At 42.2% G+C, this 288,358-nt stretch overlaps 2 protein-coding genes and 2 pseudogenes across 4 annotated transcripts; 3 read left to right on the top strand and 1 right to left on the bottom strand.

Annotated features, from left to right (window-relative positions):
* Window positions 1-75,064: 75,064 nt before the first annotated feature.
* LOC148035492 (uncharacterized) lies at window positions 75,065-236,352 on the bottom strand. Of its 3 annotated transcripts, none has more exons than XM_087677452.1 (18): window positions 236,080-236,352; window positions 206,880-207,050; window positions 206,587-206,737; window positions 177,068-177,149; window positions 176,857-176,941; window positions 176,640-176,763; window positions 133,619-133,756; window positions 133,384-133,503; window positions 133,211-133,266; window positions 110,587-111,279; window positions 110,265-110,423; window positions 77,527-77,615; window positions 77,236-77,320; window positions 77,028-77,151; window positions 76,576-76,697; window positions 76,307-76,436; window positions 76,062-76,117; window positions 75,065-75,986 (listed from the first exon to the last, which is right to left on the bottom strand). In XM_087677452.1, exons 1-18 carry the CDS (start codon window positions 236,176-236,178, stop codon window positions 75,249-75,251), a joined length of 3,222 nt encoding a protein of 1,073 aa, XP_087533578.1. In that variant the 5' UTR covers window positions 236,179-236,352; the 3' UTR covers window positions 75,065-75,248. The 3 variants fall into 3 exon arrangements, with proteins under 3 accessions (XP_087533578.1, XP_087533577.1, XP_087533579.1); XM_087677451.1 differs by having other exon boundaries at window positions 75,066-75,986; window positions 177,068-177,168; window positions 206,567-206,737; XM_087677453.1 differs by lacking the exon at window positions 133,619-133,756 and having other exon boundaries at window positions 75,066-75,986; window positions 177,068-177,168; window positions 206,567-206,737.
* LOC148035495 (uncharacterized) lies at window positions 86,605-87,245 on the top strand (annotated as a pseudogene).
* LOC148035494 (uncharacterized) lies at window positions 87,345-89,137 on the top strand. Its single transcript, XM_087678789.1, has 3 exons — window positions 87,345-87,895; window positions 88,512-88,524; window positions 88,796-89,137. The coding sequence occupies exons 1-3, from the start codon at window positions 87,345-87,347 to the stop codon at window positions 89,135-89,137; spliced, it is 906 nt and encodes a 301-aa protein (XP_087534915.1).
* LOC148035493 (uncharacterized) lies at window positions 232,580-233,659 on the top strand (annotated as a pseudogene).
* Window positions 236,353-288,358: the final 52,006 nt, after the last annotated feature.

Here is a 288,358-nt window from a genome sequence, read left to right as displayed (position 1 = left end):
GTCCCAGAATCGGACCCGCCCATAATCGAACCACCAGAATTGGATACTCGAATCAGCCCTTCCAATTTTAGAAATCGGACCACCCTGTCTGATAGGACCACCCAAAATCGGACCAGCCCAAAATCGGACCACCCTTGTCCGATTCATTGAACACTTGCCTGTCCTATTTTTGAGAATCGGACACTTGGACTCTGAGACTACCACTCAACTCTGACACACCTGGTCCGATCCTAGAATCGGACCACTGGTAAATCGGATGTCTGATTCCCAGAGTTGAACAAAAAAAAAAAGGGAGAAAACATCAAAACTTGACCCCCACGAACGACTGGAAGCGCAACCCGCTCCAGGACGACGTGGCGAATGCCTTGTAGGCAGTCTCAGGCGTAGGAGTCAAAACCAAGGGACACATTGGAGCATTCCCCAGCGACCTATCCCCTAGTGAACAATGAGAAGCAGTGAAGACCCTAGAACCCATTAGAACGGCCAGAACTTGAGTAACAAAGCCTATCAGGCCCGAAACGAGCGGGAGTGAGTAAGAAGCCGGGAAATTACTTGCAGCACTCACGTTGAATTTCTGCACTTGAAGTACACTTAGGAAAGCTGAAAGCCTGATTGAGCACAAGTGCATGAGGAACAACACACTCATGAGTGACCATAAGTTGAGAATTGTATTCAGTAATTAAAGAAACTCACTCAGATAAATAGCTCAAAAAACCCACCAGTAGGAGAGGACCCAAGACGTAGACAAACGCGCAAAGCGTAGGGTAGAACCAAGCAAGGAGCACCAACAACAAGGATCTGTCATGACTAGTCAACCTGATCAACAGTGCAGCGAGGCGCAAGAATTTGACCATGATGAAAGAAAGCTCAGACCATCGGTCTACCAAGGAGCTCGATGTGAGTGTGTTCCCAGAAGCTATATAGCAGATGGTGAGCAGTTACGATGTACATGCTCGGTATGAGCACCATGGCAAGACGGTAGATGCAATCATTGCAGACCTAGAGGAGGAGAGAAGGCTAGCCCGTAAGGCATCGCAAGGCATAGTTGATTATAATAGGGATCAACAAGCTAGGAGCCAAAGGCAAAGCATGGAGCTGCATGAGGTGCAACGAGTGCTGAACTTGGCTGACCGGAACCGAACAGACCATGAGAGAGCACTAGAGGGAGACTTGACGCTGAGCGAGCTCCTCATGAAACGGCTGCTTGATAACACCGCAGTAGAGCAGAGTGCCATTGCACTAACGACGTCTCTGCTTGCAGAATTAGGGGCAAACCAGGGCTCAAAGAGCCAGGCCAAAATACCAATTGTTCCCAAGCAACTCGACAAGTACCAACCGCATGACGATCCGTACAGATTCGTTGAGCAATTTGAGCAAGTCTGCGAAGCCAACGGCCTCAACGACCAGACTCAACATTTGCAAGCATTCGGACTTTGCTTAAGCGATAAGGGTAGGACGTGGTATACAAGCCTCGATGCCGTGGAATGAGCCAACTTCAATAATCTCAAGGTTCTCTTCGTCAAGAGGTTCGCCGAGCCCGGATACTCCGATAACCTGCTAGTATGCTTGATGAATGTCAAACAGAAGGAGAAGGAGGACATCCGTGACTACGTGACCCATGTGAGAAGTCTCTTTAAGAGAATCCCCTTAGGCGAGCGACCGACTGACAGAGCAGTTTCAACTGTATTCATTAGCAGAATTAGAGATGAGAAGTTATATAATGCATTGGCAGGCAATTCAAGCTTGCAGCGGGACGTGGTAGTGAGAGTTTTTGAGGAAGCTATCAGAGTTAATGACCAGCTGAAAGAGCGAAGCTCTAGGAGCTCAACTTTGAAGAGACTAACCCGTGAAGCTTAGAACGAACATCAACCTCTAGTGAGTGGTCAAACCCATCATCCCAAGATAAGGGGAAGACCACTGAGACGGTTGGCTGAGGTCAAGATGGAATTAGCCAAAATACAAGACATGTTGAGACGACCAACGCGCCTGCACATCCAGTGCGTGTACTGTGGCAGAAACCACTTGCCAGCAGAGTGTCAAGACCCTAGGTTAAGACCTTGTGCTAACTGCGGTAGGTTCGGCCACGATGCCGCACACTGTAGATTACCACGAAGACTTCCATACTTGCAACCCTACGGCCAACCTTATCAAGCTAACAGGCCGCAGCCATTCTTTGGAAGGGGAGCCCCGTTAGCTCTACCTGTGCCTAACGAACCAGCTGCCCCTAGAATGGACATAAATCCTACCGGCATTCCTAGACCCCCTGGTCCTTATGTGACCCACCCATCGAGCAACGCTCCCGTACACTACGTGGAGGAGCCTAGTGACGAAGAGACCTACATATACCCTTACGTCTCGCATGACAACGAGGGCAACGCGGTCCTCATGGATTATCGACCCGTGCCGGTGATGGCGTTAGGACAAGGATGAGGTAGAGGCCTAGGAGGGCAGCCACAGGATTCGGTCACTTGATGGACTTGCGGACATCTCGGTCATGTCTCATCACGCTGCCCCGAAAGAGAGTAGCAAAACAGGGACAAAGCTGACCAAAGGTGCGCAGAGTGCTGAATCACTCATCTTTTCATAGACTACCCAAAGTGGAAGTCGTCCTCTGGTTCAGCTAATTTTCCGTCCCGTCCCATTGGGGCTGTTTGGTGTTGAAAACCCCGATGGGGAGGCCACACCTATTCCCTTGCGAGTTATGACCCGAGCCCAAACGAAGCAGGCTGGCATCTCTCTGCCAGGACCTAGCAATCTTGACGCGACCTCAGTAGGAAAGAAAAGCCGTAGGCGGAGAAAGAAGAGATTGGAAGCTAAGGTCGCATTAAAGACCGACGGTGCTACGACCCTACCTAATGGGAAGAAAGTCTCAGACGCAGAGGCAGAGACTTCAGCCCCTAAAACAGCCCAAAAGGGAAGCACTAAGATAGGGGAATATCCGCATCCAAAGCAGCAATTAGAGGCCATAGAAAAGGTGAAGGAATGGGTGAGGGAGGCTCAGCAACATCTCAAGGATGCTGAACCCATCATAGAGGATGAGATCGATGATCTCTCCAGTATGAGCGCGCCAATGTCGCCACCTCAACCTAAGTCAGCCGAAGCCACTACGCCACTAGCAGTGCCGCTGAGACCATGTCTAGACGCAACAAAACTGCAGAACAGCCGCTGCCAGTGGCCAGGACAGTGTAGGCTAAGAGAAGGACGAGTGTTTGACAACCTCTTGGCCACGTTACTGACCACGCCCGTAACACTTAGCTTGGGGGACCTGCTCAAGCAGCACGCTGCCCTATGGCAAGACCTTAAGCAGTGGGTCGAGGGATTGCAAGAGCAGGCCACGGCAGACCCTCAAGACCAGGATGCGGAAACACAATTGCCAAGTCTGACACTACACTCCGTGCCTAAATCCTTGCGCGTCAATGCCTTTTGGGAGGGCTCTGAGATGCACGCAGTCCTGCCGGTCCTAGCCCTGGGTGACACAACAAGGAAGGGAATTGTAGACACGGGAGCCGGGGTTAGTGTGCTTAGCCACGCAGTGCTGCAGACTTGGGGAAACTCGCCTGTCGAAGCAGATCGGTTTAATGTCACGCTAGCAAACAGTATGAGAGTGAAGCCATTCGGGGTCTTGAAGAATTGGCCAGTAAAGATCGCAGGTGTCCAGTTCTTTGTCAACTTTATAGTCATGAAGGGAGTGGATTATGATATCCTATTGGGCCGACCCTAGATGCGCAATGCTAGAGTCATCGAAGATTGGGGTAACAACTTGATCTTCCTTGGCAATAGAACTGATGCCATAAGAATAGAGATGGACAATTGGAAGACCTCACAAGTCGACCTAGACGCCATCTCTGCTATGCTCAAAGGGAACACTCAGGTCAGGGAACCCTATGGGTCCTTGACTAAGTATATCCCATGCCCAAAGGATGAGCGGGATTGGATGCACATTCTCGCTACACTTGACCTGCCATTCTCAGACCATGAGGTGTATGAGCAGGCCATCAAAACAATTGGCAAGACAAACGAAGCACTCTCTACACCCATCTACATGATGGCAGCAAGCCTCCATGGAAAGCCTAAGCTTGTTACCTTCCAGGTAACATCCAACAAAAGGGAACTCCAGGGGGTACTGGAATACCTAGCAGACTAGCTAGCAGGTAACCTGGCTGCCAACTTCAAACTGCTTCAAGATCTCTTAGAGGATCCTACGTGGCAATGGACCAGAGTGCACGAGCTGAACCTCATGTATAACTGGGCCTTGATTCCAGACCAATGACACGAGGCATTCCAAGCCCCAGGAGACGATGGGCAGTTGAATGACAAAGATTCATGCGATGAGTACAAAGACTGCCAATCCTTTAGTGATGAGAGCGAGGGTGAAGTGGATACCATAGAATACGACACTAATGGACGAGAAATTGAGCAGATACGAGCAGATGCCAAGCCACAGAAAAGGCATGCCCTTAGACTGGAGCAAGGAGTCATGCACATGGAATGTGATCGTGCGTGGTTGGAATGTATGGGGGCCATAGACCTGGGGCAAGCAGGCCTAGCCCAATCAGGAACGACACCAATACTTAGAATCGAATCGCCATCCAAATTGCTGCCACCAAGGGAGACCACTTCTTGTAGCGAAGATGGAGGGTTTGACTCTGAATTGGACGTTACTTCGGATAGCGACCGAGAGATCCCTAGGCCGCCCATGAACAGACGCACCAAGGGGGACTTACCGTCTACCTGAGACGCAGACGGTCACAACAGGATAGGGCAAAGCACCCCAAAGATACACGATCAGAAGGGCATCAAAAGCCGTAGGACCTCCCTAAGCGATTCACTAAATTCAAAAAAGGGGATAGGGTAGTGGTTCTGCTAGGTGCCAAGTGCCAAGGGCAGACAAGCGAACCAATCGGAGGAGCAGCCAAGGTCAAGGAGGTAAACCTAGCCCTAGAAGGGGAGATACCCCGACTAGTGTTCATTGCCGATGACTTGACTGGTAAGGAAGAGTTGTCTCTTGTCGCTCTCTTGCGGGAGTTCATGGACGTATTTGATTGGTCCTTAGAAGAGCTACAGGGGGTAGATTTGAGTGTTGTGACTCACAACATACCCATGACGTCAGACGCAACGCCGGTCAAGTAGCGATCGTACCCCATGAATCCAAAACACGCCCATGCTGTCAAGGAGGAAATTGACAAGCTAATGAGAGCTGGATTCATTTACAAAATTGAGCACACAGATTGGGTATCACCCATAGTCATTGTCATGAAGAAGAACTGCAATATTCGAGTGTGCGTCAATTACAAAAAGGTGAACGCTGCTACAAAGAGAGACAACTATCCTTTGCCATACATCAAGCACATGCTTGAGAGGGTGGAAAGCAAGGAAGCCTACAGTTTTCTGGATGACTTCTTAGGGTACAACCAGGTGCAAGTGTATCCTGCAGACAGGCACAAGACCGCCTTTGCCACTGAGTGGGGCGTCTTTGCGTACGTAGTCATGCCCTTCAGGTTGACTAATGCCCCCACCACTTTTCAACGCCTCATGTGTGCCATCTTCAAGGACATGCTTCGCAAGGAGTTAGAGGTCTTTGTCGATGACCTATGTGTCCATTCGACCTGGATCGAACACCTAGACAAACTCCGCGCAGTCTTTGAACGGTGCCGCTTATATCGTCTCTCCCTGAACCCCTTGAAATGTCAGTTTTGGGTGAAGCACGGTGCATCTTTGGACATGTGGTGTCGAAGAACGGCATTGCCACGGACTTCTCGAAGGTTAGGGTTATCGTTGACCTTCCACCCCCAACTAATTACAAGGGAGTTCAATGTTTCTTAGGTCACACAGGATACTATCGGTGGTTTGTACTGAACTACGCACTGATTGCTAGGCCATTGTACAAGCTGCTGATTGTCTTCGAGTGGATCGAGGCATGCCAACGGGTGTACGAAGAATTGAAAAAGGCTCTGACAATGGCACCGATTCTACGAGCCCCAGACTAGACCATTACCTTCCATGTACACATTGATGCTTCTAAGTTTTCCGTGGGGGCAGTGTTGTGCCAACCTGGTGAGCATAACTTAGATTACCCAGTGAGTTTTGCTAGCGGGTAACTCACTGAGACGGAGATGAATTATTCGACGGAAAGGGAGGGATTAGCCATGGTGTTCGCCGTGAAGAAGTTTCGGCATTACCTGTTGGCCACCCCCTTCACCTTCTTCGTGGACCATCAAGCCCTGCTCTATTTAGTGAACAAACCTTGTGCTATAGGACGTATAGCTCAATGGCTCCTCCTGCTCCTAGAATTCAATTTCTCCGTGGTGGTACGGAAGGGGAAACAACATTACATGGTTGATCATATGTCCCGTATACCCACAGGAGAAGCCGCTGGACAAGGCATCATGGACGAGTTACCTGACAGCCACTTATTCCACCTGTCCAACGGAGGAGACCTATTTAGGGCCGATTTGATACCATACTGGGCAGATGACGTAGTCCAAGTGCTCGAGCACGGACTACTTGAGCGACCAATAGAACGGGCACGGCTTAGGTGCTTGATCTTGAAAATCCATCCCTACCAGCTAATTGCAGGCCAACTCTATAAACTGGGGCAAGAAGGATTGCTGCGTAGGTGCGTGTGTGAGCATGAGATGCATGATGTGCTCTTAGAGGCACACATCGGCATTGCAGGAGGATACTTTAGCGGAGACACGACAGCACGGAAGGTGCTGCAGTCCCAGCTATGGTGGCCCACACTTTTCCGTGACGCTAAGCAATTCATCAAGCATTGTGACGAGTGCCAACGGACAAAAGTCCTGATTCGTAAGGATTAAATGGAGTTAACCCCTATTATTGCTCGCCAACCCTTCGAAAAATGGGGGATTGACTTCATAGGACCCATCAGCCCCGCGACGCAATACTCACAAGCCAAGTACATCATGGTGGCCACGGATTACCTCACAAAATGGGCAGAGGCGAGAGCCACACGAAAAAATGATTCTAGGATGACTGCCAAGTTCTTATGGGAGCAAGTGATCTCGTGTTTCGGTTGCCCCATCGAACTGGTTAGCGACCAAGGAACACACTTCATCAACAAAGTGATAGCCCATCTCCTATCCGCCTTTCTTATCATCCATCGCAAATCCTCACCATACTACCCTCAGGCTAATGGCCAGGCAAAATCGACCAACAAAATTCTCATCAACGTCTTGACTAAAGTAGTCTCAGCCTCACGAAGCGACTGGGATAACAAGTTGATGGCAGCCTTGTGGGCCTACCACACAGCTTATAAAACGGCCGTCGGTCAAACCCCTTTTAGGCTGACCTATGGGACTGAAGCCATTTTCCCATTAGAATTCTTCGTCCCTAGCCTGAGAATAGCGCTCCAAGAACGATGGGAAGGGAAGGAAGCATGGATGCAACGCTTGGTCGAGCTGGAACGTCTATCAGAGACTTGTCTTCTAGCCACCCACACACTTATCTGTGAGAAAGCCCGACGCAAGAGCTGGTTTGACAAACATGTCAAGCAATGGGAGTTTGAGCAGAGTGACTTAGTGCTCCTCTACTCAGTAAAAGGACATAAGCAAAAGATGAAATTCAGAGGTCTCGGACCCTTCAAGGCTCGGGCAATCAGCCGAAATGGTAATGTCGAGCTTGAGACACTGGACGGCGAAGGAATAGGCTTCTTCAATGGCAGCCGTATCAAGAAGTACTATCCTCCCACTCATCCTTTGCATGAGCCACCAATGTTAGAACCGCTTGTCAAAATACGAGTAGCCACAATTATTGAAATCTACAATAATGAGGAGGAGGCTGTAGAACCCGCCTACCTCCGTGTCACGGTCACTACCAAGCAAACGTGCTCCTTCAACACCTTGATTGATGAGGGGGCAGATTTCAATGTCTTAACACACAAGCATTGGATCCAACTTGGCAAACCACTACTTCATCCCACAACGACCAAATTAAGCCCATACGGGGCTCCATCCTACGTGCTTCTCGGCAAATGTAAAGTCGCCATTTCTATCGAGTCTAAAACTGTCCCCATGCTGTTTTACATATTGCCAAGTACCACGGACGCAGGCATGGAGTCATTGCTTAGGCGAACCTTTAAAAAGCAGACTCACTGCAATGTTGATTATGAGTCGCAGCGCATCCACTTAGCAATCGGCAACGTGTGCATTGTCACAGCTTTCAGCAAGGGCCTCGTAACACCATCACCGTTCACAGGGCCACCGATAGAAACAGCCGTAGGCAAGACTAAGGAGGGGGGTAATGCATGTCTGCCGCTCCCAGATTCCCATAAACCGCACGCCGCAGCAACCAAAGCAAATCCCCAATAGCCTCGCTTGCAACGGGTGCTTAAAAATCCTCGAGAACCGCCTAGGACTAGATGCGCATGTCTGCATAAGACCTGCAACTCTAAATCTAGGAAATCAAGATGCCATCACTGGAAGCGCCGTGTGATTAAGCAAATATGGGTCCCTTAAATCCTCCTGCATGCGCAAAGCTACTATGAGGGGAATGCCTCACTGTGGATCCCTAAGGCCCCTACTGCCAAGGGCACTAGTTCTACGCCGGACCTCAAGTCTGATCAACCCATGTCCCCCAGCACCTCAAAACCATAGGCTGTAGTGCTCTCCAGAGTCCCAGCCATCCGACTCCTCTATGCATCAGCCCAAGAGAGTCGCACAAACCTATCGACCCAAACAACTGCCACCACCAAAGGTGGCATCATCCGACCAGGTCAACCTGCCTCTCTGCAGCCTAGCTGACTGTAGCAGCCCAAATGCTGTGACCGAATCTAACCCACCCATCTTGCCAACAGCCAGGTGCCAACTCAAAGGGACTCCCAGCTGCAACTCTGTACAGTCAGAACCTCTAGTTCTAGCAAACCTCAACCACCTGTCATCCTTACACCCTCCTATGAACGAAAGTCATTTCTAACGCTGGCCGTTGACCTTGCAGAGGACACCGGAGATGATGTGGTGGACTGCATCAAATAGCTCGATGCCACCTTTGTAGCTCTAGCTCTCAGCTATGACCGCTTGGACTTGGGTCTATTAACAGAATCATTTGCAACAGAAGTATGCAATATGCCTTGCTCTTGGGAGACTTTTGAATTCGCGTTTGCGCAGGCTTCTCGCTTTGCCACTGAGTTGCTCGTTAGCGAGGTCTCCAAAGAGCAAGCCATTAAGCAATGCCTCATCACATCATATGACCCACGGACAACGTCTGCTATCACCGACCAAGAGATCGCAAGGTTATCCCACCTTGCTGATATGGGATCACCCTTCTTGAGGCAGTGGTACGCTCTTAGGTTGCAATGGGAAGTCGACAGATGTTGCATAATGACCAACGCAGAACAACACCGAGCCATCAAAACGTCCGAGTATGATCCCATCTACGTCGCGCTTACCTCGTATAGAGTGTTAACCACTATTCGAGATCGACCCATGGACGAGCATATCACAGGACATCCCTATCTTGACCGCCTCTTAACAGAGGAAGAGCTCCACATCACAAGTCGGGTCGACTCCGGTGATTTCCTCACAGATGTCCTCATGTACATCACACATGTAGGAAATCGGCCCTTTGATTTGGACCGCACTGCTCAACTGGAATATAACCCCAACTTCTACGCTTGGCTCCTACACAAATAAAGATGAACGCCTTGGCCTCGCAACCTCCAATCTTGGGACGGATTCTTCTATTCCAAAGGGGAAAGGGGTAGTAAGGTGGATAAACGAAATAAAATCTAAAAAGTAAACCAAGTGTGAAACACTTAAAATTGAAATGCAAAAGTAAAAGGTGGTGATAGAAGTCTGAAAGGCAAAGTTAAGGCTATGTTCAATAAAATCTGCTATGCTTTTGTTTTTCCAGCAAATTAGTTGCCAAAAAATACTAAAAATGGAAATGGATAAATGTGTAGGTAGCGACCATGGCAAGCCAGGACAAAGCATGCAAGCTTCCCTTCTCACAAGAGGAACAAGTAAAGTACGGCCTCACGGTGGAAACAAGAGCTTTCAACTAGTTAAGGTTCCGCTACGTCTTCAACCTTGAAGATGTAGCCATCGAAGAACAACGGTACGTCAAATCATAGAGCAGTGCCACCTACAGAAGTACCTGGATGCAGTGGGCCAGAGGATAGATTACACCCTGTGCGTTGATTTCTTGCGTACCTTCAACAGAAACAGGGGCACCGTCACGGTGCGTGACAAGGAAGCTACCAGAAAAGTGTAGATTGACCCCGAGTTGGTGGAAAGGGCACTAGGGCTGCCAAATAAGGTGGAAAGGAAGCCAAAAAGAGACATCTACGCCATGTTGGGGATGGATAAAGTGAAGGTTCACACCAATGACGGAATTAGCCTGGCGGACATCCCCAACCAAGAAATTCCGCTACAGGCAAAGATGGTGCACGCCCTGTTCTCAAGCCAGAGGTACAACATCATTATGACCCGAATCAATGTACCTCTGCTCGACAGCATTGCGGTGCAATCGCTAGATGAGGTGAACCTTAATGGGTTCATGAGAAAGACAATTGAATCCTCGGCAAAGGCCCTGGCGACATGAGGAAGAGCCGTGGTAGGAGAGTCCCCGTCGTCCCGATCGACCCGCAAGGCATCATCCTCCAAGGCCTCCACCATAGGGTTTGGAGGTGTCCTTACGGCAATCATCCAAGAAGCGATAGGGCAGGGACAAGTAGGAGAAGACAAAGAGGGAGGTGACGAGGAAAGTGGCGAGTCACCATCACAGTCCCTGCCTCATGTAGAAGAGTAGCAAAGGTCGTCTGATGAAATGGAGACGGACGCCGACGAAGAGGGAGAATCTCAGGCTACACCACAAAGGCATGCAAAACAACGAACCAAGGCCCTGCATGGAAAAAGAGAGGAGGAGCGAAGGAAGAAAGAGACGGAAGATCTGGAAAGGGCTCGAAGGGAGTCGGTGAAGGATGAGGAGAAAAGAAAAAAGAAGGCCGAGGAGGAGCTGAGAAGGAAGGAAGAGGAAGAATTGGAGCTGGCAACCTGTCACTCCATCGAGGAGCAGCACGGAAGAGACGAGGAAGGAGCAGAGGGTCGGCACCAACTTGAGGCACCCGGTCCCAGTACTGGTGTGCCAGATATAGCGCCCCTGCCCCTTGCAGAAGGAAAAGGAAAGGACCTGATCAGGCCAATTTTCCCCCTCCTCATACCGTCCATGCCAGCCACTCCTATCATGATGACACCCCTTGCCACCGCCACCCAAGGGCCCACCCCAAAAGTCGACGACAGCAATGTGGTCACTTGGCTACAATTTTTGGTGGAAAGGGAGCTGGCAAGGGAAGTGGGCGTGGCCACCCCAGCTTCAAGAGCCAAAAGGGTAGCCACGACTAAATTGGAGCCAGGGCCTGAACTGAGAAGGCAAAAAATAGAAGATGTCGCCACCACTACGACCATGCCCCACCCCCCACCTCCAACAAGCCAATACGACGAGTATGTTAAGGAACTACTCTGGCAGTTGCAAAGGGCCAGGGAAGAAAGGAAGATAGCTGTGGAGGAGATGGCAGCAGAACGAGAATAGAAGAGGTCATTAGAGCTCGCTTGGAACGCTTGAAACAATAAGCAGTCCGTGGGTCTTGGCGGTTGAGCGAAGGCTCCCACACACGGCCTTTTTGCAAACCATAGAGCTTTAACACCACTTTGTTGGATCCCTTGCCTAAGGTTAGGGTTCCTTTAAACCAATTGGTCCTTGCTCTTGCTCAAATAGGCATAGTCTTCTGAGTAACAGAGGGTAAGATGTTCCATAAGAGTTGGGCTTTACCACGAAGTATGTCATCCAGTTATCTCTTCCTGCAATTGTGATCTTGATGTAAGAAATGATACCTAAAGCCATGGTCTCGTGAGTAACAGAGGGTAAGATGTTTCATAAGAGTTGGGCTTTACCACCAAATATGTAATCCAGTAATCTCTTCCTACAATTGTGGACTTGATGTAAGGAAGGATTCCTAAAGGCTTGATTCTACTTTGATCAGTTAGTTTGATGAGCCACTGAGTAGGTGGCATACATTGTAGGCTTACATCTTTCATCATCACATCCGTCATGATGTTTATTGAAGAGTCTTCATCTATCAATACACTTGCAATGACACACCCTTCTATCTAGATGCAAGTCTCTAGAGTGTCAAGATCTAGGAAGATGTTGTCCACGTTCAACTTTTTCATAGGCTCTAGGGCCTTATTGTTTTTGGTGATAGTTGTAGGGTTGGAAATCCTTAGACCATGTCTTCACATGAGAATGCTTTTGAATCTCTTTCTACAACTAGGCAAGATGATCAACAATTGCCAGAATGTGAAATTAGGGTGGAAGGTATCCAAGTTCTTCACCATGTGATACTCTTTTATGGGATCCATTGGTTTCCCCAACAGATCAGGGAATCAAGTGCGATACCCACTTTCATTTTTTCTCTTTCTTCAAGCAAGGGCTATGTCACCACTTTGTCTATCACTGGAGGTACATGCACCTCTTCTATCTCCTCGATCTCTAGTTTTGCATCCTAGACTGTCTATTTATCCTTCTGTGGCATTTGGATTGTTTTGCATTGTACTATCCTATTCTATATTGCTCTTTGGCTCTATTAGAAACTTGAATATTACAATTTTGGTAGGGGGATTATTTTCTTTTGGGATTAATGGTTCTCTTTTCTTGGCACGCATAACTGTAGCTACCTCTAATTCCACCAAGTTGGAGGTTCGCTCTTGCAATTTCTATTGGCTATTAGTGGCATTAGCTTTTACAGGAGATGGACTAGGATAATGCTTTAGCAGTGTGGTCTTCTCCTTTGCATCGGCTACATAGGGGCTTGTAATCCATGGATCTTCTAGGGTTTAGGAAATTTGGGGAGATGTGACCCTTCTCTCAGCATTTGTAACATTCAACTTCTAATCTTTGTCCACCACTAGACTGTCTTCCTTTGTAACTTTGGGCACATGGAACCTCCTTGGACTAAAATTAGAACCAAACTCTTTGGGCTGATGTGTTGGGTTGCCATCTTAGATTCTAGCATAATGAACCTTGCTTCCTCATCTTTCTTCCTTTTATAATGCATCTTCTTCACATAGCAAATTTCTTCTATATGGTTTCTATCTGTGGCCGCCATTATGGATTTGGTGCATTGTATTGTGGCATTGTTTGCATTTGAGGGTAGGGGTATGAAAGTCCCTAGGACTACATTTAGTGGGTATACCATTCCTAGTATTGGAGGAGGTGGGACTCCTCTTTTGGAGGTCATAGACAACCTTGCTTCAACTTCATTACACAATCTTGCACCTTCCACTCTAGCTTGCAGGTTGCCTGGTCTTCTTAGCTCCACAAACTTACAGAAATCTAGTTGTAGGCCTTTGAGAAAAACTTCCTTCTGGATGCCTTCATCCAAGTTATGGTTAGTCCATCTCTTCAATATGGATTCCATTCTAGAGACATATGCTTGTACTCGTTCTCCAAAGGAATGATTTAAATTCATGAACTCCTCCCATATCCACTCTTCAAAACCTTCTCACCTAAATTTGGTAAGAAAGGCCACTTTCAGTTCGTCCCATATGCCAAAAGTTCCTACTACTTGTCTCTCATACGAGTGAAATGCCATGCCTTTGAAAGTGGTGGGAAATATTACCAATCAATGCTCATGGATTTTGGCATTGTTGGCTATACACATTTCCATGAACTTCGATACATGAAGATTGGGGTCTTCATTGTATTCTCCCTTAAAGATTGGCAATGGGACTACACTCACTAACTTGTCACCAACATTTCTAGGACAGATCTGGCTTGGAAGGGGACCTTGGTTTGCCATTGATTCTTCTATAAAGAGTGCCGTAGGGGCATCAAAGGAGGCTTCTACTGCTAGCTTGTTCTAAGCTTTGTTTTTTTTTTCTCCCTTGTCATGTACCTCTAGATTTATTCTAGTGTTTGCCTCTTTATCATATCACTCATCAAGGAGTTGGCTCTACCCAGTTTGTCTGTGCTCAATAGAAGGGAATCAAAGGGACTTGAGTCTTTGGAGGGCTCTCTTGCCAATAATTCTTCTCCTTCTTCCTTTTCAATGTCTCTGAATTTTTCTTTCATGCCATTGGAGAGGGGAAGATATTCAGTTTTGAAGGTATCAAAATTCATTCTTCTGAGGATCGCCGTAGGGCTATTGTCTTGATAGTACCAACTTTAGAGGGTCTCAATGGTGTATGTTGTAAAAAACACTCTATTTACCAAATTCCAATGGATTGACAATTGAATAAACAAAAGGTTATATGTGTACCAAGCATCCCACAGTTGCACATCCACGAACAAGTCTCAACTCTTTTCCTTCTTATTCTTATGAATCTCCACTAACCACAACTCCTAAAGCTTCTTCACAATCTCCCACTTGATGATGTTTGGAAATTCTTCAACAAAGGCAAAATCTTTCATTGATACTCATTTTTTCTATTTTACTCTTCAATTTTGAAGGAAACAATTGGCTATAGTGATACAACTTTTTGTAGCTTTAGAAGATAGTGGGATCAATCTGCATAGAGAGCCCACATCAAAATATTGATATGTTTCCACTATTGAGGAATTAAATTCCTATAGAAATTAGCTTTGTTAATAAAAATCTCCAATTCTTCAAGGGATTCTATACTCTTCCACTACTTTTCTTCCTCTTCAACAATACCATTGCTTCTTTTTTAAGCCTCTATTGTAGGTGCTTGTTGATGATAGTTTTCATCGGCTGTTTATTACGCACCAAAACATGGAGCCCCAAGAGAAACACCAAGAAAATGAGGAAAATACTACAAGAAAATCTATCTTATCACACAACAAGCTTGTCCTTTATGCTCTAGAAATCACAAGAAGGAAAAAGAACACTAGGAACAAAGAAACTTTGTATGCAACATTATAAAATGAATCTCTCATGAACTTATCATAAGAAATATTTAACATATTATTCATATTCTTCATAGACACCATCAAAGAATCAAAGAAACACAAAGAAATGCTCAACTTTGGATGGAAATCATCATATAGTATTCATATATCATAGTCTTTATAGTCTTTCTCTCAACCTCTCACATGTAGATACAATGTTTCTTCATTAGAATTGGCTATCTCTCATACATTATCTCTCTCACACATGCTCTCTTTCAATAGTATATAAGAATAAAAAATAATAACACTCAATAATCATCTCTTGGTTATGGATACACCTCCCAAGAGATATGTCTAATATGAAAAGACACTAGAGACATTACATTTACCTCTCAAGGCTCACTGTTGTCACTATTACTTCAGTCTTCACTTCAAGCCTTCAACAACTAATCTTTTCTGATTTTTCAAGCTCATTTGAGCTAATATTATCCCATTTCCAAGATTAGAAAACTTCCCCAAACTAAACATCCATCAAATAGAACACTCACAAAAGCATACAAAAGACAACAAAATATATGTAGAAGATTAACAGAAGGTCAACAAGCCATTAATAAAAAACATAAAAACTATTAGCTCAAACTATAACCAATCCAAACCATCAAAAACCATCCAACTCACTTTCAATAAATTTTCAAACCACTCATTCATAATCATACCAAAACAAAAGCAAAACAAACCCATCACAACCAAACAGACACACCATAGAACCAATCAACACATCATAAATGAATCAAAAGCCATCCTGAGATTCTCAAACCTACTCAATCCATTCCAACGCACTCCAAAATATTTTAAAACCATAAAAAATCCAAACAATTATACCTTATATCACTCAAAAATTTCCCAAAATCCAACAAAAAAAAGCTAAAATTTGAGTCATTTCAATCCTCAACAAGTATAGAGTTAGTGATGACAAGTATAGCTCCATAGAGAAATTTGAACAAGTGTGTGAGGTACATGATCTCACTACCCAAGAAGGCCCAGGCCTTTAGTCTCTACTTTGAGCAACAAGGATAGGACATGGTTCACGAGACAAATTTGAAAAACCATAGAAAATCCATGTGCCATGGAAATCCCTAGCCACAGGCTACCTAGATAACACCCAAAACATCTTAACACCAACTACCCAAGAGGAAGAATGTGGACCACCAAGACTTAGGACTTTATTCCACATAATTTAGATACATCCAAGTTCTCATGATGCCCTAAAGGTTTCATCCCCTAACACCCTTCCTTGACGTGGACCACCAAGACTTAAGATTTTATTCCACATAATCTAGATGCATTATCCAAGCTCCCATGATGCCCTAAAGGTTTCATTCCCCAACACCCTTCCTTGACATGCACCATGCGCACACCTTTAGGGTCCCATGGGCACCCTTACCCTGACACTCCCCCTCAGAAAACACCACATCCACCACTGCAAAAATCTCATTTACTCTTCTTTCCATTTAGCACTCCCCTTGGTGAAAAATTTTCCTATCTTCCCTCCATTGGATGCCAATCCCAAGGGGTTAACCACCATATGTACCAATGTCTCTCTTCCCAAGGCACCCCCACACCACCTTCCCCACCAATGCATACAAGCTAAATGTAATTGATGAGGTGCTTAAGAGTAGCAAAAAAACCTTGAAATTAGAGAGAGTACATACATAGATGGTATATTAGAAAGGAGATACTCACAAGCTATAGTTTTTGGCCAGCTACAGTCAAAGTCCATGGCATTTCTAAATTTTCCTTAATTGCAACCTATTTTTTGATATGTAGAAGAAAAAATCGTCCTCCTCTTTTTTTGCGTAGGTAAGTTAACACTAGTTTTTGTGAAGGACTTTACTTTTTAAAAAAGTTTTGAAATAATACTTTACGTATTTAATATATTGGTTCAAAAACTCACAGTACTTTGAATGTCTTGAAGTTGTGTATTGTTTTCTTCATGCCAAGAATACATAGATGGGATAGATCTCTGACAGAGTTCCTTTAAATTAAAGTGTCTTACCAAGATGGCCTACTTGAGCTCTAACCTATCACTCAAAATCATGGATATCAATAGCCTCAAGTTTAGTTATAATACAAATTCATGGGGACTAATGGTATCAAGTTGGACATTGCAGAGCAAGACTTGGGTACCCTAAATCCCCTTAGCTATGGTGCTCAAATGTTTGAATATAAGCTTTTGTACATTGCTTTCCCGTCCCCCTTTCTTTCATGGAAATTAATGCAAGTAGAATATTAAGTTGTCATGGAATGTTTAGAAATAGTTGAAAGAAGCCTAGCCATGTTATCTATTCAACATGCATGTGTATGTGTATAAGTATAAGATTTTTATCTCTATATAGATATCCATATGTCTTGCATTATTAGAAAGAGAACAAATTGTATATCTTAGGGTTGCTAGTGAATAAGTAAAACTATTGATAAAATTTTGTGTGTGTGTGTGTGTGTGTGTGCATGCATGCGCATGTGTGTGTGTGTGTGAGCAAGATAGGTAAAGACAAATGTAGCACATGCTTCACAAAAAATTAAACAAATTTGAAACATAGCATTACTTCACATCAGTAAACAAAATTTCACATGATGCTTCTCAAGAGTTAAATTGCAATGCCAAAAAAGGTAGTTTACAACTAGGAATGAATCTTCAAAAGAAGAACCCAACTTTATCCAAGCAAGGAAAATATGTGAAGACTAGAGGGTGTAGACTTGTTACCTACAAACCAAGAAAGAAACTTGTTCAAATGCAAGCTTACATTGCGAGTGTTAGGGGTTGCATTAGTTGCTATTCATATCACTAGTAACACACAGTTACCTTGTTGGATTCCATTTCTTGGTGTTAGACTTAGGGAGTTGAGTCACAGATGTGCAAAAATTGGCTTGGTTGGGAGAAGCTTTTCTTGTATGGATAGGTAAAAAAGGTTCCTCTTCTTTTTTTAAGTATTGGGAGATACTCTCACTACAACATATAGACCCAATATTGGTGTTCAAAGCAACTAAATTATTGATGATTTTTTTTCCCATCATCACTAGAAAATCGTTGCTATTTTGCATTGCTAGTACTGTCACTATCTATATCGCAACACAAATATTGACACGGATACTAAGGAAAATAACAATGACTACAATAAATTTCCAATGCTAATACAACAGTTGTAGTTAAATTTATTCTGTAAATAGCAACGGTTACAAAAAAAAGAGTGGCAAGGCCTGCAACCTTGCTACCCTTCTAGCCACATGAGCTGAATATTGTTCCATAATTCATTTACCAACGTAACATACAACTAATGTCCAAAATTTGTACATCACAATTTTCCAAAAAAAAGGGATAAATTGATTGAATGTATGAACAAATACAATGATAACATCACATTCCATAGTATCACATTCAATGATAGGGAAAAGAGAGACAACAATAGGGAAAACTATCTATAAAAGTTGCTCAATGAAAGCCACATATAATGAAGGAAAAATGTGCATAAGGAGTGCTAGATACAATCAATCAAAAAAGGTATATATGAGCACAAGGGAAAAAAAGAGAGAGATGCTCCATGAATCCAATCTCATGGATCACATCAAATAGCTCTTCTTGATGTATGAAAAAGACTCTACAACATAACCAAATATCAATCCAAAGTAGACAATGCATAACAAGAACTAAAAATTGGAAACACTAAAGAGGCATGACTTATCACACTACCATACGCATATAACTTATCGATAAGTGTAGTCAAACTATGTCTTTCTATATATTGTATCTCGAAGTTGATTGAATTGCAATTTGTAATGGAGCGCTTCAGTAAAAAAAAAAAAAGAAAAAAAAGTAGCATTGTTAGAATTAGGTTATTACTACAAGCAACACATGAAATAAGAAAGTGAGCATAACTAATAGAGAACTTACAAAGTCCTTTAGGTATGCCTATCTAAGGAGCTTTTTATTGCTTTTATCAAGTTACTTAAGGATGTGAAGTTTAGTTGGGCATAGTTCCTTTTGACAAAGATGGATAAACATTTTCAATGAGTTCAGAAAGGATAGCTTAGTAATGTGTCTTATGGAGTCTTTCTCCAAAAGGTGATTACTTTTAAGCCTTCCTAGGTGGCATTCATGTTATTGATTCTGATGATACTCCTATGCAACCTCCACCTATAGTTCCTTCCCTTCTTCCAATGCAAGAAAATTTTGATGATGAAGATGAACCTCCTACCAAGGTGATATGTAGAAAAAGCTCTCATATAGACTCCTTCCTATTCTATTCCTATTCTTGATCCTTCTCCTAAATACGCTTCTGTACCTACTGTTTCTACTAGTTCTCTTCCTACATTCCTTTCTTGTCCCAATCTATGTGCAACACAAAGGGATGGGAAACTTGATCAAACTCTGCCATTTTTCAAAATAATATTGTATGGGCCTATGCTTTCACATATGGTCTCCAATGTCCAAGCAATACTAGAAACGATGACGACTTCTTCTCTCCAAGCTGTGTATACAGGACTTTGTACCTCTTTGCAAGAAAGAATGGATTCCTTAAAAGACCAGTCGGGTAAAAAGCTTTGGAGAATTTAGCATAAAAAAGAGCCGCTCTCACTGATATTCAAAAAGAGATGACCAAAGCTATGAATTTGTTGGAAGGTTAGAAAGCAAGCATTGTTTTGATAAAGTAATTGAACTTTCTATTCCTCCCCTTGGTCATGTAGTCTCTTTTGTTCAATCTTCCACAAAGAAGTTGGAAAGGCTAAAGCAGTAAGCCAAATCAATTGATACTCTTTCTGCTAAGGTGGACCGTATTGAGCAACGTAGCATCAAGACTTCCTTCACTTTGTTGATCTTGTACTATAGCCTCCCCCTACCTTTTGGATGAAATATCAACAGCAGAAGTTTGCCCTGTATATGTCTCTTAGCACTATTGATTTGGATCTAGTTTGCCATGAGACACAATTATTATCATTAACGTACATCACAGAAGACTTATAGAATGCTGATGAGGAGGATATCAATCTTTATGTGGGGGATGTTATTCTATAAGTAGCCATGTATGTTCATTCAATGGAGCTTAGCCTTTCAGGACAGATTGCAGAGATATGTCCAAAATATTTCATGGTGTAAAGGTTATGCTTAGCATCCACATTTAGAGGAGGATGTGTGCTAGTTCACTTTTAATAGTAGAGTTCATTCTTAAATATGATATTTCTTACATTATAGAACATCCTTTATTCACAAATGTTTTTTTTCAAGCATTTATCTACTATCAATCTTCTATTTATCCAATAGATCCTATTGATCTCCTTTCTTATCAAGAGATTGCTCAATGCCTTTCTGTTTATATCTTCCTTCTTAACACCAATTCTATTCCACAACTATGCTTACTTTTCACCCTGAATTATCTCCTTATATCCCTATATTTACCCCTTTCCATTTATCAATGAACCTACTATTATGTCTATTCCTCCTGATCCTCCTATTGCTCAGCTTGTTCCATCCACTTTTTCTATTGAATTTGTTCATATTTTTTATATTCTTTCCCTCCTTTTTCGATATCCTTATCTCTTATATTTCAATTTCTTCTATGATTTATCCTATCCCCCTCTCCATCGTTCAACTGTGATTCCCTTATCTTAGCCTTTTGATTATACAAATCTTTCTTCACCATCAGTCATGGATACTAGTGGATTTGACAATGATATACTTTGTCATTGATAGTGGACTTTACATGATTCTTTGACGGGACCTTTATGGTCTTGTTATTTTAGGATCATGGGAGACTTCATTTGCATGTTCACATTCTTATCTTCAGTTTGCTTAACATATGCTCAATCAAAAGATGTTTATGTGAGGCTAATCGCTCACTTTTGTTGGTATTTAGCTTTTATGCATCGATAGTTGCACCTAAATAAAAGAAAGTTTATCCCTCCTCTTCTTATCAATCGTAATGAGGATGTATTAGGAGCTCAGATTGATGTATTGTACTATTTTGCTCAAGATTTTCCTACTAGGTTTGTTGTCATGATGGAAAGGATGTGCTATCACTAGTTCCTTCAAAATGTTTCTATCTATTTTGTGGATGAGAGTAGATCATTAGAGAGACTAAAGCTTAGTATCTAGTTTAAAAAGAAATATCTTCACCCTCACAAGCTAGTGGATTAGGTTTCTGATATATCTTGATTTTTAATGATAAGCCTTCTTCTTTCTCTCCAAAATTTTTGGTGGATTATGCCATTCAGACTACATTGACTAGTGAATGTGAGTTCAAGATTTTGTGGATGCTTTCTTTGTGTGAATTGTATATGTATATGTGAGTTATCCTTATCATAATGAGATGAAGTTGGATTTGAAGATGATCACAGGTGGATGATGATTGACGATAAAGCTATGGACTTGATGTAGATGAGAAAAAAAATGCTATTATATCCTTTAATAGTTTGTTGGATTCTCTTTTGCTAAGTTAAAGGATTGGTTAATACTGGTTTATGGCTTTTCTTTCATATATTTGTTCAGATTCAGGTTACTTTGTGACCTGGTTAGAGTTAGAGCTGATGGATTGAAGCTGATGATTGGAGTGATTGGCTATCTTAGATATTTTATTATTTTATTTTTAAGGTCATGAGGATGCTCCCTTAGCTAAGTGTGGGGATATGTTAAGGGCTGAAATGACTGAATTTTAAGCTATTTTTTGTTGGATTTCGGGAGATATTTGAGTGATTTTGAGGTATGATTAATTGGTTTATTGATAGTTTGAAGTATTTTGGAGTGCGTTGGAATGGGTTGAGTAGGTTTGAGGAGCTCATGATGGTTTTTGATTGAGTTATGATGTGCTATTTGGTTCTATGGTGTGATTATGTGGTTCTGATGAGTCTATTTTGCTTTTGTTTTGATACGTTTTTTTTTTGTTTGAGAGATTATGATTATGAATGAGTGGTTTGAGAAATTGTTGGAAGTAAGTTGGATGGTTTTTGATGGTTTGGAATGGTTTTGGTTTGAGTTATATAATTTTTAGGCTTTCTGTTGACCTTCTATTGATCTTTTGTATATCTTCTGTTGTCTTCTATGAGTGTCTACCATATTTAGTTTGGGAAAATTTTCTAATCTTGAAAATAACATTAGCTCAAAAGAGGTCAAAGAAGCAAAAGAAGTAGCTATTGAAGACTTGAAGTGAAGATTGGAGTGATAGTGACAGTAGTGAGCCTTGAGAGGTCATTGTAGGGTCTCTTCATATCAGACATACCTCTTGGGAGGTATATCCATGACTAAGAGAGTTTTATTGAGTGCCATTCTTTGTTATTCTCATGTGTTGAGATGGAAAGCTCAACACATGTGGGAATTGATGGTGGACCGCCTGGTTAGATGGGTTTGCATGTCTACACTTAGCACGTCGGTGGTCAGTATGATCCTCACATGGCCATTGGCTTATCACTTATTATATTTAGTTTGTTGCACCTACCTATAGCTGGCATAGTTATAGTGCCAGTTGATTAGTATAGTCAGTTATGCAATGTCTAACTTAGTAGGCCACTTTCCTTTATGTTGTGTCTTATCTATACATTGTGTACATTATTTAGTGTGTGAAAGAAGAAGAAGAAGCCATCAATAAAACTTTTTGGCCTCCATCTCTCTTCTTGTGTTTTTGAGTGAGCTTCCTCTTGTGTATATAATGTGTGTTTGGCTCAACAACTAAAGCAAGTTTCCCCACCACACGATTCTTGACATGGTATCAGAGTGGCGCCACTGAGAGAGGTTGGTTTTGAAGACTAAAGTGAAGGAGAAGAAGCAAGGATTAGAGCAAGTAAGAAACGGGTAAGAAGCTCTCCCACTTTTCCACTCTCTCTCTTGGATAGTGCCTATGGAGGCATCGGAAGCAAGGCAGAGTGAAAATCTTAGATTGTAGTGAGATTTGGTGTGCAAGTAGAGCATTGTATATTTTGTAGACAAGACCTTTAGGGCATATCTTCAGCTTTTTTGGGCATCTAAGGCCATTTTGGGCCATGTTTGAAAGCCGCAAGATTGCATACAACAATTTTAGGATATACTATGATTTTGACTGTATTGATTGAAAGTGGGTGCACAAGTTGCAAATTTTGAATTTGTAATTTTTGAGATGTTTGCCAAGAAGTAAACATAAGTTTTATGTGCACACAGGTTTTAGATTACATGTATTATTGAGCAATTAGTGAAAAAGGTTGGTTGGTGTATTACTGTGCACTTGTTGTGAAATGTTACAGAAGACTTCCTTGCTGTTTTGTATCATTTTTGTGATAATGGCAAAGAACAGTAGAAATCAAATAATTGAGAAGCTAAACAAGAACAACTACCCTTCATGGAAGTTCGTGTGATGAACTTCCTCATTGAAAAGGGCCTTTATGAGTTTGTTTTAGGTGAAGAAAAGGAGACAAAGCTGAGTATCCCTACAAATCCACATGAATTAAAGGTGTGGAAAGAATAGAATGAAAAAGACAAAAAGGTGATATATTGGCTATTTGCACAGTCTCATTGATAATGCTATGCTGGGATATATCAATAATGCAGAAACTTCACATGTAGCTTGGATAATTTTTGAGAGCATATTTTCAGTAAATACAAAGGCACAAAAGATTCAACTCAAGCAAGAGTCGAATATATTGAGGAAAGACAAAATGTCTATCAATAAGAATGTTTTAAAGGTGAGGAGCATTGTAGATGCTTTAACAACGATTGACACAATGCTCGATAATGATGATTTGGTTTCATCTACTTTGGGTGGCCTTAATAATGAGAAGGCTTGGAAATCATTTGTCAGTTCTATATACATGCGAAAGCAATTTCTAGATTTTGATAAGTTGGTCTCTCTCATGATTATTGAAGAGATCAATATATTGGGTGACTCATCTAAAGAAATGGTGAATAGGTCCAAGGATTTTACTCAAGTTCAAGAAGGGGACGTGGCAGATCCTCTTTGAGAGGGCATGGTATATAGGAGGTGATGGTGATAACCAACAAAATAGATTAAATCAGCAATTTAGTGAAATGCACATTTCAGGAGGCCAGTGAAAACCTTAGAGGCAAAGGGAGCTCTAGAGAAAGAGGTGGATGGTAGAATAGAGATTCTAGAAATTCTGCTATTATTTGCCATTATTATGGAAAAATAGGTCATATTGCAACCCATTGCTATGCTAAGAAGGATGATATCCGTAGTTATAAATTGTAACAAGGAAACTATGCATCATCTTCATGACAAAATGAAGACAAAAATGAGTGTTTGTTTATTATGCAGCATACGATGAATGCTATTATAAGAAAAGGGACACATGATGATGTATGATATGTTGATTTAGACACATCTAATCATATGACCAGTCATGTTGAATGGTTTGGAGAGATATAGGACTTGCAAAATCCAGGTTATGTGCAGATGGGTGATGACTCATGCCACCCAATTTCACACATTGGAAAGTTTCCCTTGTCCTTACATGATGGCAAGACAAAGAGTCTATCGGATGTATTACATGTGCCATCAATCACAAAGAAATTAATGTTTGTTGGCCAAATGGTAGAACAAGGGCTGTAGGTTAGATTTAATGCAAAATGTTGTTTTATAGAAGACTTTAATGATAAGTGCACGTTGGTCACAAAAGAAAGTAGACCGCATGTTCACTTTAGATGCTGAAATTCTTGCAATGAATGTTTCTATGTATACTAAAGGAAAAGGAGTGGTTGCAGACATTGAAATATGGCATAAAGGTATTGGACATGCAAATGTGTAAAGGTTGAAATTAATGCAATTCAAGGGATTGCTTGCTTTTAGAGTTGCATAATTGTATAAAGTGTGGTGAAGCATACCAGTTTGGTAAGTAGGCAAGACAATCCTTTTCACATGATATAGATGTGAGTAGAAATATACTTGATGTTGTGCATATAGATGTTTGGGAGACCTACACTGAATGTATCTCTTGGTGGCAGCAAATACTTTGTCACATTTATTGATGATTGTTCAAGGAAGCTATGTGTATACTTTATGAAGGAAAATAGTGATGTATTTAAGTACTTCAAATCTTTCAAGGTTGCTGTTGAAACAAAAACAAGCTTGACAGTTAAGTGCTTGAGATTAGATGGAGGGGGAAAGTACCTCTCTAATGAGTTTAGTGGCTTCTTGAGATCTCATGGGATAAGAGACAATTCACTTGTTGCAGGTATACCCCATAGCAAAATGGGATTGCCGAAAGAAAAAATAGGCATATTGTAGAAGTTGCATGGGCATTGATGGATGAAAAGAATACGCCAAAACATTTTTGGTCTAAAGCTATTCATATTGCTGTCTATATTATGAATAGAACTCCCATAGCTGCAGTTTATGGGATGACATTGAAGAATGTTTTACAGGCAAGAAGCCCGATGTGTCACACTTAAAAGTGTTTGGATGTATTGCATATGCTCATGTACTTAATGAGCTGCGAAAGAAGCTTGATTTGAAGGCTAAAAAATATATTTTTATTGGATACTCTTTAGAGCACAAAAGGGTATTGTTGTTACAACCCAGTTCATAGGTGAGTTTAGAGTGAGCAGGGATGTTATGAGATGAGCAGTTGGTATGCATCTACTGGTGATGTATTAGATGATGATAATGATCATGATAGCTATGTGCGCAGAAAGAAAAGTAAGAATCATGGAGCCTTAGTGAACTAGAAACATAATCTGGTACCACATCTACATTTATCCCTTGGACTAGGAGACTAAGGAGTAGCCCCATGAGCTTGGTATTCCTTTAGTAATCAGGACACCAAGTGTACAGAGAAGAGCACATAGTAATGTAAAGGTTCCACAGAGTGATCCAATGGTACACATGTCTAGTAGGGGGTCAGATATTCTATTAAAAGATTTGGTTTTGAAGGTTATGTAGCCCATCATTATGCTTATATGGTGAAAGCAGTTGAGGATGTTGAGCCCACTTCTTTTGAGGATGCTATTGGTCATGCTCATTAGGATGAAACAATGGACGAGGAGATGGTTGCATTAGAAGCTAATAAGACTTGGGATTTAGTATCCTTACCTAAGGGCAAGAAAGCTATTGGCTGTAAGTGGTTTACAAAGTCAAGCATAATATAGATGGTTTGGTTAGCAGGTATAAGGCTAGGCTGGTTGCAAAAGGCTACACTCAAACATATGTCATAGATTATGAAGAGACATTCAATCCAATTGCTAGGATGGCAACTGTTAGATGCATGTTTGCCTTGGTAGTAGAGCCAAAGATTGGAGTTTGCAGCAAATGGATGTTAAGAATAGCTTCTTGCATATGGTGAATTGCAAGAAGAGGTGTATATGGAGTAGCCAATAGGTTATGAGAATTTAGAGCATCCCACATATGTGTGCAGGTTAAAGAAGTCGCTCTATGGGTTGAAGCAAGCACCTAGAGTATGGTCTGACAAGATGGAAGAGGTATATATGGAGTAGCCAATAGGTTATGAGGATTTAGAGCATTCCACATATGTGTGTAGGTTGAAGAAGGCACTCTATGGGTTGAAACAAGCACCTAGAGCATGGTTTGACAAGATCGAAGAGTATCTTGTCAATATTGGCTTTTATATTTCTAATGCTGATCACTCACTTTATGTGAGAAAGGGAGATGTAGGTTTGAACATCATAGTCATCTATGTGAGAAAGGGAGATGTAGGTTTGAACATCATAGTCATCTATGTGGATGACTTGATTATTACATGTGACAGTGACAATGTGATTGTTGAAGTTAAGGACTTCCTGAAGAAGAGGTTTGAGATGAAGGATTTGGGTGAGCTGAGATACTTTCTTGATATTGAGGTGATCAGATGTAATGATGATATATGGCTTATGGCTTGGATACATTATCCAAATATGGTATGACAGCATGTAAGCCTCTTTAAATATCATTGGAGAAAAATATGAAGTTGAGTGTTGACATTGGGGATGAGATAGAAGATACTACTATGTTCAGGAGGATAGAAGGGAGTCTAATTTACATGACTATCACAAGGCCAGACTTGAGCTATGCTGTTGACCTTGTCAGTCAATTTATGAAAATGCCTAGAAAGCCTCATTTGGATGCAGTTAAGATGCATATTGATGTATGTGAAGTCCACTTTACACTATGGAAATTTTTATGAGAGGCAGGTAAGGATGTACACATGTTTGGATACATAGATGCAGATTGGGTGGTAGCATGCTAGACAGAAGATCTACTAGTAGATTCATGTTTTCCCTTAGTAGTGTAGTAGTTACATGGAGTAGGAAAAAGCAACCTACTATTGCTTTATCGAGTCCAGAGGCTGAGTATAGAGGTGTTGCTATGGCAACATGTGACGTGGTATGGTTGCAAAAGTTATTGAGTGATTTGGATATGCAGAAAGATGGTCCAATTTTCATTCACTGTGACAACATGAGTAGCATATAGCTAGCTAGGAACCTTGTGTTCCATGCTAGGACAAAACACATTGAGGTGCACTACCACTTTGTGTGAGAGAGAAGGTACTTACATGAGAGATTGACGTGGTATATGTTAGCACACATGATCAGATAGTTGATATTTTCACAAAGGCATTGGGTGCAGAGAAGCTTTGAGAGTTGCGAAGCTTACTTGGAGTTGCGGAGATTGAGTTGAGCTTGAGGGGAGTGTTGAGATGGCAAACCCAATACGTGCGGACATTGATGATGGAATGCTTGGCTAGATGGATATGAACATCTACACTTAGCACATTGGTGGTCATTATATTTCTCACATGCCCACTAAATTATCACTTATTATATATAGCTTGTTGCACCTACTTACAACTAGCATAGTTATAGTACCAAATGATTAGTATAGTTAGTTATGCACTATCTAGCTTAGTAGGATGTGAGGTGCCTCATCCAATAGATTCGAAGGAGTCCTCTTAGTAGTCGATCGAAATTCATATCCGTGCACATCACCATCTAGTCTCCCCATGGGAAACCTAGGACTTAGTTGAACATGGGAATCTCAGTTCTACTTCACAGGGGAAGCGTGGACAAGTCACCCCTAACAGCAAACTAACACCCACCTAAGAAAGACCACTTTGTAATCAATCAAAGGCCAGAGTGAGGTTAACACTGCACTTAGTTCAAAGAGAGTGAGAGACGGGGGAGAGTGTAACTCGATCCCCTATCCATCAGGTAAAATCTCAACTCGCGGGGAAGAGTGTAACTTGATCCCCCTACCCATAAGGTAAAATCTCAGCTCCAACCCCCTAAGACGGTGTTAAACCTGGTAACTAATCCTACCAATATTGGGAAGGTCACAATTTAATTGGCTCTATCTAGTGTTGGAAAGTTACTTGACTTATCCGGTCCACCTAACCATAGGCGTTTGATCGTCATCAGGATCGAAGCGTCACAGTTTCCTTGATTGGGTTTGCTTTAGTTTTCTAATTTGCAAAGTATACTACCACGTTGTTTTGACATAAAAAACAACTTCCTTTTATTACTTAGTTAAACTAGGTTTGTTAAACTCAACCTTTCACACATAACAAACAATTCAGAAATCAAATACTTTATTTCATAATAACAAGTAGAACCATCTCTCCGCAGAGTGGTACAAAACCATCTTTCCGCAGAAAGACATTGTCCAGGATAGGACCTTTCAATCTCTCTGGATTGGGCTGTATGTGATTGCACTTTGTCCACGATCAACAAGGAATTTACTAGCTTAGTGCCCCTCAAAGCTTCCTTGAGCCTCAGGAGCTGTCCTACATAGAAGGGGCACTTATCACTCGGCCCTTTGCCCTCTTAGGTGCTCGAGTGATTAAAAACCAAAAATACCTCTCTCCCTCAGGAGCATAGGACCCCCATCTGCAGGTGAGTTTTTCCACACTCCGCAAAGTGTTAGGGAGTAGGGCATCCTCTGATAGAGTAGCCATTTCGGGCATGTCTCTCGTAGACTACTATATGGTCACGAGATATAATTTGGATGACTTGTTCATACACCCAATGATGTATGGTCATTGTCTTCCCATTAACTATCATAGTATCATTAAGCCTTTTCCCTTCAAATAAGAAACATTGAACTAGTTTTAGTTCTTCAAGCCATTTCAACAGCTTGAGATGGACTTTCACATCTTTGTATAGAGTTGAGTATCAGTAAAAGTAAGGGTCATCCCATCCCTAGGTTGGGCTCCAGTTGTGACCCCTTTGTAAGCTTAAACAACTCTATAGACGAGTCTTCTCTAAGATAGCCATTACGCTCTCTCTTAATTCCAACATGTTTGACTGGCAAGAAGTGGAATACATGATCTCAAAAATCAATCGCATAAAGTGTACTTCATCATTAGCCTATCAAAGCAACTCAACTCATGCTCTTCAAAAATAATAAACGAGAATTTATATTTATGAAAAGTATTTATAAATATATATTGATCATACTATAATCTACCAACACACCATCTCATGGATCCTTTCCTTATGAAAATTATCGAGGTCTATACTCTCATATCTTGGTGGATTCTCATGTACATGGCAAACAACATAATATGGTGGCTCTTGGGGGTAACCAAAACATCCCATGATAAAATAATGCCTTCTTGCACTATAACAACTCTCTCGTGTGGTACTATTTGTAGCACTTTTTGATATACCCATAAGGTTTTAGGTATAGGCTCATTCCCAATATCTAGTAACCATTCAACAATGGCATTGAACAAAATGTATATCTTAACTATCCTGATTTGTTCAGCCCATCGAATCCTCCATAGCTCATAATGAAGAAGGATGTTATGCCCATAATATATCCCCATATGTGACCTATTCCTTGGCCAGAAATCTCTCATGTACCATGAGTTAGGGTAAGGTTGCAATACAATTGGAGGAATATAGATCATTTCGATTATCTCAAATATTGCCTTGCAGTATGAGAAATCATTCGATCCTAAGACTACTTGATATATGATGGAAAAAATATCCCGCAAATGTGTAGCTTCCTCATTGCTAAGTTCTTCTGGGCACAATGTGTATGCTAGTGTTAGTGCAAGATAGCCAACAATAGTTTTCTTCAAATAAGTGTGGTTATTTTATTAATTCCTTTTATATGTTGATTACTTAAGCTTACACTAAAAGCTCTTTTGAAATCTAGGCTATGATACCACGTGTGAGGTGCCTCCTCCAATAGACCCAGAGGAGTCCTCTTTATAGCCGATTGAAATTCATATCCATGCACATTACCATCTAGTCTCCCCATGGGAAATCTAGGACTTAGTTGAACATGGGAATCTCAATTCTACTTCATAAGGGAAGAGTGGACAAGTCACCCCTAACAACAATCTAACACCCTCCTAAGAAAGACCACTTTGTAATCAATCAAAGGCAGGAGTGAGGTTAACACCGCACTTGGTTCAAAGAGAGTGAGAGACGGGGAGAGTGTAACTCGATCCCCCTACCCACAAGGTAAAATCTTAGCTCGGACCCCCAAAAATGGTGTTAATCCTGTGGTGTTAAACCTGGTAACTAATCCTACTGATATTGGGAGGGTCACGATTTAATCAGCTCTATCTAGTGTTGAAAAGTTACCAGACTTATGGGGTCCACCCAGCCATAGGCGTTTGATCGTTAGGATCAAAGCCTCCCACTTTTCTCGATTGGGTTTGCTTTAGTTTTCTAATTAGCAAAGCATACTACCACACTATTTAGACATATAAGAAATATCTTTCTTTTATTACTCAGTTAAACTAGGTTCGTTAAACTTAATCTTTAACACATAACAAACAATTCAAAAATCAAATACTTTATTTCATTATAACAAGTAGAACCATCACTCTACATAGTGGTACAAAACCGTCTTTCCGCAAAAAGACATTGTCCAGCCTAGGATAGGACCTTTCAATCCCTTCGGATTGTGGGCTATATGTGATCACACTCCGTCTGTGGTCAACAAGAAATTTACTAGCTCAGAGCCCCTCTAAGCTTCCCTGAGTCTTAGGAGCCGTCCTACATAGTAGGGGCACTTATCACTTGGCCCTTTTCCCTCTCTCAGGTGCTTGAGTGATCAAAAACCAAAAACACCTACCTCCCTTGGGAACATAGGATCCCCACCCGCTGCTCGTAGGAGAGTTTTTCCATACTCCGCAGAGTGTTAGGGAGCATTGGGTTGGGGACCCCAACGTCTCGAACCACCACAATCTACAACTTGTTCGATTGTTACAAGCACATAATCATAAGAGCTTGGGTAAGTTACTCATGAGTATATGTGTACATCATGTGGGTTCAAAATAAGACATTCTTAAGGTACTATTTTTACAAAATTTTTACATACAAAACGGTGTAATATAAAGGGGTTATTTATAGATTGAATAGAAAAGGATTATGATTTATTCAGGAAAAATTCACAGATAAGGATATTTATAAATAGACCTTGAAAGCACATGATATAGAGGATATACATATAGTAACTTCCTGAGCATAAGAGACATAATTCATCATTCACAAATCCAAAAACACACATAACCGTAAAATATTTTTAACACACTTGTCAATGTAATGTATAGAATCTATCCCCCTCATCAATTCTTGTGTTCTTTCCTAAAAAGTAATTGATAATACTAATGTGTTTTTGTAAATTTAAGTACGTTCTAACTAATCATAATCTATGTAACAAACTTATCCTCTAACATTACTAACTTATCCCTCATTTTATCGTAAGATGCAAAAAAGTAATAACATAAAATAGAAAAATTAGGAAGTTGTAGAGTTAATAGCTTAAAATTAATCATTTTCTTATGTACTAAACCTGATTATCTCTGTTTGGTCATCCATCGTGGTTATGGGTTATAACTGCACCTCGGTTTATTGTGGAATAACCAATCCTTCAAGTTGAATGGATTCGGGGGTAACTTTCGCTTGCGCTTTGGCTTCGTGTTGAGTTTGCTCAGTAGAATGACTACTTCCTCGCGTTGGGGAGCTCTCCGAGCATGACCTCCCTCAGCATCTTGATGTCTCTTGGGAGCCATGGAAGAAGCTTGATGGATTTGAGCAACGCTTCCGCGTAGGTGTGGAGAGAGAGAGACTCGGCTATTTGCAGCAGAGCTTCGTTGTGTCAACAACAGAGAGACTTTTGCATGGATTGTTATTTTGACGTGACACTCTGTCCCTGCTTATATAGTAATTGGGGGAGGGAGGTAAAGGGAGAATGCTTGATTTTAGCTTTTTTTATGATATCATTGATGATATCAGAGAGGGGATCCATTTTTGGAACGTAGCGTGGATATAAAGACATAATGAGCACCGCACGTCGCGTCATCGGGTGGGCGTCTCTCCAAGGCTCACGACCAAGGCGGCAACCAAGGCATACACCTTGGCATACTTGAAAATGGGCTACGAAGGTTTTGTTGGAGCCATTGGCTGCGTGTGAGAAGCTCCCACTAGCTTGTAAGAAAAGCTTCTCGGGAGGTCACCCATCTTGGCAGTGTCATCACCCAAGTGCACTTAACTACCAAGTGACTATCCACTAGGCTAGTTCTTTTTGTTGTGCTATACCACAAACATAGTTTTAATAAGCTTGTCTTGGGAGGGTTTCTCAAGCCTTCCTTCCATGAACTGGCATATAATACCTCATTTATAATAACAATTATCTTCATACTTAAAGCTAGTTTCAAAAATGTGCAATCTTTAACATTTTGTTTTCAACATAAATCAAATTTTGGAATGCATAAACACATTGTTTATTAAAATAAACTAAGTAATGGAGACATTACGTAGGCCACTTTCCTTTATGTTGTATCTTATCTATACTTTGTGCACATTGTATAGTGTGTGGAAGAAGAATAAGAAACTACCAAGAAAATATTTTGGCCTCCATATCTCTTCTTGTGTTCTTGGGTGAGCTTCCTCTTGTGTGTATAGTGTGTGTTTGGTGCAACAGCTCAAGCAAGTCCCCCCACCACGCAATCCTTCTTGTTGACATCATATGCTTTTGAGAGAGAGGATATGTGAGAGAGATAGTGTATAAGAGATAACCAATTTCGATGAAAAAACATTGTATCTATATGTGAGAGATTGAGAGAAAGACTATAAGGACTATGGAATATGAATACTGTATGATAAATTTCATTGAAAGTTAAGCATTCCTTTGTGTTTCTTTGGTTCTTTGATGGTTTCTACGAAGAATATGTTTTGAAGATTTGTTGGGATAAATCTATGGGAGATTCATTATATGATGCTACATAGAAAGTTCCCTTGTTCCTGGTGTTCTTTTTCCTTCCTGTGATTTCTAGAGCATAATGAACAAGCTTATTGCTATGATGAGATATATTTTATTGTATTTTTTTCCCCATTTTCTTGGTGTTCCTCTTGGGTCTCCAGTACTTATCTATGTGCTTAGAGACCAATGGGATTTTTGTTTGGTCCCTCAATCCTGGCATGACTTTGAGTCTTGCCAAAACAATGAATTATCTAATAGCATTTGTTGTACTAAGTCAATCATCATTGAATGAGTATAGGATCCAATGACATTTGCATTGTTTAAGAGTTGTCTTATATCATCAATCTCTCCTTGGATACTCTCTTTCTCATGCTAGGTGGCTAGGGTCCAGATCTAATAGCTTCTCGAGCATGTCCTTGCTTTCTCCAACCACAATGCTGCATTGATCTTCTAACCATATTGATGATACCTCACTAACTTCCTTGAAGTTCTCTAGTGCTACCTTTAGTTTTTTGAGCATGTCTCTCAACAATGACTCACTTTCCATCCTGTTAAATCTTACAAGGTTGCTAACTATGCTTTCAACAAGGTGTTTCCAAGCTAAGGTTAATTCGATTTTGTATCAGTTGGTAGTTGTCTCATAGAAGTTTTTGTATGTTTCCCTCACAATTTGTTGTTTTATTCTTGCATGGGGTGTTCCTTTTCTTGTTGATGATAACTTTAGATTCTTTTATCTCAATGGCATAGATTGTGTTTATGATCACTTAACAACCTGAATCATAGTAGTGACTTGTGCTCAATCAAGCTTTCATTCTTTTTTCCAAGAAATGTGACTTGTGCATTATAGGTTATTTAGTGATAATCATGCTATTCTATCTCTCTTTCCAAATAAATGTGATCTTATAGACAAGGAGCCTCAATTCCACTATTCACTTCCCAATTCAATGATCACAAGCAAGATGCTCTTACAAATTTCAAAATGATGTAATTTTGTACCTCAACAATCCTTCATCCATGCACATAGACAATTGGTCACGTCAAATGTTGATTTTGCAAGATGGTCAAGATATTTTCCTTGAGAACTAGCTCTTGAATGAAAGAGTCCTAGTTATGGCACAATAAATGAGTTAATCGATTGATGGGTTGTCAAGTTATCATGTGACAAGACTAGTTAACGATGCATGTTTGAGTGAACAGACAATGGATGTTATGTGTCACAGTCTTTGAGTTTGGGTTGGTAAGGTGTGGATTGGTGTTGATGAGTTGTTGCTACCAGGGTTTGAAAAGCTTATATTCTGATAGCTAGATGATTCTTATGTATTTCTTGGTTGAAGCATTAGTATTTGATGGCTCAATGAATGAAGCTATCAGTGGTTAAAACCCCAAGTCTTAAGTGTCAAGTTGGTAGTTGAGGTTCTCCCTTATTAGTGGGTTGGTTGGTAAATTGACCACTTGATAGGTAGACTAATCAATAGTATGTGAAAGAGTTGGCTATTGTTTGTGTTGCTATGTTGTGAGGGTCCACCCCATGAGTAGCCCCCCCTTAAAAAACCTTATCTTGTTTGTAGGTTAAGCTTAGGAGTTGGCAATTTGGTTAGCCTTGTGTTGACGCATTGACCTATTTGAGCATCACACAAAGTTACCACTTTTTTCAACAAGTTGAAGGGTTTTCCCACAAAGTTGATAGATTTTCCTCTACTTGATTTCTTGATGAGTTTGGTTTGAGAACTTTGATTTGGTAGGTTTGGTTTGACAAATTAGGGAGGGAAATTTTGAATTGATAGTTTCTAGTTTATTGATTTGGCTTATTAGTAGAACCACTTTAACAACTGCACATTGAAAAGTTCGTATTGATGAGTTGGATAGACAAGTTGAGATTGATAGATTTAGATTGGTAGATTTTTTCTTTGATGGGTTCAAGGTTGATAAGTTGGGATTGGTAATTCAAGCTTGAGGAGTCCTATCAACAAGCTTTTAGAGATTGGCACAAACAACGTCGACAAGTTCACATTGATAAGCTCACATCAATAGGTTCTCATTGACAAGTTTATATCAAGAGGTTCATGTTGAGAGGTTCACATTAATAGGTTTTCATCGACAAGTTTATATCAACAAGTTCCCATTGAGAGGTTCACATTGACAAGTTTATGTTGACAAGAACAAGTTGGGGGTGATGATTTTTTATTAGAGTGTTCTTTTTTCGATAAGATTTTGTTGACAGTTTACTTTGACAAGTTTTACTCGACAAGTTGAGGTTGGCAACTTGTAGGTTTCTATTATAAAAAAAGTTACTCCAATATTTTAATGGCAAGGTTGTTATAGAAAGGATAATGTGCAAGAAACCATTCTAAATAGTAACCACTTCTCATCGTAACCCCCTTTTCAATGCTCCATTCTCTTTCCCACTCTCTATCTTCAATGCATTAGTCCCCCCAATCAATCATAGTAATGATGACATAATGATGATAGGCCATCAAAAGTAAATGTTGAGTGTTAAGCCATAATAAAGGTAACTCTTGCTTGGTGATTCTTCCTCCCTTATTTGGCTACTATTCCTCCTTTTGTTGGTGGTTCCTCCCTCCTTGATGATAGCTTCTTCCTTCTATGTGGTGGTTCTTTTCCTTTTTCAAAACCCTTGGCATTTATTACAACTCCTCTAGTGATGGTGGTAATAGCCTAATGGTGGCAGTGTAGTGGTGGTTATATGGAGGTTGAGGTGGCTTGGGCACATGACAATTGCATAGAGAAGATAGGAAGACAAGGTGTTATGAAGGAGAGTGATGGTGATGAGGTATGGGTGGAGACAGAGAGGGGCTTGGATGGGAGGAATAGGGGCGGAAATAGGGGGTTTGATGGTGGAAGTAGGGGTAAAGATAGGGGTGGAGAGAAGTTGGAGATGGTGAAGGTAGGGGGGGAAAATAAGGGTGGGAGGGAAGGCATTTCTAGCATGGTATAGCATGATGATGGAGGATTGATGGAGAGGCTAGAAGTAGAGGTGGAGGTGGTGTGGTGGCTACTAGTTCAGAAGTGGGAGATAGTGGTTTCACGTTGGTTGGTGGCAAGGCTATGTGGTGGCATGGGCAAGCTATTAGAAGGCTAAAGGCATGATTCCGGGCTAGTGGCTAGGCTATGTTGCAACATGGGTAGGCTATTGGAAGATGTAGGCATCATGGCAGGCTATTGAATGTTACAGGTGTGATGGTGGTTTGGTGGGGAGACCATGATGTGGCATGGGTAAGGCTATCAAAGGATGCAAGAAACAAGGAGGGGGTAGTGAGGGAGTAGGCTACTCGATGGTATAATCAATATTATCGAAGGTGATGGAAATAGGGTTGTTAGAAGTAGCCTGGCACAAACTAGACGACAATGGTGGATGGGAGGATATGGTTGTGACTGCCATAAGGAGGGTGGGGTAGTAAACACGATACAATGAGGGGGAGGCTATAAGGTTATGATGGGAGGATGTTGAGAGTGCATGGTGATGACGATTGCAAGACTACAAGGCTGCACTCCACGAAGTGACAAGGGGTCTTGAAACCCTAAGGGTCCCACTAAAACAAAACAACATTTAATTTCTTCTCTTTTCTAAAATAAATAAATTATTATTGCCTCAACCACAAGAGAATAGTTCATGCAGTGTCTCCCAACCAAAATGAGAGCTAGATTTTTAGGCCCATTTTTTGAGTGCAAAAGTGGCATGGGAGGCATAAAAGAGTAAATTTTCATGGAAAATTAGTCGAGCATGTATTGATGAGCTGGAGTTTTCGTAAAATTTCATGGAAAATCAATCGAGCATGTATTGATGAGCTGGATTTTTCCTAAATTGATTTCGATGCTTGCCAAGAATCTAACGCAAGTCTCTGTTCATCAATCGGAGGTTGTTTGACCCCCCATTTAATCCTTGAAAGGCTTCACATTATGAACTAGCTACTAGATCTAGGAGCTAGAAAGTGCATGACAGAGACCATGTTGATGGATTTCAATGCCACAAAGCCAACCATCCATCCTGTTCACAATTTTGAGCTAGTTTGGCCCTCTATCCAGGCCCCAGAACCACTTTCGGGCAGTGTGAACGTGCAAAAATTGAACCAATTGACTTCCAAGGTTAATGATTAAGCTAGGGACTTAACAAAAAATGTTTTTTCTCATGTGAAGGGGGAGGGAGGGTGCAAATTTTTTTTGCAGCCTCTCAAATAATTGATTTGCTGAATATGCAATTGTTGGAGAGGAGGAGAGGCATCCGAGGCATGATATCCACAATTTCCATGCTTCCTATCGCCTGAACTCTCATGAGAAAAGGTGCAATGAGCATAAAATTCTAATTTTAGTCTCTTTCTTCTCTCTCTCTCTCTCTCTCTCTCTCCTCTTAGTGCTTGTTTCCATGGCTAATTCTATGTGAGAGAGAGGTGGGTTGAGATGAAAGATTTTGAATGTGGGACGATGTTGAAGCATTATAGTTCAATGGTTAGAGAGGTGTCAGTGGCCCCATGGATAAGTGTCAACGGCTTTTCGAGAGCATGAGATATGAATGGATTTTTATACGGTTGTATGCATAAGTGGGATCTTTTGTAGTTTTATGATACATTTTGGTTTCATATGGTGGAAATGGTCGCTAATACTTGAAAATGATTTGTTCTATTAGAAAATCAACAAGTATTAATTATTTAGTAATTTAATTCTAAACACACAAAACCCAAAAAATTCGACTTTATACAATCATGAGTTTTATGAGTTTTATTGTGTCATATCATGTTCCAATGGCATGAAATGATGGATAATGACAAATCTTAGTATTCGTAATCCTTTTACATCAGAAAAATGAAGAAATATCAAAAGTATATCTAAAATAAATCAAGAAAAATAAAGAAGAATGGGTTTTATATGGGAAAAAGAGATTATATATGCCATAAAAGTACAAAAAATTATGAATGTATTTGTGAGTGTATGGTGGGGCTAGGGCATGAGTTTAGCCTCAGTCTATCTCGATTTGTATGTTAAAGTGTGCATTTATTGCTTTTTATACACAAAAAATACTCTTTACACATACCAACAAATACAAACCCATAAACGGTAGGGAGAAAGGATTGTGGGGAGTTAAGAATCCATTGAAATCTAATTTTATGCATAACTTGACATGTAGGATTTATTCATTTTAAGTCTTTAAAGAAGGGTAGTAGTACGAATTACATTGGTGCTATCGTAGAAATGATGCATTGCGTTTGGGTGAAATCATGAAGAGAATGATTTGCGCACAATTGACATAGTTTGATCTATAAGTCTACATGTTTGTACACTCATAGGCATTCACCTTTGCATTGCATTATATATACACGGTATTGGAAAAACAAATCCTGGATGTGTAGCACTTGTTTTTGGGCGATCAACCTACATTGAGTGTAAGGAGCCCTATATTGTAGGATAGTATGTTTGTTTTCTTTGGGGCCTGATTTGGTAAGGATTAAATTATCTCCTAGAATGACTATAAAGAGGACTATTTTGCATGTGCTTTATGTTGAAATAATGCATATTAGGGCCAATCCATGGGGTGTAGAAGAGCCATAGTGGAGCCATAGCAATTAGCTGAGGGGTGCCCTGTGTATGTGATACGAGGTGCTAGTCATCAATTTGTTTGGGAACTCCAATTGCTTGGAGTTAGGAAGGGCATCATTTTGGACTATGATTTAGAAATAGTATCTACAAATGCATTCTTTGATTTAATTAGTTTATAGTGTTCATACACTCTTGGTTGTGAGGCCGTGGGGTGTTTAGGTTGAGCATAGAGGCCATGGGCTAGAGCCTTAGAGCTAGTCTTGAGCCCTTTTTTGGTCTCGAAAGATGGTGCATTTATTGGGGGTAGCTAATAAGTGGCAATTTTCGAATCTTGGTTGGTTAGGGACTAATCGGTTTGTTTATGCCAACAAGGAGCACTGAGATTGACCCATTATTTCTCGATAAACACAGTCAAGCCAAGATCCAAAAACAAGAAAGAGCCGAAGGGGCTAGATGGTGGGTTGAAATAATTAGGAGGTATTCCCCTCAACCTAGTAGTCCCATACCCCTATGAGGGTGAGTTCTTAGTGACCCTAGTAGCACAAACAATCCATTAGGAGGAGAAGGAACCTGTAGCACTCCCCTTCTCCCAGTAAGTCAACCCACTTCAAGTAGATTTGTAGTCATATCGTCACAAACCGCTATAACAAATTCGATCGTCGTTTTCCTGCAAGAATGGTGGATTTTCCAACTTTAGGGTACCCTTTACCCATCTTTAATGAGTTAGCAGAGGAAGATGCAGAGCTCCACATTAGTGAGTTCCAAAAGCTAATGTTCAATTTACTGAATTCAAGATGAGATACATATGATGATGTTCTTTTTAATATGACTTTGAAAGGAAGAGCTATAGTATGGTATCACAGCCTAGAATTCAAAACCATAACTACAATCGATCTATTTTTCGCGGCCTTCTAAAGAGAGTTAGCTCATGAGAGAGGAGGTCAGTATTGGTTATGTGTTCTCAATATAACACGTCAAGAATCTTATGAGAATGTTCAAGTGTATACCAAGAAATTGAAAGAAGTGTTTTGAAAATTACAAACCTATATTCCCATTCCAACTGTCGCTACTCAGTTGCAATACTTTTTATATGGGTTGGACTTTAATATTGAAGTGTAGTTGAGTATTGTTGCTCTTGTTGACATTGGTACTATTGTTACACAAGCACATGAGGTAGAGTCGCGAGATTACAAGCAGCATACACATCTAGGGAAAAATTGAATTCAAGTAGGGCTTGGAAATAATTTGGCATTGACTAGTGGAAGTCAAGGGGCACCCATAGCCAATTCAAATGGGAGAGGAAACATATTGCAGAGTGTGCCCATGTTGCTAGCTTCTTCTAATGTGGCCATGCCGATGGCTCCACTAAATAATAGAAGCCAAATGACAAACCCTAATATTTTTTCAATTAATGAGCAAGAAATCGATCCCTAATCAGTTTGTTAGACCAACTAAACAACAAGTAGATGATCATGGCTATGAGTCTAGTACATCCAATGTTTTTGATGGTCAAGGACATGATGAATCATTATACAATCATGATGATCATGGCTATGAGTCTAGTACATCCAATGTTTTTGATGGTCAAGGACTTGATGAATCATTATACAATATGAAAGCAAAATAGTATAGAAAATATCCGTAGATGTTAATTTCCTAAGGAAGCAACAAAACTTGATAGGAAGTCGACGCCTTGAAGAGGGTGGTCCATCAAGATTTAATTGTAAGTGGTGTGGCAGTTAGCACTTTTTGAGAAATTGCCCTAATGTCAAATGTGACATATGTGGAAAGTCTGGTCATCTAGCTAGTACTTGTTGGAGTAAGGTTAGCTCTCTTCAGCAATCAGGGAGTAAGTAGCCAAGTCCAATAAACCATCAAGCACAAGGGGATAACCTTCAACAAGATGAGGGACCAAAACAAATATTGCAAAGGAGGAAAGCTACCATAGAGGAGTTGCCTAGTGGTAGTGGTGTCAGCCTTATCGAAGCTGTGCATGCCAACGCCACCGAGAATTCCAATTTGCAAGCCATTAAAAGAGGACAAAAGGTTAAAGAAGGTGACATGGATAATGTAAAACCTGTTGAGATAAACCATCAGCCTTATCGAAGCAGTGTGTGTCAACGCCACTGAGAATTCCAATTTGCGAGCCATTACAAGAGGAAAAAAGGTTAAAGAAGGTGACATGGATAATGTAAAACCTATTGAGATAAACCATAAATAGGATGATAAAGGGACATAAGTCCTTAACCTTGATGTGGAAGACGACCCTCTAAAAGCTGTTGGGACAAAAAAGTTGATCCCAATAAGCAAGGAAGAAGGTAAAAGCTAAGAAAGAGGCACCAAAGCCTGTTTAGTGTGACTAAGAGAAAGAATGGTTTGGAAAGAGAAGAGAACCATTGCTAATTATCATGATTTTGGTTTAAGGAGTTCTCTTTGTGAGGTAAAGCTTGATGTGAATCTCCTACAGTTGATCAAGTTATCTCCAAGAGTGCATAAATAGTTCAAGAAGATTCTTCACATTGGGTATATTGTTGAGCCCTTGGGAATAGCCCGGGTGGGAAGTGATTGGTTTGAACATGCTGAAAAGCATTGCCCAAGGATAGCAACATATGTTGATGGCATATTAGTGGAACATGTCATTATGGACACGGGATCCTCCATCAACATTATGAGCTCAAAATTGATGGAAAGACTGGGATTGGAAATCCAAAAGGATGCCTCCACAATTCTCCGAATGGCTAAGGACAATTTAAGGCAACCTGAAGGTTGCATTACCAAAGTCCACGTGTTTGTTGTTCCTAATGTGGAGTGCATTGTGGACTTTAGGGTTATTAGGTTTGTAGGGTGGCCAAGCTATCAAGTATTGTTAGGAAGGCCATGGATCTTGTAATCTGACTTTTAAGTTGATATACCTGCTAGTCGTTTGATTTGTGGCAGAGGTGCCAGACGTGTGATAATGGATGCATATCCAGAATCTTCTCCAGGTGAGAGAGTATCCTTATCTTCGTCAGAATTAGATGCAATAGAAGATCTATCTGGCAGTGAGACTTCATCAAGTGATGAATTAAAAGAGGGTTCCACTACAAAGGATGTCTATTAGGTGACTTTCAATGAGTTGATAGAAGCTCAAGATAGAATAAGAGATGTGGATGTGATTAAGATAGACCTTGGTACATTGGATGATCCACAACCAATAAAACGAGGGTCTATGCTTAGTTTGGAAGGAAGGAAGGACAATGTGTCCTTAATCCAAGAATTCCGTGACATTTTTTCGTGGAGTTACGATGAGTTGAGGGGGATTCCTCCTAGTTTGGCTATGCATACCATTCCTTTAAAGGAAGGTGGATGCCCTATGTGACAAAAAGTAAGGTGTATGCCTTTTGAGCTAAGGAACGGGACCATTTGAGGAGTTGAAAAAATTGTGTAAGGCTGGACTAATATTTCTTACACAACACACGGAGTGGTATTTGCTGATAGTTATCAAGAAAAATAAGAATAATCCAATCTAGCTTTGTGTAGATTTTAAGAAGCTCAATAAACAAGCGGTCAAAGATTACTATCCGCTACCATTCATTGACCAGCATCTAGATTAGTTAGCGGGTCGAGATATCTATTCATTTATGGACTACTTTGCTGGATATAACCAAATGGCTATTGCAAAGGAAGATAAGTTAAAAATGACATTTATTACTATATTTGGTACCTTTTCATATCATATTATGGCATTTGGGTTATGTAATATGCCATATTCTTGGCAATGTACAACTGATAAGACTTTTGGTAATATTTCTCGAGAGGAGTTAAAAATCTTTATTGATGATTTCAGGGTAGCCACCACAAGGGAGAGACAACTGATTATTTTAAGAAAAATGTTTTGAGCATTGCAAGCACTTCTTCATTGCTCTTAGTCCAAGAAAGTGTGTTTTTGGAGTGTCTTATGGATTGCTATTGGGCCATGCGGTTAGGTTGGCTGGTATTATGATCGGATCCTAAAAGGATAAAGGTTGTTGTTGCTATGAGTCTGGCAGGTACTCCTAAAGAAATGCGTGACTTTCTACCACATCATCAGTGGGTTACTATCAAAGATTTATCAATGCACTGGTGGAGAGGACATTGCCATTGACAAATCTATTGTTCTTTAACTGTTTGTTTGTTTCGACACCCATGTTAAGTATCCTTTGAGGATGTAAAGTAGGAATTAGCAAAAGCGCCAGTCTTAAAAGCACCCAAAAGGGGTGAGGTCTTCTATATATTTTCAGCAGCCACAATGCATAACATCAACTACTGTTTAGCCTAGATGTGGGAGGAAAAGTGGTATAATCCCATTGCATTTGCTAGCCATAAATTGGGGATATCCAAGATTAATTATACCTACTTAGAGAAGTTGTGCCTTGTGATGGTATTTGTAACAAATAAATTCATGCATTATATCCTCTATGAAAAGGTGGTATTTTATATAAAGGAAAAGGGATTGAGGCTATTGATGAATAAGTTGCAGCTGGTTGACCGTTTAGCAAAATGACTGATTACCTTATAGGAGTTTGACTATGAAATAAGGAGCAAGCTGCCAAAGTTGTAGGGAATTGTTGAATGTCTTGTGGATTTCGAGGAGCCGAAGGAAGTCTTGGCTAAAGGTAGTGACCTTGAGGGTCTATTCAAAATTGATACGGCCTCCATCCCATTCTGGTATACTACCATGACACACTATCTATCTATAGAAGAGGCTGGAGCTTCCTTATTAAAGCCTGAAAAGAGGAAAATTAGGCAGCAAGCCTTGAAAATTTTCCTTGATTGCAGGAATACTATACCCAATGTGCCAATGATGTTTATCGTCGATGTGTCCTACTTGATGAGGTCCCATTTATCTTGGAGGTGTGCCGTGACTCTTCTTGTGGAGGGTACTTTGTTGGACGGTTGAATGCATAGAAAGCTTTGAGAGCCAAATATTGGTGGCCATTCATTGTTATAGAAAGCTTTGAGAGCCAAATATTGGTGGCCATTCATTGTTTAGGATGCTTTTGCATATGTCAAGAGATGTGATACATGTTAGAGACATGACACTAGGGAGAACATGCAGATCCCATTAACTCCTATCATGGCTATACTACCATTTGAGAAGTGAAGCATCAATTTCATTGGATGATCCCATTAACTCCTATCATGGCTATACTACCATTTGAGAAGTGAAGCATCAATTTCATTGGACCTATACATCCTTCGTTGACTATGCAGAAGAGTTATATCATTGTAGTGACTACTTTACAAAGTGGTCTTAATCTCGAGCTACCACGAAAGTCAGTGCCAAGGAGATAGCTAGTTTTATCATGGAATAAATTGTTTGCCATTTTGGTCCATTGAAAGAGTTAGTCTTTGATTGTGGGACATACTTTCTAAACAAGGTTATAGAAGCCTTAACGAAAGCTCTAAAAACTAAACACAATAAAACTACCCCATATAATCCCCAAGTGAATGGACAAGTAGAGAGTACCAATAAACATCTTGTGGGAATTTTATCTAAGATAGTATCTAAGGGTAAGCGTGATTGAAATAAGAAACTTCATGTGACTATCTAGGTTTATAACACGACATTCAAGAGAGCAACATGCCACACCCTATTCAAGTTGGTATATGGGGAGAAGTGTGTCTTACCCTTGGAAATCAAGTTATCCATTGTGAGGTTTTCTCTAAATCATTCATTGGGTGAGACAGAAGCATTGCAAGAAAGGTTCACTTCCCTTACACATCTTAATAAAATACGGTTGCACGCTTTATTACATCAAGAGGTAGGAAAGAAAAGGATGAAAGCACTCCATGACCTTCGAGCTAAAAGATATAAATTCGTGAAGGATCAGTTGGTGCTATATTATGATGCTTATCACGAGTTAGAACCTAAATGGATGGCCCATATAAAATTGTTCATATAGGAAAGAATGACTTTACAGCCCTTTTAGCGGATTTGCAAGAGGTAGAGTTTAAAAATAAAATGAATTTTAATAAGTTGAATCCTTACTATGTGTAAGGGCTGATGTTAGCAAACTTGGTGCCCTTGTAGGTCCTTCAAGATCTAGCTTAAACATGTAGTGGGTACCAATGCATTCGGATGCGTAGAATCATTCCTTATCTCTAGAATATCCCTATTTAGAGTAGTGTTACCACCAAGGTTGAGTGATTTGGTGGAGCAAAGGTTATCATATTACTGAGTGACAAGATGGATCTTTTACTTGGGATATTAAGGTCTACTGCCACCATTGTCATAGGGTTCTTGTTAGTGTCTCTATTGAGTTTGGTGAGGAAGGAGGGATTGGATATGTTATACATCCTCTCTCTCGACTCGACTTTGACTATCATAAGTACGAGTAGAGTGATTAGTATGGCGTGGCCTATCAATGAAGAATGGATCTATACTTTGTATTTTGATGAAGTTTCTCGAGGGCTCACTAAGTATGTGAGTGTCGAGGTGGTCATTAAAGATCCTTGGCATAGAATTGTTATGCAAATGGGAGTATATTTAGGGAACTCTTTTACTAATAATATGGTGGAATACAAGGCCTTACTTATGGGCTTGAAAATAGCTTGACGTGGTGGTATCCATCATTTATTAGTGAAACATAACTCACAACTAGTGATCAACCAATTGAATGGAACATATAGTGTGAGGAATCCCATTCTACAAATATACCATTGTGCAACCTTGGATATGTTGCATATTCTTGAGATAGTGACTTGCCAACTGATTCCTCGATATAGTGGAATCACCTTAGGGAGTCTACCTTATAGAACATGTAAGATACCACATGAGTTCAAAAAATTATAGGGAGTCTACCTTATAGAACATGTAAGATACCACATGAGTTCAAAAGAAATGATATTATATTTATTAAAATTTATAAGATTATATTTACAAAAGGGGTTTTTAAATTGCAATTTGAAAAAAATTTGTAAGTTTAGTAAAGTAAAAGGGGTCATTTTAAGACCTTATAGGATGTAAAAAAAGGGCATCTCTTAATATCCTTTGAGCGCACGTTATAAAAATGATTTGTTATAGGTGGACCCCTTGGGGGAATTGCTTTGTGGATTTCCTATAGCCAATTATGCTTTTATTGAATATGTTTTTTTCAATGGTGGTCTTAAGGGGCACTTAGAATTGCCTTTTCGGGTAGCAATTGATCACCTTCCTATTTTGTCATGGATGCATAGGATTGTTCAATATCATATTCGTCGGACACTTATTGCCATATATGTAGGGGGTTGGCCAATAATTTGATGCACTTAGGGTAGGGCATGATCAACCCATATCCTTGGTCTAATTTCATGCTTCAGTAGAGTCATGGGGACCAAAGGTTTGTTTTCAGTAAGCTACTGAATGGTGCAGTTTTTAGTTTATGTCATTAGGCCAAGTGGGCCATTTATGTTGAATTTAATGCTTGATTTTCATTAGGAAAAGAGGGTTCTTTGTTCTTGTGGATAAATATTTTATCACATTAGGCCAAGAGGGCCATGTATTTGTTTGGTATGGGTGTGGTTAATATTTCTTGTTTTAGTGTTGCATCAGATAGATTTGATGGAGTACATGTAGCGAGCCTCTAACTACACCAAATCTTCTTGTGGCCAAGTCCAGGTGATGTCCTTCCTTTATGAGTTCCTTCCCTTTATGCTGAATGGTTATGTGTATGTAGGAATTTTTGTTTTGTTGGGGATTGGCATTCAAGGCATGAAGTCCCAAAGTTTAGGTTATGTGTGTTTGGGGAGGTTTGAGTAGTTATTTGCCTCCCGTAAAGACAATGTCCAGGGAATCTAAGAACTGTTTTAGAAGGTAGTCCTGGTGACCCTATTTTGCTAGCCTACTAGGTAGTTGTTTCTAGAAGTTTCTATTAGTTGTGAGGCAAATAGAGAAGCTTGCCAAATACAAAAAGAGAAGAAACAATGAATATATCATGAAGACTATAGTATATGGAGGTGTGTAAAAAGGGGTTCTAACCCCTGAACAAAAGAAAAAGAAAAAGAAAAAAGAAAGAAAAATTTAAAGAGCAGATGCTCATTTTCTTGCGAAGTCCTGGTAGATTCTTGGAAATGTGTCAGGACCCGGGGGTTGATACCTTGTTTTCCTAGGGGTGACATCTAGGCGAAAAAGAAATAAGGATGGTTGGAGCGAAGATAAAAGTGAGGGAAACAAAATGATTTAGTGTCGCCTTCTTGTGAGAGCTCGGTAGGTTCGTGGGTATTGAGAGACGTGACTTGAGACCGATGTCCTGTTCTCCTTGGGTCACAATATGCTTAGCTCCCTTCTATTACATGCTCGAGTATGAAACATTGAAGGAAAACTATAATAAAATCAAAATATATGAAGACCAGGCTATAGGATGCCTTGCCTAGTAGGAGTTCTTGATCCAGTTGTCCTAGGGTGGCTAGTAGGCAGGTTAGACGATAACTTAGGATAACTCATTTGATAGTTCTTTTTGGTTGGTATGTGTTGGATTAGTTGGTTAGTGGCTGCTCTGGTTCTCTACCAGATTATACTTAACCTATGCCTTGTGGATCTTCATGTCTTGATATTGTCAGAGGGTAGGGTGAGAGCTATTCTTGTGTTTTGTTGAGTATTTTATTTTTGTGGTAGCTTAATGCTTTTTGTGATTGTTGTTTGTGCAGGTCTGTTCATGGATTTGACGGGTTGAGTCACCCTATCCTGTGCTCGCTAATGAGGGCTGAATTTTTAGGCCCATTTTTTGAGCGCAAAAGTGGCTTGGGAGGCGTAAAAGAGAACATTTTCATGGAAAATGAGTCCAGCATTGATCGATGAGCTAGGATTTTCCTAGATGGATTTTGATGCTAGGAATTTAATGCAATTCTCCGTTTGTCTCAGAGGTCGTTTGACTCCCATTTAATCCTTACAAGGTTTCGTGTTATGAAGTAACTACCAAATTCATGAGTCCAAAAGTGCTTGATAGGGTCACGTTGATAAAATTTGATGCCACGAAGCTAGCTGTCTAGTTTGTTCATGATTTTGAGCTCCTTTGGTGCTCGGACTAGGTCGGAACCACTTTCGGGTAGTGTAAACATGCAAAAATTGAACCGGTTAACTTCTAAGGTTAATGATTAGCTAGGGGGTTAACAAAAAACGTTTTCTCTCACGTGAAGGGGGGGAGTGCAATTTTTTTTTGTGTCCCCTCAAATCATCGATTTGCTGAATTTGCACTGTTGGAGAGGAGGAGAGGCATTAGAGACATGAGATCCATAATTTCCACGCTTCCTATCGCCTGAACTCTCATGAGAAATGGTGTAATGAGTAGAAATTTTGATTTTAGTATTTGTCTCTCCTCTCTCTCTCCTCTTAGTGCTTGTCTCCATGGTTGATTCTATGTGAGAGAGGGGTGGGTTGAGATGAAAGATTTTGAACATGGGACGATATTGAAGCATTATGAAATGTAGATTGATGGTCAACAGCCATGGATGAGCATCAACGGCTTCTCGAGCATGAGATACATTTGGATTTTTATGCGATTCTATGTATAAGTGGGATTTTTCATAGTTTTATGATGTATTTTGGTTTCATATGGTTGGAAATGGTTGCTACTTCTTGCAGATTTCTTGTTCTATCAAGAAATATCGGAAAACTAGCAAGTATTAATTGTTTAATAATTTTGTGCTAAACACACAAAATTAAAAAAAAACGATTTTATGATAAATAATGAGTTTTATGGGTTTTGTTGTGTCATATCATGTTCTATGGCATGAAATGGTGAATAATGACATATCGCAGTATTCCTAATCATTTTACATTAGAAAAATAAGGAAATATTAGAAGCATATATAAAATAAATCAATAAAAATAGATTTAATATGGGAAAATTTTGATTTTATGCACCAAAAAAGTATAACAAATTATGAATGTGTTCGTGAGTGTATGGTGGGGCTAGGGCATGAGGGTTAGCCTTAACCTATCCCCATTTTTATGTTAAAGTGCATATTTAGTGTTTTTTATATATGAAAAACACATGAAAAATACTATTTACACTTATCGATGAATGCAAAACCATAAACAGTAGGGGAAAAGGGTTGTGGAAAGTTAAGAATCCATTGAAATTTGATTTTATGTATATCTTGACATATAGGATTCGTTTGTTTTAAGTCTTTAAACAAGGGTAGTAGCATGAATTACTTCGGTATTGCCTTAGCAATAATGCATTGCATTAGATTGAAATCATGAAAAAAATTGTTTGTGCACAATCCATGTTGTTTGATTTATAAGTTATATATTTGTGCACTTACATGTATTCATCTTTACATTGCATTACATATACATGGTATCAAAAAAACAAATCCCAATGCATAGCACTTGTTTTTGAGCTATCGACCTACGTTAAGTGTAAGGAGTCCTATGCTATAGGATAGTATGTTCATTTTCTTTAGGGCACGGTTTGGCAAGGATTGAATTATCTCCTAGAACGAATATAAAGAGAGGATTATGTTTTGCATGTTCTTTATATTGAAACAATGCATATTGGGGCCAATACCTGGGGTGTAGGAGAGCGGTAGTGGGGCCACAACAATCGACTAGGAGGTGCTCCGTGTGTATGTGATACAAGGTGCTAGTCACCGATCTGTTTGGAAAATCCAATTGCTTGGAGTCGAGGAGGGAAACACATTGGACTATGATTTAGAAACAATATCACATTCTTTGGTTTAATCAATTTTCATAGTGTTCATATGCTCCTGGCCGCAAGGCCATGGGGTACTTTTGTTGAGCATAGAGGCTCGGCTGCTAGAGCCTTAGAGCGGCCTATGTCAGGCACATTTTTTTGTCCCAACAAAAAAGAAGATAGTTCATATGTGAATCTCTTTCCTTTTCTCTCTACATCGCCTTTACCCAACAACCTCCCACTTAAAGGCGAATAGGTCCCTAGTGAGGAGAGAACAAGAAAAAATAACTGACAATGTACAAATGTACATAAGAACAATAGGATGAGAAAAGATGTCATCTCATCTAATGCCCATCAACTTCCTAAGAAAGGAAAAATGCTCTGTTAAGAGACTCTTAGTGAGCAGATATGCAGGAATTTGATCAATTTAGATCTTAATAAGCTCAATGGACTTGTCCTCACGACCTCTTGATTCAAGTTGTAACACATCTCAATGTGCTTTGTCTTCGCATCATGGAAGATCACATTCTTGGCCAACTGAATAGCACTCGTAGAATCCAAATGTAGGGTAGGGACCACACCAGTAATGCCAATGTCTACCCCACCAGACGGCCTAACCAGAGAGCCTCCTTGCAAGCCTCAATGGTGACTGCAACATAATTTGCCTCTATTGTAGAGAGGGCCATGCATTTATGCACCTTGGACATCTAAGAAACAACACCTCTAGTAAAATTGAAGACATAGCTAGAGATAGACTTCCTACTATTTGCATATCCTGCATAATCAGAGTCAGTGTATCCCATGACTCTTGTATCTTGGCTACCATAACAGATGTATATAGCTATTGTGCCCTTCAAGTATCTCATGACACCCTTGACAACATCCCAATGCCGTCGATACTAGGGGTAGCCATAGAGTGTGCTACAACTTCCACTGCAAATGCTATGTCAAGGGGAGTGGCGATCATGGCACATATCAAACTACCCACCATTGCAGATGCATATTGGATCTTGGCCATCTCGGCCCTCTATTCATTAGACTGTAGAAAATCGGCTTTGACTAACTTTCACATGAGAAGGTAAATGATAACCAATAGGATTAACATCCTACAGATAAAAACACTCTAGGACCTTCTAGATGCACTTCTTTTGTGACAAGTAAAGGTACCTCTTAGAGGAATCATGCATAATACGCATCCCAAGAATATGTGAGGCCTATTCCATTTCCTTCATCTTAAAGCTCTTCTTGAGTTGACCTTTCAAGGTATCCAACTCATCATGAGCACTCCCATCAATCAACATACCATCCACATAGAGGATCAAAATCATAAGGCTGCCATCATAAGCCTTTTTCTGTATAAACATAGATCCATATCACTATATGAATATCCATGGGAATGAATGAAAGCATCAAACTTGTGATACCATTCCCTAGGTAGCTACTTAAGACCATAAAGGCTCTTCCTTAATTTGCACACTAGGTGGTCCTTGCCAAGCTCCGCAAGCCCTCAGGTTGCTCCATTTAAATCTCATCATGCATGTTCCCATGAAGAAAAGTTGACTTGATATCCATCTGATAAATATCAAAGTCAAGCTGAGCAACCAAAGCTAGAACCAAATGTAGGGTAGTCATCTCAACAATAGGAGAAAAGACTTCATCAAAGTCCACACCATGCTTCTGCTTGAAACCCTTAGCAACCAATCTAGCGGTGTATGCTAGCTTAGGGCATCCAGGGGTACTTTTCAACTTATGCTCCCACTTGCATGACAAAACATGCTTTCCACTAGGCACAAAGGAACTAAATCCCACGTATGATTTTTTTGGAGTGAGTCATAGTCTGACTGCATGGCCCTCTCCCAAGAGTGACTATCACCTTTGTGCATGGCCTCATCATAAGTAAGAGACTCACTAGTATCTGTCACCACAATATAATCCATAGAGGACTCAAACCGCACAACTAGCATCTATATTTAGTAGACCAACTCAAAATAGGCAGTGGTATTGGGACATCCTTGGAGCATCAAGGATCTGGACCATTGGGGCATCAATTTCTACGACTGGATGTCTAGTTGGCTATATAATAGCAAGAGGATCCTTTTGAAATATCACCCTGTATATCTCAATGACATGTTGAGGATGCTTATGCATTTTTTCCTAATGGAAAACAATATCATGGCTATGGATAACCTTCCAAGCCTACAAATCCCATAGGCAATAGCCCATCTCACCACCTGCATCTCCATAACCAAGAAAGATGAATTTCCTAGACTTAGGATCCAACTTATTATGCTTGTTCTTGGGAGCATGGAACAAAGTCTCACAACCAAAGATACACATATGAGCATATGAGGGAGGTTTTCCAAACCATACCTTCTCTGCAACTTGATAGTCAAGAGCAGTACGTGGGGACCAATTTATTAAGTGTACAGAAGTAGTAACTACCTCAATCCAAAAATACTATGGTAAGCTTGGCATATTGTGAACTCGCTCTTCAATTGTCCTATTCATGCACTCAGCCATACCATTTTGGGGTGGAGTGTATGGGGTGATCAACTAATGCTTAATACCTCTCTCGTCACAAAATTTCTCAAAGGCTTTAGAGACATACTCATCCCTATTATCTGACCTTAGACATTTTAGCTTACCCAAACTAGTTCTCAACTAAAGTAAGCCAATGTTGAAATATCACCAAGACTTCCAATTTTTTCTTAATAGGATATGCCCGGACCTTATGCATATAGTCATCAATAAAGGTAATGAAATACTTTGCACCACCGAACGACTTGTAGGGCATGAGACTATAGACATCCGAATGAATGAGAGTCAATGGCTCACCCATGTGTGTCCTACTAGACTTTTTATGCATATTCTGTGCTTTCTTGTCATATAAATAATGATCACAAGACTCAAAGATCTTATAGTCAAGGGGCGAAAGATACCGCAAATAGGTAAGCATTTTCATTCCTTTCAAGGACATATGGTCAAGGTGACGATGCCAAAGAGATACATGTGGAACTACATCCACTACCAAAACATGGTCAATTGACCTAGATATAAGCAAGGGGTAGAGAGTATTGTACTTAGAACCACATGCAATGACAAGATTCCCACGGGTTATCTTCCATGAGGAATCACCAAAAGAAACTACATAACCCACATCATCCAAAGTGCTAGCAGAGATAAGGCTCTTCGTGAGAGTCGGTACATGATATACATCATGAAGAGTAAATATGAAACCTAAATTAAATTGTAGATGGACATCACCAATACCATCTATCTCTAGTTCCAAGTCATTACCCAAGTGGACATATCTAGTTAAACTACAATAGGAGTGGAACCACTCTCTATGAGGGGTCACATGAAAGAAAGACCCTAAAACTATCAGCCAACATTATATATACCTTGACAAAGCATCATTCATGTTTTAGTATCAAGAGAAGAAGCTACAAGCATAAAATCATCATTAGAATAAGTCTACATGACATTAATGTCTTTAATCTTAACACCTCACTTGCTACGGACAATGTTGCGACTATCATTTTTGTCTTTTACTTTACCTTACCATTTTCATTGCGCTTGTCTGTATGCATTTTATGGCACTATGGCAAAATATGTCATGCTTTCTCACAATAATGACAAGTTAACGAGGATAGTATGGTTGAGCATAGGGTTGTTAGTATGGCAACTATCTTAGTAATCGACATTGCATAGCGTCATACTTGAATCTTGCGCAGTTGGTATAAGGCCCGGATCTAACATTGGGATTCTTAGATGGCAGGTGGTTCCCTCCACAATGCACACACTGCACCTGAGGTTGCACTAGCCTTCATATTGATTTGTGTAGTCTAATTAGCTCTTACAGCTATCACTTGGGTCTGGTCAACATACTTTCCTTTATCTTGCTTGTTAGGGGTTGATAGTTTGCTAAGTGGTACGGTTCTCTTGGAATTTCTAAACATGTTGTTCCCTTGTTGCAAAGCCCTAGAGCTTCTCTCTCTAAGAAATTCATCCACTCATATAGCCTTCTCAAAGACTCTTGCTAGCACATCCCTTTGCAGGTTCGTGTTTCTTGCTAAGGCCTTATAGAGTTCTCTTAGGTTGCTCAATTGCGATATAGGTATCCTTTTCTAGAGACTCCTCATGTGAGTGACATAGTCTTATATGTCTCTTTGTCTTTTTAACTGACATTCATCAGCTTAACAATGAGGTTGTCAAATTATCCTGCCTCCGAGAATCTCTTGATGAAGAGATCCTTTAGATAATTGAAATTATTATATTTGGCATTTTCTAAATTGGTAAACCAAGTCCATTCCTTGTCTCCTAACCAAAGACCAAGTGCTTGTGCCCATTAAGCGGGGTCCATGAGGTTGTTAGCCTTGCACACATGCTCAAACTACTCAATGAAGCTATAGGGGTCATTGCCTGCATGATATTTGTTGAGTTGCTGGGCCACTATGGGTATCCTTGTTTGTCTTTTGGTATTTGGGGTGACCCCAATAGAAATGATGCTGCCAAGACTGCCCCACTTTGCTTGGCAGGCACTGGTGTTGTCTAGCAATCTCTTTGTGAATAGTTTGATAATTGTAAGATCAGCTTCCAAGGATCTCTCTCTTTCAACATTTCCTCCCGTTCTATTTCTACTTGAGATTGCTAGGATCCTGTGAATCTCGTTGAGCTCTCTCTCTCTTGGTGTAACCTCTAAGCCCATTGCTCTTGGCTATAGTTCGCTATGTGTTATAGTGCTATCCTTCCTAGCCTCCTCTCCTCCTCAAGATTGGCTATGATATTTGCTGCAGATCTTCCATGACGTGTTATCCTTGTCTGTTGGTCACACTGTGTGATAAGTTGTTAGACATCATCCAAGTACCCTGCTATGTTAAGGTTAAGGTCAAGGTTGAGGTCATTCTCATTGGAGCTTATACCTGCCATATGGCTGTCTCCTGACCCACTAGTATTTCTATGAGGTCGACTAGGCTGAATAAAAGATGTCTCTCTAAACTTGGGTAGTCCTTCCTTCCCTCAATTCTTTGATGGCTCTATCTTCCCTAGCTCTTTGTTTCTTGTATCTTGGGTCACTTGTTTGGTTTTAGGGGTTGCACTCCTAGTAGTAGGTTCCTTTCTTAGTTTAGTCTCCTTTAGTGTATTCCTTGTTAATCCGATTAGTCTACAATTGTACACACACATACACTTGAGTGATGTGGCTCGATGTGAACTGTGTGAAATTAGGCTTTCTAGTTTTCTCATGCACTTAAGTGTTTATGATGCAAGGTACAATCTTCAATGAACTCAATCACATCCAATCAACTTCATGAAGTTGCAGATCTTTCACACGAATTGTGATTACTCCTAACAGTTGATTTTGGGTCCCTCGTGGGTCTTGATAGGTGGTTTGATGGGTGATCAACCTAGGTGATCAAACTAGGTCTCTACTAGAGGTAATCAGTGTTGGTGGTATGTAATTTCAGTCACTCCTAAACTATTAGGTTAAAGTTATGGTGAGAATCAACTCTATGGTCTTGTTTGCAGGTTTGGGTTCCAACTTGGAGTGCTGCCAGCTATGTGTTAGCCTTAGCAAGTCTTGTAGTAGTAAAAAATGGTCAAACACTATGTTTTGGACAACCCATCCAAGTCCCAATCTTGGTCATTCGAGTCCCATATTCAATTGTCTGAGTGAGCTTTATGCTCGTATGAGTGTAAGACTCAAATACAGACGAGGGGTACTTGTCTGAGTGTTTGAATTGTTGTCTGAGGCATGAGGGTCAGCTATCCAAGGCTCGAAAAATGGCAGAGTTTGGGTGGACTTGGGTTGCTTGGACGTCCAAATCTGGGTGGATTCTCATCTAAGTCGGATGTCCAAGCAGACTAAGATACTCGACTATTCAAGTCTTGTGGGTCATTGTCCAAGCAACACAAAAAAAAGCATGGAATTGCAAGGATTTGATCAAACCAATCTAGTGCACTACTTATTGATGCTCCCATGGTTATGACTCCATGCAATAAACATCAGAGAGGACTCAAAGCATACCTGGAATACACGAATGCATTGATACCACTAATTGTTTATTGTTGTTGCCTCTTGAATTGTAGCTCTTTGTCTCTCTCTCAATCTCTGAGTGTGCAAATGAGCTCTTTTGTTTCTCCTTTTCTTCCCTTACTCTCTATTTTCCTTCCCAAGCATTAGAAATCTTTTTCCTTTCTTTCTTTGTTTCCCTATTTCTTGGTTATTATAGAGAATTATCATTTCCTTCTTTTCTCCTCCTTTCCTTATTTCCCAAACCTTAATGCATCCTACTAATGAAAAACAACATACCAATGATCTAATTAATGCTTCTAAATTGTCCAACACCTAAAGTATTAAACAAACGAGATTGGATACCCTCTAACTCCCTCGCTTCCTACCTAAACTAAGCAGCATTTCCAAGATGAACTACTCTATTGCTCAATTTGGAGTGTGCAAGCACTCAAGCTCGAATCCATTGGTCCTGGCAATGGAACCAAAATGTCGGCGCTCTCACGAGTACATTTCCAAGACCCATGGACTGCTTATTGCTTTAAGTGTTTCAAGCCAAGAGCTATGGCTACCTCTCACATAGACATGTACACTCTCTCCAATAAAAATGTAGTGAAATTACCTTTGAATCCAATCAAGTTGCCTCTTCCCATGAATCCGTAGATTGCTTCATGATTCACGATGCGCTTTCAAGCAAGCTCCATCTTCAAGCTTCAAGCTCCAGAGCTAGATGCGAGAAAGGAGAAGAGAAGAAGGAGAAGATGAAGAGAGGAGAAGAAGAGCTTCTCCAGGGTCCCTCACTCTCACACTCCCTCTCTTTCTCTCTTATACATAAGAATGAACCAAGAGCAAGAAGCAAGAAGAGAGCAAGTTTGGCCAAGCACCAAGAATCAGCTTCTTCATTCACATTTTGACTTTTATACATGTCCTATCTCCTCCTTGGGGGTGGCCATTCCCTTTTTGGTCCCATTCCTCCACTCTTTTTCCTCCTCCTTCCTATTAGCATCGGCCTTAGCCCCGTGCCTCTCATTCTTTACAACTTGCATAGGAGAGAGCCTGATGCTCTTTTACAAAACAAATTACAATGCGCATGGCGCTCTTCTGCTAAAATATTAAGGTGCGCTTATTCATGTGTGCTTCCTCTTACATTTAGAATTTTCCTATGCTTCGTGTCTTCAGATTTTCCTGAGTGCACCTTTGTCCTCCGCCTTCCTTTTGCATTGAGACTATCTTCCACTTTCAAATTTCCATACTTTTTTTGTCTTGGTCTTCCAAGGGTTAATAGCTTTGTTGAAGATAAATCTGTGGGAGAATTGTTCAATGATGCTTCATGAATTCATTTTACTTGGTTTTGTTTTCCTTGTATGGTGAAATAAAGAGAATAAAAAGATGCTCATTAGTGTTACAACATATATTTTCTTATAGTTCTTTCCACATTTCCTTAGTGTCCTTTCAAGAGCTCCATATTTTTGGTGCATAGCTAGGGAGAACTACCATCAATAGGCACTCTAAGGAGTTGAAAGTGAAGAAAATGGCACTATTTGTAAGGAAAGGAAGCAATGGAAAAAATAGGAGCCCTAAAACAAAAAAATTCTGAAGAAGTTCATAGAAAAAGCAACTTTTTATAAGTATTCATCTAGCAACTTGTACCATTCTAGCAAATTATTTTGAAGGAAACTAAAGAATAGAAGGAAGGAGAATACTTAGAAAGGATGGATTTAGCCTTCATTGAAGATCTATTAGAAAATGTCAAGTGGGAGATTATGAAGAAAATTTAGGAGTCCTAGTTAGCACAAGGTTACAAGCATAAGAAGAAAAAAAGATGGAATCTCCTCATGGATGCTAAATAACATGATACTTGGGATGCGTACTGTACTAACAACCTCTTGTTTATTCAATTAGCAACTCATTAGAAGTTGGTGGACTGTGTTTTCTTCACAATATATACTATTGAGACTAACTAGAAGTTGGTGAATTGCATTTTCTTCAAAATATATACTATTGAGACTCTCAAATGCTATTACTATCACATGATGACACAATAGCTATTTTAAGACAAATGAATTTTGAAAATTTTGGAATCAATATCCTTCCTCTCTGTAGTGGCATGAAGGTTGAATATATAGGGCACGATAAAGAAGAAGAAATATTAATAAGAGAATCTTCTAGAGACTAAGAAAAGTAAAACAACTCTTTGTTCGCTTTTATAAGCACTGGGGGTACCAATTCTTTGATGAATGAGTTAATAAAGAGACATGTAGTAGAATGTCTCTAGAGGTATGTGAGAAGACAAAAAGCCAAGGCTAGAGCAAAAAGCAAATTAGTCAGAGAAGAATCCTTTGATGCCCTTGTGACACTCTTTACAAAACTCCCAATGGCTCAACAAAACCAAGGCCCTTGACCTAGCCACATATTTCCTAGAAATGTGGGTAATCATCCTACCAATGTAGTTCCATTGTCAATTTTGAAGGGAGAGTATAACTAAGATCCATGTAGTAGAGTTTATGATAGCATATGTGGCAAACAATGCCAAGACCTTAAAGTATTGGCTAGTGATATTCCCTGCCACTTTCAAAGGCATGAAATTTCAATGGTATGAGAGAAAGGTAGTAGGAAATCTTGACACATGGAATGAATTGAAGCACAGTTTCCTTACCAAATTCATGCATGAAGGCTTTGAAGAGCTGATGAGAAAGGAATTCATGAACTTAAGTTGGTTGATTGGAGAATGAGTTGCATCATATGTTTCTAGCATGGAGTCAATATTGAAGAGATAGTCGAATCATAACCTGAATGATGGAATTTAGAAGGGATTATTCCTTAGAGTATTACAACTAGAGGTTGGAAGTTCATGGGACTAAGAAGACCAGCCAATCTTCAAGTTGCATTGGAAGGTGCTAGGCTATATGATGAAGTAGAGGCTGGATTTGCCATGAATCAAGGAAGAGAAGCCTTGCCTTCTTCAATGCTAGGACCAATGTATCAACCCAATTCAATCCCAATCCTAGGGGTTGTATCCTAAATGATTACAATGCCCAGTATGGTGCTCCACCTCAATAGTGGCCACGAACTATGCCTCTAGTGATGACTCAACCATATGAAAAGTGGTTGTAGTCTATTCCATCGATGACTAATCAATAAAAACCACCTTGGAATCCCACCAATTAGAGTCAATAGCTAGTTCAACAAGGAAACTTGGATCATAAATAGAATATAGCCCCTTTTGTGTTAACCTAGACTATTTATGTGGTGATCATATAGGCACCCCAAAACTTCAAGTGCAACAAAAAGTGAAGCCTAAAGGATTACTTGTCCAACTCAGTAGCAAATATCAAGAAGGAATTGATGCATGTGATAATGGAGCAATCGAAGACTCTACAAGTGAATACCACTAATACTTTCAATGCTACAAGAGCAGCCAGAGATGCAATTAAGTGAAAAAAATGGTGTGGAAAATGCCACCAAATGGGACATGTAGCCATTGAGTATACCTAAAAACCAATAATCCTTAGAGCTTTTTGTTTTTACTATTCGAGAAGAAAACCATACAAAAGATATTTGATCTCTAAAAGAGATGCACAACAACAAATTCAGAAAGAAAGACGAGGAAGCGAGAACCTTTTGGAGTAAAAAATGATGACTCAAGATATTGGGCCAAAGTTAAGAGAGTTCAAGTCAACTTTAGTCTCATGAAGTTTCCATCTCAAAGTCACACAAGATAACAATTTGATCATGGTGAGAGGTTAGAAGTGAAATTCTATAGAAGTGGATAAACTACATAATCCCTTGCAGTCAATGGGCTACAAGTTGTTAATTAGCAGATGTAAAGGAGAGGGTCACATTGTAAAATATTTCCCAAGTCCAGGTCCTATAAATGCCAACACCATTGATAGTTAGTCAAAAGTGCAAGAATCTACATCCAATTGGTAGAACTAGAAGTAGTTGCTATAATGTGTGCTAGAAGAAATAGTTTTAAAAGCGGATGTCCCACAAGTGAAGAATGTAAACTTAAAAATCCCAACATATCCTTCGAATAGTACATTACATAATAATACAATGCAAACCACTCTAGTGCAATAGAAGAATCTAGAAACAAACAGTCCAAAAAGTGAACCAAGAGGTCCAAGAAATAGAAGAGGATACCTCCAACCTTAGGAGGAGTAGAATGCCAACTCTCAAAGAAAGGAGAAAGATGAAAATGGGTGTCTCCCCATTCCCAAGCCCCTTCAAAAAGCCTATGGAACTCATTAAGTGGTATGAACTATTCAAGGACTTGGTTACATTTCACCCTCCCAACTTAACATTCCAACATTTGTTGGTGCCATTCCCTATTAGCCATAAATATTCAAAAACACTTTGATAAGAAGATGTGGATTGAGGATTGCTAACTCCACAACTACACCAAAGACCAATAAAGTTCGAGAGCCTATGAAGGAAGTGGATGTGGCCAATGCTTTTTTATATCTTAGCACCCCACAAACTAGGATATGGATTGAAGGGTGTTTTATTGCTAATGCATTGATAGTTGGAGGATCTTTAGTGAATATAATGACAAACATGAGAATAAAAGACTTGGGATTGCAAGGCATGTAACCTATAGAATGGCTCATCCAATTGGTGAATTAAAACATAATAAAGTGCCATAGGCATCCTCCCCTATGTTAAAATAGCAATTGTTGGAAGAGATTACTAGTTGACCTATTTGGTGGTGAGAACCTAAGTCCTACAGAACTTTTTCCTAGGGCTATTGGGAAGTCTATGGTTGTTTGAAGCAAGAAACTAATTAGTTAAAATGAATCCTAATCTTGGGTAGGGAACCAAATAAAGTTATCTTTGAAGTTGTATGGCTCTTAAAAAGGACATGGATCCACCTTTCTAGAAGTCTCTTTTGATTCTTCCAAAGAAACCCCTAAAGAAACTTTGGTTGAAGGAGAAGAAATGAAACAATTTTTCCCAAAGATAACATAGGCACAATCTTTTGCATGGTGATTCTAGAGCTGAAGATAGAGTAAGAGTTTGAAACATAAAGCCTATTCTTCTCTTATAGAGCCACTTTAGAAGTAGAAATAGAGTACAAAGAGGACGATTTTCAAAATGAGGAGAAAGAATACATATAGCTAGAAGATGATGTTACTAATGATGAAGTTATAGAGGCCTTATTGTTTGGAGATTCTATAATGATGGATGAATTGAAAGTGGTCCCTTTTAGATTGATAAATGGTCCTCAGAGCATGAAAAGATGTACAAGTAGCAAACATAATAATTTAAGATCACTTTTGTTAGGGGTTACTATTGCCTTGATCAATCCATTTTAAGAAAAGATGATGATGATGTCTCATGCTAAGAGTGAAAAACTCTCAAAAGTGAAGAAATCATGGTATTCCTTACTATGTGATGTTTCTAGATGACTCATTAGAGGACAAATCATCTAGTCAATAAAAGTGAGATTCAAAGGCACATTAGAAGAGGAGACAATTCTCTTAAAGGAGTTTAATCTATATCCAAAATCCGTGTGAGGATCTGCTAAAGGAGAATTTAGATGTGTTGGCATGGCCATATATGGATTTGAAGGAGATTAATCCTACTATATGTGAGTATCATATTGATTTGGAGCCTAATGCCAAGCTAATCTGATGGTGCCAATGGAGAATGAATCCAAACTACTCTCCCCCAATAAAGACTAAGTTATTGAAGCTCTTGGATGTTAATTTTATTTACCTAGTGGTCAAAAGTGAGTGGGTTTCACCCATTGTACTCATGCCTAAGAAGAATGGAAAGCTACACATGTGTGTGCACTTTCAGAAGTGTAAGTTTGAGACAAAGAAATATGATTTCTATTCTATTCAAAGATCAACAATTAGATATAGTCATGAGCCATAAGTTATACTCCTTAGTGGAAGGATAAAATGGATAGAATTTGTAGATTCTAGAAGAAGATTCATGTAAAACAACTTTCATAACCGAATGGGGAACCTATGCATACAAGGTGTTGTTGTTTTACCTCATCAACCTTTCAGTATGTGATGATCACTACTTTCTAGAATCATCTCCATGATTTCATTGAGGTTTATCTAGATGAATTTTGTATCTTTAACCTTTTTTGCAAGCACTAGGGACACTTGTAGCAATGCGTTGATCAATGCATGAGTATGGAATTTTCCTCAATCTCGATAAATGCATTTTTGGAGTCTCTTCAAGAGTGCTTCTTGGCCACATCATTTCAGAGAAGGGAATAGCGATAGATCTCGCTAGAATTGAGAAAATTGCAGCCTTGACTGCACCTACCAACCTAAAGTAGCTGAGAGGATTCTCAGGTCATGTGGGCTACTACAAAAGGTCCATTGCTCATTTTGTAACAAGATAGCTCTCTTACATAAGCTCTTGTAGAAGGGTACCGAGTTTATTTAAACCCTTGAATGTACATAAGCCTTCAACACTCTTGAATAATGCTTGATTGAAGTACCTATCATAGAGTCTCCTGAGTGGATGAAGGAGTTCCATGTGCATAATGATGCATCTATAGAAGGACTAGGCACAATTCTATACAAAAAAGGGTCTTCAAAGCTAAATCAACATAGAAGCAAAATTAGAGTACTTAGAATGGTGTTTGCATTGGAGAATTTTTGGTATTACCTTCTATAGACATTTCATAAGATAAACAATGGTGAGGAAGGCTTTTCTTGTAGGGTATTGATGGCCTACACTGCATAGAGATACTTATGATTACTATAAGTGCTATCACATGTGCCAATGGATGGAGAAGCCTACTGTAAACCAGTTCCATGACACTACAACCCATCCTCCATTTAAAGCAATTTGAGAAACGGGACATATATTTTGTAGAGCCCATTCACCCTCTGACTAGAAGGGAGTATAATATATATATCATGGTATGCATAGATTATGTGACTAAGTGGTGTGAAGCCAAATCTCTCAAGCAAGATGATGGAAATAATGCAACCCTATTCTTGTATCAAAATGTCTTTATCCTCTTTGATAGACCATTGGAGTTGGTCAATGTGATTGAGATATCCACTTTCTCAATAAAATTATGCAAAAACTTGTTAAAGTGTACAATATGTGACATTAGAAGTTAAACCCATACTACCTTAGAGCAGCCAACAACCAAGTGGAAGTCACTAATTGGACCCTTTCTTCAATCTTGATAAATGACAATTGCAACCCATAGACATGATTGAGATGATTGACTTAGGTCATATGGACACATAAAACCTCCTACAAGGCCACAATGGGACAAACACCCTTCTAGATAGTGTAGGTACAAAAGCAATATTTCTTGTGAAATTGGAGCTACCATCTTTGTGAGTGGCTATTACAAAATGCCTAGGAGATGAAGAGTCTCCTGAGTGTTGCCTACTACATTCACAATGCTTGTATGAGATTTGGAAAATGGAGTTATGATAAGGGCTCCTTCGAATGGGCCAAACTACTACTCTCTCCTCTAGATATCATAGTTTTGTGGATGGTATGAGGCCCATGTGCAGGAGGTCATTCACGACTAGGTGACAAAGCATGCATCCTAGTGATGATTGGGAAGTGTAGGTTGGAGCTGTTGTTGTATCAATGGCCCAAACGTAGATGAATACCAATTGGTAAGTTGGTCCAAAGTTCCTTTACATTAGTATTCTCATCTGCATCACACAATCATGGTGGCTCTCCTTTGGATGTAGTTGAGCAGCTACTAGCCCTGGCTACTCCATATATGGCATTAGAATCCCATTTGATAGCTTGGCTCATGAAGATTCACTCTATAGTTGAACGGATGAACATCACCCCTCTACTATACCCATGTGAGACCAAACAAACGGATCATGTCACTTGTCTCAGTATGAACTTGGCGTTGGATACATACTGATTGAGGTTTAGATTGCTAGAAGATGTGAACTTGATGATACACATCACATTTACAAATAATGAAAGAGCATCAGCATGCCCTCACTTCAGCCTCACACTTGCCCCTTTTGGATCTAGGAGCATGTGAGGGCATGCAACATCAGTAGAGCTAAGAAGAACTGTCCACTCAAGCCATTGGCAGGTTCTGAGTGAACCAAGATGACGTAGAGATGTACATGGTCTCGTGCTCTATCAAGCATGGCCATGATATCCACCACACGAAGTAGCAACATGTTTGTCGTATCTTCTTTCTCTGCAAATGTAACACTATGCCACACCATTCCTTTTCTTCACCTTTGTGTCCATGACCATTGTGTTGTCACATCCTAATGGAAGTAGAGACTCCTCCCAAAGTTTGGAGAAATCCAACATCTTGTCTAAAAAGTATTGGACAAAGTACAAATATCAAAATAAATCAAAGGGGCTTGGAGTATGAACCATTGTGAGATGGACTCCACATGGAAATGAACGCATAAACATTCAAAGGGCGCAACCACTATTTTCAAACAAGTAACCGAGAGATAGGTGACATGGCTGCAATCAAGGGATGGAACACCGATATATGCCAAAACCATAGCTGGATGGTGCTAATGAACGCACATCGTGCGCCAGTCAATGCAGCACAGCACCTACGACCACTCACCAACCACAAGAGCAGGTCTCTGCCATATGCAAAAACTAGGCACACTCGTGAGAAGACATTAGCATATATGAGCATACCTCTACTATCAATAAACCTTACATATCTTTCATTCAACCTAGACGTCTCATACCATGTTAAACTCGCCAAACATGCAGGGAAATAATGAAAGACACAAGATCGAAGAAAGAGACAATGTATAATTTAATGTAACTGGGAACAGGAATCCACTATGATGAGTACAATAGTTGAGCGCTAGCTCACACACTCCACAAGTTCCCTCTCTCCACACCAAGAATATGAAAGTACATGTGCACCAATGGACTATGGCCACACTCCTTTTACATACAAAAAAAAAAGGATTTATTCTATTGCAAAATAGGCTAGCTGATTACTAAATAAAGAACTAGCAGAGTGCCATAAATTAGGATGTGGGCACTCGTGAACCTATGATATGACCACTTCTAATAGTTTGCTAGACTAGTTCGATCGATACTTCGAATAGCCATTTCACAATGGCCCATGGAGACCCACTCCTTTGTTCACCCCTTCTATTGCATCCACAAGCCACTATGGGGGAGTGAAGCTTGCCTTCTAAACCAACTCCCAAGCACCATGCATGCTCCCTAGTTTCCCCTCCTCCTCATCTTCAACCATGCTGAATAGGATCATGCTATGCCAAACCTGGAGATTCCCCATGATTATACATCTATATCCTACAACATGAATCGCCTTTACTTCATTGGAGTGCCATGGGGTTCCAAGTAGTTGATTATTCAATAAGAGATGTATCCAATCCTACAACATCTATATCCTACAACATGAATCGCCTTTACTTCATTGGAGTGCCATGGAGTTGATTATTCAATAACCTTGGCCTAAGAAGATCTCATGTGTGTAGGATACTTGTTGAGAGAATATTAACAATGCACATTCTTACTGGATATTGGCTCTTGGGAGCCCTTTTCTCATCATACTCTCAAATGCGATTGTTAGGAGTGCTATCAAAATTTCAACATGTGAATGATGACTTGATATCATGGGACAATGCTCCCTTTGTTTTCCTATCCTTATCAATCTCTTAAGATCTCTCCCCTTCTATTGGAAGAAATAGAAATGAATTGACACTATTTCTTCCTCTTAAAACTCTGATTAGAATGCAGGCTGAAAATGTATAGATTAGGGACATGTGGATATTATTTTGGTGGTATGGGTTGCTCTCTCTAGTTTTAAAAATTTAGATTTTTGGGGTTGAATGTATCACTAAACTACTAAAGCTTCATCTTTGTATACCTTTCTTCTAAATTTATAATATATCTATTGTTTCACAAAACTGTGTATCAAATACATTATTTTCAATAACGCTTCAAAAAGGTAGTCCCCCTTAAATACAAATTATGCAATGATAGATAGAATAATAAGCAAAGGAATGGCCAAAAGAATATAATATCTAAAAATATGTAACTATTCAACATCTCATACATATTTTTTTTTGTAGCTTAATAAGATAGACTATCTTATGTAGTGAGATATACTACATTCAATATATCTTCGAAAAATAGTCTCTTTTGGATTCAAACTATGTAATGATAGATATAATAAATAGCAAAGGTCTCGCCAAAAACTTTCCAAGCCTTGTATGCACGAGATAGGTCAAAGTACTTACAATAATCTTTTTATTAGTGACACTCCAAACTAGTTGTAACACTCTTTGTATCAAGTCACATTAAGTAAGAGTGTTTAATTTACACAAACATCACATGCTTTGATAAAAAAAATGTTTAAAAAATATTTTTTTGCTAAAAATTAAGCTAAAAATATTAAAAAATAAGAAAAAATAGAGCATAGTTGATACAATGTGATTAGGGGGATTTGACAATTAAAACATTAAAATAGAATATGACATGATTAGGAGAGTTTGAGATGCTTAAAATCCCCTAATTGTGTTGTTTTAAGCTTATATTTTAGTTTACAAATATTTATAAAAATAATAAATGAAAAAAATAACCAAAATTTTATCATTTTTTTTAAATTCTACTTTTTTAAAGAGATTATAAAAAATAAATATCCTAATTACCCATGAATACACCATAAGATTTGTAGTTGAGGAGAAAAGTATACATGATGAGAAGGTTAAAGAAGACCTTTAAATAGAGGAAGAGATCTACAAGAAGAAAATGAAGGCACTTGTTCTGATGAACTACAAGAGGATAGGCAATGTGTATGGTTAGATCGACCCTTCTTACCTATCTCTTATATTTTGACTTCTTCTTTATGGTTTTCATACGCAAAACTAAAGTTTTGCAAAACTTTTCAACTCATACTGTAGCCTAACAAACTATTAGATCCTTTTTTTTTAAAATTGAAATGTAAGTATAGCTTATGCATACAATTTGTTGTGTATTTTATTTTCTTATTGTTTGTTAACTATTATTTTGTCTTCAAAATGACATTAAATGATAATTTATATTGATACTTTTCCTTAAAAAGTTCACCTAACTTTATGAATTCTTGGATTGGAATATATGGCCATGCCAAAATATATTGTGTACTTCCCTTTGCTGCTCTTTTTATATTGTCAATAAGTTTTCCTTTATTGCTTTTGCCAATAACTTGCTAGTAATCTAATAATCCATCCCAAGAGTAGATGATTATTCTATATCTTTATACACATATATTGACATCTTGCAACTCATGATGTAATAAAATGATTTAGGTATATACATCAAATATATTTTAATCTTATTATTTTTTATTTATATAATCAAATCAAAGTATATAAAGTTTTTGCTAAATGTTTTTTCAGAACAAGTGCTACTAAGCAAGACCAAATTGGCAATGTTTTATATATTCCTACTTCAAAAAATAGAACGATGGGAGATATACATCTTATACAAAGAAAATAACATTCAAATCGTTTTTCAATGGTCTACATCATTGAGCTTGAACATGTATTCAAAACTTGTGTTGTCAAAAACTTATAAAGTCTTTGCATTAGAGCATGTATTGCATCATTTTGTATATTTATCCCAACAATTCACCCCTATTGTAAATTATCATTGGTACTTCTATACATACATACTAACCTTTTTGTAACTCATATGATGGAATGGAATGCCTTTGGAAATGTAATTTGAATACTTTGGTGGTCTAAAATCATATTGAAAAGTGTAAAAATTTCTAGCCAAATGTTTCTCCATAATGCCAATGAGCAAGAATGAAATTTTAAAACTTTTTATTATTGGTTTAAAATCATAGTAGTAAGTTGTATACAAATTCTACAAGGCAAAGTGCATTTAGCTCTTTTTTCAATGGTTTATACTATTGAACTTAAACTTATGTCCATAACTTGTATTGTCTTGCCACAAACTTCAAAGTATCTCTAATATCTTCTAATATCCTAGAAAGTACCACTCAAGCTCTCCATAGGCTGCCACTCAAAACTCATCATTGGAAATATATACGCACATAATAATTATTTTATTACTTGCACTAATAGGATTAAAAATACATTTATTAATTTTATCAAAACCTAATGTGTGTTTGCAAAGCAATATGTTTAGCCGGAGGCAACCATGTATCCCTGGCCATATAAACATATTGAAGCTAAGAAAACATACTTGAGGTGTAGCTTTGAAAGCCTTAATATGTCACTTCCAATGATAGTTTACATTCGCTTACTTCATTCTTTTCACCGTGTGGGAGCCTTTGTAGGATAGCAACATGATAATGTAATCATTTATAGTAAAGATTTTGGGCTCCCAAGTTTTACCTATACTTTTATTAAAGACTATGTAAGAGTTCATGGAATAAGAACCCCTTGTGGATGCTATGGGAAAAAATGAAAGCACGGATATTGTGTGGAGAAAAAAACTCAAAGAGAAGGTCAAGAATGAAAATCGAGAGAGCTCAGGTGAATGGGCACAAAAAAGAAGTCGTGTAGTTAGATCTCTTAGTTTTCAAAACATTTAGTATTTTGAGTCCTATCTTTGTCATATCTTTTGATAATTTTTGCCATGTAGTCAGATCTCCCGGTTTTCAAAACATTTAGTATTTTGAGTCCTATCTTTGTCATGTCTTTTGATAACTTTTGTTATGTAGTCAGGTCTCTTGATTTTTGAAAACATCTAGTATTAACTTCAAGCTCAAGTTTTGGTTAGTGGACTTCCACTTCCACCTCCACCTACTTGTCCTTCTCCTCCTTCCCTCAATCTCTCTATCCTCTCAGCCCCCTCTCCCCATGATAGCCTACACCTCAGTAGTTTGGACAATCTTCTCATGTGCAAAACCCCCATAATCCATCCCTTTGTTGATGTCCACCCCCTTCAAAATCCCCCCCCCCCCCCCCCCCCCCAACTCACACACACACACTCTCTCTCTCTCTCTCTCTCTCTCTCAAAAGAACCAAAGAAAAAAAAAGGAAACCTAAGACTGCCCCTTGAGGAGGTAAGTTCCACACCCTTATATCATCTCCTTGACAATAGAAGAGCAATCGTTTCCATATTTGGGAGGTGTTGCAATGCTCATGGTAGGTTGAGCCTTCACTCAACATGCCCAACTCCTCCCTTAGGAGTTTCACTGTTATGGACCATGGTCATGCATGAAAAATGTGGGCCACGAGGAGTTTCCATCTCCATTGGAAGTGGGAATCTTCAAAAACTGCAAGTCTTAAAATGACAAGGCATACTTATTAGCTCTTCTGGATGGGCCAAACTACTATTCCTTGCTCCATACAATACATCATAGTGGATGGTTGGAGGCATATGTAGAGGTCATTTGCAACAAGGTGACATAGCATGTCTCCCTATGGTTGGGAACTACAAGTTTGGAGTTGCTTTCGAACTAGTGGCCCAAATGCATATGAACATCAGCTTTGGTGGTTTGGTGCAGAGGTCCCTCACATTAGTGTTCTAATTTGCATCACATAGTAGTTGCAACTCCCCTTGCATGTGAATGATTAGCCACTGGCTAAGGTTGCTTTTTTGATACTGTATGGTTTTGGAGATCTATTTGACAACTTGGCTCATGAAGGTCCAATCCACGACTCAAGGGGAAACATCACCCCTCTACTATGTCCACAAGCTAGTATGGGGAGTGGAGCTTACCTTTTAAACTAGTGGCCAAGTGCAAGTGCATGGCCTGTAGTTTCCCTCTCTTATTTTTTATTACATTGAATCAGAGCCCGTTCGGCAAATCCTAGAGTTTCTCCATGAGCATACATTTGGCAATCTAGAGCATTACAAAAGAGAATACTACCTTAGACCAACACCTCAATTGGAACTCAAATATAATGCAAAACACAAATCACCCCAAGGCAAGAGTGACATAGAATAAAGCTAGTGCACATATATCAAAACACATACATACAACACCAAAACCTCTTGTAGCTTAAGAAACAAGGAGTAACATCACAAATTTATGGCCAACACTTAGTGCTACATGGTCTATATAGGGGTGTGTCCACATACAACTATTCTTTGATTAACTTAATCACTAAGAGGATAACTCCTAGGCATAAAAACACTCTTAACATCAAACATAATGGCATCTTAATATTCATATTCTTTGTCAAGGAATACCAAACTTTCCACCCATGGTTCATAAACCAAGAGTAAGAGCATCACTAACTCTTACAATTTTGCAACACATAGGCAAGTAGATCTTCTTGGAGCACCTTCAAGGAGACTCTCCCTTCACAAATTTCCATGAGCATGCTTATATTTTACCAAAATTTGATGCAACCATCTCAACTTCAAGGACTTACACTAAAAAGTTATCCTTCACATCTCTATGAGCATGCTTAGACTTTGTAAGACTTCAATGCAACCACCTCATCTTTAATATTTTTCACATGGGATGTATGGGCATCAAGGTATGTATGGTCACCAGGGGATGTATGGGCAACAAGGGTATCATGGGTAGCATGGCCCTCATGATCTACGTGTGACAAGATCATTCTAATGAAGTACAATGGACAATCTCCCTCACTATCTGACTTGGAAGAATGGATGTCCAAGTTGGAGTCCTACTTCAATTTCTACCCTCGCACTGATGATCGGAAAATACTTTTTGCTTCTCTCCACTTGGAAGGATTTGCCTACACATGGTGGCTCTATATAAATCAAGAGAATCATCAATTCATTGAATGGGAAGATTTTAAAATGCATATGGTCCAAGTCTTTATGTCTCTTGTGGAAAAAGAGCGGTTGGCAAGATGATGGTACACCCTTGACCAACGTAACCTCACTCTACGTGAGTACACAAATCAGTTCATGAACTTGATCATGTATGTGGAGGGCATCAACGATGATGCTAAATTGCACAAGTATATCTATGGGTTGGAACCAAGCCTATCGACAAATGTCATGGCCGAAAAACCTACCACACTATTTGATGCAACCTATTTATAAGTAGGTTGCCCCCCTAATTCACTCATCCATTGCGATCATCATTCAACCAACTCTCCTTATTCTCTCATCCCTTGCTATCATTTGGCACCCACAATGACGAGTAGAGTTGCATGTTGGGGTTTCCCATTGTATCCTTGTATCTTTTAGCCATTATCCAGTTTGTTCCTTCTCTTGTGTATTTTTCAATCTCCTCTTTGTCCTCGCTTTCCTTTTTGCTGTGCACTCTCATACCATATCATTTACCGAGTTGGGAAGCTAGAGTCTTTAGAGAGGAGCATTTGTCTACTCCCTAGCTAGATGGGTTCCATCCTTTAAGTGTTGCAACGTTTTAGTCATCCCTTGCAATGGAGACTCAACCCCTAACTTCTAGCCATGTGAAATAGGACTAGAAATGCGAGCACACCATAACAAACAACACTGCCTTTTTCAACAAGATGGTGGCCATTCACACATCCTTCTCCTTCACAAACAGTACATTAGTAGCCTTTGACACTTCTAGGCCTTCAATGGCACTCTCCTACCTTCACAATCCACTCCACAATCAAGGGGGCCTTCTCCATGAGATGTCCATAGCTATGTTCATCACAACTCGATTTGTAGTCTTTATATGATTCTCCAAATTGGAAAAAAAGCATTGTCATGAAGAGTGGTCCCTTGTGTACCTCTCTTATGCTACCCTAGCAAAATCTTACATCACCAATCAGAGTGGCATCATTACACCATCAACATAAATGCTACATATAAGATTTTCATAAAAAGTATTAGCTTTTTCTTATATTCTCTAATATAATATTAAAGGTTAAAACAACAAGGGCTTAGCCTTATGTCACATGCGTACCACTCCATGATGTCTGCATATTGTCCACATAAGCCCAAGTTAGTGTTAAATGCCTCATACCTTGTTCCAATGCTCATTGAGTCCCATCCCATAGGCACATGCATTAGTGTTGATCTCATCCACCATGATCAATACTCATAGGCCCATACCTCTGATGACCTCAACATCTTATATATTACCAAATCATACCCTTATGCTATCTTGTTTAGCATCATGATGGTACACATCCTTCTTGCATTGACCATAGTACCATCTCAACTCAAAAACTTAAGATAATTCCTTGTGGTCCTGGAGGAAACTTGTTAACCATGGGAGAAAACCATGAAGCACTCCTAGAAAGTACAAGAAAAGTTGTCACTAGAACCATATAACTCATGTTTGCTAAAAAGCATAAAACCATCTCTATTGTCTCTCATCTCATCTTATGATTAATCCTACAAGTCAACTTGTATTCTTAGTCCCATTTAGGTTTCAAGAAAAAGCCTCATAATGTGAAAAGCCTTCACTTTGGTGAAGCATGTGATCCCAAGAAGCTGATTGTTCAATAGGAACCACATTTAGTACTTGTTGGACACATTAGTGTTGGGGAGGTGCTTCCATAAGGCTCTTACACCTCTTGGTAGTATTTCATTGGAACCCATTAGTAGAGTGTGCACCTCGAGGGTCAAATCTACTCTAGTGTGCTAGATCATGATTATTACTAGATGGTCCTTATGGGTGGGGCTAGATATTTAGGGTTCTCACATTGTGATTTTGAATATCTATGCACCATTAAAATCTTGAATACAGGTGGCTCCTAGATAGATTTGATGGGTGGATTAGGAAGACAGACTATTGGAGGCAACCTCAAGAACTTGGAGACCCTAAAGGATCAATATGACAGAGGCACTAATTTGAAGACTATAGCACGTGATGAGTAGAAGGTATGAGAGGCCTCTCTTTTTGTAATAGGTGCTACAAATGACTGGAGGGATCCAGCCTTGCGTATGCATGTTGGATCACTAAAGTTCTCTTAGGGCTACAAAGACAATTGGGAGGCATTGTTCTGGAGCACTTGGTCACATTTGATAATGGTGAGTAGGGTTGCTCACACAAGTAGCGAATTGAATTGTTGGCAAGAACCACACTATCAAATCATACCCTAGTGCTTCCATATCTCGATACACGTCTTACCCCTTGATACCACACTCTTAACATATCCCATATTTTATTTATGAGTGAGATGTGTAGACAAACTAGGCAAGAGGGACTAAGCACAAGATGGGAGGGATTGTAAGAGGAGATAACACAAACCCTTGGAGGGTTCACAATAAGACTTGTTAGCAGTGGCTCTCCATGTGAGGCAGTAGTGACAGGAGAAGGCTCTGACATGAGATTCGGTAGCCATTTACAGGTTGCTACAAGACTTCCCCAAAAAGCACACCCTCCATGCCTAAGAGTTGCAGGCACAAGCAAGTCTAGCGAGCCTAGAGGATACGAGAACATGGCTTTCTTTCTACACCACAAACACCATTAGGGTGTGGTACTATGTCGCGAGTTTTTCCAACTGTGTTTGCCCAACACCTGGGGAGACTAAATCTACAAACTACGTGATCGGCATGGGAGAGTTAGATCATGTCCCGAGGAGGTGATGGGGCTCACCATGAACCTTTATCAACAACTTTCATAGTTGCAAATAGTCTCGATGCATGTATTGCGCGATAGGGAGGTTGATGGAAAGCTCACTCATCACATCTTTCATTGAGTACGAGATATTTTGTGCCTTCACATTAAAGGATGCATGTGCCTAGGAGAAGATGCTCTCTATCTCCATGGCCTTTTTCTTAACCTATTGGGAGGTGAAGTGTTCCATGTTGCAACCCTTTCAGAATCTTTAGCTCTGGTAGGATGCTAAGCTGCTTGTCTACTAAGCTTGTTTGTCTTCTCCACAAAGCAAGGGATTGACTATAGCTAATGCAATGGTGGACGATCACCTTATTGTTAGTGGCCCATACGGCAATTGGCAAAGATGATCAACAATAGAATTCGCCCTCACCTTTCAAACATCATTCATGACATTCATACGAGTTTTATTCAAGATTGGAGCATCTTAAACAATATTTTCACCTTCTTTGAGCTTACTAGCTGGCCCTACACAGTGGCAAAAGCATTGTAGTGCTTCTTCTAGACTTTGAGAAGGCCTATATGGGGTGGACCAAGACTTCTTTAGGACACCATGACCTGACTAGCCTTTCCTTCGCAATGGACAAGTGGGGTTTCAGCATTTTTTAGGTTAACCAACTGTATAGTTACTACAGATGGGAGGAAAGCTGAAGCATCTGCAAAGAGCGATCAGTTAGACAAGGTTTTCTTCCTTTTTGCTCTTGCAGAGGTGATGTCTTACTTCCTCCAGGTGTGATAAGGGGCCTCAAGCTGCCACTCCACACAGACACAGATCTATTAGATTGGTTTTCTTCCTTTTTGCTCTTGCAGAGGTGATGTCTTACTTCCTCTAGGTGTGATAAGGGGCCTCAAGCTGCCACTCCACACAGACACAGATCTATTAGATTTAGAGTACACAAATGACACTGCCCTTCAGGATGATGAGCTAATGCTAGAAAATGACACTAACACTAGGGGTGTTCTGCATGGGAATAGATGCAAAAATCAATTTGAAAACTAGCACTAGGAGTGTTCTGCATGGGAATAGATGCAAAAATCAATTTCTGAAAGGTGAGTGGTTTCATTACAAATCCGAACTGCAACACTGATAGGTGTCACGAGGAGGCTGGAGGTGAGTGGAGACCAAGGGGCAGGAGATTGATACTACAATCCCCTCAAGATTGGCTAGCCCCTTCTCTGGCCCAGGTTCAGTAGGACGGGATCTGCCAATGCTGCACACAGCAATGTCTAGAGACTCTGAAGCACTGTCTATGGTCATGCTAGGGGATGCAGTTAATGTGGACAGATGCATGACAGCTTCTTTGTCAAGTAGAGCCCAGCCCAGAGTGAATCTCCAGGGGGGGCTTTCTGCTGGCAGTTAGTCAGTCAAGGCTGTCACTAATATATGAGGTGGAGATGCACGATACAACAATCATCGAGGCTGGATCATGTGCAATGGTGGTGCTGGAGGCATTGCCCAGCTGTCATGTACTAGAGCCTATTACATCGCGATTAGAGGTCTTGGAGATTATTAGCAGTCTCATAGGGCTGCTGCCAAAGGATAGCGAGAGCCTCAGTGTACAACACCTTGATTGATCTCTGTTCATACATTAATCACTCCCTTTGTAGCCTTTGGGAGCAGCAACAGGGGAACTCTTGACAGCAACAGGAGCTTGAGCAGCAATTCCTTAACACTTGTGGTGGCCATGGCATGTTCTTCCCCTTATAAGATGGCAAGCCTTGGTGGTGTTATACTCCATGACTTTTTTCTCCCGTCCCCCACTGGACCGCCCTAAGAGGCCTTGCATGCATGATTTGATCTGATTTGTAGACAGCTTCAGCTAGACTGTTGAGCATTTGTACTTCATTGTATTTCCTCTAAGTGATATATTTTGCCACAACTTTTTTTGCAAAAAAAAAAGAAAGAAAAAGGAAAAAAGATTGATATACCTTTGTCTCTCTCTGTGTTTATCAATCTGAGAGGGGTTAGAAAAGTGACTTTCAAATTAATTTTGGGATTTTAATCATGTAGGGACTGAGCTGAGTTGAAATCTTGGCATGTGCAGCTTAAGATCCAAACCAGTATGATGTTTGTCCAAGGATGTAACATCTCTCATGGGGCATCTCCCAAAGTAGGGGTGTTACGAGGCCTTGACAACTCAAATGTACATGTGGAGCAGCAATGGGTTGGACTTCAATAATAATCAAGAAGACCAGTCAAGAGCATGCACACTTGTGCATCGGTTACTTCTGACTGGAAGCCCAATGCAGAGCATGCACTACACGTTTAGCTGCATGTATCTGAAGACGTTTCAATGCTGGACATGTCCGAGCTAATGCAAACAAGACATTCAACTGCAATTATTGTAATCTTAGTTAATGGTGGGAGTCTTTTTTTGCAACCCTAACAGATCCTAAGCTTCTATTTCTCTCAACAGAGAAGATTAAACAACCTTGTGGATCAAGACTGCAGGCAGCATCAGCACAAAGACCAGAGAAGTAAATTCAATTCTTGGTCTCAACAGTCTTCTAAAATAGGACCCTTCACAAATGCAAATTGGTCAAATTTCAGTGTTTACAAAATATTCTAATACATGACGGACATAATCCTTGAGAAATTTTTTTTTAGTATATCTGTAGTGCCTTGCCAAGTTCAGATGAATGTTGTTGTTTTTGCTGTTGTGGCCAGCAAGCGGCCTCTCTAAAAGAAGCTTGTCCTCTTCTATTGTTGTTGGAAACAAGTTCAATATCTCCAAGCATCTTAGAGCCAAACTAAGCTTAACAACAAGAATAGCATGGCGATTTTTGTCTACTGCTGCCAAGGCTCGAGATACATATTCTGAGCAGAGTGAATTATGCATTGCTGACATGAGAGTCACCCATTTGAAACTGTCTATGCAAGCAAATAAATCACCAAGGTTGGACTTTAAAGATTTCCTGTCACAAGCACCCAAGCTGCAATCCTTCAGAGCATGCTGCCGCAGGACCTCATAAAATTCTGCTGCTTCAGCTATTGCCTCGAGGGCAACAAGCAGGCTTGGATCTGCCATACCGTCTACATATAGTGAGGGGCTGGGTTGAAACTGCATGTATTCATATCCGTACTCTGCCCAGGTGTTTATAAGATTCCACCATTCTGGCCTTTGTTCTGTTATACCAGCAGCATAATCTTCAATAGCCCTTTTAGCTATCATCCAGTATTTCTCGTGCTCAATCTGTCTGCATGTCTCCATGATTCTTGGAGAGAGAGAATCATTGCAACCCAATCCCCATAGTCTAACAAACCAACTGACTCCATCCTGCAAAAAAGTTTCATCATTGAATGTACTGCTTGGATACAAGTTAGTCTAAAGAGCTCAAGGTAGCAGTCACACCTTGAAGGATACAAACAGCTGTACTGTGTCAAATGGATTATTCTCCAGAACAAAGCCTGTGAAAGATTATAAGAAACAAAGTTGATGAGCTATCTATGCTTGCACAATCTGCGGGCATTCAATAAAATATATGTCATTGCAAATCTTAAAACACAACAAAGCCATAGAACGATACAAGAGGTTTCATGGTACTTGGAGCCTGCACAAGAAAAGATGAAAGACCCCCTAACAACTGTGAAACGTACCGTAGTAAAGAAATAGGTTATCATTTGAGCGAGGGCCAAAAGATGCAAATAACTGCTGTCCCTTAAGCACGTGCTTTTTGGCCACTATCTCCAGCTTTCCATCTCTGACAGGCACTGACATCCAGTCAGCCTGCCAACAGCTTCAACTGGATCTTAGTAATACTACACCAATACCACCACTTACAAATGTACTAAAAAACTCCATTTTTACTCAAGCCACCATGCTGTAAGTAAAGAGCTGTTACATGGAAGGTTTAAAACTTTATCACCTGGTAATGAAAATGATGATTTATCATGTCCATAAAGGGCATTAGGACATATGAAGCATACTGCTCGTCATCTTCCACGGGCAAGGTGAAAGCTCGGCTGTGCACCATAATTGCAGCCCATCCTGAACATTTATAAGGTTTCACATCTTGTTACAATATCAAATCTTGGTCCAATGATGTATTGCATATGCGCAGAATGTAAGCTCTCAACTCTAAAAACACAACTTCATTGGCTTATAATTGATCTACAACATTGTATGATAATAAAGTATGAATATTTAAAATGAACTGTAAGGAATCTCACTACATTGCCCAATGCAAGTGTCCTATGTCCATTGTTTTGCTAGACAACCTTCATCATGATGACACAACAAAACCACGTACTGAACTATTTAGCCAGGGATGAAGTACATGCAATATTTGCGGTTTATTAAAACATTTGAACTTCTTACTATATTGCTCAAAATTTGCTCCAGCAAGCTCTTGATTTGTAAACTGAGAGAAACTTGTCCTAATTGCTTGTCGGATTTGGATCAGCTCTCTTGTCACTGGCCACCATTGCACTTCCTTTAGCTCCTGTGAGGTGAGAAATTAAGAAAAAGTCCATTCTGAAGTCTGATACTATAATTTTTAAAATATCATTAATATCTGAGTACATACATTAGGATACAAAGCAATTGGTGTTGGCATGGTCTCTGGAAGGACTGATATGTATGACGCCCAGTTGGAATTAGCACCCCGTGCTCTAGATTCAATAAAACAGGTTAACATAGAAAACACATTATATGTAATTTAAAGGGTAACATGCTTGCCATATGGACAACCAAAAGCATGCCTATAAAAATACACTTTTGCTTTACAAGAAAAAGAAACTACACTTCCTTTAGATTAATATTTTGTGAATCTTATCATTATGCCAACATGTTTGCTGCATTGAAGAAAGAAAATTACTTTTCACGGAGAAGACGTGCTGCGGCAAAGTGCCAGCTGTCTGCTCCAGCATAGATGGAGGAAGTGTTATCAAAAAGTCCCATTTCTAACTGCAAGGCAAATAGAGAAGCGATTAACAAGACCGAAAGAAAGGGTAAAATTCCAAACAGTCATGTAGAATGCTTGTCCATACAATTGAAAAGGGCTTTGGGATCCATCGAGATCTAAAACTGAGAAAATGCAATCATCTCAGGTGTTTCTGATTTCTGAAGTACATAAGTTTGCAATCAAGCACCCTGCTGCTCAGCTACATCTTCCAGCCACCCAGTCATGCTGCTGAATTGACACCAGCCTCCCAGCCTCCCAGCCTTACCACCTTCGGCTACCCCATCACCTCCAGCTGCTCCACTTCAGCCCACCACAGCAAACCCTCCCGCCATCATCCTGCCCTCTAATCGAGACTCAACTGCCACTCACCCCCTCTTCCTGCTGCCACCCACTTCCTGCCTTCTGCTCAACACCAGACTCTCCCGCCATCTTCCTGCCCACTGCCACCACACCAATATCTCCTGCCACCTCAGTCTTCAGCCTGCTACCTTATCCCACCTGCTACTTTTTCTCCATCTGCACCTGTACTGCCTCTTCAACACTGTTCCAATAGCTTCTACACCTCCCACATTGGCAGTCCTTCAAGAAGTGGTATCTGTCATTTCCTCCTCTCCTTCCTTCCCCTCAGGCGACACCGCAAGACCAGCAAGGCTCGGAGACTCAAGAAGTACAAGAACTTCCACAGCAGCAAAACAAAGGAGAAAACTCAATTGATGAGGCAATACCTTGTCCCTCTTCTTTGACAAGGGACTCCAGTGCAGCCCCCATAGTTTCCACGGTTGATGCTTTCCCCCTGCCAACAATGCAATCCTTGAAAGAAATGATACAAAGCAACTCTCATAGGCACCCCTGTGAGGGTTAGAAAAAGTAACCTTGCCAGGGATGCTTTAGGTCAGCTTTAGCACTTTGACGCAGTCCAAGGCAGTGCCTGCCACCAGCACTTTGTATGTTCGGACTACAATTTCTTAGTTTGATAGATGGGTCAAAGGCATGGATTATTCCTTTCTTGGTGATGGTATAGTTATTGTGGTTCACTTCCATTGACTCGAGGAGTGATTTATACCCACACTGCCTGGATTGGTCAATCTTTTGGGCATCATTGAGAGAGAGAGGACCACTGCTGTGGAATCAGCCCGCCACAGATTTATTTCTTGCCCCGCCGCAAAAAAAGTCTGGTCCTTTTTGTCGGCTATTTGGCAAGGAGCGGTTGGATTCACCCTGCGCCCATTTGATTGGGTTTTCGGACAGCCCAAATACCCCACTCCTGCACAGCCACATATGAAACTCATGTATCATTTTCTCCGATATTGGGGCTGTTGGCATAACTGGACCATTAGGAATGCTTTTCTCTTTGACTCCGCCTGTAATGTTCAGCGACATATTGCAAGGCTTAAGGGCCTTTTGTATTGGCAGTTGGATCTTCTCCGACATTCTGATTTGCTCTCTAGGGAGGACTTCCGTACCTGGCTTATGGCAATTTCATCTGCCCCCTTGCCATAACTTTGTAACTCGTAGCAATTAGCCCCTTTTCACATGATGGCCTGGAATTGGCGTCATGTTTCTTGTAATCAAGTTATCTTGTACTTTTTTTCGTAATTAATACAATTACCTTTTACGAAAAAAAAAAAAAAAGAGAGGACCTTCGCAAATCCACTGGCAGAGAGGCCTTGCCAATTAGGGTCACGGTTCCTACATTGTCACTTGGTTCTCCCCTTAATGCATGGGCAGGGATAGATGCCTCAAATGGTAACACACTAGCGTAGCAGGACACTGCTTCGCCTGCAACATCATAGGCCACCCTGCAACAAACTACTCTGGGACACATTAGAAGAGAAGTTTATTCGGCCTCAACAACCTCCTCCCAAGGTGAGGGGTGAGGACCCTTACCTCGTAGGAGTGAGTGAGAATGGCAAAGGAGATGCGCCACTACAGAGGGAAACAAAAGAGACAAGAAGAGAGACAAGGGCAGGAGTAGAAGCTAGAGAGACGCTAGAGAGTTGTCAAAGACCTCATGCATGCTGCATATAGAAATATGACAGTAGTTGTTCGGCACAAAAAGCTACCCCTACAACCCCATCTCTAAAGCATTAATGAATGAGGCACTTCAGCCCATTCATCCTGCCCCCAATCAGCAATGTTGTGTTGAGCTAAAAAATGCATTACGAGCTGTCATGCTGTCAAATGATTCAGGGCCTTAAATGTCTAAAATTTTCTAAGGATGTCTGTAAAGTTTGTCACCTTGGGAAGTATCATTACACACCATTTCCTCAGCAGACTACCCATAGAGTTGAGTAGCCCCTTAGATTGATTCAAGTTCATCTTTGTGGATCACCATCCATGCATTATACTTTTCTCGATCCTAGATGACTTTCAAGGTATATGTGGGCACAAGGTTGTCCGCGTCTGACGGACGGGTCAACCCGTCCGCCATGTCCACGGTCCGGTCCATTCCCTGTGATCCATCCGACTGCGCCCATGACCATTACGTTGCACGTGGGTCCCGACTCCCGTATGCCTGGGCCTTGCGGCCAATAAAGGTATAAACAGTCACTTTTTTAACCGTTTTCAGGTTTGTTTTTCTTTTCTTTCTTACCTTTCTTTTCTTCTTTCTTTCTTACCTTTGTTTTCTTCTTTTCTTTCTTACCTTTCTTTTTCATCATTTCTTTCTTGAATCTTCTCTATTCTCTTTTTCTTTCTCTCTATTATTTTCTTTCTTTTCTTTCTCTCTATCTTTTCTTTCTTTCTCACAAAGACTCAAGAGAAAAGATTAAAGATTAAAGTTTTAAACTAACAAGTTTAAAAACTCTCTCCTTTCTTCTCCCTCTCTCATGATTCAAATTTCATCCATCTCTCTCTCTCTCTCTCTCTCTCTCTCTCTCTCATATACACACAATGGATTATGGCACAATGCAACTATCCTCTCCCATGGATGATGGGCCACCATTTAAATTTCAGAAATTTGAAATCTCTCTCTTTTTTTTTTTTCGTAAAAGGTAATTGTATTAATTACGAAAAGTTTCCATGATTACAAGATACACAATGGCTCTACCCCATCATGTGTACAAACTGACTGTTTACAAGAACCAAAGGGCCAAATAGTTACAAAATCATGGCAAAGACATGGAGGAAATTGCCATGTGCCAAGGGCGTAAGTCCTCCCGAGAGAGGATGTCAGAGTGCCGGAGAAGATTTGTCTGCCAGTACAAGAAACCTTTAAGCCTAGCAATATGCCGCTGAACATTATGAGCAGAATCAAAAAGGAAAGCATTCCGAATGGTCCAGTTGTGCCAACAGCCCCAATATCGAAGAAAGTGAAACAAGATCTTCATATGTAGCTGTGTCGGTGTGGGATATTTGGGCTGCGCGAAAACCCAATCAAAGGGGCGAAGCGAGAAACCAATCACCGCTCGCCAGACGGCTGACAAGAATGACCAGATTTTCTGAGCAAGGGGGCAAGAAATAAAACGATGACGGGCGGATTCCACAGTGGTGGTGCAAAAGAAACAATTGCCATTGGAGATTCGGCGCTTTGAAAGAGCTGAAGCAAGCGGAAGACCACCAATCATCACCCTCTAAAGAAAGACCTTATATTTGAATGGTGTCTTATTTAACCAGCCCTCCATCACAGTTACCCTCCACCATGACGAGGATTTATGCAATCCCCATAGAATATTAGCTTTAGTAACCAGCCATTGATGATCTTTAATCAAAAGATGATACACCTGGTTAGCTGAAGCCTTTTCTAAATGCAGCCGACCTGCAAAGTCCCAATCCTGCCAGCGACGATCCGTAGCAAGGGCAGGAAAGGGTTGTCTGCTCTGAAGCACCCTCAAAAGCTGTTCCCATAAAAACCTGTATCCACGAGGGATCCTGAAAATCCTCCTGGCTATATGAAACAACATGAACACATTGTGACTGGAAAGAGTAACATCCGTGACCGAAGTTAAGCCCAAATGAGCCATACGGTTGAATTGTGGTCGAAGCTCATGTTTACCGTCCCACGAAATTAACCGCGAGACTACCAACAGTTCCAATTGAAACGAATTAGTGGCTGAACGATCCTCTGCTGGATGCCATTGAGACTTCCGGAGGACCAATTTCCAAGAACACACCAAATGGGCAAGTAGAGATGAGGAAGAACTGGAGAACCGAGAATCTGCATTAAGAACATGCCACCACGAACTGCGGATGTGGGTATTACCATGCAGAAGCCCGTGATCCTCAAGAAAGTAACGAGCTATGACGACCCAAGGATGACAATCCGAGCACATGGCGCGAAAAAGAGACCAACGGAGTGCCAGCATATGAGTGTGGGCATCCAAAACAGCCCCTCCACCCATGCGTTTTGGGGTGCATGCATGCGACCAAGAAATCCAGGAAATACCCGTATGCAAGGAATCCTTCTTCCATAACATGAAACGAATAGACTTCGTAAGATCATTCAGTGTCGTAGTAGTCCAGGGTAACAATGGCAAGAAATATGTAAGCATTGGCAACATTATTGTCTGGGCTACTTTGAGGCGAACATGGAAGGGCCAGGCTTGAGACTTCCAATACAGAAACTTAGCCGCCAGTTTCTGTGAAATCCACTGTAATAGCTGCTTTGGGAAAACATCAACCCCCAAAGGGTACCCAAGTTGCCTGGCAATGGAGCCACGGGGGATAACCATGCCCTGCCAGTCCAGTGACTGCAAATCCGACTCCGTGCAGCTGAGAATGGCTGATTTCAAGGCGTTAATGCGCAAACCAGAAGCCTGACCAAAAAGAGCCCAAACATCTAATGCTTTATGAAGATTATCTTTGTCCGCACGCAGAATCATAAAACTGTCATCAGCCAAGGATTGACTAATGAAGTGCTGTCCAGAGGGAAGCAAATCCAGCCAACTGAGTAGAAGCTGCCATATGAGATAGCATCGAAAGAACCGGATGAGTCGCAAGGGCACCCCTGTCTGACAGAGCGGGCAAGGACAATTGGCTTGGTAACTCCTCCATTCAACATGACCTGCGAAGATGCTACAACACTAATAGTATAGATCAGACGAGACATCCGCGCACCAAAGCCCATAGCAGACATAAGTTCTGCAATGAAAGACCAGTCCAGATAATCAAAAGCCTTTTCCAAGTCCAATTGAACCAGTACGACCTCCTGATTTGAATGCCTTGCATAATCAATTGCCAGTTGCGCATTTAAGACATTGTGCAAAATGTTTCTGCCCTTGATAAAACCATATTGGAGAGGATGCACAATGGCATGAAGATGCTTATGGAGGCGATTCGCCATAACTTTTGAAAAGATTTTATATATAGAACCTATCAAAGAAATTGGGCGCCACTGTTTCAACATGGATGGCGAAGGAACTTTTGGAAGCAGTTTAATAAGACCATCTTTCCAAGAGGAAGGCATAATCCCTGTTTTCCATACCCGCTGAAACAAAGCCGTCAAAGGTTTCGCGAGCTGGGTGGCAAAAAACTCAAAGAACTCATTGGTAAGACCATCCCAGCCAGGACTTTTATCCTTAGGCAAGTGTAGCAGAACATCCATGACCTCCGACTCACAAATATCTGCCTCCAGAGTAGATTGCATGTCTTGAGGAACCTGATTGCGGACCAGATCATAAAAAACTGAACAGGCATGAGTAATTTGGCCTGAAGGCGGAAAAGTAGAACCAAGAAGGTCGAGGAAATAATTTCTACACATATTCACAATCATCTGCGGATCAAGAACCATTTGAACTTCTTCATCCTGGAGCCTTGTCATATTCTCTCGAGCAGGAGAGGCATGGAGAGCTCGAAAAGAACTTATGGGTCTGACAAGCACTGTCTTGCAGAGTGTCCGTCAGCTGTTGACAATCATAAGCACACTAGAATACTGCCTGGCATGTGTCCCTGCATAGAACAAACGAAAACCATGGCAATCCACAACTTTACCCGCTTCACTATGACTCTTGTGTTCAGTAGCACATAAGATATCCCACTGATTCTCATGCAATATTGTCCACATGGAATGTTGCTTGTGGCGAGAATAAATTCCTCGCACATTCCACGTAGCTATCTTCATGTGGATGCAAAAGAGGATCAAGTACGAGGCACAGCTTACCTCGATGAGACCTTTTCGGCGAGAATGTCTAGTATACCCTCATCCAAGAAATCAGCTAACACGGCAAAAGAGTAAGAGTTCTGACGACTAGATTTGGAAGTGGATGGCATATCCGCTGACTTCGAGATGGAGCGGGGATAACGACGATCCCATGGGGTAATGACATTACCTCGAGTATCAAAAGCCAGCTTAGCAGGTGGACCCTTAGGACCATCTGAAGACACTCTCCTAGCTGTCTGTTGACGGGGAGCAGAGGAAACCATAGCAGGAGCAGAGTGCTCTGAAGACATCATTTCCCTCCTGTGCATATACGTACGCATGGAATCTGGTGAGGCAACAAGCACAGTATCCATCATGCCAACAGCATGCTTGTTGCCTTTTTTCGCACGTAGATCTACCCAGTCATTGCCACCAGAATCCAAACCCGAGACCTGTTGTTTACCTTTATTCAAAACTTTAGGTGGCTGGGTGGCATCTTGTGATGGCGCATCACACATCATATGTTCCATGGGCTGCGCAACATGCTCGGCATCTGAAGTGTGGTGCTTCTCTGGGCATTCAGCCATAAAATGCCCCAATTGTCCACATGAAAAGCAATGTCCTGCAAAGTTGCCCCATTTCAAACCAAAATGTAAAGGATGCATACCAGAGCAGTTAATGCGTAACCAAGCAGGCCTTTTTCGAGCAGTGTCCCATAACATACACAAGCGGTTGCGATTCATGGCCCTTAGGCTTGGGGGGACCAAAACAGTGCCCACAGCAGCCATGGCGTCTTTTAGCAGTGGCCAATAAACAGCCGACAGTTTTCCACTTCAACCCACACAGGGCATTCACGTTGCAGCAGACGCTGAAAATCTGCCATGGGGCGCCATGGCACCATATGGACCAGACAACGATCAACGAACAATGGCAGTTTAGACAGAAGAGCAGCACGGTGTGTCTCTGATTTCAACAGCACCTCAAAAAAACCCCAGGGGCCAACAAAAATCTCTTCAACACATTCCTCTTGTAGCAGACTGTGCAGCCACTGGCGAATACGGGAAAGCAGCGAGATCCTACCAATGAAAAAAAGTATCACAGCACGTTCATAGAACATTGAAAAGGAACGCAAGACATGTTTCAGATCCACAGTGGCTTCCAGAACATCTTCCGTTGCAGAGTCCGAAAAGACTTCTTGATTATGTTGAACATAATCGCCCAGCAAAGTGTTAGCAAACTCCAACAGGTGCTCCCAATCAACCTCCTGGGAGTCCACAGAATCAGAAGCAACCTGAGCATAGGAACGATCCTGATGATCCATTATCCCTGCCGAAGTATGCTTGGTGCGTTTGCCCGTTGGCTGGAGGTCAGGAGCAAGGGGCATCTCCTCTGTGCACGGAACCATGTCCTCTCGTTCCTCGTTGTCTGAATCCGGACCAAGAGCTGCCACCGTTTGGTCTATGAAAGCCAGATCCAGGCCAGCCATATTGTATCAGCACGTATGTCGGACAGAAGCCGAGTGAAAAAATCGCGGGGGGCAGAGACACGCAGGCCGCAACTGGGCGCCGGTACAGAAGCGGATGGACTGTTCAGAAGCAAGCAGAGCCACCTGCCCGGCTTAGGGCAGGTCGTCACACCCTCCTGTCAGGCGCAGAGCAGGGATGTCAGATTAGGTCAGGCCAACCCTGATTACCAGGTGCTGGGACAGAACACGCTCGTATAGGCAAAAGACAAACGTCAGGCTGGGACAGGAGACGAATCGATGGGACAGGCAGGACGAAATGAGACCCCGCTCTGGTTAGCTAGGGAAACCAGTTCGCTGGACAAGTGGTTGTTCACAGGTGGGCGAGGGCAGGGCCCGAGCAGGGCAGAACAGACCTTGTGCTGGTGACGGAAGGTGTTAGGCAGCACGCGAGGTAGGATCACACGACCGGTCACAGTTTGTCGGTCTGTCTGTCTGTCTCTCTCTCTCTCTCTCTCTCTCTCTCTCTCTCTCTCTCTCTCTCTCTCAGAGCAAGGCGACCCAGGACGGCAGATTGCACACCAGTAGGCTCAACAGGTCGGCTAGGCGAGATGTCGAGGCCAAGACTTGCTGGTGACGTCGGAGCAGAACAAACTCTGCACTGGTCTGGGGAGAGATCTCCCACAGCGCACAGGGCAGGAAACGCATGGCCAGGTCACGGGGGAGCCAGATCCGCCATCGCTACGTATGAACTCTCTCTCAAATCATCTCTCTCTCTCTCTCTCTCTCCCGCAAAGCACTCTCCCTTTCTATAAAATCTCCCCTCCCCCACCATCTCATTCATCCTTTCAAGTTCTCCACCCCTCCTACTCCTTTCAAGCTCTCCATCCTTCCCTACTCTCTCAAGCTCTCTCCTCGAGTCCTCCCTTAACCTCTCAACCCTTCCAACCTCCTCCATCAAGCTATAGCCTCTCTCTACTCCCTCAAGCTCTCTACTCTTTCAAGCTCTCTACTCTTTCCACTCCTTTCTTCAATCATCTCACCCTCCACCAGTGACCCTCTAGGCTCTCTATACACCATCAATGGCACCCCCTCTCCATGAGGCCTTTCGCTTGCATTGTGCCTACTTCGAATGAGTGAAGGAGAAATCCAACACTTGCAAGCGGCCTTGCAAGTATTGCCCAAAGCTCCAAATCTCATCCGTCACTTGCCTTCTCATCCACCTTTGCAAATTAGGAGGGGAGGCCACACCATGCCTCGGTATTTCCGACGATGTCTATGAAGATTGTTGTCGGAAATACTTGCCATTGAAGCGACGCAAAGGCCTTTCAAGGGCAAGTGAGGAGGTGATCTCTCCCGATCATGAGGTCTCGGATGCGGAAGACGATCCCTCTCCAAGTGAGGAGGTGATCTCTCCCAATCATGAGGCCTTTCAAGGGCAAGTGAGGAGGTGATGTCTCCTGATCATGAGGTCTCGGATGTGGAAGACAATCCCTCTCCAATTGCCTCGGCTTCCTCCGTTGGAGGGGCTTCTTCTATCCCATCTAGAAAAAGTCATTTGAGTGGTGCACCTATGCCCAAGAGACAAGCCACTCTTGCCCAAGCAACAGGGCAAGTTTTTGGACCTCTCTCCTTTCTCAAGAAGAATATAAAGGCAAGCGGAAATAGAGATTGCATGCATCATAATTGAGTGCAATCTCTCTTTCCATATTCTCAAAGTGGATCGATGGAAGCTGATGGTGAAAGCCATTGCCGCTATTGGTCCATGCAAGGGATGGTACGGTGTCATGTACAATGACATGCATACCAAGAAACTCGATGAGGAGAGAGAGGATTGATAAGTCCTTTGAGCCCGTGTGTGCTGGTTGGGCGAAGTATGGATGCTCTATCCTATCCGATGGATGGAGTGACCGCAAAAAAAGAGGGATCATCAATATCCTTGTCTCTTGCCCACTTGGCACATACTTCCTACGGGCGGTGGATGCGGGCACAAGGGGAAGGAGAACCGCGGGCTCGTTCATGTATCGGCACATACGGCAAGCCATCATTGAGGTGATGCTTCTAAATCCATTATTTTGTAATCTCTTCTTTTAACCTCCCAAATTTATTCTAATTTCATCATGTATAATCTTGTAGGTTGGGCCACAAAATGTGGTGCAAGTTGTCATGGACAACACCTCAAATTGTACATCTATGGGGCGGAAACTTGAGGCCGCGTTTCCTTCCATAGTATGGATACCATACACTACACATTGTCTAGATCTTCTTATGGAAGATATAGGCAAGTTGGAGTGGGTGGCTAAGATTGTCAACGATGCTTGCACAATCGTTGGCTTTGTCAACTCCAAGGTCCAAGTTCTTGCAATTTATCGCTCATACTTGGAGTTGGAGTTGAAGACGCCCTCGAAGACTCGGTTTGCGGCCATGTGGCTTCTCCTCGAGCGTCTCTATGACGTTCGCAACAAGCTACAAAAAACGGTTGTGTCAGATGAGTTTAAGGAATGGCTTGAAGGGGAGTTCACATTAAGCCAAGTGGAAGTAAAGGCCATTCAAAGGCTTTGCTTAAAGGAGGAATTTTGGATGGATGTGAGAGGCATTATCATTGCTGTCACTCCCATCTACAAGGTGCTTTGCATGACGGACATGGTGGGAGGTACTACTGGTCTCCTCTATCATCTTATGGCGGATGCGATGGAGAAGATACAATCATCAACCATCTTGGATGGGGAGGCCTCTCCTTCATGGTATTTTTTTATTTTTTTATTTTTCAAATGATTCATGCTTCTTTTTAGTTTTAGAATCTATATTTCATATTGTCTCGACTCTCATACTCTTTCTTTTCAAATTTCACCTCTAAATCTCCCTCTAAATCTCTATCATCTTATACCTACTGTAGTGATATCTTGGATATCACCCCTAAAAGAGATGACATTCTCTTTTTTACAAAGAAAATATGGGAGTGGATGAAGCTACCCATACATGGGTTTGCGGCACTCTTGCATCCCGCCTTCAAAAAACTCTCTCTCTTCATGGATGCCAATGTCCTTGCCAATCATGATGCCTTTCTTCCAAAGGCTTTGGCGGAAGAGCACCATGGTATCTTCCTCCAGGAGCTCATTAATTATAACGATCAAAGGGACACCACTTTCGCATCTACCATTTGTTGGAAGCGGGAATCGTTTGGTGAAGCTCATTTTTTTGTGGGAGTTATTTGGCTACCAATTGCCTCATCTCCAAAGAGTGGCCTTACGCATTCTTGCACCTGTTTGAAAATCTCTTCTATTTTTTCATTTAATTCTAGCTACAATTTACAACTTGCAAGTTTAAGTTTTAAACTTACTTTTTCTTCACATGGTTTAGGATTGTTCGTCAGGTGCATGTGAGAGGAGAGGAATTGGTTTGGCCTATTTCCTCGTACACACCAAAATTCGTGACAAGCTTAGCACACGACAATTAGAGTGAGTAATTTATTGTCACTCCAATTTATGCATGCTACGCAATATATATGAGATGTCTATAGCAAGATAAGTATCGTATATCTAATTTTTATACTTTTTAGTTCATAACTTTATTCATAGATTATGAAATATATTTAAAAAAGTTTCATTTGTTTAATCTAAGTTTTTCATTCTTTAAATGTATAGATAAATGTAGATTCACTTAAGAGCTCCGCTAGTACACTTAAAAGTGTGACTTGTGAGAGAGACTTGGAGGAGCAGCAAATCTTTAGGGAGCTTTACTTGAAGCTTGAGAAGATAGACTGTGAAACTTCCACTTTGGCATCTACATCGGCTGCCCGTGATGCTTCTAGTTCGGCCCAGAAGGACATACCTATCACTGCCTCTTACCTAGAGCTTAGAGAGCCCGAGTATGATGATGAGAGCAATGTCATTAGTGAGGGTGATTTTGTTAAGGAGGGTGATGACTCCTCAAGCGGTGACGACGATGCTTCCACCTTCGATGTTGAAAGTGATATGAGCACCTAGAGTAATCATGTATCTTGATTCGGATTGAGCCATGGATGATGGCTTTTATCTCAATCCATTTGTTGTACACTTTTTGTATGAGATTGCATATCTGGCTCATAATAAAGTTCTTGGTTTTATTATTCATGCTACATAGTACACTCTCGAGTCTTGTTTCAACTCTCTTTTGCACTTTTGACTTGAATCTCTATGTTAATGTTTTAACTTTTAAGTCCAAACATTAAGCATAGACTTAAAATCATATGTATTTTTTCTTTCATCGGACGTAGGTCCAAGATTTATTAGTCTGATTAGTACTGTACTAGCATCGGACTGTACTAATTGGATGCCATCGGACGTGACAACCATGTGTGGGCATATATCTTAAAGCATAAATCTAATGACTTCACATACATCTCTCCATGAGTGTGTCTTGTACAAAATCAAACCACTCAGCATATCAAAAGCATGCGCAGTGATAGCAATGTTGAGTCTACCTTCCACAAGTTTTTGAGTTCTTTATTCAAGCTCGACATCTCATTAGCTCACCTCTACCAACTCTTTCTCTCGGAATAAAGTCGTAGAGCATAGGAATGGGACAATGATAAACATGGCATGCTCTATGGATGCTTGTAGTAGAGCTCCTAGAGCACCTTTGGATTGAAGTTGTTAACATCCATATACATCCTCAACCGGTATTTGACTACAGCGGTCCCTTCGAAAACCCCCTTCAAGGCATTCTTTGGTACTGCGCCTCTTATATTCCACTTCAAAGTCTTTGGCTGTCATGGCTACATGCACATGCCTAACGATAAGGTAAGAAAGCTAGATCATTAAGCTGATCTCTTGATTTTTATAGGATACTCCTTTGAGATAAAAGCCTATTGCTTGTTTGATCCTCCAAGGAACAAGGTGCTTACGTGGAGAGATGTAGTTCTTGACGAGAGAGATATAGTGTAGTCCGTTGCACTGACCTTCAAGCTAGCCTACTTCATCACAGATAGTGTTGTTTGAGCTAGGTCATCTACCTGCTCTTGACCCACCTACAAAGGCTTCTACTCCCAGACCTCCATTCCGAAGGGCTTGAGAAGATCTACCTGGCTTGCACATATAGTGCCATTTGTGCCTATCTTTTTGGTGACTTACATAGCATATTCTAAGCTAGAGAGTTGGTGGCAGGAGGCTCCAAAGCATCCAGCGTCGCATGAGGCCATGGAAAAGGAACTTGAGAACATTGACCGGTACGAATCCTTGACCTTGGTTGTTGGGTTTGACTCACACCTACACTCATAGAGGAGTGTCGGTGATCCAGAGCAGGACGTTGGGCACTTTCTACTCTCCTTATGAGAGGTTTTTTCCCCCAGTTACATTATCTTCTATTTTATGTGCTTATGTTACATAGTTTGGTCACTTATTGTGTTTTATACCTTTCGGGTATGAATGCACATTAACAACACTAAGGTTTAAGGGTTGTACTTTCTACTTTCATTATACTCTTGGTAATTGCATTGAGAGTCGTGTTGTGTCTTCTCTCTCTTATTCTCCAATGCCAATTGTGTACTCTTAGCCGAGCTTTGATGCTCACCTCCTCACATTTGGTATCAGAGTTATGGGTCAACTCCAGCTTCACTTGTCACCACCATGCCGGCATCATCCCGCCAGTCAACTTCTGACCGCTGAGATCTGTAGCACCATCAACCATTGCTGCTCCCGCCACGAATGCTTCCACCAGTCCAACACCAGGCGCCTTCCAGCATCTTCGCCACACCTTGTCACCAACATCTAACTACACAACTCCCCCACCTGCTAGTCCGCCAGTGCAGGAGTCGTCTGCATCTACTTTGCTTGTAGGCCTCGCCACCTACAACGCCTGCTCTACCAGCTCCATCTTTGCTCTAGCAGGTCCACCTCCAGTGGCCCACTGCACCAGCACTTGCCAACTCTGCCCTGGTTCAGTGGCGCAGCCCAACAACCACCAACAATACCTAAGCACCGCCATTGCTTCTAATTGCCTCTTTGTCAACTTTTCTAGGCCTTTCGGCTCTCACAGCAAGCATTAGAGGTAATAGAGACACATATTCTTTTTTTTTTCAAAAAATATGAATTGCAGCAAAGGGCTTTTGCTCGGGCAGCCCATTTTTGTTCTGGATATGTCTTGGACACACTGCAGAAATTTCTTGGGAAGCGGGTAAAAAAATTTGGGGCTTTTGGATTTTGAGCACATATTGGCACATGTACTACAGGTTCAGTTTGAAATAGACTCAAAATTCTGCATTTTGGACAGCAAGATTTTGGGGCTTTTGCATTGGTTGTGTTGCTGAGCACTGTTTGTGCATTGGACAATGTGTACATTGGACAAATTTGACAAATTGTGGGACAGATTTGTCTATTACAGCGTGGTGCATGCTGTAATTTCTGGAAAGGTGCAGATTTCCAGGTTGTTCCAGCTTTATTTCTTGCTTTTGTGTTCTTTAAAACAGTGACATTTACCATGGCCAATCAAGGACAGAACGATGTATTCACATATGTATCGGAGGAGGATAGATTGAACGGCAATAATTATTTTCTATGGTCTTTTATGATGAAGAACGTGCTAATTGCGAAAAATCTTTGGGATTATGTTAGTGGTGAGGAAGTTTGTCTTGGAGTTGTGGCTCCTGCAACACCCCCCACAAGAGGACGTGGTCTGATTGCCTTGGCAGTTCAGCGGTTTATAATTCTGCATATACAGTTCAATGCTTCTTCACGAGAAGCATGGCTTGCACTTGAGCAAATGTTTGTTGGAAAAAATGAGACACGCATCTCTTTCCACTAAGAATATTTTGTGAGAGTGCGCTGCGGAAGAGGGAATACGAACACGGAGGGAGAGAGAGAGAAAGCAGAAAATAAGGAAGAGAAATCTGCACTAACTGAAATGAATGCTGAATACAAACGGGAAGGCAAAAGGAGACTGATCAGTCCCTGCACGCAGCCCACAGCGTCAGTGAGGGCACCAGATTAGGCTGATGATGATGGCAGCACCACCACGGGGGAGGAGTGTCGGAATCTGCAAGAAGACAAGTGATCAAGTGGGGAGGGGGGCTGCCTATAAATAGGCAAAGGACAAACCCTAACCCTAACCCTAAAATGGGCGCAAACCCTAAAAATGCCCTAAAATGGGCGCTCTACAACAGTGACCCAAAAGTGGCCGGACAGCCAGTGGCTGCCCACTAAAAGAGGCCAAAAAGAAATACACATCCTAAGACAGCCAGTCGAGAGTGACTAGCCTCCCCCATCATAACACATGACAGACATGTCAGAGCTCCTAATGTCCTCATCTGACTCAGACTGAGGCTCACAGGCAGGAGATGACAAGGCATGACAAACATGACTGCTAACACCCCCTCTCAGATCCTGGATGTGGCTGAAGGCCGAAGAGGAAATAGATCCTGGGGTGGCAAGAGGAATGCCAATGTCGATGAAGTCCGTCGATGTAGACTGCCACTGAAGGAGCTCCTCACGATCCTGGGAATCCCCCTCTAAAACACTAGGGGCCAGGGAATCCACAGCAATATCACCGAGATCGTCCCCCTCTGAAAGGGATGGGGGGTACGAGGGAACCACCGGAGGAGAAGGTGGGGGATGGGAAGGAACCTGCGGAATAGAAGGTGCACAAGCGGGAACGGGTGTAGCAATAGACTGTTGCGGAGAACCCTGCATCAAAGAAGGGGAATGGAGCCTGTAAAGCCCGCTCTCCTGCCAACCTGTAGATAAGACAGCTCTTGTAGAAGAATCCTCAATAACAACGGCATGCTCCATGAAGATCACTCGTGTGCCAAGCCTCGTAAGGCCATAAACTGAGAGGAGGGGAAGGCCCAAATCCGGAACATGTAGGGCCTGTGAAAAGGAGCTTGAAGGTCGGTCGGTAAACAAAGGCAATGTGCCAACACCACTAATAGGCACCGATAAAATGTCACCAACAGTGACTGAACCCGCTGATGGACGGAGATCCTGTAACAAATCACCTCGGGGAATCATATGACTCGAAGCACCACTGTCCACTAACCAAGGCTGCGCAGAAGACACTGCAGCCACGGAAAATGAATGCTACTCCAAAGCATGGATATGAAGGAACACTGAGGCTCCGATGTAGATCCACCCTTCGCTCCCGGACGAAGGTGAGGGTACTTCTGCCAGCATTTCTCCTCGGGATGTGTCCCTTTCCCACAGTGTGGGCACTTCGGGCTCTCTGAATCTGTGTTAGAGCCTGAAGAACTATCCTTCTTCTTAGTCTTTCACTTCTTATTATTCTTCTATCCTCCCGAACCTGCAACAAAGGCTCTAGTGGAGTCGGATCCACTAGCACTGATCTCTCTGAGTCGCTCGTCATGCTCCAAGATAAGCGGGGATAGCTCCTCCCATAGAAGCTTCTCACGGGTCCTCGATGTAAGAAGGCTGGTGTAGAAGACATCAAACCGAGGCGATGGCAGCTGAGTCAAAAGAATCATAGCCATGTCTTCAGAAGATATTGTCCGACCGAGGGATGCAAGCTCATCCCTCATATCCTGTAATCTGTTGATGTGGTCCTTCATGGAAGGACTATCATCAATAGCGAGCATCTGCAACTTCTTTTCGAGAGATATCCGGTGGGCAAACGTCTTCTGATGGTAGAGAGACGAGAGCTTTCTCCACACGTCTGCTGCAGTCTTCAACCTGTGAACATGAACAAGGACAGAATCCTGCAAACTCAGAAAGAGGAAAGATCTGGCTCTAGAATTGAGCCGATCCCATAAGGCTCCACAATCCATAGATGTCCCATCTGCGGGATCCACCTGAGGCCGGGGAATAGAAACAGAAACAAGCTCCCAAAGATCGAAGAAGTCCAAGATACACTCCACCTTGCAGGACCATAGAGAAAAGTTGGAGCCATCCAACCGGTCCTCTTTGGGCAGCTGAGGAAGTACGAGTACCTGTACAGGGGGTACCAAAGGCTGCATCTTCGGCCCACTGGAAGGGGCTCGCCGAGATACATGAATAGAAGGGGGACGGGAAAGAGGAATAGACTCTGGACGACGGTCCTCGTGATAGAAATCACGCCTCCGTTCAGATGGGTGTCGAGACAAAAGCTCGTCATCTGAGTCATCAAAGCCCGTAAACTGATGAGAAGACATCTTCGATATCTGCAAACACCAAAATACAACAAGGGAAGGTTGCCAATGCCGAAACACAAATACCAGAAGCTCCTGAGCTGGTCGCCTTGCACAGAACGCAAGGATGATGTCAAACGCAAATGCTAACGATGCAATCACCACAGAAAAACAGCCTCCTACCTCAAAACGCAGGTAAGGAAGATGTCGCCTAGCTGTTGAGGAGGCCGCCTGGCTGAAAACGCAAGCAGGAAGAGGTTGTTGATGACGTGGCAGCCACTGGAGAAGGCGCCAGCAGCAAACACAAATATTTGGGACCTCCTGGAAGGGCCGCCTTGGCTGTTGGGGATGATGCCAGCAGCAAACGCAAAGATGTGACACCAAAACAAGCCGCCTTGATCAAGAAGATGGTGCAGAAGGTGACGTCTCAGCCGTTGGAGACGTCTTGACCAGCAAATGCAAAGTTGTGGATGTTCTCCCACGTAAATCTCAGCTCTGATACCATGTGAGAGTGCGCTGCGGAAGAGGGAATACGAACACGGAGGGAGAGAGAGAGAAAGCAGAAAATAAGGAAGAGAAATCTGCACTGACTGAAATGAATGCTGAATACAAACGGGAAGGCAGAAGGAGACTGATCAGTCCCTACATGCAGCCCACAGCGTCAGTGAGGGCACCAGATCAGGCTGATGATGATGGCAGCACCACCACGGGGGAGAAGGAGTGTCAGAATCTGCAAGAAGACAAGTGATCAAGTGGGGAGGGGGGCTGCCTATAAATAGGCAAAGGACAAACCCTAACCCTAACCCTAAAATGGGCGCAAACCCTAAAAATGCCCTAAAATGGGCGCCCCACAACAGTGACCCAAAAGTGGCCGGACAGCCAGTGGCTGCCCACTAAAAGAGGCCAAAAAGAAATACACATCCTAAGACAGCCAGTCGAGAGTGACTAGCCTCCCCCATCATAACACATGACAGACATGTCAGAGCTCCTAATGTCCTCATCTGACTCAGAATGAGGCTCACAAGCAGGAGATGACAAGGCATGACAAACATGACTGCTAACATATTTGTGAGGGATGCATTTTGGCAAAAATGCATCGATTCTCGTTTCCTCATGATGTTGCTTTTAAGGCAACAACTAGACTACAGATTGTGCATTCAAATATATGTGGATCTATGTAGACAAAGTCATTGGGTGGATGTTATTATTTCGTCACCTTAATTGATGACTTTACTCGTTTTTGTTGGGTCTACTCATTGGTGAAAAGGTCAGATGTGTATGATGCATTTTTGGCTTTTGATGCACTTGCTGAAAATCAATCTAGCTGCAAGATTAAGTCTCTCCGTTCCAACCGAGGGGGGGAATGCCTATCTTCCTTGTTAAATAATTTGTTGAAGCAAAAAGGCATTGTCCATCAATATACTACTGCATATACTCCACATCATGGAGATGGCTAGATGCATGCTGAAAGGAAAAATCGATCACTCATGAAGATGGCTAGATGCATGTTGAAAGCTAAGAGTTTGCAACAAGATTTTTGACTGGAAGTAGTAATGTGTGCTTGTCATGTTTTAAACAGGTGCCCTACCAAGGCATTAAAAAATGTCACGCCTTTTGAGGCTTGGAACTGCCAGAAACCTTCAATTGACTACTTTTGTACTTTTAGGTGTCTTGCATATGCTCATATTCCCAAAATATTAAGAAAGAAGTTGAACAACAAGGCTGTCAAATGCATCTTTGTAGAGTACAGCAGTGAGAGCAAAGGATATAGACTATATGATCCTCTTTTTAAGATAGTCTTTGTTAGTAGGATGTGATTTTTGATCAAAAATCAAAATTATTCCTTGCCGGTTTTGATACATATCAGGCTGCAATTGATGTGTTTGAAAGGCTGCTGCCTATTTCTTTTGGTGATACAACTGGGGTTTCAGTTAATGAACAAAATGTTCAGCCAGCTGCTCTATTGAGCAATGCACAAATTAAGCCTATGGCTGATCTGAATATTCAACAAGATGCTGAATTTGAGGTTTAGTAAGAACTTATACATAATCAGGAAGCTAGGCAAATACCTAGATGGTACTTGCAAACTATGAAAGTCATTTGGATGCCCCTATTGCTTGTCGTTCTAGAAGACAACCCGTCTGTATAATCATGCTAATACAATGGAGTTTGTTATGGCAGCACACACTTGATGATGAGGAGCCTGAATGTTTTCAGGATTCACAACATACTGTGCATTGGATAGCAACAATGCAAGCTTTGATTCCATCATAAAGAATCAAACATGGGATTTAGTGTCTTTGCCTGTTGGGAGGAAAGCCATTGATACAAAGTGGATCTATAAGCTAAAAAGGAATGCACATTGATCCATTGACAAATATAAAGCCAGGCTTGTGGCAAAAGGCTACGCGCAAAAGAAGGGCATTGATTATGAGAAGACATTTTCTCTTACATCTCGTATGACCACCATTCGGTGTATGGTTGGTTTGGCTGCCCATCATGGTTGAATTGTGCACCAGCTTGATATTAAAACTGCATTTTTACATGGGAAACTTCAAGAAGAAGTGTATGTATAGCAGCCCATTGGTTTTGCAGTTGAGGGATCCAAACACTTGGTATGCAATCTGAAAAAGGCTTTGTATGGTTTACTGACATTTAAAGTGCCAATGCAGTGGCATGAACCTAATGTTTCATGCACGCACAAAGCACATAGAGATTCACTATCAATTTATTGGAGAGAGGCTATATGCAAGAGATATCAGCCTTGTCTATTGTCCTACCACCAACAATGTGGTAGATATCTTTACCAAAGCTCTTCCTCGCGATAAATTTGAAGTATTTCACAATGCTTTAAATTTGATCTCCTTTGATGGATGATCCTTGGATACTGATCACTTTTCACTCCAGGGGGTTTTGTTGAGTTTGACTCACGCCTATATATAGAAGAATGTTGGTGATCCACAGTAGCACACTAGTGTGAGACGGAAGGATTGAGGTACAGCTGGGATTCAGTAGATAGTGTGAGAGTGAGAGACAGAGTTGAAGCACGACACCCAAGAGAATAGACTGAATGAGTGTAACCAAAAAGTACAAAGTACAACCCTTAAACCTTAGGGTTGTAGGGGGTGTTCACACCCGACACACACTAAGTGCCCAAATGTGTGTAACATAAGCACATAAGTACATACGACAATAAGACCATAAGTCTGGGGGAAAAAACCTCTCCTACCGAGAGTAAAAAGAGCCCCAGTGTCCTACTGATCATCGACACTCTCATATGAGCGTAGGCGCAAGTGAGGCGTGCGTGAGTCAAATACCCAACAAACCCCCCTAGAGTGAAGAGTGATCAAGAGTACAAGGATCATCCGCCACCAAAGGATATCAAATTTAAAGCATCGCGAAATGCTTCAAATTTGTCACGAGGAAGAGCTTTGGTGAAGATGTCTGCCACATTACTGGTGGTAGGACAATAGACAAGGCTGATATCACCTGCATGTAGCCTCTCTCTGAAAAAGTGATAATGGATCTCAATGTGTTTCGTGCGAGCATGAAACACTGGGTTCCGTGCCACTGCAATGGCACTCTGACTGTCAGTGAACAAAGGAGTAGGCTCCGTAACAGATACATCCAAATCAGCTAGCAAGCGTCTAAGCTATACGCATTCAACTATGGTAGTGAAAGCTGCCTTGTATTCAGCTTCACATGACGATGTGGCAACAGTGGATTGTTTCTTGCTAAGCCAAGAAATGCAAGAAGAGCCAAGAAAGAAACAGTTGCCACTAGTGGAGTGACGTGCATCATAATCACCAGCCCAATCAGAATCACTGTAAGCATGTAACTGCAGTGGTCCCCCCTTGGCATAAAGCAACCCAAGAGAACGAGTACCCTACAAGTAGCGAAAAACACGCTTGACAGCTTGCCAATGTGATATACGTGGCTGATGCATATACCTGCTCAAAGCTGAAACTGTAAACTGTATGTCCGGCCTACTATTGCAGAGATAGATAAGACATCCAACTGCAGGAGCATATGTATGTATATCAAACAAATCACTGTCATCATGTAATGACAGTTTCAGTCCAGGTTCCATGGGAGTACAAACTAGCTTGCAATCCTGTAAGCCAAACTTCTCAAGAAGCTGCCCAATATCCCTTGGCTGTGATAGCCCAATACCTCGAGCATTATGTATGAACTCGATGCCCAAGTAGTAATGCAAAACTCCCAAGTCAGACATGTCAAAAGTTTGCTGCAAATTTTGTTTGAATGCTGAAATCTGATCAGCATGTGTTCCAGTGAGCAAAAGGTCATCAACATAAAGACATATAATCAGCATAGATCCCCCTTCTTTACATACGTAAAGAGTAGACTCAAATGAGCTGTTTAGAAACCCCTGACCAAGTAAGAAAGCATCTATTTTTGCATACCAAGCTCTAAGAGCTTGTTTCAAACCATATAGTGCCTTTTTGAGCTTGCATACCAAATGTTCTGAGCCTTCAACTGCAAAACCAATGGGCTGCTGTACATAAACTTCCTCTTGAAGTTCCCCATGTAAAAATGCAGTCTTGATATCGAGTTGATGCACTGTCCAACCATAATGTGCAGCCAAAGCAATCATAGACCTGATGGTCGTCATACGGGAAGTAGGAGCAAATGTCTCCTCATAATCAATGCCATTTTTCTGTGGGTAGCCTTTAGCTACAAGCCGTGCCTTGTATTTATCAATGGATCCATCTGCTTTTCTTTTCAATTTGTAGACCCATTTCGTTCCAATGGCTTTCTTCCCAAATGGCAAGGACACCAAATCCCAAGTTTGATTCTTAGTAATAGAATCTAATTCAGCTTGCATAGCTGCCATCCAATGCACACTGTGTTGTGCATCCTCATAACATTCAAGCTCTTCATTATCAAAAGTACTTGCTGCCATAATAAACTCCATGGTATGTGCTGAATCATGCAAACGAGTTTGCCTTCTAGTACGACCAGCCGTGGGTGCATCCAAAGGACTATCTTGCATAGTCTGCAAATACCATCTAGGTAACTGTCTAGCATCCTGACTGTGTACAAGCTCTTGCTGAATTTCAGTTTCAGCATGATGCTGAATATTTCGATCAGCCAATGGCTGAATTTCTGCACTTTCAATAGGAGCAGCTAGCTGAACATTAGGTTCATTTTCAATAGGAGCTCCAGCTGAATCACCAAAAGTGATGGGCAGCAGCCCTTCAAAAACATCACGGGCAGCCTGATATGTGTCCAAACCAGCCAAGGATAATTCTGATTTTTCATCAAAAACAACATCCCTGCTGACAAAAACCTTATTTGTAACGGGATCATAGAGTCTGTAGCCTTTGCTCTCATTGCTATATCCCATAAAAATGCACTTAACAGCCTTGTTGTCCAATTTTTTTCTAAGTACCTGTGAAATATGGGCTTAGGCAAGACACCCAAAGGTGGGAAAGTGACCGACAGAACGTTTATGGCTGTTCCAAGCCTCAAAAGGTGTGATGGTCTTCAAGGCTTTGGTAGGGCATCTGTTCAAAATATGGCAAGCACACATGACTGCTTCCATCCAAAAACTATGAGGCAAGCTCTTTGCCTTCAGCATACATCTGGCCATCTCCATGAGTGACTGATTCTTCCTCTCTGCTACCCCATTCTGCTGTGGAGTATAGGCTGTAGTATACTGATGGACTATGCCCTTCTGCTGCAAAAAGGAATTCAGCATAGAGGACATGTATTCCCCCCCTCAGTCCGAACAGAGAGTCTTAATCTTGCATCCAGATTGATTTTCAACAAGTGCACTAAAAGCCAAAAATGCATCATACACTTCTGACTTCTTTTTCAAACAGTAGACCCAACAAAAACGTGTAAAGTCATCAATGAATGTCACAAAATAATAACAACCGCCCAATGACATGGTCTGCATAGGCCCACAAATATCTGAATGCACCAACTGCAATCTGGTTGTTGCTCTGAAAGCAACATCACGAGGAAATGAGAACCGATGCATTTTCCCCAAAATGCATCCCTTGCATAAGTGCTCAGGAGGTCTCTCCAAGAGAGGTAAGCTATCGAGCATCTGAGTACGCTGCAAAAGCATCAAGCTGCCAAAGTTTACATGCCCGAAACAAGCATGCCATAACTCCGCCTGTATCATAGCAGGAGTAAGAGTGGATGTCAAGTATGCCGACTAATCTACTGAAAGAGCATCCAACTCATATAAACCATGACACAAAGATCCTGTCAAGACCAAAGTCATGCGTTCTTTATCTCTAACCATGCAACGGTCATCATCAAATGTGACCTGCAAACCACAACATGCCAAAGAATAAATAGAAAGCAAATTCTTCTTGATTCCAGGCACGAACAAAGCATCCTGCAGGCGGAGAATAGAGCCATCAATGGCTGTGAGTTGAATCTCCCCAATACCACGAACAAGGTATGATGCATTATTGACACACTGTACTGATTTCCCAACGGGAGGTGCACTGACTAAAGCAAACAAATCTCTGCGAGATGTAATATGTCTAGAAGCACCATTGTCAAAGAACCAAGTGTCAGCATCCTCTGTAGAGCTAAGTGCTCTATCGGCCCAAGAGATGTCATAACTGCAAGTGTAAAAACAATAGTCCCTGTCCACAACAAAGGACGCGCACTCACTAGCAGTGGAAGGAGTAGTAGAAACAGACATTCCTGACTCCTTCTCTTTGGCAATGCGCTTCCTGCACCCAGTGATATAGTGGCTAGGCTTCTTACAATAATGACATTTTCCTTTTTTAGCTTGCGTCCCCCCTTTTGTCTGATTCTGTGATGTGCCCGAAGTGCCAGAACTCTGTGGAGCATTTTTCACCTTGCTGTTTTTGCCTTTCTGTCTTGCCACAAAAGCCTGCTCAGAGACTATAGCATCCACACCACTATTTTTCCTTGTTTGCTCCTCCTCTAGAAGCAAACTAACCAGCTGAATAAAAGTGAGTGGGTACTTAGCAATCCTCATGGTGAGGTTCAATGCAGTATGAAAAGACAAGTACGAAGGAGGTTAGGAATTCAAGGTGGTGGATATCAACTGTACATCCGAAAAATATTCATCTACATTCATGAGCTGCTCCCTCAAGTCCTGAATCTTATTTAAGTGATCATACATAGAATCACCCTCATGCATCTTCAGAGTTTCCAACTCTTTCTTCAAGAAAGAGATTCGAGTCTCATTCTTTCCTGCAAACATATGCTCCAAAGTCAACCATGCATCTCGTGAAGAAGATGCCAAACGGATATGAGGTATGATGGACGGCTGAACTGCCAGAGCAATCAGCAACAAGGCCTGTGCATCACGTGTATCCCAAGCTTTTTGAGCTGCAATTCTTGGAGGAAGTGGCTGAGGTGGATCGGGCTGAGGTCCCCGTTGTCCACGTGCGCCATGGGGAGGAGGAGTAACGAGAGCTACGACTCCCGGTCGAGTTTCCTCTCCACTGACATAATCCCATAAATTCTTGGCCACTAATGCATTCTTCATCACGAATGACCAAAGCGAATAGTTGTTTCCGTCCAATCTGTCTTCCTTGGATACATACGTAAAGACATCGCCTCCCTGATTTGCCATGATGACAAATTTCCAAAGATAAAATGAGCAATGTCAAAGCAGTATGGACTGGAAATCTGCAAATTTCCAGAAATTGCAGCAAACACGCTTCTGCAATTAATGTGCAAGGGCGTACTCTGCCAAAAAACTGTCTTTTAATGCACGCTTCCCAAGGTGCAAACAGTGCACTGCAACACTGTTATATCAAAATCCCCAAAATTTTTGCCAAAATTTCTGTCAAAACAGTTTTTATGTGACTGTACCAGCAGTTCATATGCAACTGTCCCCAAAATACACAAAAGCCCCAAAATTTCTGATGATCCAGTCCAGAAATTTGCATCAAATTTATCCCACACCTGTGTTGTGTCTGCGGTCCCTGCTGCGTATGAACCTCCTCTGCCAAAAATTGATTCTGGACTAAAATTTAAAAAAAAAAATTTAAGAAAAACACACCTGACGTGGTCAGGGCGGACGAGCAGAGTGGCAGGTCTGACGTGGACTGGGCAGGCGGGCGGCCGTTTGGGCAGATGTGATGGCGTTGGGCGAACAGGACTACAGGCGGCGTGCGCTGGTCTGCTGACGGTGGTCTGACGGAAGTCGCGTGGGCGAACAGTCGAGACGTTTTTTTTTTTCCTCGGCTGATGTGCAACAGGCGTCAGTGCTGACGAACAGGATGACAGTCGACTTCGGCGGCGCCTGAGCTGACGAGGACAGCGCTGACGAGCAGCGCACGGGTGGAGCTGCACTGGCGGGTGGCTCTGACTTGGCGGGTGGAGCAGCACGCTGTAATCTCGAGCTGCGCGCTATAACGCTAGCAGACTAACGGGGGCAGGGGCACGCTCAGCAGGCGAGCGGCTCTCTGACGCTGGCGACTGTTGGCGAACAGCACTGGCATACTGAAGACTGACGACTTGGGGCAGACGCAGAGCAGAGGTGGCTTGGGTGCGGTCAGGACTGCACAGTGCAGGCAGGAGCTAAGCTCAGAGCTGTGCTCTGATACCAAATGTGAGATGGAAGGATCGAGGTACAGCTGGGATTCAGTAGACAATGTGAGAGTGAGAGACAAGGTTGAAGCACGACACCCAAGAGAATAGACTGAATGAGTGTAACCAGAAAGTACAAAGTACAACCCTTAAACCTTAGGGTTGTAGGGGGTGTTCACACCCGACACACACTAAGTGCCTAAATGTGTGTAACATAAGCACATAAGTACATACGACAATAAGACCATAAGTTTGGGGGAAAAAACCACTCCTACCGAGAGTAAAAAGTGCCCCAGTGTCCTACTGATCACTGACACTCCCATATGAGCGTAGGCGCAAGTGAGGCGTGCGTGAGTCAAATACCCAACAACTAGGATACTTTTTAGTCTCCTTATGAGAGGTTTCTTCCCCCAATTACATTATCTTCTATTCTATGTACTTATGTTACACAATTCGGTCACTCGTTATGTTTTACACCTTACGGGTGTGAATGCACATTAACAATCCTCAGGTTTAAAGGTTATACTTTGTACTTTCATTACTCTTGGTAATTGCATTGGAAGTCGTGTTGTGTCTTCACTCTCTCACTCTCCATTATCAACTGTGTACTCTTAGTTGAGCTCCGATTCTCACCTCCTCACATTAGTGAATTGTCGAGGCTATAAGAAGTCATTGGGACTAAGTGGATTTTTGGGACCAAAATGAAAGTTAATGGAACTTTGGATACATACAAGGCTTTCGACAGAAGCATGGCATAGATTGTGAGGAGACCTTCATACCCACAGCATGGTTGACATCATTTCGCCTGTTAATCGCACTAGACGCTCACCACAATTCGCTGATCTATCATATGGACGTCAAAAGTACCTTTCTGAATAGTTATGTGGAAGAAAAAGTCTATGTGGAGCAGTCTCCTAAATTTTCTCTTGTGGATTGTAAAGATAAAATAATTCATTTTCGGAAATCTCTTTATGGGCTAAAGCAAGCACTGCAATCACGGTTTCATAGAATGGATTGTAAAGATAAGGTCTTTCATTTGCAGAAATCTCTTTATGGGCCGAAGAAGGAACTCATGGTTTTTGTTCTATCTCTTATGACCTGAAGCTATATGTAAGATCTACTTCAAAGGGGGATAGCTATAACTTACAGCATGTAGATGATTTACTTATTACAAGCTAAAATTTTGCTATAGTCGCAAATATTAAAGCCCCACTTAATTCTACACTTGAGATGACTGACCTCAATCAGATATCCTATTTTTGGGGATGGAGGTAGTTAGATCTGGGGACTCCATTTTTATCTCTCAACAAAAGTATGCACTTCAACTTGTTGAACAATTTTACACTGATTAGACATGTTCTATGGCCATGCCTCTAGATTCCACTGCCATACTAGCTAAGGATTCCCATGGTCAATAGTCCTTCGATGAGTAGACACCTATATGTGTTGTAGACAAACTACTCTAGTTGATTTACACTAGGCTAGATTTAGCTTACTTAGTGTCTTTGCTTAGTCAATATTTATATGCACCTAAAATGTCACATTGGACTCCTTGCTTGCATGTGTTGAGACATGTTCAATGCACCTATTCTTATGGACTCACTTATAGTCATGGTTTGGATTTGCGGGGTTATATTGATTCTGACTAGATAGAAGATCCGACATTGTGTATTTCCATGGTGGGTATATCTTCTCTTTAGATACAACTCGAACATCAAGGCCAAGTTGTAAGTAGAAGACGATCGTTACTTCCACCGCTAAGGCAGAGTATTTAACATTCTTCAATGGCACTATACAAACTATTTACTTGAGGAGGTTACTAGTGGCACTTCATTTCCCATGTGCAACACCGAATCTCATCTTTTGCAACAACCAGAGTGCTATTGCCACACATCCTGATAAACCCAATCAACAGACCAATTCTCTAGTACTAGCTACCACGGACCGATGTTGATGCTCCCTTCCCTTCTACTTTAGATTGATGGGAAGAGGGGATTTCCTTCGGCTTTTCCTTCCACTTTGAGAGGGGATAGCCTTATTCTCTTGATGGTAGGATTTTGATTACAGATTGCTTCATTAGCATTATTATTTTTTGTACATTGTATCATCATGTGCATCTATCAAGATGACCATCATTATAAAAGGGTGCTTGTACATGCAAATAATTCCCTTGCAAGGGCAGTATCCAAGTAGCACCTTCATATAACATTTTGCATTGCCCTTTGCATTACCACATGCATTGGCATTGCGTTCTTGTAAACATGCATCTATGCGCATTTATCCCTCTTCAATCAAAGAGTGGTCAGTTCTGGATCCACCATATTCGCAACAACTCTCATGGCAATCTCCCAAGTAATCTCCCTTCTTTCATTACCACATATCTCCCATAGCTTGCTTCATCATCGATCTCTATGGGTAGTCAAGATAGCTTGTCTATTTTGTGATGTGTTGGATCAAATCACTTCTAGGGATAAATTATTCAATCGGACTAAAACTATTGTCTTCTCTAGGGTGATCACTTGGGATCCCTTGGTAAGATAACCATCACCTCTCTAGTCTTGGTACCTCCTTCGGCAACCAACATGCAACCTTTGCCTCATGCCCTAGTTGCTTTGGGGTGAGATGCCTCGATGTAAAAAAAAATTTGGGCTTGAGCTATCTTGACAAACCCTTGGCGGCTCCAGTTTTGTACTTGAGAGGGGATGTTGGCCTAAAAAATGCATTATAACTTAATTAGCTCTTAATCATAGTTGCCAAGGATTTTTGAAATGGGAGGTATGAAACGGATTAGTTAGCTGGCAACCTAATTCAATCTGCATTATTGCATGTCCATCATTTGTTGTTGTTGTTCAAAACTTGTCTGCTATCACCTACCTGCCAGGTGGACAGCTGATCTGTGTTTTGCTATTCGAGCAGCCACCCGTGCTGTCATGTGTCACATCAGCCCGCTTTTTGCAGTTTGTGGCCACTTGTAGACTACCGTATCATCAAATCGGGCTGCATTTTGCGATTCCTTCTCTAGTATGCCTGATCCACGGGCCACACTTGAGTTGTCTTTGGAGTTGCCAGACATTTACGAAGGCTGTCTACTGCATTTCTAGATCCGTCAAAGTACGACACACTCTCTAGCTCGCACTCTCTACCCCCAGTCCTAGAGACACAAGAGTTGGAGGGTCGCCATTTCACCTTAGCATGGTGTGTTTGCTGCACTGAGCATTGTATATTCATTTATTCATTATCTTCTTCAATGTTGATTGTCTCTGAGTTCTTTACCAGTCTGTGCTTTGTCCTATTGGCATTGTTATCTGTAGACAAGTATTTCTTTACATGTCAATGCTAGACTCACCAATACCTTTGCACAAGCCACCACAACTAGTGGTAGAAGAAATGAATGTACTCAAAGCCCCGTCTCTTAGACCTTCAATAATTGAGGCACTTTGGTCACTTGTTGGAGTGCTAGATGCACTAGCATTCCAATCACTTGTGGCTACCCTCGTAACCGAATCCCCCCATAATAATAGCTTGCTAGTCTCATAGGTCCTTGGTACTCAACAAGGGTGGTGGGACTCCCTGCATAAGGGAGAGAAGTTGATCTCATAGATGCTGGTCACCAAGCAAAGGGCGAGAGGGAGAGAGGAGAAGCTCAAGAATATGCTTTCAGAAGCATAATTTCCAGAGGCAATGTTTAGGGGCCCCTAAACTGGAATGGAGATTTCGGACCATTTCTATTTCTTGGAAACATGTTTTGAGCAATTGAGTTTTTTGGGGCAGCAAATGAACCCACTTGAGTCGTGATTTGGCTTTTGCCTTTGCTTCATCTGCTGCATGCTTGCTTGCTGTGCTCATTTGTAAGCTTCATCCTTGAACTTCTCAGCATGTTCATCTGCTGATAAGTTCAGGGATGAAGCTTACCTAAGAAGTGATCTCAGCATGAACTTTGTAAGGTAAGCTTCAGCCCTAAAATTTTCAGCATGTTCATTTCCTACTTTCAGATCTGAATTTATGCAAAAATTTCAAGTGTAGCGTAGTTGCCAACCATGTGCACAGCTATTGTGCACTATTTAAGCTTTATGTCTTGTTTATTTGATGTCTGGGCAAGCTGCAACCCAACCAATTACCAACGCCCCTGACCTAAGGCCCCATGTTACTCTTCTAGACTCCTATGAGGGGGTTTGGAGGATCCAAGAAGTGGAAGTGCATTTATTGTGGCTTGGTGAAAACATGGAGGATAACTAGGGTCAAAGACCACTAAAAGACCAGTTGGCTCATGTGTAAAGGAGGGAGAATTCCTTGTCTGAGTTTGCCAATAAGAGATGTCAAGCTGTCTCTTCATCCATGGAGAAAACACTGGCTAGGTCTTTCTGGTCTTTCTACTCATGTGAAAAAAGAATAAGTCAACAAGAGGGCAGCATAGGTACAACAAGACCATCAAAGAGAAGTAGAGTTGCATCAACTGCAAGTGTCTCCATTTCAGCTTTAGTGTCTCACTCATGTGCAATGAGGACTCCTTTGCCTCAGCCCAATGTTTTGGGTGCTTCCAAAGGTTCATAACACAAGGCCAACATATCTTCATTGGAGCTGCTTTGGAAGGCTCCCCACTAGGATAGCTGAAGGTTCACCATGGCCAAGAGCATCTGGAAGAGTTGAAGATTCCCCATAGTTAGGAATAGTAGAAAGACTTGAATGTTGATGATCAAGAGAAGCTGGAGTTTCACTGTCATTTGATGATCTGGCCTTAGTTGAAGGCTAAGAAGTGCCTTGCTCTTTAGGATTCTCATGAAGCATAGGGGAATCCTTTGGGACAACAGGACCAATATTTTTCTCAATACGTATATCAACAATCTTTGGGGGTGGCCATTGCATATATGAATTAGAGCCACTGAAGGAGGCATGGAAGAAATATAGATGCACTATCTTTTGTGATGGATGGTCTCATGCAAATGCCTCTTTGCTAGGCCTTATGGTGACACATGCATTTTTATGGCCAGAACTTGCGAGATGTCATCTTGCAAATTGGACTTGAATATGTTATGTAAGTAGTGATCGATAATGGAAGCAATTGTGTCTCCATAGGAACCATGTTAGAGGAAGAGTTTCCAGCCATTGTCTGGACATTGTGTTTTACATATTGGTCTTTTGATTGAAGGCAAAGGTAAAATTTAATGAGTCAATGCTATAATAAGCAGGATCAATTTTGTGAGAAAGGGGCACAAAGTCTTTAACATCTTTTGCTCATTTAGTCAACTTGAGATTTTGAAACCTTCAACCGGACGTGAGCTGTAATTGTTGTCAACATCCTTGCATGGGACCATCAACAGTAACATTTTCTTGTTTTTTGCAATATTCTTGGAGGATATAGCTGGTGGACTAGTAGGATACGCAAGAACGAGTGAATCAAGACCACAAGGACCCTCAAAGTGACGCCCAAGTCCAAAAAGACCGACATTAACACTGCCATGACTGCAAGGATTGTTATTTATATTGTTGACATTGTGATAGTGTCCATATTGTGGATCAACAGAAGGATTGTCACCAAGCTCCTTGGTTCTCATACAAGGTTCTCGTGGAGCCTCTCATATGAGGTTCTCGTACAAGAGATTGCAAAGTCACCGAAGAGGTGAGCAGATTGTTATTACTCCTTAGTTCATGCTCGTCATCAAGGGACTTCATTGGCGGTGACACTCCTACCATCCTCAAGTCCATTCCATCTTCTTTGGCTTCTGCTTGTGTCAAGATATGCGAAGCAGTATTAGCTGTCAAGTGTGCTATATATGGTCATCTTCTCCTTGTGAGCCTCACTCTAAACCAAACGAGGACATTTTGGGCTCTGACACTTTGTTTATTTGGCATTTTATCAGCCCTACATACTTAAGGTGGAGATCTAATACTTGTATTTCATTTCTAGCAGGTGAATATACTAACAGTAGATAGGCTTACCAAGGTCATATTTTGGGCATGAACAACTAATATGCCAGTTGTGGCATCAATTGGCTATTTATAGCATGTCCCCTCACTCCATTTTCATCATCCAATCATTGTGCTAGCCCTTGTTATTATTTTGTCTCATCTTCCTACCTGGCACTTACACTAACGCTTCGAGATGCTTGTTAGAGGTGACTGTTGCAACCTTGTATCACTCAGTCTTTTGTCACTTTGTTCCTTTTGCATTTCTCTCAGTCTATTCACTCAGTATTCACATCCCTTTCTGCAACACATTCTCATAGTATAAGTATTATACAAGGGCTCCCTTCTAGACGTAGACAAGAAATATAGCAAAGAAAGATTTTTTTGACACCACATCCCTTAGACATCCTAGACAATATGTAAACCGACTTAAGCGAGTGGATGGATTTAGGGTTGGTATTACAAATGACTTGGTATTAGAAACCACCACTCTCTCAATGCCAATTATTTCCAAGTACATTGCTCTTAAATCAGCCCAAATTTTTCTCCAATACGGTGTCCTTAGTTGCTCTCACCAACCTTGACCATATGCCTCACAAATTTGACCATTGACCAAACTTTAGTTGACGTAGGTTTGTGGTTGTTTTTGGCAGTTTTTGCTTCATTCATGGAAATTTTGCCGTATAGGAAAAGTTCTTATGCATTGCAAATATATGACCTAAGCCTTTCTTCACAAGTGCACAAGCAGCACAAAATTGAACGAACTTTGAGATGACTAGTTGATGCATGTTTCATGGCTGTTTGTGGCACGTTATGCTTCATCCATGCCAGTCTTGCCTCATTTTCTATGGGATAGGCTCTAGAAACAATGCATACATGATTTTCCAGGACAAATGATATGTAAAACGTCAAATCCCAAAACATTCGCCATCAAACGTTTACTTTCCTTTCATGTATGGAGAGAACTATGTTCCAGAGTATGCTGAACCTCAATGTAGATGCCTTCCTCCATAATCTTTCTTCAGATGTAGCTCTCTCTATTTGAATTGTTGGTGTGCTACCTTATTGTGCTCAGCTTCATCAACTTAGTGCATTAGTGGTTTTCTGCTCCCTTCTTGCCCTTACATTTAACATTATTCGGGACTTTGTTTAGTAGTAAACCTAAGCCCCAAGTCACCATGATCTCTCCCAAACTCTCATGAGCTCTCAACTAAAGATCACCAGAAATCTCACATGTCAACAAGGTCCATGTGTTGTTCCCATCTTGAGCAAAAGATGGCCACTCTGCATCCATGTATTTTGTAGTTCAAAGGAGAATATGGGTGTATTCAGAAAAGAAAGAAGCTGAAACAAAAGTCAAGAGCAATAATTTCTGGATCCTACATCATGTACATGAAACACACCAGAAGAATTGAGAATTAGAACAGTTGCTGCAAATATCTTGCTCGAACATGTACTTGTGTTTTTCCCTTTTCATAATGCTAACTAAAGACAAAAAATTAACAGAAAGGCAGAATAACATCATAGGTCGATCATAATTGGCGTGCAAAGTAACAGGTTACCGGTAAGATGCAGATCGACTCTCCCTGCTCAATATCCTGTAAAGCTTGCACTCCTCTCACAGTACTGTTTGAAATCGTACCCATTGACTCATCAATGAAGTGTACTATACCCACTTTGTCAGAAAACTGTGCCCCATGCATCTTACACCAATTCATGAACTGCATAGTGAAAAAAGCAAGAAATTCTTGACTCATGAGCCATAGTTAAGGTGTAGCATTATGATAGCCAAATTTTGACTGCATATTCACAGTCAATGACATACTGTAGACCCTGCATGCGAGATGAAACAAAAACTGAACCTTGATGCAGACAGAGCAATACCTGGCCTGTTGAATCACTACGAGAATCAATAACTCCATGATTCTCATTCGAAACTGGCTGTATGTCTTCTTTCAAGGTGCTGTTATCATAAAACAAGAATGTGGATTTTGTAAGCAGAACCTTTCTTCTCAACCGCAGTTGCACCGCTAGATAGTCATTGAAACTTAGTTCCTCTGTCTGCCATTGGCATGTCTCGCACAAATGGCTTCCACTGTCATCACTAAACCCCTCCCAGGAACTTGCAGCCAGTAACACCTCATCTTCTTCCAAACTTGTGGAATAAGCATCTAAGAGCATGAGCAGTCGCTTGTGCAATAAAATGTCTGTGGTGAGGCCCATGTTGCTATTATAGTTCTCGGAAAGGTCAAACGCCCCATTTCCAAGTGTACACGTCTTGTTCAAATACTGCAAGTACATGTCAAATTCATTTGTAGAACCTGGCATTTGTGCATTCTTTCTAGCCTTCTCATAGAATTTTAATAATATATTAAGAATGTATTCCATTTGTGGATCTATATATCCATCAGGTCCTACAGCAAAATCAGGCATCCTGGTTCCCTTCTTGTATGGCATTTGGTTCGATTTCATAAAAAATTGACTGGAGATGTTTGATGCAGATTGCACACAGGCCATTGCTAAATCCTTCATGTATTCTTTTTCACCATGGATGGCAAAGAACCAATCTAGCATTTCCTGCAAATAGTAATAAACAAGTTCTAGTTCCCTTTCTGCAAGTTGCAACTCAGAAACGTAAATGTCAAAGATTGCACAACCACCTTCAATGAACAAGTCAGGAAAAAGAAACCATTAATTGATGATACTCCAACACTTTCCTGTTTAGAATGTTTTTCACATTTAGTAATAAGAAACAATTTAGTGCCATGTTATAGGAACAAGTCTATGTGTTTGAAGCAGTATCAATTAACCATAAGTACATTCCTCTAAAAATCATATATATGACAGTTGCATTAAACATTCTGGATTTTTGCAAACTGCCTAACAGATATAGTAACAGGGAACCGCCGTCCCAGGGCCCCAGAATGCAGGAATGCTGTCCCGAATGGATGTGCCGAAATGGGACGGGGGACACCCCCGGTCCCATCCCCAACAGCCATCGCCCCGTCCCAGCCATCCCCTACACTTTCCCCTTGTCACATCCCTTGTTAGGGGATGTTTTTTTTCCTTAAAAGTGAGTGTCTTTTGGGGGGTGGGTTTTTGGTGGCCTTTTTTGTGGGACTTCTTCCAAGGACTTCCCCTTTCATAACACATACACATAAAATCAGCATATTTTGTATAAGTCAAATCAAATCAGCCCACATTACACATGCAATTTTTCAGCAATGGAAAATACATGTATGCATGCATGCACATGCATATGTTCTTTGGTAGTACACATTCACCCACACACATAGTAACATGGGACTGGTTTTGGGGATAGGGATGGGAATGGGGACGAGGACAGGAATAATGAATTGTCATCCCCCATTACAATGAGAGGCAGCTCTAACATGGGAATGGGATTGGGACGATATGGGGATGGGACGGGATTGGGATAGGAAGCTACAAAATGGCCATCCCATGTTACTATGCCCACAGATCCACCCACCACATCACATGCATACATTTTCAAATGCTATTTATGTATGCCGTCCCCTCCCCCATCCCCTGCTTTTAGCCGTCCCCCGCCATCCCCAACCTTGTCCCCATCCCCCATTCCATGTTACTATGCCTACAAAGCACTATTCACGAGATCTGTTCACCCATGGAGACTCGCCTTCCGCTTTGGCCTCTAGGGAAAAAGAAGGCAACTGACAACATCCATGATGATGCCCGCCACCATGGTTTGTTCAAGCTGCCTACCACCTTCTCTACCAAGTTCCTTTCAGCCCATATGACCTTGTTGACGAGGAGTATTTGCTGGACAAGGTCACTTACAAAAGCAAGGATGGATTGCTCCTTGATGTTGACCATGATATAGAGGCCCTAAAGCAATATGATGTGAAGTATTGGAACTCTAGTTGATTCTTGTGTTGGTGAAACCACTTGGCCTTTTTGGATCAAGCACGGTTGTCACGTCCAATGGTGCCGATTAGTATCGTCCGATACTAGGACGGTACTAATCGGACTAATGAATCTTGAACCTACATTTGATGAAATTTTTCTTACGCATAAATTAAAGTCTATCTTAACGTTGGATTCATCTCTGGTGTATTTCCGGGGGGGAAGAGAGAGAGAGAGAGAGAGAGGTGAATGCGAGAGTTTAACGGTAGCGATGGCGGAGCGAATCGATGCCCTACGCCTTGCCTGACGTCGTCCCGCTGACTCGTGCTGGGTCCGTTCTGCCCCGGCGTCTCACAACGCCCCACTTCTGCCATCCCGTCAATACCCCGTCACCCCCTACTGCTTGCGGGTCGTGACCCGCCATCCCCTGGAGCCCCGTTTCTTGCACGAGACAACCGCCTTCGCCTGGACGTTTCGCCTCCTGCGCCTACTGCCGGACCATCCCGTTCGCGACGTTAGACACTCGCTTGTTGCGCCTTGCTGCGGACTCCCACGGCTTTCACCCGCCCTGTTGATCTGGGGCTCACCTGCTGGAGTCCGTCCCCTTCTGCACCGGCGCCCAGTTGCGGCCCTGTGGCTGTAGCCCTGCAGTGCCCTAGTTTTGCATGCCTGCCGCAGCCGCGTGTAAGCCTCACCTATGGTTGACCCGTTGCCCGGCACCCCGGTTCATCTGCGCGTGTCGGTCCGGTTCTCCGTTGCAGTCCGATTGCTGAATCCGGGTGGTGCACTGATTTTGCAGTCCCGCCTCTGATCAAAGAGAAGCATGGCTGGCCTAGATATGGCTTTTATTGAACAAACGATAGCCGCTCTTGGTCCGGATTCTAATGCAGAGGAACCAGAGGATATGGGGCCGTGTACAGAGGAGATGCCGCCTGCTCCTGACTTTCCGCCTGCGGGTAAACGCTCCAAGCCTACGCCCGAAGAGATAATCGGTCATCAAGATCATTCGTATGCTCAGGTGGCCTCTGATTCTGTGGATTCCCAAGAAATTGACTAGGAGCATTTGCTAGAATTTGCCAATACGTTGCTTGGCGACTATGTCCAGCATAATCATGAAGCTTTTTCTGACGCGGGAACTGAAGAGGTTCTGGAGGCAACGGTGGATCTGAAAACGGTCTTGCGCTCTTTTTCAGTGTTTTATGAACGTGCAGTTATACTCTTCTTCACTGGCAAGATCCCAGTGCTTTCCCATATTCGCCAGTGGTTGTACCATTTACTGCAAGGGGAGTGTGTGGAGGAGATTTTTGTTGGACCTCGAGGCTTCTATGAGGTTCTGCTGAACTCGGACAAGCATCGGACTGAGCTCCTGTCCAAACTACCATTATTCTTTGATCGCCGCTTGGTTCATGTCATGCCATGGCGCCCTATGGCCGACTTTCAGCGCCTACTTCAACGTCAATGCCCGGTGTGGGTTGAGGTGGAAAATTGCCCAACTGTCTATTGGCCATTGTTAAAGGATGCCATGGCCGTTGTGGGAACGGTCCTGGTCCCCCCCAGCCTAAGGGCAATGAATAGAAACCGTTTGTGTATGTTATGGGACACTACCAGGAAGAGGCCTGCGTGGCTGCGCCTTAATTGCTCTGGCATGCATCCTTTACATTTTCGCTTGAAATGCTGTGTCTTTGCGGGACACTGCTTTTCATGTGGTAAATTGGGACACTTTATGGCCGAATGCCCAGAGAGGCAACCGTCTTCCGATAATGTGCATGTTGTGCTGCCCAGGGATGACATGGTGTTTGATGCTCCCTCACAGGAGGACACCCAGCCATCCAGTGTTTTGGATAAAGGTAAACAACAGGTTTTGGGTTTGGATTCTCGTAACAATGAATGGATAGAGACACGTCCAAAAAAGGTAAGAAGTTGGATGCTACTTTACCGGATTCTGGGCCTGTTGTGTCATAGGATTCAATGCACACGTATATGCGTAGGAAAGAAATGTCCTCTTCACAGCATGTTGCGCGTACTATGGCTCCTTCTGCTCCCCGTAATCAGTCTACGAGGAAAGTATATACAAACGGGCCCAAGGGCCCGCCTGCTAAGTTGGCATTTGATTCTAAAGGCAATGTGATTACACCCTGGGATCGTCGTTATCCCCACGCCACCCCTAAGACAGTGGATATCCCATCTACTTCTAAAGCTGGCCGGCCGAATTCTTTTGCAGTCTTAGCTGATTTCTGGATGATGGTGTCCTTGACATTTTAGCAGACAAGGTGAAATCGAGGCAAGCAGTGCCTCCTTCTTGATTTTTCTTTTTTCAGATATACGAAGATAGCCACGTAGAATGTGCGAGGCATTTGTTCTCGCCATAAGCAACATGCCATGTGGACTGTCTTGCATGAAAATCAGTGGGATGCCTTGTGTGCGGTGGAGCACAAGAGTCACGATGATGCAGGAAAAGTGGTGGATTGCCATGGTTTTCGCTTATTTTATGCAGGGACACATGCTGTGCATTATTCTGGAGTGCTTATGATTGTCCATGAGAAATATCAGCCTATTCCTATTAAAAATGATGTGCAGGGCCGCTTTGTGGTAATTGAAATTTTATTTGAAGGAGAGATCTTATGGTTGCTGGGCCTCTATGCTCCGAATGACCCTTTATCTCGCCAGGATCTTTGGAAGACTTTGCAGAGCTCCATGTCACTTGGCAGAAGGGGTTTCGTGATGGGAGATTTCAATATGTGTGTTGACTCTTCCCAGTCCACTTCCGGGCATTCGGTGATGGATGCTCCGGAAAGCCGGGCGTGGAATGCCTTTGCTCTTGCGGCTCTTAAGCAAGATCTATGGTCTTGGTTACATCCGTCCTCCCCAGGGTTTACTTTTCATTCAGCGCAGTATGCATCTACATGGTCGCGGTTAGACCGAATGTACATCATGCAAGATGATGACTTTCTTCCTGAGATGCTGGAAATGAAAGTATTGCAGCAATATGCCTTGTCCGACCATTTCCCTCTCCAACTTGAGATACTAGCACAACCTATTGCACCTTTTATGCAGTTGTTGGATAGACTCCCTTTACGTTTCAACTCTTCTTATTTGAAGCATTCAATCTTTCAACGCTATATGCAGCAATTTATTGAGAGATTTTTATTGGACTTTGCCTCTGAGGGCACAGGTTCTTTTGAACGTCTAGTCTCTAATGTGCAACGGGTCGCTCGCCAGTATGGGATACATCATGTCTCTCTTTGTCGGTGGCGTCGCCATGCAGCGGAAGGCTTACTGGCTTTGGTTCGTTCGCTTCTAGTGGATACCCCAGATGATGATTTTCTATTATCACTGGCGCAGCGTTTGGCCGATCTTATTAAAGAATTTCAGTTGAAATCCTATCAGCAGGCCAAATTACACAATTTGACTAACAATTTGCAAGATAATGCTTGCCAGACTCATAAGTTCTTTCGCGCCTTGCATGCTTCTCCTGCTCGAGAAAATATGACCAGACTTCAGGATTCAGAAGGTCGCATGGTTACTAATCCGCACACCATTGTCGATATGTGCAGGAATTATTTTCAGGATCTTCTTGGTTCTTCTTCGTCGCCTTCTGACCAAGTTACATATGCACGTTCAGTTTTCTATGATCTGGTCCGCTATCAGGTTCCACTTGATATGCGAGCTACCTTGGAGGCAGATATTTGTGAGGAGGAGGTTATGGATGTTTTGTTACATCTGCCCAAGGATAAAAGCCCTGGTTGGGATGGCCTCACCAATGAATTCTTTGAGTGCTCGGCTACGCAACTGGTGAAGCCATTGGTGGCTATGTTTCAACAGGTCTGGAAAACAGGGTTCATGCCTTCCTCATGGAAAGAAGGCATTATTAAATTGCTTCCAAAGGTTCCTTCGCCGTCAATGTTGCAACAGTGGAGACCAATTTCATTGATGGGCTCGATGTATAAAATATTTTCCAAAGTCTTGGCAAATAGGCTCCACAAGCACCTTCCAGCTATTGTGCATCCTCTTCAATATGGTTTCATTAAGGGATGCAACATTCTGGATAATATCTTAAATGTGCAAATGGCCATTGACTATGCAGGGCACTCTAGCCAGGAAGTGGTATTGATTCAATTGGATTTGGAAAAGGCCTTTGACTATTTAGATTCGTCTTTCATTGCTGAACTTATGTCCGCTATGCGTTTTGGGGCGCGGATATCCCGATTGATCTACACAATTAGTGCTGAGGCTTCTTCGCGTGTTATGCTCAATGGTGGGGTTACAGAGCCATTTGTCCTTGCACGTGCAGTGAGACAGGGTTGCCCTTTGAGTCCTCTCTTCTTTGCCCTGGCGACTCACCTAGTTCTCTCAATGTTATCTTCAATGGCAACTTCTGATCAGCTGGCCGGTTTGTCTCTCCTATGGGGCAGCACTTCATTAGCCAATCTTTGGCTGATGATAGCTTTATGATTTTGCGTGCAGACAAGGACAACATTCGCAAAGCATTAGATGTTTGGACACTCTTTGGTCATGCTTCAGATCTTCGCATCAATGCCTTCAAATCAGCCATTCTCAGCTGCACGGAGTCGGATTTACAGTCCTTGGGTTGGCAGGGTCAGGTTGTTCCCCGTGGCTCCATTGTCAGGCATCTCGGGTACCCGTTGGGGGTTGATGTTCGGCCAAAGTAGCTACTAGAGTGGATTTCACAGAAACTCGCCACTAAGTTTATGTATTGGAAGCCACAAGCGTGGCCCTTTCATGTCCGCCTCACAGTGGCGCAAACAATTATGCTGCCAATGCTCACATATTTCTTGCCATTGCTGCCCTAGACTCCTACTACTTTGAAGGCTCTCACGCGCCCTATTCGTTTCATGTTATGGAAGAAGGATTCCTTGCATGCAGGTATTTCGTGGATTTCGTGGTCACATACATGTACCCCCAAACGCTTGGGTGGTGGGGCTATTTTGGATGCTGAAACTCATATGCTGGCCCTTCATTGGTCACTTTTTCGCGCTATGTGCGTGGATCATCACCCGTGGACCATCACCCGTGGACCATTATAGCCCGTCATTTTCTGGAGGACAGTGGGCTTCGACATGGCAATACACAAATTCGGGGCTCCTAGTGGCATGTCCTTAATGCAGACTCTCGGTTTTCCAGCCCCGCCTCCTCTCTATTATTACATTTGGTCGGCTCCTGGAAAGCGGTGCTCCAAAAGGCGAGCTGGCATCCAGCAGAAGACCACTTGCATGCTAACTCATTTCAACTGGAATTGTTGGCAGTATCAAGATTACTTTCGTGGGAAGACAAACATGAGCTTCGACCAAAATTTAACCGCATGGCCCGTCTGGGGGTGACTTCCGTTGCGGACACCACCCTTGCCAGTCGTAATGTCTTTGCATCGTTTCGTACGGCCAGGAGACTTTTCAGAATCCCGCGTGGCTACCATGACTTATGGAAGCAACTTTTGCTGGTACTTCAGGCCAGGCAACCTTTTCCTGCCCTTGCGGTGGATCGTCCTTGGCAGGACTGGGACCTTGCAGGCCGGTTGAGTCTGGAAAAGGCCTCTGCTAATCAGGTGTATCATCTTCTGATGAAAGATCATCAATGACTGGCTGTTAAAGCTAATTCTGTATGGGGTTTGCGGAAATCCCAGTCATGGTGGCAGGCAACGGTGATGGAGGGCTGGTTGAATAAGACACCGTTTAAATGCAAGGTCTTTCTTTGGCGGGTGATGATTGGTGGTCTTCCTCTTGCCTCGGCCCTCTCCAAGCGTCGAATCTCGAATGGAAATTGTTTCTTCTGTACCACTACTGTGGAATCGGCCCGGCATCGATTTATTTCTTGCCCGCTGGCCAAGAGGATCTGGTCGCTCTTGTCACAGGTTTGGCGTACAGTGGTGGGGTCCTCGCTCACCCCGTTCGATTGGGTTTTTGTGCGACCAAAATACCCCACACCGCCACAGTTACATATGAAGATCTTGTTTCACTTCTTCAAATTCTGGGAATACTGGCACAATTGGACCACTCGGAATGCCTTTCTTTTTGATTCCGCCTCTAATGAACCGAAATACATTGCCCGGCTTAAAGGTCTCTTGCATTGGCAGATAGATCTCATTCGACACTCGGACTTGCTCCCTCGGGAGGACTTGCTTACCTGGCATATGGCAATTTCCTCTGCATCTTTGCCATCGCTTGTGTAACTTTTGTGTGGCTTAGTACTGGGATCTTACACATCGGCTTAGAGCCCTGGTGTATCTTGTAATCATGAAAACTTGTACTCTTTTTTCGTAATTAATACAATTACCTTTTACGAAAAGAGAGAGAGAGAGAGCAGTGCCCTGCCTAAGGTTCCCTTCTTAGCCCTGCATAGCAGTGCAGTGCAGTGAATCTGCAGATACGTGACCCTGCACTGACAACCCTACACGCAGAGAGGAGATTTGTTCTGCCCTATCGTGATCTCTGGAAGGGGACAGTAAACAGTTGAAAAGTCTGCTCACTTCGAGACTGATGAGATCATCAGCAGACTGACAACCTGCTTCAGGGACAGCCTGCTTGACTGACGAACTGACAAATTGCAGACTCACAACCTGCACAAAGGGTTTGAAGGCACATCGTGAGGTTTGTTACACAAGTGCAGTCCAGCACAGCCTGACTGCATAATAGGTGCAGTCTACACACAGGGCCTGAAGACAGAGACAGGTTCTGTACAGATTTTGAGACAGCCAGTCAGGATTGAGAACATATCTTGTAACCAGCACAAAGAGTGAGAGAGAGAAATGAAATGAGAGAGAGAGGGAGAGAGAGAGAGAGAGAGAGGAGAGATATGGCACATCCTGGTCATGACCTGCCGCCTGCCCTGTTTCGCCATCCGTCCGCTGCTATCATCGGCGTGCAGACGGCGTAGCTCTCGCTCACCAGTCGTCTGCTTTGGGGGCGGGGTCCCTGTCGTCGCCCTTCAGCCCCGTGGGCCTTCGCTTCGTCCGTTCCGGTCCTGAGCGCCGCCCATCTTCTGTCCCATCCGTTCCAGTCCTGAGCGCCGCCCTGCTTCACCCCGTCTTCTGTCCCGCCTTCTGTCCCACCGCCTGTCCCGTCCTGTCTTCTGCCCAATCGCGCTGCCACGTCTCCAGTCGCCCCACTTCCTTTGACTGTGCTGCTGTTCGCGGCTCTGCCTGCCTGTGCTTGTCCTTTTCTGCCGAGGCGTCCAGCTGCTGTAAAACCCTACACCCGTCAGTTGTCAGAGACAGCGTCTCGGCCAGAGTGTCCACTGATCTGTACAAAGAAAAAGAGAGAGAGAGAGACTACACCTCTTCACTCGGCCTCTGACCAGCATACGCAGTGATACGATATGGCTGGTCTGGACCTGCCTTTCATAAACCAAACGGTGGCAGCTCTTGGTCCGGATTCTGATACCGAGGAACCAGAGGATATGGTTCCGTGCACAAAAGAGATGCGCCCTGGTCCTGACTTCCAGCCTGCGGGCAAACGCACCAAGCATACTTCGGAAGAGACAATGGATCATCAGGATCGTTCCTATGCTCAGGTTGCTTCTGATTCTGTGGACTCTCAGGAGGTTGACTGGGAGCATTTGCTGGAGTTTGCCCACACTCTGCTTGCGATTATGTTCAACATAATCAGGAAGTCTTTTCTAACTCTGCAAACTGAAGAGGTTCTGGAAGCCACTATGGACCCGAAAAATGTCTTGCGCTCCTTTTCAGTGTTTTATGAACGCGCGGTGATACTCTTCTTCACTGGTAGGATCCCACAGCTTTCCCGTATTCGCCAGTGGCTGCACAGTTTGCTACAAGGGGAATGTGTTGAAGAGATTTTTGTTGGGCCCCGAGGCTTTTTTGAGGTGCTATTGAAATCTGAGACGTACCGTGCTGCTCTCTTGTCTAAACTACCTTTGTTCTTAGATCGCCGTTTGGTCCATGTTGTGCCATGGCACCCAATGGCAGATTTTCAGCGCCTGCTGCAACGTCAATGCCCTGTGTGGGTTGAAGTGGAAAACTGTCCGACTGTCTATTGGCCACTGTTAAAGGACACCGTGGCCACTGTGGGCACTGTTCTGGTCCCCCCAAGACTAAGGGCCGTGCATCGTAACCGTTTGTGTATGTTATGGGACACTGCTAGGAAAAGGCCTGCTTGGCTACGTCTTAATTGCTCTGGCATGCATCCTTTACACTTTCGTTTGAAATGGGGCAACTTTGCAGGACATTGCTTTTCATGTGGAAAATTGGGGCATTTTATGGCCGAATGCCCAGAGAAGCACCACAGTTCAGAAGCTGAGCATGTTGTGCTGCCCAGTGTGATGCTCCGTCGCAGGATGCCACCCAGCCACCTAAAGTTTTGGATAAAGGTAAACAACAGGCTTCGGGTTTGGATTCCCGTGGCAATGATTGGGTCGATGTATGCGCAAAAAAAGGCAACAGGCTTGTTGCTGGCATGGTGGATACTGTGCTTACTGCCTCACAAGATTCCATGCATACTTATATGTGCAGGAAAGAAATGTTGTCTTCAGAGCACTCTGCTCTTGCTATGGTTTCCTCTGCTCCCCGTCAACAGCCCACTAGGAGAGCGTATTCGGATGGTCCAAAGGGTCCATCTGCTAAGCTGGTTTTTGATACTAGAGGTAACATCATTACCCCATGGGATCGTCGTTATCCCCATTTCATCCCCAAGATAGCGGATATGCTGTCTACCTCCAAATCTGGTCGTCAGAACTCTTTTGCCGTGTTAGCTGATTTTTTGGATGAGGGAGTCATGGACATTCTCGCAAAAAAGGTCAAATCGAGGCAAGTTGTGCCTCGTACCTGATTTTCTTTTGAATACACATGAAAATAGCCACGTGGAATGTGCGAGGAATTTGTTCTCGCCACAAGCAACATGCCATGTGGACGGTATTGCATGAGAATCAGTGGGATGTCTTGTGTGCTGTTGAACACAAGAGTCACGGTGAAGCAGGAAAAGTTGTGGATTGCCATGGCTTTCGTTTGTTATATGTAGGGACACATGCCATGCATTATTCTGGTGTGCTCATGATTGTACATGAAAAATATCAGCCTGTTCTTATTAAAAATGATGTACATGGCCGCTTTGTGGTGATTGAAATTTTATTCGAAGGAGAGATCTTATGGTTACTTGGTCTCTATGCTCTGAATGATCCTTTATCTCGCCGGGCGCTTTGGCATACTTTGCAGACTTCCTTGTCACTTGGCAGACGGGGTTTTTTGATGGGGGATTTCAATATGTGTGTTGATTCTTCGCAGTCCACATCAGAGCATTCGGTAATGGGCGCGCCGGAAAGTCGTATGTGGCATGAGTTGGTTCTTGCCGTTCTTAAGCAAGATCTATGGTCTTGGCTACACCCTTCTTCTACAGGGTTTACGTTCCATTCTGCCCAATACTTAACAACATGGTCGCGGTTGGACTGCATATACATCATGCACAATGATGATTTCCTTCTTGAGATGCTCGAAATGAAAGTGTTGCAGCCATATGCCTTGTCGGACCATTTCCCTCCATAGCTTGAGCTGCTTGCACAACCCATCGCACCTTTTAAGCAATTTCTGGAGAGACTCCCTTTGCATTTCAACTCGTCTTATTTGAAGCATGCAATCTTCCAGGGGTATATGCAGCAATTGATTGATAGATTCTTATTGGACTTCTCCTCTCAGGGCACTGCTTCGTTTGAACGATTGCTCTCTAATGTGCAGCGGGTTGCTCAGCAGTATGGGATCCATCATGCCTCTCTTTGTTGGTGGTGTCAACAAAGCAGTGGAGGACCTGTTGGCTTTGATTCGTTCACTGCTGGTGGACACTCCAGATGATGAATTTCTGCTGTCACTGGCAATGCGTGTGGCTGATCTTATTAAAGAGTTTCAATTGAAATCTTATCAGCAGGCCAAATTGCAACATCTGACGAAGACTTTGCAAGATACTGCTTGTCAGACTCATAAGTTCTTTCGAGCTCTCCATGCCTCTCCTGCTCGAGAGAATATGACTAGACTCCAGGATGCAGAAGGTCAAATGGTCCTTGATCCGTAGACTATTGTGAATATGTGTGGGAATTATTTCCTTGACCTTCTTGGTTCCACTTCTCCATCTTCAGGCCAAATTACTCATGTCTGTTCAGTTTTTTATGATCTGGTCCGCAATCAAGTTCCGCAGGACATGAAAGCTACTATGGAGACAGATATTTGTGAGGCAGAGGTTATGGATGTTTTGTTACACTTGCCCAAGGATAAAAGTCCTAGTTGGGATGGTCTCACCAATGAGTTCTTTGAGGTTTTTGCTACCCAACTGGCAAAACCATTGACGGCTCTGTTACAGCAGGTGTGGGAAACGGGGATCATGCCTTCCTCATGGAAAGAAGGACTTATTAAACTGCTTCCAAAAGTTCCTTCGTCGTCTATGTTGAAACATTGGCGCCCAATTTCTTTGATGGGTTCTATGTATAAAATCTTTTCCAAAGTAATGGCGAATCGGCTCCATAAGCATCTTGCTGCCATTGTGCATCCTCTCCAATATGGTTTCATTAAGGGCCGAAACATTCTGCACAATGTATTAAATGTGCAACTGACGATTGATTATGCAAGACATTCTAATCAGGAGGTTGTACTGATTCAATTGGACCTGCAAAAGGCTTTTGATTAGCTCGACTGGTCTTTCATTGCAGAACTTATGTCTACTATGGGCTTTGGTGCTCGGATGTCTCGTCTGATTTACACCATCAGTGCTGCAGCATCTTCGCGAGTCATGCTGAATGGAGGCGTTACTAAGCCATTTGTCCTTGCCCGCTCTGTCAAACAGGGGTGCCCTTTGAGCCCTCTCTTCTTTGCCCTTGTGACTCATCCAGTTCTTTCAATGTTATCTCATATGGCAGCTTCTACTCAATTGGCTAGATTGTCGCTTCGTTCTGGGTAGCACTTCGTTAGTCAATCCTTGGCTGATGACAGCTTTATGATTCTACGTGCGGACAAGGATAACCTTCACAAAGCATTAGATGTTTGGGCTCTCTTTGGTCAGGCTTTCGGTCTTCGCATCAATGCTTTGAAATCAGCCATTCTTAGCTGCACGGAGTCGGATTTGCAGTCATTGGACTGGCAGGGTATGGTTATTCCCCGTGGCTCCATTGTCAGGCACCTTGGGTATCCTTTGGGTGTTGATGTTCCCCCAAAGCAGCTACTACAGTGGATTTCATAGAAATTGTCGGCTAAGTTTCTGTAATGGAAGTCTTAGGCCTGGCCCTTCCATGTTCGCCTCAAAATAGCCCAGACAATTATGTTGCCAATGCTCATATATTTCTTGCAATTGCTGCCCTGGACTACTACTACACTGAATGCTCTTACTCAGTCTATTCGTTTCATGTTATGGAAGAAGGATTCCTTGCATGCAGGCATTTCCTGGATTTCTTGGTCGCATGTGTGCACCCCCAAACGCATGGGTGGAGGGGCTATTTTAGATGCCCAAACTCATATGCTGGCACTCTGTTGGTCCCTTTTCCGCGCCATGTGCTCGGATCATCATCCGTGGGTCGTTATAGCCCGTTATTTTCTTGAGGATCACGGCCTTCTGCATGGTAATACCCAAATCCGGAGTTCTTTGTGGCATGTTCTTAATGCCGATTACTCCGTTCTCCAGTCCTTCTTCATCTCTACTTGCCCATTTGGTATGTTCCTGGAGACTGGTCCTCCGGAAGGCCCAATGGCATCCAACGGAGGATCGCTTAGCTACTAATTCTTTTCAATTGGAATTGTTGGCAGTCTCGCGGTTACTTTTGTGGGAAAGTAAACATGAGTTTCGACCACAATTCAACCGTATGGCACGTTTGGGCTTAACTTCAATCACGGATGCCACCCTTGCCAGTCGCAATGTGTTGATATCCTTTCGATACAGCCAAGAGGCTTTTCAGGATCCCTCGCGGATATAGGCATTTATGGGAACAGCTTTTGATGATGCTCCAAAGCAGACACCCCTTTCTTGCCCTTGCTTCGGAGCTGTTGGCATAACTGGACCATTTGGAATGCTTTTCTTTTTTATTCCGCCTATAATGTTCAACGGCATATTGCTAGGCTTAAGGGTCTCTTGTACTGGCATATAGATCTTCTCCGGCACTCTAACATGCTCTCTCGGGAGGACTTACGTCCCTGGCATATGGCAATTTCCTCTGCGTCTTTGCCATAACTTTGTAACTCTTAGGTCATCTGGTTCTTATAAAGAGATAGTGTGCTATTTACACACAATGGGTTAGAGCCATTGTGTATCTTGTAATCATGAAAACTTGTACCTTTTTCGTAAGTAATACAATTACCTTTTACGAAAAAAAAAAGAGAGAAATGAAATGAAATGAAATGATATATTAACGTCTACAAAAGGCCAAAATTACCTATGGGACCATGAGTTACAATCATGTGTATGATGGTATAACTATCTAGGCAAAATATGTATGTAGCACAAAGCAAAATAAGAAAGGAAACTAACTATAGCTATGTGTAAAACATAGAGCTCTATCTAGTAACAATGATCTCCAAATGGTACAATCTCATGTGGGTATGGAGGACCTAGCTCTAGCCCGAGCAATAATCCATTGTATCCGCCCATGAATTAGTACTCCTTGTCTATGTGTGGATTGTGGCGGTGAGAGAGGCTCATGCGTGGACCGTGGCTGTAACTATATTGAAGTCTTTTGAGTTTCCTTTGCAAAGAAGTCTGTGAGCTGCCTCTATGAAGGGCCTCGATGTCCTGGTGCATTTTATTTCAGAGTGTGATAGAAGCCTTGAGGTATTGCAACGTTCTTTGGATCATGACATGGATATGCAAGAGCATCATCCCCAGCAGATGGTTCAGCAGCAAGAAGTTGATCCTATGCCTCTTGTCCTGCATGGACATGATGATGGAAAGAAGGATGTCTCCCAAGCTAATATTGAGCATGCATCTCTTTTAGTTGGTCGAAATTTGCCTCCTCAGAATGATTCTTGGGTCATTGTGGTTAGATGTAATGCTAGACAGGAATCTCGTTCACCCATCTCCACACCCTATTACTCAAACTTTTCAATGCAAAGGTAAGGGGTTTTATATGAAACCTAAATCTTCACGTGTTCCTGCAGTTGGTGTGGATGATAACAGGGCTTCTGATTCTTCTTTGCGCTTTGACGTGCATGGGAGGCTTATGTCTCCTCGAGATGTTTTCCATTCTCAACAACAAGAGTTCCCTTCTTGTGTTTTGATTGCTAGTTTGCAGAGGGTGGATCCTGTAGATATGATCCCTAATGAGATGGAGAGATTTCACATAGTTAAAGCTATTGATGTTAAGGGGCAGGGAAAGTGGTGATTCAGTAGTTTTCTCTTCTGTAGTTTATCATGAGACTTGCTTTATGGAATGTTAAAGGCATTCCTTCAAGCAGTAAGCAGTATCAGTTGTGGAAAGTTGTGTTAGCTGGAAATTGGGATGTTTTTTGTGCTGTGGAGCACAAACAAAATGCTTTGGCAAGATCTTATATATATATAAGGATTATACAGTTTTCTTTTGTGGTCGGGTTCCACATAAATCTAGAGTTATGTTGGCCGTTAGATCTTCCTTGTAACCATCCTTGGTTTCTCAGAACCCTCGCGGAAAATTCCTAATATTGAAAATCGTATATGAGGGAGAGGTTGTGGTTGGTGGGTGTGTATGCTCCTAATGCTCGGGAACGTCGACAGCTTTGGAATGACTTGCATTGCCTTGCCATGGCTCGTCATTGTTTTGTTATGGGTGATTTTAATGCATGTGTATCTGCGGATCAGGCGACTTCATCACACTCTGTCATGGATGGTCCTGAGTGGCATGCTTGGGATGCTTTGGCAGCTCTGTCTCTAAAACAAGACATGTGGTCCTGGATGTATCCTTCACAGTTTGGATATACATATCATTCTCTTCAGCATCCAAACACCTAGGCTTGACTTGATAGGATCTACATTTGTCAGAGTGATTCTTTTCTTCTTAAAGTCATTGATATGTGGGTGGAGTGACAACATATCTTGTCAGATCACTATCCTTTGGTTTTGGATTTGACTCACACACCTGTTCATGCCTTTTTGTCTCTCTTTGCCCATTTGCCTTTACGTTTCAACCAATCTTTTCTACTGTAAAATCAGTTTTTGGAATGTATTCAGTAATTGATTGCTTCTTTTAGCTCGAGGGTCCTATCTAGCGGGATGGAAGCATGTGTTGTTTTTAGGAATAATGCACGAGCGTTATCCCGACAGTATGGTTTTCAACATGCTTCCTCTTTAAGAGCTGAATTGCAGCATGCGTAATTTTTGTTGGCCCACTCATTGTCTCTGTGTCAATCAGGGGATACCACTCATGACTTGCTCACATGCATTGAATGGTTGAAATGTAGAGTTCAATCTCTTCAAGAGGAGGAATATGCTAAATACAAATTGTTGGCTTGAGTGAAAGCTTTGCATGATAATAACTATCAATCTCATCAGTTTTTTGATCATTTACGCCAGAAATACGCTTGAGAAAATATTGTGTCTTTGTTGGATGAGCAAGGTGTTATGGTGATTGATCCTACTTCCATCATTCAAATGTGCATTGACTTTTAAAAATCTTTGTTGGGTCCACAGGAGATTCTTTTTTATGCTATTCACTCTGCTCGTCGATACATTTGCGATTTGGTTAGTAACCACGTTAAGCTACAATGGGTTGATTTGATAGAGGCTAATATTTTAGAGGATGAAGTGGAGGATGTGATGTCCCATTTGCCACGAAGGAAAAGCGCTAGCTCGGACGGGCTTCCTAATGAGCTATTTTCAGCCCATGTTGAGCAGCTTAAGGACCCATTAACTCACCTCTATCAGCAAGTATGGAATTCTAGTAGAATGCCTTCAAACTGGAAGAGTGTTGTCATTCGGTTATTGCCTAAGGTTCCCTCTCCAACCTCTTTGAAATAATGGAGACCTATTTTTGTTATGGGTTCTTTGTATAAAATCTTCTCTAAAATCATTGCCAACAGGTTGCAAAAAGTATTTCCGCACTTGGTTCATCCACGTCAATATGGTTTCATAAGGGTTGGAATATAATGCATAACATTTTGAATGTTCAACTGGGGATTGATTATGGCAAAGCCTCAGGCCAGTAGGTTGTTATGCTTCAGCTTGATCTTGAAAAGGCATTTGATCATGTCAACTGGTCTTTCTTGCAGCAGCTAATGTCCACCATAGGATTTGGTCCTCGCATGATTTCTCTTATTGATACCATTAGTCAAGGTATTGTGGCTCGTACTGCACTTAATGGAGGGATCACAAATGAAATTGCCTTGTCTTGATATCTTCGGCAAGGCTTCCCTCTGAGCCCTTTGCTATTTGCTTTGGTCACTCACCCGATGCTCTCATTGTTGAATAGTTGGCTGATCAAGGTGAGATTTTTGGTTTGTCTCTTCCCAGTGGTACCCAACTTTTGGTTCAATCTTTGGCTGATGATTTCTTTATGTTTCTTAAGGCTAATCACACTAATGTTAATCGGGCAATGGTTGTGTGGAAACTTTTTGCTTTAGCATCGAGACTTCATATTAATGCTCAGAAATCTACACTGCTTTCTTGTATGGAGAAGGATTTGCAAGCTTTGGGTTGACACGCAGTTGTGATTTCTAAAGGAGATATAACCCGCACTTGGGTTATATCCTATTTGGTGTGGATGTAGCTCCCCGTGCCTTGCTTGATTGGATATCATCCCATTTTCATGATCAGTTTATGTACTGGAAATCTCAAGGCTGGCCTCTTCATGTGGGACTTAAAGTTGCTAAATGCATCATGATCAGTATGATCTCGTTTTTTCTGCCATTGCTTCCTTGGACTAAGAAGTCTCTTTTGGAACTAGTTCAACCTATCCAATTCATGTTGTGGAAAAATAAAGAGAATCGTTTGGACTAGGTGTGGATTTCGTGGCAGCATGTGACTACTCCTAAAAGGATGGATGGAGCAACTTTATCGGATGTTAATTTGCATATGGCTACTTTGAGACTAGCACTTTTGCAAGCACTATGTGTAGAGAGTCATCCCTGGTTAAATATTGCAAAATTTTTCATAGAAAAGATTGGCATCTCTCATGGTAGCACGGTTATCCAAGCTTCTTAGTGGCATGTGCTTAATTCCATGAGGCCTATTAAGGTCTCCCACTCTTTTCTCCTTTCCCATTTGATTGCATCCTTGCAAGGGACGTTACATTTTGCAGTTTGGCGTCCCCCCGATTTTCATAAGGAGGAGAATTCACTGCAAGGAGAAGTACTGGCTAGCTGTAGGTTATTGGATTGGCCTATTAAAGATTTGCAGCGAGACAAGTTTAATTAGATGGCTCGTTTGGGATTGCAGACAGTCCATGATGGTGTCATTCCTGGGCAGCCGAATCTTTATTATTTCTAGTGTATTCGTCAGTAGTTACGAATGCCTCCAGGATATCATGACATTTGGTCGTCCATACAAGACATGCTTCTGAGGTTCTCTCCTTTGCTTGCTTTACAATCATCGTCTCCCTGTCAAGATTGGATGTTTGTACTTCCTGATGATTTCGAGAAAAGGTCAACTAATCAGATATATCATCAAATGGTTGAGGCAAATTTCAAAGTTGGATGTATGTGTGTGGATGATAAGAGAGATGGCTGCATTGTCACATTGTGTGTCATGAGAGAGAAAGAGAGAGAGACGACCCACCAAGTATCGAACGCTTAGTGATGCAGTAACAAACGATCAACAATGATTGCGATATCCTCAAGATCAACATCTAGGGGGATTTTTATCCTAACAAACAATTTTAAATAAATTTCAAAAATCAAAAATTAAAAGTTTAAAATATAAATTTAACAAAATGTTAAAATCTAGATCATTGGAATTAAACACTGGCCATGTACACGCATGCGCTAAGACCTTTCCATCACATAATAAATAATTGTGTAGGGTTCTCTATCCAAATTTTAATCCAAAATGAGTTAAATTTTCTTTTTTTTTCCCTCTCAATTTACAATGGAGCTATATTTAAGGGGAGATTATAACCACTTCCCATGTGACCTCTAAGTCCCAATTCTAAAAGTTATACCCATGTATTTGACCTCCGGTGGTCGTGCTAGCCACACACCACAGTTGGCCCATCTATCAGATGGACGCCAAAAGTGCCTGTTGAACGGTTATTTGGAGAAAGCCTATGTGGAGTAGCCACCTCGGTTTTCTTTTGCTAGCTAAAAAGAAAAGGACTTTCGCTTGCAGAAAGCTCTTTAAGGGCTGAAGCAACCACCATGGCCTTGGTCATAGATGCCGGGTACGATACGATACGGTACAATAAAATATGGTACTAAATGGTACATTAAGATTTTATAAGGTACGGTATGATATTAGTACGAAAAAAAATAACTTGATTATTTTGGACTAAAGATAATAGAATAGATATTTCAAGTCTGAATAGTAATGCTATTAGAGTATATAAGATGAGTACTTGAGGGTAACAAACCTAATGCTGCATGGGCAACATGCGCTACTGCTACCTACAACTTATAACTACATAGATGGGAGTGGATACATCATACATGCATGATCATACAAATAAGAGAAGTGTGGGCTTGAGAGAGAGAAGGTCGAGAGAAATTGTTTGAATCTCAAATAACCTAATCTCATGAAAGAATTATATTAATGTAAGGAGCATTTAGCTAGTCCCAAAGTGCAGTTCGAATGAGAAAGATGTATCCATTAAGTTGGTACCTTATGGTACTAATACGTAAGATACGGTACCTAAAGTATGGTATAGTATGAAACCTTTCGTACGTGGTACTAGTGCAACTATGGTTGAGAGAGAGGAAGAGGCTAGAGAGAGAGAGAGAGAGAGAGAGAGAGACTTGGGGAGAGAAATAAGAAAGAAACTGGTTTATCTTTACAGGGATACACAAATTCTAATTAGACAATAGATCCTGACACCTAGTGTTCCTATGGCGGATACATCTTTAGCTTGGGCATGGCTCCCATCTCTTGGGCCATCCGTAAACAAGAGACAATGGCGGCTTCCACAACTAAGGCTGAGTATAGGGCTCTCTTTGATCGTACCGCCGAGGCCATCTACCTAAGGACCTTACTAGTGGCACTTCAATTCCCATGTGTTACACTGCGTGTCCTCTATTACGACAACCAAAGAGCGATTGCACTAGCTGGTAACCTCATTATCACACCTTGGACGTAGCATGTTGGAGTACATTTCCATTTCACCAAAGAGCAGGTTGAGCTAGGCTCCATAGACCTAGAGTTTGTGTCTTCCTCAAATAATTTTGCAAATATATTGACCAAGGTAGTCAATCGACTGGTACTACAGTATTTACTGCCTAGGATCGACTTGGATTCTTCCTCCTCTACCTCTTCAAATTGATAGGTAAAGGGTGCTTCCCTCCGGCTTTCCTTTCCAGTTTGAGAGGGGGTGCATTTCTTCTCTTGTGGTGACAGGGTGTTGATTACAAATTTTACTTTAGACATTATGTATATTGTACTTTATATCTTTATCCCCATCATCTGAATGACTATGATTGTAAAAGGACGCTTGGACAATTGACAATTACCATGTAACAGTACCATCCGCACCATTGCACAGCATTTTGTAAGAGTATGCACCCTCTTGCATAACTCCAGTGTATTACCATTCTGTTTGTGTAAACATACATATGTGCGCATTTATCCCTTTTTAGTCTTTGGAGTGGTCAACTCTAGATCCACCATATTCGTGGCATTGCATGTGGCCATCTGGAAGGTCATCTCCCTTACTTACTTAGCTTGTCTAGCTTCCTATTTGCACATATTTTTTTGTCTCTCCACATATCCCCCATAGATACTTTCCACACTTAGCCTATTTCCTTCGTCATTGACACCCAATAGTGGTTGGGAGAAGTTTGTTTGTTTTTTGTGAAGGTCTTGGGGCTGACCATCCCTTTATCTTCCTTTGGACCACTATTACTCAATCGACCAAAAACTTATTTGAGACTCTCACTTAATGATAAATCTTTTGAAAAAAATTTAAAGCTTTCAAAAGCACCAAAAAAAAAAAAAATCCATCTGCCTTTGCAAAACTTACTATGCCATTGGCCTGTTGACAAGCACCCTTTGTTCAATGCTATGTCCTCTCTCAAGTGAACACTTCGGCTCCCTTGATAAGATAACCATCACCTTTGTAGTCTTGGTAGGTCACTAGGCAACCGACGTGCACCCTTTGCTTGATGCCCCGCCTACTTTGGGTGGGATCCCACCCAAAGTAGGCACTCTTTTAACCTTGCTACATTGGCTATTGTCTAACATCTTGGAGGCTGCCTTGTTGTGTTTCCGAATCCATCGGGCATACCGCACACTCTCCAACCCATTACCTCTACCTCGGTCCTCAAGAAACTAAGAGTTCGGGGTACCGTAATCCTTCATTGCATAGTGTATTTTCTGCATGAGCATTGTATTATTCAGATTTATTCATTTATGATATTCACTATGTTCATTGTCTATGAGTTACCCTAACCCTGTGTTCTATTCAATTTATGCTTTGTTGTACGCTTGTATTTGTGTTTTTTCGTTAGGGTATTTATTTACACTGTGCTCCTTGAGAACACAATTATATCTCTTCCTTACTTAATTCATCATTCGTTCAGCAAGTATTCTTCGTTCATCTTCTTCCTTTCATTTGCATGTTGTCTGATTCGACTGTGTTAGTCATGTTCATACACTCTCTATGTTTTCTCTGCAAACCCTAGTGTATCCTCACATCCCGACCCTCCATAACCAGTTCCCTCTTTTGTTGTTGGTGAGTGATATAATAATTCTTACTCATGAAAAGCATGGGTTGCCTGGCAAGCATGCAACCATCTATAATAAACGAATCGCCCTCCAAATAACAACTTCAAGCATGTGAGGCATTGTGAATACCAAGGGGTTTGAAACTCAATAGATGTCAAAGTGCTTTATTTAACTTGCCATAACATATCAGTGCAAGAGCTTCTTTCTTCTTCTTCAGGAAAAAATTGATCCTGCATAGAAGGTGCAAAACCTTCATGCTTTTATTGCAAGATGGGTTGCAACAGAAGTGTAACTATGCTTGTGTCCCCTTGATCAACTCAAATACAGTTGTGCCAAGACTAGAGGCGAGTGTTTCAGGCATCCTATTTTTTCCTGAAGGTGGAACTTTTATTAAGTCTGAAATTTCACTAAAGAACCTAGGTTTTCAACCCAGCAATACTACAATCAAAAACAGTGCCTTGTAGGCAGAAGAGGAAAATACATCATCGACCTAGACTTGTGGAGAAAGTTTTCTTCTGGTTCTGCGGATATAGAACCACCATAGATGCAGTTCCATTGCAGCCAAATGTCAATCAATGTGCCACTGATAACAGCTGTTAAAGTTTTCCTGCAGTACTGCAAGCAACAAACTCCAAGAAGTATCTAGAGTGTGCAATGCTTCCAGGTAGTTTCCAGTTTGATCATATATCACTAGAAACCCCTCATCATTGAAAAATCCAATCAACCATATCAACGACAGCTTTGGCATTTGCATGTATAGTGACCAGCAATGTTATAAAAAAGAAATTCTGGTATTTCACTGTTCTATCTAGCCTGAAACATGTGTGAGGAGCTTCTGTAAAGCGGAAACTCACCTGCAGACCCCCAAAGACTTTTGTCTTATCATGGGGAAGATCTTTGGGAACATAACCTGAAAGGCATAGACTTTATTATATTTCAGAAACATGAAGAATTTTAGTGCAATCAGAAATAGCTCTTGAAACTCTTTCCAAATTGACAAGCTGATAGTACACCACTGAAAGTTCACCATGGTAAAGAAAAGTATCTGAAGAGAGTTCTGCTTCAAAATCAAGCTGTAAAAGACTTAGCTCTGCAGCATCATGCATCAGAAACATCTTCAAATATTCTCCATCAAGCTCAACTGAAACTGATGCATCCAAGTAAAAGAAATATGTCAAATGACTGTTACTTAAGGCCATAGAAATCTAAACACAACAAAACTCTAAAACATGAGCTTGTTTATAACAAAGTTGGAAGACAACCTTTCACAGAAGATGCAGATTCCATCTTGGCGGAAAAGAAAGGTACCACCAGATGTATCAATTCATCCTCTTCATTTCCTTTCACATTTGTAACAACCAATCTACATGCAGATGTATACACAACAGCCAATGCCCACACTGCCACCCAACAAGCATAAGATTTATGTTCAAGTTTAAGTACATTTCTTGCCAGCAGTGTTATATTAATCAGATACATAATGATAATGCAGGCAGAGCAGTACATAAAGCCCTGCTAGCTCTACGTGCTATACAAATGAAGGCTTTTATTGAAACATCATCTGCTCTACTTGTGCACCATGCCACATCATCTGCTCTAATCATGCATCAAGTCGTCACCTCCTAGGGACTTACACAGTCAACTTTTGTTCCATGGAAGATAAATCCTATTAAAACACCTCAACAAAAAAAAAAAAAATTACATAAATTCTTGAGCACAAATAGAAAAATAGAAAAAAGGAAATTAGACTTCTCCTAGGTTGACCAATCTTGAGGAGGAGAGTCTAGCATAAGGGATCAAGAAATAGCCAATCAAGTGGCCTGTAGTGCCAGCATATATGAGGTCATCGAAGTTGCCAACGTCACGAGTGACAAGAATGGCCTTTCTCCTCATAATTAGGTGCTCCAAGACTCCTAGAGTCTCTCCTATCTCCCTCTAAAACTGTGAATAACCTCTATCAAGATCCTCGATAGGGTCTACATAGTATTAATATCCTGCTGATATATGGCACGGCTACATCTTGCTATCCAGATTTACCAAGCTATGATGCTCATAATGTTCATGCGCAAACCATTCATTGGCTGAGTATAGCTTGTCATGTGTCATTTTGACTACATGCTGGTGACTGCCCTTGCAAATCTGTAAGTGGCTCAATAGCTATTTGTAAAGTATTTGGAGTAGCTTTTGCACTTGGATTTGAACTTTGGCAAGACATGTTTAAGTAAGGTTTCAACTAGAAAATGTATTTGTGAAGAAATACACTAATGCAAAAACATAAAGTAAAGCGTATGACAAAGCATAAACTCAGAAGAACATTGTTAGGGTTAGGGTAACTCAAAGACAATGAACATAGAGAATCTAAATGAATGACAGAATATTGAACATACAATGCTCGTGCAGCAAACAAATTGTGCACAAATGAAAACTGTACCCCAAACTCTCATGTCTTGAGGACCAAGGCACGGGTGCTAAGCGGGAGAGTGTGCCGTACTCCTGACGGATCCTGAAACACAACAAGGGCAGCCTCCGAGAGTCGAACACCAGCAAATGCAGCCAAGGAGGTTGGATATGATGCAAACGGGCAATAGAAGAGAGAGAAAAGAGCAAACGCAAATACCTATGGAGTGTAGGTAGCCTGGGTGGAAGCAGCACAGGTCAAATGCAGCAATCTGGAGTGAGGAAAGTGTTAGACGGCAGCTGGAAGATGCAAATGCAGACTTGGGAGCAGTCGCCATGCAGTTTGCTGCAGTAAATGCAGGGAAAACAGGCCGTCAAGCTGAATCGCAGCCACCATAAAGGTAGGGAACAACAAGCGATAGCTCCTAGAGGAGCAAGCTGCCAAGAGAAGGCTGGAAACAAGTGCCAATCTGATGTAGACAGCATAGGGTAGCTTCAGCTGATATGTATCCGTGAATGGGGTGTGAGTAGCAAAGCTAGAAGGTCTGACACCTACAAAAACTAGATTAAGGCTGAATGGAGGGCAACAAGCCGTGCAACATTTGAAAACTCTCTCAAACCACGCATCATTTTAGGGATTTAATTAATTAAGCGTGTTTGGGGCTGTTTGAGTGGCTAATTCAGCATGTAATGCTTATGTTAGCTCAACAACCCCTCTCAAGCCCAAAAATTGAGCAAAAACAAAAGCTCAACCCAATTTTGAGTATTTTTGTTGTGATGTCCTTTTACCCCAAGATAGCCCACCCCAAAGCAACCAAGGCATCAGACAAAGGGTGCATGATATTTGCCCACTGGTCCATTAAGACTATTGAGGCAATGGTTATCTTACCAAGGGAGTCCAAGTAGTCACCCCAGAGAGGCCAAGGCATCAAACAAAGGTTGCACGTTGGCTGCCCGGTGACCTACCAAGTCCTACAAAGGCACATTACCACAGTGAACTTTTTTTTTGTTGATTTGATAATCATTATTTCAAAAAGGGGAGGTGACTGACGATCAAGTAATGGACGGGAAATGAATGGCCAATCCCAAAGGCTTTCACAAAATAAATAGGCTAACCCTACCACTACTAGATATCAATGACGAAGGAATAGGCTAATGGAATGTATAACAAATATAGAGAGCGTGTGGAGAGGTAGAAAAAATGTGTGAAAAGCAAGCTAGCAAGGCTAAGCAAGCAAGGGAAACTACCTTGGAGACTGCCATGTGCAATGCTACGAATATGGTGGATCTAAAGTCGACCACTCAGAGATTGAAAAGGGATAAATGTGCACAAATGCATATCTATAGAACAAAATACCAATGCACCAAAGCTATGCAAGAGGTAATGCAGGTGTGATCATGCTCATGCAAAATGCTATGCAACGGTGCCACTTGGACAGTGCCCTCGAATAGAATTGTTCAATTGTCTAAGTATCATTTTACAATCATGTCATCCTGACAGTGGACATAAAGATACAATGTTCAAAATGTGCAATAAATACAAGGACTAAATCAAAATCTGTAAGCATTATCACTGTCACTATCAAGAGAAAAAAGCCACCCTCTCCCAAACTAGAAGAAAAAGCTAGAGGGAAGTATCCTCTCCCCGTCAATCTGAAGTAAAAGATACTGCAACACCAATTGATTGACCACCTTAGTTAATGTGTCTACAAAGTTATCGAAAGAAGGCACAAACTCTAGGTGTACTATATCTAGCTCAACCTGCTCTCTGGTGAAGTGAAAGTGGATCCCCACATGCCGTGTCTGTGGTGTAATGATCGCACAGCCTCTGCCGTGAAAGCCATCATCATCTCTTGCTTACGGTTGGCCCAAGAGATGGGTGCCCAAGGTAAAGAGATAGCTATCATGGAAACTCCAAGTGTTAGGATCTCTTACCCAATCAAAGTCAATATACCCCTACAAACATAAACTAGATCCATAAGTTAGGCCATAAGAATAGGTATACTACAAACATCTCAATAAGTTACGCCATAAGAATACATATACTACAAACATCTCAAAATATGCAAACAAGTAATCCAATGTAACATCCTAGATGCAATGAAATACTGACTAAGAAAACTAACTGAGTAAGCTAAATCTGACCTAGTGTGAATTAACCAAAGAAGTTTCCCTACAACAGACCTATAGGTGTACTCGTAAGACAAAAATACTACTCTCAGATCGAATGACCTCCCTCCCCAAAAAATAAGTCAACAAACCAAGGTCTGTCATATCAAAAGTAGAGTGAAGTTAGGCCTTTATCTCTACTATGGCAACAAAATCAAAACCGATGATAAGTAAATCATCTACATACAGTAGGGTATAGCTAACCCCCTCTGAAGTAGTACAAGCATATAAGTTTGGGCCGTAAGAGATAGAATGGTATCCTTGAGTTCTAAGGAACTCATCCATCCTTTGGAACCAAGACTGCAGTGCTTACTTCAACCCATAGAGAGCTTTCCGCAAGCGAAAGACCTTATCTTTCCGGCAAACAAAAGAAAATTTGGGAGGCTACTTCACATATACTTTCTCCTCCAAATAACTATTCAGAAAGGTGCTTTTGATGTCCATTTGATAGATCAACCAACCACAATGAGCGGCTAGCACAACCAACAAAGACAAAATAAAGTCAATTGCATTGTAGGAGAAAAAGTCTCTTTGTAGTCGATATCTTACTTTTGTCAAAACCCTTACATCACAATGTGTGCCTTGTACTTGTCTGAAGTCCCATCAACTTTTAGCTTAGTCCTAAAAATCCACTTTGACTCAATGACTTTATTGTGGCTTGGATGATCCACCGAGGTCCAAGTCTCATTTCGATCAATACTCTGAAGTTCCTTTTCCATGGCCTCTTGCCATTGGGTGTGCTAAAGAGCCTCCTGCCAACTATCAAGCTCAAAATATGCTATATAATCAGCTTTAAATACTGACATAAATGAAGCTTGAGGCACAAGCTGAGCAGGTCTTCTAGGATCCTCCAAAGTGGAATCCGTTGAAAGGATCCCCAAATCCCGCATGGTGTGATAGTACCAACGAGAGAACTAGTCTTGCAAAGAGAACCTGGGATGTGAAGAATCTGTGGGTGGGTCACGAGCTAGTGGTAGACCTGACTCAGGAGGCATTATCTCAGTAGGAACAATGTGAGGAAAAGGCAGAGAATCTCATATAAAAGATTACACAATGTCCCTCTCATTAACCACTACATCTCTTCTAACGATCACCTTGTTTGTCTGAGGATTGAACAGACGATAGGCTTTTACTTCAAAGGAGTATCCTACAAAAATCTAAAGATCAACTCAGGGAGTGAGGTTGTCTATTTTGTCATCAGGGATTTGCATGTAAGCACGACTCCCAAAGACTCTAAAGGGGAAAATTACAAGTTAAGAGCCAAACGATGCCTCATATGGAGTCCTCTAAGAAACAACCGCAATCCTGCACTAGTTGAGGATGTATACCAAAGTGTTAACAACCTCAACCCAAAGGTGCTCAGAAAGCTTTGAAATGAATAGCATAGAGCATACTGTGTTTATGATAGGCTAGTTCCTATGCTCTACAACTCCATTCTGAGAGGAAAAATTGGTCGAGGTGCACCAGTGGGAAATACCATGCTCTTGTAGAAACTCGAAAAATTTGTGGAAGGTAAACTCGCCCACACTATCACTCCTCATGCATCCTACATGACGACCAATCTGGTTGTGCACCAACAGCACCGAGTAGAAAAATATGTCAAGGTATCAGACTTATGCTTTAAGAAAGGACACCCATATATAACGAGAATGATTATCCACAATCAAAAAGAAGTACAATGTGTCATTAAAGGCGACGATGGAGGTTCAACCACAAAGATCAACATGAATCAATCTAAAACATGTCTCAACTCTATGTGTAGACTGCTAAGAAAATGGGATACGGTGCTCTTTCCCAAGTTTACAAGCTTTACAAACATCCCACAATAGCTTGACGTGGGGAAAGCCATCCATCATCTATCGATGCAACAATTCATAAAGAGAGTCCTATCCGAGATGTCCTAAGTGAAAATGCCAAAGATACTCTCTGCTCATAGCCTCCCATGTAGTCGCTAAAGCCTAGAAGCGGTGGAGCTGAAAGCCCTTGGCAATCGACAGATGTATACTAGGTCCTAAGAGGCGTACCTATGGGTGAAGAACCCCCAGTGTGATATGAGAAGTCATATGTGGTGCGCTTAATGGAGGCAGAAAGCAAGGTGCAATGGAACTAATCGGTGGGATGGGTGGGAGATGAAATGGATTTCTCATGTGAGTTGTGGGAAAAGTGTTAAATTCCTTTTGTCCATTAAATGCAAATGAAGAAATAGATAAATCACCAAAATCTTATTGACCATGAGATGTAAAAGCTCAAGGAAAAGATGAAGCAGGAGCACTTACCATAGACTCTTGCAATTTTTGTTTACCCTTTTTTGAGTGCAATTTGAAATACCTATTGTCTTCAGGGCTAATGTACCAGTTTTTCGTATAAATAGTTCCTTCATCATTCTTGGATATCTTATGGAAAAGAGGGAGTAAAATCAAAGAATTGAGAAATAACATGCATACCTAATATGGGAGTGAATGAAGGTGAAGCAGAAATTAGCTTTGAGGAACTTCCGTTGTTCCTGCAAAATCGTTAGTTTGATACACCGAATCTAAAGGGGAAAACTCAAACTTTCCTTCAATTTGCTGTTGAGCTAGATACATAAGAATAAGGCCATACTCGGCTCGTGGAATCTCATATGGTTTGTGGACTTCACGGTAGTCCAAAGTCTCTCTGGCCATGTCAAATGGAGGAGCAAGATGTGTATCCCACTCCATCGCATGTCTCGATGTGCCAAGCTTGGGAGCATCATGATGATGTGGTGAATTTGTGTTCAAAGTCATCTTGCCCTCCTGTTCTTGCTTGTTGCGAAGGGCTTCTAGATCAAACGTTGAGGTTTCATGGAAGAAAACCTTGCCCTAATACCATGTAAAGAAATACCCTAATGCACAAACATCCAATAAAGCGTATGACAAAGCACAAACTCAGAAGAACATAGTTAGGATAACTCACAGACAATGAACACGGAGAATCTGAATAAATGACTAAATACTAAATATATAATGCTCATGCAACAAACAAACCATGCAAGAATGAAAACTGTACCCTGAATTCTCGTGTCTCGAGGACCAAGGCAGAGGTGCTAAGCAAGAGTGTGTATCGTACTCCAAACCGATCTTGAAACGCAGCAAAGGCAGACCCCAAGAGTTTAACACCAACAAACGCAGTCACGAAGGCCAGATCAAACAAGCAGTAGAAGGGAGAGAAAACAGCAAATGCAAATACCTCTGGAGTGTAGGCAGGCTGGGCAGCAGCATCAGGGGTCAAAAACGTAGCAATCTGGAGTGAGAAAACTACTCGGTGACAGCTGGAAGATGCAAATGCAAACTTGAGAGCAGTCACCATGCAGTTTGCTGCAGTAGACGCAGGGAAAACAGACCACTAAACTGAATTGCAGCCACCAAGAAGGTAGGGAACAGCAAGTGACAGCTGAAATTGAGAAGAGAAGGCTAAAAGCAGGCGCCAATCTGATGTAGACAGCAAAGGGCAGCTTCGGCTAAGATGTTCTCCGTGAATGGGGTATGGGCAGCAAAGCTAGAGGGCTTGGAACCTGTAAAAACGAGATTAAGGATGACTGGAGGGCAGCCGGTCTATTTATAGAAAGTTTTGGAACTCGTACCACACACTGTTTAAAAACTCTCTCAAACCACACACCATTTTAGGGATTTAATTAATTAAGAATTTTTGTGGCTGTTTAGATGGCTCATTCAGCATGTAATGCTTATGTTAGCTCAACAGTACTGTCCAAAAAAACAACTAGACAAAGGACACAGACATGCGTAGGCATGTGTTAGAGATTTGGCACCTCCAAGAAAAGCAAGGCACACTCGACAGCATCATGTGCATTCAGGGCATGTCAAATGGAAGCCATCTTGGAGTCGTAGCTTGTGACTAAAGACATCGACCATCCAATGGTCACCAATCCTTCTACTCCTTCTCAGACAGAGAAGTTACAATTGGCGAAGTCCCAAGGGACAAGCCCCACGAGACAAACTAAATGTCCATATTTGCTCATTCCTATTCCTCTCTTCGCGAAGGCTAAAGTAGACAAGTTACAATTGGTGAAAGCCCAAGGCCAATGAGATGAACTAAATGTCCACATTTGCTCATTCCTATTTCTCTCTTGCACACCAATTGTGATTGCTCACATTAAGCATTAGGTAGATGCTCATAAGATATGAGCTCGAGTTATACCAGCTTTAGAACCAGATGATCGTGATGAAGCGGATTTCTTCAAATCTAGATTTTGAATCCAAACATGTCCACCTCCGTGTGAGAGCATGTTAACAAACTCTAGCAATTACAGATGCAGGTTCAAAGTGTCGGAAAGTTCATTACTTCCAAAGGCATGGCGATGACTTTGCTATCACAATTGCCACCCAGTTTAGTTCCTTCTATTCCACCTTGATTACTTCCAAGCATACGGAGACCCTTAAGTGGGAAAAGTTGGTTCCTACGAAGAACCTTAATCCTCCAAAATCCGAGGCCCTTACACGTCAGAATTTCCAAAAGAAAGAGAAGGATAAGAAGAAGAATGATGATAAAAACAAGAATGATGAGGAGTCTACTTGCCTCATGTGGTGAGAACTACGAGGGACTCTACTTCGTCAGGAGCGGTGGTTACTTCTATACTAGTACCACTCCTTCAACTAGAAGTTATCGAGACTTCTACATTGGATGCACCAAATGCAACGATGATGGTGCCTCAAACTCGAGAGTGAATCATGGACAGTGGTGCTTTCCACCGTATGACTCCTGCCCCAAATGCTATTGTCCATATCTGTCTAATGTATGGGCATATTCTCATTGGTAATAGCTCCTCAATTCCTATCCAAGAAAAAGGTGATATGCAACTTATTTCCAATGGGTAAGGTGGTGCTCATACTTCAAAGGTTCTTTACGTACTAGGCTTGGGCTATCATCTTCTGTAAGTAAGCAAAATCTGTGGGCTTGGCCTCGGTTGAATTTTATGAAGACTCCTTTATGGTTCGTGATGGTACAAACAAACAGGTGATGTGCCAAGGGCACAAGGACAATGGTGTCTATAAGATATGGAGTTCGACATACCTTACTTCTTCATAGTCTCAAACCGAGTTGTACCATGCTCAGTTCAATCACCTCAAGTACAAGTACCTCCCGAAGGTAGCTCATGACCAACTAGTGTCTAGTTTGCCAGAAGTTGAGGTGCGCTATCCCCCTTCTGTAACCTACATTCAGGGCAAATAGCTACGTGATTCGATTCCCAACAAGGCTTCTAGACAAGCTATTGAGCCCATGCAACTTGTTTCCACACATTTGTGTGGCCCTGTGAGGAATGCTTCTCGTAAGGGGAGTCTTCATTTCTTGCTCATTAAAGATGATTTTAGCAAGTTGACTTGGGCGTATTTTCTACAATTAAAGTCGAGCTGGGCTCATCTTTGAGGAGAATTGTTCCAGGCAAAAGCTAAAGACAGTGAGATCCAACAAAAATGGAGAATATATGAGGTGGCTCATTTTTGTGCAAAGCAAGGGATTCATCAAGAGTTTGCCACTACCAACACTCCTCAAGAGAATGGTATTTGGAGCAAAAGAACAAGAGTGTGATCAAGATGAGCTTGAAGACAATGATGGAGCATCGGCAATGGACTGAAGCAATTGCCACAGCTGTAAAGATATGCTAGGGTTTACATAGAGAAAACACATAAAACATAGAAGAGAACTTTGAAGTGAATGAGTCAATGCTATGAATGGGAGAATATACAGAATGCTTGAGGGCAAAGATGTCAAATAGCTGGTGGCTTTTGTGGGAGCAGGTTGAGGGAGGTATCGACTGTAGGTGGATACCCAATGCACTAATGAAAACCAGTCTTCTTTCTCGAATAGGGTGATAAATAACTTGATTTAACACTAATTACAACAAGCATAAAATTCACATAAACCGAAAATGCAAATGTTACCACTTAATCTTGGAAAATGGACAACATATTGGCCCCAAAATTGGTGCCCCTTGTGGTATTTCTTTATCTTAAATTGCAAATGGAAGTACAATTGAGATTCACTTATCTCCTCCACTAATCCAAGCACCTCTTGTTGTCATCAATCTATAGCAAACCTTCAAACTGATTTGCCCCTTGGTTTGCTTTGGGATTGACCGTCACCCTTCTTCTTGAAAAAGATAAATTAAGCCACAATTTTGATATTCATTGGCTAACCTCATGAATCTCCCTAAATATTTTTACTTTCGGCTACTTGAATTCAAGTTAGGCCCTCAATTTTGAGCACACATCCCGAGATGGCTATCAAAACCCTAATTTTTATTGTAATTTAGGATTTACATCAGATATTTTTCAATATCTTCACCTCTAATAACTCAAATGGATGGATTTTGCTCAAATAACTTGAGAGATGGTTGTAGGATGAGAGAGAATGATGTAGAGAGAGAAATTTCAGAGTCTCATCATGAGAAAGGCTGAAAATTTGTTGTTGCCTTGCTCAAACAGCCATGGAAGCTGTCGCCTACAGCTTAGGACCACCAAAAAGGTTGCTACCCCCTCCTATATGCTATCATCTAGATTAGCAAGACCTTGGGCTGTTGTCTCCTACACCCTTAGATCTCAAAATTGTTGTCATTTGCTACAGGACTCATCTCTCATACCCACAAATCACATTACCAGCATCTCCTTACTCTCTCTCACAATGGCTAGAATAGACTTCCACTAGGCCCCAAAAATGTTTGTCCCACTTGCATCGGTAAGTTTTGCGATGTGGCAGCCTTCTAATCCCATTTTTCTGCACTATCCAACTTATTAATTTGACTTTCAGAATATTTATTCTAAAAATTAATTTAATGATTATTCTAGTGCCTATAAAAATAATTTCACCAGCCAATAATTAAATTGGCTAGGCCAATTTGTCTTCCAAGTATTCCAAAGTAGTCGGTCGCCTTAGACCAGCATTGATTAATTAATTAATGTTGCCTAGTTTCTAATGTCACCACTGACATTAGTGGCCAATAAATTGATCTAGGCCAAAATCCGACATTAGTATTGCCTAGTTTCTAATGTCACCACTGACATTAGTGGCCAATAAATTGGTCTAGGCTAAAATCCGACATCAAGTACTACCTAGTAACTATCAAGCATAACTTATTACAGCTTTTGCCTCTCGTACCAACTAATTTTTCAAGGTCCTAGGTCCCACACTATGAAATAATTAACTTGCACACCTCACATGTGCAAGTCACATTAGCACATTTGGTTAACTTTTAATCAAATGATAAGCAAAGCAATAAAATTTCACATCCTCGTGAGAGACCATCCCCTTGAATTCCTTGCAATCCACGATTGCATTGCAATGTGCCAAAGCATACATTGCCGCTATTAGAAATACATATTGGTATCGTAGTCAAACAATATGTGCACCTATTGCTTAACCATGCTCGTGCCCTCTACATGTGAAATTCCAATCACTTAAATTAGTTGTGATCCACATATGAATCATAACCACTCTCACAACCATAAGGGATGCATAAACTGAGCATAACCAATTTCTCATAGCAATGATGTACCACATGATAGCATACATCAACTGCAAACCACATTTAACTTATGCGATTGCACTTCTCTAGTATCACCTACAAATGTGCACTAAAGACCATCCATGTATCCCATGCATACCTTGGAAATATATATCACATTCAAATGTATATTTCATGTATTTCATACATTCTAGCAACCTTGCAAATGTATGGTTTCAAAGTCTAGGTGCAAACCATACCATATGCATACCAACTCAAAATGACTAGTATACTGAATAGTGAAACCAATGGCAGAAATACTGTCAACATATAATACCCTCGATGCAAACCAAGTGCATTCAAGATAACGAAGTTGTCCATCACTAGAGTGGGGATGCAACCTCTCCATTGAGCATCGGGCAATACTTTGAACCTTCTATGCCCTGTTCAGCCCGATCCAAAATCAGGTCTAACTAAAACACATAAAGGTGAAGTGCAACATTAAGGATAATTTGCCAAGTCACCCTCCTCCATCCAATTGCATTATTTCATAGGTGAAACAATGTTGAAGCTTCACCAAGAAGCACATGGAAACTTTACCTCTAACTTTACTTACCTCAAAACCTCCACTTGGTTCTAGGCCTCTATACTTTCACATTGCTACAGTTCCAACTTAACTAATATGCAATTGTCACTTGTGCCTGGAAGGCTCCAAATAGCTGTCATCTACTATAGGTTCGTCCCTGGTGGCTGCAATCACATTAGCAGCATCTCCTTGCTCTCTAACAACCTTCTTCTCTCTCTAACAATAGCTGAAATAGACTTCCACCAACCCCTTAAAAGGCTTTTCCCACTTGCATGGGCAAGTTTTGCCAAGCAGCAGCCTTTTTATCCCATTTTCCAACATTATCCAACTTATTGAATTAATATTCAGAATATTTATTCTGAAAATTAATTTAATAATAATTCTAGTGCCATGCAAATTCAATCAGGCCAATGCTGGAAATGGAAGGTCAGTAGGCTGAAAACCAAAACGCAATAGTCTCCAAGGCTGAAACTCAAAAGTACAGCAATATAACCGCATGATCCTAGACAATGTATTCAACTTCTTTGAGGCGACAGAGTGGGCTCAGCACAGTGGGCAAAGACTGGCCGTACTACTCTTGGATTTCGAGAAAGCTTATGACAAGGTAGACTGGGATTTCCTAGAGGGCACCATGGTGAGGTTGGGTTTCCCCCAAGTTTGGATTCGCCGGGTCTCCGCACTTTACAGATCGGCCACCACGAAGGTTCTCATAGGTGAAAGGCGAGGGGAGGAGTTTCAACTAGAGAGATTGGTTCGACAGGGCTGCCCCTGGCCCCATATCCGTTTCTACTCTTTGCAGAGGTGATATCCCACTTTCTCAGGTCACGTGTAAGCGAATTACACGGCCTCCGACTTCCAGTGAGAGAGGAGACTAAGTTGTTGGACTCGGAGTATGCAGATGATACATCTCTCTAGATAGAGAACAATGAGTTGATGCTGGAGACAGTGAGGCTGGCTCTTGACGTGTTCTGTTCTGCAGCGTGATCGAAAATCAAGGTTGGTTTTCTCACAGAGCCGAACTCTCGCACGAAGTACAGCGTCCACCTGGGATTTAGATGGGTAAGCAGAGGGCAAATTGTCTAGTACCTAGCGTTCCAGGTGGGACTTAACATCACTCCTACCCAGCAGTTTCTTGTTGTCCTTGATTCTATTCAAAGGAAACTAACCTACTGGAGCACGACTCACCTCTCACTAGCCAGCCGAGCCCTGGTGGCTAATCGGGTCCTCCTAGCGACGGCCTGGTACATCGCCTCGTGTTGGTGCTTCTCCTCATCTTGCGTACTACAGCTTCGCTGCCTAGTGCAGAACTTCCTTTGGTCAGGGTCAGATAGCTCCAGGGATTCCAAGGCCAAGGTGGCGTAAGTGACCACCAACTTGGCGACCATCATACGGCATCAGTCAGAGGGAGGGATTGGGATCATAGACCCAGAGTATCAGAGTAAGGCCCTCTTGGGTAAGCTAGTTGTCCACGGCCTCACACCGAGCCAAAAGACCTAGAAGGTCTTATTGCAGGAGGGTCTTCAAGATTGTAGACCGAGGCTTGGCGGTAAGTGGAGACCGTCCCTAAGATGGATCTTCACGTCAGCCCAGATCACCCCCCCCCCCCAAATCACCTTTCCTATGCAGCTTACTCTGTGTGTGGCAGGGCCTCTGTAAGGCCCTAATCCAGAGCCCCCCAAGCTGCCACGAGGAGATAGACTGTCAACTGGTGATCTGGAACTCCCAGGTCAAAGATCCTGAAGAGGCACAAATTGGCGAGTGCTTCCACATCCAGTAGGCTGATTGGGAGCCCAGCCCAGTTCGAACCATCAAGACATGGCGGGAAGTGTATAGGATGGCGGGCGAGGTGTTGCAACGAGTATCAGACTGCCAAAGAGGAGTGGAGTTGAGAAGAAGGGAGATAGACGCAGCAATACCTCTAGAGTGGCTTGCTCCCCCGATACGAGAGCCGATAGAACCCAGGGAGGTATGGGCCACTAGGTTTTCACCAGCAGGTATCTCCTTACAGATGGCAAGTAGAGTGGGCCGTGCCCCACACGGGACTTTCTTCACCATTCAAGAGGGGGGGCATTTGGCCCTTGACAGAGGGCAGTAGGATGAGGGAATAGCCGCCCTTTCGTGGAGGAGGATTCAGGTGGTGGGCCTTCAGGGGAAGACATTGCGACTGGACCCCTATATTTTCTGGATGAAGCTCAGGGAGTGGCGCCTTTGGATCTGGGAGGGCAAACCACTTGATGAGCTAGAGTGGGATCCAAAAGAGTGCTATGGCCGGCCACTGCGGTCGCCAAGAGGCCACCCAAATTCTTGGAGTACACTGCCAGGATTGGCAGACACGTACTGATGCAGGAGGATATGGATTTGGCGCCGCCATGCAGCAGACACTGGGCAGAGCACAGCATCACGAAGCCTTTCCGACGAACCTTCTGGCACCGCCTATGGGATAGCTGGAGGCCGAGGAGAGTGTCGTACTTATGGCTAGTGACACATGGAGGCTTGGCGGAGGGAAGTTGGCTTGCCCAAATGCAGGAGGAGGAAGGTTGCAAGCGTTACACACAGCAGCCTTTGGAAACCCCAAAGCATTGCCTTTGGTCGTGTGAGGAGGCGCAATTCGTGTGGAGAGGAGCATGTCGCATCCTTCACCATATACCACCCAGCCTTGGATGTATCTCATAGGGAGCTTTCTACTGGCAAGCAGTCAGCCAGAGCCGTCACCTTCTGTATGAGGCCGAGATGCAGGACACGATATTCATTATCGAGGCAAGGTCATGCGTAGTGGTCGGTTTGGAGGCTCTACCCATCCGCCAAATACTGGAGCCCACAACAAACCGCTCAGAGGTATGGGAGATCATAGGGAGTCTTACTCGTTGGCATATCTGGAAGGTGTGGTGTCAAGAGGCTTTCCGTGTGGAGAGAGACTTTCACCATAGGTAACCTTAGCAGAGCTTTGGACCTCCATCATCCACTCCCTCCACGGCCGATGGGATCAAGTGCAAGGCGAGTCCAGGGCTCGTTAGGAGCTTCGTTGTCATTTCATGCGCACTTGGGGTGGTCAGGACCTATTTTTCGTGATGCAGGCAAGCAGCCCCAGATTGCGTTACACCCCCTCTCCATGGCTTCTTGCCCCCATCCCCCCCCAGACTGCCTTCAGAGACTTGTATACATGATGTATTTGTGACTTTGCGTCAGCTCCAACTAGTCTATTGAGCATGAGCACTCCATTGTAATCAATCTTTTGAGTAATATAATCAGCCATATTTTATTTGCAAAAAAAAAACGAGTATTACTCAAATGTGCAGTTGATATCTACTACCTTGAATTCATTGCCACCCTCATACTTGGCCTTTCATACAACCCTAAACCTCACCGTGAGGATTTCCCCACAACCACTTACTTTTCTTCAATTGGTAAGTTTTCCCTTAGAGGAAGAGCAGACAAGAGAGAGCAGTGGTGTGGATGTTATAGCCTCTAAGTAGGCCTTTATGGCAAGGCAGAAGAGCAAGGGCAGCCAATCAAAAAAGGCTCTGTAGAGCTTTAAGACTTCAAGCACTTCACAGGGCAACAAAAAAGGCTCTGTAGAGCTTTAAACCTCTATTGAACTCTCTCTTAAACAAAGAATGGCCAATTAAGCTTGAGTGATAATAGAGTCAATTGAGAATAATACGTTACATATCCATGATCCATTATTAACTTGTCACTTATGTCAAAGTTAGTCTTTGGACAAGCTATACTATGGCTTAGAACTCAAACATTATGATTCATACATATTATATAAAGAAAATTGAAATTCACATGTAAATAGCCTATCTACAATGTGGTCTGAGTCAAGTTGCAACATCATGATTCTCATTTCAAAACAAACTGACCAAATATCAAAATCGAGAATGAATCATAATATATCATAAATAACTCATAAATGGGACTAAAGTCATATAATATTCAACCCTCAAGACAAGAATAGATACTAGATTCACAAAGTCCAATAAAATCACCAAAAAAATCCGTCTCTTGTCCAAAATCTTGAGCCCTCACAAGTCATTACATATCATCATTATCATGTTTAACATTAGCCAATAGATTTTGTCAAAAAACCATGTTTTTGAGTTCCAACTCACAAAAAAAAAAACCCATGTTTTTTACGCTCACAAAAGTTTCGTACTTTAAGAAACGTTTTATAAATTTCAAATTCAAAGAAACGTGTTTCTTAGTTGCTATGGTTTTGACTAGCACTCTATGTCATGGGTTATATGAGTTGGATGTTTTTTCAGTTGATCAATCGGTCTATCTAGCATCCACTCTAACTCTTGCTATGTCACAGGCGGAGTTATGGCATGCTTGCATGGAGCATGTAAACTATGGTAGATTGATGCTTATGCAATGTACACAAATGCTTGATGGTTTACCTCACTTGAAAAGACCTCCTAAGCATATATGCCAGAGATGTATTTTGGGAAAAATGCATCGTTCCCCGTGATGTTGCTTTTAGAGCAATTGCCAAATTATAGATTGTCCACTCAGATGTATGTGGCCCTATGTGTTGTTGGTCTTGTCAATCAGTTTATGTAGATGCCTAAAAAGCCTCATCTAGATGCAACTAGATACATATTGAGGTATGTGAAGTCCACTTTGCATTCAAGACATTTTTATGAGGTAGGTAAGAATATACAAGTGTTTGAATATACAGATGTAGATTGGGATAGTAGCATGTTTGATAGAAGATCTACCAAAACGGATTCATGTTTTCCCTTGGTAGTGCAACAATTACGTGGAGTAGTAGAAAGGAACCTATACTTGCTTTACCGAGTACAAAGGCTGAGTATAGAGATGTTGCTATGGCAACATGTGAGGTGGTATGGCTACACAAGTTATTGGGTGGTTTAGTTATGTAGGGAGATGGTATAGTTGTCATTCACTATGACAACATGAGCAACAAAGTCATTGGGTAGTTATTACTATTTTGTCACTTTCATTGATGACTTTACTCATTTCTGCTAGGTCTACTCTTTGGTGAAAAAGTCAAAAGTGTATGATGCATTTTTTGCTTTTGTAGCACTTCCTGAAAATAAATCTCGTTGCAAGGTAAAGACTCTCTATTCAGACCAGGGGGGAATATATGTCCTCTATGCTGAATCCTTTTTTGAAGTAGAAGGGTATTATTCATCATTACACTATTGCTTATACTCCACAACGGAATGGGCTTGCAGAGAGGAAGAATCGGTTAATCATGGAGATGACCAGATGTATGCTGAAAGCAAAGAGCTTGCCAAACAGTTTTTGGATGGAAGCACTTATGCGTGCTTGCCATGTCTTGAATGGGTGCCCCACCAAGGCATTAAAGAATGTCATACGCTTGGAACAGCCGGAAACCTTTTGTTGGGCATTTTCGTACTTTTGGGTGTCTTGCATATGCACACATTCCTAAGGTACTCATGAAGTAGGATAACAAGGCAGTTAAATGCATTTATGTGGGGTACAGCAATGAGAGCAAAGGATATAGGTTATATGATCCTGTCTCTAAAAAGGCATTTGTTAGTAGGGATCCGGTTTTCGATGAAAAATCAGAATTATCCCTTGCTTGTTTTGAGACATATCAAGCTGCCAATGATGTATTTGAAGAGCTGCTGCCCGTTTCTATCACTGATAGAGCTGGAGCTTCACCAAGTAAACTTCATGTTTAGCCAGGTGCTCCATTGGGTAATGCAAAAAATCAGCCCGTGGTTGATCTAAATATTCAGCGAGAGCTTATACACAATTAAGTGGCTAGGCAAATGCCTAGATGGTATTCGCAGACTATGAAAGATAGTCATTTGGATGCTCCTTTTGCTGGTCATCCTAGAAGGCAAGCTTGTATGCATGATGGTGGACATAAAATGGAGTTTATTATGACATCAGATACATTTGATGATCAGGAGCCTGAATGTTTTGAGGATTCACAACATATTGTGCATTGAATGGCAGGAATGCAAGCTTTGATTCCATCATAAAGAATCAAACATGGGATTTAGTGTCTTTGCCTGTTGGGAGGAAAGCCATTGATACAAAGTGGATCTATAAGCTCAAAAGGAATGTAGATGGATCCATTGACAAATATAAAGCCAGGCTTGTGGCCAAGAGCTATGCACAGAAGAAAGGCATTAACTATGAGGAAACATTTGCTCCTACCTCCCACATGACTACCATTAGGTCTATGGTTGCTTTGGCTGCCCATTATGGATGGACTCTACATCAGCTTGATATAAAGACTGCATTTTAACATGGGGAACTTCAAGAAGAAGTGTATGTACAACAGCCCATTGGTTTTCAAGTTGAGGGATCTGAACACTTGGTCTGTAAACTGAAAAAGGCATTATATAGTTTGAAACAAGCTCCTTGAGCTTGGTATGCAAAGATTGATGCCTTTTTATTCAGCCAAGGGTTCATAAACAACTCACCAGAATCTACCATTTACATATGTAAAGAGGGGGAATTCGAGCAGTCATCTTCAAATTCTCTTGATGAGCACTCAGATGGTTCTCATGATGATGATGATGATGATGCCTCAACATAGATTCATAGGTCTCTCTTTCTTGTATCTGCTATCACTGTATCCGCATGCCACTATGATGCATCACCCATAGACCATGTATGTACTAGACTCCAATTGTATCCCATGTTGTGTGTAGCCCATGCGACCGTGATGGCCACCCTCATATATTCATCTTAGTTTGTAATGAAATGGCTATTTCCACTTTAAACATGTAGATTGTATTCTATCATTTAATGATTTATGATTTTCTAAAAAATCATGTTTTTTTTGCACTAATATTGTATTGTACCTTAAAAAATCATAAGGTACCATTAAGTATCATATTTAATCATATCGTACCTTTCGTACCTGACAACTATGGATGCAAGGATCGAGGGACTTTTGAAGAAGTGGTAGTCACAAGATGGCCCATGGTGATCTCAAAGAAACCAAGTATACTCACAAGAGCTTGTGTATACTAACTATGGGTTAATAACCAGTGTCATGCAAGATACAGAGCCGACATTCGTGCTGGAGACTATTAACCATAATGACACTCCGCAACTTGTGCCACATTTTGTTCATAAGAAGGCCATTGGAGTGAAATGGGTCTCTAAAACCAAGTACCTCAGCAATGGCACACAATCTAAAGACAAGGCATGTTTGGTTGCCAAAGGTTTCGCACAACGACCAATATGGACTTCAACCATACTTTTACGCGTAGAGCTCGCATTGCCACCATTAGGATAGTTCTTGCCTTGGCCAGTCATAAGAGATGGCCGGTACATTAGTTGAATGTCAAGTCAACTTTTTATAGACGTGATTTGCAAGAGGAGATCTATGTGGAGCAGCCTTTGGGGTTCTCGTCTTCTGATGGTAAGGTATACAAGTTGAAAAAGCCTTTTTTATGGCCGTAAACAGGCTCCTAGTGCATTGAATGAGAAGATTGACTCTTTTCTTTAAGGACGAATTTGTATGTCTACATTTCGACCAGAGGGTGCACAGGGTTCATACCCTATGAGGACAATCTCATCTTGAGTAGAGACCGTGCCCAAATGATCAAGCAAACTAAGGAGACACTTAATAAAGTATTTGAGATGACAGATATGGGACTTCTTCATTTCTTTCTAGGTCATGAGATATGCCAAATTGAGAGGGGAATCTTTCTCTCCTAGTATGCAAGAGCTCTTGGCCTCTTTTGAGATGATAGAGTGTCATACTATCTCAACACCTATGCATTTGAACTGGAAGACTACAACTCCTATTGATTCCCTGGCAATGGATGCTTCCAATACCGACAATTGATTGGATCACTGATTTGGCTTCTTAATACTCAAGTTGATTTTTGATTTCCAATTGGTTTGATTGCAAGGTTCATGAGTGAGTCCAAAAAAGGTCATTAGCAGGCTACCATGTGGATCCTTCTTTATTTGAAGGGCTCTCCCAAGCTTGGCCTATTTTATTCGGCAAGTTTAGTTTATTCAATTTTTGTGCTTCTAGACTAACAAACTCAAAACAAGGACGATGACGTTGATCACATGCAATCAACTACAAGCTCTTGCTTTTCCCTATGTGTATGTGCTATTCTTGCAGGTAGCAAGAAGCAACCTACAATTGCTCTATCTTTGACAAAGATTGAGTACTGTGCATGGTTTTCTAGCACTTATGAAACTATTTGGCTTTAAGGATTGTTATATGAGCCTAGATGTGTGCCGTCACAATCCAGCAAACTTCTATGTGACAATGAGAGTTGCATAGCCTTAGCACACAAGCTCCTAATTTGTATGAGGATGAAGCACATAGAGATCCAATATCACTTCATCTATGAGAAGATCTCAGATGGCACCATTGTTTACCAAGGAATTTCCTCAAGTCATTCCTCGTCAACATTTCAACCCTTATGCTACATCTAGGATCTAAGAGGTGGTATTAGAAATTAGGCCACCTCTAAGTTTCAGCCTTATGTTTTTTGGGACAAAGCAGCCTGCACTCCTATTTTCATCCATTTTTAACAGCTAGTCACTTTGCCAGAGGCTACTGAGATTCAGGATCTGTTCAGAGTGTGATATGCTCTGCAATTTATCTTTGCCCTAGTCCATCCTCAGAATGGAGAGTTCAAGGTTTTGAATTCACTCTTGCATGGTGTGTTTACTCCATTCATTCTCCTCTTACTCTGACTTTCTCTTCACTTTTGAGTTCTGTTCTATCATTGTGTTTTGTCATACACTTTGTGTTACCTTCTACGCTCAAGTATTCCTTTACATGGTATCAAAGCTAGGTACTCTCTAAAGAAATCTAAGCCTTGATCTAAAAGGTTAACATCATAGACAAGAAAGAACTCTGAAGGGAAGATGGCTTCAAACACTTCCACACCACTTCTATCTCTAGAACCACCTTTCCCACGAATTGAGCATGAGTGGTACTCACAACTAGCTCCTAAGCACTCCGACACATGTGGAGATTCCACTGACTAATTTGGACATTACTGTTCATATGAGATCTCATGGACTGTTGATCTTCATGCATCAAGCCCAACACCTCTTTAGGTAATACTAATTATCTTCCTTTAGATTCTATACACAAGTCTAAAGATCTTGCAAGATCATTGGAGCCTCCAACTAGGATGGGCCCCCCAATGAGAGACAAAGACACCAAGTACATACTAACCTTCACTTCTACTCCATCTACTCATATGCAAGGTACACAAGTTTATACTTCTTTTTCCTCTTCAGTTCCTTCTTTTATGCATGATTCCGGAATTAATCAAGAAGGTAATATTCAATTTGTCCACTCCAATCTAAGTCCTAAAGAGAATAAATAATTGTAAGTAAGAACAAGAAGAGCTAATAAGAAAAAATCGGATAACTCTTCTTCTAGTTTTCCTTCATCAAGTTCAAGTCAATTTTACATAACATCAACTTCATTCGCTCCATCTTCTACTTTTCAATTTCAATCTTAAAGTCAATCAACCTCATTCACCTCAATCCCTTCTATATCACAATTTTCAATTCCACCCATTCACCTTTTCCTTTCACTGCTTCTACATCATCATTCAAATCTCCATTCACACTTCCACCGGTTCAACCACACACCACACAAAGGGGATTAACAAACATTGATACATCCTTTCTCTATAGGTCCTCTACTTTTGCACCATCCGGTGGTGGAGATGCACCAGTGCTAGGGATTTGTCCCCCAAACCATGCACTTTTGGGGTACTATTCACATGGGTTACCTACCCAAGAATTTTTCCCTACTCCCGAGTGTTGATCAATTGGTACCATAGTTTGCCTAGATGGCATCACCTAGTGGACCTTCTAGTTATGTCCCAATGCTACAACCTACGATGGGGCAAGGTTTTCAAGTTCCAATGCCTCCTCCACCGGCATCTTATGGTATACAACATCATATTCATGTCTTTCCATCTTACCCCTCTTACATGACACCTCAAAGTTCTCACATCTCATCTACATCTACCAAGAATATCTTTTCTGATAAGGCTCATTCAAAAGGTCTAATTACACTGCTTGGTCTAATTTGATGAGGCATGTGCTTGACTCTCAAAACTTGTGGGACTTGACGCAAGGATTGGAATCCCAACTAGACCGTCACGTTACTCCTCTAAAGGTTGTCTACTCTTAGGAAGCTAGAAATGCTTTCGCCACAGTTGAGTTAATCCAATATCTTCTCCCAGAATTCCACTCACAATTACAACATTTTGACCTTACATCTAAGCAGTGCAAACACTTCATTGACCACTATGCAGATCAAGATTCACTTGATTAGGATGACCATAAGGTCAAGTTAACAAAATACCAGTGTTTACTCAATGAGTTTGCCGCTACGGGCTTCTAAGTCCCCTAACGACCAAGTCACATTGTTCCAAACAAGCTACCCCAAAAATATTTCACTTTTGTTCAACAAGTGATTTCACAGCCGACTATGCCCACATCTTATGAATTTGAGTGCCAGCTACTACATTACACTCTGTTGTTTGAACAATTTCATAAAACTCTTTGTGTCACCTATAGAGGGGACCCTTCTTTCAACTTCTAAAATGGAAAAGAAAGCGAAGGGCAAGAATGGTCAAAATCAATCTTAGACACCCAATGTCACAAGGAAACACACTGTCACAACTTCAACCAGGATGGCAAAATATACCCAAGAAAAACAAGTATTGCCGACATTGTCAAAAGGCTCGCCACTTTGACAAAGAGTGGAGCAATTCCCCCCCCCCCCCCCAAAAAAAGAAAACTCAAACCCTCCCATACTTTCTTCTTTCTTTTGCCTCCACCCCAAACCCACAATCACAAGTTAACCCCCACAAAATCAGTGGAGATCTTAGAGTCACACGGCCACTACTCAAAAGCCATCACAATCTGCACCATTCTCAACTCCTAAGAGCTTGTCAAACTAGTTTGCAGGATGGACTTCAGTCCTCAAGCCCACCTTGTCTCTATAGAGACATCAAAGGTTTAGATCTTGGTCCACATTTGCAAGTTGCCCACTCACGAGGCCACCACAGAGACCCACTCTACACAACCTTGTGGCCATTCAACCACTTGGATTCTGGACAATGGCACTACACATCACATGACCCCACTTGATGATATGTTCATCTCTCAAGCCCCTCCAACCAAGAATATCAAATGTGAGAAAAACTCCTCATCCAACATTCAAGGCATTAGTTGCATCAGGTTTAATAATGGCAAAGGCCTTCATCTCACTTCATTGGACAACATCTACCATGTCCCTTTTATTCATCCATCAACTTTGCTGGTTGGGGCTAGCAATCTTCTTCACGGCGACCACACTCCACAAACTTTTATTCATCCATTAGCTTTGTCCATTGGGGCAAGCAATCTTCTTTACAACAACCACACTCGAGAAACTTGATACCAAGACTCATTTAGCGATTGCTCGTCATGAGATACAAGCAAATGGCCTCTATTGAATGGCCCAATTTCTCTCACCATCAACATCATAGGGTTCTGAATTCCACAAGCCTCATGCACTAGCTACTACTAGGAATCCTATGAATAAAGAGTATTTGGCATTTTTACTTAGAACACCTTCAGTATGACTCTCTTTATAAGTTGTCACATCATCAGGCAATTGAGGACCTTCCACACCTAAAACTGTCCTAGGATGTTTGTCAAGGCTATTAGTAGGGGAAACAATATCGCACACCATATCCTTAGCAAGCTTCTCATAGAGCTGAGGGACCGCTTAGGTTGATTGATGTTGGCCTTTATGGACCAACATCCATCACGGCCATTAATGGAGTATTGTAATTCTTTCTTATTGCAGATGACTATTTGAGATATATGTGGATCTATTTTCTTAACAACAAATCTCACACCTTCGCATATTTCTCTACATGGTTGCACCATGTGCAAAATCAAATAGATGGTTGTATAAAAGCAATGAGAAGTGATAGCAATAAAGATTTTGTCTCCCACCAATTTCTTGAGTTCTTACATGAGCAGGGCATTCAATGCTAGATCAGCTCTACTAACTCCCGTTCCCAAAATGGAGTTGCAGAGCATAGGAACGGGATTATGATTAATATGATACACTCTATGTTTGTTCACAAAAGAGCTCATTGAGCACCTATGGTCTAAGGCTATAAACACTTTGGTGTACTTCCTCCACACACAAGGCCTTTCACTTGCTGAAAGTTCTTTATGGGTTGCAATAAGCACTACATTCTTCATTTCATAGAATAGATGAGTTCCTTGGATCCCATGGTTACCATTTTACTCCTTATGACCCAAACATACTTCAAAGGGGTCAACTATATCTTATTATCTATTCATGATTTTTTAATCACACACTTCAATTCTACAACCCTAGCAAATAACAAGGCTAAACTCTGATTGAAGTATGGGAGGATTCGCTCTAGTAGAGACGAGGTGATGGAGAATTGCCACTGACTACTACAGACGTCTTTTCCAGCAGGAGACAGCCCCAGCCACAGGACAGTGATGTAGATAGCAAGTCTGGGATCACATCCCGTCCCTCGTCATAGAGGAGATGGAACGCTCCCTCGTAGCCCTCTTCACAAAGAAGGAACTAGAGGAGGCTTTCCATACACAGGATGAGTAAAACTGCCCAGGAGAGGACGGCCTTCTAAGGCCTTCTTCACTACCTACTGGAAGGTGGTAAAGAACCCCTTATTGTTGGCCTTCCAGGAGATTTTCAGCTCAGGATGGATGCCAGGGAGTCTATTGGCAGGTCTTATCAGTCTCCTCGCCAAAGGGGAAGACCATTTGGAGCTATCCTAGTGGAGACCGATTACCCTGTTGTCAGTGGCCTATAAGGCACTGGCAAAGATAATTGGTAGGCGACTCGGCCCTGTGCTTCCAAACATTATTCATGACACACAGACAAGCTTTGTCCAAGATAGAAGCATCCTAGACAATGTCTTCACCTTCTTTGAGGCGACACAGTGGGCCCAACACAGTGGTCAAGGACTGGCGGTACTACTCTTGGACTTCGAGAAAGCCTACAACAGGGTGGACTAGAACTTCTTAGAGAGCACCATGGTGAGAATGGCCTTCCCCCACGCATGGATCAGCAAGGTCTCCGCACTTTACAGATCGGCTACCAGCAAGGTTTTTATAGATGACAGGAAAGGGGAGGAGTTTCAACTGGAGAGATCAGTCTGCCAAGGCTGCCCTCTAGCCTCATATCTGTTCCTACTCTTTGCAGAGGCAATGTCTCTCTTCCTGAAGTCATGTGTGAGCAGGTTATGCGGCCTCCGACTTTCAGGGACACAGGAGACAAAGTTGTTAGACTCATATCATGCAGATGATACAACACTCTACATAGAGGGCAATGAGCTGATGCTAGACAGAGTGAGACTAGCTCTCAAGGTGTTTTGCAGTGCAGTGGGAGCGAAAATCAACTGGCAAAAGTCGATTGGCTTCCTTACAAACCCGGACTCTAGCACGGAGTGGAGCGTCCACTTGGGATTTAGATGGGTGTACAAAGGGTAGATCGTCCATTACCTAGGGTTTCAGCTGGGAATTGTCGACATCACTCCAACCCAGTAATTTCTTCCAAACCTCGACTCTATTCAGAGGAAGTTGGACTACTGGAGTACCGCTTGCCTCTCCCCGCTTGCCTCTCCCTAGCGAGCCAAGCACTAGTGGTCAACCACGTCCTCCTAGCGACGGCTTGGTACATCGCCTTGTGTTTATGTTTCTCCTCGTCTTGTGTAGTTTAGCTTCGCTGCCTAGTGCGAAATTTCCTCTGGGGTGGGTTAGACGGTTCCAAGGACTCCAGTGCCAAGGTGGCGTGGGCAACCATCATCCGGCATCCGTCAGAGGGAGGGCTTGGGATCATAGACCCAGAGTATCAGAGCATGGCTCTTTTGGGCAAGCTAGTAGTCTGCGGTCTCACACTAGGAGGGCAGATCTAGAATGTCCTATTGCAGGAGAGCCTACAAGAGTGTAGACCAAGGCTTGGCGGTGATTGGAGGCCGTCCTTGAGATGGATCTTCACGACGGCCCAAATCACGTCCCCCAGATCCTCCTTCCTACGCAACATACTTCGTGTGTGGCAGGGCCTCCCTAAGGCTCTAATGCAGAGCCCCCCGAGTTGCCAAGAGGAGATTGACCGCCAGCCGGTGATCTGGAACACACTGGTCAAAGATCGGGATGGGGTATAGATTGGCCAACACCCCCACATCCAGTGGGCTGGTTGGGAAGCCATCCCAGCTCGTATCATCAGAGCGTGGCGGAAGGTGTACAAGATAGTGGATCAGGAAGTGTCGCAACGGGTATCAGGTTGCTAGAGAGGAGTTGAGTTGAGAAGAAGGGAGATTGACGCAGCAATACCTCAAGAGTGGCTTGGCCCCCCGAGACGAGAGCCAGTAGAGCTCGATGAGGTATGGGCCGCTAAGTTTTCAACAACGGGTACCTCCCTACAGGTGGCAGGTAAAGTGGGCGACGCCCCACATGGGACTTTCTTCACCGTGCAAGAGGAAGGGCGTCTAGTCCTCAACAGGGGGCAGCAAGATGAGGAGATAGTTGCCATTTCATGGAGGAGGATTCGGGTTGTCAGCCTTTAGGGGTAGTCATGGCAGCCGGACCCTTATGTGTTCTGGGAGGAGCTCCGTGAGAGGTGCCTCTGGATATGGGAGACCACACCACTTGATGAGCTAGAGTGGGACTCAGGAGAGTGGCTATGGCCGGCCACTACGGCGCCAAGAAGCCACCAAGGTTCCTGGAGTATACAGCCAGGATTGACAAACACATACTGATGCAGGAGGACATGGACTGGGCGTTGTCGCGGAGCAAGTACTAAGCGGAGTACGGCATCACGGATGCCTTCCAGCGAACTTTCTGGCGCCACCTATGGGATAGCTCGCGGCCGAGGAGGGTGTCATATTTCTTATGGCTGTTGGCACACAGAGATCTGGTAGTGAGGAGTTGGTTAGCCCAGATGCAGAAGAATGGAGGTTGTAAATGCTGCACACAGCAACTTCTAGAAACTCCAAAGCACTGCCTTTGGTTGTATGAGGTGGCACAGCTCATGTGGAGAGGAGCATGCCGCATTCTCCACCGTATAGCACCTATCCTTGGATGTATCTCATGGGGAGCTTTCTACTGGCAGGTAGTCGGCCATGGCCGTCACCTTTTGTATGAGGCTGGGATGCAACATGCGATATTTTTTATTGAGGCTGGGATGCAGCATGCGATATTCTTTATTGAGGCTAGGTCGTGCGTAATAGTCGGCTTGGAGGCCCTACCCATCTGCCAAGTACTAGAGCCCACAACAGACTGCTCTGAGGTATCAGTACAAGCGACTCTGGCAGAGCTCTGGACCTCCATCATCCACTCCCTGCGCGGCCATTGGTGGCTTGCATTTTGGTAAGGGTTTACTTTTGCAAGGATATACAAAATCTGATTGGGCAAAAGATCTTGACACCCAACATTCCCATGGTGGTTACATCTTCTCCTTGGGAATGGCTTTCATTGTTCAATCAAAAGCCCTAGACAAGAGACCATGGCTGCCTCCACTACCGAGGCAGAGTATCAAGCTCTCTATGATGACGCTAGGGAGGTCATATCTAAGAAGCTTACTAGCAAAGCTACACTTTCAATGTAGCATATTGACTATGTCTTGAGCTAAAAATGCATTATATGTTGATTAGCCATATTAAACAGCCTAAAACAAGCTTAATTAATTAAACCACCAAACTTTAATTAGAAAGAAACGCATTCCTAGAGAGTGTTGTTGTCCAAAAAGCCAAAACCCTAATTTGGGAATACCCAACCATCTACAAATAGATAAGCTGCCAACCATTCAGCCTTAATCTCATTTTTGCAGTTTACAAGTGCCTTCTCTCTACTGTTCATACCCCATTCACGGAGGATATCTCAGTTCAAGCTATTCTCCATTGTTTCCTATCATCACGCACCTATTGTTCAACCTTCTATTGTCGTTCATGACTATTCTCCGCCTTTCCAGCTTACTATCGTGCCTGGCGACTACTATCAGCACCCTAATCAACTAATGCCTGCTGCCACGTGGATAGACTGTCTGTTTTTGCAGCTGGCTTTCGTATGACCAGCTGATATCTGCATTTCATGTTTCCTGGAGCCGCTCAGCCTTGCCATCTCATCAAACTGCTGCATTTCTCTGTTTTTGGAGCTGCCCAACCTTGCAAAATCCTCATATTGCTGCATTTGACATTTCTATTTCATCATCTAGCTGCCACAACATCAGCCTTTGCTACATTTGCTGTTTTCTACACCAACTACCTATCTGACACTAATCCAGTCATCATCAAGGCTGTGTTTGCTACTGTCAGGTGTCCTTGAGACTACTTGCTGCATTTCAAGATCCATCACACTACAACACTCTCTCCTCCTCATACTCTTTGTCCCAAGTTGTCACCAGGTGGTGATACTTTTTGCAGTTGCTTTCCTTATTTACTTATATAAATATTTTGTTTTTCTTATCTTTAGTTGTTGATTTTTACCCCCAGAGTTCTCTTGAATCAAGCTGCGATCTTTGCTTGGCCAGAAGAGGCTGCCATTGGGACAAATTGGACTAATGGTTTGTCTGTGCCTTGGGACCGGATTGAATGGGCACTGAAGAATAGGATGCCAGTGCGTTGGGACTATGTGCTTAGCCACTGGAGATGGTGCAAGACAGAGCCTCGCCAAGACAGAAGATGCACATGTCAGAATGCCCAAGGAATAAAAGTCACCGTAACTGAGCCACATCACACTTTTTGATGTGGTTGCAATGATAAAAGTTGCTCAGAAAAACTTGAGGAATGCAAGGGTCACCATCTCTATGGGCCCCAAAATATGTTCACGTCATTATCTTTGTTTTTGTACGAGGATTAATTCTCTAGTCTATGCCGAGGTCAAATTTTACACCGATCATGGAGAATTTTAGACCAGAAGGTTTAAACGGGAAAATTGTTACATGTATGCCATGTGTCACAATTTGGGCACAAATTCCCAAGAGAGAGAGAGAGAGAGAGAGAGCCTTTTTTTAAAAACGTAATCCGCAAGAGAGGCAAATCTGAACGTGAAGTTTTCAAGGGCTAAGGGCAAATTGTTGCAAGTACATCAACTATGGAGAGTACTTCATCGTCTCTGACTCATGTATGGAGGTAGAGCTTGCTCCCTTTGGTCAACCCTCTCTTGATTCTCAAAGGAAATGCTCTGCATGATGGGCTGATTCAATTGAATGTACAATTCTGTGTTTTCTTTGCTCTTCTGCTGAGGCAAGAGCCTCACTGTTCAAGTTCAAGAAAAGTTGATTGTTCCTCCAATGCAAGAACTAAAGAAAGTGTTGACCACGCCACACAAGAACAAGGTTTTCAGCTCTGATTTAGTGCTGTTTGTGGGACTGTTGTACTGCTGGAATGATGCCAGGGTCAAAGGATTTGTAGTCCAACGGGTATGGAACATATCTGGAACGGAATAAGGTTGAGAACAGGTCAAGAAACAGGTGAAAAACAGTAAATATAGATTCTACACTTGAATTATTGAGTTTTGGTCACAGGAAGTGTTTTCCTACTTGGAATGTTGTTTTGGATATGCTATATTGTCCTTATGCAGCTGAAATTTACTCAAAAAAGATGAAAGCCAACTTTTCACAGGTTTTGTACTTTTGAACATTTCTTTTTTCTTTGTAACCTTCCATCTTTTAATTGATAAAGAAATACCGAGAGGGGCGCTGGTCTTCGGGGCCAATCTAGTGTTGAGCGAGGGAGTGAGGTCTCTATTTGTGTATGTGTGTGAAAAGATCAGGTATTAATTGAAGGGACTACCTCTTTATGTGAGTCATAGACCGGTTTCATGGTTCCATCCCCAGGATTTGAATTCTTTTCTGTAAGAATTTAAGCTCGGACAAATTTGGGTGAAAAGGCTATACACACAGGTTTTACAAAGATTATAGGTGAGAAAGACTACAAGATTTTTTCTTGGGTATAGTATTTGCTAGATACACGACTAGAGAGATGGCAGACATGGACAAAGGCAAAGGAAAACTCCCTCATGAAAAAGAAAGTTTTTCTTCTGCTCATAGATACCGAAGAGAGAGTATTGGTGCACAGGTGTCAACACCTTCTAGAACCAAGATTGAACCACAGGATGAGGAGCAAGAACAGGAGGACTTGTTTATGGCACAACTCCTCAGTATGGTAAGCTCTTTCCAATAGCTTGTAAAGAATCCTCGGATGCAAAAAAAATTGAAGTCGCATAATGAGGATTCTCAGAGTGAGTTATCACATCATACCATGGAACGCTCAAAAAGGCAAACCTCTAATGTGCGTGACCATGCGGAAAAGACACCAAACATGGAGACAGGTCTAGTGCAACAAGAAGCACAAACACAGGACCAAGGAGTGAATGGTCAAGGCAGTAATGTACAAGTGGCACAGCAGACTATTCCTCCTCAATTTGCTACCTATCCTATTTACTTTGGTGGTGGGTTAGTTTTTCAAGCAATGGCTGGATTACCCACTGGTTATCAGGGATACTTGCCCAGAGGGCCACTAGGAATGATGCATGTTGAGGCACTGAACCCACTTTATGCTAATATTGGTCTACATCTCGGTTATCAAACTTTGCAGAGTTCTTATTTGATGCCTGAAGTACAAAATGCAGCAGCTGATTTTTCTCAGCCTAGTGGGCATATGGCAGCTAAGACAGGTGAAATTAATGCTAAGAATGTGCCTAAGGGACTCCCCTTTTTACAGCAACCTATCTATGAAAACATGATACCAAAAAGTGCAAAGCCTAAAGACTATAAAGAGGATCGTCACTCACTAAAGTTTGAAACCTTCAATGGTATGCAAGATAAGCTAAAAGCTTTGACATTTATACAGTAGTTTGATGCAACTTACACTAGAGGGAATTTTACTGAGACTTTTACAGTGCGGAAGGCTGCAACTTTTTTGAAAGGTAATGTTTTGCAGTGGTGAAACATATTGTTGATGCAAGGATATGCACCTGCCACTTGGGTCCATTTTAAATAATTGTTGCAGCCTCGTGGTTAACTAACACGTTTGAAGTAGATGTCATGACTACATGGCATAAATTGGACGCGGCAAATTGTGCGGATTTAGAAGAGTACACTAAGAAATTTTGGGAAGCACTTTTGCCTGTGAGTTCTTACAGGACAGTGCCCCTGTCAGAACAAATTGAAAAGTACTGTTGTGGTTTTCCCGAAGCCATCAAGGATTATTGTACCAAGACCAAGGTTACAAATATAGTATACTTAATTGAAAATGTTGGTGTAGCAAATGCATTATTGAAAGGAAAAGCTAACAACTTTAAAGGCGCTTAAAAGAATGATTCTTAGTTTAAGCAGGATCTTGCAAGAAGAAGAAGCAATTTCCAAAAAAGACCAGCTTTACAAAGAAGTCTTTTTGGAAGAAAAGTTTTCAGCAACAGCCTCAAACTTCTTTTAAACAGGGCAAAGGACAGAAGAGGCCACTTTTTGACAAATCATTTGAAGAAAGAAAGGCTTTAATGATGGCTGGGAAATGCTTTATATGTGAACAAAAAGGCCATATTGCTTCAAGTGCTCATAGTAATCTTCTAAAGATGCGGAGGATAAAGATGCGCCAAGTAAAAAGAACCCCAGCATTGGCTTAGTGCCTGATATGATGGGAGATCAATCAGTTGATGATGCTACAGAATTGTGCAGAGCTTGGGGAAAGATCAAAGATTCCACAGTGCTTATTTTCTTTGATCCTGGAGCTCATGCAAACTTTATCTCATCGGCATTGGTAGCTAAGCTAGGTATACGTCCCGAGGAAATGGGACCAGTTGGATAGGTTGATTTGGCATGCCCAGGACATACTAAACCTATCACCCCCATTCTTGGCAAACTCCATATGCACATTCAAAGCTATGTGGACACAAAGGAGTTCCATATTATGCTTTTAGAGGGTTGTGATGTTCTGTTGGGTATTCCATGGTGCCACAGGAAGCATGCTATCTTGGATACTTACAACAGAACAATTACTCTTGTACATAGGAGCAAGACTCATGTGTTAGATGTGAAGCTTAAAGGAGAGTCCGTCCCAATTGTTTCTGCTTCTGCAATTACTTCTGTAATGAAAAATCATATTTCTACCCACTTGGTTTTGGCAAAGCAAGTTAATGAAGTTGACACTAATGTGTGTCTGTACTAGATGAAAGTAGAAAAGCTTTCTTGGATAAATTCAACAAACTATTTCTCAAATTCGTTACCAAGAGAGTTACCCCCCAAGAGGCCTGTAGATTATACCATAGATCTTATTCCAGGGACTAGTCTGCCCAATAGGCCACCATACAGGGTCAGTGCATTGTAGCAGAAAGAGATTATGACACAGGTTAATGAGCTTTTAGAGAAGGGATTAATTCATGCCAGTAGTTCTACGTTTTATTCAACTCTGTTGCTAGTTCAGAAAAAGGACCGCTCTTGGCAAATGTGTATTGACTACAGAGTCTTGAATAAGAACGCAATCAAGAATAGGTTTTCGATTCCGAGGATAGATGGCATTCTTGATCGATTACAGGGAGTAGGAATGTTTAACATGATAGATTTCAAAAGTGGGTACCATCATATTAGAAACAGGTTGGAGGATATCCATAAGACTGCTTTTAGAACGACATGTGGTCTCTATGAATTTTTAGTCATGCCATTTGGATCGACCAATGCTCCTACCACATTTAACAAGATAATGGATAGAATTTTCCGCCCTTATAGAAGTTTCGCTAGCACATTTTTTGATGATATGATTATCTTTTCAAAGAATGAAGAGAAGCATAGAAAACACTTAGTTACAATCTTTAATGAGCTTAAGCGTAGCAAATTACTCATTAATGGTAAGAAGAGTGAATTCTTTTTGAAAGAGATTTGTTGGGTATTTCACTCACGCCTCACTTACGCCTACACTCACATCGGAGTGTAGGTGATCAGTAGGACACTGGGGCACTTACCGTGTTCGGGTGTGAACACCCCCCCTACAACCCTAAGGTTTAAGGGTTGTACCTTGTACTTTCAGTTTACACTCTTTCAGACTATCGCATTGGGTGTCTGCTTCACTCTCCACTGTCTACTATTTTCTGTGCTGAGCTTTGATCCTGCCTCCACTCTCACGTTTGGTAACAAAGCATTGGCTTTGTTGAGCTCAGCTCCGTTCAGCATTCGGGACTCTCTGCTCACTCTGAAGCGCCGAACATCAGCTGCTGCCCCGCCAATATCCAGCTCGCCACTGCTGCCCGTCAACAATCGTCAAACAGCCATTAGACGTCCCGTAAAACAGTCGTTGCCGGCCTGGGCCGTCACCTACTGCACCATCCTTGTCTAGACGCCCCGACAACTGCTGCACACCCCGCCAACTGTTGCATGCCCCGACTATCAATCACACTGCCCACCCGTCAGACGCCACGTCAGCCGTTAGCTGATAAACGACACACCACTACTGCGCCGCCCGTCACCCGTCAGCACCACGCTGACCACCCCTCTGACCTGACACGCGCCAGTAATCAGTGACAGCCCGTCATTACATCAGGTATTCTAAAAAAAATTTAATCCAGATAAATTTCTGAAACAGGGGGTTCCTACGCAGTAGTCACAGCATTCAGAAACGTGTCTGGGACACATTAAATGCAATTTCTGGACACATTCATCAAAAAAATTTGGGGCTATTATGTTTTCTGAGGACATTGCCATATGTACTACAATTACAGTCATTGATAGACTGTTTTGAACAAATCTGGGGCAAGAAATTTTGGGGATTTTGCTGGTACAGTGTTGTTGAACACTGATTGCACGTTGGACTGCGTGCATAACAGACAGTTTTGACAGAGTGCACCTTTGTACACTAATTGGAGAAAGTTATTCCCTGCAATTTCTGGAAATTTTCAGATTTCCAGTGTAGTCCTGCTTCGACATTGCTCTTTTGCATTTTTTTTGCTAATTGAAAATCATGGCAAATCAAGGAGGAGATGTTTTCACCTATGTATCCAAGGAGGACAGATTGGATGGAAATAACTATTCACTTTGGTCCTTCATGATGAAGAATGTACTTGTGGCCAAAAATCTTTGGGATTAAGTTAGTGGAGAAGAAGCTCGACCTGGAGTTGTGGCTTCAGCTACTCCTCCTCCAGGAGGACGTGCACCACGGGCACCTCAGCCTGCTCCACTTCAGCCACTTCCCCAAAGAACAACAGCTCAAAAAGCATGGGATACATGGGATGCATAGGCTTTGTCGCTAATTGCATTGGCAGTTCACCGGTCAATTATCCCCCACATTCGTTCAGCAGCTTCTTCACGAGAAGCTTGACTAACTTTGGAGCAGATGTTTGCAGGCAAGAATGAGACTCGCATCAGGACTTGCGAGAGCAACTCATGAATGTTGATGAGTACTATTCGGATGCACAGATGATATCCACCACTTTAAACTCATTACCTCCTTCGTACTTGACTTTTCATACGGCCTTAAACCTCACCATGAGGATTGCCGCACAGCCAATCACTTTTCTTCAATTAGTCAGTTTGCTTCTAGAGGAGGAGCAAACACAAAGGAATAGTGGTGTGGATGCTATAGCCTCTGAGCGGGCTTTTATGGCTAGATAGAAGGGCAAAGGCAACCAAGTGAAGAATGCTCCGCAGAGTTCTGGAACTTCTAGCACATCCCAAGCAAACAAAAAACAAGGGGGCAAGCAAGCCAAAAAGGGAAAATGCCATTATTGCAAGAAGCCAGGACACTACATCACTGAGTGCAAAAAGCGCATTGCCAAAGACAAAAAAAAGGAGTCAGGAATGTCTATTTCTGATGCTCCTTCCACTGCTACGGAGTTTGCGCCCTTTGTTGCAGACAAGGACTATTGTTTTTACACATGCAGTTATGACACCTCTTGGATAAATCGAGCATTTAGCTCTACTGAGGATGTGGGCACTTGGTTTTTTGATAGTGGTGCTTCTAGTCATATTACATCTCGCAGAGATTTATTTGCATCTGTTCATGCAACTCCAGTTGGCAAGTCTGTACAGTGTGCCAACAATGCATCATACCCTATTAGAGGTATTGGGGAGATTGTGCTCACAGCCATTGATGGCTCTATTCTCCGCCTTCAAGATGCTATATTTGTGCCCAATATAAAGAAGAATTTGCTCTCTATCTCTTTTTTGGCACGTTGTGGATTGCAGGTCACATTTGATGATGACAGATGCATGGTGAGAGACAAAGAATACATGACTTTGGTCTTGATAGGCACTTTATGTCATGGGTTATACGAGTTGGATGCTCTTTCAGTTGATCAGTCAACGTATTCGACATCCACTCTTACTCCTGCTATGATACAAGCAGAGTTATGGCATGCTAGGATAGGGCATGTGAACTTTGGTAGCTTGATGCTCTTACAGCCTACACAGATGCTAGATAGATTACCTATACTGGAGAGACCTCCTGAGCACTTGTGCGAAGGATGTACTTTGGAAAAAATGCATCGTTTTTTATTTCCCCGTGATGTTGCTTTTAGAGCAACAGCCAAGTTGCAGTTAGTGCATTCAGATGTATGTGGGCCTATGCAAACAAAGTCATTGGGAGGATGTTACTATTTTGTGACTTTTATTGATGACTTTACTCGCTTTTGCTGGGTCTACTCTTTGGTCAAAAATTCAGAAGTGTATGATACATTCTTGGCTTTTATTGCACTTGTTGAAAACCAGTCTAGTTGTAAAATTAAGAATCTCCGTTCGGACCGAGGGGGGGAATACATGTCCTCTATGCTTAATTCCTTTTTGAAGCAGAAGGGCATTGTCCATCAGTACACTACTGCTTATACTCCACACCAGAATGGGGTTGCAAAGAGAAAGAATCGATCACTCATGGAGATCGCCATATGTATGCTGAAGGCAAAGAGATTGCCTCACAGTTTCTGGATGGAAGCCATCATGTGTGCTTGCATGTTTTGAACTGATGCCCCACCAAAGCATTGAAGAAAATTACACCTTTTGAGGCTTGGAACAGCCGGAAACCTTCTGTTGGACACTTTCGTACCTTTGGGTGCCTTGCATATGCACATATTCCAAAGATACTCAGAAAAAAGTTGGATGACAAGGCTGTTAAACGCATTTTTATGGGATATAGCAGTGAGAGCAAAGGCTACAGACTCTATGATCCTATTTCTAAAAAGGTGTTTGTCAGTAGGGATGTACTATTTGATGAAAAATCAGATTTGTCCCTAGCTGGTTTAGATACATATCACGCTGCCCGTGATGTATTTGAAAGGCTATTGCCCATTACATTTGGTGATTCAGCTGGAGTTTCAGCAAGTAAACTCAATGTTCAGCCAGCTAATCATTTGGAAAATGCAGAAAATCAGCCATTGGCTGATCTGAATATTCAGCAAAGTGCTGAAACTGAAATTCAGCAAGAGCTTATGCACAGTCAGGAGGCAAGACAAATGCCTAGATGGTATTTACAGACTATGAAAGATAGTCATTTGGAAGCACCATGGCTGGTTGTACTAGAAGGCAAGCTCGTATGCATGATATTGCACATACCATGGAGTTCGTTATGGCAGCAAGCACCTTCGATGATGAGGAGCCTGAATGTTTTGAAGATGCACAACAGAGTGTGCATTGGATGGCACCAATGAAAGCTGAATTGGATTCTATCACTAAGAATCAAACATGGGATTTGGTGTTTTGCCATTTGGGAAGAAAGCCATTGGAACAAAATGGGCCTACAATTTGAAACGGAATGCTGATGGATCCATTGACAAATACAAGGCAAGGCTTGTAGCTAAAGGCTATGCACAGAAAAAAGGCATTGACTATGAGGAGACATTTGCTCCTACCTCCCGTATGACGACCATCAGGTCTATGGTTGCTTTGGCTGCTCATTATGGATGGACTGTGCATCAGTTGGATATTAAAACTGCATTTTTACATGGGAAACTTCATGAGGAAGTATATGTACAGCAGCCCATTGGTTTTGCAGTTAAGGGCTTGGAACACTTGGTATGCAAGCTGAAAAAAGCTTTGTATGGTTTGAAACAAGCTCCTAGAGCTTGGTATGCAAAGATAGATGCTTTCTTGCTTAGCCAAGGGTTCATAAACAGCTCATCTGAGTCTACCCTTTACGTATGTAAAGATGGGGGATCCATGCTGATCATTTGTCTTTATGTTGATGATCTCTTGCTTACAGGGACACATGCTGATCAGATTTCAGCATTTAAACAAAATTTGCAACAAACTTTTGACATGTCAGACTTGGGATCTTTGCATTATTATTTGGGCATTCAGTTTATACATGATGCTAGAGGTATTGGGTTATCACAGTCAAGATACATTGGTATCAGACTTGGGATCTTTGCATTATTACTTGGGCATTCAGTTCATACATGATGCTAGAGGTATTGGGTTATCACAGTCAAGATACATTGGTAAACTTCTTGAGAAGTTTGGCTTACAGGATTGCAAGCCAGTTTGTACACCAATGGATCCTGGACTTAAACTATCATTACATGATGACAGTGATTTATTTGATATACACATATATGCTCCAGTAGTTGGATGTCTTATTTACTTATGCAACACTAGGCTAGACATACTGTTTGCAGTTTCAGCCCTGAGCAGATATATACATCAGCCACGCATGTCACATTGGCAAGCTGTCAAGCGTGTCTTCCGTTACTTGCAGGGTACTAGATCTCTTGGATTGCTTTATGCCAAGGGGGGACCACTACAGTTACATGCTTACAGTGATTTTGATTGGGCTGGTGATTATGATTCACGTCACTCCACTAGTGCCAATTGTTTCTTTCTTGGCTCGTCTTGCATATCTTGGCTTAGCAAGAAACAGTCCACTGTTGCCACATCGTCATGTGAAGCTGAATACAAGACAGCTTTCACTACCACAGTGGAATGCGTATGGATTAGACCCTTGCTTGCTGATCTCGATGTATCTGTTACAGAGCCTACTCCCTTGTTCACTGACAGTCAAAGTGCCATTGCAGTGGCACGGAACCCAGTGTTTCACGCACGCACGAAACACATTAAGATACTTTATCACTTTGTCAGAGAGAGGCTACATGCAGGTGATATCAGCCTTGTCTATTGTCCTACCACCAGTAATGTGGCAAACATCTTCACCAAAGCTCTTCCTCGTGAGCAGTTTAAAGCATTTCACCATGCTTTAAATTTGATCTCCTTTGGTGGCGGATGATCCTTGTACACTTGATCACTCTTCACTCCAAGGGGGTTTGTCGGGTATTTCACTCACGCCTCACTTACACCTACGCTCACATCGGAGTGTCGGTGATCAGTAGGACACTGGGGCACTTTTTACTCTCGGTAGGAGAGGTTTTTTCCCCCAAACTTATGGTATTATTTCATATGTGCTTACGACACACACTTACGGGCACTTACCGTGTTCGAGTGTGAACACCCCCCTACAACCCTAAGGTTTTAAGGGTTGTACCTTGTACTTTCAGTTTACACTCTTTCAGACTATTGCATTGAGTGTCGTGCTTCACTCTCCACTGTCTACTGTTTTCTGTGCTAAGCTTTGATCCTAACTCCACTCTCACAAGATTCACTTCCTTAGGCACATAGTTTCTAAAGATGCTGTGAAGATGAATCCTGCAAAGATAGAAGCAATTGTCTCTTGGCCAAACTTGAAACCATTCATGATGTCCGCAGTTTCCTTGGCCTATGCTCTTACAACAGAAGATTTGTAACACACTTTGCAGAGATTACTTCTCCTTTACATGTGCTTGAAAAGAAGGATGTCAAATGGCAATGGACTGATAAACAAAAATCAACATTTAGATGTTTGAAGGGGAAAATGACTACAGATCCAGTACTTATTTTGCCAGATCTGTCTAAGCCATTCGTAGTGCAATGTGATGCATGTGGAAATAGCATTGGTGCTGTATTAATGCAGAATGGCGGAGTTGTGGCATACGACAATAGAGTACTCTCTGTCGTTGAAAGGACTTACCACATTTATGAGAAAGACTTATTGGCTGTGATCCATGCACTTTCTAGTTGAAAGCACTATTTGCTTGGTGTTGATTTTGTAGTGCAAACGGATCATCAAAACACAAGCTAAATTGTCAAAAAAACACATGCGTTAGGCAAATTTCCTATCTATATTTCGTTTTCAGATAGTACATGTGGAAGGCAAGAAGAATGTAGTTGCAGATGCTTTATCTCGCAAACCACAAGTGTCAGCTATTTCAATTTCTTATCACCATGAATTGGATAATATGAAAGGGCAATAGGCTACTGACGAAGATTTCTCTGAAATCTATGAACAGTTAATCAATGGCCAACATCATGATCATTATGTGTTCAAAGAAGGCTTTATCATGATGCATGGAAGACTATGCGTTGAAAAACAGCTAAAGCCAAAAGTTTTATTAGAAAGTCATGCTCCACCGTATGCAGCACATCGTGGTATAGATGCTACAGTCAAAGCGGTAGAGACTTTATTCTATTGGCCAGCCTTGAGATCTAATATTGATGCATATGTCAGATCTTGCCTTGTATGCCAAAAGGTCAAATTTGATAGACAGAAGGCACCAGGGTTATTGCAACCACTGCCTATTATACACGAGATCCATAGATGTGGAATATAATTAAATAAGTAATAAAATTTGAATAAAATTAAAATACAATCAATAACAAACATTGATAGTATTGATTCACTCGAATCAATCATTGTAACTAAATGCATTACAAATAATGATAATGATAATCAAGAGAAGTCACACTATTACATGTGAGTCGTATCTAGGATTAGTTGAGATATTTTCTTGTAGTTTTTTTACCATTGTCCCGTAGTAGAGAGAATATATGTTTGCAAATGCAAATGCAATTAGAACAAGCTCCCTAACAAGCTACATTCATAAAATTATACCACCGACTCCAATACAAGGTACACAAGTTTCTACTTTTGTTCCTTCTTCCTCTTTTACTTCTCCTCCTTTGCAACATTTTGATAAAGATTGTGATGAAGTCAAAGTGCCATAGCTTGATCATGGAAAAAGTCCTCTTGAAGATCCATTCTTGTATGTTAATACACAAATAGGTGATTATAAGAAAAAGATATTTGAGATTCCACCTATTCAAAAAATTTGGGCTTGGACTAGTACAGTCCCTTTTTGGTTCCAATTCTAGGCCTAAGAGGGGGTGTTGAGCTTTAAAAAAATTATATGCTGATTAGCCATATTAAACAACCCCAAAACAAGCTTTATTAATCAAATTGTCAAACTTTCATTAAAAAGAAATGTGTTCCTAGAAAGTGTATGTGACCGATAAGGCAAACCCTGATTTGGAAGGACCCAACCATCTATAAATAGACACTGCCCACCACTCAGCCTTAATCTCAATTTTGCAACTTGTAGGTGCCTTCTCTGTATTTATTGTGTAGAGTCTGTTTGTGGAGGTTATCTCAATTCGAGCTACTGCCCATTGTTTCCTATCATTGGCACCTAATGTCTAGCCTTTTGCTGTTGTTCATGACTGTTCTCGGCCTTTCCAGCTTGCTGTCCAACATAGCAACTACTGTCTACACCCTGATAAGCTGGCACTTGCTACCATGTGGACAGACTGTTTGTGTTTGCAGCTGTATGACCAGCTGATATCTGCATTTTTCTGTTCTTGGAGCCACCTAGCCTTGCCACATCAGACTACTGCATTTTGTTGTCTCTGAATCCCATTCCCAACCTTGCTACATTTGACAGCCATGCTCCATCACCCAGCTTCCATGACATCAGCCTTTGCTGCATTTGTTGTTTTTGTTGGGTTTGACTCATGCCTATGCTCACAAAGGAGTGTCGGTGATCCTCGGTAGAACACTGGGGCACTTTTTACTCTCCTTAGTCACTCAACTAGTGGTAATTGTTTCTTTCTTGGCTCATCTTGCATCTCTTGGCTTAGCAAGAAACAATCCACTATTGCCACATCGTCTTGTGAAACTGAATACAACGCAGCTTTCACTACCACAGTTGAATGTGTATGGCTTAGACACTTAACGGCTGATCTTGATGTATCTTTCACAAAGCCTACTCCTTTGTTCAGTGACAGTAATGCCATTGCAATGGCATGGAACCAAATGTTTCATACACGCACACAACGCATAGAGATCCACTATCACTTTGTCAGAGAGAGGCTACATGCAGAAGATATCAGCCTTGTCTACTGTCCTACCACCAGTAATGTGGCACACTTCTTCACCAAACCTCTTCCTCGTGACAAATTTGAAGCATTTCACAACGCTTTAAATTTGATCTCCTTTGGTGAATGATCCTTGTATATTAATCACTCTTTACTCCAGGGGGGTTTGTTGGGTTTGACTCACACCTACACTCACAAAGGAGTGTCGATAGTCCTTGGTAGGACACTCCGGTACTTTTCACTCTCCTTACGAGAGGTTTTTTCCCCAACTTTACTCACTTTTATTTTATGTGAATGAATACAATGCTCAATGTAGCAAACACACTATGTAAGGTTTATACTAAATCTCGAACTCCTATATCTTAGGAAACGGGATGGAGAGTATGAGCAGAAGAGTGTATTGTACTTTGACGGGTCTCGAAATGTAGTGCGCTGCCTCGAGTATACCTGGTTGCAGCAAACACAACCTTGATGATGGCTAGACACGTAGTTGGTGTAGAAAACTGTGAGAGGTGAGAGGATGCACAAAGATCAAAGCTCAGCTAAGAGTACAGTTGATAATGAAGAGAGCGTAAGAGTGAGGACACGAATCCCAATGCAGTAATCAAAAGAGTATGTAGTGCAAGTACAAAGTACAACCCTTAAACCTTAGGGTTGCTAATGTGTGTTCACACCTGAAAGGTGATTCAAGTTTCTTTCGTCTTTTGTGTTTATTGTCTCTGTGTTACCCTAACCCTAACTGTGTTTCTTTATTATCAACCTTTGTGTTTGTCATACGATTGTGTTTCTATTCTACAGTCAAGCATTTCTTCGCCCTAATCTTTTGCGATTACCAAAGTGAAATAGTGCTAGCTGGTAATCCCATCATCAATCTGTGGACAAAGTATGGTGATGTGCACTACCATTTACCAGAGACCAAGAGGAGTTAGGCACCATTTGCCTAAAGTTTATACCTTCATCGAACAATTTTGCAAATATTTTGGCCGAGCTAGTTAACAGCCTGATCCTATAATATCTTCTTCCAAGGATCAAAGTCGATGCTCCCGCCCTCTCAACATCCGCATGATGGGGAGTGGGGATCCCCATAGCTTTCTCTTCCACTTGGTAAGAGAGGATTGCTTCTTCTCTTGGTACTTACAAGATTTTTTTAGATACATCTGTACTATGAATCATCATATGTTTACATCTTGATAATCATGATTGTAAAAGGGCACTTAAACAAGTGAACAATTCTCCGACGAGGGCATGTCCAAGTGGCATTGTTGCATAGCATTCTGCTTGAGCATAATACTTTGCATTACCCCTACATGAAATCAGGCATTGGCCTTCTGTTTTTGTGAATAGAGCGCTTTGGATGAGAAGAAAACATGTCTTTTGGCAAGTATCCAAGGATGGAAATCTCTATGAATCTTTGTATACCAAACGCGCCCAACCTTGTACAGCTGAGATGGAGATGTCAGCCATGCCAATGCTGTGAGAGTGCGCACCGGAAGGGAAACACAAACACAGAGAGGAAACACCAACCTTGTACAAGGTTGGGCCACCATTGGCCCAAGCAGAGCTCTATGGGATTCAGTCTAGATAGAGGAGTATGTAGTGGGTTTGTTGCTGGTCCATGCCCCTAACAGACAGAGAGACACACGGTAGCTCTAGAGTACAATAAGGGTGTGATGGTTTGTTGGTGGTTTATGGCCCTAACAAACAGAGAGACAGAGTAGAGCTCTAGACTAAAATAAGGATCGCCATAAACTGCATCAATGGATATCATGCGGAGACTTCAATATGTGAAGTCTCTACAGGTGAGTTGGGAATACACAGGCTACTACAGGCTATGACCAAGCACCTCGTGAGCAGCTTATTTTTCTTGTTATTCTTTCTTTGCCTCATGAAGATTGTGTTTCTCAATGAAACATTCAAAGGTTTACAAATTTCACACTAACTCTTAACTGTTCAGTAGACCCAGTATTTAAAAGGCACCTACTTCACATTTTTCATTAACTTTTCAAATTCTAACCTTCTACATCACACCCCCTATAGCAATTCCTGCTTGCCAAACTTTACTTGGATCTTGGAAGAAAAACTCTTGAGGTAAGATAGTTGGCAAAACATCGACATTAAAATTGTTGGCCAAATATGCATAGGGAATTACAACCTAGACATTCCTTGTTTTCCCATGTGATGAAATAACATTTGCCAACCTTTATAGTGATTAGGATAACGACTTAGAAATCCTGCACACTAGCATAAATACTGCTCTTGATACATCATAATTGGAATGTTGGACAATGTTGCAATCTAAATTGTTCAAGCCCCAATGCAACACAGAACATTGCACCAGTAAGTACTCTCAATTCAGCATGAGTTATTGCATTTCCAAAAAAGTTTTTCCCAACATTATGCTTCTTAATTTTGCACTACCTTTGTTGAGAAAAATTTTACAAGTAGTGAATAAACACAGCAGTTTCTGATCTAGCCAAAGAAAATGCTTACCAAAATCATTAAAGCTAGCCCCAGCTCTCTCATATTCATAAAGAGCATGAAAGGATGTTTCTGCAAAATTCCTCAGCAGTTGCACTTCCTCTGTTAGAGAAGCATCTTCACAGTTGTTCAGCTCCTGTACAATATTACTGTGCTCAACCAGCTTGACAGAATGACCAGCCTACAAAAGAGAATTGAACAAGGTTGTAGAACATTTTTGAGAACTCACTGATTCTGTGAAGAACAGAGGTAACCTGATGGAAGTTGGGAGCAATGCAATAAACGGAGACCAAGCTGATCCTTCATGCTTGGACCTGGCTTCACAAAGGTACTCCTTTAGAAGTTTATCAGAACTCGTTCTTTTTCAGGTACTTCATTCATCCAGAAACAGGGCCATATTACTCTAAGAAAATGTTAAAAGTTTTTCAATAAGGTATGACCTCTCACGCAGGAGTTTTGTCGCCAACCGCAACTCCCACGGAGACCCCTTCAATGTGGCAGGGTCACCTTCTGCAAGTTTATCTGACAGGCATAAGTTTATCTGTCATGCAACAGGGAAAACCATGGTTTTATTTCGTGTAATGAACCATGCTAACAAGTTAAGTGAGCCCTAAAACAAGCTATTTGACCTTCTCGCTGTGTTAACTTACATCTTACCAAAAGATTGTAAATGCTTTAAAAGCAACCACCCCAAAAGCTCCATCTCTCTATTTCTCTCCTTCACTGGACACCATCATTTCTCATCCCATTGCTACTGCTGCTTCCCTCCTCACTCATCAACTTGCCCTCTTCCCCCTCTTTCCTCATCAATATCCCACATGGATGTTGAAGAAGGAAGATTTGGGTTTGGGAAGGACACAAGGTCTCCCTTCTTCTGTTTGTGTTTGAGTTTTGAGTTTTGCATTTAGGGTTTGAGTTTGAGTTTTGCGTTTAGGGTTTGAGTTTTGCCCTTTGTGTCTGTGTCTGTGTCTTTGTGTTTCTGTCATGGTCGTACACTCTGTGTGTCCTCAATGCAAACCCTAGCAGTCTTCTTAATATCCATATCCACCGTTGGGAAACCAATTATTGAACTTGATGAGGCAAAAAGGGCCCTTACAAAAAGCCTCCAGTCAATACTTGTTGGACATTCTTTGCACCCTATAAACATTGACTTGAACGTGCACAGAGACCACAGTCCCATGGGACAATTCACATGATTTGTTGCCATTTGGCTCTAGGGACTTCTCCCACTTCTTCTATGCCATCAGCTAAGCATTCCACCGAGTCTTAGAGTCAACTTTTCACTCCTCTCTTGTCATTGGTCATTCTAGAGAATCAAAAGAATCAGTATACCTTGGTTAAGAAACTGTTTGGTTATACAAACTCAAACTGCCTAGGCCAATGCTTCATATACAAAGGCAATGATCACTGCCACAACCAGACCATAACAAAGGAGCAGAATCCAACACCATGAGTTTAAAAGGATCCCACTGGACCTAGAGTAGGCCCCAAAAAAGGTGGTTACTCCTATTCCAACAATTTGATTTTCAAGTGGTCACTAAACCCGATCGTTCCCATGTCCTAGTCCTTCATCTACCATGAATCCCTTAGAGTGAAGAAGAGGAGAAAGATGATCTAGACCTTCTTGGCATTGCTCTATTTCTAGTGGAAACTATAACCCAATGGTACGCAGCCATTGCCAATCTCTTGGCTATACAACAATACCCTTATGGCATAATTAGAAAAGAGAAGAAGAAGCTTTTGTTGGAATCAATTTCCTACACCTTGCCAAGCAGTGCAACGTACAAGAAAGGTAAAGATAAAGTGCTACAGAGATATGTAGCAAGAGACGAGATTGTAATCATTTTGAAAGCTTGCCATGACAAGCCATATGGTGGAAACTTTGCAGGAGAAGACACAACCAAGAAAGCTGTACTTGCAAGATACTAGTGGCCCACCCTACATAAAGATGCCTATGATTACTATAAGCAAAATAATTCAGCAAATCAATAGACAACCCTTCAAATGGGATCCTCTACCCAAAGTCCCTTCTGGCCATGCAGGCCGCCCCACACACACTAAAGGGTGCCTTTCTTTCAGCTGGCCCTTAACTTGGAATCCTCACAAGAGGTTCCCTTTTGGCCAATAATATGCTCCTAGATGTATAGTGTATAGGGCCCTCTTTCAATTGGTCCTCCATTCACTATGACTGGTTCACGTCATTTTCTAGCTTGTCTCCAAAGGCCCAATTTTCCATGGACCATTATTCCTCCTTCTGGTTTTCCATGGATGCTGGAAAACTTTCAGGCTGTTATACAACCTGCCTGGCAAGGTGATCAGCCATTGGTCCTTTGCTTTGATGTGGAGTTTTTCTCCCCCTGTGGTCACTTCTAGTTCATGACTTTATGGCTGCAGTATTCACACTCATTGATATATGTTAAGGGGGCAGGTATCTCCAAAATGGGACTAGCACTTGGTACCAAATCTATGTCAATTCAAGGAGTGTTGAGAAACCAAGTCATTCAGTACATTTTCCCTCCTACATTACTATTTTTGTTTTCTATTTACCCGTGAGACTTTAGTGAGCGCCAATCGATACAGTCTATGCCTATAAATACGGCACTTTGTCACTCTCTTCCATATTCTTCTCTCCTTTCTCCATCCTCTCTACTGCCATTCACACCCAACAAGGAGGACACTACAATTCATGGCTTTTGCATCCATCTCCACCTAGCATCTTGCAGCCTACATCATCTAGTGTCAACTCTCCTCACTTGGCATCATCATCAGGCTTGCATTTGCGGCAGTTTTAGGCTGTTTACAGCAATCGACTATCTGCAGCAACTTACACAGAGAGATCATCAAATATTCTTGTGTTTTCTTCTCCAGCTGTCTACCAGTAGTCACCTTGATAGGAGCCATCATCTCGGAGAAATTTCAGCATATCCTTCATCTCTAACAGCTCCTGAGGTCTGTGTTTCGCTCCCTCAACAGCTGACTGTTCTTTCCTTCACCCTTCAGTATTAACCTTCAATATTCTACTACTCAAGGACTGTGTTTTGCTCCCTTCACTATGCACATTCCCTACAGGTGCTGCCGCCCAATTCACTCAGGATAGTGCAGTTATCTTCAAAGCTTCAGCTCCATTGTATCAGCTTGATTCACTTAACATAATTCAATGATTCATCATTCATCATTCATCTTCCTCTTCTTCTTTATTTTTTGAGTTTCTCTTCTCTCTCAATGTTTGTTAAGCACACACTATGTTCCCCCCGCAAATCCTACTCTCTCTCTAGTTTGATTTCACAAACAATCATATTTTGACAAGGAGCTCTGACATTTAGGGGCAAAGGAAATTTCTAGGATGTAGATATGCATGTATCAAGGCTAAGACATGAAAATTGCACCTCGAAGGTTTCATCTACAAGAGTCTCCATACTTGGGGCTTCATCATCCTGTAGAAATTCTTGCTGGTACTTTTTGCCAAGTAGAGGATGAGAAAGCAAAGGATTTTACAAGGACATGGTTGATGATGCCTAAGTAGGTGATTGGAAACCTTTGTGGCCAAGGATATTATTTGCAAACATGGTGGAGTTCACATGGATGGTGGTGGGTCTAGTTTCAATATGGCTTCTTCTATGATAGCATCTTGACATGGACACTTATGTGGCTTGGAGGTGGGCCATCAGTGCCAAGAAGACGTACTTCTTGAACTTTAATGCTATAAAAACTTAACCCCAGAAGTCAAAGCTTGCACTGCTCTATTGAAGGTATCCGGTCAACACAAAAGCTAGAGAAAATATAGAGCAATATACATACACGTGAATAGAAGCTTCATGAGATCAATATAAAGCTTAGGCTTCTACTATCTGCTTTTGGTAGGCATTGATCAAAATAGAGTGCCTTTTCATATTGAGATAGATAACTCTTGGGGCCACAGATGACAATATGTATTACGAGGATGGCCAACTATTTGAGCATAAGAGCCACATGTGTCATGATGACATCATCGCTACTAGCGTGATAAGTGTTATCTAGAGCAAGATTGTGAAGCTCACGCTACATAACCTTTGGCAGCCATACTACTTTGTGATATAAACATAAATCTCTAAGGCCTTAGGTAGGAACAAAAACTCACATAGCTTAGAGATTTTGTCTTTATTTTCATAGTGAGGGGCAACTAAAAGGTACAAGCCCTCATCTATTGTTGTACAATGCATTTTTGTGTGACAGACTAATTGTTGTCGTGCAGTCTTCATCAATCAACTATATTTGAGATGTTATCAAAGTTTCTCCACCTTTCAAGTTGTTTGTTGTTTTATTATAAATTAATTGATGGTGTTATCGATATGGTATTATTACTATATTAATATCCTTGTAATAGAGTTTTAAGTATTGCTCTCCTTTGAGCTCCTTGATTGTGGTTTTGTTATGTTTTACAAGTGATTGGAAACTTGTCACCACGCGTTGTCATCTAGTCAACCACTATGTTGTTGCAATGGTTTTCGAGCATGAAGAGGAGACAAGACAAGACAACATCTACACAAGGTGATTCCTTCCACTAGCTTGGTGTCGTGGATAGCGTGAAGTGTGGAGCAATATGAAGATGAGTTCTCAAGGGCATTGTTGTATTGTCTCGCGAGTGGAACTCGTCAATATTTTCCTATGGTATCTTGGGTCAAGGTGACTAGATACCACATCCCCAATCAATTGCCATACAACGATGTATCCATCTATAGTAGACTCAAAGCCATGGCAATGATGAGTTATGAATCATTCTTGGGAGAGACCAAGAAGATGTTGATCACGGTGTGGATATAGCCGGAGGAGTCTATTCCAACCATTGCGAAAGAGAACGAGGTTGTTAGAGAGCAAGGAGAGGTTGCTGATGTGATTTGCAACCACCAAGGATCAGTATCCTATAGCAAGTGGCAGCAATTTGGAGCCCTCCAAGAGCAAGTGACAACAGCCCAAGGTCCTTCTGGTGCAGATGACAACATGCAAGAGGGGACAGCAGCCTTTTTGGTGGTCCTTACCTATAGATGACAGCTTCCATGGCTATTTGAGCAGGGCAGCAACAATTTTTCAGTGTTTCTTATGATAAAACTCTGAAATTTCTCTCTCTACAACATTCTCTCTCATCCCCCAGCAATCTCTCAAGTTATCTCAGCATTTTTCAGTAGTTTGAGGCATCAAAGGAAGACAATTTAGTCAATCCCTGCTGTAAACCCTAATTCACAGCAGAAATCAGGGTTTGACATCCACCTCGGGATGCATTCCCAAAATTGAGGGCTTAAGACTTGAATTCCAACATTTAAAATTGAGGAATTTTAGAGAGATTCAAGAGACCAGTCAACCAATATTAGATTTAGGGCTGAATGTTGGACCAAGAGGGGGCATAGCACACAAAGAGAGAGAGAGAGAGAGAGAGAGAGAGAGAGAGAGAGAGAGTTGGAGTGAGCATGAGAGTGTGTCGGCTAGAGAGAGTGTGAGCAGAGTGAAAGTACGAGTCGATTCGAGTGTACCAACAATGTGTTGGTACACAAAGAATAAAATGTATTTATACTTGGGGCACGTAAAAGGTGCGTTCACATGTACAATGTGTGTGTACTATACACGGAGGTTACCGGGCCTTTATATCCCAACAACCTCCCACTTAAAGATCCGATATGAACCTCTAGCTAACCAACTCCCGCTAGTCGAATGCAATGCTCATGCTGAGCTTTGCTTAGACTTTTAGTGACAACATCTACAGGGCTATATTGTGTTTTAATCTTGGTGAATGTGATTTGACCATCTTCCAGAATCTGTCTGATGAAGTGATATCACACATCTATATGCTTTGTGCGTGAATGATACATGGCATTCTTAGCCAGATACACAACACACTAGCTATCACATCTCAAAACTCTAGTACCCATAGACATGCCGAGATCATCTGCAAGTCTGCTCAACCATATAGCTTCCTTAGAAGCTTCAGTAGCTAATATGTATTCAGCTTCAGTGATACTCAGTGCAACAATGTTCTACAACCTGGAACACCAAGGAACAACCCCACCAGCAACTGTAAAGACATACCCGTTGGTGGACCTACGAGTGTCCAAGTCACCTGCCATGTTTGTATCACAATAACCTTGTAAACTAAGTGCACCTTGCCTATAGCAAATACTTTTTCTTTGTGTACCCTTAAGGTATCGAAGAATACACTTGACAACCTCCCAATGTGCTTTGCCAGGATTTGACATAAACCTGCTAACTCCCAATGTTTGGACGAGTAGCAACCATAGCATACATAAGAGAGCCACAAGTTGATGCATAAGGAACTCCCTTCATACATTTGCTTCCACATCATCTTTCGGCCTTATGGCTTTGCTAAGCTTGAGATAAGAAGGTAAGGGTACCTCAAAAGGCTTAGCTTCAGCCATGTTAGATCTATCCAATACCTTGCCAATGTACTTTTCTTGAGATAAAAACGGCAATTTCTGCATTCTATCTCTACGAAAAATATGCTCTGCATTCCCCAAATCTTTCATGGAGAAAGCTAATTTCAGCTGAGTTTTGAGAGCATCCAAGCTAGTCTTTCTTTTCCCAGCTAGTAACATATCATCCACATACAAAACAAGTATGATGGGGCTGCCATCTGTATCCTCTTTCATGTACAAGCAATGATCTGCATGGCTGTGTGTAAACTCGTGAGATAGCATAAAAGTGTCAAACTTCTTGTACCATTGCCGTGGTGCTTGTTTCAGCCCATACAAGCTGTATTTTATCTTACACACTATCTGCTCTTTTCCAAGAACTACAAATCCCTCCGGCTGTTTCATGTAGATTTCCTCAAGAATGTCACCATGCAAGAAAGCTGTTTTTACATCCATTTGATACAGCTCTAGATCCAAAACAGCAGTAAGAGCAAAAAGCACGCGTAAAGTGGTCATCTTCACAACAGGTGAGAAGACCTCTTGGAAGTCAATCCCTTCCTTTTGTGCATAACCTTCAGTAACTAGCCTTGCCTTGTACTTGGGTTTTCCATCAACTGCCTTGACTTTGTACACCCATTTGTTGGGAAGTGGCTTCCTTCCCTTGGGCAATGAAACAAGATCCCAAGTATCATTTGCATATAGAGATTTAATCTCTTCCTGCAAAGCTAGCTCCCACTTACTGTTGAACTCACATGACTTGGCTTCTTTGTATGTAAGAGGCTCACCCTCATCTGTAAGCATCACATAATGCAAGGAGGGGTCAAATCTATGTGGTTGCCTTCTTATGCATGTAGACCTACGTACCCAATGATCAACATTTTTCAGGAATTGGGTCTACATCTGGAGGTATATTATTCTCAGCATTTATTGGCTGCTGTAAACCATTTTCAGCATGCTGTTCATGCTGTACAGCACCTTCATTTTCATTTCCAAGACCTGCTTTTCATAATCAGCAAGCCTATCTTACTGTCCATGACCTCCTTGTGCTTCTATTTGCTGTCCATCAACCGGCTGATCATCAGTTTCAGCCTGTGGTACAACACCTTGAGGCTCATTTTCTGAAGTAATGGGTGGCTGCAAACTCTGAAACTTCACCTTTTTCAGATCTTTGTTAGAGGCTAAAGTGGCTTTCATCAATTTTGCCTCATTGAACACAACATTATGGCTGCGAATAATTTTCTTGGACTGAGGTAACCACACTCTATAGCCAAATTCACCCTCATCACCATAGCCCATGAAGATGCCTTTGGTGGATTTTGGATCAAGTTTGTTTCTCAACTCATCCCTAACATGAACAAAAGCATCACAGCCAAATATGCATAAATGGTCATATGAGGCCGATTTGCCAGACCGAACCTCCTCAGGGGATACCATTATTTAAGGACCTACTTGGAGAGCGTTTGCAAATGTGAACCACGGTTTTGAGTGCCTCTCCCCAAAATGCATGAGGGATATTAGCAGTGGACAACATGCACTACACTCTTTCACATAAAGTCATGTTATATCTTTCAGCCACCCCATTTGAAGAATACCATGCAAGTCACAAAAGGACTTGAATTCAGTTGATGTGAACTCACCCCCATTATCAGTTCTCAAGCATTTCAGCTTTCTACCTGTCTGAGTGGTCACAAATGCATGAAAAGTTTTAAAAACAGCAAACACTTCACTTTTGTTTTTCAGCAAATACACCCAAATCTTCTTGGAACAATAATCAATAAAGGAGATAAAATGTGCAACACCACCCAACAATTTCACAGGCCTACTACATACATCAGAATGCACTAAGTCCAAGACATTGGACTTACATGAGACACCAAAGTAAAATGAATTTTTTATTTTGGACCACAATTGAAGAAAATGTCTTCTTCATAAGCAAGATTTGCCAGTGAATCCGCAAACTGATTCCAATAACGTGGAATCAGCTGAAAAGACACTCTCTCAAACTCCTCAAGTAGGGTCATCATTGTTCGATGATACATACAAAGAATAGGATTCTGCACTGTGTAGTCCCATCTAGCTGATTCAAGATCAACTGGAAATCCCCTTTTACTAACAACCATCGAATACCACCTTGCTTGGCAATATGCAGTCCCATAATCAAGGCTTTATACTCTGCCATATTGTTAGTGAATCCTACCCCGAGAAAAGCAGCTAACTTCATCATAACTCTATGTCGGGGATCACGGATTACTACTCCAACACTCCCTTTTTTATTAGAACCCTTGGATGCTCCGTCAAAATATAATGTGTACGTCCACAATGGGTTTATACAACCTACCATCACGAACTCCTCTATTCGTAAGTATGATAGTAAAAATTTAACACTGCAAGAAACTTGCCATTCAAGGCTTTACAATGCAAGTAATACATAGTGCCCTTCTTGGTTCCTTTTGCAATCAGCATGAAACCCTTTTTCACTTTCCACAAACCACCACCAAACAGTGTGGTGTAGCTATGCAAGTCAAGCTGACCAACAGATAGTAAACTCTTTTTTATGCCAGGCACATATCTGACATCTTTCAACACAAGCTCTTGACCATTGTCTAAAGACAAGTGCGCTGTGTCAATCCCATCAATGCTACAAGCATGGTTATTTCCAAATACACCTTTCCATAACTGCCTGCATTGAACATAGCAAAACACTCCAAGCAAGGAGTTACATGGAAAGAGACACCAGAGTCTACAATCCAAGTCTAAGTGACACCATCATCAACTAACAAGAGTGCATCAATCACATCAGCCTTGGTAATCTGCATATCCTGCATGTGACATACAAGAGCATCATAATCAACTGCACATAATACATCAGCCTCTGTATCTAAAAGCTCTTCTATGACCACACTGGAGGCCACATTGGCCTTCTCTTTGCCTTTGGTTATCTCCGATGCATCTGTCTTTTCTTCCTTATTTTTATCTCTTGCATTCTTCTTTCTCTCTTGTTCCTTCTTGTAATACCTACAATCGGGTTTCTTGTAGCCCTTCCGACCATAGTGATAGCAAGTAATGTCACTCTTATCCTTTCCTTTGCTCTTGCTCCTATTTCTGTGTCCTGCATTTGCATTTTTCTTTTCAGCCTTGCCTCTTACATTATAAGCTAAGTTGTTGCCTTCTCCACTAGACATACATCTAATTTCTTCATTCAAGATAGAACCTCTCACCCCATCATATGAGAGATTGGGATTATTGTTGAGTGAAACCACCAAGGTCTCCCAAGAGTCAAACAGTGTAATGATCAACTTATCATCAAAGTCCAAATTTGCATCTTTGAGCTGATTTAGAATCTTTGTAAACGCACCCAAGTGCTCAGCTACAAGCTTTGACTCATCCAGTCGCATATTCACCAACTTGCGCATTAAATGCACCTGATTAACAGGTGTGGTGATCTCATAAGTAGTTTTCAGATTTTCCCATATTGCATAACATATATCTAATCCCTTAATGTCTGTCAAAATGTCATCAATGACACCCATCTTCATGTAAGCCACAGCCTTTTTATTCACTCTGGCCCAATCTGCATCAAACATTAGAGCGGGTTTATCTTCCTGCAAGGCATCCTCACAATCCTTCAAAAACAAAATGCCCTGCATACGGTCTTTTCAAAGGTCAAAGCCATGACCGTCAACCCGTTTGATCTCCATCAAACTCTTGATGTCTGAACTGGAAGAACTGCAGCCATTTTATCAGGAACACAAGAGAAAAAGCACTAATCTGCAAAAGCACAAGCTGTACCAACCAAATGCACTACTGTTCTTTCTCAACCAGAAGTAAATTTTTACTATTTGTACATGAACCAACCAACGAACAAGTAAAAGATACAAAAATTTACCAAATTCTGCGCAAATCCCCAAAATTTCAAGTCCAAAATTGCATTAATGTCAATCAATCTGACCCAGCTAAGTAAAGCTTTGCCAATACAAAAAAAGCACCAAATGTCTAGGATTTAATGTCAGGAAATTTTACTCAAAAATGTAAAATTTTGACAAAATTGGCAAAATCCCCAATTTAATTTGGGTCACCTCTCACAATGTCTGCAATTTCTGACTCGGAATTTACTGTCATGCCTAGATGAGATCAAATCTAGGAAAAGCCCCAAATTCTCTAGCCAGATTTGCACAAATTTTGAAATTGTGTTGCCACGTGTGAACTCCATCAAGGAAGAGAATAAAGGAATTTAAGGAAAAACGAATTTCTAGTTTTAAAAAAAGCGACAGAAAGGGGGTCTATTGACCCGTCACGTGGATCGCGTGGTGCCGTCTGCCTGTTGTGTGACGTCCGGCTGTAGGCACGTTGACCTGTTGTGTGGTGCCCCGACTCGACACTGTTTGCCCACTGTCGCCCAGTCACTCGCCAGTCGCCCAGTTGTTGGTCGTCGCCCAACACGCTTCAACCCGCATTGTCCGTGCCGTCATGCCCAACACGCGGCAGCCTGTCTCCTGTCGCTTGGTCCCCTCGTTGACCTGCCCCGCTAGCTACCGGCTGGTTTTCTACATGACGCTTCTTCTTGCGACTGTAGCTCATCAATTGCCAGCCGTGTCGCCGGTCCCATCAGGTCATGCCTAACTTGTTGTTGTCGCCTAGTCCTACTGCTACACACCTATTGGTCTTCTTCACGGGAAGCGTGCACAAGAGTTGGCTCTGATACCAGTTGTTGGACCAGGAGGGGGCACAGCAAAGAGAGAGAGAGAGAGAGAAAGAGAGAGAGGTCGAGCTAGAGTGAGCGTGAGAGTGTGTCAGCTGGAGAGAGTGTGAGCAAAGTGAAAGTACGAGTCGATTTGAGTGTAGCAACAATGTGTTGATACACAAAGAATAAAATGTATTTATATTTAGGGCATGTAAAAGGTGCGTTCACATGTACAATGTGCACGTACTATACACGGAAGTTATCGGGCCTTTATATCCCAACACCGAATTTGTCTTTTAAGGAGCGAGGTGAAGGCCAATCCCCAAGCAAACCAAGGAGCAAATTGGTTTGGAAACTTGCTGGTCAATTTTAACAGCAAGAGGCGCTTGGATAAGCGGAGATCAGAGGATCTCAATTGTAATCCTTCCATTTGCAATACAAGATTAAAAATACTGCAAGGGGCACCAATTTAGGGACCAACCGAGTGTTCAATGTCCAAGATAAAAGTGGCAAAGTGTGCATTTTCAGTTTTGTGAATTTATTAGTTGGTGTAATTAGTGCTAAACTATGTTATTTACCACCCTATCCGAGGAGGAAGGCTGGTTTCAAGCAAACTCTTAATGAATCTCTCGCTCCGCACAAAAATGAGCCATCTCGTTGTAGACAAATTCTCCACCTTTGTGGGATCTCAGTATCTCTAGCTTCCACCCAAAAAAGGTTCTCCTCAAAGATGGGCCAATATTGGAAGTGAGAACAAGCTTTTGACTTCAACTCCCAAAAATACCCCCAAGTCACCCTACTAAAATCATCAATAATGAGCATGATATAAAGACTCTCCTTGAGAGATGCATTCCTCATAGGTCCACACAAATACTGTGAAAGTGTACAACAGAAGAGAACCACAAACACAAAGAGAAAGAAAGAGAGAGAGAGAGAGAGAGAGAGAGAAAAGGAGAAGAAAGAAATCCGCACTAACTAAAGACAAATGCTGAATACGAAAGAGTGGGCTGATCAGCCCCTGCCCACAGCTCCAAGTGTCAATGAGGGCATCAAATCAGGCTGAGAATGATGACAGCAGCACCGGAGACGGAGGAGTACACTAGAGATGGAGTGTACACCACAACCAGCAAAAGAGAATGAATCTGCCCCAATCCCCAGCCAGCTATAAATAGCTAGGGACAGCCAAATCTGGCCAACCTGCCCAACTAGACGGCTGCGAAAATAGACTGCTGATGTGGCAAAAATTCCAGCGCCCTGGACAGTGTCTAGAAGATGGAGACAGGCTAGGAAATGCAGAAAATGCCCAAGAAATGCACACTAAATTATCAGAGCTCCAATGTCTCCATCAAACTCTAACAGCAGCTCACAACCAAGAGATAACAAACTGATAAACCCTAATGTAAGTAGGCTAACACCCCCTCTCAGATCTTGGGAGTGTCTGAAGACCCAAAATCTCATGTGATGAAGCATGTTAGCCTTGGGAAAAGGCTTTGTGAAGAGATCCCACTATGTTGTCCTCCGTGGAACAATAGGCCACCAATAACTTGGAATCCACAATCTGCTCTGGAATATAATGGTAGTGAACCTCGATGTGCTTTGTGCGAGCAGGAAACATGGTGTTCTTAGCTAGAGCTAGGGCACTCTCATTGTCCATGCCTAGCTAAGAGGGTCCTATCTATGGAAAGCCAATCTCCACCAACATATGACACAGCCACATAGCCTCCATAGCAATCAAACAAAGGGCACGGTACTCTGCCTTTGTAGAAGAAAGCACCGCCACAGTAGGCTGCTTCTTACTGCTCCACAAGATCACTCCCAAGCCAAGGGAGAAAGCATGACTTGTAGTGGACCGTCTCAATTCCACATCATCAGCCCAATCGGAGTCACTCCATCCAAAAAGAGTGACCCCCTCTCCATACATGATCTTGAAGGATCGAATCCCCTGTAAATAGTGCAAAATACACAAAGCAGCTCTCCAGTGAGCCTGAGTAGGAGTGAAAGAAGACAACAATGGCACCACAAAAGATATGTCCATCCGAGTGTGAATCAACAAGATCAAAGAGTCAACAAGGCACCTGTAACGATCACCTGTTGCCAATAACTTGGACTCTAGGTCCATGGGGCAAGAAATAGGCCGAGACATGCAACCATGCCAAACTCTTAAAGTAACTCGAAGATGTACCTCTACTAGGAAATGAAGATGCCATGTGCCATCTAATAAATCTCCAAATCAAGGAAGAAGAGGAGGATCCCAACATCCATCATATCAAACTGGTGTCACAATATCTCCCAAGTTCGATCAATCTCCTGTGAGCCACTCCCTGTGATAATAAGGTTATTCACATACAAAATGACCAAGACACATCTCTCACCCTCAACCTTCTAATAAAGGTTGGGGTCATGATTCAACCAATGGAAGCCACTCTGCAAGAAGAAGCAATCAAACCTTGGTACCAAGCTTGAGGAGCTTGCTTTAGGCCAGAGGAGCTTCCACAACCTGTAACCATGGTCCTCCTTCCCCTGCACAAGAAAACCAATAGGCTACAAGAACATGAATCTCCTTCTCCAAGACGCCATTTAGAAAGGCCAACTTCACGTCCATCTGATAAACTAGTTAATGGTCATAGGCGGCAAGAGCCAAGATAGCTCCAATATTAGAAATCCAATCTGTAGGTGCAAAGGTCTCAAAGTAATCCAATCCTTCCCGGTGAGAAAATCCCTTGGCAACAAGCCAAGCCTTATGTTTGTCCAAGGCTCCATCTGCAAGATACTTGGTCTTATAGACCACATAACATTGCACCAAGCCTCCTAGGCAAGAGCCTCATCAACGGTAACAAGCTCATGGTCCTGAAATAGTTCACATAGAGTGAACTATCATATTGGGCCTAAATCTTGGCTGATCTACATGGGCCAAGAGATGTCTCAAGACACTAAGTAATCCCTGACTCTTACATGAGCCTCTCATAACACCTAGGGATGGTCCTATGCTCAGCTTGCTGTGAATGAGAAGCCTCTAGTACCTCTAATGCACTTGTTTATAAAAGGGACTCCCCCTCCCTAAGGAAAGGTAAATCCCCCTCATCTGAGGAAGAAGACTCTTGCTCTAACGGCTCAATCCTCCTATAAAAAATCTAAGGAGATGGGGAAGGGGTAGAAACTATTATGAAAAATAGATTTGATGAATCATTTTATGTGAATTTTTTATTTGACCATTCGCCAAATAATCGTGACTTGTCACGCATGTGAACTTGTGGCCCCAATTGCATTGTACAAGGTGAACATCAGGTAAATTAATGTGTTTTATGTTACAACAACTAGCAGATTATTATTTTTTAGTGGGGCACAAGTTAGTGCACAATGATTGTTTATTTACTAGTATTTAATCAATGTGGATTTATTATATTTTTATGAGTGCTTGATCACACACGCGCAATTACTTATTAGCATCTTATTTTGTAAAAAGCATAAGAAAGACTCAAATATTATTTTGATATAAAAATATTAGGATAGACTAGAGAATGCTATTTTTAGGACCATACTTTTGGGAAAAAGCATTCATGCAAAGCAAGAGCCTAAAAGTGAGGCTTAGTATGTAACTTGGGCAAGAAGATAATCGAAAAAATAACAAATACATACATTGGAAAGTGCCCTCGCAATTCAAGGATCACATCCCTGCTCATCTGTCTTCCGGTCGTAGAGCCGATAGCGCTTTGTGATCATGCTATAGCCCACGAAGATAAGCTTCTTCGACTTGGAGTTGAGTTTGCTCACTCTTTTATTCTTGTCTACATCGACAGAAAGATACGAAAGTGGGATACAAAAGGCTTCTTTCCAAAGAAAGCCTCATAGAGAGTCGTATCCTTCAATGATGAAGTAAGAGACCTATTGCGAATATGTACTGCTATAGCCATTGTCTCGCTCCAAAGGGAATGGGGGACACTTCTATGCTCCAACATCAATTGGGCCATTCCGAGCACGGTCCGATTGGCGCGCTCCACCACACCATTCTCAATTGGTGTGTTCGGATGAAAGTACTCCACCCAAATACCATGACCCTCCAAAATTGCAAAAATATGTTAGAACAAAACTTGCCACCATGGTCTGCTCGAATAGCGCGAACTTTGAAAGACACTTGCATTTTTGCAAACACTTTCCACTCACAAAAGTGGGAGAACGCCTCGCTCTTCAAGTCCAAGAAGTAGAGCCGCACTAAACGGCTAAGGTTGTCAACAATCAGCATGAGATCCTTGGCCTTTCCAAGGGAGGCCATGCCCATAGGTCCACAAAGGTCAATGTGGACCAACTCAAGTGATGTAGAAGACCTCCAAATAGCAACCTATGGATGAGGTTGTCTATGCCGCTTGCCCTTCAACCTATGGATGAGGTTGTCTATGCCGCTTGCCCTTCAAGCAACAAGGGCAAAGAGTGTTAACAAGACAAAAATCCGGAAGTCCCTTCCACCAAAGAGTATGCCGATCCGACAATAGGGGAATGATCCCCCTATTGAGCTAAAACATGCTTTACAACTGATTCGCATCTTTAAACAGCCCCAAAACACGCTTAATTAATGAAAAACGCAAAATTGGTGTGTGGTTTGAGAGAGTTTCATTCGTCTCCGAAAACCCTGATTTTTGGGACACCCTTCAACATCTGTAAATAGACAGGCTGCCCACTATTCAGCCTCATCCCTTTTGTGCAAGTTCTCACCCCTCTTGTTGAGATTTCAGCCAATAGTCTTCATCCACATGGTGGTTTGACCTTTCTGACCGTTGCCACATCTTCCACATCTCCTCCAATGCCTAGCACCTTCTTCCAGGGCTGTCACCCACTATCTAGCACCCTCCCTCCAATTGCATTCAGTATCTCTGTCATCGCCAGCCCCTCTTGCTACTTGTGTTTGGACTCTCTAGTCCCATGCAACAAGTGGCTACTCTTCCTCTGTGTCAAGAGACAATCTACAGCCTGCATTTGGCCCTTCTCTCCTCCAAGCGGCAACTGGCACTCATCCTCCTCCTCCTCCTCCTAGAGGCTCTCCTATTGTTGTGTTTGCAGCTTTCTACTACCACCCACATCATCAGGCATCATCCATTGCTGTCGGTCTATCTCCTAACTCTCTAGTAATTAGTGTTTGGAGTTTTTCTAGTCTTTCATCCCTCTAACTGCCGGTCACTGACTTGGGATCTGTCTCCGGTGGACGTCACTCTCCAACACTCCATTGCTCTACCCTTGGGCATTCCGTACACTCTTACATTCATTCACTTCAAAGTTTCTTCTCTCTATGTTTGAGTTTTACTCGTCACTGTCTGAGTGTTTGCGTTTCAATCTTGGTTGTACATGTTGTGTTTCCTCAATGCAAATCCTCACAGATCTTCATACTCACTTCTCGAACAGGGACAAAAGTGTTGTCACCAATGGTGACACATCCTCCTCTGGATCTTATATCCTAACGCCGATATTGGCTCTAAGTCATGTGGAAAGAGACCCCACTATCCACGAGCCAAGGCTTCTCCTCAAAAAAACAAGCAAAAGTTGTATCCTCCACCTTGAACAAGTGTACGAAGAACGGACTTAGTGGTAGCGGATGCAGCCTTTGAATCCTTGCACCCCTCACTAATGGGGGTACTTCTGCGAGCACTTTTCCTTCAGATGAGTGCCCTTTCTACAATGGGGGCACTTCGGTTCTTCTTGGAATCCTTTGAATCATCCTTCTTGTTCTCCTATTTCTTGGCATTGAACTCCTACATCTTTCCTCCTCCCAAACTTGCGGCGAAAGCCTTCATGGAGTTGGATCTACTCGCACCTATATCTCTAAGCCACTCCTCCAATAGTACGGCATAGTCCATTGTTGATCCGACTTTGGGATCCTCCACCACAAGACAAGGTACAGGATGGGAAGCAAATTCCCAAAGATCAAAGGTGTCAAGAACGCACTCCACCTTACATTGTGGTTGGAACCATCCAAGCGGTCCTCTTTGGGCAAAGAAGGAAATACGGGCACCAGCACTAAGGGTGCCATAAGAGGCATCTTAAGACCAGGGTAACGACTCTTCTAGGATACATGGAGGAAGGGGAAAGAAGAGGGCTGCTATAAAACAAACTTGGCGACCTCCATTCTTCTCAATCTTCGCGATAATCTTGCCGCCTTTTAAAGGAATGATAAGAATGCTCATCCTCTGAATCATTAAAGCCTGCAAACTAGTGATAAGACATCTTTTGTGACCTACAAAATACCCAAAAAAGCTATAAATAGCTGGCAACAGCCAAACCTAGCCAATCTATCCAACTAAGTCGACTACAGCCTGCCCAACTAGACTAACTACAACCTAGCCAACTGTCACGAGGACATGAAATTTTATTGTTTTAATTCCCAACCAACTATAAATAACTGGCAATAGCCAAATCTCGCCAACTTGCCCAACTAGACCCCCTACTACAACCTAGCCGACTGTCACAAGGACATGAAATTTTATTGCTTTGCTTAGCATTTGATTAAAAGCTAATCAAATATGCAAAGCGACTTACACATGTGAGGAGCACGTCAATTATTTCATAGTGTGGGACCCAAGACCCCAAGTAGCAATTGGTGCTAAAGGCAAAAGCAATAAGCTATGCTTGTGGTACTCAGTGTCAGATTTTGGACCAGACCAATTTATTGGCTGCTAATGTAAGTGGTCACAGTAGAGACTATGCATTGATTAATTAATTAATGTCGGTTCAAGGGCTAATAAGTACTGATGCAAACTTGGAAGACAAATTGCATTGTCAATTTAATTATTGGTTAGTGAAATTAATTTTTTGAGCACTAGAATAATTATTAAATTAATTCTTACAATTATTTAAAATTTAATTTAATAAGTTGCATAATGCTAAAAAATGAGATTAGAATGCTTACTTAGCAAAACTTGCCCATACAAGTGGAAAAAACGTTTTTGGAGGCTGGTTGGAAGTCTATTCTAGCCACTGTGAGAGAGAAAAAGGTTGTTAGAGAGCAACGAGATGCTATTGATGTGATTTGCAACCACCAAATACCAATCCTACAGCATGTGACAGCAATTTGAAGCCTTCCAAGTGCAGGTGATAAGGAGTAGCAGTCTTTCTGGTAGTCCTAAGCTGTAGGTGACAGCTTCTACGATTGTTTGAGCAAGGGAACAATAATTTTTCAGCATTTCTCACAAACAAAACTCTTGAAATTTCTCTCTGCAGCATTCTCTCTCATACTACAGCCATCTCTCAAGTTATCTCAGTAAAATCCAATTATTTGAGTTATTAGAGGTGAAAATATTGAAAAATCTCCACCTCGAGATGTATGCTCAGAATTGAGGGCCTCGGACTTGAATTCCAATAACTAAAATTAAAGAAATTCAAGGAGATTCAAGAGGCCAACTAGCCCATATTTGGGGCTTACTTTGTATTTCAAGGAACAGGGTAAAGGCCAATCCCGAAGAAAACCAAGGGGCAAATTGGTTTGAAGGCTTGTTGGTCAATTTCGACAACAAGAGGCATTTGGATTGGCATAAGAGATCAGAGGATCTTAGTTATACTCCATCCATTTGCAATTAAAGATAAAGAAATACCACAAGGGGCGCCAGTTTTGGGACCAACAAGCTATCCATTGTCCAAAATTAAAGTGGTAAATTTATGCATTTCAATATATGTGATTTATTTACTTGCTAGTGTTAAATCAAGTTATTTACCACCCTATCCGAGGAAGGCTACTGTCACCGATTGCAATAAATGCAACAGGCAACAATAAATGCTACAAAAAAAGGATGCTAACGTGGCAGAAATGCTAGGGTGGATGGGCAATGTCTAGCAGATAGAGACAGGCAAGGAAATGCAAAAAATGCCCAAGAAATACACACTAATTGTGCATAAACATAAGAAATGCACGAAAATGCACATTAAACTGTCAAAGCTCCAATTGTCTCCGTCAGACTTTGATAGAAGCTCACAATAAGGAGACGACAAACTAACAAGCCCTAAAATAGGCAAGCTAAAAAATCCGTGGAAACAAGTTTCATGGGCTCAATAGCCCATCTAGAAGCCTTGCTAGGAATTGAATCACACTCCTATTTGACAGGAATTGAATCACACTGCTATTTGCCCCAAATGCAAGATACACAAGGGAAATTGCTCACCCCAACATCTGACTGGTCACAAGCTGCCTTCTGAAAGTACTTGTAGTTGAGGTGGCTGAATCAAGCATCTTGTAGACATCATTCCCCTCATGCTCTTGGCACAACACCTATCTTGTTATACCATGAAGAACCCTAAAGACGTTTGCATCAAACTCAACTATGAGACCAAGCCCACAGATTTTACTCATTGAAAGAAAATGATAGCCCAAGCCTAGTACACATAGAACCTCCAAAATGTAAGCACCACCTTGCCCATCCGGAATAAGTTGCATATCACCTTTACCCTAGATAGGATTTAAAGAGCTATCACCAATGTGAATATGCCCATGCGACAAACGCATGTGGGCAATACCATCTTGGGAAGGAGTTGTTTGGTGAAAAAAGTCATTGTCTATAATCCACTCTCAAGTCTAACGGGCCTTCATTGCTGCATCTGGTGCATCCAGTATAGAAGACTCAATAACTTCTAGAAGAACAAATGCCACTGATGAGAGAGCATCCACCACTCTTGACGAACTAGACTCCTCCATAGTTTTCTCCTTCTTGGTGTTCTTGTCCTTGTCGAGGCAATCTTACTTCCAATGATCTATCTTACTACATGTATAGTAAGTAGACTCCTTGTCTTTCTTGATTTTATCCTCCTATTTCTTCTTGTTTTTTTCTTTCTTTTGGGAATTAAAACCAGCCTTCCTTCTCGGATAGGGTGGTAAATAACTTGATTAAGCACTAATTACAACAAGCATCAAATTCACATAAACTGAAATCCAGTTATTATTACTTAATCTTGGAGAATGGATACACTGTTGGCCCAAAAGTTGGCACCCCTTGCAGTATTTCTTTATCTTTTATTGCAAATTGGATGAAATACACTGAGATTCCCTAAATCTCCTTCGCTCTCCAATTGCCCCTTGTTATCACAAATGACCAACGAGCCTTCAAACCAATTCACCTTTCGATTTGGCCTTCAATCTGCTACATGGAAGACAAATTCTACCCCAAACTTAATGTTGCCTGACTGGCCTCTTGAAATTCTCTAAAATCCCCAAATTTCAGTCCCTGAATTTCAAGTACTAGACTCTAATTTCTCAACACTGTTCCTAGAATGGCTGGTAAACCCTAAGTTATGGTTTAGCGGTAGAAATTCTTCAATTGCACCCTCTTGGAACTAAATTTGGCTGAGATCTCTTGAGGGAAGCTATGAATTGACTGAAAGAATCAAGAGGAAGCTAGAGAGAGAAATTTCAAAGTTTCATCACCAAAATTGACTGAAATTTAATATTGCCCTGCCGCAAATGGCTGATTGACTATAGCCCACCATCAACAAAATCCCCACATGCAGTCAACTGTCCTTGTGGGCCCCAAACTTGTTATAACTTGCCTGCAAGGGTTGTCACAAAACTTCAATGGCCTCCTAATCAATTGGAGCCAGCCCTTTGACAACCTCCAATGGCTGGGTTGATCACCAATCGCTAGAAAATTGCTGCAGCAGCTCTCACTCCTCCTCTCCTAACCTCCACAATGGTAGAACAAAGCTCCACCTTCTAGTATAGCTTTTCCCTCACTTGCATGGGCAAGTTTTACCAAGTGGCAACCTTCCAATTGCATTTTCCAACAATTTTAAGCTTTGTTAAATTTAAATTCAAAAATAAAACTTTGGAAATTAATTTAATAATTAATTCTTGCTCAAAAACATAATTTTACCAACCAACAATTAAATTTCCTAGGCTAATTTGTCACTCAAGTATCTCTGAGCATTTATTAGCCCCTAAACTAGCATTAATTAATTAATTGATATCTAATTCCTAATGTCACCACTGACATTAATGGCTAATAATTTATTCTAAGCCAAAATCTATCACCAAGTACCACCTAGTACCTAACAAGTGTAACTTGTTACAACTTTTGCCTTTGGCACCAACAACTAATATCTTAGAGTCCTAGGTTCCACATTGTGAAATAACTGACCTGCACCTCACATATACATATCATATTTGGACATTTGATAAACTCTCTAATAAAATGCTAAGCAAGGCATCAAAATTTCACATTCTTGTGACAAGAATTTTGACTTGTAAGGGCCTCCCACTTCGGAGGATTAAGGTTCTTAATTGCTCCTGTTGGTCCATAACCATAAGAACTAGCTCTTCCCACTTAAGCATCTCCATATGCCCTAAAGCAATTAAGGCAAAATAGAAGGAACTAAACCCGATTGGCAACTGGGATATCAAAGTCATTACCATATCTTAGGAAGTAATAACCTTTCCAGCACCTTGAACCTACATCTGCAATTATTGGAGTTTGTTAGCACGCTCTTGTGTGGAGGCCGACTTGTTTGGATTCAAAGGTCCACATTTGAACCTCCAAAGAAACCCACTTCATCAGTATCATCCAATTGTAAAGCTGGTCCATACCAACTCTAGCCATATCTCACGAGCACTTATCAAATGCTTAATAATGCTTAATGTAAGTAATCATGGCCGATGTGCAAGAGAGAAACACGAACAAGCAAATACGACCATTCAATTTTTCCCAATGTGCATGAGCTTTCTCCAACTGCAACTTCTCCATCTAGGAAAAAGTGTAGAAGGTCCTTTGATCGAAGGACGGTCTATGTCTTCAAGCTGGAGCTCCGTCAAATCATAAGACTCTAAGATGGATTCCATCAATACCTCCCATATCCTGTAATTTTCACCATCAAGCTTTTGATCCTAGGGAAGAATCGGTAGAATCGAAACCTTTTAGTTCATAATGGCTTGAAATTCCATCTTAGCCTCTAAAGACATGATCAATAAAGAACCCCGCAAAAGGCAACCTACTAGGGCTTCCTTCATGTTAGAGTGCAATGGTGTGAAAACGTATAACCGAGACTGAGAGATAGAGTTCATAGAGAGAAAAGAAAGAGAGACAAAGGAACACAGATTTGTATGAAGAATGTTGAGTAAGGAATATAGATATGTACACGAGCATAGTCGTATGTCTACATATCTCCACCTTGATGATGTCGCTTTGCTATACACCTCAAAGTCTACAACAGCCAAAACGATCTCTGCCCCGAACTAAGTCTGAATTTGTAATCAAAATGAATACCAAAGTGTGCTAGAAATCTACTATTTATAGTAACAAAAATAGCAATCGGCCTGCCAAATCTGGCCGATTGCACCAGACTTGGCCAACTGCATGTACAACTGTTGTTGATGTGGCAATCTAACATGGCACTACTGACATGGCTACCTGTCCAAGGGATGACCAAATAACCATCTCGCTAACACCCCCTCTCAGATCCTAGATACAACAAGAGACTAAAGAATATTGAATACAGACGAAGTAAAACTTGGAAAAGCGCCTTCATGAACAAAACTCTCTTTGTCTTGCAGAAAACCACATTGATAGTCTCATCCAAACGCTTCTCCCAAAGAAAATGGTATTGGATCTCAATATGCTTCGTCCTAGCATGAAACACGAGGTTCTGAGCCAAGGCAATGAAACTTTTGTTGAGTCGAACACACCAACAGTCAAAACTTTGATCGGACTTCTATTGTTTCAAAAGCTGCAACTCACTTTTTCAACAATCTCTCATTGTCTCTCGACACTCCACTCTAACTAACCACGCATCCTTCTCTCTATTCCAAGAAAGTAAGAACACAAGACTAGCTTCTAGGTGTAGTGAACTCGCCGACTTACCTTTCCATGTTGTAGTCCAAAAGATTGAAGGCTCAAAGATGGTTCCACAACAACGATCAACATGATCCAATGCCATCGCTCTTTCACATCTACCACCAAGTACACCAACTAGTCCAAAAGCTAGTAGAGAAGGAGCAGAGAAATAAGACAATGAAAAGCTTCACTCTCTCTCATTCCCTCTCAACAATGGAGGCAAGATAATAGAATAGAAGAAAATAATAGAAAGCTTCAATAGTTACACTCATAGATCTTCCGCAGCATGGATGCACCAAAAGGGTCAATACAACTCAGACCTCCCAACCTTATATAGGCACAAATTAGGATAAAAGTTAGGTCACCTCTCTAGGACGGCATACTGTTTTACGATTAGGGTTTACGCCCCACTTTGTGTCTTAGAGTTTGCGCCCCTGTGAATTAGGGTTTGCATCCCTTTTGCGTTTTACGATTTCCACCACTATGAATTAGGGTTTGCACCCTCTTTTGGGCCTCCTACCCCCTTTGTAGGATCTAGGCAATATGGGTTTTCAATCCATCTATGAGTCCTGTAAGCCAACATGTGCTTTCCCTAAGGGGTGTGTCTACTTACGTGTATGGTGACTTGTGCACGTGTAGGTGGAATTGGAATTCAGAAGATGGATTGAACTTGAAGCACGCTTGAGGACCCAAAACCATGAATAGTTTATGGTGCAAATATTATGTGAGGATACGTGCATACATACTGTAATACATAGTTAAAAGACATGCTATGGAAAGGATACATTTCCTAGTTGTCTTCATCATCTTCCTTATGCTACGGCACCCTTGTTCTCTTGTATCACATTCACTCCATAATTCAAAACTTCATCATTCCATTCATCAAAGTTTCTTCTCTCTTCTCTTCTCTCCTCCATGTTTGCCGATTTCACTCCGTGTTCCTCCCCGCAAACCCTACTGTCTCGCTGGTACGTCATCTTTTTACAATTGCTCAATACAAGATCCCTAGATCTAGGGTTCCCCTCAGGAACCACAAAATCGGCCCAATAAGTTGCCTATAATGGGTAGCATCCGCCAAAGGAGAATCCCCCTCAGGAACACGTTATTGTATCCCCCTCAGGACCCAATAAGCTACCTATAACGGGTTCCTGAGGCGGATACAAGATCTAGGACCCAATAAGCTGCCTATAATGGGTAGCATCCGCCAAAGGAGAATCAACATGGGTTGTGGCCTTCCAATTTGGATCCATAGGAGTTGATAGTAGAGACTTGCATTCGTCCATCTCAAACGTAGTTAAGAGCTCCTGCACATACTACTACTAAGAGATGAAAATCCCCAACGGACTCTAATAGATCTCATGCCCTAAGAAGAAATGGAGAAGTCCCATGTCCGTCATCTTGAACTACTCGTGAAGTGCTGCCTTGGTTGTCTTGACCATCTATATATGATCACCCGACAAAATCAAATCATCCACATAGAGCACAAACAAGGCATGTGTCCCCTCTGAAATGTGGACATAAAGCTGTGGATCGGCCGTGGAGAGCCGGCACCCCAACCTCTAGGAGGAACGAGTCTATCTTCTCATTCCAAGCACGAGGAGCTTGTTTGAAGCCATAGAGAACCTTCTTCAACCTATATACCTATCTATCTAATGAGGAAAAGCCAAGAGGCTGCTCAACATAAGATACAGAGACATATGAACTGCGGCCGAGGACATATTTGTATTCCTTACTCAGCATTCTTCATATAGATATACATTCTTTTGTCTCTTTCTCTCTTCTCTCCATGTTCACTCAATCTCTCAATTGCGGTCATATGCTTCCGCACTGCTACACTTTGACATGGTATCAGAGCATCGTAAAGACTGATTGATCATGGGCATGGGCAGATTTGAAGAGGAGTTTTCAAGCGCAACACAAGGCTACGTTTTTAGCATTCAAGGGTGAGCGGGAGGGCTGCGCATTGAAACAAAGCTGAGGAGAGCGTGAGTGTGCGGGAAAGAAACGAAGTTGCTGATTCTGTTGCGGATTGTTGTTGTATAGGAAGGAGGAAGGCTGCATTCTGAGCCTTCAATTATAGATTTTTGTTGTATAGGAAGGAGGAAGGCTGTGTTTTGAGTCTTCAATTATAGATTTTACATTTTCATTGCCTTCGATGGGTGAAGGTGCGAGATAAGCGAAGAAGAGCCCTAGTAGGCTGCGTTTTCACAATCCAAAGGGGCTGCTTTTGTGTTTTTGTAGACATTTTAGGTGAAGATGTCTTTTGAGGCCGATATGGAGTTTTAGGCGATTATGGATTGGAAGTTGCCTATTCTACTGGCTCCTCCATTAGATCAGAAGCTTGATGGCTACCGCATCTTGCGTGTTATGATGCTTGCCATCTTGGAGTTCTATGATTTGGCGGAGCTTTTTACGAAGGCCATTGATTGTCCTACATCGAGAGACGAGTCCAAACTTTGTGCATGTGATCATGCGGAGTTGGCCAAGGTTCAAGCACATTGGGACAACAAACAGAATGTCCGCATCTGCTCTTTTCTCTTCCTTTCATGTACTCCAGTCGTGATTGTCCATATTGAACACTTGATGGTGGCTAGAGACATATAGCTGGAGCTTGATTAGATGTACAACCAAATGGCCGTTATGAAACGGGTGTCTTTGGAGAAGTAGATGAGGACGTTGAATCCTTCCAAGTCATCTTCTATGCAGGAGCATCTGAACAAGCTACGGTAGCTTCGGATGGAGTTTCAAAATGCAAGGAAGATTATCACATCCGAAGACATGGCATTAACTCTTTTGTCATAGTTATTGCCTAGGTTTGGTGCTTTTTACTCTGCCTTGATTGCTTCAAGGCGAGAGTCGACTCTTTGGTGGGAGGAGTTGGTTCGTATGGTTTTGGACCAAGAGGAACAATTTAAAGGATAGAATGTTTTCAAGTGGGAGGCATTGACAAGTCGGTTCTCTCAAAAGAAGGAGAAGGACAAGAAGAAGAAGAAGAAGGATGATAAACCAAAGAAGGACAAAGAAAAGGACTCTACTTATCACATTTGTGGCAAGACAGGTCACTAGAAGAAGGATTGCTATGACAAGGATAAGAAGGACACTGAGAAGGAGAAGGCTTCAAAGGATTCCAGAGCGGTGGTGTTTCTATAGGTTACGAGGAGATTGGGGTCTACAAGTTGAAGTCTCCTTCTGCCTTGACTTCTTTTCTTCTTACTTCATAGTTCAAGCTATGGCATACTCGATTTGGCCATGTGAATTATGACTATCTTTAGAGGGCATCTAAGGGACAACTTGTCTCAGGCGGTGAGCCAATAGCCTTGTATATCCTGTATTCATGGAAAACAACATCATGATGCCATGCCTAGCAAGGCTTCGAGGCGGTCTTCAGCACCCTTGGAGCTTGTTTGTACAAATCTTTGTGGACCTATGTGGACTGAGTTCCCTAAGGGGAGTTTGCATTTCATGCTTATTATTGACGATTTTAGCAGGTGGACATGGGCATACTTTTTGACGCTGAAGTCGAAGGCCTTCTCCAACTTCAAGGATTGGTTGCTCTTCGAGGAGAACCAATCAGGCCGGAGGTTGAAGACCTTGTGGTTAGACAAGGGAGGAGAGTTTGTTTCTAATGTGCCTGCTAGATTTTGTAAAGATCGTGGTATTCACCAGGAGTTTGCCAACACAACCACACCTCAAGAGGATGGCATATTGGAGCGAAAGAACACGAGTGTGAATGAGATGGCTCACATCATGATGGAGCATTGTTAGACACCTCAGTGTCTTTGGGTTGAGGCTATGGCTACTGCTGTCCACATCCTCAATCGGTCACCTACTTCGGCCATGGTTGGTATGACCCCTTATGAGGCTTGTTTTGGAGCCAAGCCAAATGTTTCTTATTTTAGGATCTTTGGGTGTGATGCTTATATTCATATCCTAAAGACTCGGAGGAACGAGTTTGAAGTGGCTTCGAAAAGGCAGGTGTTTGTGGGCTATAGCTTGCAATCTCAAGGCTACAGCTTGTATGATCCCATTAAGTGAGATATCTACGCAAGTCATGATGTGCGATTTGTGGAGGTTCGAGCTTTAGAGGGGGGTGAGGAGCACCCTGTACTTGGAGATCTAGAAGATAGTTGGGCACTAGAGACTGTTCCTTTGGAGCTAGTGCCTCTTGGGGATGCTTCTTCTTCAAATGAGGATTCTTTTTCACCACCGGCCACCCCACATGAGCCCTTGTCAGTGGATGTTCTAGAGATTTCAGCAGATGGAGAGCGACGAGGAGTGATCCGGCCTCCTTCTTGGGCATGTGACACTCTGTGAAGCAGGGATTGGAGGGATCCCTGAGGAGTGGCAGCCACAAGATGGTGTGTGGCATTCTCAAAGGAACCAAGCCCATTCCATTGAGCTTGTTTGTTCTAACTATTGGCTGATGACATGTCTTATGTAGGATAGAGAGCCCATCTTTGTGAAGGAGGTTTTGCATTCACAGCATTGGAAGAAGGCTATGGAGCAAGAGTTGAATGCTATTGAGTGGAATGACACTTCGGATCTTGTGCCTCAACGTGTTCATAGAAAGGTGATTGGTGTCAAATGGGTCTTCAAGACCAAATATAACAATGGTGGTACTTTAGATAAGCACAAGGCGCGGCTTGTTGACAAAGGGTTTTGCACAGTGGCCAGTGGTGGATTTCCATGATACCTTCACACCTACAGCTCGGATGGCTATCATTAGAGTCATTCTTGCATTAGCTAGCCATAGGAAATGGCGAATTTATCAACTTGATGTGAAGTTTACCTTCCTCAATGGTGATTTGAAGGAGCAAATCTCACCTTAATGATGTCACCCTACTATACACCTTGAAGTTTACAGCAGCTAGCACGATCTCTGCCTCGAATTGAGCCAAATCTACAATCAGAATGAATGTCAAAGTGTGCTAGAAATCCGCTATTTATAGCATAAGAAATAGGCAGCAAACATAGCAATCCACCTATCAAATCTGGCCGACTGCACCAAAACTGGCCAACCTATCCAACTGCTGCTAACGTGGCGATCTGATGTGGCTGCTAACATGGCACTGCTGACGTGGCTGCCTATATCCAAGGGATGACCAGATAACCATATCTCTAATTCTTCACTGGCCCCAAACAAAGGATAACCACCGAAGGCAATTAAAAGACCAATCTGCTTCAAAAGGCTAAAAACGCAAGTCTTTCCCCTACTTAGATAGCTCTTTCTACACACAACAACAGCAAATAAGAGTCCTTTCCCACACATCTCCACTCATTCTAGCCTTGTATTGAAAAGCAGCCAGGGCATCAAACAAAGGGTGCGTATCGATTGCCCAGTGGCTTACCAAGTCTACAAAGTCAATGGTTATCTTACCAAGGGAGTCCAAGTGATCACCCTAGAGCGGCCAAGGTATCAGACACAAGGTGCTCGTCATCTATCCAATGGCCTACCACAACCTACAAAGGCATATGAAACCAAAGGGTGCGTATCGATTGCCCAGTGGCTTACCAAGTCTACAAAGTCAATGGTTATCTTACCAAGGGAGTCCAAGTGATCACCCTAGAGCGGCCAAGGTATCAGACACAAGGTGCTCGTCATCTACCCAATGGCCTACCACAACCTACAAAGGCATATGAAACCACATTAACCTTTTTTTCTTTTTTTTAAAGAAAAACAGACAAACTATCCCGACCACTCAAGGGTGTCGATGACGAGGGGAAAAAAAGAAAGTATGTATGTGTCATGGTAAGATAATGAAAGAGGGGCTGATAAAAACAATTCAGGATGCGCTCAGGGATGCTCTAAACAATAAGATGCAAAGAGTAGTGCTACATGATGAGAATGCGAATGCAGTAGGTGCCACTTGGATAGTGTCCCTTGTGGGAAAATTGTTCACTTGCCCGAGCTCTACACAATGAGATGCAAGGAGTAATGCTACATGATGAGAATGCACATGCAGTAGGTGTCACTTGGACAGTGTCCCTCATGGGAAATTGTTCGCTTGCACAAGGGCTCTTTTACAAAGATGATGATCATCATGTAATTCAAAGGGGAGTTACAACAGGGAAGGAAGACTGATGTCGAGGACAAATGCCAAAACCTGTAGAATACCAAGAAAGGATAGGAACCCCCTCTCATCTGTAGATGTCAATGCTGAAGAAGGAAGAGGAGCTTGATGTCGAGCTTCGTATGGTGCCGAGAACCATGATGAATCTAATGATAAAGGTAGACCTAACACCCCTTAGCCACAAGAGCCAAAGGAGAATAGCCATCGCATATGTGGAACATGCCCATACTCAATCTCAAAAGAGGGCTCCAATGCTAACCAAGTGGCGTAGGCAAGCCCAAATCTCAACCTCAAGAGATGGCTCCATGCTAGTCAAAAAACGCTAGGACAGCACTCCACCATGCAAATAGATTGAATGGATGAAGGAGGAAGACCTGACCCTCCCGAACTGGAAGAGCAAGGAAAAGTCAGCCACCAAGGCTGTCGGAATGTGCCCATACTTGATCTCAAGAGAGAGCTCCAATGCTAACTAAGTGTCGTAGGCATGCCTGAAACTTGACCTTGAGAGATGGCTCTGATGCCAGCCAAGAATACAAAGGTACAATTACCACAGTAACGGTCCACCTATCATGAAAAGTAAACAAACTAGTAGTGTAGGAAATGATGGTTAATTGATAAAAAACACCTCAGCAACCTGGATGGGTTTGTCTAGTTGAGACATGTGGGTATTATTATGTCTCGTGTACATAAATCCTCTCAATCTAGATGGGTTTCCTCCTACACCCAGAGGTTATTGGGATAGGACCCACACCAACAAGATAACGTAGCACATTGCATGGAACTTTTCCTTTGTTGCTTGCATACCTGGCAATTTAGAGCATGATTATGGTAGACCTTGGGGGTTCCTTTGTTTCATAGCCTTTGGGCTTTTGTATACATGACCTGACAGTTTCAGATATCTGAAATTCTTCTTCTTTGTTCCATTGTACTATCTGTTTTAACGTAACATAAGGAACCTTTTCTGTAGGAAGAAAACATAATCATAGATACTACTTACAGGTATTTGCAATAAGGTACCTCCTGCTTTCAGATCCATTGCAGCTGTTGAATCTTGTCCATAGTTTCCAATACTTGGCATTGTATCACTTTTGAATTTCAGGCCTTCTCTATTGGTAAGGAAGAACTTGCTAGAAGATTCCAAGTCACCGCCATGCAACCACCTTAAGAACTACATGGAGCATTCGTGGAAATAATTGATAAGTGTTTTTGCTAATCACCATACCTGTGACTTTCAAGCAGACATCACCAATTTTTGCTAACAAAAAAAATCCTGTATACCTAGATCTGGAAATAGTCAATAGTAAACATACCTTGTCATGCATACTAGTATTTGCATTTGTGTCAGCATGAGACAAAATTGATCTCACTTTGCCAAAATTTGACCAGACTTTTGCTTTCCCTGGCTTTCCACTAGTCGTTGGCTGATAATTAATCCTCTCTTCTGACCAAGATGAAGTTTGTTCCTTCGTATGTGAAAAGCTCTATCACAATACATGTGGATCATAATTTCAGAACTGAAATTCAAGACTACTAGCTTTCCGTGGTTGTAAAGTGCAGGACACTCATGCACCAACACTCAGACAGGCAAATTTGAGATGTATAGGCAAATTTGGTAATTACTCATCATTTCATCATTCTACCAGCAGTTCACTTTCTCAAGGTTGTAGTACATCATCATTCTGTCAGACATAGCTTTCAGGTCTTTTACCACACATTCACTTGCTCATGCACTATTATGCCACGTGTCTTTACTGTTTGAAAAGGAACTCAATGTCAAATATGAGCTATCACATTTTTATTATTCTTACCAAAGACCATAGATTCAAAAAGCCATAACATTCTTAATGTCACGAGAATGTACAACATGAGTGTGACAAAGCATAAGGATGTAAACATCCACAAACAGTGACCTAAAGCATAATCAGTGGCATAATGAGGATTTGAAATGACTCTAAGAAAATTGAAAATCCGCTTGACCAAAGTCTAAGAGATTACTAGAAGCATTTGTAGACTAGTATGCATGTGAGGGGCTGATAAAATGCTTTGTTGCATCGTCAATTAACAAAGTCTATTCCATGAGTTGAGTTTTAAAAGTAATATTGTACTCATCAAAAAGAACTCTTGAAGACAACAAGTTGAACAAGCATCAAATGTAAAAAGAACATGAGAATGAAACAACATGCAAGAGAGATGAAATAGCAAAATAAGCTGGGCAGTTATACTGCCAAGAAGCTATAACAATGCATAAAAAAACAAGATGCCTCATGTCAATTGTACCAAAAGTTCAAACATCTCACGTGACTCAAATCAAGATTTGGTACAAGAGACACATGACATACAAAATAGCAAACTAATCAACTACAGAATGGTGCCATTAATCAACCACAAGGTTGCCAAAAGTGGATTGAACAATGGAAGCATAAACAGATGCTGTAATAAACTGTTGAACACAAGGATAGAAAAGAAAAACATAGAAGAACATAAGAACACAGAAAAAGAGAAGAACTCAAAAGAATGCTCAGGAAATGGAATCCATACACCAAACACGAGAATGACACGTACAACAACGAGTCATTGGCTCGTAGGCACTAGCACCAACTCCCTCTCTCCAACAGAACTTGTGGTGATGATTGATATGACTATAGCGGAGGAGCCTAAAACCAGCATAAAATGCCCAAATAAGTATCATCATGACCATAGAAAAATCCCTAAAATACCTAGCCATGCCCGACATAGCTCGACTATTAGCACCCTCTCTCAGATCATGGGTGACTTGATACAATAGAATACAATGATAAAGGCTAATCATAGTCTTGGTGATGGACAGCAGCAGCTCAGCTTCAGAGTGAGTGTGCACGACAGTAGAGAGAGAAAGAGTGTGATCACAACTCGATACACGATTGATTGCAAAAATGAGGTACAAAGTACAAACTACAACCCTTAGACTTTAGGGTTGTGTGAATGACTTAAAGTGCGTTCACACACAGATGTGTGTAATATGCACTAAGCGACCAAAGTGTGTAACATAAATTTACAGATGAAGAGTAATGTGACTAAGGGAAAAAACATCTCCTACGGAGAGTAAAAAGTACCCAAGTATCCTACGTCCAGATAACTGACACTCCTGTGTAAGCGTAGGCGTGAGTAAAATCCAACAAACCACCCCGGAGTGATAAGTGATCAGCATACAAGGATCATCCACCAAAGGAGACCAAATTTAAAGCATTGTGAAATACTTCAAATTTGTTGCGAGGAAGAGCTTTGGTGAAGATGTCTACCACATTGTTGTTGGTAGGAAAGTAGACAAGGTTGATATGCCCTACATGTAGCCTCTCTCTGACAAAGTGATAATGTATCTCAATGTGTTTTGTGTGTGAATGAAACATGGGTTCCATGCCACTGCAATGACTCTTTGAATGTCAGTAAACAAAGGAGTAGGCTCCGTAACATATACATCAAGATCAGCCATACACATTCAATTGTAGTAGTGAAAGCCAACAAACGTCTCAGCCATACACATTCGATTGTAGTAGTGAAAGTTGCCTTGTATTCAACTTCACAAGACGATCTGGCAACAGTGGATTGTTTCTTGCTAAGCCAAGAAATAAACAATTTTCACTTATAGAGTGGCGAGAATCAAAATCTCCAACCTAATCGGAATCATTGTGAGCATTTTACTGCAACGGCCCCCCCTTGGCATAAAACAATCCAAGAGTCCTAATACCCTGCAAGTACCAGAAAACACACTTCAGGGCTTGCCAATATTACATGTGTGGGCTGTGCATATATCTGCTCAAGGCTGAAATTGCAAATTGAATATCTGGCCTTGTGTTACATAAGTAAATAAGGCATCCCAACTGCTAGAGCATATGTATGAATGTCAAACATATCACTGTCATCATCCAAAGATAGCTTAAGTCCAATCTCCATCGATGTGATTATTGGCTTCTTGCAATCTTGGAAGCCAAATCTCTCGAGGAGTTTACCAATATATATGGACTATGACGATCCAATGCTTCTAGTATCATGAATAAGCTGAATTGCCAAATAGTAATGCAAAGGCCCCAAATCAAACATATCAAAAGTCTGCTGTAAATTTTTCTTAAATGCTGAAATTTAACCAGCATGTGGCCCTGTGAGTAGGAGATCGTCCACATACAGACAAACGACCAGCAAGAATCCCCCCCCCCTTTACATACGTAAAAAGTAGACTCTGATGAACTATTAATGAAACCCTTGGCTGAGTAGAAAGGCATCAATTTTGGCCAAGCTCGTGGAGCTTGTTCCAAACCATACAAAGCCTTGTTCACCTTGCATACCAAGTGTTTGGATCCTTTAACTACAAAACCCATGAGTTGCTGAACATTCACATCTTCCTAAAATCCCCTATGTAAAAATGCAATTTTAATGTCAAGTTGGCACACAATCCAACCATAATGGGCAGCCACTGCAACCATACACTTGATGTGGTCATACGGGATGGAGGAGCAAATGTCTTCTCATAATCAATGCCTTTCTTTTGCACATAGCCTTTTGCCACAAGCCTAGCCTTGTACTTATTAATGGATCCATTCGCTTTTAGTTTCAGCTTATATACCCATTTAGTACCAATGGCTTTCTTTCCAACAAGCGATATAACTAAATCTCAAGTTTGATTCTTCATGATAGAATCATATTTAGCCCGCATTGCTGCCATCTAGTGCACACTCTGTTGTGCATCCTCAAAAGAATCAGGCTCATCATCAACAAGTGTATTTGCTGCCATAACAAACTCCATAGCATTGGCATGATCATGTAGACGTGTTTGTCTTCGAGTACAACCAGTGTTGCATTCCATGTACGTACGGTACCGTACTGTATGTTCATTTTGTCAGAGTGCAGCGGTGCGGAAGCATAGGACTAAGAGTGAGAGAACGCAGAGAGAGAAGGGAGAGAAAGAGACAGTGTACAATGAAGATCTGCTGTATAAAGAATGCTGAATACAAAGATATACACGGGCGCAGTGCGCTGGACTGCGTGTCTCCACCTCGACGATGCGACCTGCTGTCCACCTCGAAGTCTGCTGCAGTCTGCACTGTCTGCTGTCTGAAATCTATGAACAGAGACAGAAATCTGCACGGCACCGGTCTGTAATCTGCGACAGAGAAGAATGGCCAGACTGCTGGAGACGTCGACTATAAATAGTCGAAAACAGCCACGAACTGGGGCGCCAGAAATAGGGCGCAGCCTGGAATAAATCGGCTGCAGGCAGTCGGACTGCCACGTGGCAGTCCGACTGCACAGTCCGACTGTGCAGCAGCCTGCTGGTCCGACTGTGCAGGCCTGCCCTCTAAACAGGCTATGATCTCTAACACCCCCTCTCAGAGCCTGGACAGGGCAGAAGCCTGAGGGATCTGGAATGTTGCCGAAGGAGAGCCTGAGGAAGCGCCTTCGTAAACAAATCCGCAAGATTGTCCTCCGTCTTGCAATACTCCACAGTGATGGTCTCATCCAGAAGCTTTTCTCGGATGAAGTGGTACTGGATCTCAATGTGCTTCGTCCGGGCATGAAAAACAGGGTTCCTCGCCAAGGCAATGCAACTCTCATTGTCACATCGCAGCAATGTAGGACGAGTCTGGGCGAACCCAAGCTCCTCCAACAATCTCCGAAGCCACACAACCTCGCATGTGGTGGAAGACGCGGCCCGATACTCCGCCTCAGTAGACGAAAGGACTGCCGTGGGCTGCTTCTTGCTACTCCATGAAATAACACCTGCACCCAAAGTAAAGCAGTAACCTGTTGTAGACCGCCTGTGGTCCACGTCACCGGCCCAATCCGAGTCGCTCCAACCTGCAAGTACAAGATCTGACCCATCTGTCCCTGCAGGGTAATGAATCCCCAAATCAGACGTCCCCCTTAGATACCGAAGTATCCTCTGAGCAGCCTGCCAATGCACCGTCTTAGGTTCACTCATGAACCCTGCCAAGAGCCCAACAGCAAAACATAGATCAACCCTCGTGTTGAGAAGCCAAATCAAGGACCCTATCAACTGTCGATAGCGGGACACATCCGCCAAAGGAGAAGCTGAATGGGAAGTGGCCTTCCAGTTCGGATCCATAGGAGTAGAGAGGGCCCGACAATCTTCCATCTCAAAAGACACCAAGAGCTCCTGTACATATCTCTGTTGGGAGAGAAAGATCCCCCTCTGAGATTGATAAATCTCATGGCCTAAAAAGAAATGGAGTAGCCCCAAATCCGTCATCTCGAACGTCCGATGTAAAGCTGACTTTGTCTCCTGGACCTGCTGTGCATCATCACCTGTGACAATCAAATCATCAACATATAATACAAACAGCACACAACCATCCTCGGAAGTGTGAACATACAGCTGCGGATCGGCCTTGGACCGCCGATATCCCAACTGAGACTGGAGGAACGAATCAATCTTCTCGTTCCAAGCTCGCGGGGCCTGCTTGAGACCATACAGGGCCTTCTTCAACCTGTAGACTTTCCCATCTGAAGAACCAAAGCCAGGAGGCTGCTCAACATAGATCTCCTCCTTCAAATCACCATTGAGAAAGGCCGACTTCACATCCAACTGATAAACAGGCCATCTCCTATGGCCAGCCAAAGCAAGAACAGCTCTAATGGTTGCCATACGAGCTGTGGGGGCAAAGGTGTCATGACAGTCAATCCCCGGGCGCTGGGCAAAACCCTTAGCAACAAGGCGAGCCTTGTGCTTATCCAAAGTACCATCACTGAGATATTTGGTCTTGAAGACCCACTTGACTCCAATCACCTTCTTCTTCGGGGAGCGTGGCACAAGGGACCAAGTGCCATTCCTCTCAATAGCCTCCAACTCAGCTTCCATAGCTTTCTTCCATGGGGCGGACTGTAAAGCCTCCTTCACGGAGGTGGGCTCTCGATCCTGCATAACACGGGACATCAAACAATAATTGAAGCAAACAAGCTCCGAAGAATGCGCCTGGTGCCTCCATGACCGCCGCGGACCATCCTGCGGTCCCCACTCCTCAGGAACCCCCTCGATTCCTGAATCACGAAGTGTGTCACGGGCACAGCGAGGAGGAGGCCGAACCTCCCCTCGTCGTTCTCCATCAGTAGAAGACTCTGGAATATCCACCGGTGGTAACTCCTCAGAAGGGTCCGGTGGAACAATAGACTCTGTGTCAGAAACAGAATCATACTCAAAAGGCACAGGCTCCAGTGGAAATGTAGAAGGAGCCAAACTCTCCCCTGGATCTCCAAGAACGGGATGCTCATCACCCGTTGAAGAAGCCGGAACCTCCACAAACCGCACATCACGGCTAGTATATACATCCCGCTTGACGGGATCATACAGTCGGTAGCCTTGGGACTGGGAGCTGTAGCCAACAAATACCTGTTTTCGGGAAGCCGCTTCAAATTTGTCACGGTGAGTCTTGGGAATGTGAACATAGGCATCACACCCAAAAACTTGAAAGTAAGAAACATCTGGCTTCGTCCCAAAATAAGCCTCAAATGGAGTCATCCCTTCCACGGCCGAAGTAGGGGATCGATTAAGGATGTGGACTGCAGTAGCCACAGCCTCGGCCCACAGAACCTGTGGGGTCTGTCGGTGCTCCATCATAGTGCGCGCCATCTCGATCACACTACGGTTCTTCGGTTCTAGAATACCATTTTCTTGAGGAGTATTGGTATTGGTAAACTCCTGGTGAATTCCTCTATCTGCACAAAATCGAGCAAATTCATTAGACACAAATTCACCTCCCTTGTCGGATCGCAAGGTCTTCAACTTCCGGCCTGATCGGTTCTCCTCAAAGAGAAGCCAATCCTTGAAGTGCGAGAAAGCTTCTGACTTTAGTGCCAAAAAGTAGGCCCATGTCATCCTGCTATAATCATCCACGATCAGCATGAAGTACGAGCTCCCACGCAGGGACTCATTCCGCATAGGGCCACATAGATCCGTAGATACTAACTCCATCGGTGAAGTAGACCGCCGCGAAGCGGTGTGGGGAATGGCATCTCTATGCTGCTTCCCCCGTATGCAGGAGACACATGGCTGCTGGCTCACCACTATATCCGGCAACCCTCGAACAAGCTGTCCACGTGACGCCTTCCGAAGATAGTCATAGTTCAGGTGACCAAACCGAGCATGCCATAACTCAGACTGTGACTGTGAGGTAAGAAGAAGAGAAGAGAGGGCAGTGGAAGACTTCAGTTTGTAAATGCTGTTCTCCTCATATCCAGATGATAGAACCTTCCTCGATTCATGATCAAGGACTCGCACAGTAGAACTGTCAAATTCCACCAAAAGACCAAGGGAGCAAATCTTATGAACTGAAAGGAGATGGTACCCTAATCCTGGTACATGCAAAACCTCTGAGGTATGGGTGCCACCTCGTCCATCCGGAATAAGCTGCATCTTACCCCGACCTGCAATAGAAACTGAAGAGCTGTCTCCAATGAGAACCTGCCCACGCGAAGGTCGCAGCTGGGCAACACCATCTGATGAAGGAGTCATGTGCCGTGAGGCACCACTATCAATAATCCACTCTCGAGATTGGGGAGCCGCCATCGCAGCATCAGAAGCATTCGGTGAAGCGTCCTCAATGACAACTAAATGTAGAAATGCAGCTGATGAGGGTGCAGCCACCGCTCCAGAATCCTTGGTTTCCTTCTTCTTGGTGTCCTTCGAGTCTTTGTCAGGGCAATCCTTCTTCCAATGGCCAGTCTTTCCACAAATATGGCATGTGGAGTCTTTGTCCTTGTCCTTCTCCTTGTCCTTCTTGGACTTGTTATCCCCCTTCTTCTTCTTTTGGTCCTTCCCCTTCTTCTGAGAGGCTTGACCTGTCAACGCCTCCGTCTTGGAAGCATTCTGTCCCTTTAACTGTTCCTCTTGGTCCAAGACCATAGGAACCAACTCTTCCCACCGAAGAGTAGACTCTCGCCCCGAAGCAATAAGGGCAAAGTAAAATGTACCGAATCGTGGCGGCAACTGGGACAAGAGTGTGATCGCCATGTCTTCGGAGGAAATCGGCTTCCCCGCATTCTGAACCTGCATCTGTAGCTGCCTTAGCTTGTTAATGTGTTCCCTTAGCGAAGAAGACTTATTGACGGACAAGGTCCGCAACTGTACCTCCAAAGAAACCCTCTTCATCAGGGTCATCCGATTGTACATTTGATCAAGCTCCAGCCATATCTCACGAGCCACCGTCAAGTGCTCGATGTGAGCGATCACGGCTGTAGTGCATGATAGAAAGAGAAAGGATCGAATCCTGGCATTCAGTTTGTCCCAATGAGACTGGGCCCTGGCCAACTCCGCATGAGCATCGGAAGAGAGTTTGGACTCATCTCTTACCGAAGGCCGGTCAATATCTTCCTGGACCAACTCCGCCAAATCATAGGACTCAAGGATGGCCAACATCATAACGCGCCAAATGTGGTAGTTGTCGCCGTCGGGCTTCTGATCTGTAGGAAGAGCCGGTAGGACAGACACCTTCCGGTCCATAATCGCCTGGAACTCCAAGTCCATCTCTGTAGACATCTTCACTTGCAATGCCTTCTCAAACGCAAAAGCAGCCCCCTCTGACTGGGTAAACTCAGCCTGCTAAGGCTCTTCCGCGTCCCGAAGCTTCTTCACCCGCCGAAGGCGATGAAAAAGCAAAACCTGCACTTTTAGGTTGAAAACTCAAACTTCCTCCGCGTCAAGCAGCAGTAAACAGCAGCAAATCCACCACCTATACTCCTTTCCTGTGCGCCCACACTCGTTTCAGCCTTGTTCCAAGGCGCAGCCCTCCTGTCTGCCCTTAAACGCAAAAAACGCAAATTTGTGTCGCGATGGAAACTCCACTTCAGGTTGATTCTGCGCTCAGTCAGCCCTCAAACACTGCTCTGATACCATGTCAGAGTGCAGCGGTGCGGAAGCGTAGGACTGAGTGAGAGAACGCAGAGAGAGAAGGGAGAGAAAGAGACAGTGTACAATGAAGATCTGCTGTATAAAGAATGCTGAATACAAAGATATACACGGGCGCAGTGCGCTGGACTGCGTGTCTCCACCTCGACGATGCGACCTGCTGTCCACCTCGAAGTCTGCTGCAGTCTGCACTGTCTGCTGTCTGAAATCTGTAAACAGAGACAGAAATCTGCACGGCACCGGTCTGTAATCTGCGACAGAGAAGAATGGCCAGACTGTTGGAGACGTCGACTATAAATAGTCGAAAACAGCCACGAACTGGGGCGCCAGAAATAGGGCGCAGCCTGGAATAAATCGGCTGCAGGCAGTCGGACTGCCACGTGGCAGTCCGACTGCACAGTCCGACTGTGCAGCAGCCTGCTGGTCCAACTGTGCAGGCCTGCCCTCTAAACAGGCTATGATCTCTAACACATTTCGTACGGTACAGTATGGTTTGTGCACGTTCATCCTGTACCAAAAAAAAGACTATTTGAAATGTCCATTAATACACTTTTTTGAAATTTTTCCCTTTTTTTTGGCTTGTTACACATTCAAACTTCTCTTCTTTCACACTTCTCCCTCTTTCATAGTTCTTCCTCTTCTCTTATCCCTTACCTCAACCCTTATAAAAGGGCAATCCCATCTCACCGCACAAATCAGCCTCCATCTTTGTCAATCTCCCTCTCTTGAGCTCAACTTTCAATCACCCTACTATCCCTCTCCCTTTCTCTCGCCTTCTCTTCCTCCTATCCCTATCCCTCTGCCTCTTCTTGTTCTTTCTCTCCCTCTCCTTGTCCCTTTGTCACCTTCTCTTCCTCTCTTCTCCCTACCCCTCTCCCTCTCCCTCCCCCTCTTTCTCTTCCTCTCTATCCCTCTCCCTCTCTCTCACTTTCAAGTTTCATTCATACATATTACACCCTCTCCTTTTCCAAAATCCCTCTTCCTCTTCCTCTCCTCCTTTCTCCTCATTCTTCTCCACAATGCCTAGGCCTAGGGTTTCTAATCATCCTGAAGGGGTGTAGTGGGTTCTAGGTTTTCTTCTTCATCTGATTCCTCTATATATCCATAGACTGTGCCTTTGTAGCTTGGTTTTCTTGGAGGCTCAATGTCTTCTAGACTTAGGTCAGGGCAGTCTTCTTGGATGTGTCCTAGCTCATTACAATGGAAGCATTGATAGTAGGGACATCTCCTACGGATGTGCCCTATCTCTCTACATGTATGGCATCTCTTACCCTGATCTCGGGAATCATTCTTATCACAATTGCCCAAATTAAGTTCTTGGACGATTGGCTTTGCTCAAAGTAACGCATCTTGCAAGTCCGTTGGATGCATTACTTCAAGAGAATGGTTTAGAGGAGTCTTTAGGCCATGGCAAAACTTGGATACTTGCTGCGCAATATCCATAGGTGGTGCATATTTTAGTAGGGTACTGCTATACTTGTATGGATGAGGCTCACCTACCTCACCTCATCACCCTCTCACACTCTCTCGCTAGCACTAGAGAGTCATGAGGAATGACCACATCACCTACACTAGAAAGTAGAAGCACCACCAATGGAGGAGTCCGTATCCTACTTCTTCTTCTTCTTTTTCTTCCTTGAAGCCACGAACTCTTTGCAATCCTTGCACAAATGTCCCTTCTTACCACAATGATAACACTGGATCTTTGACTGATTATTCCTATCACCACTCTCTAAAGCTGTAAAGGCCTCACTAGATCCACCAAACTATGATGGAAGCCACCCCTATAACCACAAAGATATCTCGTGCTCAACTAGCATCAAGGACATCTGCAGAAAACTAACAGGTGTCGATGACATTTGAGCCCTCAAAGCATTGACCTTGCCATTAGACCCCGAAGTGAGCTTGTAGAGCAAAGTCCCCACAAGATGAGCCTCTAGAAAGGCAGACTACATGTGTCGAAGTTGGTCTTGTACCTATGTGACACGAAGTAAGAAAGACTGAATAGTATCCTAAAGCTCGAACTTCATCTGCAAGAGCTATTAATAAAGAGTGACCGCATGCATAGGCAAAGGTTCCTCATACAATATCTAAAGCTTTGCCCGAATCTCCAATGCAATCTTGCAGGAGGTGACCGCCGCAATGACTTCTTTGGAGATACAACGAAGAAGAGTACAATACGCACGAGCATTATCGTTATCCCGTGTGAGCAGGGCTTCTTCATAGTTGTCCTCAACGAATTCAACTAGAAGAGTAGGACATGTAGGATGCTCAAAAACTCCAAACACCACATACCATAACCGCTTTTGCACAAACAGCATTCAATGTGAGATAATCAAGGCCATGTAATTTGTCATCAGTGAAACAATAAGGGAAAACCATCTAGAGAGGATAGGAAAAGAAAAGAGAGAAAAGAAGAGGAGGAGAGAGAGAGAGAGTATAGCCAAACCAAGAGCATAGACTATGCAACAGAATTCACAAGCAATGGATAAAGGGAAAATATGGACCAAACACAGCAAAAATTAGCCCGATACACTGTCGCCTAGCCCACAAGCACAAGTAGCAAAAATGCAAAGGCTGAAGTCAAAATGCAGTCAGTAACTACAATAAATGCAGTCATCCTGCATAAAAACAGGTTGCCTCAGTCTGCTGTCCCCAAAACGCATATAACAAATTGCAAAATGCTAAGAAAAAGATCAGAAACAAGGCCAAAAATGAGCAAAAGATGGACACCCAGGCTGGAAATCAGTTGGAGCAATCAAGAACAGGTCCAATCGGCTGCAGAAAAGCCAAAACTCAGACCTGAAACAATAGGAAACAGCAGCAGGAACCCTAATTCTGAAATTTGATACCATGTCAGAAGTGGATCCAGCAATGGAAGCATAAACAGATGCTGTAATAAACTGCTGAACACAAGGACAGGAGAAAAACGCAGAAGAACAAAAGAACATTGCAAAGAAGAGTACTCAGAAGAATGCTCCAGAAATGGAATCAATAAAACCAACACAGGAATGAAGCGTGCAACAATGAGTCACTAGATTGAAGGCACTGGCACTGGCTCCCTCTCTCCAACAAAACCTGTGGTGATGATTGATATGACTACGGAGCAAGAGCCTAAATAAATAGGCCAAAAAGAATACAAATAATGCATCAGGTCGGCCAGAACAAAATGCCAAAATAAGCATCATCATGACCATAGAAAAATGCCTAAAATACCTAGCCATGCCCGGCTCAGACTCATGGGCAACAATGCAAACATCTCAACAAGGAGATTTCAAGCATCTTTAAGGATAAGCCATCATTTTAACAAGGTGACATAATTGCTTTATCAAGCACAAGCTTCCTTTGGCAAAGTCTAGGGCATCTCCAAGGATCAAAGTAATTGAAAGCAGTAACTAAGCAGTCCATTCTCCAAAGTGACATCAACTTGCTCAAGGCCCTCCACACATGCATTGAGTTCAAGTACTCACTCGGCAAAACATTTTGCTTACATTATGGATATGGATATGGATATGAAGTATACATGGATATGAAGTAAGAATACCAAAAATGATATAAGCACCAAGAGAAGTAGCGCCCCCCCCCCGCACACCCCCCCCCCCCCCACCATTGGATGGTGGAAGGAAAAGCTATGGGGATTCCCTCTCCCCATCGTGCCAATGTTGAAGGGGATAGAGTACCACCACCGATATGAGGAAGAGCATACTTACATACTTTTATTGAGAGAATGCTTGCTCTTCTCTCAGGTATTACCATTTCACCAAAGAGTAAGTTGCACCATCCTTCTAGAGTCTATGCCATCATCAAACAGCTTTGCAGAGATGTTGACCGAGCCAACTCTTAAGTACTTTGCTACCCAGGATTGGCATGGATGCTCCCTCTTCTTTTACTTCAACATGATGGGGAGGGGTTCCCCCTTAGCTCTCCCTTCCACAGTCTGATGGTGAGAGGGGAGGCTTCTTCTCTTGGTGCTTATAGGATTTTTTGTTACTTTTGCTTCAATGGCACTTGTACTTTGTATCATTATCCATAGCATCTGGATGATCATGATTGTGGAAGGACACTTGGACAAGTGAAAAAATTCCCTATGAGGACATTGTCCAAGTGGCACCATTGCATCATATTTTGCTTGAGCATGACCTATTGCATTGGTCTTTGCATAACCCCATGCATCGGCATTTTGTTCTTGTAAACATACATCTATGCATATTTATCCCTTTTCAATAAGAGAGTGGTCAACTTTGGAAATACCATATTCATGGCAGCTCGCGTGGCAATCTCCCTAAGCAGTCTCTATGGCAGCCCTACACCCATACGTCCCATACCCTTTTCTTCTTCAGCAACTCCCACGAGTGATCAAGATAGCTTGTTTATTTTGTGGTGCGTTGGATCTGGCCATGCCTTATTCTTTCCTCCAAGGGCACAAATACTTAAAAGGCTCAAAAGGATCTCCCAAAAACAAGTTCAAAGGACTCCATTACCTTTGCAGGTCCTCATAGGCCACTTGGCAGCCAATGATCACCCTTTGTGCCTTGGCCTCTCTAGGGTAACCCTTTGGGGCCCCCCTTTGTGAAGATAACCATCACCTCTATAGTCTTGGTGGGTCATTGGGCACCTGACATGCAGCCTTGGTTGCATTGGGATGGGACACCTTGGGTGTCAAAAGTGGGTGCAGCAATGGAAGCATAGAAGACTACAATAATAGATTGCACAACATGAGAAAAAAAAAAAAAAAAGAAAGAAAACAAAGATACATTGCAAAGAGAGAATTCAAAGATATGCTTGGAAAATGGAATCCGTAGTCGCATACAATAGTGAGTCACTCACTATGTGGGCACTGGCATCGGCTCCCTCTCTCCAACAAATTCTGCACTAGAAGTCTACAAGTGAATGATAATGATTGAAGAGGAGGGAGCCTGAATAAATAGACATAAAATAATGCCAATAATGTTGGTCAGCCATGATGTAATGCCAAAATACTCAAAAATAATCACCAAGAAAACACCTAAAATAATCTAATGTGCCCAGCCCAAAAATACACATGCACAGACTCACTCATGAGCTAAATAATTTATTAACACCCTCTCTCACATCATGGATGAACTGATACGTAAGCATGGATTCCCAACCTTTGGCCAGACTACCAAAGTATCTCCTCATGTGAGCTTAAACTAGGAGCCAATCCCGCTCTCTGCCGAGGAACATCCCATCATGAACCTAGATATCAATCCCAACTCTAGGATTTCTAAATTGCCAGACTTCAATCGATGTGGAAGGAAAGTCCCTCTCTGGATCCTTTGTACTTATATATTTGTATAGATGACACTCACCTATCCCACCTCAACACCCTCTCACACTCCTTCTCTTGCACTGGAGAGTTGCCATGGATGACCATATCACCTACACTAGAAAGTAGCAAGAGGGCCAGCCAACCCCTTTCGTGCCTTGGTCTTCACCTTGGCTAGAGAATCCGAGTCAAAGTCAAAGGAGGATGAGGAGAACTCATCAAAAGAGTCAGTATCCCGCTTCTTCTTCTCCTTCTTCCTCAAAGCCACTAACTCCGTACAATCCTTGTGTAAATGTCCCTTCTTACCATAGTGATAGCTCTAGGCCTTCAACTTCTTCCTATCACACCTCTCCAAAGCTGCAAATGCCTCATCATGGCCACCATAACAAGATGGAAGCCTCCTCTATAACCACAATTATTGAAAAACCAAGTCATTCAATACATTTCTTTTCATTCATTCCTTTTGATTTCACACAAAATAGCCCCAAAAAGGGTTGAGTACCCACTTACTAGGGCACCACTCAAGGCAGTCTGTGCCATAAATATGGCACTGACTCTCTTCATTTAACACACTCTCACTCGTGGTCATCCATTCATCTCACATTCTTCTCTCCTCTCTCCAACCTCTCCACTACTGCTCACACCCTACGAGGACATTGCAGTTCATGGTCTCCTTTACTCCCTGTCTCAAGGACTACATTTTGCTCCCTTCACAATGCAAGTTCTCTTCACATACTACCACCTAATCAATCACGACAATGCAGTCGTTTTTGAGCTTTTACTCCATTATATTAGCTTCATTCATTCAGCAAGATTCAGTGATTCATCATTTATCATCTTCTTCACTCTTCTTCTTCTAAGTTTCTAATTTTTTCTTCTCTCAATGTTTGCCGTACACTCTGTGTTTCTCCTCGATAGAGCTAAAGATCCTCTTCATCGAAGAAGACAAACAAACATTGCAGGTTCGGCATCATCTTCAGATTTCCCTTATTTCTGCTGCATCGTCATGAGAAACTCTTATTTTCTTCTCCCTCCCACCCTTCCTTTACACGTTTGCTCCCTACCCCACTCAAGAGTATGCTCTTCCTCCCAACATTGTTGTACCACCTCACCCTTCAAGGCCACAACCCAAGCGCCAAAAATCCCTCCTGGAGACCGTTGCAATGTGCTACGGAGATTTCCCCCACCATTTTTCAAGTGCAATGACTTTCCTAACCATTAGTTCTATAGTTCATTCCACCAAGAGACAATGGCCGTTAGGTATAGCCTCCTCATCAATCCACTCCTTCGAGAGACATGCTATCAAAACCAACCAGCAAGCCTCCAAACCAATTTACCCCTTGTTTTGCTTAGGGATTTGCCTTCACCCTGCTCCTTGAAAGAGAAATTCAGCTCCAAATTAGATATTGGTTGGCTGGCCTCTCGAATCTCCCTGAAATTCTTCAATTGCGACTGCTAAAATTCAAGTCCTAGGCCCTCAATTTTAAGCACACATCCTGAGGTGGCTGTCAAACCCTAATTTCTGCTATAAATTAAAGTTTACAATGGAGATTGACTAAAATCTCTTCCTCTCATACCTAAGACTTCTGGAAAATACTGAGATAACTTAAGAGATGGTTAGGGGATGAGAGAGAATGCTATAGAGAGAGAGAAATTTCAGAGTTTCATCATAAGAAACGCTAAAAAGCTATTCTTGCCTCGCTCAAACAACCATGAAAGTTGTCACCTACAACTTAGGACCACCAAAAAGACTATTGTCCCCTCCTATATGCTGTCATCTGCACCAAAAGGGCCTTGGGTTGCTGTTACCTACTCATTTAGGGTTTCAAACCAATGTCACATGCTATAGGGCTAAACCTTGGCAGCTGCAAATCACATCTACCAAGTGGCAACCTTCTAGTCTTATTTTCCAGCATCATCCACCTTATAAAATTCATTTTCAAAATATTAATTTTTAATTAATTTAATAATTATCGTAGTGCTCTAATAATTAATTTCACCAACCAATAATTAGATTGATTATGCCAATTTGTATTCCAAGTATCCTTGGGTAGTTATTGACCCTTAGACTGACATTAATTAATTAATTAATGCCTAGCCTCTAATATCACCACTGACATTAGTGGCCAATAAATTGGTCTAGGCCCTAATCTGGCACCAAGTACCACCTAGTACCTATCAAGCATAACTTATTACAACTTTTGCCTTTGACACTCGCTGCATCCATAGGGCCATTGGTCTATTAACATGGAATAATTGACATATGTATCACATTCATGCTTGGAAATTCGTCAAAGGCCTCCAAGGCACAACATGAACCAAGCGACAATCAAAGAACAAAGGCAACTTTACCAATAGAGCATCCCACATCTGAGGAGAATGCAACAACACTTCATAAAAGCCCCTAGGGCCTACCAAGATTTCATCAACACGGTCAGCCTACATCAAGGAAGACAACCATTGATGGATTCTAGCAAGCATCAAAATTTTACCTGTAAAAAAACAAGATGATACCCTTCTCATAAAATCCAAAAAATGAACACATCATTGCCTTTGTATCCACAATAGTTATCCATGATATCCTTCTCAACCTTGCAGAAGTGTGTGAAAGATTTTCGTAAACATAGTCATCCAACAATGTGTTCACAAATTCAAGTAGGTGATCCCAATCCAACTCTTGGGATTCATCAGAAGTAGTGGCCACTTGTGCATAAGAGTGGACAAGAGTATGCATCAAGGTAGGAGCCTTCATGCAACCCATAGCTTCTTCCAAAGCATTCTTGGGACGCTTGCCAATTGGCTGGTTATCAGAACAGGGGCCCATCTCTTCCATGCAGGGGACCATTTCCTCTTCTTCATCAACCTCCGAGTTCGGACCAATGAGTACTACTCTTTGATCAATAAATGCAGTATCAAGGCCGTCCATTCTCTCTCTCTCTCTCTCTCTCTCTCTCTCTCTCTCTCTCTCTCTCTCTCTCTCTCCGTGAATAAGTGTATATTAATATTGGAATATTTACATCCAACCTTCAGGCCAACCAAACAGAAAGGATACAAGTCTCACATTTATACATCAAACCATCAGGTCAGCAAAGAAAAAAGTACAGATACAATTAAAAGTCTACCGCGACTCTTAACACAGAAATGTCACTCAAAAAGGACAGCTGGAGTGGTGCGAACAATATTCAGCCAAGGACCAGCAATGTCAAGAAGAACCAGATCTGCTGAGACCATACAAGAGATCTACCATAATACTAAACCACGAACATGGCCACATGACCATGGATACCCAATACTAAATCAAAAATGAAGGCATTCGGAGTACGCCAATATGCCACAGGGCTGTCCATCTAAGCAAATGAAAAAGGCATGAATAATTTGAATGCAAAGAAGACGAGAAAATCATCTTTCCCATAATCCACGAACGAACTGATATCTGGTGCTGAGTTGTCGTGGACCACACACGGGAAACAAAACTCCAAAGTTGTCTAGCAACAGGGCAAGAGACAAAAAGATGAAGCATTGTTTCATCGCATGTAGTACAGAATACACAACGACCAACAGAGATCTTGCAGCAGCACATCGCCAGTTGGAAGACCCCCAATAAGTAGCCTCCACATGAACACTTTATCCTAATTCGAAACCTTAGGCTTCCAAAGTTGGATGAATCTTTCCTACCACTCCCTTTTGCTATCCCGAGTATGCCATACTTTATTAGCCCTTTCCGTGACCCATCTCTTGGCCTCCAACATTTGAAGATAAATCTGGTTAGCTGACCTTTTCTCAAAATCATCAGGAATCACAAACTTCCAATCACACCAGGGAGAGAACGGTTGTAATACTGGCAAAAGGGAGAACCTCAAAAGCATATCCTGTATAGACAACCAAATGTCATGATAATCACGAGGTACCTGAAAGTGCTAACGGATACGCCGAAAAGAATAAAGATGAGCATGTCCAGGAATGACACCATCAAGGACTGTCTGCAACCCCAAACGAGCCATCGATTAAACGTATCTCTGTGCAAATCTTGATGAGGCCAATCCAACAACCTCGAAGTAGCCAGCACTTCACCTTGCAACAAATTCTTATCCTTATGAGAATTAGGAGGGCACCAAACTGCAAAACGTAACATTGCCTGCCAAGAGGAGGCGATCAAATGAGAAAGGAGAAAAGACTGAGAGACCTTTACACGTCTTGTGGAATTAAGCACATGCCACCAAGAAGCATGAATAACCATGCTGCCATGAGAGATTCCAGTCTTTTCTATGAAAAGTTTTGCAATATCTGACTAGGGATGACTCTTTGTACATAATGCCTATAAAAGTGATGGCCTCAAGGCTATCATATGCAAGTTAGCATCCAAAAAAGCTGCTCCCCCATCCTTTTAGGAGTAGTAATATGCTATGAAATCCGCTCCTAGCCCATGTGATTCCCTTTCTTTTTTCACAAAATGAATTGGATAGGTTGAACCAATTCCAGAAGAGACTTCTTGGGTCCAAAGAAGAAGAGACAAGAAAAACGAGCTCATGCTGATCATGATGCATTGAGCAACAAGAAGTCGCACATGAAGAGGCTAGCATTGAGACTTCCAGTACATGAACCGATCATGAATACAGGAAGACATCCAATCCAGCAATGTACGGGGAGCTATATCCACACCAATAGGATAGCCCAAATGTCTAGTTATGTTTCCCTTAGAAATCACAATTCCATGCTAACATTGAGCAACAATAAGTCGCACATGAAGAGGCCAGCCTTGAGACTTCCAATACATGAGCCGATCATGAATACAGGATGACATCCAATCCAGCAATGGGAGCTACATCCACACCAATAGGATAGCCCAAATGTCTAGTTATGTTTCCCTTAGAAATCACAATTCCATGTCAAACCAAGGCTTGCAAATCATTCTCCGTGCAAGAAAGCAGTGTAGATTTCTGAGTGTTAATATGAAGTCTTGATGCAATAGCAAAAATATTCCATGCAATCTCTCTCTCTCTCTCTCTTTTTTTTTCGTAAAAGGTAATTGTATTAATTACGAAAAAGTTTACATGATTACAAGATACACGATGGCTCTACCCCATTGTGTGTACACATTGACTCTTTACAAGAACCAGACGGCCAAGGGGTTACAAAATCATGGCAAAGGCGCTGAGGAAATTGCCATATGCCAGGGACGTAAGTCCTCCCGAGAAAGTATGTCAGAGTGCCGGAGAAGATCTATCTGCCAATACAAGAGACCTTTAAGCCTAGCAATATACCGCTGAACATTATAAGCGGAATCAAAAAGGAAAGCATTCCGAATGGTCCAGTTGTGCCAACAGCCCCAATATCGAAGAAAGTGAAACAAGATCTTCATATGTGGCTATGTCGGTGAGTGATATTTGGGCTGCGCAAAAACCCAATCAAACGGGCGTAGCGAGAAGCCAACCACAGCTCGCCAGACAGCTGACAAGAATGACCAGATTTTCTGAGCAAGGGGGCAAGAAATAAAACGATGACGGGCGGATTCCACAGTGGTGGTGCAAAAGAAACAGTTGCCGGTGGAGATTCGGCACTTGGAAAGAGCTGAAGCAAGCGGAAGACCACCAATCATCACCCTCCAAAGAAAGACCTTATATTTGAATGGTGTCTTATTTAACCAGCCCTCCATCACAGTTACCCTCCACCATGACCGGGATTTATGCAATCCCCATAGAGTATTAGCTTTAGTAACCAGCCATCGATGATCCTAAATCAGAAGATGATACACCTGGTTAGCTGAAGCCTTTTCTAAAGTCAGTCTGCCTGCAAAGTCCCAGTCCTGCCAGGGACGATCCGTAGCAAGGGCAGGAAAGGGTTGTCTGCTCTGAAGCACCATCAAAAGCTGTTCCCATAAATACCTGTATCCACGAGGGATCCTGAAAAGCCTCCTGGCTGTACGAAACGACATCAACACATTGCGACTGGCAAGGGTGGCATCCGCAACCGAGGTTAAGCCCAAACGTGCTATGCGGTTGAATTGTGGTCGAAGCTCAAGTTTACCGTCCCACGAAATTAACTGCGAGACTGCCAACAGTTCCAATTGAAAAGAGTTAGTGGCTAAGCGATCCTCCCCTGGATGCCACTGAGACTTCCGGAGGACCAATCTCCAGGAACACATCAAATGGGCAAGCAGAGATGAGGAAGAACTGGAGAACCGAGAATCGGCATTAAGAACATGCCACCAGGAACTGCGAATTTGGGTATTACCATGTAGAAGCCCGTGATCCTCAAGAAAATAATGGGCTATGATGACCCAAGGATGATAATCCGAGCACATGGCGCGAAAAAGAGACCAGTGGAGTGCCAGCATATGAGTCTGGGCATCTAAAATAGCCCCTCCACCCATGCGTTTTGGGGTGCACGCATGCGACCAAGAAACCCAAGAAATACCTGCATGCAAGGAATCCTCCTTCCATAACATGAAACGAATAGACTTAGTAAGATCATTCAGTGTAGTAGTAGTCCAGGGTAGCAATGGCAAGAAATATGTAAGCATTGGCAACATAATTGTCTGGGCTTTTTTTAGGCGAACATGGAAGGGCCAGGCTTGAGACTTCCAATACAGAAACTTAGCCGCCAGTTTCTGTGAGATCCACTGTAGTAGCTGCTTTGGGGGAACATCAACACCCAAAGGGTACCCAAGATGCCTGACAATGGAGCCACGGGGGACAACCATTCCTTGCCAGTCCAGTGACTACAAATCCGACTCCGTGCAACTGAGAATGGCCGATTTCAAAGCGTTGATGCGAAGACCAGAAGCCTGACCAAAGCGAGCCCAAACATCTAATGCCTTGTGAAGGTTATCTTTGTCCGCACGCAGAATCATAAAACTGTCATCAGCCAAGGATTGACCAATGAAGTGCTGTCCAGAGGGAAGCAACAATCCAGCCAACTAAGAAGAGGCTACCATATGAGATAACATCGAAAGAACTGGATGAGTCGCAAGGGCAAAGAAGAGAGGACTCAAAGGGCACCCCTATCTGACAGAGCGGGCAAGGACAATTGGCTTGGTAACGCCTCCATTCAACATGACTCGCGAAGACGCTGCAACATTAATAGTGAAGATCAGACGAGACATCTGGGCACCAAAGCCCATAGCAGACATAAGTTCTACAATGAAAGACCAGTCCAGATAATCAAAAGCCTTTTCCAGGTCCAATTGAACCAGTACGACCTCCTGATTTGAATGCCTTGCATAATCAATCGCTAGTTGCGCATTTAATACATTGTGCAAAATGTTTCTACCCTTAATGAAACCATATTGGAGAGGATGCACAATGGCAGGAAGATGCTTATGGAGGCGATTCGCCATAACTTTGGAAAAGATTTCATACATAGAACCCATCAAAGAAATTGGGCGCCACTGCTTCAACATGGAAGGCGAAGGAACTTTTGGAAGCAGTTTAATAAGACCTTTCCAAGAGGAAGGCATGATCCCCGTTTCCCATACCCGCTGAAACAAAGCCATCAAAGGTTTCGCGAGCTGGGTGGCAAAAAACTCAAAGAACTCATTGGTGAGACCACCCCAGCCAGGACTTTTATCCTTCGGCAAATGTAACAGAACATCCATAACCTCCGACTCACAAATATCTGCCTCCAGAGTAGATTGCATGTCCCAAGGAACCAGATTGCGGACCAGATCATAAAAAACTGAGCGAGCATGAGCAATTTGGCCTGAAGGAGGAGAAGTAGAACCAAGAAGGTCGAGGAAATAATTTCTACACATATTCACAATTGTCTGCGGATCAAGAACCATTTGACCTTCTGCATCCTGGAGCCTAGTCATATTCTCTCGAGCAGGAGAGGCATGGACACCTCGAAAGAACTTATGGGTCTGACACGCACTATCTTGCAAAGTCTCCGTCAGATGTTGCAATTTGACCTGCTGATAAGATTTCAACTGAAACTCTTTAATAAGATCAACCAGACGTGTTGCCAGCAGCAGAAATGCATCATCTGGAGTGTCCACCAGCAAAGAGCGAACCAGAGCCAGCAGTTCCTCCGCTGCCTGTTGGCGCCGCCGACAAAGAGAGGCATGATGGATCCCATACTGCTGAGCAACCCGCTGCACATTAGAGAGCAATCGTTCAAACGAAGCAGTGCCCTGAGATGAGAAATCCAATAAGAATCGATCAATCAATTGCTGCATATAGCCCTGAAAGAGTGCATGCTTCAAATAAGACGAGTTGAACCGCAAAGGGAGTCTATCCAGAAATTGCTTGAAAGGTGCAATGGGTTGTGCAAGGAGCTCAAGCTGCAGAGGGAAATGATCTGAGAAGGCATATTGTTGTAACACTTTCATTTCGAGCATCTCAGGAAGGAAATCATCATTCTGCATGATGTATATGCAGTCTAACCGCGACCATGTTGTGGCATACTGGGCAGAATAGAAGGTAAACCCTGTAGAAGAAGGATGCAGCCAAGACCAGAGATCTTGCTTAAGAACGGAAAAAGCCAACTCTTGCCACATACGTCTTTCCAGCGCATCCATTACCGACTACTCTAATGTGGACTGTGAAGAATCAACACACATTAAAATCATCATTCTGCATGATGTATATGCAGTCTAACCGCGACCATGTTGTGGCATACTGGGCAGAATAGAAGGTAAACCCTGTAGAAGAAGGATGCAGCCAAGACCAGAGATCTTGCTTAAGAACGGAAAAAGCCAACTCTTGCCACATACGTCTTTCCAGCGCATCCATTACCGACTACTCTAATGTGGACTGTGAAGAATCAACACACATTAAAATCCCCCATCAAAAAACTCCGTCTGCCAAGGGACAAGGAAGTCTGCAAGGTATGCCAAAGCTCTCGGCGAGATAAGGGATCATTCGGAGCATAGAGGCCAAGTAACCATAAGATCTCTCCTTCGAATAAAATTTCAATTACCACAAAGCGGCCATGTACATCATTCTTGATAAGAACCGGCTGATATTTTTGATGTACAATCATAAGTACACCAGAATACTGTCTCGCATGTGTCCCTGCATAGAACAAACGAAAGCCATGGCAATCCACAACTTTACCTGCTTCACCGTGACTCTTGTGCTCAACAGCACACAAGACATCCCACTGATTCTCATGCAATATTGTCCACATGGCATGTTGCTTGTGGCGAGAACAAATTCCTCGCACATTCCACGTGGCTATCTTCATGTGGATTCAAAAGAAAATCAGGTACGAGGCACAGCTTGCCTCGATGCGACCTTTTCTGCGAGAATGTCTAGGACACCCTCATCCAAGAAATCAACTAACACGGCAAAGGAGTTCTGACAACCAGATTTGGAAGTGGATGGCATATCCATTGTCTTGGGGATGGAACGGGGATAACAACGATCCCATGGGGTAATGACATTACCTCGAGTATCAAAAGCCAGCTTAGTAGGTGGACCCTTTGGACCATCCGAAGATACTCTCCTAGCTAGCTGTTGACGGGGAGCAAGGGAAACCATAGCAGGAGCAGAGTGCTCTGAAGACATCATTTCTTTCCTGCGCATATACGTACGCATAGAATCTGGTGGGGCAACAGACCCAGTATCCATCATGCCAGTAACAAGCCTGTTGCCTTTTTTCGCACGTACATCTACCCAGTCGTTGCCACTAGAATCTAAACCCGAGACCTGTTGTTTACCTTTATTCAAAACTTTGGGTGGCTGGGTGGCATCCTGCAACGGCGCATCGCACACCATATCTTCTATGGGCTGCGCAACATGCTCGGCATCTGAAGTGTGTTGCTTCTCTGGGCATTCAGCCATAAAATACCCCAATTTTCCACATGAAAAGCAATGTCCTGCAAAGTTGCCCCATTTCAAACGAAAATGTAAAGGATGCATGCCAGAGCAGTTAATACATAACCAAGCAGGCCTTTTCCGAGCAGTGTCCCATAACATACACAGGCGGTTGCGATTCATGGCCCTTAGGCTTGGGGGGACCAAAACAGTGCCCACAACGGCCATGGCATCTTTTAACAGTGGCCAATAAACAGCCGGACAGTTTTCCACTTCAACCCACACAGGGCATTCACGTTGCAGCAGACGCTGAAAATCTGCCATTGGGCGCCATGGCACCACATGGACCAGGCGGCGATCCACGAACAATGGTAGTTTAGACAGGAGAGCAGCACAGTGTGTCTCTGATTTCAACAGCACCTCAAAAAAACCCCGGGGGCCAACAAAGATCTCTTCAACACATTCCCCTTGTAGCAGACTGTGCAACCACTGGCGAATACGGGAAAGCAGTGGGATCCTACCAGTGAAGAAAAGTATCACAGCACATTCATAAAACACTGAAAAGGAGCGCAAGACATGTTTCGGATCCACAGTGGCTTCCAAAACATCTTCCGTTTTGCAGAGTCCGAAAAGACTTCCTGATTATGTTGAACATAATCGCCCAGCAAAGTGTTGGCAAACTCCAGCAAGTGCTCCCAATCAACCTCCTGGGAGTCCACAGAATCAGAAGCAACCTGAGCATAGGAACGATCCTGGTGATCCATTGTCCCTGCCAAAGTATGCTTGGTGCGTTTGCCCGCTGGCTGGAGCTCAGGAGCAGGGGGCATCTCCTCTGTGCACGAAACCATGTCCTCTGGTTCCTCAAGGTCAGAATTCGGACCAAGCGCTGCCACCGTTTGGTCTATGAAAGCCAGATCCAAGCCAGCCATATTGTATCAGTACGTATGTCGGCGAGTGAAGAACTCGCGGGAAGCAAAGACACGCAGGCCTCTCCCTCTCTCTCTCCCTCTTTTCTGTACAGAGGCGTTGTCCAGGGGCGTACTCTGCAAGGACAGCCGATGAAAGCGGAGCTTTACCTGTCAGCCTCAGTCGCGGCCTGTCCCAAGAACCCTTATGGCAAGGCACAACCCTAACAGTGCAGGGGCAGAAGGGCGAAACAAATGCCTGGCAGTTGACGGCAGAGCGGGACAGTCTAGGGCGCAGGGCAAGGGTCGTCGTCAGCTGAAACCCTAACTGACAGGGCAAAGGGGCGAGAAGCCGGCGCAGAGGTCGCAGCTCAAGAGGGTGAGGGATGCAGGCGATGGGCCGTCCGAACGCAGGGCAGGGGACTCAGCGGCCGTGGACAGGGCATCAAGGGCAGGCGACGGGCCTGCAGGCGACGAGCAGAAGGCGTTTGCAAGCGGCGATGATCAGACGACGACGACGTGAGGGCGGATGACGACGACAAGTCAGGCGATGACGACGCCCCCCTCTCTCTCGCTCTCTCTCTCTCTCTCTCTCTCAGCCTATCTCTGCGTATTGCATCGTCCACCATGGCAGCAGCTCTCTCTCTCTCTCTCTCTCTCTCTCTCTCTCTCTCTCTCTCTCTCTCTCTCTCTCTCTCTCTCTCTCTCTCTCTCTCTCTCTCTCTCTCTCTCTCTCTCTCTCTCTCTCTCTCTCTCTCTCTCTCTCTCTCTCTCTCTCTCTCTCTCTCTCTCTCTCTCTCTCTCTCTCTCTCTCTCTCTCTCTCTCTCTCTCTCAACACCTAAATTCACATATGAATCTAAGGAGCTAGAGTATGTGGATTCTTATACATACCTAGGAGTCTTATTCACAGGGCCCACCTTTTCTATGCGAGAGGCAGCAGACACTAGACTGACTCGTGGATACACAACACTAGGTGGTTTGGAGAGGATGTGCTCAGGTGCAATTCCAAGAACCCCGCACCAAGCTATGGCTCTTCGATACATTGATCACATCCACACTACTTTATGGAGTACAGATATGGGGGCCAATCTTGACCACCGTAGCAGATCAGGGCGCACTTATGACGGATGGAGGTCGATGGAGAAACCCCTAGTGTCCATGATATCCAGGATGATCAGATGTAAGGCCTCAGTGCCACGTGAGATCATTAGAGCCGAGCTAGCAGCTACATCGATTGTGGTAGAGGCCCTTACCCAATCGGTTGCATACATACGTAGCCTATGGGACTTACGAAGACACAGATATGCACGATTGGCCCTTGAGTCCTCCAGGTAGCTTGCCAAAGAGGGTGATACTTCATGTTGGTATGCACAGATGTCAGCATGGTTTGAGCTGCATGGCTTTAGCATGGACAAGTAACCCCCCTTCCAGTACTCCCTTGATGCACCATCTCTTGATCTGAGTAGATTAGAGATTCACAAGATCATCAGGATGGATCTTACCTAGTTGGATATCAGGCAGACATGGTTGATGCCAAGGCAGGAGCTAGGGACAAAGATGGCTTTCTACCGCGAGCATTTCCTTCATACTACAGATGATGGATTTATTGTTCGCCCAAGATACATAGACACCCACCTTTCCCATGGGATCAAATGTACTATTGGCCAGTTGCTCACCTCCTCACATCAGCTAGAGATTGAGACTGGCAGATATAGATCCATCCCACCAGAGGAGCGCATATGCCAGATATGCCAATTAGAGCCAGAGACAGAGAAGCATTATATCTACTACTGCCCAGCATATTATGAGGTTCGTGATCGTTTCCACTGTCTCTTTAGAGACGGATTTGGACCGCTATCTAGAGTCATGGATTTTACTGATCAGCGATGCCTTGGCCTCTTTCTTCTTGAGATATGACGGCTTCGTGACATACGCCTCAGGAGTACAACTGCTCCAAGACATCGAGACCTTTCCAAAGGCAGCTCATAGGCTTCTTTGCAAAGGAGACTCAAAAGACTTCAATACAGTTACAGCCACAGTCCACACAAGAGCCTCTCTCACCGCCATAGTCCACACACAAACAAGAAGTACTGATTGATCGAGCCGTTCAGCTTAGTCGATCCAAACATCCTAGGCCTCAACACAGACACCGACGACACCTTCATAGGCGGATACAAGGGATTATTGCTCGAGCTAGAGCTAGGCCCTCCATACCCACATGAGATTGTACCATTTGGAGCTCATTGTTACTAGATAGAGCTCTATGTTTTACACATAGTCATAGTTAGTTTCCTTTCTTATTTTGCTTTGTGCTATATACTTTGCGTAGACAATTGTACCATCATACACATGATTGTAACTCATGGTCTCATAGGTCATTTTGGCCTTTTGTAGACATTAATATATCATTTCATTTCTCTCTCTCTATAAAGTCACAGGTCTGTAGACCTATAATTCCCACAGGCTAGACAGGATTTCTCTTGCTATTGTGTGCACATCTGAGTGGCCATTCACAACAATCTCCTCAGTCGTTGGTATAGCCACATACCTTGGAAGAAGTGCATATTCCCCAAGCTGCCTACACTATTACCTAAGGCCTATGTTGTCTATATGAAAGCTAGAGTAGTGCTTGTGCTTGATTGAATACAATTATCCTTACGATGTCTACGTGAGCTACACCTATTTGGCTGCTGCCTCATCAATCACAATAAGCCTATTGCAGCAGTCAAACCTGTCCATTGTGGTGCCATGACAATTGCTAATGCTCTTGGAGGTGCACAAGCTGGGTGCACGGTAGGGCACCAAAGTTGAAGTCTACATCTACTTGTAGGGCAGCATGCCAAGTAGGAAAGCACATGACAAGAAGATTCTTTCCCTCCCTCCTTCCGCCCCCCTTCTCTCTCTCTCTCTCTCTCTCTCTCTCTCTCTCTCTCTCTCTCTCTCTCTCTCTCCAAAAACGTTATTCCCACTTGCATGTGCAAGTTTTACCAAGTGGCAGCTCTCCAAAAATGTTTCCAACTTTATTAAATAAATTTTCAAAATATTAATTCTGAAAATTAGTTTAATAATTGTTTGTGGCTTAAAATAATGATCTGCTTTGTCAACAACTAAATTGGCTAGGCCAATTTATCACCCAAGTGGCTCTGAGCACTCATTATCCCGGAACTAGCATTAATTAATTAATTAATGTCAATTCTCCAATGTCACCACTAACACTTGGGGCTAATTGAATGATCTAGGCCAAATTTTGACACCAAGTACCACCTGGTACCTATCCAATATAACTTGTTACAACTTTTGCCTTTGACATTAACTGAAATCTCACAGTCCTAGGCCCCATGTTGTGAAATAGCTAGCTTGAACCTCACATGTGCAAGTCACATTTGCACATTTGATTAACTCTTTAATCAAATGCTAAGCGAAGCATCAAAATTTCATGTCCTCATGTCAAAAGGAAAGAGAAAGATTGCAATGAACGAAGAGAATGGAATAAGAAAACCTATACAAAACTCCAAAAGAATGATGAATACAAAGAGGACTGATTAGTCCCTACACGCAACCCAATGCATCAATGAGGACACTAGATCAGGCTGATCTTCCCGGTTGATGCCCTAACCACACAGTATTGGTACTGCTGCATTTTGCTTTAGGACTGCTCTTTCCTATCAACTTGTTCTTGGAGGTCTATAACAGTTCGACACACTCTCCTACAGGCTATATTTTGCTACCTGCCTGCTCCAACTCATGGTTACAACCCTCAAGATCCATCTTTAGTGGACATCACTCTCCAACTATTCCCATGGTTTGCCTTTGAGCATCTATACACTCTCTCATCCATTTATAGCATGCATTCATTCATCCACTTCAGAGTTCTCTTTCTTCTCTATTTTTGTTTTGTGTTTTTGTGTTTACTATGTTCTTTGAGCTCTTGTGTTTTAGTCATGTTCATACATTCTATATTTTCTCAATGCAAACCTTGGCATCACTTCACAATGTCAACGATTGTTGGCTTGCAATCCATACTCGAATATGGCGGCACAATAATGTCTTGAAAAAACGGCCACTCTTTTAGCTAATCCTCTAATATGATCTCCAGAAAGCATCACATTCGAGTGGCAGCTTCTCCAAATACAAACATGCATGCAGCCACGTTGTATTCCACAAAAGTTTAGGAAGCATCTAATGTAACCATAATCCTCCCCAAATACAATCACATGTGCCACGGCCTCATATTCTAAAACAGACCATATAAGTTCACAATCAATAGATGTCAGTTTTTGTAGCTGATGCTACAAGGCACATCATTCTGCAGTTTGTGCTAGAGATCCGCTTCTAATTTCGTCCTTTAAGGGAGGTTTGGCCAGCTGGGAGGCTGCAACGCAAAATAAATTTTGGCTCTTGTGTCTCATAGACTCTGAAAGCAGGAGAACTGTCCAAAGAAAACATTTGACATTTTCGACAGCCGCTGCCAAAATCTAAGGTTTTCTCAAAAATATTACTAGAATGGACTAGATCTTTTATCGATTTCAAAACCGTCTCTTCGGACGATTGGATTTTACTTCTGCAATTTTCTTGATACTGAAAATTTGGATTTTACTTCTGCAGTTACTGGACCTCAAAATGTCACTTGACGTTGATGATCGTGTAGAAGAGTGAACAGGGAGGCTTACTGGAAAGACACATTTTCCTGCTGCAGCAGCCGAAGACAAGGAGACGCCGTGGATGATGCCGAGAAGGACGACAAGCAGCACAGGAGCTTCCATTTCCATCGTCAACCATCTATATCTATATTTGCTTTGGAATCTGATTCGTAGACACTGCTCCCGTAAGCTCCTGTAAAGAGGACAAGGAGCGGAGGTACACGCACGATATTATAAGTAACCACTGTAGCGAGAGGTTGCAACACCACCGTCCTCCAGAGTGACTAGGAGCCAGCGCAGCGGAGGTCGTGGACACGTGGGCCATAAAAGACCATTAAGGCTAGTGACGTGGAGGAACAATGAAGTGGACTTTGTGGAATGTGAAGCCCCTCAAAATATCAATATCATCATCAATACTATATATTGTTTGAGCTATACCTTTGGGATTTCTCAAACCTTTCAAGAGGTCTAGAGGATACCATAAACCTGGTAAAGTAGCAACATGAAGAGTATTTAAATTTTGAACTCAACCGCCATCATTATTATCTTCCTTTCTTCTTCACTTTCTCTCTCACATCCAAGAATCGGAAGCTTGTATTATCTTGCTTTCTCCTTCTCTTTCACCCTCTCATTTGGCAATCGGAAGCTACAACCTACAATATCTCTCTCTCTCTCTCTCTCTCTCTCTCTCTCTCTCTCTCTCTCTCTCTCTCTCTCTCTCTCTCTCTCTCTCTCTCTCTCTCTCTCTCTCTCTCGTGTGTTTGGAGCTATCACCGAGCTCCCACCAACACGTCACCTCTTGCCATCACCTCTCGAGCTCCTGCCAACACATCACTTGTCTAGTCCCCCACTAGCACTATTAAGAGGAGTTGTCATGAAAGAGAGAGAGAGAGAGAGAGACCAAGAGTTGTGACGAGAGAGAGAGAGAGAGAGATACCAAGAGTTGTCACAAAAGGGGGAGAGAGAGAAAGAGTCACCAAAGCCACCTAGCGCGAGTCTACATGGGCTATGGATTGTTGTGGAGTCACCAAGAGAGAGAGTTTGTATGGAGTCATCATTACCTATACAGCTCCTACCAATACCATGCCAACTACTATAAAGAGAGAGAGAGAGAGAGAGAGAGAAGTAATACCTTTTTTGAGCGATTAACTCTCCTTCATGCGTGGGAGAGAGGGTTGACACCCTTGGGGAGTATGAAGAGTCTGTGTGGAGTTTGAAGGAAGTGAAAGCACAAAGTGGAAGTAAGATCTATGGTGGAAGGAGCAATAGTAAAAGAGAGATGCACACAATTTGTGGGAACTCCAATAGTCACAATGTGTGATTGGCCTTCCCTTTATTCAAATATCACTGAAATAATAAAGAATGAAGTGACAGTGATAGGCACTCGTCACCTGCAGTGTACAAGTGCATGGGTAACTAATACACGGTGTAGGTATTGTAAGTGTAACTAATACACGCGCGGCTAGGCAGCACATGTGCCTTTACCCCCAACAACCTCCCACTTAAAGGCGAGTGTGCTCCTAGTATAATGAGAGAATAAGGAAAAAGTGACAAAGTATAAATGTACATAAGTACAACAAGATGAGGAAAGACATCATCTCATCCCACGCCCATTAACTTTCTAAGAAATACAAAATGCTCCGCTTAGAGACTTTTAGTGAGCAGATCTATAGAATTTTGGTCAATTGAGATCTTGACAAGCTCAATGGACTTGTCCTCAGCAACCTCTCTAATAAAGTGGTAATGCGCCTCAATGTGCTCTATCTTCACATAGAAGACCGGATTCTTGGCCAATTGAATAGCACTCATAGAATTCAACTGCAGTATAGGGACCTCATCAATAATGCCAAGGTTTGCTACCATACGCTAACCAAAGAGCCTCCTTGCAAGTCTCAATGGCTACAACATACTATGCCTCTATAGTAGATAGGGTCGTACATTTCTACACCTTAGACATCCTAGAAATAGCACCTCTAACAAAGGTGAAGACATAGCCAGAGGTGGAATTTTTTTGTCTGCATGTCCTGCATAATCAAAGTCAGTGTACCCCATGACTCCTATATCATGACCACCATAACAAATGCACATAGTCGTTGTGTCCTTCGGGTACCTCATGATACCCTTAATGGCATCCCAATGTTGTCTACCAGGTGTAGCCATATAGGGTGCCACAACTCCCACTGCAATTGCTATGTCAGTGTAAGTGGCTATCATGGTATACATCAAACTACCCACTGTAGATGCATAAGGGATCTTAGCCATCTCGGCCTTCAGCTTATCAAATTGTGGATAATTGGCCTAACTAACCTTCATATAAGAAGGTAAAGGACAACCAATAGCCTTAACATCATGTAGATAAGCCACTCAAGGACCTTTTGCATGCACTCCTTCTCTAAGACAAGTAAAGGAGCCCCTTTGAGCGATCGAGCGTAATGCGCATCCCAACAATATGTTAGGCATGTCCCATGTCATTCATCTCAAAGCTCTTCTTGAGCTAACCTTTCAAGGCATCTAGCTCATCATGGTTACTCCCAGCAATTAGCATATCATCCACATAGAGAATCGAAATCATATGATTGCCATCACGAGCCTTCTTCATGTATAAACATAGATCCATATCACTACGAGAATATTTGTGTGAATCCATAAAAGCATCAAACTTGTGGTACCATTCCCTAGATGCCTGCTTAAGGTCATAAAGGCTCTTTCTCAAGCTATACACTAGGTGGTCCTGCCAAGTTTTGCAAAGCCCTTAGGCTACTCCATGTAAATCTCATCATGCAAGTTCCCATGAAGAAAAGCCATCTTGACATCCATCTGATAAAGATCCAAGCTAAGTTGAGCAACCAAAGCTAGTATCAATCATAAGATAGTCATCTTCATAATAGGAGAAAAGACTTTCTCAAAGTCCACACCATGCTCGTGCTTAAAACCCTTAGCAACCAATCTGGCCTTATATATTGGCTTGGAGTGTTCAAGGGTACTTTTCAACTTGTACACCTGCTTGCATGGCAAAGGAACCAAATCTCACATATGATTTTTCTATTGTGAGTCGTACTTTATCACCTCTATGCATGACCTTATCATAGGTAAGGGGCTCACTAGCATAATCCATAGAGGGCTCAAGCCGTATAGCCTGTTATCTATCTCTAGTGGACCACTTCAAAAAAGGCTATGGGACCTGTACATCTTGTGGAGCATTAGGGGCCTGGCCATTGGAACATTAGCCATTGCTGCAGGCTATCTGGCTAGTTGTACAGTAGCAGGAGGCTCCTCCTGAATATCACCCTGCGTACCTCAATGACATGCTTAGGGTGCTTATGTATTTTCTCCTTATGGAAAACAACATCATAGCTGCAGATAACCTTTCGAGCTTGTGGATAACCTCCTCTACAACTTGGTAGTCAAGAGCAGTACATGGAGAGTGATTTATCAAGTGTATGGTAGTAGTAATTGCCTCAGCCTAAAAATGTTATGGTAAGCCTCCATAGCTAAGCATATTGCGGACTCACTCATGGATTGTCATATTCATGCCCTCAACCATACCATTTTGGGATGGGATATATGGAATGATCAACTGATACTTCATATCCCTTTCGTCACAAAATTACTCAAAGGCTTTAGAGACCTACTCACTCCCATTATCTGACTTGAGGTATTACAGCCTATACCCACACTGGTCCTCAACTAAAGTAAACCAACGTTGAAATATAGCCAAGACTTCCAATTTCTGCTTAATAGTATATGCCCAGACCTTATGCGTATAGTCATCAACGAAGATAATGAAATATTTTGTACCACCTAATGACTTGCAAGGCATGGGACTACATATATCCAAATGAACAAGAGCGAAAGGCTAACCCATGTGTGTCATACCAAACTTTTTATGTGAATTAGATATCTACTACCACATAAACAATGATCACAAGACTCAAAGCACTGATAGTCAAGGGGCAGAAGATACTACAAATGGGTAAGCAATTTCATTCCTTTTAAGGGCATGTGCCCAAGGCGATGATGCCAGAGAGATACGTGTGAAACTACATCCATTGCCAAAACATGGTCAACTGATCCAAATACAAGCAAGGAGTAGAGAGTATTGGACTTAGCACCATGTTCAATGGCAAGATTCCCACAAGCAATCTTCCATGAGGAATCACCAAAAGAAACTACATAACTTGCATAATCTAAAGTGCCAGTAGAGATAAGACTCTTCGTGAGAGCTGGTACATGATGTACATCATGAAGAGTAAACACAATACTTAAACCAACCATTGGACATCACCAATACCAAATGATCTCTAATGCCAAGTTATTACCCAAGTGGACAAATCTATTCAAATTGAGATAGGAGTGGAACCACTCTCTATAAGGGTCACATGAAAGGAAGTCCATGAATCTATCACAACCAACACTGAGTATAGCCTAACTAAGCATTGCTGAGCTGTGAAGTATCAAGCGAAGAAGCTACAAGCATGAAATCATCATCAGAATCAGTATGCATGACATTAATATCTTCAATCTTAGTGCAACACTTGTCAGGAACAATGTTGTGATCATCATTTTTGTCATGTAATTTACCCTTGCCCTTGTCCTTGCGCTTGTCCTCTTGCATTTTATGGCATTGTGGATGAATATGACATGCTTTCCCATAGTAATGACAAGTCAATGAGAACTTAGGGACATGGGACTTACTACGAGACTGTCCACTTGACTGAGAATGAGATTGCTGAGAGTCTCTCCCATGGCGGTCATTACCACTCCTACCATTATTAACTCTAACTATCAAAGCATGAGAGGTGCTGTGTTAAGTGAGCAGTGATCGAAGACAAGCCTCTCTCACAACCCAATAACAAGACATTAAGGAGTGTCAGTTAGGGAATTGACTTTGTCAGCAAATGCTACACAATGAAAAATTTTGACGTTTCACAAACACAACACAACCAACACTTAAACACAAACAAAACAACTATGCCTCTTGCAGCTCAAAAATCATTGACAATATACTCTCGGTGTAGACCATCAAACACAAACCTAAAAAAAACAATTTCAAATAATTATTATACCTTGCCAAAGGTTGCTACAACATGTTGAAAACCTTGTGTCTTCGAACTCAAAATCCAACACAACAAGTCACCTTCACTTGTGTGTGACCCTCCACTCTCCTCACACAAGAAAACAAATTTGCATTCAAGGAGGAAGGCAAGGGCTTTGCACTTCACGCACCCTCCTTTTGTAGGTTTTTCTTCACATAATACAGATTGAGTTCTTTTTGAAAAGCCTAAGGTTTTTAGCTTTAAAATTCTTGAAAAGGATTCCAAACCTTTTAAGCTTTTTATCTTTAAAAGCTTTTGGATAAGCCTTTTTGCTTTTCCATTTGTTTTTTCTTTTTTCACCATCTTCTGTTTTTGAAAATACAACCATCAATTGCCACTTTCAAGATGATCAACAAAAACCAGTTGTCACTGTATTGCAGACTACTAGGAAAGTCCGTAGTTTTGGCCAGCTCTTCGTTTTTTGTAGTTGACCTCTACACTACTCTCTTATGAAACCTAGTGATGAATTTACCTTCATGACATCTGTCATCAAAATTCGCGATTCCTCCGTTGACATTCTGAGACCTCCTTTTATGAATAAGACAACTGTGCCAAAAGTTCCTTCATAATCACCATTAACTTTACTATTCAAGTGCATGTCATAGCTTATCGATACACATTCCTACTAAATACCATGAGGCCCACACTTTGATCCTCTTTCACCATAACCATATTTTCATCAAAATCCTCCCTTGTGGTAATTCTAGGCTAGCAATGTACTTTTAGGTTTGTACTTCGTGAATACATTGATTGTCTTCTTATGTTCTATCCAAGCCGCTAATGACTATAGAATTAATCACAATGACCTCTCTTCAAGGGACCTAAAACCAAATTTCTATCATCACAGTAAAGAAACTTGTCTTGTCATTTTGTAGAAGTTCTTGAAGCTCTTCTACTTCAATCATAATTGCCTTCATGTACTTCTCATTCATCATCATATCTTTGATTCTTCTGAGCACAATACTCCTTAGCAAGGACTGCAACCTCAAGAACCCATAAGTCTCTTTATCGAGTAAAAAAAGGCCATACAAACCTGTCATCTATAAAAACATCATTAAATTATGATGATCCTTTGCCCCCATTCTATTTTGCTATGTCAGTATCTGCCCATTTCTGCTTCTAAGTAAGTAAAAGTATGCTTTGAAAAACATCTTTACCCTTGAAAAAATAGTAGAAACATCTAAATATTGCTTGTGACCTCGAATAATTGTTGCTAATGTAGCATTCGCCATATTGCTAAGCCCATGTCCAATATTAAACACTATTTTTGCCTTTCCATTTTCTGAGCCAACCTAAAAATCTTTATTGCCCTCTTCCAAATCATTAAGAACATCCACAAGCACACCATCTCCTCTTACATAAATAATAGTATTTGCCATTCCATTGACAAGGTACTTGATTGAGTCTCTTGTGTATTCAAACTAAACTAATATTTCCTTCATCATTATTCCCTTGCATTCTTCATAAACTCCAATATGTTGTACACATCCTTTAAGTATTTAATAATTATTTTTGTTGCTTTAGATGTTCATGCATTGTGTCTTAGAGAACATGCTTAAAATTATGTTCGTCATGCTCAACCATTCATGATTTAAGAAGAGATACAACATTGAATCCATGCTACACAACCAAACAAGCAATGCTCCACACAAAAAGATGGATGCACTGGAGAAATTGTTCCTAGTCTATCGACATCTGCCCGTGTGTCATGCAAGATCCAAATACAATTCCTTGATTACTTTAGATCCTTAATCCTCACCTCTCAACACTCAGAAAGAAAAAATGTCATACTCTGCTTCACCCACCCAAAATCTCAGAGTCACTGTCACTAAAAATATGGTCCTCATGATTTTGACCAAGAAAACAACCCATCTCACAATCGGTGGCATCCTTCACGACCTCAAACTCACCCAACCACCTTTCCCACTCATCCAAAGGTTCCTAACTCGATGGTGAAAATCCCCAACTCTCGTGCATGTAAGAAACAATGAGTGCTCAATGAAAGGTACTCTCTCAAGTGCACATGCAACTAAGATTTACTACATATAGCTGCAACAGACCTCATGCCATACTAGTGCTCACAATGATGGTGCAAAATGTGCATCAACCCAACCCTTGGCATGGAAGTTATTGATAATATTAGGATTAGACGACCCCCGAGTGTAGTGTATCAAACAAGTGCAATGTGAAGTGCTTTTGCGAATCCAAAGTCCCTATGATGTGCAAAAGTCTTGGCAAGAAATTATACATGTTCCAAGATGTTCGACAACTTCCAACAAACTCTAACTCCAACCTGTCCAGAAAAATCCAATCTCGACCAAGGCTTTCAAATTTCCACACTCAAAAAATTCAAACAAAATGACAAACAACAAATTCTAAGCTAGACAAACACAGAAAATCCAACTACGAAACACAAAATAATCAATCACACAAACAACTAATCTCCAAGCATTCATGTGCAACAGTTGCTTTCATAAAACAATGCACCATTTATGAGCCAATCAAAAATCGGATCCAAAAGTCCATCCTTGAATTCTTCAAACCAAAAAATCAGAAAAATCAATGGCACATCACTCTCAAGCAACTCCTCAGTGAACACACAAATGTCATCCACAAATTTCTCTTGAAAATCAACAAAATTTTTTAATCCAAAATTCTCAAGACAATCCACATTGTCAATGCAAAACATCTCATCATCCACAGTAATCCACATACCCCTCCTATCCTCCCAAAAGAAAAAGATGACAATTCTAGGGTTTTGGAATAAGGTTAAAACCCTTTTTATGTTGCCAAATTCAATTCCATACACAAAGACATCAAGAAAATCCTTTTAAAATGCTAGAAAAACATTTTCCATCACTACAAAACATCCAAACACACCATCATCCACATTAAACTGAGTGATCTCTTGACGCAAACTCATCAAAACAAGAAACCTCTCTAAGACACCCATCCAAACTACTCATCTCTTCAAACAAACAAAACTCCAACTCTTCAACTCCACAAACACAATGGTTAACCTTTTCCATAGCATTCTCACAAACAAACTCAAGAGACTTATCACAAGAATCACAAATAGAAGCAATAGGCAACACATTAGGCTTAAAATCCAAACACCCTATTGTCCAATCCTCTTCAACTTCAACCTCGCAATCTCTTTCACACTCTTTGACCCGAGTTTTAGATCTTTCTTCCCTCAAAATTTCAATCCTTTTCAAAGCCTTACTCAAATTACCTCTCACATTTTCAATAGTATCACTCTCAGGGTCCTCAAAACCCCAATTGAAAACAACACCAATATCATCATACACTCTAGAAGAACTCAAAGAAACCAAAAGGCTATCAGATGAAGTTTTCTCTTCATCATTGTTGCCTAAATCAACCATATAATTATCCACACAACTATCGAGAAGCATGAGATTAGGTCTACTCAACACAACATCAACAACACCATGAACAAAAGCCTCTCTAAGGCTACTCAAACCATCATCAACCAATTCACAAGACTCACTAGAGTTGACAATAACAACATCATCAAAATCACAACATGAGTCAGAACCTAAAACCTCAAAACTCTCTTGATCAGCACCCCACATCCAGAAACTCACTATAAATCTTAACAACCTCATCAGGCAACAAATTTGAAACCTCAACATCATCTTGGAGTCTTACAATTTCTAAGCCCTCCCCCTCATGATCTTCTAAAAGACTCAAAAAATCCTCCTCAATACTCTCTTCTTCTCTCAAACAATCAATTCTTCCGTCAAGACTCTCGAATCTCTTGTTTCTCCCCATCTCTCTCCAAATTAACTAACTCAACTACAATAGATGACACCTTCCAATTAGAGTCACTTTCTGAACTCTCATCCTCACTATCATCTTCTTTAGATGGGTCACTCTCTTCCTCATGTTCTTCTTCTTCATTGCCATTCTCATTCACTTGATCTTTTCTCGAAGACATATTAATTTTCTTTGCTACTCCTCTATGGTCATAAATTGTTATGATTCCTTTCCCCCAATCTTGTATTGCTCTTGCTTTCCTAAGCCAAGGTCTACCCAATATAAGCGGAAAAGCTCCCAACCCTACCAGCATAACATGACAATCAATTTTCATAGACACGCCATAAACCTTCACTTTCAAATTCTGAATAATATCTAAACACCTCACTTTAGCATGATTAGCAAGCCTGATTGAAAACTTTGATCCTTCAACAATTCGAAGCCTAAATTGCTCTACACAAGCTTGAATAATCACACTAATTTGTGCTCCTCCATCAATATATGCTTCACCTATGTTTTGATTTTCATACCAAGAATCCACAACAGGACAAATATCAGGCAACTCATCTACACTCAAAACTCTCATTGTTTCTTTATTTTTTTCCTTATACTTCGGATTCACTAATTTCTTCCATTGTCCCTTCATCTTAGGACACAACTCCATCAACTGGGCAAAAGATATATCAGCTTTCTTATCTATCATATCCCTTTTAAGGTCATAATCACTCTCTCCTTTGTTGAAAACACGGATCTAGAGCATGGCAGGTATGGAGGTTGGAAAATGAAGACTAGGTTCATAGTGACATGGACAATGACCAGACCAAATGTTACACAAGTGAATTAGGTTCTAAGACGGAAGCTTGGACTCATAAACACAATCTTGTGTAAGAGAATGATAATGACAATGACACTAACTGAAAGTAAAAAGCATCATGATATTGCATTACTCATCTTGAAAGTGATAGTCAAGTACAATGCTTTATAGTAGTTGAGTTGTTCCACTCTCCTCACTGTGCATGTGGGATTCATGACATCTCTTCATGGAGCATACATCATTTGTCAATTCTTTAATAATGGGCAAGCCTTTTTTATGTTGGGGGTAAAGGCACCTCCGCCTAGCCACCCGTGTATTACTACACTGACAGTACCCGCACTTGCACACTGCAGGCGGCAGGTGCCCATCACTATGACTTCATTCTTTCAGTGACATTTGAATAAAGGGAAGGTCGATCACACATTGTGACTGTTGGAGTTCCCACATTGTGTGTGTGACTCTCTCTTGCTTTTGCTCCTTCCACCATAGCTCTTGCTCCCGCTTGTGCTTCCACTTCAGGGGTCACCTCCCTTGTCACAACTCTATAGAAACAGAATCTGTATCCTTTTTCATTCATTTGTCTATATAATGATTTATTAAATTTATTTCATTTGCACTAATTAGATATAAAGAAATGTGCATTGGAGCTGGCCACTGATGAGTGGTCACAGGTTATGGTGGACCCACGCGGTGGGTTAGAGAAAAGATAGTTCACACTTCCACCTATATGACCCGATTGGGCGCCTGTGACTAGAACTCACGCATATCAGGGTTAGACTTGCACACAGAAAGGATTGATGCCTTGAAGTGTGGGCTAGATCCACCAGAACAGACAGTTACAATCAACAAGATGGCATGATCATGAAATGCTTGTATAATGTGCATGTGTGGGCTGAAAGCTTGAAATGCACATTTCTTTGCATAGGAAAGTCACATAAAGATTCGGATACCATTTTTGCGATGTACACGGAAAAAGCTTTCATATGATACCCATATTGGGGGGTCCCTAAATTTTAGGAGATCCCTAAATTTTAGGAGGTCCCTAAATTTTAGGAGCCTTGAATTAGCCTAAAAATGCTAGTCCTAAAAAATAGGGATGCCATTCTAAAAATAGTAAGTTCTGTACTCTGACTGTGCTTACTAAATTTGGTTGTTTCTATTCTTGACAGTATTCAACCCAAAAAGGAAGGCCATAGAGAAGAGACAAGTGTCAAGACACTTGTCACACAAGTTTCCAAGTGTCCCACCACTTGTCACATCTCATGACATGTGGCTGGACACTTGTCTTGTGCTACTCCACTTTCCCCTTTTGTACTAGCTCTCCCCTCTCCTATAAATAAGAGCTCGTTTTTCTTCATTCAACATCATTTTTCTTTGCTGTAAACTCATGTACAGCACCCACAGATAGCCAGAAACTGGCCCCATCCATCCCCATCATCATCCCCCACTTCTCCATTATCAAATTCCTCCATATTCCCTCTTCTATCACTGTTTTTTTTTTTTTACAAGACAGCAAGCCTATAAATTCATTACAGCACCTCCTTCTCGAGCTCTTTATTCCATTTTAGCTACAAGAAGTAAGCCCTATCCATGTACTGCTGATCAACGATGGAGAAAGGCTGAATTTCCCTTTTTCTTCTCTCATACTGTAAAGAAATCAGTTCTTATCATTGCATAATAGATAATGCATGTGTGTTTGTACATCTTTGCATGATCTTGTGAGAGTGAGAATTACTTCTTCTCACTCTCAGGTTGATTGTAACTGAGCTCTTCCCTAAGGGACTTGGGTTGAGCAGAAATACATTCCTTCGGGGGGGGGTTGCCCATCTTCAACCCTCAATCTTGTCTCCATTACTTTTACATTTTCATGGGTATAATTTTGTGAGTAATTTTCATTTTCAGCTTTAAGTGTTCATTCTCTTTTATATTAAATCTCGAAAACAAGCAAATATCATAATTGTTAAGCATACTACGTTGTTCGGGGCGTTTACAGTGGTATCAGAGCTTTGGCTCGGTCCTCACCCCCAACACTGGTAGTGCTTACAACTATAAGTTTGTTTGTTTTCAGCCCTTGCATTGAGTGCTTGAGCATATATATTTTTTCTTTAGTCTCAATGGATCAATCGAGTGCTATCCTTCAAGCCATTCAAAGTCTTAGAGAGGAGAATCAGCAAACTCGTGAGCAACTTCTCAAACTAGAAAAAGTTGAGAATCCCAAAGAATTCAAGGAAAGAAGCCCCTCTACTTCAAGGAGACAAAGCCATACCAATGAAAGGAGCCGATCAAGAAGTCCAACTACTTCTAAGAGGCAGTCCCATTCTACTTCAAGACAAAGAAAGAGATCGCATCGAAGCTTATCCTCTTCTTCAAAGTCATCTGGCGCCTATTCTGATGGATCCTCTTCTAGTAATGAAGAGTCACACCCTTCTCGTGGAAGACCTCATCATCGTCAAAGGCGTCGACATTCTTCACCCTCGTCTCCATCTCCGTCCCCATCAAGCACTTCATCATCTTCAACCTCAAGATCCGAGCATGGACGAAGGCATAAGAAGAAGAAGAAGACTAAGTCACTATCTCAACTTGAAAAGAAGATCAAGTTCAGTATGTATGATGGTTCCCAAAATCTTGATCTTCTTCTGAAGTTTATTCGTCAATTTCAAATTTTGTATGGTCGTGACAAGTATAAAGAAAAAGAAAAGATTAAGTTTGCAGCTTTACATTTAACCAACTTAGCCCATACTTGGTGGACGGGGTTGGAATATGATCATGCTGCCCCAAAATCATGGCGGTCCTTTGTTTGCCTGATACAAAGCCAATTTCTTCCTGTTCATTTCAAAAGAGATGTAAAAATGGAATGGGATCGGCTTTGGCAAAGGAAAAATGAGTCACTTGGTGACTATACCAAGAGATTTTGGGAGCTACTTTTGAAGGTCCAACATTTCAAGAAGATCAGCAGTTCGAAAAAGCTTAGGAAGTTTCAAGGAGGTTTGCATTTTAAACTTCGTACTGCTCTTAATCATTATCATTGTTCTAGTCTCAGGGAACTCATTGACCATGCTGAGACATGGGAAATGGAGCACAATGGCAACAAATCATTCCAAAAGAATGATAAGAAGAGAGTAGCTGATGATGAGGAGTATTCAGCCCCAAATGAAGGACAAAAACAGTGGCAAAAGCAGCCAGCATCAAATCAAAAGAAGATGAAGCCCTATGCACCTCCTAATGCTCCTCAATTTCGCTCCAATCTATACCCACAAGCAAAGCAATTTTCCGAAGAAGAAAAGCAACGCTTCATGAAAGAAGGGAAGTGCTTTAAATGTGGACAAACAGGCCACATAGCGAAGCAATGTCCAAACAAGGGACAAAGCAAGGTTTCTGACAACAAGCCTAAGTTGCGAGTGAAAATCAATGCTATCAGTGATGTAGTTGCAAACACAACTCACACTCTAGAGACGCGCAAATTATTAAAAGCTTGGGGACAGTTGCAAGGTAAGCAAGCACTATTCTTGATAGATCTTGGGGCGAATGAAAATATCATTTCCTTGCAATTAGCTAAAGAGCTTGGATTAAAGAATGAAGAGATGGACACTCCGGCAGAAGTTCGCCAAGCTTTAAATGCTGATGAAGGTGACACAGTGAAGACTGTGATACCCTACATTGGCAAGCTCAAGTTTAAAATTCAAGGCTACAGTGACGAAGATACCTTCTGTATCGGAGACCTTGATGGTTGCGATGTGATTCTTGGCATGCCCTGGAATCATAGAGTAGATTCAACCATCTTCTCTCAGAAAAAGAAGGTAGAACTCACCAACAAAGGCAAGAAGTACGAGATCCAAGCTGGAGTTTCTGGAGACACCATACCTATGGTAAGCCATATGCAAGTCTCTAGAGCAATTAAGGATTGTGTTCAATGTTGTCTGCTTTATGTCACTGATGTAAAAGATAATATGAATGCTGAAAACCAAGAGCAACTTCAGCTCTTGGAAAAGTATAAAGATTGTTTTTCGGAAGATCTTCCTTATCAGCTTCCCCCAGAAAGGCCAGAAGACCATCATATTGATATTATCCCGGGCAGTTCTCCTCCTAATATAGCACCATACCATGTGAGCCGTCCTCAACAAGAAGAAATCAGAAAGCAAGTCGAAGACCTACTCAACCATGGGCTAATTAGGCCAAGTAGCTCACCATTTTGTTCACCAGTTCTTCTTGTTCAAAAGAAAGATGGCACATTCAGGATGTGCATTGATTATCGAGCCCTCAACAAAATCACTGTGAAGAATCGGTTTCCTATTCCTAGAATTGATGACATTTTGGATCGTCTAGGAGGCTCAAAGGTTTTCAGTCGCATTGATCTAAAGAGTGGTTATCATCAAATTAGGGTAATACCACAAGATGTACAGAAAACTGCTTTCCGCACTTCATACGGTCTTTATGAATTCTTGGTGGTTCCATTCGGATTAACCAATGCACCAGCCACCTTTAATCGAATGATGGAGCGCATCTTTAGAGAGCATCGACAATATGTCGGTACTTTCTTTGATGATATTCTTGTATTTAGCAAGAATGAAGAGGAGCATCGTCAACACTTGGAAATTGTTCTACAAATACTACAACAAAATCAACTCTTGGTAAATGGTAAAAAGAGTAAATTTTTCATGCATAAAATAAATTACCTTGGGCATGTCATCTCTTCTGAAGGGATTCAGATGGATCCTGAAAAGATCAAGATAATCCAAGAATGGCCTCATCTTCATGATGTACATGAGGTGCGATCGTTTCTTGGCTTATGTCCTTATTACCACCGCTTCATCAAGCATTTTGCACATATGGCTTCTCCACTTCATGACCTTACAAAGAAGAAGATCTCTTTCCAATGGAAGGAAAAAGAGAAGGCAGCCTTCACAAGGCTGAAAGCAGCTCTTACTTCTGGACCTGTTCTTATCATTCCAGATCTGGTAAAACCATTTGTGGTGGAAGCAAATGCTTGCGGTGATTGTATTGGTGCAGTGCTAAATCAAGAAGGCCATGCCGTAGCCTTTGAAAGTCGCCGTCTAAATGATGTGGAGAAAAGGTATGACATTTATGAAAAGGAGCTCTTAGCAGTGGTTCATGCTTTAAAGATATGGAAACATTATCTTTTAGGCAATGAATTCCTTATTAAAACCGATCATCAAAGCTTGAAGTATTTCAAGACTCAAAAGCATTTGCAGGAGAAACATGCAAGATGGGAAAATTTCTTGTCTATGTTTCATTTTCAAATTATGTACACTCCAGGGAAACAAAATGTAGCTGCTGATGCACTTTCTAGAGTGCCTCGCATTGCAACTATTACAGTGGCTCATCATGAAGATTTTCAAACGATGAAGAATACTTATGATGAAGATACTGATTTTGCAGCAATTTGGTCAAATTTACAGCAAGGAGGTTCTTATCCAGATTATTCCATCAAAGACGGTTACCTTCTCATGAACAATCGCCTTTGTGTCACTCTTCCTGTTCGACAAAAGGTGCTTAAAGAAAGTCATGAACCCCCTTATGCAGGGCATAGAGGGAGGGCAGCCACTCTAAGTGCAATTGAGCGCTACTTTTATTGGCCAACATTACGAAAAGATACACATAACTTCATTGAGGCTTGTCTGGTATGCCAAAAATCCAAATATGATAGGCAGAAGATTCCAGGATTGTTACAACCTCTTCCAGTGCCCAAAGATCCATGGGAATCTATCACAATGGATTTCATCTTAGGTATTCCAAGAACACCTCAAGGTCATGATATGATTTGGGTCATAATTGATAGATTCAGCAAACAATCACATTTTATTCCATGTCATAAAACATTGAAATCCGCACAAGCTGCAAGACTTTTCATTCAACATATCTTCAGATTACATGGTATGCCTTCTGAGATCATTTCAGATAGAGACTTCAAATTCACAAGTAACTTTTGGCATGCTTTATTTGAGAATTTGGGAACCACTTTAAAGTTCTCTTCAGCTTTTCATCCTCAAACTGACGGCCAAACAGAGGTGATGAATCTCACTCTTTTGGATATGTTGAAAGCTTATGTTAGTGAACATAAGTCACAATGGGAGAAATATCTTCCATTATTGGAGTTTGCTTACAACAATACAGTGCACTCATCCACAGGGAAAGCTCCAAATGAAATAGTACAGGGTAAAGTGATTCCTCCTCCAATTATTCGCACTAAAGATAAGATTTTTGCTGCTGATGAGTTTGCTTCAAATTTAAAAACAACAATGGATCAAGTTCGAGCCACTATCAAAGTGGCCCAAGAGCGACAAAAGAAGCAAGCAGATAAACGAAGAAGACATTTGGCTTTTGAAAAAGGTCAATATGTCTTGCTAAAGTTTGATAAAAGCAGGCTCAAACAAGGTTCTGGTCAAAATTCATCTTTTCCAAAGCTCTCCAGTAGATACTTTGGACCCTTCAAAGTGATTGAGAAAATAAATGAAGTTTCTTATCGACTTGAGCTTCCTACTCATTGGAAAATACACAATGCTTTTCATGTAAGTTTGCTAAAACCTTACATAGGACCAGAACCAAAGGAACCCATTACTGAAGATCCCCCAGAAGTTGAAGAAACAGAGCAACTCTTGGAACCTGAAAAGATTTTGTTTCTCAAGGATCGAACCATGAGAAGTGGCCTTGTGACACGAAAATTCTTACTAAAATTCAAGAATCTACCCACAACAGATGCACAGTGGGTAGATGAAAAATTCATGAAGGATTACCCAAATATTCTACGGTAATATCAAGAAGCTTTTCAGCTGAGGACAGCTGAATAAAAGCCAGAGGGCTGTCACAACTCTATAGAAACAGAATCTGTATCCTTTTTCATTAATTTGTCTATATAATGATTTATTAAATTTATTTCATTTGCACTAATTAGATATAAAGAAATGTGCATTGGAGCTGGCCACTGATGAGTGGTCACAGGTTATGGTGGACCCACGCGGTGGGTTAGAGAAAATATAGTTCACACTTCCACCTATATGACCCGATTGGGCGCCTGTGACTAGAACTCACGCATATCAGGGTTAGACTCGCACACAGAAAGGATTGATGCCTTGAAGTGTGGGCTAGATCCACCAGAACAGACAGTTACAATCAACAAGATGGCATGATCATGAAATGCTTGTATAATGTGCATGTGTGGGCTGAAAGCTTGAAATGCACATTTCTTTGCATAGGAAAGTCACATGAAGATTCGGATACCATTTTTGTGATGTACACGGAAAAAGCTTTCATATGATACCCATATTGGGGGGGTCCCTAAATTTTAGGAGATCCCTAAATTTTAGGAGGTCCCTAAATTTTAGGAGCCTTGAATTAGCCTAAAAATGCTAGTCCTAAAAAATAGGGATGTCATTCTAAAAATGGTAAGTTCTGTACTTTGACTGTGCTTACTAAATTTGGTTGTTTCTATTCTTGACAGTATTCAACCCAAAAAGGAAGGCCATAGAGAAGAGACAAGTGTCAAGACACTTGTCACACAAGTTTCCACGTGTCCCACCACTTGTCACATCTCATGACATGTGGCTGGACACTTGTCTTGTGCTACTCCACTTTCCCCTTTTGTACTAGCTCTCCCCTCTCCTATAAATAAGAGCTCGTTTTTCTTCATTCAACATCATTTTTCTTTGCTGTAAACTCATGTACAGCACCCACAGATAGCCAGAAACTGGCCCCATCCATCCCCATCATCATCCCCCACTTCTTCATTATCAAATTCCTCCATATTCCCTCTTCTATCACTGTTTTTTTTTTTTAACAAGACAGCAAGCCTGTAAATTCATTACAGCACCTCCTTCTCGAGCTCTTTATTCCATTTTAGCTACAAGAAGTAAGCCCTATCCATGTACTGCTGATCAACGATGGAGAAAGGCTGAATTTCCCTTTTTCTTCTCTCATACTGTAAAGAAATCAGTTCTTATCATTGCATAATAGATAATGCATGTGTGTTTGTACATCTTTGCATGATCTTGTGAGAGTGAGAATTACTTCTTCTCACTCTCAGGTTGATTGTAACTGAGCTCTTCCCTAAGGGACTTGGGTTGAGCAGAAATACATTCCTTCGGGGGGGGGGGGGGGGGGGGGGTTGCTCATCTTCAACCCTCAATCTTGTCTCCATTACTTTTACATTTTCATGGCTGTAATTTTGTGAGTAATTTTCATTTTCAGCTTTAAGTGTTCATTCTCTTTTATATTAAATCTCGAAAACAAGCAAATATCATAATTGTTAAGCATACTACGTTGTTCAGGGCGTTTACATCCCTTCAACTGATATCAGAGCCTTCTTCTTCGCGAGCTCATCGGCACACTCTCAACTTCCATTTGAATACCTACAATCGTCATCTCTTTGTCGGCAGCCATAGCCACTCCGTTCGAGCTTCCTATTAGTTGCATTCTTCTTGGGAGCCTTCTCTTGAGTAAGTTGGAGTAACCCCCATAGGCCTCACCTTGTTGGTGCAGCATCACGTTGTGTGGTACAGGTCCTTTTTTTTTAGTAGCAGCTCACGTTTTTCATCTCCTACAGCATATATTCTTCATTGGGCAGTTATACAAGCACTTATACACTTGGTTTTGATGCTTGGCATTGATCCTCCCACTCTTGGCATTCCATTTGAGTGATAAGCTTCGATTTTGGACAGTTATAACAATCCACAGACTATCATAAAATAGGACATCACTTATCTTTTGATGTCAACACTCATTGCCATTGGTTGGATGATGCCCAATTATGCTTGATTGATGCTTATATATTTGGGGATGATATGTCATTGCTTGGAGTTGATTTTGTATTGATTTAACCACTTCATTTACTTTATTTTGGCTTAGGCTTTTTGGTTGGAAATACAGGGTAGCCCTCTATTTGATGCTTCTATGGTTAGCTTTGTTGGTCTTATGATGCCTAGTTATGATGAAGTGATGTCTACATGTATTGGAATGCTATGCCCATGTTATGGGTTGGATTTGGAGCTAAATTTGGTATTGAAGTAGCTTGGTTTGATAGTGCATTCACTGATGTATACAACATGGCTGAACCTCTTTTAACAAGGATTTTATGTACCTATTGCTTTTGGCTATGATTCGAGTGTTCTATATTCACTTCTGATGTGTACTATTGATGCTAGTACATTGGTATATCATATGCCCATGATTTGAGGTGGCTTTGAGCTTCATCTGAGGACTAATTTACTCTATTTTGATAGTGAGTTTATTATTGTAATAACCAGGGATGAAGCCTATTTGGTCAATGTATGCTCTACCTATTAGTCATGGGTGATTCCCGGGTGACTCATATGACTACACGGATGTATATGGAGATTGGAAAATGTCTTGGGTGGTTTTGGAATGTATTTTGAGCCTCGTTTGAGCTCCATATTGGTTGGCACTTACTTGACATTGGACTGCACTAGCTTGCTTTGTGAGAGAGGTTATATCTATGGTCTATACATGACCCGTTGGTACATGCTTTGAAGCATATGTCAGTGATGTATGCTACCTACATTGTTTGAGCTCCTTTGCCACTTGGAGCTTCAATTGGGCTTGTACTTGGATACTTTGGAACCTCTTTTGGATTTTTCTTGGCTTGCTAGAGATTGACTTCGGTTCATACATTATGTACTCGAATGCTATCAGATGCTTGACCACTTACATGCTCTTGGTGCTCTCATGATGTACTGTCTTGGCTATGAGATGTCTTATGCATTTACATGCTATCTCTGAGCTTGGTTGCTCATTTTCCATTGACTTTTGTGTTAGTGGGAGATTTATGCTTATGGTCTTGGATTTAGACAGAGCTTGCAAGTTATGCATGTGAGCTATTACTTGAGATTTGAGACTGGGATCTCTTACATGTCCTTGACTATGATATTTGCTTGGTAGATGCTTCCATGTCTACTCTCGATGCTTATGAGCTGATTTGATCCATCTTCATTGAGCATACACCGACCTTTGTCAGGTCTTGCTAGTGGTGTGTACATCTTGCTTATTACTTAGGGGATGTATCGGTTGTACTGACGGACTCACTTGACACATTTGGGTGTTTAGCTCATGTTCATTGGCTGTCATAGTGCCTCTATGATGCCCGCTTGATGCAGGATTAGATTTGTAGTCATTGGAGCCCCAAGAGGAACACCAAGGAAAATGGAATTCTCTTGCAAGAAAATCTATCTTGTAACATCAACAAGCTTGTTTATCATGTTTCATATGATCACAATGAAGAAAAGAACACCAGGCACAACAAATCTTCATGCAGCATCATGTAGATCTCCCACGGTTTTTAATAGAATCAACCATATTCTTCAACATCTTCACAAAATCCATCAATAAAACAAAGAAAGCAAAGAAGTACACCATCTTTGAATGAAAATACATCACATAGTGTTCATCTTCAATATCTTCATAGTCTTCTCTCTCAATCTCTCATATACAATCACTCTGTTTGAGTAGAATTGGCTATCTCTGACTCTCTCTCTCTATATATATAATCATGTCCTCACTACAATCTCTCAAAATTACCCTCAATAATCACTCTTAGGTCGTGGATACCCCTCCCAAGAGGTATGTCTGATATGAAGAGTCACCAGAGCCACTATAGTGTCTCTTCACAGCTCACTACTGTCACTTCACTCTAGTCTTCTCTTGAGTCTTCAGCAGCTACTTCTTCCACTTCTTTCATCTCTTTTGCACTTGTATTCACCTCTTTCCAAGGCTAGAAAACTTTCCCAAAGTCACACATACATTCCACAGAACACATATAGAAGCATACAGAACAATACCAGAACATCTACAGTACAGAACAGAACAGAGACAGAACAGAAGCAGAAGCTCTACAGAAGATCTACAGAAGGTTACAGAAGATCGTCAAAACCTCATAACTCATTCTCAAATCATTCCAAACTCTCACAAACCATTCAATAAGCTTTCACAATATCTCATTGTTCATCAATCAATACTCCTTCCCTCCTTACAGAAGATAATCAGAACAAAACAGACCAAAACAGAGCAAAACAGAACAAAACAGAAGGTATACAGAACCAATCAGAACCTATCAGAACATCACAGAACCACCAACAAACATCATGATCTTCCAAAACACAATCAATATCATCTAAAACATTCTCAAACCACTTCCAAATCAATCAATCATCTCATAAAATCAACCGTTCAGCTCTCAAAAACAACAAAAATCAGCCAAAAAACAAGTCATTTCAACACTCAACAGTCATTGTTGTCATTGGATCTCTATTAGCTCACTATTTGCTCTCATTTACTTCATTACTATCATTTATTATACAACAAGTTATTTTATGCGAATTGTGATGTATTTGCTGAGCTTAATCATGTCCTTTTGATGTAATTTTGGTACTATTTGGTGGACAACTAGTCATTCTAGCAGTTTCTCTCATATTCAACTTATTTTGACATTGGTCTTGGCATGTTTAGTGTGCTAATTACAGCAGGTTGTTTTCTGTATAGTCTGCCTCTGTTTAGCTCATTATGCCTGGTCATCTCAAAGATACGGCTTTGTTTAACATTGCCAAGTTGGATGGCACCAACTATGGCTACTGAAAATCTCAAGTATGGCAAGTACTAGTACAGAAATTGCAGATTAAGCCACTAAGAAACAAATGTATTAAACCCAAGAATATGGATGATGATGACGACTTGGCTGATTTAGATGCATTATGCAAGTCCACTATCATTTTATCACTCTCTAAAGAGGTCCATAACAATGTTGTTGAAGATGAAGATCAAAGTGCATGGAATCTATGGGAAAAGATTCAGGAACTTTATGCAAAGCAGAGTCCTACTTCACAGGTGTATTCGCTTAATAGTTGATGGATCTTCGCATGAAGGAGGGGACCCCATTGTCTGCTCACTTTAGCCAATTTCATTCTATCGTGACGAATATGCTTCAACAGGGTAGTGAGTTTTAGGATAATCTGCATCCTTTGTTTTTGCTTTTGGCACTTTACTTAAGTCTTGGGATGTATTTCGCACTGCGATTTGTACCAACAACAAACTTGATGGGTTGAAATTACAAGATGTAGAGAGTGCTCTTTTGATTGAAGAAATCAATAGGAAAAACAATGATGCTTTTCATAGTTCACATGCTTTATCCATTAGAGGTGGTAGAAGTGGTAAAAGAGATAATGATCGTCATGGGAAGGACTCTCAGAAGTCTCGGTCTAAGTCACGTGGTGGAAGCAGCAAGTCCCGTGGACATAAGTTTGATCTTACATGCCATTATTGTGGGAAAGCATGACACATACAGCCACACTACCATTAGATGCACAATGATGAGTGCAAAGAAAAAGTGCAATATAAATCCAATGATCACAGCATTATACCTAGAAAGTCCAGCGTTAAGATTGAGGAGATAAATGTCATGTAGCTTGAGGAGTCCGATGGTGACTACATCTTAGTAGCCTCTTCATGTGATGCCTCTTAGCTAATCGAGGCTCAATCTATTCATGCACAGTGTTGGCTCTTGGATTTGGCTTGATGATGCAGGTTATCATATATGCTTTGGTGATTTTGTATGGAAGGTAACTCGTGTGGCAGGCTTGTTCTTGCAAGATGTGCCAAGTTTGGCAGCCTCTACCCCTTGGTTGTATCTGGTTCTACTCTTGATCATGTTTTGGCATTGGGTTCTATCCCACATGTATCTCTTTGGCATGCTCATTTGGGGCATATGTCTCTTAAAGGAATGAAAATGCTTCGTGCTTTGCAATATATCTTGCCTTTTGACTGCTCGCATTTTGAGTCGTGCGATCATTGTTTATATGGTAGGCAGACTTGGAATTTGCATAAGAAGTTTGGTATGTCACGCATAGGTTAGCCATTGGCTCTTGTGCATTCTGATGTTTGTGGACTCATGCCCTGTTAGTCACTAGGAGGTGTGAAGTACTTCGTTACATTTATTGATGACTTTTTATGTAAGGTTTAGGCTTATCCCATAAAGCAAAAGTCTGTCTTGGCAGTATTTCAGTGTTGGCTTGCTTTAGCCAAGAACTAGCTTGGACATAGGCTGAAATGCCTAAGGATAGGTAATGGGGGTCAGTATGTCTCACGTGATTTTGAGTAGTTTTGTGATGAGTGAGGTATTATGCATCAATTGATCGCCCCTTACACCCCTCTCTAGAATGGTATGGCTGAGCGTATGAATATGACTATCTAGGAGAGGGTCTACAGTATGCTTAGCCAAGCACGCTTACCACAACATTTTTGGGCTGAGGCAGTCTCTATTGCCGTGCATCTCATTAACAAGTCACCTTGCAGTGGTATTGACTTCCAAGTTGTCGAGGAGGTATGGACAGGAAAGCCTCCCTCATATGCACATTTGCGTGTCTTTGGATGCGAGGCCTTTTGCCATGTGCCCAAGGATAAATGCAGTAAGTTGGATCCTAAAAGTGTGAAATGCATTTTCCTTGGCTATGGAGATGCAGGGGAGATGGGATATCGTCTTTGGGATCCGCAGGTGTGGAAAGTGATCCGCAACCATGATGTTGTGTTCCATGAGGACAAAATGCATATGCAACATGAGAAAGTTGTTGAGATATGCATGGTTATCTTTCAAGAAGAGCCCTTGCTCCCACACAACTAGCTAGACAACATGCACAGTAGTTGATGCTCATGGCTAGGATGTTAGACATGATGTTACACAGAATATTAGACATGATATTGGACAAGTAGCATAGCCTGCATTGAGGCGTTCTACTAGAGATAGATGATCTCCTGACTAATATGAGCCCTCCATAAATTATGTATTGGTTACATATGCAAGAGAATCTCTCACCTATGATGAGGCTATATGCAAGGGTAATAGTCACTCATGGGAGAGGGCTATGTAGTCTGAGATTGACTCGTCGTTGCATAAGAATCGTACATGGGATTTGGTTACCTTGCCTAGTGGCAAGAGGGCTTTGCCTTGCAAGTGGGTGCACAAGTTGAAAAGTACCCTTGGACACCCCAGGCTAGCGTACAAGGCCAGATTGATAGCAAAGGGTTTTAAGCAGGAGCATGGTGTTGACTTTAATGAGGTCTTCTCTCCGTGGTTAAGATGACCAACCTATGCTTAGTCTTGGCTTTGGCTGCACAGCTTGACTTGGACTTGTATCAGTGGGATGTCAAGATGACTTTCTTACATGGGGACTTGTATGATGAGATTTACATGGAGTAGCCTAAGGGATTTGTAGAGCCTGGTAGGGAACACCTAGTGTGCAGATTGAGTAAAAGTCTTTATGGCTTGAAGCAGGCACCTAGGGAATGGTATCATAAGTTTGATGCATTTATGAAGTCATAGGGCTACAGCTGTAGTGCTATGGATCCGTGCTTGTACACGAAGAAAGCTCGTGATGGATCTTTATTGTGGATCTTTATTGATTTTGGTACTCTATGTGGATGACATGCTTTTGGCAGGGAAAGCTCATGATGAGCTAGATGCTCTTAAATCTCAGCTCATGAAGAGCCCCAAGCAAACCACATCCTAGAAAAAATTTGACATGACCTGGAGACAAATGCGACCGAAAGCTTCATGCGATGCATCAGACAAACACCCTGAACCCCGTATCAGGCAACAAAAGAAAAAAACTGCATACCGTACCCGTAACCGTAACTAAGATAGGAAACCAAAATAAGACCACATCCGACACATATCAATACTACATCTGTGATAAACCAAGACTGGACCATGGAAAACAACTCTAATGACTGCGCATACCCATCCCACGAAACGGTTCATTAAAAAGGGGAATTAAGTGCAGTGAGGGGGGAATTAATTGAATGAAGGGTTGATTTTAATCAATTATTAAAAATGGGTGAATTTTTATTAGGTGATAAACCTTAGCAAGAAAACGACGGTTCCTTATTATAAATTAAATTACCAATTATTAGGTTAAAACGATGCAGTTATGCGATTCCCGGACTTCGATTCCCGACTGGGTCTCTAAATGCAATTCATTGATTATAAATTAAGGTGATGTGGAGCGCTTTTTTGCCAGCGCGTGCTCATGTGACGGCTGGTTTATTTTAATTAAAAAAAAATAAAAGTGTCTCTTTAGCGCACGTAGCGCGTGCTAAGTGAACGGCTGGTTTATTTTAATAAAAAAATATGTGTGTTTAGTGCGAATTCGCGTGGAAACTGTGGGTGAATTAAAGGGTTCATTTTAACAATTAATTTGTGATTAAGGGGGAAAATAAAAATAAATAAAGCACATAAAATAAATACCTGGAAGGGGTGTGTATGTAATGCAGGAATGCGCACGGAAGAGTCTCCCAAAAGAAGTGAATCCAGTAAAGGAAAAGTAAAGATCACTGATGAAACAACAATAACAACACCTTAGCGGATGTGTGGATTTGGGTTGTGTTGGTTGTTTATTTTGATTTTTATTTTTTATTTTTTAGTTTTTATTTTATATATTTTTCTGTGTTAAGTTGTGATTATTTATGGTTGAATAAATGGAAAATGAGCAAGGGAGGTGAGGGGAATTTTTTAGAATTTATTGAGAATTTTTTACAATTTGTAAACGAATTTTCTACATTTATTGGCAATTTAGGGGATTAAATGAGGAAATATTTAATTTTCTGAAATTTTAGGGTAGGCAATTTCCAACGGACAAATTCCCAAAAATTGGTAAAAGGCAAAAGGAAATTTTAGAAATTTTATTGATTTTTTTAAATTGAAAAATTAATGTAGTGATTAATTAAATCACCTAAATCACATTAATCAGATAAGTCAGTTAGGCATAAGTCAGTTAAGTCTGGTTAGTGGGGGTAAGTCATGTTAGTCACAGGAAGTCAAGTCAGGTAGGTTAGGCAGGTTAGGTTAAGTTAACTAGGTTAGTCAACTAGGTTAGGGTTAATGGGAATTAACTAGTTTAGAGTTAATTTTTAACTGGAGTTAAGTTAGTTGAAGCTAACTGAACTTAGGTTAGTATTAAGTAAATTAAGGTTAGTCACTAACCTAGGTATAGTTAAAGGAAGAGGTGGTGGTGGAAGGTGAAGGAGGAAGAAGGTGGTGGCGGGTTGGCGGCGTCTGGTGGTAGGGCGGCGGCGACGGCGGCGTCCTCGACAGGTCGGCGGCGTTTCTGGGGCGACGGCGGCGTAGGCGAGGGCTGCGTGGCTGCGGCTGCTGGAGGCGAGGAGGGCTGGAGGATACAGGGCGGGCAGAGGCGGAGAGGCTTCGACGACGGCGACTTCCGACAGAGGACGGGGAGCGGGCAGACGGACGGGGAGGAAGAAGAGGAGGGAGAGAACGAACAGGGAGGAAGAAGGTAGGAAGGGCGGGCAGGGAGGTAGAAGGGAGGGAGGGGCGGCCGCGCAGGGAAGGAGAAGGGAGGAGGGGAGGTCGCAGGAGGTCCGGGGAGAAGGGAGGAGGAGGCGCAGCAGGAGGAGGTCGGGGGAGAAGGAGAAGGAGGCGCATAGAGAGAGAGAGAGAGAGAGAGAGAGAGAGAGAGAGAGAGAGAGAGAGAGAGAGAGAGAGAGAGAGAGAGAGAGAGAGAGAGAGAGAGAGAGAGAGAGAGAGAGAGAGAGAGAGAGAGAGAGAAGGGATGGGCGGTTGGGGGGAAGGGGTGGGCAGTTGGGGTGAATAGGGTAGAGGGCCCATGGGGGGGCCATGGGTTGGGCAGGTGGGGGAAATAGGGTAGGGGTGGGTAGGGACAAAGGAAATAGGGCGGTAAGGGAGAAGGGCGCGTACCCCCGTCCCGCGCACGTGCGCGGGGCGGGGTAAAAAAATTTGCCGTGACGGGATTGAAATGACGCTGGGAAGACGGTACGGGTTATGCGGACACAATTGGGGCGCGTGGAGACTCGTAAAATCGAAAAAGGGCACGGTCACGCGCAAAACGGGCGCGAGAAAAAACGTAAAAATAAAGAAAAATTAATAACTCCCAATCCGGACGTCAAAACGACATAGTGTAAAAACAAAAAGTGGGCAGGACGACAGAGGGAAAACAAGAAAAATATATGAAGGAGGTTCCGGGAGGGGTAAAGGCGGTCACGTGCAAAAAACACAAAAAACGAACAAAAAATCTGAATTAAAAATTAATATCAAAAGATCCGTGCATCGGAATGAGGTGCAGAAAAAAGAAAAACTGTGCAAAAAGATGTGCCTGACAATCCTATCACATCAAAACATAATTCCGACGGAGATAAGACGCGTTCACATGGGAAAAACCCAAAAAACAAACCCAAAAATGGGATCGGAAATTAATATCGGACAACCCATTCACCGGAATGACATACAGTAAGAAGGAAAAATGTCCGCAGGAAGCGGTGGCACAGGGTTATCACGTTAAACCGCAGTTCCGGTGGAAGTAAGAGGGGTTCATATGTGAAAAACTCCAAAAATACTCTCGAAAACTCATTTAAAATTTAATAAGTGAAAATCCGGAAGTCGAAAAAGGGTGGAGGAAAAAGGAAAAAGGTGGGGGAATGCACAGGGGACACGGTTGTCAGATCAAATTGGAATTCCGACGCAAATAGGGCAGGTTCACATGGGAAAATGTAAAAAATACGCAGAAAAAGTCTTAAAAAACCGAAAAATTAATAATGGACAAACCGTGTATCGGAATGATGCGGAAGAAAAAGGAAAAATGTCAGGGGAAAAGTGGTTGGCAGGGCTAGGACGTCAGATCCTAGTTTCGAAGCAAGAAAAGTGTGTTCACATGGAAAACCGGCTAAATTGCGCAAAATGCTTCAAAAATTAATAACGCAAAAACCGTGCACCGAAACAGGGGTAGATAAAAAGGAAAAATGGTCAGTTCAATGGGAGAAACAGGGCTATAAGGTTGGATTTTGGACTTCGGTGAACGTAGGGTGCATTCACATGGCAGGACCTCAAAATCAGGGAATGAAGGAAAACTGTAAGGGAACAGCCCCAAGGGTGGGTGAAACATAACCGGATGGGTGGAAGGGACCCCAGGAGGGTAAAAGCAAGTCAAGGCATGCATGCATGAACAGGTTAAGGCATATGCAGAAGGGTATGCAATGTAGACGCGTAGGGACGCGTCCCCACACTTAAGACCTTAACGGATAGGGTTAACCGAGTAACAGGGACCTAAGACCACGCCACGGACCATCCACTAATGTCCCCACACTTAAAACATGACCGTCACGAAGAACCCAAAGTGTAGGGTTAGAAAAACTTGGCCCATTTTGTTGAGGATCAAAGTAAGGGTGAGTGTCGATGGCACGTCCAGTGTTGTTGTCGGTGTCTGGAGGTACCAAGGGATCTTCTCAGCACACGTCCGTCATGGAAGGGACCACGCGGCAGCACCCAGGGAGGTAGCTGATGGAAGGAATCGCAGGAAATTCGTCGATGATGAGGGATACTACACTCAACTCACAATCACTCAATTGAAATGAAAGAACAGTCACTCGCCCCATGACTAATATCACTCGAGAAATAAGGATTGAAACCCATATCTCATACCCGGTTGAGGAATCGACAAGGGGGGAATGGTGCAGAAGGAGTATGCCAGGGTGCACAGTTGATGGTGCATTAGTGCGTCCAACCCGTCTGGCATAGATGCAAGGAGGAAGGCAAGGGAGCCTTACGGTGCAGTGTACAGAATAAGGTGACGTGTCTTGTGATGACAGCAAAGACCCATCCCGTGGGTGCATAAGGAAACAGGAACATACCTGACTCCAAGTGTCGTAACGTCCCTCAATCTCACCTCTCGGTATTTGATTGAAGAAACTCTAGTCACACTCATCCCACCCTCTGTCTCACGCTCTGTGGATAGATACAGGAGGGCAGCCTTTTCCTGAAACCCGTTGATGTCATCCTCACGGTCGCTTGTGCAAAGATTGTATGCCTTGTGCGCATTTAATGGTGCAACAGTGCATCTCGCCTTGTGCTAGCATACGGTGCGAGAAGGAAGGCAAGGGAGCCTTATGGTGCAGTGCACAGAAACAAATTGTGCTTTGTGCATTGAGAGGCCCATCCCGTGCGTGCAACACTTCATTCACACTTGAAGGGAAAAGACTGGTCTCTCGGCCCACCCTCTGTCTCACTCGTTGTTGATAGATACAGAGGGCAACCATACTCACTTCCCCATCCGGTTAGGATGAAAGCTCTCGTCACTCTATTGTTTGTCGATGAAGATCGCGTCATCAATTGTTAAAGAGGCGTACCCAGGGAGGTAGCCATCAAATAGAATATTGTATTGGACATGAACATGTCATCTGCTAGAGGACAGGTAGTCACTTTGCAAAGAGACCCAGGACACAGCGTACCAAGGGAGGCAGCTTCGGAATTGGATCCGAGGGATATCAATCAATGAATCCACTTTCTGGACTGCTGGGTGTTACCACATTTTCCACAGGCAGCTTCTCGCCTAAGGGTGTTTACCACCTTTTCCTGGAACGAGGCCTGCTATGACAGGGAATTGCTTCCTTTTCTCTCATGACAGATTTGTTTTTCTTGTTTTTTTTTTCTTCTTTGGTTTTTTTCGTTTTCTTATTTTCCCCTATTCCCGAGGGTGTTTCCACCTTTTCTCGAAGAATAGGTCGGCATGACAGGGACCTAAGTCCTTTTCTCCCATGACCGATATGTTTTGTTTTTTTTTTTTCCTTTTTTTTTTTCAAATTGAGCAAGGGCATGGTAGAAAAACCATGTGTCAGAACCAACCTCTCCACTGATGCTGGTGGAAAATAGAGGATAAGAGATCAAGGCTGGAAGGGGGTTTTGAGGGGATAGAGGGTTGCGCCCACTTCATCAGGAGTGATTGAAGAACGGCTATCAGAAGTAGCATCATAACAAGTACAGTGCCGTGCCAATGAGGGAAAGGATCAAGTGTCCATAATTGTCAAGATCCCCAAGGAGGGAAGTACTTCTTCACGCGATATCCATTGATCAGAAAGGGATCATCAGAGGCATCAACGGTCTGTACTTGGACAGAGCCATTAGGGTTGACTGCAAGTACCTTATAGGGGCCCATCCACCGCTATTGGAGCTTGCCAGGAAACTTGCCAAATCGTGAATCATAGGCTAGGACCAAATCACCTTCTTTGAACTCCTTGTGCTTGATGAAGCTGTCATGGTAAGCCTTGCGTCGAGCTTGCGTGGCTTCCATGCACTGTAGAGCCATCCTACGAATTTCGTCCAAACATTCCAAGTGCAGGAGACGACGTTGGAGTGAATCATCATCCCCGAAACGCTCTTTGATAGCCACTCTCAAAGAGGGTAATTCCAGTTCAACAGGAAAAACAGCTTCTGTACCATACACCAATCGGAAAGGTGTCAGTCCTGTTGCTGCTTTATGGGAGGTTCTGTACACCCAGAGGGCCTCTGTAAGTTGATCGTCCCAATCACGACGATGTGCAGCAATTGTTCTTGTCAGAATTGAGCAGAGGATACGATTCGTGACTTTGACTTGGCCGTTGGCTCTGGGGTAATAAGGAGTGGACTTGCGATGGCGGATCTTATACAACTCTGTCAACTCTTCCATGACTTTGTTAAGGAAATGAGTGCCTCTGTCACTTACCAGCTCTAAGGGACTACCAAAACGGGTGATGATATTCTCGTACATGAACAGGGCCACGCAATTACCATCGTCCCGCTTGAGGGCTTTAGCTTCACACCACTTTGTAACATAATCCGTACATACGAGGATGTATCTGTTCTGTTTCCTTCTAGTGGGAGGGTTGATCGGACCTACGAAGTCGATGGCCCACTTCTCAAACGGCTTCAACGGAAGGATAGGTTGCAATGGCATGGAACTTGTCTTCGTGGGTTTCCCCATTCTTTGACAAGCATCACATCTTTTACAGTAATCATAGGAATCTTTGTGAATGGTAGGCCACCAATATCCTGCTAGCAGAGCCTTCCTGGCTGTAGCTTCTCCCACAAAGTGACCTCCACATGGCTCGTCATGGCAAGCCTTCAGAACAATCCCAATCTCTTCTCCTGCAACACATCTTTGGAGCACTTCATCTTTGCCCTTTTTGTACAGTGCACCGCCTAGCAAGGTGTAGGGGGCTGATTCTAGCATGAGCTTCTTCCTTTCCCGACTAGAGATACCAGGAGGGTACTGTTGGGTTGCCAGCAGATTGGCAATGTCTGCATACCAGGGAGTTACAGTTTCTACCAAGAATAGGGAAGCATCAAGGAGGTTTGGATCATCCTGCTCCTCGTCTGCAGTTTGTGGGATACGCGACAGATGATCAGCCAGAACATGGGAACGACCAGGCTTAGTAATCACCTCAAAGTCGAACTCCTGGAATAGAAGGAGCCATCTCATCATTCGTCCTTTCACATCTGCTTTGTTCATCAAGAAGGACAGGGCCTCATGATCCACACAAAATTTAAAGTGGGTGGATAGGAGGTAATGGCGAAACTTCTCTAGGGCAAACACCATTGCCAAGCACTCCAACTCTGTCACTGTATAGTTCCGTTCCCTATCAGTGACTTTTCGGCTTGCATAATAGATCGGTTGATCCAACTTCGAGGAGCCCTTTTGGCAGAGGACAGCACCTAAACCTTCAATTGATGCATCAGTGTGTACATGGAACTCTTTCGTCCAATCAGGAGGTTGCAGAATGGGTGCCTCTATCAGACACTGCTTCAGAGTGTGGAAGGCTTTGTCACATTCTTCCGTCCAAGTAAACTCTGCATCTTTCCTCAGGAGCTTGTGCAAGGAGGTTGCCTTTGTTGCAAAGTGGGCTATGAACCTTCTGTAGTAACCCACATGGCCTAGGAATCCCCTCAACTGTTTGAGGTTGGTGGGTGCTGTCAGAGCTGCGATCTTTTCAATCTTTGCAGGGTCTGTGGATATTCCTTGTGCAGAGACAATGTGGCCCAACAGAACTCTAGAAGAGACCCCAAAGATGCATTTGTCGGGGTTGAGGGAGATCCCATACTCCCGGCATCGGTCAAAGCATTGTTCCAGATGTTCCCAGTGTTCACGGATCAAGCTATAGACACAGAAGTCATCTAAATATACCTCAATAAAGTCGTGCAGATGATTTTGAAATGCGGCCATCATGACTCGTTGGAAAGTAGCAGGGGCATTGCAGAGCCCAAATGGCATCACTCGGTAAGCGTAGGTCCCCCATTCTGTGGTGAAGGTTGTTTTGGACTGGTCTTCTTCTGCGATCTGCACTTGGTTGTATCCGCTGAATCCATCCAGAAGGGAATAAAGCTCATGTCCTGCCACTGTGTCCAACAGTTGGTATGTGAAAGGGATAGGAAAATGATCCTTCTTCGTCTTGGAATTAAGCTTTCGAAAATCCACACATATTCGCAATTTGCCATTCTTCTTGGGTACAACCACGATGGGTGAAACCCATTCACTATTTTCCACTGGATAGATGAACTCGGCTTCCAGAAGCTTCAGCAGCTCCGCTTTCACCAATGTGGAATAATTCAGGTTCATTCGCCTCTGTGGTTGCCGTACTGGCTTGGCATCAGGCTCCAAGTCAATATGATGTTGACATATTGTGGGATCAATCCCCTTTGGGTCTTTATAGGACCATGCAAACATGTCCAATTTTTCTTTCAACAAGTTGTACAAGGTTGGCAACTCCTCTTCTGGGAGGCTGCTACCCACCTTCAAGTGGCGTTCAGTGCCTTCTGCATCTACAAAGGTTAACAGCCTTTCACCTTCTACTTCACGGATGAAGGTCCCACGGACTGCTTCTGGATATAGATCCGACTCCTTCAAGGGAGTGGTGTCCTCTTCGGATGTCCCACTAGAACCAACTTCTTCTTTTGGTGGAGACTTAATTTGCTCCTTGAGATGTTGGAATGGGATTAGAGCCGTTTCGGGTTTGGTTTCAAGATTAATTACCTCTTGGCTTAAAGACTCATCTTCTGATGATACATCCAGGAACGTCACATAACAGGGACCCTCTGATGCCTGTTGGGTTTGTGGGATTGGTGCTTGTTGGCACGGTGCATCATCATCATCTTTCTTTGGCAAGAATAGGTTAGGACGGCAGGAGCCACTCTTGAAAGATGGCTTGTTCTTCTTAATCCATGTCTTATAAAGGTTTTGCATATGAGAAGATCCATTTACCAGACCAAATGGTACCATCACCATTCTGTCCCATAGCATGAGCTCGTCGGCTTCTGATGCTTCTGGAACTTCTTCCTCAAATGTATCCTCTTCAGGTGGGATAGACTCTTCCATTTCACTTTCATAATTCTCTTCGTCCATATCATATCCATCCTCTTCTGTCTCTGTCTCTGCTTCTGCTTCTGCTTCTGCTTCTGTGTCTGTTCCTGCTTCTGCTTCTGTCTCTGTAGGAGCTCTGTAACAGAAGAAGAGATTCTCTGTCTCCTCTCCTGCCTCTGTCTCGGGCTCTACTATGGCCATATAACAAGGAGAACAGTACATCCATGCTTCTATCTCACTGTCAGAAGTGATTTTAGAAGTCATTCCCGGTTCAGGCAAAAAGTATTCACCCATTGATAATGGCTTTGCATCTTTTGGAAGTCGGCTTATAGTATCCACTGTTAAGGAATGTGCCATTTTTTTCTTGGGAAGGATCTGTTTGACAGCATCTTCGTCTGCTGACGTTCCATCTGTAGCCTCGTTAGGGGAATCAGAAGATAATTCCAAGGAGGTGGATCCATGTCTTTTTTGAGAACCATACAGTTTCAGCACCACTTTGTTGGGTCCTCTACCCAAGGTCAAGGTTCCTTTGAACCAATCCGTCCTTGCTCTGGCTTCAAAAAGCCATGGTCTGCCCAGTAACAGAGGATAGGATGTACCATAAGAGTTTGGCTTCACCACCAAATAGGTCAACCAATAATCTTTTCCAGCCACTGTAGTCTTCACATATGGAAGAATGCCCAAAGGTTTGATTCTACTCTGATCCGCTAGTCTGATGAGCCATTGGGTGGGTTGCACACCTTGTAGGCCTAGATCCTTCATTGTCACATCCGTAATAATGTTCACTGACGAACCACCATCAATCAGTGCGTTTGAAATGAAGCAACCTTCTATCCATACACCAGTCTCTGGAGTACCCGGATCTAGGAAAGCATTAGCCACATCCACTTCTTTTACAGGCTCTGGAGCCTTGTTGGGCTTTGTTGCTGTTGAGGGAGCAATCCTTAAGCCACGTCTTCTTGTCAATATACTTTTGAACCTTTTCCGGCAACTGGGAGACAGCATCAATAATTGTCGGAATGTGAGATTTGGTCTAAAGGTATCTAGATCTCTGACCAGATCGTATTCCTTAATAGGATCCACTGGCTTCTCTAACCGGTTAGGGAATGGGACAACACCCATTTTCATTTTCCCTCTTTCTTCCATCAGAGGAATTACAGGAGCTTCTTCTGCCAATTGTGGCATGTCCTCCTCTTGTGTCTCCTGGACCTCTGGTCTTGCCTCTGTAACTGTCTGTGGCACTGTAGGGCTCTGTACGGCACTGTTAGGCTCTGTTCTATTCTGTTCTTCTGGTGGAAGATTGAACTTCACTGTTCTGGCAGGAGGGTTATTTTCTTTCTGGATAGGTGGTTCCTTCTGCTTTGCACGCGTGATTGCAGCAACTTCCAATTCCACTAAATTGGAGGTAGGCTCTTGGGCCTTGGCTGGACTATCAGTAGCACTGTTTTTCACTGGGGCTGGGCTTGGACAGTCTTTTGCAGTGTGGCCTTCTCCTTTGCATCGACTGCATAAGGGCTTGTAATCCACTGACCTTCGAGGATTTGGACAATTTGGTGAAATGTGTCCCTTTTCTCCGCATCTGTAACACTCCACTTCTGATCTCTGAACACCGCCAGACTGTCTTCCTCTGTAACTTTGGGAGGGAAATCTTTTGGGTCCGAAATTAGGACCAAACTCTCTAGGCTTGGGTCCAATATCCTGTGTTGTCATTTTGGATTCTAGCAAGTTAAATCTTGCGTCTTCTTCCTTCCTTCTCCTATCATGCATCTCCTTCAGAGAGCAAATGTCCTCTGTATGGTTCTTCCGCAAACAGTAGGAACAGAAGGCCCCAGGAATAGTTGGTTTTCGTGTACATTCAGTGGCTAAATGGCCTACTTGATGATACTTACCACACCAAGTATTTGACCGCATCACATCTCTTCCTGCTCCTGCAACATTGGATATGCTAGCGGTATTCACTTTCAACGTCTGTAGTTGTTCTGTAATCACATCCATCAACTCCTTTTTGATATTTGCAACTGAGTTAGATAAATAATCCTTCAAGCTTTCTCCTCCTGACGTACTTGCAGGAGGGTTTTGAGGAGTTTCTGTAATCACTGCATAAACTGGTTGGGCTAGTAAAGAGGGGTCTCTGTTCTGGTTCTGATTCAGAGCTCCTGTTTGAACTGTTGGCTGTTGGCTCCAGTTAGTAGGATTCCACTATTGCTGCTGATTTGGCATTGAGGAAATTGGTTGGGACCATTGTTGTTGTGGTTGAGCCACCATTTGAGGCATGGATTGTGGCCACTGTGGATTTGGTGCACTGTACTGTGATACCGGGGGCATCTGTTGGTAGGGGTAGGGAACAGTCCCTGGGACTGCATTTGGTGGATATATCATTCCTGGCAGCAGAGGAGGTAGGACTCCTCTTCCTGTATTCATCGCTAATCGAGCTTCCACTTCATCGTACAGTCTTGCACCTTCTGTTGCAGCTTGTAGGGTGGCTAGTCTTTGTAGCTCCACAAACTTACGGACTTCTGGTTGTAATCCTCTGAGAAACACTCCCTTCTGAATGCCATCATCTAGATTATGGTTAGTCCATCTCTTCAGGATGGATTCCATTCTTGAGACATAAGCTTCCACTCTTTCTCCAGAGGACTGACTTAGGTTCATAAATTCCTCTCGCATCCGCTCTTCAAAACCTTCACGCCTGAATTTAGTGAGGAAGGCCAACTTCAGGTCGTCCCATGTGCCAAAAGTTCCTGCTGCTTGTCTCTCATACCACTGAAACGCCGCGCCCTTGAAAGTGGCGGGGAATATTGCTAACCAATGCTCAGGGGTTCTGGCATTGTTAGCCACACACGCTACCATAAACTCTGCTACATGAAGATCAGGGTCTTCATTGTACTCTCCCTTAAAAACTGGCAATGGAACTATATTCGCTGGCCTGTCATCAATATTTCCAGGACGGATCTGGCTTGGAAGTGGACCTCCAGCAGGAGGAGGAAGGGCTTGATGTGCCATTGGGACTTCTGTAAAGAGTTCCGCAAGGGTGTCAAAGGCGGCTTCTGCTGCGAGCTCGCTCTCGGCTCTGATTCTTGCTTTCTCTCTTCTCACGTACCTCTGGACTCGTTCTAACGCTTGCCTCTTTATTGCGTCATTCATCAGGGGTTTGGCTCCACTATGTTGTTAGTGCTCCACAGAGGGTTAACAGAAGGCTTCAGTCTCTAGAGGACTCTCTTGCCAACATTTCTTCTACTTCTTTCTTTTCAACGTCCCCGAATTCTGCTTTCATGCCACTGCATAGAGGAAGGTATTCGGTTCTGAAGGTGTCAAAATGCATACGTCTGAGCATGGTGGTGGTGCCATCATCATAGTAATGCCAGCTTCTGATGGTTTCAACAGTGTATGTTGTGAAAAACACTCTGTCTACCAACTTCCAGTGGGTTGTTAATTGAACAAACAGAAGATTATCAGTACACCAAGCATCCCATGTATCTTGCCGTTGAGCATCCACGAACAAATTCCAACTCTTTTCCTTCTTGTCCCTGTGAACCTCTACAGACCAAGACTCCTGAAGCTTCTTCACAATCTCCCACTTGATGTTGTCTGGAAACTTTTCAATGAATACCAAATCTTCCATGGATGGTCATTCTCTCTGTTTCTGCTCTTCAGTTTGTTCCCAAACAGTTTGCCACCAAGATGCAAGTTTCTGCTGCTTCAATAGGAAGAGGAAACTGTCCACCACATAGAGCATGCATCATGATGGTGATGTGTTTCCGCCATTGTGGGATGAAATTCTTGTGGAAAGTGGCTTTGATTATGAGGAATTCCAATTCTTCATTGGAAGAAGGAACTTTACAAACATCCATTGAATTCTTCTCTTCTTGGCAATGCCATTTCCTTCATTTTCAGCCTCTTTTGGTGCTTGTTGATGGCAAGTTTCCCCGGCTGCGCACCAAAAACATGGAGCCCCAAGAGGAACACCAAGGAAAAGGGAATTATCTTGCAAGAAAATCTATCTTGTAACATCAACAAGCTTGTTTATCATGTTTCATATGATCACAATGAAGAAAAGAACACCAGGCACAACAAATCTTCATGCAGCATCATGTAGATCTCCCACGGTTTTTAATAGAATCAACCATATTCTTCAACATCTTCACAAAATCCATCAATAAAACAAAGAAAGCAAAGAAGTACACCATCTTTGAATGAAAATACATCACATAGTGTTCATCTTCAATATCTTCATAGTCTTCTCTCTCAATCTCTCATATACAATCACTCTGTTTGAGTAGAATTGGCTATCTCTGACTCTCTCTCTCTATATATATAATCATGTCCTCACTACAATCTCTCAAAATTACCCTCAATAATCACTCTTAGGTCGTGGATACCCCTCCCAAGAGGTATGTCTGATATGAAGAGTCACCAGAGCCACTATAGTGTCTCTTCACAGCTCACTACTGTCACTTCACTCTAGTCTTCTCTTGAGTCTTCAGCAGCTACTTCTTCCACTTCTTTCATCTCTTTTGCACTTGTATTCACCTCTTTCCAAGGCTAGAAAACTTTCCCAAAGTCACACATACATTCCACAGAACACATATAGAAGCATACAGAACAATACCAGAACATCTACAGTACAGAACAGAACAGAGACAGAACAGAAGCAGAAGCTCTACAGAAGATCTACAGAAGGTTACAGAAGATCGTCAAAACCTCATAACTCATTCTCAAATCATTCCAAACTCTCACAAACCATTCAATAAGCTTTCACAATATCTCATTGTTCATCAATCAATACTCCTTCCCTCCTTACAGAAGATAATCAGAACAAAACAGACCAAAACAGAGCAAAACAGAACAAAACAGAAGGTATACAGAACCAATCAGAACCTATCAGAACATCACAGAACCACCAACAAACATCATGATCTTCCAAAACACAATCAATATCATCTAAAACATTCTCAAACCACTTCCAAATCAATCAATCATCTCATAAAATCAACCGTTCAGCTCTCAAAAACAACAAAAATCAGCCAAAAAACAAGTCATTTCAACACTCAACAGTCATTGTTGTCATTGGATCTCTATTAGCTCACTATTTGCTCTCATTTACTTCATTACTATCATTTATTATACAACAAGTTATTTTATGCGAATTGTGATGTATTTGCTGAGCTTAATCATGTCCTTTTGATGTAATTTTGGTACTATTTGGTGGACAACTAGTCATTCTAGCAGTTTCTCTCATATTCAACTTATTTTGACATTGGTCTTGGCATGTTTAGTGTGCTAATTACAGCAGGTTGTTTTCTGTATAGTCTGCCTCTGTTTAGCTCATTATGCCTGGTCATCTCAAAGATACGGCTTTGTTTAACATTGCCAAGTTGGATGGCACCAACTATGGCTACTGAAAATCTCAAGTATGGCAAGTACTAGTACAGAAATTGCAGATTAAGCCACTAAGAAACAAATGTATTAAACCCAAGAATATGGATGATGATGACGACTTGGCTGATTTAGATGCATTATGCAAGTCCACTATCATTTTATCACTCTCTAAAGAGGTCCATAACAATGTTGTTGAAGATGAAGATCAAAGTGCATGGAATCTATGGGAAAAGATTCAGGAACTTTATGCAAAGCAGAGTCCTACTTCACAGGTGTATTCGCTTAATAGTTGATGGATCTTCGCATGAAGGAGGGGACCCCATTGTCTGCTCACTTTAGCCAATTTCATTCTATCGTGACGAATATGCTTCAACAGGGTAGTGAGTTTTAGGATAATCTGCATCCTTTGTTTTTGCTTTTGGCACTTTACTTAAGTCTTGGGATGTATTTCGCACTGCGATTTGTACCAACAACAAACTTGATGGGTTGAAATTACAAGATGTAGAGAGTGCTCTTTTGATTGAAGAAATCAATAGGAAAAACAATGATGCTTTTCATAGTTCACATGCTTTATCCATTAGAGGTGGTAGAAGTGGTAAAAGAGATAATGATCGTCATGGGAAGGACTCTCAGAAGTCTCGGTCTAAGTCACGTGGTGGAAGCAGCAAGTCCCGTGGACATAAGTTTGATCTTACATGCCATTATTGTGGGAAAGCATGACACATACAGCCACACTACCATTAGATGCACAATGATGAGTGCAAAGAAAAAGTGCAATATAAATCCAATGATCACAGCATTATACCTAGAAAGTCCAGCGTTAAGATTGAGGAGATAAATGTCATGTAGCTTGAGGAGTCCGATGGTGACTACATCTTAGTAGCCTCTTCATGTGATGCCTCTTAGCTAATCGAGGCTCAATCTATTCATGCACAGTGTTGGCTCTTGGATTTGGCTTGATGATGCAGGTTATCATATATGCTTTGGTGATTTTGTATGGAAGGTAACTCGTGTGGCAGGCTTGTTCTTGCAAGATGTGCCAAGTTTGGCAGCCTCTACCCCTTGGTTGTATCTGGTTCTACTCTTGATCATGTTTTGGCATTGGGTTCTATCCCACATGTATCTCTTTGGCATGCTCATTTGGGGCATATGTCTCTTAAAGGAATGAAAATGCTTCGTGCTTTGCAATATATCTTGCCTTTTGACTGCTCGCATTTTGAGTCGTGCGATCATTGTTTATATGGTAGGCAGACTTGGAATTTGCATAAGAAGTTTGGTATGTCACGCATAGGTTAGCCATTGGCTCTTGTGCATTCTGATGTTTGTGGACTCATGCCCTGTTAGTCACTAGGAGGTGTGAAGTACTTCGTTACATTTATTGATGACTTTTTATGTAAGGTTTAGGCTTATCCCATAAAGCAAAAGTCTGTCTTGGCAGTATTTCAGTGTTGGCTTGCTTTAGCCAAGAACTAGCTTGGACATAGGCTGAAATGCCTAAGGATAGGTAATGGGGGTCAGTATGTCTCACGTGATTTTGAGTAGTTTTGTGATGAGTGAGGTATTATGCATCAATTGATCGCCCCTTACACCCCTCTCTAGAATGGTATGGCTGAGCGTATGAATATGACTATCTAGGAGAGGGTCTACAGTATGCTTAGCCAAGCACGCTTACCACAACATTTTTGGGCTGAGGCAGTCTCTATTGCCGTGCATCTCATTAACAAGTCACCTTGCAGTGGTATTGACTTCCAAGTTGTCGAGGAGGTATGGACAGGAAAGCCTCCCTCATATGCACATTTGCGTGTCTTTGGATGCGAGGCCTTTTGCCATGTGCCCAAGGATAAATGCAGTAAGTTGGATCCTAAAAGTGTGAAATGCATTTTCCTTGGCTATGGAGATGCAGGGGAGATGGGATATCGTCTTTGGGATCCGCAGGTGTGGAAAGTGATCCGCAACCATGATGTTGTGTTCCATGAGGACAAAATGCATATGCAACATGAGAAAGTTGTTGAGATATGCATGGTTATCTTTCAAGAAGAGCCCTTGCTCCCACACAACTAGCTAGACAACATGCACAGTAGTTGATGCTCATGGCTAGGATGTTAGACATGATGTTACACAGAATATTAGACATGATATTGGACAAGTAGCATAGCCTGCATTGAGGCGTTCTACTAGAGATAGATGATCTCCTGACTAATATGAGCCCTCCATAAATTATGTATTGGTTACATATGCAAGAGAATCTCTCACCTATGATGAGGCTATATGCAAGGGTAATAGTCACTCATGGGAGAGGGCTATGTAGTCTGAGATTGACTCGTCGTTGCATAAGAATCGTACATGGGATTTGGTTACCTTGCCTAGTGGCAAGAGGGCTTTGCCTTGCAAGTGGGTGCACAAGTTGAAAAGTACCCTTGGACACCCCAGGCTAGCGTACAAGGCCAGATTGATAGCAAAGGGTTTTAAGCAGGAGCATGGTGTTGACTTTAATGAGGTCTTCTCTCCGTGGTTAAGATGACCAACCTATGCTTAGTCTTGGCTTTGGCTGCACAGCTTGACTTGGACTTGTATCAGTGGGATGTCAAGATGACTTTCTTACATGGGGACTTGTATGATGAGATTTACATGGAGTAGCCTAAGGGATTTGTAGAGCCTGGTAGGGAACACCTAGTGTGCAGATTGAGTAAAAGTCTTTATGGCTTGAAGCAGGCACCTAGGGAATGGTATCATAAGTTTGATGCATTTATGAAGTCATAGGGCTACAGCTGTAGTGCTATGGATCCGTGCTTGTACACGAAGAAAGCTCGTGATGGATCTTTATTGTGGATCTTTATTGATTTTGGTACTCTATGTGGATGACATGCTTTTGGCAGGGAAAGCTCATGATGAGCTAGATGCTCTTAAATCTCAGCTATGGCTATCTATTGCCTATTGGCTATCTATTGCCTTCTCATGTGAAGGTATCACAGGTTGATTGTCCGCATACAAATGAGAAGAGGACCGAGATGGCCAAGATTCCCTATGCATTCGCAATGGGCAGTCTTATGCATGCCATGATTGCCACCCGTCTAGATATTGCTTTTGTAGTTGGTGTTGTGGCACGTTATATGGCTACACCTGACAAGCAGCATTGGGATGTCGTGAAGGGTATCATGAGGTACTTGAAGGGCACTGCTGATATGCGCATATGTTATGGCATCCAAGATACAGGAGTCGTGGGATACACGGACTCTTTGACTATGCAGGACATGCAGATAGTAGGAAGTCCACCGCTGGCTATGCGTTCACTTTTGTTGGAGGTGTTGTTTCATGGATGTCCAAGGTGCATGAATGTATAGCTCTGTCTACTACAGAGGCCGAGTATGTTGCAGCCACCCACTGAGTCTTGCAAGGAGGCCATTTGGTTGGGTCGTTTGGTTGCTGACCTTGTATTGCAAATGCTATCCCTACATTGCATTCGGATTCTATGAGTGCTATTAAATTAGCCAAGAATTCGATCTTCCATGCGAAGACAAAACACATTGAAGTGAGGTATCACTTCATTTGTCGGCTCATTGAGGACAACTCTGTTGACCTTGTCAAGATCTCAACTGACCAGAATCCTGCAGACTTGCTCACAAAAAGCCTCTCTACAGAGCGCTTTGCCTTCCTTAGGAAGTTGATGGGCGTTGGATGAGATGACATCTTTCCTCATCCTCTTGTATCTATGTACATGTTATACTGTCTTTTTTTTTCCTTTTTTCTAGTACCTGCACTTGCACACTGCAGGCGACGGGTGCCCATCACTATCACTTCATTATTTATTCTTTTAGTGACATTTGAATAAAGGAAAGGCTGGTCACACATTATGACTGTTGGAGTTCCCACATTTTGTGTATCTCTCTCTCTTGATCTTGCTCTTTCCACCATAGCTCTTGCTCCTACTCTCGTGCTTCCAGTTCAGGGCTCACCTCCCTTCATTTTGGGCACACATCCAGCCTCTATGGGCATACATATCAAGCATCATTTGCTATTCTCAACACCCCCCCTCAAATGATGAGTCCTACACTTGCACTGGCTTTCCCCCCCCTACATGATGACATGGCCCGGGAGACTAGCTCATAGGTAGCTTAGTCAAGTTAAAGCTTGAAACTATACATCTTTGGCAAGGGTTTTGTTTTACAAAGAAAATTCACTAAGGGAAACCAAAAATCCACTATGGGAAAACATAAGATCCACCATGGAAAATATAATTTATTTAAAACAATATGTTAGAGTTGTTGTTGATAGTGGAGCATCTTCTTCATCTTCTTCATTCATGAACTAATTTTGATGATGGTTACCATTTTGCACCTGTTGTGCTCTTTTACGGTGGAAACATTCACTAGCTATATGACCGGTCTTACCATAGTAATGACATGTCATCCGATCTTTGTTGTTGGAGTTGAATCCTCGGCCTCAACCAGAGGATTGTGGAACTTGTTTGACGTCTCTTAAAGCTAAAGCTGTAATAGCACGTGCAACATAGGCTGTCAACTCATACTTTTGACCATCTTTGTGCTCTACGTGCTCAACTTCAACCAAGCCAATTGGAAGAATCTTCATAGTCTTCTCCAATTGAAACCATTTATCCACTCTTCTCAGAAAATATCCATAAAATACTGGTGCTGCATATACTTGCCCCATTCGCAGTTTGCTGATCTGAGCCATAGCAGTATGATCCAGTTTTCAAGCTTTCTCCCTCCCATGACGAGGGTTAAAATGTTCCTGAATCATTTCAAGTGCTTCATGTGAATGCATAGTCTCAAGTTCCCTGTTCTATGCAGGCCAGTCATCTACGGTGTGATCTCTTGAAACTGATGACATTGCAGGGACAAATGATTTCCCTGCTTCGACAAAAATTGAGATATTAGAGCATATATGATATCTTCCAAGATTCTGTGCATCTCTTGGGCTCGTAGATCGGCAATACACTTGTACAAAACCAACTCAGTTCCCTCTCTGGAAGCCTTTTCCTGACCATTGGCAGCATGTCTTGCTTCTGCCAGACTCTCTAGTTGTTGTTCGGTAGTTGCAGAGAAGAGATGGGGATGGCTTTGCAATATCTCTATGAGAAAATGACCATTGGGTGACTCGGGCTGCAGGGGAGCAATAGGTTTGTTATTGCCTTGGGTGGTGGCTTTTGATTTGTCTTGAATATTCCAGTTTCCACCTCTCCTTATGCCAGACCTCTCTGTAAACCCCCCTCCATGTAGTCAGCTCCTATTCATGGGGATCTCGCATTTGGGAGGCCAAAGACTCAAGGAGGATGTCTTCAACAACACATCAGGCTAGAAGGAGATTGAAGCATATGATATTAGACCAGATAGGCTCCCCAGGGCCACTGTCCCCTTGCATAACTTCAAATTGTGCAAGAACTGCAACCCAAGAGAGAGAGATTCAAAAGACCATCTCACAACAACAATTTTAGATTGAGAGAGGCTTCAAAGAGATGATCGATGAAAGGACAAATACCTATTACCTATCTACAGAAGCAAGATAAGAAAGCTTGAGAGAGCAGAGAGGAGAGCTAGATTAAGTTGGGCCATGCTCAACTGTGCTCTGATACCATGTTGAAAACACGGATCTAGAGAATGGTAACTATGGAGGTTGGAAAATGAAGACTAGGTTCATAGTGACATGGAAAATGACCAGACTAAATGCTACACAAGTGAATTAGGTTCCAAGATGGAAGCTTGGACTCATAAGCACAATCTTGTATAAGAGACCAATAATGACAATGACATTAATTGAAAGTACAAAGCATCATGATATTGCATTACTCATCTTGAAAGTGATAGTCAAGTGCAATGCATTATAATAGTTGGGTTGTTCCACTCTCCTCACTGTGCATATGGGATTCAGGACATCTCTTCTTGGAGCATACATAATTTGTCAGTTCTTTCATACAAAGCCACTTATGGGCAAGCACACATCTAGCCTCAATGGGCATACATATCAAGCATCATTTGCTATTCTCAACGTCCTTTCCCCATTGGAATATCAATAGTATGATAATGTTTTCTAGGTGCTCTCGATTGATTTTCTTCTTTTTCTCTCTCTTCCTCTCCTCTCTTTATTTTTCTTCCTCTTTCCTCACCAACTTTACTAATTTCAAGTTTATCTCTCTTAACATCTCTCCCTTTTATTGTAGGCATTACATAAAAAATTTTACTGTCCTCATTCTAATTTTCTAGAAGAATACAATTAATGGAACTTTTTCCTTTCTCTTCTTTAGTCAACCTAGGAACTTGTGATAAGGAAATTTTTATTTCTATTCCAAAACCATTTTGTCCATTCAGCAAGCTTTGAGGTAAAGGATACATATCCCCTCTTGCTATAGGTGGATAAGAACAATTTGTGCTTACATGACCAATCTCTCCACAAGAAAAACAAGTCACCATTAGTCTTTGAAAATATCCTCTCCCATTTCCTCCCCTTCCACTTTCGTGTTTTCCTAACTGGTTTGTCCTTTAGGTTCTCCACTTCCTCTTCCCCAAGATCTTCCTCTCAAAGCTCCTAATCTCATATTTTGCATTTGTCTTGACAATTGATCCTCAACCTTTGGTGCTAATTGAGCATTTTGTCTTGTTAAAATTTGAAAATTTTGTCCATCCCCTTGTTGATTTTGGTCTCTATTTTTATTGTTAGTGTTCTAGATGGCTCTCTCTTTTTTATTTTCTCAAATTTTCTCCCTTTTTCTATGGTAATCACTACAACTTCCTCAAAAGTGCTTGGTTCCTTAATTTCTAATTTTATTATCACCTCTCCCTACAAATTTTCAACAAAATGTTTTATTTTCAACATTTGTGGGGTTCTCTCTCTAGGGCCTAGAGATGCATTCCAATGATTCCAAAGTTTGGTGCTCTCTAAGGTAAAAAATTCTATGGTTTGGTCTTCTTTTTTTTGACAAATTTCTATTTTTCTCCAAAGGTCCTCGAAAGTTTCAATTTCCTTAAAATGGTCAAGAAATGCATGCTTGGTTGCTTCATATTCCATAAGAACATGAGGATTTTTCATTCTGAGGGTTTTTTCATAATCCTCAAACCAATTACAACCTTCATCTAACAAACTAAAATTTCAAAATTTGGAGTTTCAGGGTTGAGTCACTTATTCGCTGGATGTTACATCCAAGCTCTAATTTTTCGAGGAATCGCTGAGGATCCTCTCCTTTTCTTCCATAAAATTCAAGAAATGAATTGGCCATCAGGAAAATAGTCTCAAATAAGAAATCAATTCTCAAATCACAAAAAAGTCAACTTTTTCGGCACTTCTCAGTGGGGGCACCAAAAGAGAGATGTTAAGCGAGCGGTGATCGAAGACAAGTTGCTCTCACAACTTGATAAGGAGACATTAATAAGGAGTGCCAGTTAGGGAATTGACTTTGTCGGCGGATGTTACACAATGAAAATTTTTGATGTTTCATGAACACAACACAACCAACACTTAAACACAAACAAAACAACTATGCCTCTTGTAGCTCAAAAATCATTGACAATATACTTTGAGCAGAGCATCAAACACAAACCTTTAAAAAAAAAACAATTGCAAATAATTCTCATACCTTGCCAAAGGTTGTTACAACACATTGAAAACCTTGTGTCTTCGAACTTGAAATCCAACACAACAAGTCACCTTCACTTGTGTGTGACCCTTCACTCTCCTCACACAAGAAAGTAAATTTGCATTCAAGGAGGAAGACAAGGGCCCTTTGCACTTCACAAACCCTCATTTTATAGGTTATTCTTCACATAATACACGTTGAGTTGTTTTTGAAAAGTCTAAGGTTTTAGCTTTAAACATTTTGAAAAGGATTCAAAAGCTTTTAAGCTTTTTATCTTTAAAAGCTTTTGAATAAGCTTTTTTTAATTTTCCATTCATTTTTTCTTTTTCTACCATCTTCCATTTTTGAAAATATTGCCATCAATTACCACTTTCAAGATGATTAGAAAAAACCAGTTGTCATTGTATTGAAGGCTACCAGGAAAGTGCGCACTAATGGCCATCTCTTCTTTTTCTGCAGTCGACCTCTACACCACTCTGTTATGAAGCTAGTGATGAATTTACCATCATGACATTTGTCAACAAAATTTGGGATTCCTCAGTTGACATTCTAAGGCCTCTCTTTATGAATAAGACAACTATGCCAAAACTTCCTTCGTAATCTCCATCAACGTTACTATTCAAGTGCATGTCATAGCTTATGGATACACATTCCACTCTACTTTGCTATTGAATACCACGAGGTCCACACTTTGATCCTCTTTCACCATAACCATATTTTCATCAAAATCCTCCCCTACGACAATTCTAGGTTGGTAAAGTACTTTTAGGTTTGTACTTCGTGAATACATTGATTGTCTTCTTATGTTCTATCCAATCCGTTGACTATAGAATTAACTACAATGACCTCTTTTTAGAATCGCATTTTCAAGGGACCTAAAGCCAAATTTCTATCATCACAACAAAGAAACTTGGCCTGTCATTCTCTAGAAGTGCTTGAAGCTCATCTACTTCAATCATAATTTCCTTTGTGTACTTCTCATTCATCATCATATATTTGATTCTTATGAGCACAATACTCCTTAGCATGGGCTTCAACCTCAAGAACCCATATGTCTCTTCATTGAGCAAAAAAGGCCATACAAACTTATAAAAACATCATTAGGTTATGAAGGTCCTTTGCCCCCATTCTATTTTGCTATGTAGTATCTACCCATTTCAGTTTCTAAGTAAGTGGAGTATGCTTTGAAAAACATATTTGCCCTTGAAAAAATAGTAGCAACATCCAAATTCTACTTGTGACCTCGAATAATTGCCAATGTAGCATTAGCCATTTTGCTAAGCCCATGTCCAAGATTCAACACCATTTTTGCCTTTCCATTTTTTGAACCAATCTAAAATTCTTTATTGCCCTCTTCCAAACCATTAAGAACCTCCACAAGCACACCATCTCCTCTTACATAAACAATAGTATTTGCCATTCCCTTGACAAGGTACTTGATGGAGTCTCTTGTGTATTCAAACTAAACTAAAATTACCTTCATCATTCTTCCCTCACAATCTTCATAAACTCCAATATGGTGTACACATACTTTAAGTCTTTAGTAAATTTTTTTGTTGCTTTAGATGTTCTTGCCTTTGTTCACACATTGTGTCCTAGAGAACATGCTTAAAAATATGTATGCCATGCTCAACCATTCATGATTTAAGAAGACATGCAACATCGAATCCATGCTATGCAACCAAACAAGTAATTATCCATACAAAAAAGATGGATGTAGCACTAGAGAAATTGTGCCTAGCCTATCTACATATGCCCGCGTATCATGCAAGATGCAAACACAATTTCTTGATTACTTTAGATCCTTAACCCTTGCCTATCAACACTTAAAAAGAAAAATGTTGTACTCTGCTCCACCCACCCAAAATCTCATAGTCACTCTCAACAAAAATATGGTCCTCATGATTTCGACCAAGAAAACAACCATCTCACAAGTGGTTGTGTCCTTCACGACCCTCAAATGCACCCAACCATCTTTCTCACTCATGCAGAGGTTCCTAACTCGGTGATGAAAATCTCCAATTCTCATTCATACAAGAAATAGTGCATGCTCAATGAAAGGTGTTCTCTCTCAAGTACATGTGTAACTTAGACTTACTACATATGGCTACAACGAGCCTCATGCCATGCTAGTGCTCAACAATGGTGCAAAACATGCATCAAGCCAACCCTTGGCATGGAATTTATTGATAAGATTAGGATGAGACAACCCTTGAGTGTAGTGTATCAAACAAGTGCAATATGAAGTGCTTGTTCCAAAGTCCCCATGATGTGCAAAATTCTTGACAAGAAATTATACCTGTTCCAAGATGTTCGACAACTTCCAACAAACTCTAACTCCGACCTGTCTAGAAAAATGTAATCTTGACTAAGGATTTTAAAATTTCACACTCAAAAAATCCAAACAAAATGACAAAAAAGAAATCCTAAGCTAGACAAACACAGAAAATCCAACTACAAAACACAAAATAATTAGTCACACAAAGAACTAAGCTAAGAAAAATCCAACCTATCTACAATTTTTCTAGGGCTTTTCAGTTTTTGAAAAAAAACACTTGATAGCGGGAAGCATTGATATTCTTTTTGTTAATTTCTTCATTTAAGAATGCACCCTTCTCTACATCCTGTGACTTTATTCCATTTGTAGGCATATTTACACACATAGCAATACGAAATGTATCCCATGATTCAGGCAGTGTAACCAAGAGGAACAAAGGGGGAACATTGCCCTTGAATTCAATCCCTTGCAAAGAAAATGCCCAAGAATGGAATGAAACTCATTTAAGTGGGTTGACATGGATTTACCCTCCTTCATACAAAGATCCATGAGTTGCTTTAGCCAATACATCTGAGAAGCGAGGCTTTGCTTGTCATAGATATTGTGAATCTTATCCCATAAGTCCCATGCAGATTGCCCATGAAAGACAACATTATAAAAAACTTGCTTAGAGAGGGACAATATGATTATGGACCTACATATCTCATCTAGTTCAGCCCAGTCCTTTGCATTAGTATGTTCGGGCTTAACACCCACATGTTTTAACCTACTTAGAGAGGGACAATATGGTTATGGACTTACATATCTCATCTAGTTTAGTCCAATCTTCTACATCAATATGTTCGGGCTTGACACCCTCATGTTTTAAAGACTTAACCTGCATTTTTTGCAATAAAACTTGCTAGATTTGGGCCTTCCAATACTTGTAGTTTGTGCCATCCAACTTGTCAATATTAAAGATAGCACTATCATTGGAACCACTAGCCATATTGAGACCAAGCAAATGCAAAAAGGGGGAGAACAAGATGTTGTAATAATAACCTACAAATCAGCCCAAAAACCATTGCTAGATCAAGTTGAAAGCAAGGGGTACTATCCAAGCAATGAGCTATCCACAAACTCAATGCAAAAGACTGTTAAATGGAGGTGACTTCTTGCATAAATAGTGCAATAAACTGTAATTACAACACGCTAAAAATAAAGTACACCAATAAGAAATCAATGCCAAAGAAGGGAAATCACTAATACAAGACAAATTACAACTGCTAGGGAATAGCTGCAATTGTCAATGAATGAATATGCAACTAGCACCGAGAGATGAAAGGATCAATGTGTTTGACTGAGATACATCCCATAGGTTTAACCGTCATGCATAGAGTAGGTCTCACATGTAACAAAGGAGACCAACCAAAGGCACAATGGATTGAGCAATGTAACACAAGCTCAATATATAGCCAACCAAGATGCATATGTCACTGACAACAACATGTGACAGAGATAGGTGCCAACCCAAAAGCAATGTTAGATCAATCCATTAAGCATCAACTGCGTAAATAAAGCATGATGAGATCATGTACATATCACCAAGTCCCATGGTCTCATTATAAGACCCTCAAGCAAAACTGCAAAACCAAATGCTCAATGTAACATCCAAGTGTCAATTGGGCTCAATACATAAAGCCTAGTAGCTCTCACTGCAACAAAAGTCAAATGCCAGACGAGTAGAAAAGGCTCAAATCATCACGTGGAAGGCATCCATATAGCCAAGAAAAGCAGGAGAGCATCCAACCCAAGCAACTTACAAAGCTCTAACTATAACATTAAATGACCATACATAATAGTGAATGACAACAATGTTAAGAGTCAAAGCTCCAATCTCAGCTCAAGAGCATAACCAAGCATGCAATATCAATGGTATACCCTAGTGTAGCATCCAAAGTTCTTGGGAAGCATCCAATGGCAAAAGGCATACAAGATTCCTGATAAAATAGTATTCAGGTACCTTGCTTATTACAGGAGTAAAAAACCTCTATAAAACTTAGCAAATGAGTGCTCAAATTAGTCCAATGGCATCTCACATCAATGCCATATCATCCCCAAGTACCCAACATCAATACATAAGCATACGGGAATCTCAGGAAGCATATACAAGTTTCAATGTCTGAGAAAACTCTGTTCAGGCATGTATAATAGCAGGTTTGCTATATATGACAACAAAGAAATGGGGGTTGAGAGCTCCAAAGCTCAAGTGACCAATGCCGGGAGTATCGTGGATGATTGCGCAAGTATCACAATGACCATATGAGAGTTGGAGGAGTGATAGGTCTAAGCAGGGATTTAGGCCAACAAACTGGCACAAATCATGATGATTTGTTGGTCTTGTTGATTGGATTGCTGCCCATAGTAGGGCCCCAAAACAATGCTGAATATGTTCAAGAGAAGGCTTGGAACAAGCCTTAATAAGCCTTTGATTACCATGAAGGAGAAATGTACGAACTCATACCTCTTCGAGCCATGTTTGCCATTAAAATTGTGAATTGAAGGTATTGTCCACAAGTCGTGTCAGGCTCGAGCTCTTAGGAAAAATGGCTTTGATACCAATTGAAGGGAGTGAGCCTTGAAGTGGAAGCATGAAGCGAAATCAAGAGCTATGGTGGAAGGGGCAAGAGCAAGAGAGAGATATATATATACAAGATGTGGGAACTCCAATAGTCACAATGTGTGACCGGCCTTCCCTTTATTCAAATGTCAATAAAAATAAAGAATGAAGTGACAATAATGGGCGCCAACCATCTACAGTGTATAGGTGTGCGGGTAACTAATACACAGTGCACGTACTGTTAGTATAACTAATACACAGGTGGCTAGGCACATGCAACTTTACTCGCAATAGAGTTGTTGCCACCTCTGCAATGCCATTACCTCTTCAACTCCCACTACTCACATGCACACACGCACATGCGCACATGCACACGCACACGCACACGCACACGCACACGCACACGCACACGCACACGCACACGCACACGCACACACACACACACACACACACACACACACACAGGCAACTTGGAGCTAGGCTAATGGTGGAAGGGGGCAGGTGCATCAAGAGTTTGCATGGAGATGTTGTCACCTCTGTAGTCCTTGCTCAAGAAAATAGGTTTAGGTATTAGGTTTTAGAGTTACATGGTATAAGGCTCAAGAAAATAGGTGCCTAGGACCTGTGTGTGTGTGTGTAACACTTATGAAGCTATAAATGCATGTTTGCCCATGTAAGAGAAAATGAGACTATGTGGTGTATTGTGTGAGTGTGTATTATTACATGGACATCTCTTCTTGCATATGGGTGCATGGAAATTTTAGTCCTAAGATTGATTGCACTGAACTCTCAACCTATCATTTGGATTACTAGTGTCATTATCCATTGTAACCATCTGCATGTACAGTTGATTCCCTATGCTTCTTTTGGTTTATATAACCTTACAGCTACCATAATCTTTATTGGTCATAAAATCATAACCATATGAACTTATTGCCATGTAACTCTAGAATTCCTTGACCTCATATTGAAGACTACATATTAAGGTCCATACTAAACTACAATCACTTGCTACCTTTTATATTCATCATATAAGTGATGAAGTTTCCTCCCTCAATGTAGAAGCTTATACATTAATTGAGAAAGGTGAAACTAGCACCCCAAATGTTTGACGCGATCCCCCCTCCAAAATTCGCCCCCCTTCCCCCCTCAACACACACCACACCATGTCACGACGTGCCCTCTTCCCCCCTTCCCCCCTCAATGCACACCACACCATGTTGTGATGCGCCCTCTCCCCCCTATATATATATATATATATATATATATATATATATATATATATATATATATATATATATATATATAGAGAGAGAGAGAGAGAGAGAGAGAGAGAGAGAGAGAGAGAGAGAGAGAGAGAACCCTAGGCTCATCTTGGCCTACATAACCTTGCAACCATCCTAATCTTTCTCCATTGTAAAATCATAACCAATCATGTGCATCACATAACTCCTTAAACATCTTTTGTTCACTACCTATTCAGATCGTACAAAACTTTGGTAGGGATTTGCCACTTACTACTTTATGTGTTATTTACATAAGTGATGAAGTTTTTCCTTACAATGTAAGAGCTTATATAGTAATGGAGCATGGTGAAGCCAATACTGCAAATGGCATGACAAGACTTC

The sequence above is a fragment of the Lygodium microphyllum genome, chromosome 5 (genome assembly GCF_053477565.2).
Source record: "Lygodium microphyllum isolate KBCC chromosome 5, Lygodium_microphyllum_v1.1.10, whole genome shotgun sequence".
Classification (NCBI taxonomy): Eukaryota; Viridiplantae; Streptophyta; class Polypodiopsida; order Schizaeales; family Lygodiaceae; genus Lygodium; species Lygodium microphyllum.
Note: the sequence above shows the minus strand (reverse complement) of the source record. Positions and strands in the feature narration are given on the sequence as shown.

Bases quoted from the DNA above. Each gene is read 5' to 3' on its own strand.
- LOC148035494 (XM_087678789.1), top strand. From the start codon at position 87,345: ATGGGGCGGAAACTTGAGGCCGCGTTTCCTTCCATAGTATGGATACCA.
- LOC148035492 (XM_087677451.1), bottom strand. From the start codon at position 236,178: ATGGAAATGGAAGCTCCTGTGCTGCTTGTCGTCCTTCTCGGCATCATC. The intron at 206,738-206,879 runs GTATGTTTACTA...TGCTCCATGTAG, and splicing joins ATACTAGTATGCATGACAAG to TTCTTAAGGTGGTTGCATGG. The intron at 176,764-176,856 runs GTGAGTTCTCAA...AATATTGTACAG, and splicing joins CTCTGTTCTTCACAGAATCA to GAGCTGAACAACTGTGAAGA.